Source organism: Ptychodera flava, chromosome 11 (genome assembly GCF_041260155.1).
Source record: "Ptychodera flava strain L36383 chromosome 11, AS_Pfla_20210202, whole genome shotgun sequence".
Lineage (NCBI taxonomy): Eukaryota > Metazoa > Hemichordata > Enteropneusta > Ptychoderidae > Ptychodera > Ptychodera flava.
The window spans coordinates 13,624,896-13,913,253 of record NC_091938.1 but is presented as its reverse complement, the minus strand read 5'-3'; the positions used below and the strand labels follow the sequence as shown (position 1 = coordinate 13,913,253).

The 288,358-nt window shown below is 36.7% G+C and overlaps 20 protein-coding genes and 1 long non-coding RNA gene across 23 annotated transcripts in view; 15 read left to right on the top strand and 6 right to left on the bottom strand.

Moving 5' to 3' along the window:
* The window catches only part of LOC139143564 (uncharacterized), a 13,129-nt gene extending 942 nt beyond the window's left edge, over positions 1–12,187 (bottom strand). The window contains exons 1-8 of the mRNA XM_070713998.1: positions 12,045–12,187; positions 11,172–11,331; positions 9,742–9,970; positions 8,969–9,041; positions 8,506–8,595; positions 2,596–2,759; positions 1,785–1,890; positions 1–1,218 (exon numbers count right to left, since the gene is read on the bottom strand). The exon at positions 1–1,218 is cut by the window's left edge and continues 942 nt beyond it. Of these exons, the coding sequence (XP_070570099.1) occupies positions 1,057–1,218; positions 1,785–1,890; positions 2,596–2,759; positions 8,506–8,595; positions 8,969–9,041; positions 9,742–9,970; positions 11,172–11,331; positions 12,045–12,149 (1,089 nt within the window). The 5' untranslated portion in view covers positions 12,150–12,187 and the 3' untranslated portion in view covers positions 1–1,056. The remainder of the gene's footprint in view (positions 1,219–1,784; positions 1,891–2,595; positions 2,760–8,505; positions 8,596–8,968; positions 9,042–9,741; positions 9,971–11,171; positions 11,332–12,044) is intronic.
* A 464-nt stretch (positions 12,188–12,651) lies between these two features.
* Positions 12,652–13,631, bottom strand: LOC139144369 (uncharacterized). Its single transcript, XM_070715071.1, has 2 exons — positions 13,144–13,631; positions 12,652–12,733 (listed from the first exon to the last, which is right to left on the bottom strand). Exons 1-2 carry the CDS (start codon positions 13,629–13,631, stop codon positions 12,652–12,654), a joined length of 570 nt encoding a protein of 189 aa, XP_070571172.1.
* Positions 13,632–13,866: 235 nt separating this feature from the next.
* On the top strand, positions 13,867–29,125 carry LOC139143559 (tubulin polyglutamylase complex subunit 1-like). Its single transcript, XM_070713989.1, has 9 exons — positions 13,867–14,025; positions 14,658–14,748; positions 16,080–16,210; positions 16,789–16,852; positions 17,338–17,453; positions 18,772–18,907; positions 20,770–20,827; positions 22,203–22,286; positions 25,464–29,125. Exons 1-9 carry the CDS (start codon positions 13,968–13,970, stop codon positions 25,620–25,622), a joined length of 897 nt encoding a protein of 298 aa, XP_070570090.1. The 5' UTR covers positions 13,867–13,967; the 3' UTR covers positions 25,623–29,125.
* Positions 29,126–30,924: 1,799 nt separating this feature from the next.
* LOC139143558 (tripartite motif-containing protein 2-like) lies at positions 30,925–35,248 on the top strand. The gene is made up of 2 exons (XM_070713988.1): positions 30,925–31,369; positions 34,425–35,248. Exons 1-2 carry the CDS (start codon positions 31,035–31,037, stop codon positions 35,005–35,007), a joined length of 918 nt encoding a protein of 305 aa, XP_070570089.1. The 5' UTR covers positions 30,925–31,034; the 3' UTR covers positions 35,008–35,248.
* On the top strand, positions 35,016–36,046 carry LOC139144368 (tripartite motif-containing protein 3-like). The gene is made up of 2 exons (XM_070715070.1): positions 35,016–35,279; positions 35,423–36,046. The coding sequence occupies exons 1-2, from the start codon at positions 35,016–35,018 to the stop codon at positions 36,044–36,046; spliced, it is 888 nt and encodes a 295-aa protein (XP_070571171.1).
* Positions 36,047–43,972: 7,926 nt separating this feature from the next.
* Positions 43,973–46,168, top strand: LOC139144367 (tripartite motif-containing protein 3-like). The gene has a single exon (XM_070715069.1). It carries the CDS (start codon positions 43,973–43,975, stop codon positions 46,166–46,168), a length of 2,196 nt encoding a protein of 731 aa, XP_070571170.1.
* Positions 46,169–54,739: 8,571 nt separating this feature from the next.
* Positions 54,740–56,944, top strand: LOC139144366 (tripartite motif-containing protein 2-like). The gene has a single exon (XM_070715068.1). The coding sequence runs from the start codon at positions 54,740–54,742 to the stop codon at positions 56,942–56,944; it is 2,205 nt and encodes a 734-aa protein (XP_070571169.1).
* A 3,079-nt stretch (positions 56,945–60,023) lies between these two features.
* Positions 60,024–62,219, top strand: LOC139144365 (tripartite motif-containing protein 2-like). Its single transcript, XM_070715067.1, has one exon. It carries the CDS (start codon positions 60,024–60,026, stop codon positions 62,217–62,219), a length of 2,196 nt encoding a protein of 731 aa, XP_070571168.1.
* An 8,239-nt stretch (positions 62,220–70,458) lies between these two features.
* Positions 70,459–71,694, top strand: LOC139144364 (E3 ubiquitin-protein ligase TRIM56-like). Its single transcript, XM_070715066.1, has one exon. It carries the CDS (start codon positions 70,459–70,461, stop codon positions 71,692–71,694), a length of 1,236 nt encoding a protein of 411 aa, XP_070571167.1.
* A 26-nt stretch (positions 71,695–71,720) lies between these two features.
* LOC139144363 (tripartite motif-containing protein 2-like) lies at positions 71,721–72,665 on the top strand. The gene has a single exon (XM_070715065.1). The coding sequence runs from the start codon at positions 71,721–71,723 to the stop codon at positions 72,663–72,665; it is 945 nt and encodes a 314-aa protein (XP_070571166.1).
* A 16,695-nt stretch (positions 72,666–89,360) lies between these two features.
* On the bottom strand, positions 89,361–105,424 carry LOC139143556 (transcription initiation factor TFIID subunit 5-like). The gene is made up of 18 exons (XM_070713987.1): positions 105,245–105,424; positions 104,060–104,166; positions 102,209–102,287; positions 101,679–101,757; positions 100,417–100,540; positions 99,869–99,987; positions 97,422–97,499; positions 96,648–96,748; positions 96,052–96,143; positions 95,429–95,548; positions 94,524–94,700; positions 93,805–93,911; positions 93,191–93,272; positions 92,420–92,531; positions 91,533–91,646; positions 90,872–91,049; positions 90,397–90,490; positions 89,361–90,084 (listed from the first exon to the last, which is right to left on the bottom strand). The coding sequence occupies exons 1-18, from the start codon at positions 105,407–105,409 to the stop codon at positions 89,970–89,972; spliced, it is 2,043 nt and encodes a 680-aa protein (XP_070570088.1). The 5' UTR covers positions 105,410–105,424; the 3' UTR covers positions 89,361–89,969.
* A 174-nt stretch (positions 105,425–105,598) lies between these two features.
* Positions 105,599–109,913, top strand: LOC139143557 (uncharacterized). The gene is made up of 4 exons (XR_011554631.1): positions 105,599–105,676; positions 105,783–105,809; positions 107,335–107,357; positions 109,270–109,913. It is a non-coding gene; the product is annotated as an uncharacterized lncRNA (long non-coding RNA).
* A 994-nt stretch (positions 109,914–110,907) lies between these two features.
* Positions 110,908–128,617, top strand: LOC139143553 (protein phosphatase 2C-like domain-containing protein 1). Of its 2 annotated transcripts, XM_070713986.1 has the most exons (4): positions 110,908–111,366; positions 114,701–114,799; positions 118,092–119,302; positions 124,658–128,617. In XM_070713986.1, exons 3-4 carry the CDS (start codon positions 118,114–118,116, stop codon positions 125,305–125,307), a joined length of 1,839 nt encoding a protein of 612 aa, XP_070570087.1. In that variant the 5' UTR covers positions 110,908–111,366; positions 114,701–114,799; positions 118,092–118,113; the 3' UTR covers positions 125,308–128,617. The 2 variants fall into 2 exon arrangements, with proteins under 2 accessions (XP_070570087.1, XP_070570086.1); XM_070713985.1 differs by lacking the exon at positions 114,701–114,799 and having other exon boundaries at positions 110,909–111,366.
* A 2,525-nt stretch (positions 128,618–131,142) lies between these two features.
* On the bottom strand, positions 131,143–149,991 carry LOC139143552 (ras-related protein Rab-5C-like). Of its 2 annotated transcripts, none has more exons than XM_070713983.1 (6): positions 149,812–149,991; positions 141,993–142,260; positions 140,888–141,039; positions 138,918–139,040; positions 134,133–134,226; positions 131,143–133,464 (listed from the first exon to the last, which is right to left on the bottom strand). In XM_070713983.1, the coding sequence occupies exons 2-6, from the start codon at positions 142,150–142,152 to the stop codon at positions 133,352–133,354; spliced, it is 642 nt and encodes a 213-aa protein (XP_070570084.1). In that variant the 5' UTR covers positions 142,153–142,260; positions 149,812–149,991; the 3' UTR covers positions 131,143–133,351. The 2 variants fall into 2 exon arrangements, with proteins under 2 accessions (XP_070570084.1, XP_070570085.1); XM_070713984.1 differs by lacking the exon at positions 149,812–149,991 and adding an exon at positions 149,568–149,704 and having other exon boundaries at positions 131,974–133,464.
* Positions 149,953–161,814, top strand: LOC139143551 (EF-hand domain-containing family member B-like). Its single transcript, XM_070713982.1, has 8 exons — positions 149,953–150,585; positions 151,264–151,470; positions 152,024–152,204; positions 153,173–153,413; positions 153,724–154,030; positions 154,788–155,091; positions 155,681–155,862; positions 159,751–161,814. The coding sequence occupies exons 1-8, from the start codon at positions 150,499–150,501 to the stop codon at positions 159,910–159,912; spliced, it is 1,671 nt and encodes a 556-aa protein (XP_070570083.1). The 5' UTR covers positions 149,953–150,498; the 3' UTR covers positions 159,913–161,814.
* A 5,067-nt stretch (positions 161,815–166,881) lies between these two features.
* Positions 166,882–223,898, bottom strand: LOC139144362 (1-phosphatidylinositol 3-phosphate 5-kinase-like). The gene is made up of 37 exons (XM_070715064.1): positions 223,774–223,898; positions 222,980–223,090; positions 222,682–222,826; positions 221,403–221,531; positions 220,376–220,465; positions 219,972–220,083; positions 219,474–219,588; positions 218,155–218,295; positions 217,607–217,711; positions 217,309–217,449; positions 216,422–216,545; positions 215,760–215,854; positions 215,058–215,184; positions 213,695–214,539; positions 212,763–212,862; positions 212,188–212,260; positions 211,420–211,591; positions 210,864–211,042; positions 210,387–210,500; positions 209,477–209,585; positions 204,976–205,090; positions 204,119–204,209; positions 203,481–203,571; positions 202,716–202,974; positions 202,084–202,257; positions 201,322–201,417; positions 199,179–199,347; positions 198,063–198,155; positions 197,336–197,523; positions 195,337–195,531; positions 194,632–194,892; positions 193,825–193,928; positions 192,558–192,686; positions 192,028–192,124; positions 191,369–191,530; positions 189,995–190,069; positions 166,882–168,116 (listed from the first exon to the last, which is right to left on the bottom strand). The coding sequence occupies exons 2-37, from the start codon at positions 223,016–223,018 to the stop codon at positions 167,995–167,997; spliced, it is 5,376 nt and encodes a 1,791-aa protein (XP_070571165.1). The 5' UTR covers positions 223,019–223,090; positions 223,774–223,898; the 3' UTR covers positions 166,882–167,994.
* Positions 223,899–230,462: 6,564 nt separating this feature from the next.
* LOC139144361 (E3 ubiquitin-protein ligase TRIM71-like) lies at positions 230,463–231,485 on the top strand. The gene has a single exon (XM_070715062.1). It carries the CDS (start codon positions 230,463–230,465, stop codon positions 231,483–231,485), a length of 1,023 nt encoding a protein of 340 aa, XP_070571163.1.
* Positions 231,486–232,594, top strand: LOC139144360 (tripartite motif-containing protein 3-like). The gene is made up of 2 exons (XM_070715061.1): positions 231,486–231,493; positions 231,823–232,594. The coding sequence occupies exons 1-2, from the start codon at positions 231,486–231,488 to the stop codon at positions 232,592–232,594; spliced, it is 780 nt and encodes a 259-aa protein (XP_070571162.1).
* Positions 232,595–234,332: 1,738 nt separating this feature from the next.
* LOC139144359 (1-phosphatidylinositol 3-phosphate 5-kinase-like) lies at positions 234,333–236,806 on the bottom strand. Its single transcript, XM_070715060.1, has 4 exons — positions 236,767–236,806; positions 236,169–236,491; positions 235,247–235,427; positions 234,333–234,526 (listed from the first exon to the last, which is right to left on the bottom strand). Exons 1-4 carry the CDS (start codon positions 236,804–236,806, stop codon positions 234,333–234,335), a joined length of 738 nt encoding a protein of 245 aa, XP_070571161.1.
* Positions 236,807–238,767: 1,961 nt separating this feature from the next.
* Positions 238,768–251,379, top strand: LOC139143550 (NEDD8 ultimate buster 1-like). Its single transcript, XM_070713981.1, has 11 exons — positions 238,768–239,268; positions 242,816–243,051; positions 243,407–243,518; positions 243,899–244,013; positions 244,434–244,620; positions 245,144–245,253; positions 245,562–245,746; positions 247,487–247,728; positions 248,280–248,475; positions 248,955–249,126; positions 249,747–251,379. The coding sequence occupies exons 1-11, from the start codon at positions 239,137–239,139 to the stop codon at positions 249,905–249,907; spliced, it is 1,848 nt and encodes a 615-aa protein (XP_070570082.1). The 5' UTR covers positions 238,768–239,136; the 3' UTR covers positions 249,908–251,379.
* Positions 251,380–252,177: 798 nt separating this feature from the next.
* On the top strand, positions 252,178–283,536 carry LOC139143549 (thioredoxin domain-containing protein 3 homolog). The gene is given in 31 exon segments (XM_070713980.1): positions 252,178–252,267; positions 253,580–253,698; positions 254,039–254,142; positions 254,558–254,746; positions 254,973–255,069; positions 256,787–256,869; positions 257,609–257,701; positions 258,579–258,600; positions 258,603–258,732; positions 259,147–259,221; positions 259,511–259,629; positions 259,834–259,978; positions 260,516–260,623; positions 261,394–261,545; positions 265,905–266,049; positions 268,386–268,624; positions 270,107–270,169; positions 271,602–271,703; positions 272,731–272,988; positions 274,021–274,077; positions 275,606–275,818; positions 276,378–276,647; positions 277,601–277,639; positions 277,787–277,855; positions 278,938–278,991; positions 279,529–279,591; positions 279,793–279,846; positions 280,407–280,469; positions 281,260–281,322; positions 282,535–282,597; positions 282,964–283,536. Coding segments are annotated over 30 exon segments (3,279 nt in total). The 5' UTR covers positions 252,178–252,267; positions 253,580–253,607; the 3' UTR covers positions 283,020–283,536.
* The last annotated feature ends 4,822 nt before the right edge of the window (positions 283,537–288,358 follow it).

The following is a 288,358-nucleotide window of genomic DNA, read 5'->3' as shown; positions in this document are numbered from 1 at the left end:
ATGTTCGGAAGCTGAATTTAGGTGGGCCACCGGAATTCAAACTTTTACTTTTTTGAAGACATTTTTTTATCGATATCTTGCGATTCATGTACAGTCGCCACGTCAAATATCGACCTATGGCACTAAAAAAATGTGTTTTAAAAATGTTACCAAGTGGGAGTGCCACTTTAAAACACCTGCTGATTAATGGAATGTACTTTATTACTTCCTTTCATCTTCTCTAATGGGATTATATCTGTAACTTTTGCTAAGATGTTTATCACATTTTTTGATGCTTAACAAAACAAATTTTCTTTATCATTTTTTTCTAAAACCTGTTAAAATATCTGCCTTGCTCACACTTCACATTGTATACGACATGCAACATTATTTTTGGCAAACAAGTTGTACTCCAGATTACAAGTTTTGCACCAATAACATTCAACAATGCACTTGTTGACATATCCAACTTTTTGGCGTTTTTCACATGATAGGGGAAGCTGGATAAGAAACTGTACCTACAAACAGAACACAGATAATGGCAAAAAATCAAATGTTACACCTAATAAAGCCTTGAAATATTAAAAATAATTCAATAGTGCGCTTTATTCAAACACGGAAAAACAAACTTTTAGCAGCTGATAGACTTATCCCATTCAATAATTTTTTTCACATTTTCCTTTGAAACCTGCCTATCAAAATGAGAGAAGAGAGACTGAAAAACAAAAACCAATGCCATTTCCTCTCAGCAAGCAATGCATACAAACATCAGTAAATCATATGCAAAGCATTCTGAATACTTTTACCACTGTCTTATGAATTAAAGAGTAAACTTGAAAAAAATCCTTGGGAAGTACGCTCAGTCCTCTCCGATGGTGGATTAAGGAATGAGAGCAAATATCAGTCCTTCTGAGGAGTTCATCTTTGTCACTTTGAATTATCAGTAGCTACCTTTAGACTTACATGCATCCCTGTCACCTTGATGTGAAATGTTGGCAAAATAGACATACATAATGGCTACACAATAGGAAAGACATTCTAATGAACACAAATTTGCTGCTATCACTTTTTGGAGACTCAGAGCTCATCATGCTTGACGAGATGTTCAAACATCAAGTGTTCAACTGTTGAGTCGTGTGGTATTCCTTCACGGTACTTGGCAAGTGCCTGCTCAAGGTTCCTATCCACCATGTCCATGGTGACATAATCGTCCCTGCTAGCTCCAAGGGCAGTCAGAATCTGCAAGAAAGCATTATCAAATCATGAAAAGGTGAGTTGCATCTTTAAAGACCTGCAACAAGTGTAGGATGCCATTTAAAATAAGCTGAATGTATGTAAAATTCAGAAGGTGCATGTAAATGTTACGGAAATACAAATACAGTGAAATCTGTGTGAAGTACCAAACATTAATAAGACCCAGAAGAGATTTAAACCAACAATAATGTTCCAGAAAATTGAATGTTGATGTGGCCTTTGCCTGATCAGAATGTTTGACAAGTGTTTTCTGCGACATGGACTGGTATATGGTTGGTTTTGACTGTACAAGCATTTATGGAAGACAATTCGACCTATATCACAAACTTGAGTTGGATTCCTTGCATTAACCTTGTCCTAACTAAAAGCACCAAGTAGTCTTGCTACTTCCAATCAAGCATATACTGAATGGAAACCTTTACAACTTCAAAATGATTTTCTCATTCTTTATAGCAATAAGAAGTCAGTACGAAGTTATGGAAGGGGTATATGTTTGTCACACAATGTTGGTTGACCTCTCCTCCTCCCCTCCCCCCCCCCACATTACTTACCTCCTCTGCCTTAGGGGCTGTGCCACCCACATTTTTTATGTAGCTCTGCACAAAGTCTTCTCCAAGGAAGCGACCATCAAATGCAAATAATCCAGATATCAAATTGCTGTAATAGGATCAATGGAATGAAAGCTGGTAGGGTTAGGGTAACAGAAGGCGCTGCACTCAACATTAACCAATTATCAAATGGAAAGAGCCATCTAGTGACAAAGATGAGAAAGTACACTGTTGGTAGATTTATCTCTATGAACTTTTCTACTATGATTAAGTCACCCTGGAGTGTCAAATTTTGTAACAACCTTTGTTTTTATTTTCTGTAGATGAAGTTCTGTAGATACATATTGGGTGACAGAGTTAATGCTTATACCAGCAGTTACTTTGATTTCTGCATGACAGATATATTGCTCACTCAATTGTCGATATATTTGATAGTTCTCATAACAACTTTCCAAATAAAGCCACAGTTAAACATAACCCCATGGCATCTTATTATGGTGATTTTTTTTCCTTATGTTTTTTTTTTTTGGGGGGGGGGGTCTAACATAATAGATCTAACAACAGAAAGCACAGGACATGGATGTTTGAGAGCAGTGGTAATTCTGACATTCAGCACACTTGAAATTTACTGTTCAGAACTGCATGACACGTACAGTGCATTTATGCACTCCACTTACATTTGGTTCACGGGCAATCTTTGCAAATGGAATTTTTTGAAATGGAAATGAATGCAGCTTCTCTTGAAACAAACCCTTTTCCTGGCAAAACAGCTAATTTATTAACTGCTGCGTAAACATACAAGGGCAACACTCACGTGATTTCCTCTGCAGAGATATAACCATATTCATATTCCAAGGAATTTGAAACATCATTGTGGTCAAAGGTCAAAAGTAGTTCCTTCAATTGGTCGACAGTCAGTGAGCTGACCTCTTCCTTGGTAACATAACCTCTACCCTCTGGGTCAAGCAGATGTTTGAACTAAGAAGATACAAAACACTGGTGATCGCTATATGCTTATCTGTTATGGCTATACACCTAAAGCATTTCCTATGCATTCTATTCTTGTGAACAGTCTACGGTAGTACATGCACAATATACAAATTACACCATTAGGCCAAGAAAAATAAAAAGTTTATTTCTCATCTTAGACATATTGCAAGAAATGATGCGGTGACGCTGTTTTTTTCCTTTCAATTTTTTTTTCTTCAACCAACAAGAACAAGCAAAAAACATGAAAACAACATAGGAATGCACGCAGAGATAAATGCACAGCAGTGTTGCTTTAATATTTTTGTATACACTGTAGCAACATTTCTGCGGTTTGACTTTTAGTGCAGCAATGCAGTTTTGACAGCTTAATATAACATTGACATATGTGTACAGCTCTGAATGGAATGTTAGTGTCAGTTATTTTGTATACAGCACTGTGTTATACAGCACTGTGTTATGCACTATCGTTGCGCATTTTTGCATTTATTTTTTTCATTTTATTTCCTCATGAGCAGAAAAAAAAGGTTGACGCGGCAGGGCTGAATTGAGGCGCACGAGGATGAGAAACAACCTTTTTAGTTTTCTTGGCCATAGTGTCTATAACTTCTGATAATATTCTCATTAATTTTTATCTGTAAACAAGCGACCTAGCGGCCGATATAGCTCCGCTGTGTTTTATAGAGAATAACTATTTTTGACACATGTTGACTAAGGAGGTCGAAATCTTTGATAGCTTAATGCAGTGGCCAGTAAAAAGTGGCAAAACCAGCTGCAAAAATACACATTTGAAGATTTCATCATACTTTGAATATATCACAGCGGATCATCCCTAAGAACCAAAGTTATCTGATGAATAGTTTTTTGAGAACAAAATTTTCTGACCAAAAATGGCAACAATTGCCCCCAAAAATAAAAATTGCAGATTTCATCATAATTTCAAAAGATCAAATTTAGTTCATCTATAGAAACCTGTATACCAAATTTCAAAGCTGTTAGACCAGTACTTTTTGAGAAACACATTTTTTGACCAAAAATGGAAAAAATTGCCCCAAAAATTCAAAATTGCAGATTTCATCATAATTTCAATAAACATCATTTAGTTCATCTAGAGAAACCTGTATACCAAATTTCAAAGCTATCAGATGAGTAGTTTTGGAAATACACATTTTTTGACCAAAAATGGCAAAAATTGCCCCAAAAATTCAAAATTGCAGATTTCATCATAATTTCAATAAATATTATTAAGATAATCTGTAGGAACCTGTATACCAAATTGCAAAGCTATCAGATTAGTAGTTTTGGAAATACACATTTTTTGACCAAAAATGGCAAAAATTGCCCCAAAAATACAAAATTACAGATTTCATCAGAAATTCAATATATATTACTTAGTGCATCTATATCAAAGCTATCCGACTGGTAGCTGCAATAATTGTAGCCCTTGGTTGGTGTGGGGATTGGGCTTCTGTCGTGCGGCTCGCGCCTTGCCCCAACCAGGGCTACAATTTCTCCCTATACCTTCTAGTGTAAAAGCTGCAGTGCGGGTCTACACTGCATGGTCAAGGCACACACAGGGCCGCATTATTAGAGAATCTCGCCTTACCGTGTGCAAATTTCACTATAATCCTGCTTCCGGATAATGTTAGAGCCCTTGTAACTCCTATCGATGGTCAACTTTACTCCTTGCAGCTGAAAAATGACAGTTTAATGACTCAGGCGCGAAGTCAATTCGAACTGGACCGCCGTCGTTGAACTCTGTACCCAGCCGACTTGTACCATTACATTTTAGGGGTGGCCGACAGGTGTGAGGGAGCTGAATGAGCATGCTTACGGGTAGCCCTACGAGCCCTACACTGCATGCCTCCGGAGCCAAAGCCGACACTCTTGCCATACTCGTAGGACTAGCTTACGGGATTGAAAGGGGTGGGTAATTTCATGACAATATATAACTCTTGGTGAATAAAGAGAGATACTTTTGCTGAAGTTCAACTACTCATTTTGATTAGTTCAATAAATCCTGTGCTCTATCTTCCCAACTTTCTCAAATAAGTTACGTACTAGTTCAATAAATCCTACACGGGAGCGGGTCATTTGAAGCAGTTAGAACAACGTGTCCATGCACATTGTTCAGAGGCGTGTGCCTAAGTTAAACTCCATAACTAGTTCAACTTTCACAACTAAGTTCAACCATCCACCTCCATGGTACAAACTACATTAACAAGATGCCGCTGTTGTTCAATGCGGAAAGAGTGGTTCCAAGCAAAATCTGTTCGACTAAAAAGGTCACAATGTGTGAAGTGGGATGCCAAAACGGCATTCTTGTACATGACGGCGTGACTTTGAACATTTTTTTTTTAAATCGGATATTTTCCATCTAGTATCAAAGTTTGACATATCGACGATTTCGGGATTACTGTGAAATCGCCGATCGACACTGGACTCAGCACTCTGCGTCTGTGAAATCGCCTATACTTACAGAATATTTATCCGGACTCTAGACGATACTAAAATGACTAGCCTTGTGCCACGGCACGCCGGGTCTGGGAAATCGCCGATAGTGCAGCTTTGCCAAATACTTTGCTATCACACGTAGGTATTTTACTGTTTTTGTACGGTCGTAGCATTTCTTAACTCATTACACAAACGCGGATTACATTCCAGGTTAATTTTCTCACATGACATTTATGTAGTCTCGCTTCAAACCATAGTGAACTTTACAGTGTGCATGATGAACTCAGTATGGAAATAGCCTAATATAGCAACGACTTCCTCCAATCTGATTAAAATCAGATGTAGAGTACGGCGACGTCTTCTTATGCGTACGCGGTATTCTCTCGCTGTCGCGTAGTGAGAGGCGACAGCGAGAGGTGACCGCGTACGCATAAGAAGACGTCGCCGTACTCTACACCTGATTTTAATCAGATGGACTTCCTCCATCCGTTTGCTCATGACTACTTCAATAATGCAGTGTTTATCAATTTAAAATTTCGGCATTTTCTTGTCTGTCAACATACATCTTTATGACGTAGTAGGCCGGGTTGTATGAGGATTTCTTTACATCATTTTCACATCTGTGCTTTTTCATGGATACACCTTTCTTTTTGTAACAAATTCCTTGTAATCAGCATGTTTTACATACATGCTTTGATATTGACCTCAGCAGTTTTTGAATAAATCTGATAAAATTTGAAGCACCGTAGTAGTAGTAGTCACAGTAGTAGTAGTATCTAAGCTTCCCATTTTTACACAAAGTTGAGAATGTTCCAGACTAATTAAACTCATGTCATGATGAGTGTGGGAGGAAATGACATACATAACATGATCAAAAACAGAAGTGGACCAAAAATGGACTCCTGAGATACACCGCACCAATCGACAAAACATGAGCGTGTACACCTAAATAGCTAACATTGACTTCTTCCTGTAAGGTCTGATCGAAACCACTTCAGTGACAAATCAGAAAACATGTACACAGAAAGTTCGCTCAGCAAAATGTTATGATCAACGATGAAAAAAATCTTTAAGTATATCTAAAAACAATTATCTTCATCTATATTCTGTAAAAGTATAGACCCTGGTCAGTTAACTTGACTAAAGCAATGTGACAAGAGTGATGTTGTCTGATGATTGTGAGTTGTGACAAAAAAAGATTAAATGCATAAAACTGTAAAAACTAATATAAACATGTTTTTCTAGTATTTTAGATAGAACTGGTAGAAGGGAGATAGGCCTATAGTTGTTAACATCACTCTTAGAGCCTCCCTTATGAATCGGAACTATTTCAGCACATTTGAAACAGTCGGAAAATGTACCATTATAAGCTTCAAGATTAAAAAGAGTCGCGAATATTTGTCAGACATTTCACCACTTTACAGCTCTGGCCAAGCGCTAGTCTGGCTCGAACTTCGCTACTAGATGATAATAGAGTTTGTTAATTAGGCGGGTAAATATCCGATATATATCGAAGATTTTATAGCCTTAGAGATCTATATCGTATAGTATAGTAGCCGTAAATATCGATTGGATATTTTATAATTATATTGCGGTGTCCTCTTGTTGTCAGAGCATCTGTATAAAATGGCAAAGACGAGACGACAGACTTTGCATGGCGTGAATATCTCTTTCACTTCTTAGGAAATAAAGATGGCAAGTTCTTCAATGGTCACTGGTCTCTCTTTGCTTTCAGCGATAGTGGTATTCTAGCAGTAATTGAAAAGGAGGAAACGGTCCTATGACCTTTTTCAATCCTCCGAAAAGATAGCGTTAAAATAACAACAACTATACTGCCACTAGCGCGCTAATGTACTGCTAGTGCCACCGTTTTCATTTGTCACTCACACCTGTCGGCCACCCCTAAAATGTAATGGTACAAGTCGGCTGGGTACAGAGTTCAACGACGGCGGTCCAGTTCGAATTGACTTCGCGCCTGAGTCATTAAACTGTCATTTTTCAGCTGCTAGGAGTAAAGTTGACCATCGATAGGAGTTACAAGGGCTCTAACATTATCCGGAAGCAGGATTATAGTGAAATTTGCACACGGTAAGGCGAGATTCTCTAATAATGCGGCCCCGTGTGTGCCTTGACCATGCAGTGTAGACCCGCACTGCAGCTTTTACACTAGCAGGTATAGGGAGAAATTGTAGCCCTGGTTGGGGCAAGGCGCGAGCCGCACGACAGAAGCCCAATCCCCACACCAACCAAGGGCTACAATTATTGCAGCTATCCGACTGGTAGTTTTGAAGAAGAAGATTTTAAAGATATTTTTACCAAAAATGACAAAAATTGCCTTAAAAATACAAATATGCAAATTTCACCACGATTTGAACAAATCTGACTGAAGTCACCTTAAGTAAACTGCATATCAAATTTCAAAGCAATCCGACAAGCGGTTTCAGAGTAGAAGATTTTTTACCGAAAACACCAAAAAATGACCCAAAAATACGAATATGCAAATTTCACCACGATTTGATCAAACTTAAGTGAGGTCACACCAAGTGAACTGCATAAAAAATTTCAAAGCAATTGGACTTGCGGTTTCAGAGGAGAAGGCAATTGTTGACGGACGACGACGACGGAAAATCAACCTATTTGATAAGTTCCGCGTCGCTGACAGCGGAGCTAAAAAATTTTTTTTTTTTTTTCATTCTCATATAGTAAGTTGAAATACATAATATTAGCCTTGCCAACACAACACATTATGTACAGTATGTGATATTATTGTTGATAAATGAATTCTTATTTGGACTTATTAATGGCCAATAGGAACTATACACAAATGACCAGTTTAATATCAAACATTTTGTCAGGATTTTTTCAGTAGAACATAAACCTATACTTTACAAACATAGCAAAAAATAATGGGAAATAATTAAAAACATAATGGATTTTTATGATATACACCTGGTATTACAATTGAGAAGCTATTTGTAATATCATCAAGTGCTTCAGCTTATTTCTTGTACTCAATAATAAATATGTACAGTTACATCATCCCAAACAATAAGATTTCCTATGATCATGCCACAGTCAGAAGGACATGAAAATGCTTATCCTACCTGACTGTCACTGCAAACTTTGTACTGCTGATAAATTCTTACCTTATCTGAGTAAAGTTTAATTCTATTTTGTGGCTGATTCTATAACTTTCTCATGGAACACATTTAAGTTTGCAATTTAAAGAACTTCAACTTGTGTAAATCCAGTGGCCATGTTTGTTTCTAATGTGTGCTTTTACCTGCTCTCTGATACTTTGAACTAAGTCAGCATCGTCATCATCATCTTCACCATCATCCTCATCTTCATGATCTTCATCTTTATCACCTCTCTGAAAAAGAGAAAAATTACTCAGGTACAATTGAAGAGAACAAGATACATTAGTCACTGGGTCATTAATAATACGCAATGTTAGCCAAGATTAAAAAACTTTGTAAAATAACATCTCTCTCCCTCTAAGTGAGGCAAAAGACTTTGAAGAAGTAACAGTGGTGAAATGCTTATTTGTGGGATGTCAACTGCATCTGTAAGAGATAACCTCCTGTGTCTGCCATTCTTTGTATGATTGTAAACTTGATCAATGTACAGTGCATCTGAAACCAAAAAGGCTTTGGTTGTAGGTTTTTGAAAATATGCTGCGGTTTTCATTTGAATGATGTACAATATCATTCAAATCATCTTGTACATAACATCATTCTACATACCTGAAGGAAATGATTAGTGAATGGTTCCAACCAAATTTTTCCTTCTTCATCTGCCGAGGTGAGTAAAATAGTCCTATACGCAGAAACAAACAATTCAAAGTTTAGATTCAACACTTATTCTCTGATATGAGAATGGCGCACTGTAACAACGGCACTGTATGTGTCTACGGGAATTTGTTCTCAGTGAACCAATGATAATAAAGAAATATGTTTATGATGCATGACACCTTTGTAATTGCACAAGAGATGTGTACAGAACAAGATCAACTTTAACCAGTTGATTCATTGTGATGTACTCAAGGTCAAAAGGGTTCATCAGGGGGGTTCATTTGAAAGCTCTTGGTGTAAGATAAATTTTTACCATCTTAGTTTTTGAAAATCGAAAATGTTATTTTCGTCCATAGAATTAACACAGGGATGGCGGCCATTTTGAATTTCAAATATCGATAAATCTTGGGTAATTTGTTTCTCCAGTAACAAAATTTGCACAGTGACCCCCTATTTTTATTCTTCATTTTGAAAGAGAATGGTTAAAAGATTTCTTAAGGAAAGTTTGAGGCGCATACTACCTTAAAATATTTCACTTTTATCCATGATCCAACCCTAAGATTAATTGTTCTGAACTACATTCTAATGCAGTCTCACTTCTACCGCTAATATCTGCAAATCAAATGAAATTATAACAGCAGGAGATAAAAGTAAATAGAGTTATCATGCTTGTAGCACTAAAGTAAATTTTTCAGAACGACTAAATTTGAAATACTTCAGCTTACTTTAAATAATATATATCCAGGTGACCTTGATGCATTTCCCCATACCCATCAGATGTCCAGATCACATCAACTTCATTCATGGGTTTGAAGTCCAGAGATCCAGAATGCTTGGTATTCTCTATTTCTGCGCAATCAGAGCTATCAAAGTTGTGCGTCTTTGTCAAGACTGAGAACCATATGGCAACACCTGTGTTCATGTATCCGTTAGACCGCACTTGATGAAGATGGCCTGTATTGGGAGAAAAGATTTCAGTTTTAGAATGTGAAACTTTGGAACAGTATGTAAATTACACCTCGCATTTTGCCTTAGCTACTTTAACACTGAAGCACCTATCATCCACCATACATGTACTTTAAGCAGCCAATGATAACTGTATCAGCAATTTTTGGGGGTTTTTGGGGGGGAACCATGCTCTCTATACTAACTGGCAAAACATGTGGCTTGCTGACCTTTATGCATAGCTTTCACAAGCCATGTTCATGAAAACACCACGGTATTGCCAGTAAAGATCAGTAATTGAATGTCCTGAACCCTGATCATAATACTTTAGTACATTCCCCTTGCTTTTCAAATTTTAAGGTTGATCCATTATGTGAAATATGGCTGGAAAAGGTTCACTCACGCAAATTTTCCGACGCGGTTGCATTCCTGGTTTTGATGTTGAGGAATGTTTTGATAGATACTTTGAATGCATTGCTTTGCAAATAAATTTGTTTCCTGTGTGATCTGGTTGTTTGGAAAGCTATACTGTAAAAAAAATCCTATCTTCTCTATCCCTTTCAGTACATATGCATGAGTATTACCAGTATTATCTGATACATTTATGTGGTTGATTGAAAAGTCTCACTGTAAACAATATCTAGAAAAACTTATCACAACAAAATTGGAGCCATCAAAAAACAACAATGACAAACGCAGCATTAAAAATAAATTTGATAAATAACCTTCATTAACATAAACACTGGGACTCTATAAAAGGTAATTAACTAACAAATAGCAGAGCTTCATGCATTTTTTTCAAAAGGTAAGTATTCTTGAAAGATTTTCCACTATCATAGTAAAAGTACATACTTACATATATTCTATCCCCAAGGAAGAAATAGAAATATCAACAGTTATAAGTTTTAATACATAAATATTAAAATGAAAGAGTCAGAAGACCTAACTGACAATGGAAATAGATATTTTAATATCAAAATTCAAGAGATCAGCTCTAGCAATAAATTGTAGTTTTTACACTTTCTTCATTAGCAACTACACGTGATTTGCAATAAAGCATGGCTGATAAAGTTTATACCTTACAAGCACTTTGCCTTCAATGACACCCTGAGAAGTTCATTACAGCAGCTATAGCACCAGAAAAGTTACTTCATTCTGTATCTCACCAGAAGCAAATAATTGCCATTGCTCTATCATAACGGTTTCTTACCACTAGGAATGTACATGCAGTCTCCTTTGTTCATGGTCACATGAGAATATTTCACATCTTTGATTTTGGGGAACTTTCTGAGATCTACAGCATCCACATCAATCATGGCATGGCCACCAAACTCTCTCTTAGAGTCTCTGGATAAATACACCAAGTCACTCTGCAATTGTGTTGAAGGAAAAGAAAAAGTTGTTTGTTTACAAAAAAGACCAAAATTGATATTTAAAATGTTCCGAACTTATGGAAGATGAATTGTTGAATGAAAAACTGATTAAGAAATTCTTTACACTTCATGAGTTGCTTGTGTGTCACATGATATTATTGTAAACACAGATCACACAAATAACCACCTGTGGTATTCTACATTGTTACACTTCACCCTTTTACCATCAGACTTTGGCACAATCCTATTGTCCTCTGTGTCAAAGTTGGATACATAGCTAGAGAAATGGGGTGGGAGGGTTACAAGAACATTGTACCCTCTTAGATATAATGAGACAATGAGTAATATTTGATCAAACTTGTCTAGTTGAAAGATAGTGCTTGATATAACAAATTCTGGAGTGAGCAAATTTTCCTAATAAAATAAGTTGATTTCAACACCTATCCACAAGACTTGGACATCAGTGTATGGCAAATAAAATTAACATACAAATAAAAAATTCAATTATTTGATTAGGTTCTGACTGTTGGCAGAGAAACTTTGAAAATGACAGTTCTAGCAGACCGGAACATGTCTTGTGGAAAGCTCTAGCATTTAGCAGAAGCTGATCACAATATTAATATGTTTATGTTGAACAGTAGAACTCTTTGAAAATGAGTGTTTCATTTTTGTTAAGTTGCTGGGTTGTATTTTTTTGCATAAAAACTAACCTGACTTGGATCAATCATCAGCCATTCTTTTGTTCCATTGAAGAGACAGTGGACATTATCATACAGGTCTTTATGAATTAAGGTCTTGCCACCGCCAGCACTCATAAAACAGGTGCACTTCCTGGAATAAAGAAAACAACAAAATTCAATATGAAGGTTACGAATATGCTCTAAAAAAGTAAATGCAAAATACAGAGAAGGAAACGGGTCTGAGAAATGAGTGAAGCTTGAGGATACCTTGTTGAATTTAGTTGTATTAAAATTGACAGAATTCATGATTGATTAACCTTATGTAGAGCTTGTGTAGCTACTTCAGTAATTTCTTCTCTCTCACATTTCCTTTTGGCTATTTGTCAGTAAAGTTATTTCTGAAGGCTCACTCATCAAGTAACACTGGTTACATCATAAACCTGTGCCTAATTTCTTGTGTTTATATGGTCTGTCTTTTTTGAAACAGTGACCAGCATGCATTACAACTGTACCGTTAAAGTAATCATTGTTGACAGACTGAAAGCTGTTATCACTCCAGCTTTGACATCTCTATGACTTTGATACACATGATCAGACCACATCCACAACCTTTGCCCACTCGCGTTACTCTGGTCAATTATGGTCTGAACCCTTTCACAACCGTAGTTTGGCCAAAACCCACGGTTATCAATGGTGATTTTGGACCTGCTTCCAGGAAACTGGGGTGAACAAGCTCAAACTAATTATTCATGAGAAACAAAATACATAAGTTGGAGGTTGCACATGATGTTAAAGGGGCAGTTCTCAGTCCCTAGTTCTCACATTAATGGTTGTTTGCATTGGCTGTTTGTGTGATTTTAGTCCTTTGTTCTCCTTTGAAAGTAGTGCACAGTTAGTCAATTTGCTCAGAGATGAAGCTGATAAGGAAGTTGTGAATGACTTTGGTTAAATAAAGTAAATGAAAGGGTGACTATTAAAAGACATTTGTACACGTGTGAACTCCACATAAATCACCTTTTGGCTTACCCTAACATTTATCTATGATGAAATTTTAAATTCCCATATCTTAAGTCTAGCTACAAGGAAACGCCGAAATTTAAAAGTATCGCTTCTGCAGCTATCTACATACTGTATACTCTTGGCAAAAGTTCCGCAAAGTAGACAGGGAGGTATGGCGACATCTTTTTCCATTGGCTTCGGTACTTGGGATATCATGTATGCATCCATTGTTTGATAGTTGCGTATAAAATGATCGAAAGCGTCTCGACCTAAAATACCACCTTCGCCCAACGGGACCCGTGTAGCATTTTCGTGTCTTCCCTCGATCCGTGCGGTCAAGTTCCCGTACTCTTTCCTGATATATTCCTCCGTCCACAGATGATACGCCTGTGACTTTGTGGCAGCCCCTCTGAACATGACGGGTTTGCGGAGCTTCACGTACTTTTCGTAAAATTCTGTAGGGTGCGGGACATAGTCAAGCTCTTCTGTGGTTTCTGTAGGGTCGCTTTGGAATCCAAACGGTTTCATATGTCCTCTGCCAACATCACCGCCGAAAGTGCAATGACAACATAACGAGAGACTCAATGTCATTGTCAACACCTTGAGCCTGACGAACATTTTGTACAAACCTTACTAATCGTCCTTTACAAATAAATCTAGATAAACTCAGTCCGTAGATAGTTCGTGGTGTATATTAGGTGGCCTTCCATTAGGCTTTTGTCCCGTTCTTGTATAAGTTACCCGAAAGATCCGGGTTGGCGCTTGTTTGGATTCAACTACAGTAGGAAACTTCCGGGAATGCGCAAAACTTGCAGCCAATTAAATAAAATTAGGCTCATAATACGCATTTCTCTGATTGGTCAAGAAGTAAGAAATGAACCAATCGCATTATCATTGACATCGCAAGATCCAACCAAAAAGAGGCTTACAAGGAGGTGTAAATTTGGTTTATCTATGAACAAGATGGCGGGGAGGAGAGACGACAGACCGGAGAGTAACAGGGAATTTCTGGGTAGGCTTAATAACTATCCTCAGACACCGCTCTTGTATGTTGCTATGCAGTTCTGAGCCAGGTCCAGACAGTCTCTTAGGGGCGCTGGTGCCTTCCATTCGTCGCTAACTTCTTTCGATATGATAAGATAGAGATTCTTTGTAAGCTGCACTCAGCCAGCTAGCTGCATTCACTGGAGCAATGTTGTAAACGTTGTCATGGAGATGGCACGATGAAATGAGCTAGTTGCCTGGCATTTAATGAATCATGAGAACGGTGAAAATAATCGCAGAGGCGATAGCTTGGCTTCTATATACTAGTACTGACATGATATGAAGAGACTCGATATGAATGCTGTACACACGTCAACGTTTGTGGTGACGTTTGCGAGGTCCGGTTCATATGACATTGACAAGTTCAGACGTGGTTTTTACCGAACTCCGTGTGTTGCATTGTACTATAAAGTCGAAGGAATCACGTGCCATCGTACTGGCTGTTTCAAGATCATCTGCAAAATTAGAGCCCCATTCAGAATGCCACATTTTCTCGTCAAGAAACACTACACTCAAGCCAGACGAGTGAACTTTGAGTGATTTTATTTTTGAAATATTGAATATTTGAAATATTATTAAATATTTTTTATTTGCTATCAGAAAGAACAAATGTTGGGACTCAGCTACGGGATGCACTTTCCAAAATGATTGAAAACAGACCAGAAGACCCTGTTCTGTTTTTAGCTGAATAGTAAGTTTCCTTCTCTTTGAACTGGTTATTTTAGTCTGTACTTGAAGCCATTGCAACATAATGTGAATAAGCCAATTAAGTTACAAAAATGTTCCAAGAAGGACATATGGACCTGCACAGGTCCAATAGTGATGATTGCAAATGACGTCATTTTGCTTTCATTAACATGTAAAAATATATATTTTCTGCAAGAACGACGAAAATAAAACCTGCTTAGTGCTAGTGTTATAATTGATACTAAAGTCACACTAATTTATGACTCAGACTACAAGCAACAACAGCCACACATGCAACAACAAAATTTGTCTGAATAGCACTGATCACAAATGACACCATTTTTCTTTACTTTTCTTTCTTTTCATTACTGTATATAAGTTAAGAGAATGGTGACTTATAAGCCCATTGGGCTAGGCAACTCACAGAGTTGCAAGTCACAATAATAAACAATTACTACATTAATATGCACAAATAAATATTTGTCTGCATTTTCCGCAAGAACACCGAAAATAAAGCCTGCTTGTGTTACAAAGGATACTAAAGGTCACACTAATTCATAACTCAGGCTACAAGCTGCAACAACAGCCACAATAAAATTTGTCTGAATTTTGTCCGATGTCAAGTATGTGCGGCTATATTTAGTATCTAAACCTGAAATCGCAATCAGTGCTATTTCAAGCAGTAGTACGATGTTGCGTGCTGCAGCTATATTTTGACAATTCTGAAACTGTGATCAGCGCTATTTTCGTTCCATGGTGGTTATTAAGAAAGAGCCATTTCCTTGACATAATGAGTGTAGAATGACAGCATGAAAGCTCAATATTCAATTGATTTTCCAATTTTAATGGGATTATCTGCAAGGGAAGACAGCCAATTTGTTTCTGCAATATCTGATGGACAACAGAGGATGGTTGTGTTTTAATCTTATGTTGCTCAAAGCTTGCATTATCACAATCTAGGCATACTGATACGGGGTAAAACTTATACAAACCATGACTACCGTATAACACACATACTGGTACATGTACCCAGTGAAAACCAATCGTAAATTCTTTCTGTAAATTCACACTGGTGTATTTTCTATCACCTGCAAACTCTTTTCTGCTGCACTTGAAGTAACTCTGTCTAGGGAAATATATGTTTATTGCTTTTCCTTGGAATCAATATCGACTGCCGGTGGGAAGAATCTTGGAAATGTCCTTCAAAACTTGAAGAGTAACAATTTCATTGCAAAGTTGCGTTTAGGCGTACAAGCTTTATTTACTACATAACAGAAATTAGCAAGACAGCTGTATATGATTTACCATAATATCCTTGTGTGTTCTTTCACTCAGCTTTGAGGCAATAAGTGACAATAGAGCCGGCAAAGTCACCAAAGCATACCAGAGGTTACAGCTCACACACTACACAAGACCAGCATTTGAAATGAATGCTGTCGCAGCGTACGATTCACTCAGCCAATCAGGTACGCTCTTACATAAGTTAGTAATAGTATTAACCAATGAGGTAAATTTGCCAAAATTGCTAAAGAGGTATGCATTTCGATCTTTTTTGTCAATGGGGATATCAGCAAATGGTGACATTGTTCTCTTATTAACCTTTGAGTGCTATAATTTTTCCCACCAAAATTTTATTGCAACATTTTACCAATTTTTATGGATTTTTCTGAATTTTTTTGATAATTTTGGACTAAAGGACATCACATTTCATTGGCTACAGTGTTTTATCGAAATTTTGGCAAAAATCTGAAAAAAATTGACTGGGTATATTTGTAAAGGTGACAAAATTGCCTTTGGCGCTCAGAGGGTTAATATGTAAAAATAAATAAATCTAAACATCTAAAAATCTAGAGGGTACACAAAAGGACAAAATACTTTTCAATGATTAGGTATATGATGTAGTGTAGTACAAGTAGACGTGTCTAAAAATTTACAATGAAAGAGAGGGTAAGCCAGAATCATCTTCTACTTGAAGACATCTGAATTGCAAAGTTGCCAACTATCTTGTAACCTTCAAATAACACCAGTTCAATATCACACACAGGTGCCAAAGGCTACAATGGATTAACAGGAACAGTGTACACAGAATTACTCAATAACTTGTGCAGGTTAGTAATCGTCCGGTGTTTCAATGATAACCAACTCACAAGATTATTAAATTATTAAACCAGGATATGTAATGCAGTTCCCTAAATATTCAAAACCGTTCCTCTGAAGTGCATACATTTATTCTTCTGAAATATATGGCCATCTTCTCTGTCCATGAAACCAATTTGTTTCTTTTCAATCTTTTGACATTGAGTTTTACAATATTTGGAATGAAGTTATCTATTTTGAAAGCTCAGTGAGTGTAATGGTATATTTTTTGGCAGTGCCTTCTTTTTAGTACCTAAGCTTAAAAAATTTCATGAGAAATTGAGATCTTGATTGAAATGTGTAACTCGTATGATTTTTTGCATGTTCCCTAGCCAAATTTGTAAGGATGCACTCTGTGAAATATTTTCAAAGAAATGTGCATAGTATGTACACGGAAATACCAAGTTTACACAAAAAGGTGTGCTAGGCTGATTAACATTGTATTCTATTCCGTCAGGGATATACCAACAGCAATTTCTGAAAAGTTGTTGAGAAGAATACAGTGTCGGGACTACGAGGTTGTTCCGTATGATGTGTACTACTCGGGGGTGTTAGCATGTCTTGTTTTAAACGGTAAGTTACTACTCTCTTGTACATGCATGTTCACAGTTATTTGAAAAGTGTATAGAAAACTGCCCTCTCCAGTTCAATGTGTAGTGGTCCTAAGATTCATTTGGAAATGATGAAGATAAACCAGATAGCAATATTGAAAACATGTCACATTTTAAAATATTTTATAACGATCAAATATCTACTGTTTCATAATATATGACTGCTTTTCCTGCTAGACAGTATCACTTCCCCATCTGCCTAGTCAGTAAAAAGCAGTATTGAGCCAAAACAGTACATATTTTCACCTACTTGACTCAGTATGTTATGGCAGCTTCAGTCCATAAAAATAATATCTATGTCTGGGGCCTTCAAATGTTTAACATTTTGTGAAATTGCACCATATGGGACGTGTTGTGCTTCACTAGTTTTAACTAACTTGACCTGATGGTGAAATATGAACTTGGCAGGTGAGAGGTTTTAAAAGCATGCTTTCCCCATCCATTGCCAAACGATAGTAATTATATTCAGTTAAATTCCTTCCGCAGTTCTCACTAAGCTAACAAAAGAGATTAAGCATACACCTTCAGGGTTTGTGATGTCTTTGTTTGTTCTCTCAGACTACTGACAGCAAATTTATAATGCATGTTAAGTCAACACACACTTTGCTCTGGAATGACTAGAGCATTTTCATTAAAAGTGTTGTGTAAAGCTAGCATGCCTCTTGACACTGAAAGATTAAAATTTGGCTCCATCTTTTCCCCAAGAAACTTGAAACCGTCCTCTTTCAAAATCAACGATAAAAATCAAGGGTTACCATGCAAATTTGGTACCATGTACTGAACAAGCAAATTACAGTACCTATACTTTACAAATATTTTGAAATTTAAGATGGCCGCTAACTCCTTGTTAACTCTATACGAAAAAAAGTAAAGTTTCTATTTTCACAAAAACAAGATGGTGAAAAGTAGTTTACTCCACAAGCTTTAGTGAAATGAGTCCACACGAGAAGGATACTCACAAAGTGTTAGATACATTTGAGAGTCTGAATACATTACCTGTCCTCTCAGGCACATTTCATTGTATTGTAGAAGTATAAACACCAAAGAGAGATACCCAGCATGTTAGTAGTGATTTGTATCAAACCAGTGTGGATTTTTTTCACTTTTACAACTAAAAAATGCAGATTGACTTCAGACTTCTATTTGTGCAGCTATTCCTTTTGAAGTCTGAATGTACGATGAGGCCAACACATGCCTGAGTCTTTAAATTTAAAGTTCAGTATGTCACACCTTTTTAGTCAAACTTTTGTTTCTGATTAATGCACATTTAACATTCATAGATTATGTCAAAGAGACACAGAATCTGTTCAGTGACTTTGACAACAAAAACACCGGCAATGCCAACAGAGAATTGTGTGAAGCTGCCCTCAAAATATTAGATGAGTCGGTCTCCATGACAACCAGTGATCCTGTCAGGTAAGAATGTATCTTCATCATTTGCTCTGTAAAGCTGCAACTTAAAAATTCATCATTATTGAATATAGTTGGAAGTTACTGTCTGCTCACATTTTTAGCTCACATTTGGTTATACCAATGTGAGTTTATCGTATAGGCTGAAGTCGATGGCGTCTGTATGTATGTGTGTATGTATGTATGTATGTATGTATGTATGTACGTACAGTATGTCCGTCAACATCAAAAACACGCAAACCGCTGCACGTTTCAGCTTGGTATTTGGTGTGTGGATGCATCCTGGGCTATAGATGGGATTTTGTTCAAATGAAGTCTGCATTGCCAAAATTATGCAAATGAGCTTACAAAATGTGAAAATGGTTAAGAATCAATAACTCAAGAACCGCTTTTTTGATTGCTTTGAAAATTTGTGTGCAAGTACCTTAGGTGAACCTTATACAGTTTTATGAATATTGTGAAGATATCCTTAATTTTGTATTTTTGCTGAATTTTTTGGTGATTTTTCTCATTTCCAGTAAAAATTCTTCTTCTCTGAAACCGCCAACCCAATCGCTCTCAAATTTGGGTTGTCTCTTTGCAAAGGTGTTACTCTTCTAATTTGTTGAAATTATGACAAATTGGGAAAATTACTATTTTTGAGCAATTTTGTCATTTTTGGTCAAAAAATCTTAAACAGTATTTCCTTTTTAAAACCCCTGGACAGACAGCTTTCATATTTGGTACACAGAGGTAGAGAGATGACAATACTTAGATATGTGGAAATTGTCCTGAAATATAAAAATTTGTATTTTTAGACGATATTGTCATTTTTGGTCAAGAAAACTTTATCTCAAAATTACTTGTTGATAGCTTTGTAATTTGGTATAAAGTCCCTTGTTTGATAGCTTTGTAATTTGATTTAAAGTCCCAAAAGATGTTATTAGATAAATTTTCTGCTCAAAGTGTTGGGAAACCCCAAAATTTGTATATTTTAGGTAATTTTCTCAGTTTGTGACCTTAAATGACCTACACCAACCCAGGATATGTTGTGAGACAATTTTGAAGGCTGTGAACATAATTTTGTCATATTTGGTATCAATTTGTAGGAAAATTTGATCCAGAAAACAAAGCTGAGGTGATTTTTTTTCATTTTGGACCAATTTTGCAACTTTTCTATGTAAGACATACAAGAACTGATGAGAAATTTGGATCCAGGATAATTCCAAATATTGTAATCACTGCCCACAGTTGAAGGCATTTCACTATCTGTAACTACCTTAAGTGCTGTTTACATTAGAATGATAACACTCATGACATTAATTACAAAATCTCCAACTTCCTGTCATTTGGTCTTATGTAATACCAAGGGGTGGAACATTTGATATTCAGGAGGGGGTAGGGTCTAGAAGATTGCTGATGTAGCATTACTTTTTTACCAGATCCCTTGTGCATTTTTTGCCCACTCCCACCTTTTCTTTTTATCAAGCCTTGTCTGTTTTTTGTTGTTGACATTTGCTTATGTATTTAGGATCTGCTTGTCCATTGCTATAGAAGTTGATATGCATGTTCCTAAAGATGACCTCCAGTACCTAAGTTGGATACCTTATTTGCTTTTGTCATTCTTGTTTTTCCTGGTTTAAATATTTCTTGAATGGACCAATTCAAACCGAATGTGAGCACATAGTGTCCTTGACGGTATTTTTTGGAAGTGACAATTTCATGCCTTGTCTGATCTTGACTTGACACTGATAGAATTAATGAACCATTACAGAAGGGCATCTTACCATTTCATGAAATATCTGATATGGACTGAAAAGGCGATTCTTGTGCATTTTGTGCATTCGATGTTTCATATTTGTAATATTTTGTTCTCTTTTTACGCGCAGTGTGTTAGAAGCTGGGGTGAGACTTGGACCAGAAAAACTTTCAGAATCTCTGCTTGAAGTAAGTGATGTATTGTGAATTGGATAAAGCCACTGAATATACGCGATTTCCAACATGCATATTGTTTTAACTTAATCCTTTTATCCCCAGTTTCTCTTTATGTAGCTTCAACCACCCCATTGAATATAATATTACCAAAACCTGATGGTAAAAGTGTACCTGTTCACCTCAGTGCCCTGTAAACAGGTCCACAATCGCCATTGATATCAATAGGTTTGGACCAAACTATAGTGGTGACGAGGTGATATCAAATATTATGATATGAAAACGTGTATGTGACACTGCATGTTTCTCATTCCTATGTCATTGTCTGGACACACATTTAAAGTAGCACTACTCTTTCTTTTTCCTTAATTTTTTTTGAAACCAGGATGTTCAGCTTAGTGGAAATATAAATGTATGGAAACCCACTAGGAAGTTAGGTGTTTATACCAGATATATAGGTAGTGATAGGATTTAGATACGGTATTAGTTTTAACAGTATGGTAAGTTGAGAAGGTTGAAGATTAATGTTCAAGAGAAGAAAAGTACATCTTAGGTTGATACATGTATTTTAATTTTTTTTCATATTTATTTTGAACCTGTCATATTTTCAGACAGCTCAGTAGCCACCTGTATATTAAAAAGTAATGTATGTCCACATAAAGTATATAGCCCTCATTACCATATATTATTACACACCTACTGCCGTAACCTATGGGAGTTTGACCGTCCAATAACTTTCCGTATTTTGTATAGTACGCGGAGTCCCGAATACGGGAGACGCGCGACGCGCCTGTTTGACCTTTGACCTAGCGATTATCGGATGTAAACAAACTATTTTTCGGTGAGTAATAGACATAATAACCAAAATATATTCGTAGTATCAGGTTTAAAACACGCTAAATACAAAACTGAGTCTAAATGCAATTGATTTTTATTTTAAAAAACTAATTAAATTGAAAACATTCAGCGAAGTTTGCTTGAAATGCACTGAAAATTATTTGGCTTCGTGCCAACGCAAGGGGCTTGTACTACGAAGCAGTAGATCGCGCGCGTTCCACTCATATCGCGCGTGCCGCATCCCTCAAAATTTACCATAGAATTAGTTTATACGGAGATTAATGGAGGGAGGTGTATAATAATAGGGTTATACACAAAATACGGCCCTGTATGGACTCGGGCTCAGTGAGTGACGTATTGGACTCGCCTTCGGCTCGTCCAATACGTCACACACTGAGCCCTCGTCCATACAGGGCCGTATTTTGTGAATAACCCTATATAATATCATTGTGTAGCCATCGACAAACAATGGAAGAACATCTGTATCCTGATGAAAGGACTGAGATCATGGGTGTCTGACAAAGAATATTCTTTTTTTTTCATTTCAACGCAGAACATATCATCAAAACATAGAAACACATCGACGATGACATCTGAAGAATTCATGCTGATTGCTGCTGACATATTCCTGAAAAAGGTATTTTTGTCAAGTTGGCAAGGAAATAATGTTTGAAGTACTAGTCATTTCAAATAAATCATGTGTGAGGGCTCTCTTCAGTGTGAAAGTTACTAAATCATGATATACAACTCCACAATGATCTTGGTTTTGGCAAGGTTCTTCATATTAATGATATTGTACCTCTATGAATTTAGTTCATCATGCTACATCAAAAATCTATATCTGTGTTTTGATTGACCTTCATTCACCATCCATCATATAAACCAAGAGTTGTTTTAATATCTCAAACACTGTTCAATGATACAGATTTTATCAAATCATGTTAATGTCAACATTGTTGCAGCATTCATTTGGGTCGGTTTTGCGGTTACCCTGTTTGCTGTGTTACGCTTTCATTGCTGGGTACATTATTGGTTCCATTTGCCATTGCTTGTTTCTTTTTTTTTTATTTGATGAGTGAATGTGATACTACTTTATCCTGAAATGAAAGAGTTTGAGTTTGCAATGGATTGAAGCTGTAATGTCACAAAGACAAACCAGCAACATTCATGATACTGCAAAAGGTGCTAACTAGTTTCCTTCAATGAAATTTATAATTTTGAAATGTAATCAGGTGACGTTTCCGTACATAGACTGACATTACTACTATCAGTGAGTATTAATATAACTCAGTATTATCACATCTTGACACAGAATGATATGAAAAATATGCTGCTTGCTTTAATGATGTTTTGAAAATTTGATTCAAATTTCAAAGGGACTGTAATGCAGTGGTAATGAATCCATGAAAACAACACAGAAATGAAATTTGCATGAGAAACGAATGTATAATCTGTTAAATTCCCTCGCTATCTATTCTAGTTCAAAGTGATGAACATTATTTTGAAGCATTTCTATTGTGTTTACAACACAATGCCTGCCAATTGTCACTGTGCTGTGTCTCTGAACTTTGATTTGAATGAAAGGGGAAGTAGTAATTTTGTTTAGGGCATAGAGACATGGCAAAAGTTGCCAAAACTGAATAAAAAGAAAATCTCAGAGAAATGAAGAAAAGAGATCATTTCCGTTCACGCATAATCATGGAAAGTGCTTTCCAGCTGAAAGAATTGATGTCCTACTTGTAAACTTTGTGACATTACAGCTTCTAATGCACATATTTTGGCTGACAATTTCAGACTGTAAACGTAAAACACAGCAGGCAAGCAATGAAAGCTGTAAAATTGCCATGCACCATGAAGTACTAACCTCCAAGTGTGTTTTATTTGTTTGTTTATTTTTTTTCCATCCAACTCAAGGTGAAAACTTTGAAGTGAGTTTAAGCACATGCAGCCACGATGCCACAGAGATTCGGCTTAACAGGTGCTGTTTCCCTTAACAACACAGCTTCCCAATTTTGTTTCCATACCGACAATGCTTTTAATTTCCTACGGGTGTTTATACAGCAGCTAACAACTCGCAATAAGAATTATTCTTTGATTTTTGAATTTCTTTCATAGCATTTAATTTTATGCAACTGTCACACTAAGAAATTGACTGACTTCATTAACATAAGAGTATCCTTTCTTTTAACAATAATTTCATTATGTTTTCTACAATAATGATAATTTTTTTCCTGTCATAAACCTGTTCCACCTAGAACACAACCATAGGGTTATAAAGTACATATTTCTCTTCAGCCATGTAGAATATGCTTGAAAGCCTGGTGGGTGTATTCTTAAACTTCTGCCTGAAATTTGAGGTCCAAAATGTGGTGTTCTCTTGCAGACTTCTGAAGATTCTTGTCTGATGTGCGCTGCATATTAATATCTCTCAGAGATTCAAGTGATATTGTCTTTTTGTAATATATTATTTCAACGGCAGTTGTCAAATTTTGTTTGATCTTGAAAATTAGATACAGATCATGCCAAAGAAGTAAAAAAAGCCATTACGTTTTGGAGAAGTTTTTAATTGCACAGTGAATTTTAAGTTCCTAAGATGGAATGTTCATTTACTGGCACTTGTACTGAAGAAGGAAGTTCAAAGACATTTAAAACAAGTTCAATAGCGTAGTGCAATGACCTCCATCTTTGATTCCATACAAAACTGACAAATGAAATTTAGTTTAGGATCAAATCAGAAACGTTTCGTTTGAAAACCGTTTTTTCTTTTCAAAAGTCACATTTGGGTGTTTTCTCCCATGAACTCAGATCGCATATGTCATCATACCATCACTAGCAAAGTCCACACATCAGTGTAGAATATGACTGAATATGACCAACATAGGGGGACCAAGTTGAGTTGATGTATGGATTGCTTGGGATGCAAGTCATATCTTTAAATTGACAGTTTTATACTGACATTTTTATCTCGAGACAAATTATCAAATATAGTAAAGGTCGGATCATGCAGCTGTTTTATCACTGCATATTACCTCAGAGAATATTATGATGACTCATATGTCTGCAATTCAGGATTAATGGATTTGCTCAATTCTTTTTAAAGAAATGAACTATGAAAATTGAATCCTTCAGTCAATCTGTCTGTCCCAACAACAGTAGTTGTAGAAGTACTTGTAGCTCTTTCATGTGATTGTGTCTTTGTTCAGCAGAAACATTTTCTGTAAAGGAAAGCATGTGCTGTGCAGCCGCTTCTAGATTATCCATGTGCCAGAAACTCAACCTTTTGAAAATTTGCTCACACTGTGAAATTTTGACATGTATATAACCATAAACAGCAGAGAATATACTGAATGTATATCGTAGGTTCTGTTGTCATTGTGTTGTCAAACATAGTTTTAGTGATAACAATGATGGGATTTCAGAAAACTGGCTTGTAAAATCCCAAAGTCATGAAACATAATTACAAGATTGTAATGTCTTTATAGTATACTTTCTTATTGTATTCAAGTCTTGAAAAAGCATATGTGTTAAGATATTTATGAAGAAATGTGTATTTCATGTTAGACTTTTTGGTCACTAGATAAGTATGTGGTAATGTTGTAGAACGTTTTTGAATAGTGATAAATTTTAGTAGAAAGTATTGTCAATGTCTGTGCAATTGGAAAAAATTGATGGAACTCAGGCAGATTACCAAAACAGAGGTTAGTCTGCCATTGCTGTTCGCTAGACCATTCATGTTTTGAAAAGCTTTGCTTTTGCTTTTGGGAATTTTGGGAATTTTTTATGTGTTCATCTGTCACCATATTCTGTCCTGTAGGCTCCTCTGCTAGTGCGAGGTCTTAAGGAAGAATCTTTAGTGTACTCTATGCAAGAATCCGATAGCAAAGATGACAGTGATGATGACGACGATGACGAAGACGATGATGAAGATGACGACGATGATGAGGATGAGGATGACGATGCTGAGGATGACTAGCATTTTACTTTTATTTCTTCATGAAGGATGATATTGAGTTTGAATATTTGGTGTGTTTGTAGAAGTAGATATTGTGTATCCTTATGTTGTGTTATAGAAGTGAATGCATTATTGGCAGAATAGCAAAGGGAAATGCTATCTGTGCAATGTCTGTGCAATCTCTCCAAGCTTGAGATGTATCCACAACAGTTCCAAGTTAGAGGTGTTGAGTTCAGAAATGCAGGTCAGAGCAGAAGTGGAGTGCAGTTGATGCAAAGGAAAATTTTCAAGCATCCAGTGTGGAGCAGCTATGATGAGTATCACAAAAATCATGTTCAAATACTGTAGATTTTATTTTGTTCATGTTTATTCATCATGCAATAGAACAGAGGTTGTTATTATTGTTGTCTTCTTAAGTGAACCCATACCAAACCTACTGCTATTATGAGCTCATAGTCAGTTATACAGTTACAAGAATAAGTGACGTTAATTTGCAGTGCAAATGTCATTTATGCTGGAATTCCACTGTCAGTTTTAAAACAGAGTTATACGAATAGAAGTAATTTAACTCTTCGAAGCCCAGGTAATGAAGGAATATTTCAGTTTGAAATTCAGTTGTATTAATGTTGGCATGTGAAAGCTGAAATTTTCAGCCTTCATTTGTCTGTAATCATCTCAATAGCTATGTTCAGCATTCATGAATTTCAATATTTTCAAGCGGTGTGTAGAAAAGTTAGAAATGTCATTTTATGTGATCTCAGTTCTTTATGATCATCAGTGTGAAATTTTCCAGCTTCCTGGGATTAAAAATCCGTAATAATGGCAATATCTAATAGCAATAATGCAATTTCTGTACAAAAATGTATCAATCTTTTTAAATGCTGTGCATTTGTAGATGTTTACCCCAAGAATACATCTTATCATCTGTAAGCGGTTTGTGTCGTAAAACAATCTTAATCATGACAAAACTGACGCAGATTCCAAATGTATAATTTTTTCAGCAAGAGTGAAGTATACTTGTTTCATACTGAGTACAAATCGCATAATGCTAGAGTGTTCTTTTGATTTCTAAAGCTATGAGAGGTTCCCCTAGGAACACCTGAATTGTTTTCATTAAAAATGATTGGCTTCAGATGTGTTGAATCTATCACTGATCTCATTACCGGATAATTTGTCTCGATAAAAAACAATTATAAAGTGGTATTTTTTAAAAGAGTTTGAAAGAAAGAAAACTATCGTGATTGTGAAAGTCATTTCTCTGAAATGTCAGAAAAGTTAAATGTGGAAACGTACCAATCATAGAGGCAAATTGTTGAAAGCTAACAAAGGAAGTGTGAAGACAAAATGAAAAGGGATTGCCAGTTGCACAGCTTTATATCAAAATCTCTGTGATAACATTGATGATTTCGTGAATTGAAAAGGAAATTGTAGAATTATTTATCAAGTGTGCAGTATGACCATTTTCTGTAAATAGGAAACGACTTCATCTGTATATAGTTTGCTCTAGATTGTATATCTATTGTGTGTTTGCAATATTTATGAAAAAGATTCTTGAAAACTTGGCTTGCAATGTACAACTTTGGTTTAGGAAGCACCATACTGTCATTCTATTATAGCAGAACTTCTTTTTCTAGAAATGTGAAATAGATTTGTGCTCACTTTTGGGTTTTTTGTTTGTCCTGGATGATTATAAGTAACTAATCAACTAACTTGTATATTTATTTTTATTTTTACACTGAAAATAGTATGCTCATGTATATACTATTGTTATGTTGAAATGCTTTCGCTCTGTAACAATTTTGACAATTTGTCCAAAAAGATTCTTGTATTTGAAATTCTCAGTTGAATTCAAGAGAATACTTTTCAGCGCCATCATTCATTCACCAAACATACAGTATGTATGGATTGCAGTAATGTCCAAGTAAAATTACAAATTTCGAGCCATATTTACACTACAAAAGCTATCATAGGACAGTGTAACAGTACAGTGTAATTTTGGGAAAGCTATCATGATAAAATTTGCTCAGAATCTTTACAGATTTGCACTAAAACTCAACTCATTGCCATCGAAAGTGCTCACTATGTTTCCGTCCAAGCTTGTGTGAAGAGCTATAAATGTATTTACACTGCTCGTTGTTCTGAGCAAATTTGAATAATAATTGGTTGCCTGTGTGAACTATGTTTTCAAATTCCTGCTTTTTACTTATAACTTCATTTTGAATTCTGGAACACAAACTGTAAAAAAATGATTTTTATAAGTTGCCAGGGTCGGCTCAACCAGACTTGAACATGTCAATTTTCAAATCAAGTGACAAAATACAAAGACTTGTAAATGAAAATACTGATTGATCTGTCATCACACAACAGAGATTTGTATTGTAGTGCAAAAATGTTCTTCAAAACATTTTTGCCATCCGTCTGACAAAGACTTGTAGTCAAGAGTGTAAGTGTTCTCCCATTCATTATTGTTTATTTCATTAGAATGTTGAAAAATATTTGTATGAGGAAGGTCAAAGTAATTTGCCACACCAAGGTTTTCAAGTCTGTGACAAATTCAAGGATGTTGTTACTCATTGAAGATTTTATTTACTCTATGTCATATGTGAGGTACAAGAACTGATATATAAATATAAATACTGAAACATAAATGCCATTTTCATTATCAGATTTTCCTTGGCTCATATTTTTTTTTTTTCTTTTCCTCTTTGTTTTTGAGCTGTTTGGTAATTTTCTTTTCATAACTACTGCATTTTAGAAGTTCCATGAAGAAAAATCTTGTGACATTGTTAAATGTTTTTCGTTTTCATGAAAACCGGGTCAACATCAGAGCTAAAAGGTTATGTAAGGCCTCTCAAAGCGATATCTCTCATATAAGCCACTAAGATGAAGTAATTAGACAAAGACAAATCTTCTACAAGATGGTCTCTTTTAATCATGAAGTTTTGTATGAAATTCTCAAATATTTGCTTTTTCTGATGACTTGAGTGTATCATAGAAACTGAGAGATGTCAACCTCATTCTTGTGTTCCCAAGGTCAATCTTCCAAGGCTGGAGAAAGATTGTTCCATTTTGTGAACAGGGGTGTTCAAGTTACATGTTGTCTTGATTTTATTTGTAAATATATGTACAGGTGTGCAATTTTATTCCTTACGCTTAAGAAATGTTTTGTACATAGTCACATGATAGTACTTCTGTGAACAGCACTGTGGAACATGTTTACTATTTTAACCCTTTGAGCGCCAAAGTCAATTTTGTCGCCTTTTATAAAATGTACTCCAGTCAATTTTTTTTCAGATTTTTCCAAAATTTTGATAAAAAACTGTAGTCTATGAAAGTTTATGTCCATTTGGTCCAAAATTATCAAAAAATTACAGAAAACTCATAAAAATTCATAAAATTTGCACTCAAATTTTGGTGGGAAAAAATTACAGCACTCAAAGGGTTAAACATTGCTGTCAGATATTGAAAGTATTTATCCAAGTAACCAATCTCACTGAAAATAAACTCTAAGGAGCAAAGTGAAACTAGAGTTGCAAAACATTTTGCTTGTTGTTCCTCTTTATCCAGAAATGAGTGATTTCAGCTGTCTGCTTATATGGCAGCAATAAAGATTACTCATACCAGAGTGGGTCCCACTTGTACTGTTATGGCAGCCGCCTGTAACTGTTCCAGATACTGCTATATAATCAATATTTATGAAAGACAAATTACACCTCATGGAGTTTCTGATTAATACTTCAAACAGAGTCAGGTGTAAAGAGTTGAGATAAAGGACAGATGTGTAAATAGCTTCCACATATGTATCGATCGGGAAATATTTTCTATTTGATGGAGACACACAATGTAAGCATGAAATGCTGGTATTATTCAGAATGTGAAAACTAATTATTGGACGGTATGAATGAAATATGTCACCTGATATCTGTACCTATTATTTCTGACTGATGAACCTCATATATTAAAAATTCTTTCATTTATGACAATGCCATCAGACTGAAGGCATAGTGCTCTCATTTTCATGGAACTTCTGTATATGATCAATATTTGTCAGTGAAGATTTATATCAATGAAGCAAACACAAGCCTAATAAATCTAAGCTGTAAATTGTCATTTTTAGACATTTCGTTTTGGCTGCACAAATATCATTGACAAATGTGTTTTATTCTGTCCTGGTCGCAGAAGTCAGTTATCGAGAGATGCAGATGCCTGGTACTGGTAGGCATTGACCTGTATGCTCACCCCTGAGTAAATATGGCGCGTTCTATATTCCTGGTAGAAACAATTGGAATACCGTACTTTGTGCAGTTAGAGAGGGATGGCAGCATGATGAGGACGATGGAATTCATTTCCTTTGTCAAGCTGGGAAAGTTGTCCATTCCCATGTCTAGCAGAGAGGTTGGTAATTGTACAGTAACTTCTCAAACCCATTTAGACATCTACCAGTGCTGAGCTCGTCCTCTTCTTAGTTACACCACGTACCATATTTGTGAATCAGCAGATAACAGTAACCATACCACATTCTTGGCACAGTTCCATGGAAGTGGACCAGTTCACTGAGAGCAGAGGGGGGTTAGGGGCCACCTCAGGTGCCAGGTTGTCATGACAATGACAGCCGTCGACCTTATGGTCATTCTGCCAGTTTTATTAGTTTCACCCAATCAGGTTTGAAAGTCATAAATTTCACAATTGTTGTCTGAAACCACTTCAAACAAGAATCTGAAACAAGATTCAGAGTTGAAAAGATAAATGTATAGCTTGATCAATTCAAAGCTTTGTAATTCCAATTGACTAATTTGAGATATATGTTCTTTTGTAAATTAAACAATGTATTGTAATAAGCAGCAGTGGATTCCAGTTGATAAAATCAGCTAATCACTGTCAAGATAGGAGAGATCATTCACCCTGCATAATAAAAAAGTGACAGTAGTTTCGTGAAATCCAATTGGCTGAGAGTATATACCTCACCAAATCTACTGTATTTCCTGCTAACAGAGAAGACACTGTGGTGTGAAAAGGAATTTTGGAAGTTTTCAGGAGGATTGGTGTATATATTTATTTTTCAAGTCAACAGTATCTTTACTACTAGTGGTCAGTTTTTGTTTGTCTGTCAGTTACTGTCAGATTTTTTTAATGGTAGTATACAAGCAAAAAAGTTTCATGTACATTTGTCATTTTCAAACACAGGAAGATTTTTAAAATGTCTTTCCTGTCTTTAGAAAGTTTCATATACTATAGTAGCATCCTGCATGTCATGCATGTGCAGTGTGTACTTTATTACCCGGTATCAGGCATTATATCTTTTGCTAGGGTACTTGAAACATGGGTGTGTAACAGTCGGTAAACAGACCGAGGTCAGAGTTCAACACTTAATATTTACCCATGCCCAGTGTAATATTGGGGAAAAAAAACCCACAGCCATAGCGCCTGGCTGTCATGGCCGCTGGAATATCCACCCAACTGCTGGATGAAATCGGAGAGGATTTCCTGACCTGTACCATTTGTTACAGTCAGTTCCGAACTCCGAAAACCCTGCCGTGTCTCCACACGTTCTGCGAGTACTGTCTGATTCCGCTGGTGGCCAAGAATAAGACCCTCAGGTGCCCAACATGCAGGAAGCCGTTTCAGCTGCACAAGGGTGACGTCTCCCAACTCCAGACCAACTTCTTCATCAACAACCTGATGGATTTGCTGCGGAGGAGGCAGAAGGAGGAGAAGGAAAAGATGACGGAGAAAAGCGTGGAGAACAAAGAAGAGATGACCAACAGAAGGTAATATTAACAACGGAAATATGTGCAGTGGTTAGATAAACATCAAGCGGAATTTGCACACAGTGAACCTCTGCTTTGGCGGTACAAGGTCCACTTTTTTTGTCAGCTGCCTGTACAGTGTATCAGCTCTACAGATAAATACAGTCTTCTGTTGTCAGTTGACGTACTCAGCTTCAGTGTGGACTCTTATGCTGTATACTGAGATGCACTGTTGTCTAGTATATTGTCTGTATTACCTCGGTTTTGTACCATATGAGGGATAGATAGTAGACAAGGTGTTCTCAATCTTGTCGTGATCACGCTACCATTCTTTTATCTTTGTGTACAGGTCTGTGTGCTGTTTCTGGCAGCACCCTCAACCAGGTAACAACACACATGCCTGCACGCATAACTACTATTATAATTGTTTTAAATGATGTACAGTACATGTATGGCTGTGGAGTTTTCTTCTCTCATTTTGTACCGTATTATTTTAGATATTGGTCGTACTTTTGTAATGTTATTATTATCAATAGTTTTGAGCATAGATGAGGAAAACTGAGAAAAAACCTATATACGGTAAAAAGTACAAGAGTTTGATATAATACTGGTTGAATCTTGGGCCCATAAGGGCTTTTTTGTGGGTATGAGGTTCAACAAAAAAGGAAAAGTATTGGTTGAACATTTTGAGATCAATGTCCCTTTTTATACACGTGCGCACTACCGTATCACGGTATATAAAATGTAAGGTTCTCTATGTAGCCAAATTAGTTAATTACTGGTAGTACGATCTCATGGAAACTCAACATAAATTTAACAGTTATTGAGACTGACGTTTGGGAAATTTTCATCAAAGTATCATCAAAGTACTGACAGCATGCAGGTAATTTAAAATATTATTATAAATAAACATCAACTACAGTAAAAAGCAAAATATATCCAATGTTTGAATAAATGATAACACAGGAAAATATCTCCTTTTGATGCAATTTAGGCTTCCACAGTTTGAACGTGACTGGCTTGACCTTAGTACTGAGATGTTGCTGTATTTTATCTACAAGGGTATCTGTGATTATGAAAATTAAATAGAACACTGCATTGTCCAAGGTCAAAGGACAGGATGTGGCTTTAAACAGTGGGTTTTCACATGTGACGACAAAATTTCTTCATTTCTCAATGATAAAACAAACAATAGTGTTGAATCCTCTTTTGTCTTATTTGACACAAAGAGTGTGCAGCCATGAAATGTCTTTTTTACTATAATAGCAGATTGTCACAAAATTATTTCAGTCACTATTTTCAACTTTACATTGAACTATTTTGGCCCTGTACTGTAGTGTAAAAATGAGCAGACACATCTCATGTTTTAGTTTAATTTCAGTTAAATATCATGATTACATTACTCAATCTACAAATAAGAGGTCCATTGATATGCTTTACGAATAGTTGCTTGCTGAAAACAAAATTAAAATTGGAGTTTGAAAAAAAATTCGAAAAAAACTTATACCCAGTGCATAGACATGTTGAAAGTGGAATTGAAAATCACAAATCTTTCATAGAAACAGCAAGTTTTCATGATTTTGTTTCATGTCAATGAATTACTTATTAATGTAGATCTGGTGAAAAAACTCATCGTGAGAGTTTAATCAATAGAGAACAATACATTACATGTAATTGGTGAATATGGTACAGGAAATTGGAAAAAATAATACCATCAGCCGTCCAGGCAGGACACTTTCCAAAGTTTTCTGTCCAAGCAAGATAATGCTTGCCCTATATCTCACATACTGTACACCACGATACCTTGACTCTGATTTCAGCAAACAAAAAACCAACATTGATTTCCACCTCTACAGTGACCTTGTAACTGTAATTTCACCTATCTGGCCAAAAATTTACCTTTTTCTGTATTTGATGGTTAATTATTTGATATTGCTAAATTACAAATCTATCCGCTAGAGTCCTTTGTTTTCCAAAGAGAATTTCATTTGGCTTTAAATTTTTTCCTTTGATTAGAAACATGGAAGCAAAACCCACCACTCATGTTATCAGTAAAGATACACACTTCAACTCACATGACCTTCAAAAACTCATAAAAGGTGGTTTTATGAATCATTGAAGGAAGAATTTACCCTTGGTTTTATTCCATTGACATTGAAATTCCAGAGTTGTATACCTCTTTGCTGGGGTTGATAGCAGTTTCCACTTTTTTTTTTCAATGTGCAGTTATTTGTAAGGTCAATCTTCATGTTGCTGCTCCAGTAGACACTAGAGACAGGTTCTGTGCTCAACAACAGAATGAGTTTGCAGCTGTTCTCACGTCATGAATCTTTTTCTCAGTCTTTCAGTTCATATGTACCTGCATGTCTAATGTCAAAAACTTCCAACCTTTAAAAATGATCTATCGTTTGGTTAATATTGTTGACATTCACAGTGTATCCAATTTAGACAAAGCATGTAATAGTTCCATCATGTTGTGAACTAATTTTTTTTCTGTATGATTTTAAAAGTTTTTTTTTTCTTTTGTCACTTAATATAGCTATGTCATAAGCTTATATGTAAGTGTATTTAAAATCTTTCTTCAAAATCCCTCAATATTTAGTTCTCAATGCTAATCAGTGCTCATGCACTCACCGAGACATAGTGATGAGTTTTTGTGTCTGTGAGGTTATAGGCTGGTACACTTACTGTTGTCAAACTTGGTAACATTGGAATGTGTGGAACACCTTTGTGTTTCTGATTACCAAAGGGCATTCCTTCAGCATGGCACGTCATCTCGACATGTCTGCTAGCTTTGAATGGTCCATAAGTATTTTAGTAGCTCACAACCAGTGAATGGAATCTACCCACGAATCTCAATCTAAAGATTACCCTTTAAACTATCTATTAGTGTGCACTTCAAAATTTTGTATAGAATAGATATGAAAAAGGGATTTTACAATGATTTTTTTTAATCTGTTAATTGTCTTTTGTTCTAGACATACATTGGTATTTACATTACTCTAATTATTCCATGGATATGCCAGAGTGGTAGCATTTTGTGTTATTTATTGAGTATATTTTAATTTATTTTCAGATCGAGAATAGAATATGACTCATGGGATACATCAGAAGACTACCTGGATCTGCTCCAGGTGAAGATGAAGGAATTGAAGATGAAAGAGCAGGAAATCTGCGACAGCATCACTTCGGCGGAGATGATAAAGTCAGACCTTGAGGAGAAACTGAGGGAGGAAGAAGACAAAGTGGAGGACATGGCCGAAGAGGTGATGATGAAAGTGGCAAATGAGAAGGAGAGGGTTCTGGCCGAGCTGAATGCAAACTATGAGCCAAAGGAGAAGATACTGCAGGATTACATTGTGAAGATGGAGAAAGTGCGAAGTGATATCGCGAGTACGTCTAGTTACGTAGAAACGATGATGTGTCACGGTAACACCAATAAGCTGTTGTCGACCCAGCAGGTGACCATGAAGTGTATGGAGCAGTTGATTTCCCTGGATATCAAGCTGCAGACCGGCGAGGACTTGTTGATCTTCAAGGCCAAGGAGGACTTCTCGGAGCTGGGAATGCTGGGATCGTTGAAATCGGATGTGAATGCGTCCAAGTACAAAGTGAGCGTTAAAAACGTGCCCGATCAGCTCATGAAAGGGAGTCGGTGAACCTCATAATGACAATCAGGAATCCAGAAGGTAAAGTGGTCACGCCCCTCGTGGAAGTTGTAGCAAAGTTACAAACCCCCGACAGACCCGCAGATATCATTCAAGCAGTTGATAACAGAAATGGCACGCAGACTTTGACAGTGTATGGAGAAACTGAAGGCAAGTATAGACTGGAGATCACCATGGCTGGTAAGCCAATCCCCGGGTCACCGTTTAAATTTCAGTGGTCAAGGGACTGGTCAAGAGATTGGGCACATTCGGCTTTGGGGAAGGTCAGTTCAATGACCCTGGGGAATTACAATTAACAGGGATGGAAACATCGTCACCGCTGACCGAGGGAACAAGAGAGTGCAGGTGATTGACTGGGATGGGAACTGTCAAAAGATCTTTCAGTTCCGGTCACTTCTCAATAAAGTGTTTCTGCCCCTGTGATGTGGCGGTGTCCGATAACCTGCTGTTCAGCCTCGATGTCAACAACAAGCAAGTTATCGTCAGCGACGAAAACGGGCATCGAATCAGATGTTTCGGACAGAATGAACTCAAGAAGCCGAAGGCAATCGCCATCAGCCCTCTCGATGGCTCTGTGTATGTAACGGACAGGGCGTACAACAACTCGTACATACGAATCTACTCACAAGACGGAAGCTTCGCCAGATCCATCAAGTTCAGAGGAAAGCCAACCGACTGCTGCTTCAACAGCGAGGGCATTCTGTACGTTACGGATAAAACGGTCCTCGACTACCAGGGCGTCAAAGTCTTTGACTCCAATTCTAGATATTTACGCAAGATTCGGGATATCGGTAAAGTCCCGCTTTTCAACAACCCAAGAGGGGTGGCTGTGGATGAGGACGGATATATTTACGTCTGTGACGAGCACCGAATCATGAAATTAAGCAGCACGGGGGATTTCGTCTGTCGGATTGACAGTCGCAACGATGGACTCTCATATCCATCTGGAATCGTTGTCACTCGCACTTCACCAAAGAAACTGGTTGTTGCTGACAAGGGAAACCACTGCATCAAAGTGTATGTCTTGTAAACGGCCATCTCAGAGAACAAACATTTCTCTCCAACGACAGAAACATGCTGTCTTTGGAAAATATGTCGGCCATGACGACAGCAGATTTAGAATACAAATACAATGTATAGGTGGGCAGCAGTGTTGAAAGAGAGCAAGTATGTTCAAGAGTGTCCCTAGAAATGTCACAAAAATAGTGGCAATGCCTGTTGTGACAGGAAAATTCGTAGTAGCTTAGTAAAGTTCATATTTAAATGTATCCCCCTTGCACAGGTATGCAAGAACATGCGAACTCCATACCCCCCTGAAGTTGTTGAACTCATTTTCAAAACCTATGATGTCTTCCCGTCAGACAAATAGTGTAATGTGACTGTAATTATCCATGTTGCAGAAATGAAGACACAAAATCACAGGTTTATTAACCATTTTGCGGCATCAGTAGTCACCCTTATGCCTCTATATAGTCTTATTCATTTCCACCATTTGGAATTATGAGTTTATATACCTGTAGCTGTTAACTGAATGTGGCATCAAAGAGTTACTTGCCCCATTACTACCAAAGTTTAACACTTTTTTTACAACTTTTATGTAGCTCCTATTTTCCGGTCACACTTTTTTAGTTAAAATGTATTTTTCACAAGTCACCTAATCATAGCACTTACCACTGCATGATATTTTGTTCTAAATATTCATTTACAAAGTAGAGTTAGAACTAAAAGCCATTGTAAGCACTGAGCTTGCTCAAGCTTCAATCTATTTATTCATTATCTTCTTCAACAACTATGATCACTCGTAAGCTGATGTTCATTTTCTATCAGATGATGTAGGCTGGGCCCAAGTCAAAATTTCAGTAAAGAGATCTGTAAATTCAATGAAAATGTAAAATATTGATAAAGTTGTGAATGAAGTTTACAGAATCTTCTTTATATGAAGATAATTGCTTGATATTTCTTTTAACATTTCATTGGAATCTGAGATTTCCACCAATTTTTCTGTTTTCAGGTTAACAGTAACTATATTAAGCCCCATTAGCTGTATCTTTTTTAATAAGATGGTTTGAAATCAAATGCAACTTATGTTTAAGGAAATGTAACCATATGATGTTTTTCAAAACATTGGTGATGAACACACAACTAAATAATTTTTTGAGTCACAACTCAAATATGGCCACTGCAAATTTATGTGTAAACTGCAGAATTTAATCGACCAAATGTGAATCCAAAGGATTAAAATAGTGACATTTTCAAAGACAATGTGGCGTAATAAAGGAACCCATAACATTTCTCTGAAGATTGGATGGCATTTTTTGCAATGCAAAAATATACAGCCAATGGGGCTTTAATATGGTTAATTATATTGAATGAGTACATGCACAGATGGTATAAGTATAACATGACAACTTTCCATGAATATGCAAATTATCTGGAAGTCCAGGTTATTAAAGGTAAATTAATACATGTATGACAATGTTTACAAAATCCACTTCTCCGATACAGCACTTCATGGCTCTGAAATCTAACTACTACTTTAATTGTTACAGTTTTGTGTACTTAACACGGCGCTAATAATCACATTTCTTGCTTGCATTATTTATGTAAATGCAAAAACTGTGTCAAGATTTCACAAATAAATGATTTCAGAGAATGCGTTTCTATCCCGTTCACAAGTATAATAATTTTTTGTAGGAAACTGCCACAAAATAAATGCTAACTCAACACTATGTCTTCCATTTACAAGAACTCTTGATTATAACGTTGTGATGTATGGTAAATCCTTTTTGAGAAAAATACTGGCTGATTTGCTGGACAAATATCAATTAATGTACACTAATATTGTTAAAAGCAAAATGGAAACATTCAAACATTACTACTCTCAATGGAATTTCAACACAACATTAACAAGTCTTTCTAACATTAAAATGAAATATGATAACATGAAAGATGTTAGGTCACCCTTGGTCTCCTACAATGACATTTCACTTCAGTAATTTCACTTTTCAATTCATGATTGAATCATTAGACAAAAGACTATGTTCATTTGCTTGTATAATGAGTATTAACTGTTATAGATATTGTCATCTACCTCAATACTTCTAAGTACCCAGTGCAACCAAACTGCCGAGTAATTTCCTATGTAAATTTGTTGATAATGTATTTTCTATCCTTTTCCTTTCACAATAGTTGGTATGAAAAGAGAAAATTGAAAAAGATCTTTTCATTTGCTTTATCTAATGGCAAATTTCCAGAACAGCAGAGATGAAAATGCCATGTTAACCCTTTGAGTGCCAAAGTCGATTTTTGTTGCCTTTATACAATGTAACGCCAACAATTTCTTTCAGATGTAGACAATTTTTTCTGATTTTTCCCAAAATTTGATTAAAAAGTGTAGGCCATGAAAATTTACGTCCATTCGGTCCAAAATCATGGACAAAATTACAGAAAAATTCATAGCAATAGGTAAAATGTTGCCCGAATTTTTTTGGAAAAATTACAGTACTCAAAGGGTTAATATATCCTTTTCATACTCTACCTTTCTTCAATGTGTCACATTTCTTATGATCAACAAGTCATATATGCTTCACTTTGTTGGGGTAACCATAAAGTCATTCTGTTTTGATTTCACATTTTAATAAATGCTGGCAATTTGGTTCTGTCTGCAATGATTTTACATTTTCCTTGTGATTTTCTCAAGGAATTGTTTAAAAATCTTCTCAAGGAAAGAATTGGTACATGTATGACAGGAAAAAATGGGCAAATGTAGAAACTGCATAGGCAGCATTTGCATAAATTTAAACATTAAGGTCAAGGGTCAAAGATCAGTTTAGTTCAACTAAAGATATTCTTGCCTGATTATGTGGTATGCATGCCACTTCTTACCATGCCTTTCAAAATTAAAAAAAAAAAACCATTGGGTTTTATCAATTTTCATATTTGACATTGGCAATGAGTTATAACTTCTGAAATAGCAATAATCTGTATCAATTATATTTGTTTCTATTTTGTAGAAAAACACGTACATTAGGTATCAAAATTACATGATTGAATAGAATCAGGTCCATAGTTTGAAGTTGTGGGTAATTGTTGAGGTGCTTTGGTGGCCATTTAGTGATTGCACAGCAGGTATGAAACAAGTTATCGAAAGAATATTACTACCAGCAAGTGAGGACAGTTCTTCAAAGCACTGTTTATAGGTGTAACTTTTGATGTATGTTCCAATATTTTTTACCTTTTTGTAAACTGCTGTTTCTCTTTTTGCTCTTAAGATCATGTCAAAATGGTAGTGTTCAGCTTGTCACCATAGCCCATATGTGTGAAGTGTGCAGAGTAATTGTTGATAACAGAACTTTAGTCCAGACTTGAATTCCTGTGTCAATATTAACCCTTTGAGTGCTGTAATTTTTCCCACCAAAATTTTAGTGCAACATTTTACCAATTTTTATGAATTTTTCTGTAATTTTTTTGATAATTTTGAACCAAATGGTCATTACATTTTATCGGCTACAGTTTCTTATCAAAATTTTGGCAGAAATCTTTAAAAATTTGACTTGCATTTATTTTTTAAAGGCGACAAAAATTGACTTTGGCGCTCAAAGGGTTAAATAGCACTGCATGCATTCTATACACAACACCTATTGTATTTGCAAGGCTAATTAATACCACTCTTTAGGAAGACAATTGAAAACAAAATCTGTTTCATAGAACAAAAATAGAGAATCCCCTTGAAGGAATACATATGGAATAATTGAAAGAGTTTTGCTGTTGGAAGCTGCAAATAAAAAAAACTGAGTTGTGTTGTAGGCATATTTAGTGAGTAGATCAGATTATAGATATGATTCCTAGAACTTAGTCTCTGTACATTTTTACAATAAGCACAGTTCTTTCATAGCAACAAGATTTCATATTTTATAAAAGTTATGCATATAATTATATTAGCTGCCTGTAACGTGTTTTCACCTGTATTGAAAAAGTACTGTTCTTGATCATGTGACTTTTTTACAGTCATAAAATGTATTATTGGTATTTCAAAAGTCATTTACTGCACTGTTGTTTAGATAATTTCTGTATAACATACACCTATCAAAAGATTATATGTAGAATTTTTACAGCATCGTTGCACATTTTGAAATGTATTGTAGAGAAAGTTAATTTGAACTGATGTAATAGATGCTTGTATATCCGATTTCAATATGCAATATATTTCACCTAAACTTCGTTTAGCACAAGCTTTACTGTTCAATATTTTAAATGGTTCTGTTCCAGAACAAAAGGATGCGTGGTGTTCTACTCGACTCAATATGCCCAATAGATCACATGATGGCGGTACAAACAAACCCAAGTGTACAAGCTAGCGCAGATGGAATTATACATATTTCTATGTAGGTTTGACATGTAGGTTTGTTGTACCATATTTGGTCCATTCAAATTCTGGGTTAAATTAAACATATTGTGATACAGCAAAAAGAACTTAATTTCCTGTTCTACAATACATGTAACTAACATTTCATAGCTATTTTGAATACCATTTCTTTGACCAAAAAAGACGTGATGTAACTGAAATATTGAACCAAACTGTGATCAAATACAATGTTCAATCTTTGTTATAATGTACAGATGGAAATTTATGCTCTGTTGTCATCTTCTACCTCTTGTTACGGAAATAGAATAAAATGTCATGTACAAATAAGACACTAGGATTCATACAATCACTTTGAGTCTGAACATTTCCTAGGAAACACGCATAGTAAGTCATATTTTCACCCCAAAATTTGAATAAAAAGATCTATTCATACCACAATATCAGTAATAACTCTCAAAATTTTGTGATGTTGCAGTCGAAAGATGGAATTGTAGGGCAATTAATTAACTCTAAATGTTTAACTGTAATGGTTTTGGTATCTATCACTTCTTTCATCATTTGACACAATCAACAGAAAACATTTTGAACAGTTTCTTACAAAGATTTTGGCAGAAATTTTACTGTGAATCTCTATCATGTTCCATGAAAAGTCACTGTCATGCCCCAATACCTTAGTGTCCTGCATGGAAGTCAAACTTCATCATAGAAAATGCTAGATAAGATCAAATGTGATGGTACATAAATTACTGAATTAGAGTTTGGGTTTTTTCACTCGAGTCAGTAAGTGACTTTAAAACTCAACTAACAGCAAACTATCCTAGATTATTAGTCGTGTTGTTGTTGTTGTTGTTATTGTTGACCAATAAAATTCAACGAAGATAATTGATGTGGTTGTTTCAAACACAATGTTGATGTCATAAGAAACGCTACAAGGACACTAACACCCGTTGCCACTTTACTGTTGATCAAGCCCACGTGATACAGTCAGAAATTCTGCTTGTCTATGAAGAGAGTGTACGTTGGCATAGAGTTACATCGGGTCAAAGAATGAAAGTATCCTTGTTGTAGTGACCTTTCTTCTGACATCTACATTGGGTTTGAAATAAACCACAACAAATGTCTTCGTCGAATTTTATTGGTCAACAATAACAACACGACTAATAAACATAAACAACAATACAAACAACAACAACAACAACCAGATTTCTGGGTTCCTTATAACGGTACCAGAGACACACCGAACTGGACGAGTATAATCTATTGCCGCCAGGAGAGTTTCCTGCCTCTGGAGGGCGTATGTCAAAGTGATACCAATTTAAAATCGTAGCTCGCGTGCACGCGGTTGAGGGACAGTGGAGTAATAGTCGCGCCAGCGGCTTACTGACTACGCATGCGCTTATTCATAATATACTATGCGAGTAACCGGAAGTGTACCCTTCTTTCATGGGCGCCGCCATGTTTTTTTATTGAGTACTCGTAAATAAACAAATACGAAACAAATTACTATTATATAACATGCCTTTTATAAAATATACCTCTCTTATTAGCCAGTAAATGTTATTATGCACCTTGTCGCTGATACAAAATATCGTTAATATAGATAAAGGGAGAAAACTGTCGTGCATATGAACGGTGGCATACGCAAAGAATGCTGGGATGGAATTATAGAAGAGCGCCCCCTGTGTCAATAATTAGATTCAAAAATTGTCAGTTTTTAGACGGACGCTATAGTTTTCAGCTTGCAAGTGGAAGGTGGGCAGTGCGGTTACCATTGCAATGATAGTGATTGCATAATACGTCCCTTGTTTAACGCAATAGGCTGTAATCATTGTAAAAATTGCCAATTTTTGTCCAAAATTTGTACACGCTACAGAAAATCTATACCTGCCCTGCTGCAGGGTTTGACGTCGTGTACGTACGTGAACTGCTTTCATCAGAGGGAAAACTGGGCGTAGTTGTCATATAAACGTTTATGAAGTAACAATTACAGTTTATCATGAATCATTACAAATAACATTGCCAATCTTAACCCTGGCGCGACACCAAGGGCTGAGCCCTATATAATATTATGGCTCTGTGCTTGTTTGTTTGCGAGTTGGTTTATTTGATCCATATGATTTGTTCAAAAGCATCAATAAAGAGTTGTATTTATTTTCATGTTTGTTTGTCAAAAAAGAGCTGTTTTTGTTTATTGGTTCACAAGCATATTAACAAATGATGCTTGCTAAAAATTTCATATACAATCCAACGTATGCCATAAATAGATGCTTTCTTTGCTATAAGGAGTAAATACTTCAGTGTGTCCTCCACGTTTTAATGCAAGAACACACTCACTTTACATCCTTGGGTGCACATTGAGGGAGTATCTCTCCGATAAAATGTCGCATGGCATGGATACTACCGAATATAAATAGTAAAGCAGTGGTTCCAATCAACCTCTACAAATCACTCGAGACCGTTTCAGGTCAGAACCCACACCCTGGGCGATTCTCTAGAAAGCATGACTCCTCATTGAGTAGGGTACGGTGTCGCAATTGCCAGGTAGCTTTATAGTATTCAACTTGTACAGCTAAATATATTCTATTAGCTCTCACATGGCCATTCAAGCTATTCCGAATCTCCAAATGACACTTAAAAAATAACCATCTGGAAATGGCTACCAGCTAACCTGCGGTGAGTTAAGGCCTGACACGTCAACAGTAACAGGGTATTAGCTTAGAGAATGGTCTGTTTCTTCGACTTTTTGGGGAGTGAACCTTTTTTACTGTAAGGAGGAAGAAATCGATGTCACAACTCTATTTAATGATTCATTTATGACATTAATTTTTGAAATATATAAATGATGTACGCCTTCATTATTGTCTTATTTACCCAGCACTTTTAAACTTAGTATATGTAAAGGTTATCACCAAAAATGTTAATATCATAAGATTTGCCATCTACCAAGAGCGCACCTTCAGTTGATATATTTAAATTGTGATTTATACTAATGCCATCATCGCTATACTTTCAAGTGTAGTCTCTGTCTTGCAAAGAAAGACATCAGGTATGAATGTAAACACAAAATGGGAGCCATTGATGCTGATTTATTGAAAAGGCCTTTTTGTGAGTGATATTAGTTTCCAAACTTAGCAATGTGTGTATCGCAGTGAGGTGTTTTCGTGTGACTTTTATGCCGTAGCAGGGGCTGCCCGGCACAATACCTTATCACAAGCAACTATACTTGAATGGTATGCTGCATCAATATACAAATTAAGAACACAATCTCAAGTGAAAGAAGAGCTGTCTTACTCTGGGTTTATGGCAATTCAAGTTCACGAACAAACGAACTTTCCTATAATTTTTTTCAAACTTTGAAGTTAACAGCTTCAGGGCAAATTGGAAATTCAATGTACGCACAAACGTCAACTCTATGATCAATTATCTGCCACAACTGACTAATCGTATGCTACATATGTATAAAGATATCATGCAAAGTAACTTATCTTATCTGTTTCTATTTTGATCTCATCTCATCTAAGTAAATTGACCTGGAGGACCTTTATAACATTACGAGCTGGTTGACAAGTTTAAACAAGTCACGGTAGCACCATGGCAGCTGCAAATTCGAGTGTTGGGAAAGTTCTAGACCAGATTGGAAAGGATTTCCTTTCTTGCGTCATTTGTTTTGAAAGATACACCAATCCCAAAAGTCTTCCCTGCTTGCATACATATTGTGAGCAGTGCCTATTCACTTTGGTGGAGAATCAAGGTGCTCTAAATTGCCCAACTTGTAAAGCGCCATGTCCAATTCCTCATGGTGGAGTGCAAGCGCTGGAAAGCAATTTTTTCATGGCTGGTCTCATTGAAGAATTCCAGGCAAGAATGAAAGGAAAACACGCGAAGTGTGAAAGCTGTGAAGAAACTGATGCAGTAATGAGGTGTGTAGAATGCTCGCAATATTTGTGTCAGCCTTGCGTAAAAATCCACAAAGATACTGCAGCGTCAGGATCCCACCAAATCCTATCTATTGGTGAGTTTTCGGAACAAGAGTACCCTTGCGCACCAAACCTGACAGACCAGCTACCGTACTGTGACGTACATCCCGAGAAGGAGATGCGATCCTTTTGTGACACTTGCCAGGTACCTGTCTGCATTGATTGTACGATGAATAATCATCGCATACCACAACATGTACACAGAGACTTGCACAATGCCGCGGACGAGTACCTTGGCGACTTGGAAAGAATGCTCAGCCAGTTGGAACTGAAAGAACACGGAGCTCGGAAAATCAGATCAGCCTCCATGCAGGCTCGCACTCTACTACAGAAAAGAGACTACGAGGCTGGAGAGCAATTGAGATCTAGGGCTAAGAAAGTCATGCAGCAGGTCAAACGCGAAGAAGAGACTCTCGCAGATGAATTAAAGAAGCTGTATGACTTTCAATTAAAAGGAGTTGACGCCAATATCAGTGAGATAGAAATGGAGCTAGAGTTGATCAGCAGCACCTCAAGTTACTTGAAGAGGCTTATTTCAAATGAAAATGCTGCTCAGCTGCTTTCTACAAAACAAGAAATCAGTCGACAAATCAGAAAAATACTCCTTTCAGAACCAAGACATCCCTTCCAGCCTGAACTTGTGCTTTTCAAGCCTGCAGAGGGAGATGCAAACTGTGTACTGGGGCAGCTGGCGAGTGATGCGTGTCCTTCTCAGTGCACAGTAGAGAATATCCCTAAGAAGGTTATGAAGGGAGAGACTATTGACTTGGTGATAACAACAAGAAATTCAAGAGGGAAACGGGTGATCACAAGTGGAAAAGTCAGAGTCACTGTAACGGAACCAGCCGGATCATCACAAGACGTGAAAGTCTATGACAACAGAGATGGTACCTACAGATTACAATATCGAACAAGTATGGATGGGACATACATAATAAGTGCACTGATAAACGACGAGCCGATTGTTGATACACCATTGGAAGTCCCTGTCATGAAGGGGTTTGCGAAGAGACTAGGGAGAAAGGGCACTAAGAAGGGGGAGCTCTCCGATCCACGAGGTGTTAGTATTAACAGGGATGGTGACATAGTGACGGCTGACTATAGGAATAACAGATTGCAAGTACTTGACACGGATGGTAACTGTAAGAAAATCATAGAATACACACATTTCAGGAATCCTTTCAAACCAATAGATGTTGCTGTTTCGGATGAAAACCACTTATACTATAGTTTAGACGAGGGCAATAAACAGGTAGTTGTCAGTGATATGGATGGAAATTTGAAAGATTGTTTTGGTCAGGGAAAGTTAAGTAATCCAGTGTACATTGCGGTCCACCCACTTACTGGAGATGTGTACGTTGTAGATAGAGTTCTTTTTTCTCAAAAGATAAAGGTTTTTGCAAAGGATGGGTCTTATGTCAGTTCATTTTCAATAAAAGATATATTCAGTGCTATTTCTTCGATCGCCATTAGTAGAACAGGAATGATACTCGCTGTCAACAAGAACACCGGAGAAGGTTACATTCAGGTGTTTCACGATCATGGCAAATATTTGAACAGATTTGGTAGAACATGTAAGGAAGGTGATGTACGTGGGGCAGAGAAGGGCATTGTTGTTTACAATGAATATGTCTATGTATGCAACAATAATAGCATTATCAAATATGACTTCCATGGTAACGTCTTGGCTACCATGGGAATCGGAGAGGGGTTAAAATATCCTGTAGGTCTGGGAGTCATCGGTGGGGAACCATTGAAAATAGTTGTTGTTGACAGTGAGAATTGTTGCTTGAAAATGTTTATAGAATGACAACACTAAATCATCAGGTAAGATGTATCATACATGGAGAACACTTGAGACGACATTTTTGATCACGTGACATGGCAAAACGGCCTGTTTCTTGATGACGGGGCAGTAAGTTGATGTAATGCAGTCTTGGTGATAGTGTGAAATGATGCAATTCTCTAACTTGTGCTGGTAACTTATTAACCAGTGGTAGGTTCTAAACAACAGAGCAGAAAAGATACAAAGCAACTTGTATTAATTTCCATTGACATTTGCAGCTCCATCGTGATATGACTTACTAACACGATTGGAACTAATTTGGGATAATTGGATTTTCAAATTTTCTCAAAAGTGTTAGGTGCTCTTTAGCTGATTGTTGCAATATTACAAATTACTCATAAAAACAAGTGTGTAACTCAAAAAGGAAAGCACATGAGCTTACATTTGCAGATCAAACAGACTTTACTTCACCATCCAATTATCCAAAATTAGTTCCAATCGTGTTTACTGTCAATTTTCTTTGATGGCTTTGACTTTTATGAATGTCCTGTCAATAAGAATAAGTTATTGTTTTCCACTTCAATTCTAGTGTTTTTTTCCTTTAAAAGAATACCCATACTTTATTTTTGTTTCCGATGAAAAATCTTCGTTGTCGCACAGGTAATTATGATAGTTTTAAATGAACTGTTAATTATTGATATTTGATAGATTTATGTTGTAAATACATTGACATGTGTATAGACTGGCAGTGCAAAACTTCATTTCCACTGCTTCGCGGTAGAGAGCAATATCATGCGATTTGCGATATTCTTTATTTTGACCTATCCATTCACAGACATGATCATTTGACATATTTATACTGCTGTAGACATTTTACATTTCTAATTATCGAACGCTGTTGAATTTGACCTAGTGAAGGTAACCTAAGCTCTGTTAGGCTCTATGAGAACAGAAGTACGTAAACCTAAAGTGATATCAACATCTTTCATCGCCATAGCAATACAGCAGTGTAACCGGCGCTAATTTTCCCTGACATATTCATTAATTTTACGTTTATTTATTATTTATATTGATTTTCGAAGACAAATGCACTGGCAACTCTTTCATAAAATTAAGAATGGTGATCGTCTTTACTCTGAGTTTTAAAATATTTCACAGTCATGAGTTGGTGAACATGGTGTTACGATGCCATAACACAAATTATGTCAGGTCGCCTAAATGATGTTTGTGACTTTTACGACTCAATAGGTGCTAAATATTGGGCTCGATGAAACGGTACCATTGATTCTCAATCTCTTTCTGACAACTGAAGCATATATTACAGCTTTTTACACGGGCTTTATATATCTCGTGGTTTCCAGTTGCTTGTTTTGCGCATGCCATTACGTTTCCATGTTGAGGTTTGAGATATGCATTGCAATTTGAGCCTAAATGAATGTAATTTCGGTTTAAAGTGTTTAAAGTGTTTTTGTGCTGTGTTACTTTCTAGTCTTTTGGTCTGTTTGTCAATAACACGATTGGAATTTATTTTCGATAATTGGATATTCATATTTTTCAAATTTCTCAAAAGTGTTAGGTGCCCTATAGCTAAATGTTGCAATATTACAAATTACTCAAAAACGACATTACTTCACCATCTAATCATCCCAAATTAGTTCCAATCGTGTTTAATGTGCATTGAAATACAAAGTATTCCGCTTGACATTGAAACATCTCGATGTAAAGGTTGCAGTGTTACCATTGGCAATATGAATTCATTTCTATACTTTAATTAATCAGTGCTCTGTGTTATTACCACCAAGGTTAACCATACATCTACCGTCTTCATTGATCTGCAATTTTAGTAATGCAGCACCACTCTCTATGGTTATGTTACACTAATGATTTCTGGAGAAATGAAAAACGGCCTTCTTATATAGTATAAATAAGAAGAAACCGCAGGAAAATTGCGATGTAAAAAAGACAGAACGAAAGAGGAACTGGGGGCTATAGGTGTTTCTGTCAAATTACAATCTGTGATTTTCAGAATTTGGCAATACCATTATTGTAATTGCTTTTTAGTAGTTTAGAAAATTTACTATTCAAATAAATCAAATGCATTAAAATTTCTAATCGTCACTTTGACCTTATTAAACCGTGTTCGCCTTTCTGTATCTTAAAGAGGACATTTCAATAGAAAATGTTCTTCGTCCATGTTAAGCTTATCTTTCATTGTTCCAATATTGTTTATATATACTGAGAGAGTCCTCTCATTTTGTACAGACATGATGAGCAATTCTTGCGATATTGCACCAACACTTATATACACAGACGACAGACATCGGTACGACAACAGATCACGAGTTTGAACATGCGCGTTCAAGTTGTAGGCACTAATAACATAATCGAAGGTACGTCGATGGAATTTCCACTCTTTATAGGATATTGCAGTGGGGTAATGGGGTAAGGTCGCAAAAAGTGGGGTTAATATAAGAGGGTGAACATTAAAAATACGGTAGTAGGGATATGGCAACGGTAGACTATGGCATGGCGATGGCAGATTACAAATACTTGACACTGATTACAACAGTACCATACTCAATCAGGAACGTTTTTGGAAAAGTAGGATCCTATCTCATGTCATTTGCAGATACATTATGCATAATATCTTATCATGTAAAGTGGTTACCACAGAAATGTAAATATTGTTCGTCGAAAAGAACAACTATGAGAAGAGGCTTTATTATTCGCTTGTTCCATGAACATTGGTAATATTTGAGTACACTTGGAACAACACCTGGGAAAGGATATACAGGTATGATTGAAAGGGACATTGCAGTTTACAATCAATACAACTATGGTTTGATTATAATAATCTTATAGAATATGATTCCATGGCAATCTTTTGGCAACCATGCTATGAGAATCAGAGAAGGCCTACCATATCCTGCAAATCTATCATCAGTGGCGAACCGTTGAAAATAAGTGTTGTTTAGAATGAGACTTGACTCTTGCAAATGTTTATAGAATATGTGTATTAATGTTTTAGCATGGAGTAAGGCGTCTCTGATTGTACGATCATTCATGAAAAAAAAAAAAAAAAAAAAAAAAAAAAAAAAAAATATATATATATATATATATATATATATATATATATATATATATATATATATATATATATATATATACACACACAACGGACATTGACATTGCTCAATTGCATACTACTCCATCATATGTCCGTGGTCATTTGGCAATCTCTCTGGCATTTCTCCAACTTGATACGGGGTGAAACATTACTGTACAAGGTACTACTAGATACTTTCGAACATTCAGTTTGCACCGATGGTCACTTTAGCTCCTTTAAGGCTGTGCCAAAAAGAGTATTTCAACTTTAAGAACAAAATTGTCCCCATTCTCGTCGGCTACACTTTAAGATTAAATCAGTCAAACAATCCTAGTGCATTCACTTTTCTTTAATATTTAATATTTATACTGATTTTTTAAGACATTGGCGTTACAGGCAATTCTGTCGCTTACGCTTTTGATGTTTCTTTCGTCATAAGCTAGCTAACTTTAATATGGTGAGGACATGTAATTAAGAAAAATACGTGAGATACGGTCGATGACATTTATATTCATTTACCTACTTTATGACTCTTACAGATTTGTGCATCATGAGCAAAGTTCCCTCTGAAATAAGATATTAATCGTAGAGTACGCTTAATGTGGTTGTAGATGTGTTTTGTAGGGCAGAGTTAAAAAAACCCATTTACATACGGTGATTACAATTTAATGCATTATGATAAATGCTCATTAGATGGCTTTAAATAAATGTCGGTTTCTATCGATTGATTCCATCTTGGCACATCTTGCTTTGCCAAGTGAAATGGCTTCCAATGCTCAACATCAGGGTCTATAAATGTCTGTGTGTGATCGAAATTTGAACGATATTTTCTTTAAAAGCACAGACACATGTTACAAATTTTATACTGATTGTAATATTTTATCATTGGCATTATGGTGAATTTTATTCTTAAAAAGTCTTTCAGTTACTATATTCATCAAAGTATATGGTGCATCGAGGCTGATTAGCGCCCTCTGTTGTCAAGAAAAATGTTCGTTGGCAGTCATGGCTGTTATTTTCGTTGTGCTCTCTGTTCGTGATATCAACTACTGATAGCAGAAAATCATTCTATCGGTACTTGAAGTTGCATCTGAATGCAATTGCAATTGAATGGAGTTGAATGACAAGAAATTTCGATTGGTCAGAAGTACTGATCCATAGCGTTTAAATGTTCAAGTAATTGTTGAGTGATACATGCAATACTTACTATTACAGGGAGACGAGCATCTGCAATCAACAGCGTTCGTGTGGAAATGTACCCATATAGTAGCAAGTCAAAGCTCGGCTACAGCAGCCCACGTACGGGGCTGAGCTGTGCTTTGCTTTATTTTTGTTGACACATGTACTGGAAAGATGCGGTTACGTTGCATGAGAAATGAGGGTTTGTGTGTCTAGTTTGGAAATCAGGATGTATAAAGCAGAGTTCTTGGATGCTAGCCTTATATCGTTGTAAAGAACTTTAAACTATATATGTATCGTGATGATGACATCATCATCATAATCATCGCAATCTACTACCGTATGTGGCAATCTTTAATTCCTTTATGTTCTTTACAGTGCTTTATTTTCCAGAGAATGAACCAATGTTGATGCAGTTGGTCAAGCAAACTTGTTGAGTCAAATAACCTCTTTTTCTAAGGTCTATGATTGAGGGAAAGGTTGAAAAATGACCTTTTTAAATATTTGTTCCAAGCTTATTTCAATAACGTAGCAAGATATCGACATTTTCATACGATAGGCCCAATTATTCACTGAAAGCAATCGGGATAAATCAGATATTGACAGTGAAAGTTTATAATATTCTGAAGGTACCGCAATACTGCTAACCGGTCAAACTTTATCATTTTCACATTTGATACAACATGTCTGTCACCCAGTGTGACAGAAAACTTGTTTATTAGGGTTTCCGTAGTCGTCTCATCCCCTTTTCTCATGCTTATATTCGACTTTCTGCGAAGGACTTTCAGTATTTGGATGTACATACCTGATTAAAGACCTTTGAACTTGAACACTTTCAAGTCAACCAACATGTGCATTTCAGCAAACAAAATATTTGAAAGTCAAGTCAGCAGAACTCTGGAAACATTTGCTTATTTTCGTTCCACCAGTACATGTTGTATCATAGCTTCAAACATATTTCGCCACTGAAAGAATCAAGTGAGCAGAAGCAGGTTGTTTTTAGAACCATCAAAGTGAAAGGAACTATTTTACTGGCATTGTTTGCATCGAAATGCAAGCTATGCACATGTGTGAAATTGCCCTAAATTCTGGTTAAACGGCCCAAGAGAAACTTGGAATAACAAATGCTTTCCCAAGTATAGCTTGTTTTTTCTGTGTCTGTATCAGTTTTTATCACATCTATTGATGAAATTCTTACACACTGACGTATACGCGAATGCCAACTAGCCCTATTTATAAAGTGGGTTTTCAGCTGTTTGTACTAACATGAATAGCTTTCCTATTGTATTTTGACAAGAGCAGTAACCTAGAGGGCCTATATCACATGACTTTCCGGTTGACAAGAGCTGATCAGTTCACTAAAAGCAACATGGCAGCAGCAGCATCAAGTGCTGGGAAAGTCCTAGACCAGATAGGAGAGGATTTTGTGCGTCATTTGTTTTCATAGATACACCAATCCCAAAGTCCTTCTCTGCTTGCACACATTTTGTGAGCAGTGCCTACTCACTTTGGTGGAGAAACAAGTACTTTAAATTGCCCAGCTTGTAAAGCTTCACGTCGTGCCCTTCATATGTTGATCGTTGATGATAAATGTAGGCATCTCTCTCAAAATTGAGATCAATGAATTTCTTACTCTGAATTTTTTTAAATGTTATCGTCATGAGTTTGTGGACGGTGTTAGTATGTAAAATCTCAAAAGATATCAGATCACCTTAGACATTTTTTGATGAGTTTTACAACTTGGAACAAACTATGGGCTCCGTAAGGTCACCTCTTTTGAAGTATCTGTACAAGTGATTCTTACTTTTACACCAAAAGATCCAGTTTATGAAGTAAGATTTTTATCAAGTAGTTCGTAAAAGATGTGGAGATGCATTTGCTTTACAGTCAGTTTCTTGTGCTGTCGTGCACTATGTATACATGTTATGATGTCATTAATTAATGCCTAAATGAGTTTAACTTTTGACATTTTTGCTGTGATGTTTTGTGCGTGTATCGTCCCCCATTGTCTTGTAACAGAAACATACTACAATACGAAATATTCAGAATGTCAACTCATTATAAATGTTTGCAACGTACAGTGTCACTGTTGACAAGAGAATCCATTTCTGCATTTAAATTCATTTATCCACTGACAGTACTAAAGTTAGGCATACACAGAGGCTAGATACCTGTAAAAATTCATACCTTTCTCAAATATTTCTGATACATACTAAAAGATGTTAACTCTCATACCAGAATGCACGAGTGAAAACTGATACCCTGGACATAAAGAACCTCTGAAACATGGTTGTGAAAACTAGATATCATATCGATCATCCTAATCATGTTAATTGGCTGCCGTAACCTGGATTTTGACAAGCGGTTGATCCAGATAGGATATGTTTAGGGCTATTAACTTCAAGGCACGTGTAGCTCCCATGAAATTACAGAATTAACATTTTCTTCCCATTTTTCGACATTTCTCTGTTCTGATGCCACCAAACGAGAGGCAGAGTTGTTTGGGTATTATATACAGGATCGTTGATGGGCAGAGTTTAGGAGTTGGTTTAACCTGTAGGGTAGTCAAGACTCGCGATTGAATAATACGATTGCAAGACTAGAGAGCAATCGGTAATGTTGAATGAGACGATTGACAGCTCATTGCTTTTCCATCATCCAAACTGCTTGAGTACCTCATTCTGTAAAATTATTTTCCTTGGTTTGGGAACGCCTTTCCCAAGGAGGATTGCATCAGTATACAAAAGAAATCCTGGTCACATGACTGGGAAACTCTGATTATACCGGTAAATACATTTATAGAAACTGCTGCATAAATAACACATCATGAAAAGGATGTTACTCGATGAACTCGAAGCCCAGACACGGAGGTAAAACTTTGTTTGGATAAACAGTTTGGTTGTTATTGTGGTAAACTCGACTGCCCTTTATGAGTAATATATGCTTTATTGTGCTTTTTGGCAACTACTACATTCGATAGCACAGTGCAAGAGGGCGTATCGCCTGTGTTAAAGAATGGAGATACGCCCCTCTTGCACCAGGCCATGTTGTTTATTTATTGACCACTTGGTCGAGAAATAAAGCTTTAAACGCGTACCTGCTATCATATGCCATCCATCATCTAACAGGCCGAAATCATATAACATGGCGAGTTACGGCCGCATTGTATTTCCATACTTATGACAAGCTCGAGAGTTCAAAGGTTGTTACACAACATGTGTATCGATATCAGCTTTGTGACCCATAGACCTACTCCACTCCGTTTTAAGACTATGCCACGTATACAAAGAGATACAATTAACGTAATACTGTTCACACAATATTTTTCTTGAGAGCTGTATGTCTTGAGATTTCATTTTGCAAGTAATTTAAATATGCATAGTTTAATTTCGCAAAGGGAAATCCCACGACTTCTGCAGCACAAAAAGTTGTTATTTACATCCCATCGTCCTTGTGGTAGGTTCAACCTTTATCCACCGAAATCGACAAGGCATTAACAAAGTTTTGCAGTGAAAGCTGTTGGAGAGTTTGATCAATATTTGGGACACTGCTGTTTTTCTCATCAGTTGGAAATACACGTGAAATATTCTGCACATTTTTACAGAAGCTGATGGCACTGTGAATCTTTGGTTCATCCATTCATTTTCAATTTTCTCGTCGGGTTCATTGAAAAACATCTCTTCAGTACATACGCATGAAGTACTTATGAACTGGAACAATGTAAATTACATATTTAGTTCCACACTTTCTCGAACAGCAGTAATGCAAATGTATGTAAGAAGTGAGATGAATGTTACAAGGTGATTCAGCGCGTCTTTCCCTAATTATACATTATTTACAAAGGCTTACCATCTTTATCTAAGTTCAAATATATATTGGATAGAGTCATTGGTTAAAAGGCAAAAGTTAACTATGCTAACACCCGACTGTAAGTGCTTTTAATGCTAACTACTGTCAAATCTGGAACGTGTAGGAAAAAGAACATGGCGTTCGCTTAAAATGGACCCCGTCAATGTCAAAGAAAAAACATTGACCTCGTAGCTTCAGGGGCATATTAGCCCTCATGAAATGATGGTATGATAACTAGTAAATCATTTGCAATGTTTTCAAAAGATATTTTCTTCTTGTACAAACTTTGATTAGTCCAATGTGTTGCTCACCTAGCTAAGACCGTTTCCTGTCACCAGCATACTTCATATCAATGACAACCTCTTCTAGAATTTCCCATTTGTCATCCAGAGGGCCTTTTCATCGAATGAAAGGCTTCATGCCCATGTTGACAAGTAGTAGCCAGATCACTGAACAGCATAATGGCGGCAGCGGCATCGAGTGTTGGGAAAGTCCTACGCCAGATCGGAGAGGATTTCCTTACATGTGTAATTTGCTTTGAACGATACAGGAAGCCGAAAAGCCTTCCCTGCTTGCACACATTTTGTGAGCAGTGTCTTCTCACTTTGGTGGAGAATCAAGGTGTCTTAAACTGCCCAACTTGTAAAACTTCGTGTCCACTCCCTCATGGTGGAGTGCGGGCACTGAAAAGCAACTTTTTCATTACTGGTCTCATTGAAGATCTCAAGGCCCGACAGAAAGAAGAAAAGAAACCTGCTGCAAAGTGTGATAGCTGTCAAGAAAAAGATGCATTTATGAGGTGTGTAGAATGCTCCCAATATCTCTGTCAGCCATGTGTAAAAATCCACAAAAACATCGCAGTAACAAGATCACATCATATCCTACAAATTGGCGAATTATCAGTACCAAAGTCCAAGGATATGGTAAAAATGACACACGAAGCAGTTCACTGTGAGGTGCACCCGGACAAGGTGGTTAAATTCTACTGTGACACTTGCCAGGTACCTGTCTGCATTGACTGCACCATCGTTGATCATCGCATACCACAACATGTACATAGAAATTTGAACACTGTAGCAGATGAGTATCTGGCACAGTTGTCAAAAATACTAAGCAAAATGGAACTGAAAAATCATGAAGTTGAGTCTAGACACAAAGCCTCAAAGCAGGCTCGTTCTTTGCTTCAAGAAAAAGACAAAGAAGCACAAAAGCAGTTGAAGAATAGGGCAGAAAGCGTTAAGCAGCAGGTCAGACGTGATGAAGAGAAGCTTAGAGATGAATTACGGGAACATTATGACTTTCAATTAAAATATGTTGATACCAATATAAGTGAGATAGAAATGGAGCTTGACATGATCAGCAGCACCTCAAGTTACCTGAAAAAGCTTATGTCCCACGGAAATGCTGCTCAGCTGCTCTTGACAAAGATAGAAACGACGCGGCAAACTGAAAGAATATTGTCTTCTGAATCAGTGCGCCCCTTTCAGGCTGACATTATGGATTTCAAGCCTGCAGAGAAAGATGTGCCTCAGATCTTGGGGCAGCTGATATCCCATGTAAACATCTCTCAGTACAGAGTGGAACACATACCAAAGCAAGTACTAAAAGGAGAAGTCATAGATGTTTTGGTATCAGCGAGAGATTCTAATGGGGAAAAAATCAATGTGCATAGAGATATCAGAGGCACTGTAAAGAAACCAGATGGATCGTCTGAAAATATGGAAGTCCATGATGCCAGAGATGGTACATACAGATTATCAAGTTTTGCTGGCATCGCTGGTCAATACACTATCACTGCAATGGTTAATGGAGATACCATAGAGGGTACACCAATTGAAATTCCAGCCATCACTGGCTTTATAAAGGTGCTTGGGAAAAAAGGCAATCAGAAAGGGGAGCTCTCTGATCCAAGAGGTGTTAGTATTAACAAAGATGGTGACATCGTGACGGCCGACTATGGTAACAACAGATTACAAGTACTGGACACAGATGGAAACTCTAAGAAGGTCATAGAATATACACACTTCAAGAAGCCTTTCAAGCCAGTAGATGTGGCTGTTTCAAAGGACGACCACTCATACAATAGTTTAGACGATGGCAATAAACAGGTAGTTGTCAGTGATATGGATGGAAATTTGAGAGCTTGTTTTGGTCAGGGAAAGTTAAGCAATCCTTCACACATTGCCATCCATCCACTTACTGGGGATGTGTATATCGTTGATATTGGCGTTTTATCTGAAAAGATAAAGATTTTTGAAAAGAATGGATCTTATGTCAGGTCATTTTCAATAAAGGATATACTCAGTTACATTTCTTCGATAGCCATTGGTAGAACAGGAAGAATATTTGCTGTCAATAAGAATGCTGAAGAAGGTTACATTCAGATGTTTCATGATCACAGCCAATATTTGGGCAGCTTTGGTACAACACCTTTTGAAGGTGTTGTAGAAAGGAGCGAGAAGGGAATTGTTGTTTACAATGAATATGTCTATGTATGCAACAATTATAGCATTATCAAATATGACTTCCATGGTGTAGTTTTGGCTACAATAGCAATCAAAGAAGGGCTAAAATATCCTGTGAGTTTGGCAGTAATCGGTGGAGAACCACTGAAAATAGTTGTTGTTGACAGTGATAATTGCTGCTTGAAAATGTTTGTAGAATGATAACACAAAGTCATAAAGTACGGTGTCTCATAAGTGAAGAACAGCTGCATTGACATTTTTAATCACTGAACATGATGAAACAGTCATGTTTTTGATGATGAAGCAACTTGGTTTAATTTTCATTTGCATTCACTGGGGACATGTACGTAGCAGATAATGGTTGGTAAGAGAGAAACACAATCAACACAAAGGATGGGTCTTTTGTCGAGTCATTTTCAGTGAGGGTTTTCTAAAGTGTGATGTCTTCTATAACAATAGCCAATACAGGCATTGTATTTGTGATCAACGCTCATACCAAAGAAAGCTACATGTAAATGTTTTGATGAGAATAACTACATCTCAAAAGCTTAGTTTAGGTTAGGTTAGGGTGAAAGAGGCATTACTTTTCACTAAGAGGTTATCTTTGCATGTTATAATGACAATATTATCAAATATGACGTTTATCATGGTAATTTCTTGGCAATAATGGGAATCAGCGAGGACCTGAAGAATCCTGTGGGTCATTAATGGAGTAACCGTTAAAATAGTAGTTGTTGACCGTGACAACTGCTGTCTGAAGTTGTTGGTTGAGTGAGAATAGTGACTAAGGAGCACTTTGTCCTTAACTACACATGATAATACTCACATAATGTGACCTGCAAATATGAAAGTTTTTGTTCATGACTTCTTAAGGCAGGGTATATTAAGCAGAGGTGTGTACACCCAGAACATTTCTAAATCAATATTGAAGCACAGAGAATCGATGGCCCAGTGCCAGAGGGGCGTATCGCCTGTGTTACAGTATAGGAGATACGCCCCTTTTGCACTGGGCTATCGAATTTTGTAACTTTCCCTCGTTCTTTCACTTTGTATATAGTATTGGCAAATCATCTCGTTTTTTACTTATCTGGTACATTATTTGTGCTATATAAAGATTTATTTTGCATTTTGTTCGAAACAGAACAGTATTGTGTATTAATTACGTCTTCAGCAGTTGATAGTGAGTAGATAAGCATTGTGTGTACTTCTTAATTTGACCGCTTTTTCGTATTGTGTAGCCTTCATTGGTACAATACAGGTTTACCTTTCTCTTCAGTTGCTTTTCATTAATTAAAGAAAATCAACTGGTCGTAATAATTTACCCAACCGCACAAGTCTAATTCGGGTCAGCTTGCAATGTTTTTAACTGTTGCAAAACTCAGAATGACACTTCAATCAACTAAATATTTGATCCTTGCGTATACGTGTCTTTTTGCTGTGTTTGCAGTATGTTATTAATTTGTATTTCTCAACAACTATGGTCTGTATGCTTCATGAAAGGAAAACTTTGCATGAAAAAATTCAAATCCCTTGTAACAGTCAACCAATGAACTTTATTGATGTAGGGAGTAATATAGCAATACACCAGCATCTGTAATTCATTAAAATAGCCATTAACTAATATTAAGCATATATTTCAGACTGTTACAATAAATATAAATTTTAAGTATGTTTTGCTTTCTTTGTTGTTAACAGGTGGTGTTACATGTAAAGACTTTTTGCACCATCGTTTTCTCGCATGTTTCATTATTGTGTGCCACAATAAAATCTTGTGTTAATTTGACACTGTAAATAAGCTATGTATCATTGTTAATCATAGCCTTGCTCTCTATTGTGGTGAGGGGCCATGGAAAGAGGGTGAGTGAACCTGACATTGACCAAATGGTTCACAACTCTACTTAGGGTGCCATCATTATCTATATCACTGGCATGTTTATTGACTGTGACTCTGATATCAGACGGGCAAAAAGATGAATACCAGAAAGGTCTTCTAATAATAAAACATTGATAAATATCTGAACTGAAAATACGGAACAAAGCAAAAGTATTTTAATACAAACTACACAGTCAAAACAAAAAATGTTCAGGAATAAGGACTAAAATACATGAGTTTGGTAAACACCTAAGTCAATGACATTGAACAGAATGGCGAGTTATTCGGAACTAAAAGAACACAAAGTGTACCTGTGATAGACAAAATGTGATACTTTTTCTGAAATTTGACATTTCGCTTGAAACAAGAGACATGTAGAAAAAAAGACTATTTTATTTTGTATTATCCGTCTCCATTCTAAAAGTGCATGGGTTGAAAGACTGACCCATGCCTGCTTGGCACCCTAAAAGGTGAACCCAACCAATATTTAAATCTTGGGTTAATAAAATCCTTATAATTGAATGAATATTCGCAAAAAAAAAACTTATTTTGAGCGAAATACGCTCTGTACTGTAACCTGCAGCGCCCCTTTATATCTAAATCCTGACAGTGAATGTTTATGACATTCTTAAGGTACCATAAAACCGTTAAATGGTCAAACTTTATCATTGTACATTTGTATAGTACGTCTGTCACACAGTGTGACAGAAAACTTCTAAATTTAGCTTTTCAATCTTTGATCTTATCCTTTTTATCTGATACTCATATTGAACTTTCTTCAGAGGGCTTTCAGTATTCCCTTTTGACGTACATTCCGGATATAAAACCCGTGAACTTGAACATTGTCAGCACATGTGTTACCACAAAAAAAATATTTGAAAGGCACAAGTCAGTAGAATTCAGACAACTGTGACCCTGCCATAGTACGCCAAATGTATATATTAGATAAACTATTTTGCTTACTTTTATTCAACCAGTACATTATGCACCACTGCTTCAAATATTACACCACCACCAAAAACAATGAAACAGAAGCAGTTTATTAGAACCATCAAAGCAAAAGAAACTATTCTACTGACATTGTCTGCATAGAAATGCAAGCCTAAGCACAAGTGTGACCCTGCCCTATAAAATCTAGTTGAGAAGCAAAGGTTAAACTTTGAATGAAAAATGTTTTCCCAAGTATAGCTTGTTTTTTTCTGTCTGTATAATCTTTTATCACATCGCGAGGGTATCCACAAATGCAAACTAGCCATATTTACAAAGTGGGTTTTTAGCTGTTTGTACTAATATGAATAGTTAACACAAGCATTGCTCTTGTATATTTTGACAAGAGCAGTAACCTAGAGGGCCTGTATCACATGACTTTCCAGTTGACAAGAGTTGATCAGTTCACTAGAAAGCAATATGGCAGCAGCAGCATCAAGTGTTGGGAAAGTTCTTGACCAGATCGGAGAGGATTTCCTTTCGTGCGTCATTTGTTTTGAAAGATACACCAATCCCAAAGTTCTGCCCTGCTTGCATACATATTGTGAGCAGTGCCTACTCACTTTGGTGGAGAAACAAGGTGTTTTAAATTGCCCAACATGTAAAACTTCATGTCCACTCCCTCATGGCGGAGTGCAAGCGCTGAAAAGCAATTTTTTCATTGCTGGTCTCATCGAAGATTTTCAGGCTCGAGCCAAAGGAGATGAGAAACCTGCTGCAAAGTGTGATAGCTGTCAAGAATCAGATGCGGTTATGAGGTGTGTAGAATGTGCTCAACATTTGTGTCAGCCTTGCGTAAAAATCCACAAAAATATTGCAGTAACGAGATCACATCAAGTACTACCAATTGGTGAGTTTGCTGAATCAAAGTCCACCTACACACCAAACATGACGAACAAAGCGGTATACTGTGACGTGCATCCAGACAAGGAGGTCAGATTCTACTGTGACACTTGCCAGGTACCAGTCTGTTCTGACTGCACCATCGTCAATCATCGCATACCACAACATGTACACAGAGATTTGAACACTGCAGCAGACGAGTACCTTGGCTACTTGGAGCGAATGCTTAGCCAGCTGGAACTGAAAGAACATAAAGCCCAGAAAAGTAAAGCAGCCTCCATGGAAGCTCGTACTGTACTACAGAAAAAAGACGAAGAAGCTGGAAAACAGTTGAGCTTGAGGCTTCAGAAAGCCATGCAACAGTTAACATATGATGAAAAGAGACTCACAGCTGAGTTAAAGAAACTGTATGACTTACAAATGAAAGCAATAAATATCAGTGAGATAGAAAAGGAGCTTGAGTCTATAAGCGTTACTTCAAATTACTTGAAAAACCTTATGTCTCATGAAAATGCTGCTCAAGTGTTATCTACAAAGCCAGTCATTGATCGACATATAACAAAATTACTTTCGTCAAAATCAGCGCCCCCTTTTCAGCCAAACATTGTGAGTTTCAGGCCCTGTGAGGAAGATGTGCAGGGAAAAGTGGGGCAGCTGATATCTAAAGTGTCTTACTCAAACTCCACAGTGGAGAATATTCCAAAGCAGCTTCTGAAGGGCGAGGTTTTTGACCTGCTGATAACGACAAGAGATTCAAGAGGGAAACAAGCCACTACAAGTGGAAAAATTAACGTTACTGTAATAAAACCAGACGGATCAATTGAAGACATGAAAGTCCATGACAACAAGGATGGTACATACAGAATTACAAGCCGCACAGAAATGCATGGTAACTACACCATAATTGCAACAGTTGATGATGAGCCAATTATGGGTACACCAGTAGAAATTCCAGTCATTAAAGGGTTTGTAAAGGTATTTGGGGGTAGAGGTTCTCAAAAAGGGAAGTTCTTAAATCCGCTAGGCGTTAGTATTAACAAAGATGGAGACATGGTGACGGCCGACCATGGTAACAACAGACTGCAGGTACTGGATACAGACGGTAACTGTAAGAAAGTCATAGAATATACACACTTCAAGAATAGTTTCAAGCCAACAGATGTGGCTGTTTCAGATGTAAACCACTTATACTACAGTTTAGACGATGGCAATAATCAGGTAGTTGTCAGTGATATGGATGGAAATTTGATTGATATTTTTGGTCAGGGAAAGTTGACCACTCCTAAGTATATTGCGATACATCCTCTTACTATGGATGTCTATGTAGCTGATCCCGTCAGGTTGTCTGAGAAGATCAAAATCTTTGCAAATGATGGGTCTTACATAAAGTCATTTCAAATGAAGGGCATGCTCAGTATATTGTCTAGTATTGCTATTAGGAGTTCTGGAATAGTTCTTGCTGTAGATTGTAATACTCTCTTTGGTGGCTACATTCAGATGTTTGAGGAGGGTGGGAAGTATTTGAGCAGGTTTGGAACAACATCAGCAACAGGTGACAGGAGAATGGATGACCGGGGTATAACTGTATACAATGAATATGTCTATGTGTGTGATAATGATAGTATTATAAAATATGACCTACATGGTAATCTTTTGGCAACCATTGGAATCAGAGAGGGCCTTAAATATCCTGCGAGTTTGGCAGTTATCGGTGGAGAACCGTTGAAAATAGTTGTTGTAGACATGGAGAATTGCTGCTTGAAAATCTTATAGAGTGACAACACTTAGCCACCGAGCAGGGTTCCTCATGAGTAGAACAAAGTATAGGGCATTCTTGATCACTGAATAAAATTTGCTCATTTTTCAATGATGGAGAAACCTAGCTGACGTTATGTTTTCTGTTTATAGTAAAAGTTAAGTTTCATGCAAGTAGTGCTCTATTGAAAATTGTGCCTGTAATTGATAAATATTGTGGTAACAACGAAGCAGAAACACCAAGGCAACTTTAATTCCCATTGACTTTTTCCTTAAAATTCTACATATATTCCCTTTGTTTCTTAATGTCCTTTTTGTGAAAAATAAGAATAATGTTTTATTTTAGGAATGCTATGATTCTTTAACGTTTGATCTGTCTGTCCAGAGACATTTATCATTTGATGTTTATAACTGTTGTGACTATTTTGCTTGTAACTGCAGCTGTCTACCATTTATCAATCTTTACACAACAACCATTACAATTTTGATTGAATTTTATGAAACTGAACTTAGAAAAAGTCAACTAGATTTCTGTTCAGCTATATGACAAAAAGATATGGAAACTCAATGCGAAATATGGGCTTGATTAGGTCACTCCATTTGAAACGCACGATTGATTCTTAATTTAACACCACAAGCTAGCGCTCCAGTTTATCAAGTTGGATTTTTATCATGTTGTGCCGTGCACGTGCTTTAAAATAATTTTCTTGTGCAGTTGTGCATTTTGTACATGTTATGATATAATTAAAGCCTAAAGGGAATGTAACTTTGGATAATTTGCAGTGACTTTTGTACTATGTATCTTCCTAATTTTATTTTCTTGTCATTAAATATAAGAGTGCAATACGAAGTATTCAGCCTGTCAACTCAATATATTGTGTCTACAACGTACAGTGTATTGTTGACAAGAGTATTTCTGTTTTGGTTCAATCTGATTGGCTGTTCCTAGGTGTCTATCATTTACGTCAGAGCGAATCCCAATAGACCAAGCCCAAAGCTCAAATAGAAATTATGATTTTGGATCGAAGTAAATAATTCGCGACATTATTCGACCAACCATTTTTGCACCCTGAAATCAGAGAATGAAACTCGAAATATGGGTAAATTTCATGATTTCATCGGGTCACTTGACCATTTATATTAAAATTAGACCAAATTTCGATCTTGAATTAGCTCTGTTAGCATTCTATTACTGAATTAAGAATTACATGTTCAGCACCATATCTTTATCGGGCAACCTTCTTTTTAACAAATAAATGCAAATAGAAATTACGAATGGGGTAAAATGCTAAATTGTAGTTGGTTTTCCCGAAAAAGAATAGCGACTTTACAGATGAAACCCCTCTAGAGTTGTGCAATGATAACAGCAAATCGAATTAGAAATTAGAAATTTGCACCACGTGATTCCAACTTAGGGAACTTTCATTTTTGACGGGGGGGGGAGAGGTCGGTAGATAGCAGGGGATTTAGTTTTTCAACACTGTTCGGGGGTCAGACATTAAAAAGACAGTTTGGGGAGTTGCATTTTACAAAAGCTGTTTGTTTAACTATGGTAATACCAACAAAATTGAATGATACGTAATACACAACCATGAATCGATGTACATTCGATATGAGTATAACCTTAATAGTTTACAATCTCTGTATTGATACAACTGTCATGGATGTCCATTCGATAATAACTGCAGTGGGTGTCTACATCAATACAACTGTAGCAGTTTACGAACATTCGATGAATAGAACAACAGTTTTAAAACGAACGAGAACAGTAAACTGGTATATACATCTGTAGTTGTGACACTTTTTGTCTACAATTCAATCGTTTGATTCTGACGAGTTACGTTGAGTGTCAAGTTCACGGATGTCAACTCCCTTTACGGGGGTAGTGAACTTGATACTAAAGTTGGCCCCCTCAGAATCAAATGATCACTTTTACGCGGATTATACACGTTTCTAGTTATGACAGTTTGCCTAAAATTAATCATTGGCTTCTGAGGGGTCACTTTTAGTGTCAAGTTTACTACTCCCTGTAGGTGGTAGGGGTTTTGACATCCACGAACTTGACATTCAAAGTAACTCGTCAGAATCAAACGATTAATCGTAGGCTAAAGTGTCATATCCAGAAGTGAATATACCGTTTTACTGTTCGTGTTAGTTTCAAAACTGTAGTTCTATTTACAGAAAGTTCGTAAACTGCCACAGTTTTACAGACAACTGCTGCAGTTACATCCATGTACTCATTTCCTATCTTAAGTTTTTAAACTACATGGTTCGTTTTACATTTCGTTCAATTTTGTTGTTATTGCCATAGTTCCACAAAAGGCTTATGTACAATAACCCTCCCAACAGTGTAATGTCTGACTTCAGCCGTGTCGTAAAACTAAACCCCCTGATTTCCGCCGACACCTCTGTAAAATATGGAGGCTCCCTAAGTTGGTCACGTGGTGCCAATTTCTAATTTCTAATTTCGATTTGCAGTTAACATTGCACAACTAGCGGTTCACGTCGCTATTCCTACTCGGGAAAACCAACTACAATTTAGTATTTCACCCAATTCGTAATTCTATTTGCATTATTGATTACAAATAAGTTTGACCGCAAAAGATACCGCTCTGAATCCATAACACTTTGCGGCCAGTCCATTTTCTAATTTAGGTATTCAATTAAAAAAAATAGAATGAAGGGTAATTATCAAATTTCAAATATTTTAGGCGAGTAGATGAAGCGCATTTGGCCCTTTTCTAAATATAATAGATTTTGCCTAAAGTTAAAGTGTGAGGAATAGGTAAAAAGCCTTGTGAGAATCCGTGACATTATTCGGCCAACCATTTTTTCACCCTGAAATCAGAGAATGAAAGTCGAAATATGGGCAAATTTAATGATTTCGTCTGTTCACTTGACCATTTACATTAAAATTAGACGAAATTTCGATCTTGAATTTGCTCTCTTAAAAAAAGTGTCACAACTAAAGATGTATATACCAGTTTACTGTTCTCGTTCATTTTAAAACTGTTGTTCTATTCAATGCCAGTGCATCGAGATCGAGAGATTATAAATCTCTTCTGTATGTTCCTTCCTTTACAATTTCTTTGGAGGAAAGTCGACTTAGGAAAGTGATTGAAAGTTGGAGTGGTATTAAATAATTGTGTTTGAATCAGAATAAAATTGATCGTTTATGAAAAAAGTTTCAAATGGGACTGTTCAATCAGACAATGTCCTTTGAGGTTACAAAAATCTTTTTTGCACAGTCGGTCCCGTGCCTCAGTTTCATCACTTTGTTCAACATTTTTTGTATGGGTACACCGTTTTTACTTTGAGTGCATTATGTCTAAAATTGGTTATTATGCTATCACTGCATGCACTGTAGCTGTCTGTGTCTGTGCTTACACTTTGCCATCCATGGGGTTGCCGCCAGATCAAATATCAAGTTATGGAGGCGAATTACTAGTACACAAATGCTTTGGCAATTACCGATCATGAACTCGCTGGGTAATTAGCAAGTTTACTGTCCGGATAACTCGTAAGGAAGGAAGAATGCGCCTTGCTGACAAATATTTGGATTCTCAAATCATTCTAATTATTTTGTGATCTACCGCTTGTTGGGGTTCATTTTGAAACTCTTTTGGTAGGAAAACCTTTCACGGTCTTAGCTTTTTGAATCAAAATGATATATTACTCAGTAGCGTTAACACGGTAAATCTTGGGTAATTGTTTCTCTTGTACCAATATTGCACGCTGACCCCGATTTTCATTGTTGATTTTGAAAGTGAATGGTTGAACGGTTTCTCGAGGAAAACTTGAAAAAAGTTAAATCATTCACTTTTGAGATGCATACTACCTTACTCTGTAGGTTACAGAGTTTTGCACTCAATTGTGTTTAAGAGTTTTATCAATATTTGGGCACCCCTATTTTTCTCATTACTTCAAAATACGTGTGCATTTCCTATGAAAATATTGTGCACATTTTTCACAGAACCTAATGGCAATGTCGTCTTTGGTTCGTCCATTCATTTTCAACTTTCCCGTTGGATTCTTTAGAAACATTTTTAGGGCTAATGGTAATCTGCGAAATGGTGAAATGGCGAAATGGCAAAAGAGTCACGATTTTTTCCAATAGCAAAATGAAGAAATAAAGAAACTACACACAGAGAAATTACCTGCCACCTAGAGTATGCTTTATAATCGTCTCCTACTCTTACTAGTACAACATTACCTGTAAAACGCCATGTTGAACATCGCTGAAATTGGCCTCGGAATCAGATTCAGTTTCGAGTAACTGAACAAACAGCTGGCATGTGTTTTTCCAAACTGACCAAAGTCATTTTCTGTCACATGAAAAATATTTCGACCACAACAAGTTTATTACTGGCATGTGTTTTGCAGTATAAAGATAATGGCTGTATTTTAGCACTATTGTAGCATTCATTAAAGCGTTGATGTTACCCTGTGTCAGTCAAAAAAAGGGAGAAAAGGCACTGATTAGCGATGATACCATTGTCGGTTTATTTTTTTTTGTTTGGCCGCCGCTTTATCGCATACTCCTGCCAAACTATGTGTACGCGTGCATGCTTACGCAAAACATTTTTATCTCGTACAAGAGATCTAAGGGACGAACCTTTAGATATTGGAGGGGTGGTCAGAAACTGAAAAGAAAAGAAAGTGGGGGGGGAAATTTTCACACTACATTGCAAAATAAACAAAATATTTAGAACACAATAGAGTAAAATAAATCTGCAAGACTAAGAAAAATAATTTGCACAGCTATTCTCATTTGGAAAAAGAATTAAAATTTGAAAATTTCAGTTGTACACTTTTTTTTACAATCCGATCGTGATCATCCCCTCCCAAGATCTAATGGTCTGTCCCTCAGCCTTCGACTTCGCCGAATTTATCGTACTTTCGGTGCTAAATTTCGATGTTGAGAATCAAAATGTGTGGAGATTCACTGAATTTGACTTTATTCAGATGAAACTCAGCAGATTTTCTTATAAATTTCCAAGCTGCACAGCATACACATGGGTTTGGCCACCGTGCAGATTGCAGTGTGCGCCCGGGTATTTCGGCTTAACATCGATTATATAACATACTCTAGGTGGCAGGTAATTTCTCCACGTGTAGTATCACATATTTAGTTCAATAATTTCTGGAACATTAGTAAATACAAATATAAGAAGTAAGACGAATATTGCAAGGTGATCCAACAAGTCTTTGCCTAATTATACATTATCTAAAAGAATTATCGTCTTCATAAAAGTTCAAATAAATATTGGATAGAGTCTGTGGTTCGAAAAGAAAAGCTCACTGACGCTTGACTGCCAATGCTTCTAGGGAGCGTTCAGTTATTACGGCCGGGGATGGGCCGGCAAAATCCAGGAGGGTCACCTTAAATTTGAAAACTGCAAGGGGGGGGGGTTCCTGTATTTTGCTAACAGCTCAGAAGGGGGTCACTTAATTTTCATAAGTATCCGTCCTGTCAAAAAGCAGTTTCACTGTTCAGAAATATTCTGAGAGATGAAAATGATTCGCTGCATGATTTCATTCTCTGAAGTCATTTAACTGTAAATCTGAACAAAAGTATAATATCTGTCACATGAACATCTTGACTTGGCAACTCTGAGGCTTGTCTTATTGTAAATCAAACTCACTTAGGGCAATGAACAATTCCTATTACTTGCATATTATAGATATAGCAAATTTTGTCAGGAAAATTATTTAACAGTTACCTGTAAACTACTAGTCCATGAAAAGAGAAATTATACTTTTAGGTGAAATTCCATTATCATAGTTGTGGTCAACATCTGAACTTTCAAATACCCTATTTGAATCAAGTACATTTGTATCAATTATCAAACACCTATAAAAGCAAATTAATTAAGTCTAGCATTGTAAAAAAATTATTCATAGTTTTCTCATAGACTCCAATGTATAGTGAATCAACATTTTGGTGAAATTCCAAAATCCAATTTTTTGCACACATATCAACCTTTAACCATCCTAGTCTAACTAAGTACTTTAAAATGAATTATCAAACGTCCATAAATACAGATTTTGATAGTTTTGAATTGGAAAAAAATTATTCATAGTTTCCTCATAGACTACCAATTGTATGGTGATTCAACATTTCGGTGAAATTCTAAAATCCAATTTCTTGCACACATATCCATTTGTAACTACCCTAGTCTAATCAAGTACATTAATATTAATAATAGAGAGTACATAAATACACAGATTTACCTATTTTTGTATTTGAAAAAAATTATTCATAGTTTCCTCATAGACTCCCATGTATAGTGGATGGACATTTTCAGTGAAATTCCAAAATCAGATTTCTTGTACACATAATATGCACCTTTAACCATCATATTCTAATCAAGTACAATTATGTTAATTATTCTACGTCTGTATATGCACAAGTATAGCAAGTTTTTCATTGGAAAAAATTATTCACAATTTTATCATAGACTCCCATGTATAGTGGATGAACATTTTTGGTGAAATTCTAAAGTTAAATTTTTTGTCCACATACCAGTTGTAACAACCCTATTCCAATTAAGTACTTTTATGTCAATTATCAGATATCTGTAAATGTATAGATATAGTTTTGTATTGAAAAAGTATTACATAGTTTTCTCATAGACTGCCATGTATAGTGAATCAACATTATCAACAGCTGATTATCAATTACATCCAAATATCATTATGTACATGCTTGCTTGCTTGCACAAAAATATTGCGATCCACCTGTCATTTCTGTCCAATCCCTTTGAGGGTAATTTCAGAATTATAGCAAGTCAGAAGGGGAAATTTGAACATTCACACCTTGTGAGTTTGTAAGGAGGATCATTCATTTGAAAAAATCTTAGAATCTTTTTTTGGGATTCTATCGCCCCCACCTCAAGAGGTGTATGTGTGTGCAGCTTAATAACTCAAGCAATGTTAGGGGGGGGGGGGGGTCATGAAATTTTTGTCATCTTAAAAGGGGGGTCATCAATTTTTTGGTGCAATGGGTAGGGGGGTTAACTTATTTTGACTGATGCGCAGGAAGAATTTGCCAGCCCACCGCTGGCCTTAATAACTGAACGCTCCCTTAAGGCTCAGCTACTGTCAAAGCTGGAACATATGTACCTCAATACCGATAATAAAAGAATATGGAATCCGCTTACAATGGATCCTTTCAATGTGAAAGAGAAGCTATTAAACTGTTTTCACAAAATCAGTTTTTGTTTTAAATCTTGTCATAAGGAGCATATTGGCTCTTACGAAGTGTTGGTCTGATCTGATGACTAGCAACCATTGCCATGTTTTATCGTTTTACATATTGACGAATTAGTAACCAAAGCTTCTCTGCGTCTTCATATTGTGCGCGATTTGAGTAGGTATGGAGCCAGTGCTAATGACCTTAAATTAATCTACATCTCATTAGTACGTTCCTGTCTTGAATTTTCCACAGTAGTATGGCAAGGAGGACTTTCAGATAAGCTTAAGTCCACCATTGAAAGTGTCCAGAAAAGAGCTGTAAGGATTATTTATCCGTTCACACCCTACAGAGAAGCCCTCAAATTGATGAATATGGAAACGCTTGAAGCAAGACGCCTGCTCGTTTGCAAGAAATATGCGTCTAGTATTTTTAACCCTGATAGCAAACTGCACTTTTTACTTCCTGATGTAACGCACCACATATATGACACCCGTTTTAGTAAAAGAGTGACATTTAGATGCAGAACCAAATGTAAGGAAATCAGTCCAGTTGTTTACAGTGTCCTTCTATTAAGTTTAGATTTGTTTATTATGTTATCAGTTTTATGTTGTCTCCCTGTACCTATTCATTTCACTTGACCAGTTTTATTTTGTATTGTTGTCCTTGGTCATTTTATATTGTTGTTTGTTTTTTTTACTTGCTTTTAAAGATTACTTTTGCTTTTTATGTATGATTTTAGTAAACTTTTCGCCTTTGTTATTTTTTCACTTTTAATTTTTTTCCAAGTCATGTAATCCCCGTCAATCTGACCAATTGGTCACCATTGGGTGAAAAATAAACCATTATTATTATTTTCAAAAATATTTTTCTTTTTTAAAACTTTGATAATGTGCCCGATATGCAGCCCACTTGGCTTGATTTCCTGTCATCTGCATACTTGATGTCAATGACGTGACAGCCACTTCTAGGATTTCCCACTTGTCACCTAGGGGGCCTTTTCATTGTATCCTTGTTGACTACAAGTATTTGAAGTAGCCAGGACGGTCACTGAACAGCAAAATGGCGGCAGCAACAGCAAGTGTTAGGAAAGTCCTAAACCAGATAGAAAAGGATTTCCTTACGTGTGTCATTTGCTTTGAAAGATACAAGAAGCCGAAAAGCCTACCCTGCTTGCACACATTTTGTGAGCAGTGCCTTCTCACTTTGGTGGAGAATCAAGGTGTCTTAAACTGCCCAACCTGTAAAGCTTCATGTCCACTCCCTCATGGCGGAGTGCGGGCACTAAAAAACAACATTTTCATTACTGGTGTCATTGAAGATTTTCAGGCCCGAGTGAAAGGAGAACAGAAACCTGCTGCAATGTGTGAAAGCTGTCAAGAAAAAGATGCAGTAATGAGGTGTGTAGAATGCTCTCAATATCTCTGTCAGCCATGTGTAAAAATCCACAAAAACATCGCAGTAACAAGATCACATCAGATCCTACCAATTGGCGAATTATCAGTTACAAAGTCCAACGACACTGATAACATGACAAACAAATCAGTTCACTGTAATGTGCACCCTGACAAGGAGGTCAGATTCTATTGTGACACCTGTCAGGTGCCTGTCTGTACCGACTGCACGATCGTCAATCATCGCATACCACGACATGTACATAGAGATTTGAACACTGCAGCAGATGAGTATCTGGCAAATATCAAATCAAAAATACTTAGCAAAATGGAACTGAAAAATCGTGATGTTGAGTCTAGATACAAAGCCTCAACACACACTTGTTCTCTACTCCAAGAAAAAGACAAAGAAGCAGGAAAGCAGTTGAAGAATAGGGCGGAAATGGTCAAGCAGCAGGTCAGACGTGATGAAGAGGAGCTTAGAGCTGAAATACGGGAACATTATGACTTTCAAGTAAAAGATGTCGATGCCAATATCAGTGAGATAGAAATGGAGCTTGACATGATCAGCAGCACCTTAAGTTACTTGAAAAAGCTTATGTCCCATGGAAATGCTGCTCAGCTGCTCTCCACAAAGCAAGAAACGACTCAGCAAATTGAAAGAATACTGTCTTCAGAATCAGTGCGTCCCTTTCAGGCTGAGATTGTGCATTTCAAGCCCACAGAGAAAGATATGCCGGTACATCAGATGTTGGGGCAGCTGATATCTGATGTACACATATCTCGGTGCAAAGTGGAAAACATACCAAAGCAAGTACTAAAGGGAGAAGTCATAGACCTTTTGGTAACAACAGATTCCACTGGGAAAATATCAAGGTGCATGGAAATATCAGTGGCACCGTAAAGAAACCAGATGGATCATCTGAAAATATGAAAGTCCATGATGCCAGAGATGGAACGTACAGATTGTCAACCGTTGCTGGCATGGCTGGTCGATACACTATCACTGCAATGGTTAATGGAAAGGCCATAGAGGGTACACCAATTGAAATTCCAGCCATCACAGGTCTTATAAAGGTGCTTGGAAAAAACGGTACCCAGAAAGGGGAGCTCTTGTGGCCATTAGGTGTTAGTATTAATAGAGATGGAGACATAGTGACAGCCGACTCTGGTAACGACAGATTACAAGTATTTGACACAGATGGTAACTGTAAGAAAGTCATAGAATATATACACTTCAAGAAGCCTTTCCACCCAACAGATGTAGTTGTTTCAGAGGAAAACCACTTATACTACAGTTTAGACGAGGGTAACAGACAGGTGGTTGTCAGTGATATGGATGGAAATTTGATAGATTGTTTTGGCCAGGGAAAGTTAAGTTATCCAGTGTACATTGCCATCCATCCACTTAATGGGGATGTTTACATTGTAGATAGATGTGTTTTATTTCAAAAGATAAAGGTTTTTCCAAAGAATGGGTCTTATGTCAGGTCATTTTCACTAAAGGATATACTCAGTATTATTTCTTCAATAGCCATCAGTAGAACAGGAATGATATTCGCTGTCAACAAGAATACCACAGAAGGTTACATTCAGATGTTTCACAGTCATGGCAAATATTTGGGCAGATTTGGTAGTACATCTACTGAAGGTGACGGAGAAAGGAGAGAGAAGGGAATTGTTGTTTACGATGAATATGTCTATGCATGCAACAATAATAGCATTATCAAATATGACTTCCATGGTGTAGTCTTGGCTTCTATAGAAATTAAAGAGAGGATAAAATATCCTGTGAGTTTGGCAGTCGGTGGAGAATCACTGAAAATAGTTGTAGTGGACCGTGATAATTGTTGCTTGAAAATGTTTGTAGAATGATAAGTAAGGTGTCTCATAAGAAAAAAACAGATCGGACAACATTTTTAATTGCTGAACATGCAATGATGAAAGAGACCTGTTTTTCGATGATGGAGCAACTAATTTGTTTTAATTTTCATTTGCATTTACTGGGGATGTTTACATAGCAGATGATAGTTTGTCCGAGAGCAACACAATCTTCAGAAAGGATGGGTCCAATGTTGCGTCATTTTCAATCAAGGGTACTCTGAACTGTTATGTCTTCTATAACAAGAAGAAATACAAGTATCATATTGTGGTCAATGATAAAGATGTTTGATGAGCATAATAGGTACTTATGTAAATTTGGAAAAACATCTTAAAAGCTTAGTTTTCATAGGGTTGAAATTTCACAGAGTTTATCTATGTAACTATGTGATAATGACAATGTTATCAAATATGATGTTCATGGTAATGTCTTTGAAACTATGGAATCTGATGTATCCTGTAGGTTTGTCGGTCATTGATGGAGCACCCATTAAATAGTATTATATTACCATTCCGTGTCCATCGCATTTTAATTGGTCGAGCTGAACCACGTGACTGCCCACAAATACACAGTAATGGTTTGTTTACATGCCCGTGAATATGAATAATATCATAAACATAGTAACTTTACGGCTAAAACGAAAATTGTGATTTGTACAAAGATCATAATCAACCACAAAATAAAATGGAGCATTTGTGGGCCAAGTTTAGACGTTTTTTTCAAACAAATCTCCGGATTTGCAAAATTTTTGCAGCGCGCGCACTACTCACTGACAGGTTCTGGGGCCCCATTGTCGTTCGCACGGGAAATTTTCATAAATTTTGATGGTTTTTCGGGGTTCGTTGATAATATAATGGAATTAACAGACTCCATCCTGACCATTATCATTTATTTATGGGTGCAGGCGAGAGGAAAGCCAAATTAACGGGTTCGCCAAGCCTCGCCTGTTAATTTATGACTTCCCTCTCACCCTTGCTTATAAATAAGCTTTATGGTCAGCGTGTCGTCCGTTATTTCTATAGTTGTTGACATGGCAACTGCTGTGTGAAGTTGTTTGTTGAGTAAGATGGTAAAGAGCACTGTCCTTGTGCATATAATCATACTCACATAGTTCGTACTCTGACCTGTAAATATGTATTGTGTTTTTGTTCAGGACTCCTTAGGGGAGGGATAATAAGCAGATTTGTTTATGCCTGTAACATTTCTTAATCAATACTGAAGCACAGAGAATATTTGTAGCTTGCACTTTTACTTCAAACATACTGCTGGCAAATCTTCTCATTTTTGACTTATCTGGAATATTATTTGTGCTGGTAAACCCCAGTTCGAAAAGGCCCGGGATCGAGATTAACTATGGTGTTAAGAAGATTATGAGGTGTTTCTGTCTTTTTTAGTTTTGTTCTCCTTTGAAATTGCAATTGTTACACAAATATGTTGCTAGATTTGTGGATTAAGTCCGCATCGGGCTTTAAGAGCTATTTCGTATTTCATTTGTGATGGAATGGTATTACGTATGTTTTTAGTGTGTAGAAGACCATTATATGTAAGCTCTAAATTTGACCTGTTTTTTACAATATTGTGTAGCCTTCCATTGTAAATTACACTTATATTTTTCCCTTTGTAGTTTTTCATTGGATAAAGAATCATCTGGTTGTTAAAATTTACCCAGCCAATAAATCCCATAAATCAAACTCTGGTAACCTTGCAATGTTTTTTTAACTGTTGTAAAACTTGCAATGACACTTCAATCAATATTTGATCTTGGTGTATATGTCATTTTGCTGTGTTTGCAGTGTTTTCTTAATTGTATTTCTCCACAGCTGAAGTCTGTATAATGCACTTCATGAAAGGATAAATTGCATAAAAATAAAATCCCTTTTTCCAGTCAACCATGAACTATATTGACATGTGTGAGTTTTATAGCAATACACCAACATATGTAAATGAAAATAGTCACTACCTAATGAGCATGTATTTTGATTGTTACAATAAAATATTTTGCTTTTCTTTATCTGCTATTAATAGGTGGTATTGAAGCACTTTTTCACCCTGTTTTTCAGCATGTTTCAACATTGTTTGCCACAATTAAGTATGTTAATTTTACATTGTAAATCACTAATGTATCATTATTAATCATACTTTTGATCTCAATCCTGTGTGTTGCCATGCATGGAAAGAGGGTCAGAGGACCCGCCTTGATCAAATGGTTCACACTTAGGGTACATACCATCATTACCAACTCTGATATCAGACAGGCAATATGATTAATATCAGATAAACTTTGGAATGATATCACATTCATAAATATCTGGAACTGAAAAAAAAGAACAAAGCAAAAGAATTTTGATACAAACTATGCAGGTAAAAGCAAAAAATGTTCAGGAATACCTGGGACTAACCATATATGAAATGAAAATGCTCACATGTTTCAGTATCTATTGCAGTGGTCTGTAAATTGAAACTTTTGCCACAAGTTTGCAACTTCATTGAAATTATTATGAACACCAAGAACTATATTCATCACAGTATAATTCCAAAAATCATTAAGTATATGCAAATATGTAATTAGCTGAATTAAAAATACCAAATTTCTTTGATTGCTGTCTTTGTATCACCACTTTATATAGCAAGTGTAATTGCCTTTGGTCAAGTCCTTCAAGCCATATATGCCAAACTGTGAAAGCTCATTAGATATGCAAATTATAAATTAACTGACATGAAAATGCGAAATGACTTTCAATATTGTTTTAGCCTGGTTTCATCGATGTATACAGCATGTTTTGCCAACTTTGACCAAGTAAATCTCAATATATATCCCTAATTAGGAAAGTTCATTAAATATGCAAATTAGGAATTGGCTGAAGTAAAAATGTTTAATGACTTTCAATAATGTTGTATCATAGTATCTTTAATGTACATAGCAAGTTTCGTCAAATTTGGTCTAGTCAATACAGATAAATATCCCTAATTAGGAAAGTTCATTAAATATGCAAATTAGGAATTGGCTGAAGTAAAAAAGCTTAATGACTTTCAATAATGTTGTTTTATAGTATCTTCAATATATGTAGCAAGATTCATCAACTTTGGTCAAGTCAATTCAGATATATATCCCTAATTAGGAAAGTTTATTAAATAAGCAAATAAGGAATTTGCTGACGTAAAACTGCTTAACGATTTTCAATAATGTTATATCATCGTATCTTCAATGTACATAGTAAGTGTCATCAATTTTGGTGAAGTCAATTCAGATACATATCCCTAATTTCAAAAGTTCATTAAATATGCAAATTAGGAGTTGGCTGAAGTGAAAATGCTTAATGATTCAATAATGTTAAATCATTGTACCTTCAATATACTTTCCTAATTAGGGATATATATTTGAATTGACTTGACCAAAATTGATGATACTATGCTACGTAAATTAAAGATACTATGATATAACATTATTGAAAGGGTAAGCATGTTTACTTCAGCCAATTATTTGCATATTTAATGAACTTTCCTATTTAGAGATATACATCTGAATTGACCAGATCAAAGTTGACGAAACTTGCTATGTACATTATAGATACTATGATACAACATTATTGAAAGTCATTAAACATTTTTACTTCAGCCAATTCCTAATTTTGCATATTTAATGAGATAATTTCTGTCAATTCCTTATTTGCATATTGAATGAACTTTCCTAATTAGGGATATATACTGGGATTTACTTTATCAAAGTTGGCAAAATATGCTATGTACATTGATGATTATACCAGGTTAAAACAATATTGAAAGTCATTTCGCATTTTCATGTCAGCTAATTTATAATTTGCATATCTAATGAGCTTTCACAGTTTGGCATATATAGCTTGAAGGACTTGACCAAAGGCAATTATGCTTGCTATATAAAGTGGTGATACAATGACAGCAGTCAAAGAATTTAGTATTTTTATTTCAGCTAATTACATATTTGTATACTTAATGACCTTTAGAATTAATCTGTGGTGAATATTGTTCATTATGTTGATCATAACACTTTCAATGAAGTTGCAAACATGTGGCAAAGGTTTAAATTTACACATAACTGCAATATATAATGAAACACGTGAGCATTTCAGTTTGTGGGTGCTTTCAAACAGTATATGCAAAATATTAAAAACTTGAAATTTCATATTGCTAACAAAGAGAATAAGTTGAACTCTCATCTTAAGATATGGGGACAGTTTTTAAGACTATATAAGTTTTTTCTTCTTTTTCTTCTCCCTTGTGTGTGTCAACTTGATATTCCTTTTCACAGTACAAGAACTATTATAACCTGTATTACTACAAGAAAAGTATGTGACTTGTGTTGTGGTAAGTTTTAGAATGTACACTCAATCATTTATTTTATTCTGTGCATATAAGTGTGCATCAGTTCTACTCTGGAATAAAAGCATACACTCCCTGTGTGTTCAACAGACTCTGTATGCCAAAGAGATCATGTGATGGCATTGCAAACAAACTTACAGTGTACACACGCATACTGGCCGGTATTGTGTTCGTGCATATGATTCTGTTTATTCTATGGTTCACTTGAATTCCAAGTTTAACCGGTTGATGTGCAACATGAGCAAAGCCTGCTTTGAAGGGAGGTTTTTATGATGGCTGTCAGTCTTTGACAAGTTTAAAGTCACTGATAATTACTGCAATGTGAAGTAAACCTTCCCAATTTCAAAGCAGTAAGCCCTAGGGTCAGCTTTATAACTATCACAAAGACATTTAAATTACTTTAAACTACTATGACCACTAAGTGGAGTGAAATGCTGTTTGGTTTAGGATACTCAGTGAACTGTAGTACTGATGCATGTATAAAAGCTAGGATTTGGATTGGCATATCACTGATTCTTGTTTGACTGTTGATTTCTGTGTTGTTCTTCATACTGCAAATTTGACATTTTTTAAATGACACTTTTACATTGTATAGTCACCAAAGTCCATATCCGGTTAGTTAGGGCACTTGGTCATTATTTGCAGACTTTATGCAAACACTGCTATTTTTCCATGGAAACTTTCTAAGTGACCTGGCATAGACCAAGCAATTCATAGCTGAACTTTGTGAACTGTTAGGGCATCTAACAGGCATGCTTTATCAGCTCTGATATCAGACAGGCCAGATCGTAAATGCATGTTAGCACCGACAAATACCTGGAAATGAAAGAACAAAAAGTGAAAGGTCTTAAATACACACAACACCGGTAAAACACAAAAAGTCTTCAAGAATGAGAAAATACATGATTTTGATGTGCAACTGACGCGGTGACATTGAGCAGACTTGGCCAGGTGCCAATGTGTGAGCTTGCTTTGTAGTATTTTTGTATCACTTACTAAAGCCACACAGGTCAGCCACACTGCGCAGACAAGTAATCTTGCCTGTGGACATTTTGGTATTATGAAAAACGGAGGGGTACCACTAGCCCTGTCAGTTATGTGGCTTATCTTCTCCAGATGTTTGTGTCATGCTTGTATCACTTATTTACGGTATGCACTAGCAATTGACATATTGAAAATCTAACAATTTCTGAATGACTATGACAATATTTTAATTATCATTAGTATACAGTGCGTGACATGTCTTGACATAAACTTTGTTAATATTTGACTTGTAAGAAATGTAGCTTCAAAACAGCGACAACCATGCCTTCATTAGTTGCTATGTTCTGTGCAAACTCTACTTTGTTGCCATAGAAACAAAGTATGAGTGCCTGGCACAGACCAAACAGTTCATAACTGTGCTTTGTGAACTGCTCAGGCATATACCAGGCACGTTTATCAGCTCTAATGTCAGACAGGCCAGATCATGTCTGTCTGTTTGGAATAATGCCACATTCAAAATTTACCTGGAAAATAAAGAGCATGAAGTGAAAGAATTGTAATACAAGCAACACATGTAAAAACGCCAAACTCAATGCCAACAAATAATCTTTGAACAACGCAAATTTATGATAAGCAAATGACACATTGACATCGGACAGAATGGCCAGCTACAGAGTTTACAGCTTGCTCTCTCATTGTCAAACAAGTCAGCTGCACTTCACTGGTGAAGTAATCATGTGAATAGAGATATTATGAAAAACAGAGAGCATAAGAAAGTAAGAAAGTTATTGCCAAACAAAATAATAGTTTTGTTATATAGCATTTCAAGAACATGATGTGAAAATTTCAGAAAATTTGACATAGCCAGAGTGGTGTTATTGTAAATTCTTTAGAAATCTTGAAATAGGGAAAAAAGAGGAGACAGGAAATCGGGTGATTTGCATACATTAACTCTTCTTTATCATGCAACTTATGACTGCTTGAGAAGTTAAAGGTGAGCCCAACCAATATTTTAAGCTTGAGTAAAAAAATTAGATGAAATTGAATAAATATTTGCAAAAAAGTGATTTTTGAGCAAAATACGCTGTGTTGAGTGCAGCAACCCCTTAAAAATACATGATTTTGATGGGCAAATGACGCATTGACATCGGCCAGAACAGCAAGGTGAGTTTTGAGCTTCCATTGACAGAATTCATGTTCCACATAATACGGAAATTATTGCAAATTGCCATTTAAGTGGTTGACAAATTTTAAAACATACTTTAAATCGCTAAAAGTTTACTTTGAACTGCAACGATTATCAGAGACTTAAAGCTTAGCACAGACTGGTGGCTGCCAAGAAAAAAACAGCCCTAACAGGACAGAACATACATTGTATGTCAATCGTGATTTTTTGTGTTGTGGCAGTTTTTGAATGTACACTGAATATGTTACCTTCATTCTAGTCTGTGCATATATGTTGTACGTTAGGGACTGTTCAGAATTTATTTCCAGGGGGAGGCTGGAGGATTTTCTATTTTCTGGGTGATTTTTTTCCATGCCCCCCCCCCCCCCCCTAGTAGATAATGAAAAAAATCTATGGCCCCCCTCATCTTTCCTTTTTTCCATGGCCCCCCTAATACGTATATACATGCATGCTTACACTCTAAGACATATCCAGTCTAACAAGTTGCAGGAACTGTAGTGGACATTTAATTGATGGTATAACAAAACATTTCAGGGTTATGTGACTATAAAAAGAATGTTTTGCAGGGACTGCAAGTGGCACACTTTTGGAAAGGCTAGCAATAAACATATCTGGTTGTAAATTTTTGAAGAAAAGTTAATTACTAAATATGAATACTTCTTTTGTTATGTCTCACTGATACATATGATGCACACAAAGACAAGCACAGAAGTCAGTTGGAAATGGTGAACAGAAAATCAGAGGAGCAGATAATTGGCAAAGTGATATACCGGTATATCTTTGAAGTTTAATGGTACATCATTTGCAGATATCCAGATATTTCTGGAAAGTGAGATGTACATGTACATGCACAAGTTCAGCATACATTTTCATTTGATGATGCTGAATATTTGCAGACTCACAGTGGAGGTTTTAAACATTAGGAATTAAAATTGGCGAAAGCTAACTAGTTTTTACTATTCTCTTTTCTTCAAATTTGGTTGCCATAAAACAAAGAAGCTGCCACTGAAAGCAACAATGCTGAGGAATATTTTAGAACATTTCTTGATTCTTCATATTAAAATGCAGATAACCCTGAGTAAGTTAAAGTTCACATTTTGTCAGCAGTTTTTTTCAAAATTGACAGAGCATTCATATTTTAAATTTTTCTAACAAATTTTTATTTTAAAATGGTCATAATGCGCATGTTTTCAGACGACAGGAAAAAATAAATGTTAATTGTTGGGGTCTTTTTGCCTTTTCTGCAAGCTGTCACTGAGAAATCTTTATATCAGAATGAATGGGACACAAAAGTATTAGCATCAATACACAATGTGTAAGCCTATCCACATTTCTCCTAGCCTCATACACACTGAGATCACTTCTTTAACTACAGCAAATTTCTTGTGTACACAATATCACAATCTGACACCATAGCATTGATGCAGTGCCACATGATCTTCTGGATGCACACAGGATTATTAAGGATTATTGTATAGATCTGAAATTCTGGGCAAATATTGAATTGATGTTTTTCCTGCCCCCTAAAAGCTTGAGGTATTTTGTCTGCCCCCCCCCCTAATTTTTCTTGGGGAAAATGGGTGGCCCCGCCCCTGAAAATCCTCCGCCCCCTGAAAGTAAATTATGAACAGTCCTTAGTTCTTCTCCGTAATAAAAGCAGATATGGTGTGTTCAACAGACCTCACATGCCGAAGAGAGCACATGATGGCCATACAAACAAACTCATAGTGTACAAACACGTTTGAATATACACAAATATTTCTTTGCATCATGGCCACCTGCATGGTAAAAACGGAAATTGTCTGTTATAATACAGCAAAATACAGGTAAATAGACCCTGCTCTTGGCACAAGCTAGCAAATTAAGTCAAAGTCAGGTTTTACATAGCCCTTTCAATTTTCAAGCAGTAAGCCTTAGGGCCAGCTTAGTAACTGTCACCAAGACACTACATAACTTCAAACTACAACCACTCAGTGGCATGAACTGCTTTTCAGCTGTATGATATTCTGTGAACTGGATGTCTTGAAAAGATGCATGTATTACAGTTGTAAGATTTGGAATGGCGTGAATGAAATATCGTTTGACTGTTTATTTGAGTGCTGTTGTAGTTATGTACTATTAATTTGACCATAGTCTGTATTCCTGTTAGTGATGGATGGGGCACTTGGTCATTATTTTCAGACTTTGTGCAAACTCTGCTATGTTGCAATGGGAACACTTAAGTACCTGGCATACACCAAACAGTTCATAGCTGAACTTTGTGAACTGTTCAGGCATCTAACAAGTATGTTTATCAACTCAGATATCAGGCAGGCAAGGTCACAAATATCTGTTTGGAATGACGCCACCTGTAAATACATGGAAGTGACAGAACACAAAGTGAAAGAAGTTGAATACAGCAGATACAGGCAACATAGGTAAAAGCACAAAAAAGTTCAAGAATGAGAAAATACGTGATTTTGACAGGCAGCTTATACATTAATTGACATCGGGCAGAACTGGCAAGGTACCAAATTAAATGTGTGCGATTGCTTTGTTGTATTTTTGTACCACTTACTAAAGCCACACAGTTCATCTACACTGCGCCTGCAAGTAATCTTACATTTTGGTATTTATGAACAAACAGAGGGGTGCCATAAGCCCTGTCATGTAGATTACATTCTCTGAATGTTTGTGTCACGTTTGACTCATGTATCTATCCTTGTCAATATGTTGAAAATCTTATGATTTCTAAATGGTTATGAAAATGTTTTCATTAGTATACAGTTTGTCACATATTTTGACATACTTTGTTTACAGTTGATTGTAAGAAATATAGCTTAAAACATCTACAACTATGCCTAGATTATTTGAAATGTTTTATGCAAACTCTGCTATGTTGCTGTAGAAACAAACTGTGAGTGCCTGGCACGGACCAAACAGTTCATAGCTGTACTTAATGAACTGTCAAGGCATCCAGAAGGCACTTTGATAGATGTCTTGACCGCTTGGAGTAATGCCACATTCATAAATACCTGGAAGAGAGAGAACACAAAGTGAAAGAATTTTAATATAAGCTACACAGGTATAAACACCAAAAACAAGTCATTGACAATGACAGTACCTGCTGTTATTGGGAATGTGTTAGAGGAATTAACTAAATTGAAGTCAATATGATGCACATGTAAAAGGAAGGGTGCCAAACACCTGTCTGTGACTGATGCCCATATTGGATTGGATTGTAAACAAGTAGACATTAGAATGAATGGCATGAGGTAATGTCTTTTTACCAAGTTCAAGAGAATTACTATGTCATGTGCATGCTGCTCTTGAAATGTCAAAATTCAGTTAATCTGCATGAAACTGGTCCAGGCATGTCTCAGTAATGGCTTTTGACATAAAAAATCAGAAGGCCAGATATGAACCTAAAATGCTCCTGTGTTCAGTACAGAAGAGACCTACTATAATTAGCTTTTAATACTGCAATATGACTTTCTTGACTGTTAAATTTGGTATGATAAACATCTGCAGCACGTTTCATCAAATTTTAATAGTGCAGCGATTAAGGATATAGATCACTAATTACAAACATTCTTTCCATTTTCAGATGCCTGACTTTACTACAGAAAACAAAGCATCAATGACACTTGGCTCACATTTGGTTCGATGTGGCAGGCCAGAGTGATACTTAATTAAGTTTATATATTAATAGCCCTGAAAACAAGCATACCAAGTTTCAAAGCAATCGGACAAGCAATTTCAGAGAAAATGACTTTTTGACCAAAATGGGAACAATTGCCCCAAAAATACAAATATGAAATTTTCACCACAATTTGACAACTAAGGTTGCCACTATAGGTACATGCATACCAAGTTTCAAAGCAATCAGAACATTCAATTCGGAGAAAATTAATTTTTGACCAAAATGAGAAAAATTGCTCCAATACAAATATCAAAATTTCACCACAATTTTGACAAATCAAACAGAAGACAACCCTAGGATCACCAAAATTGTAACAACTAAGCTCAATTATTGAACCAATCTTTTTGAGATTGGGGATTTGGCCGAGCGGTTTTGTCTGTGGCTTTTCAGCTAGGTTACTGGGTGCCATACGTTGTGAGTTTGAACCCGATTGGAACCACTGTATCAATAGTATGAAGTTTCAAAGCATATGTATCATAATGAATTTTCCATGTACCAAGTTTGAAAGGAATTTGCTCAGGCATGTCTGCAATATCTGCATGGACGGATAGATGGAACCTAATTAACTTCGTCTGTAGGGACTAACAGTGCATGCCCACAGATAAGACCCAGAATACAATGCAAGATTACGAACAGCAAATGACACATTGACATCGAACAGAATGGTCAGGTACAGAGTTTGCTCTGTCATAGTTGAACATGAAAGCCCCACTGCACTGGCAATTTATCTTGCTAGTAGAGATATTAATATTATACAAACAGCGAGACAACAAAAGTATAATGTAAATTGCATTCTTAAGTTTGTGTTGTGTTTGTATCAGGTATGTATGCAATCTCAACAGACTCAACGTCTTAAGATTCCAAATGGCTATAACAATGTATATTTTTAATTATCATTAGAAAATGGTTTGTCACTTTAATATAGAGTACTACAAAAAATAGACACTTGGCACAGCATGATTCAACAGAGTACCATGGAAATATCAATTGAACAAGAGCATAATTAACTGTATTTCTGTTTTGTTTTGCCATGCCCAATTATCTGTACGTCTAGACGGTAATCAGATGATGGAAAGAGGGTCAAGGCTGCTTTTTTATTCTCTGTTTGTGTAGCAAATACATTTGTCTCACACATCAGTCAGTTTGTGATGTTTGTCTGCTTCAAATTTATTTTACCTGGACTTTGTTTGAATAACAAAATCTTAATACAGAAGAAGGGTAATTCACTCTATTTTACCTGTTATCCCCTTTTCCCTGCGAGTTGGCAAATCCGACTCCAATCGCAAGCAGCAGAAACGGATTATAGTCAGAAATTACACAGTTGAAGACATAAGTGTCACTACCAAAGCATTGACTCTCTAATTACTTTTCCTGGTAGTTCCTTATGCATTTGGTTGACTATCTCTACTTACTTTTCCTGGTGGTTTGCTTTGCATTTGGTTGACTTTGTATGTGTCACAGTGATCTGTCGTCACTCTCTGTTGAATCTTCAACACTCCATAGTTGGAGTATAATCCCTTGTTGAGACTTCTACCAGAACTCTAAATTATTTCTCAAGCAAGTCAGCATGGGTCAAAGTAAGATGAAGCTGTGAGTTCAAATTTGTTTTGAAATGCCATTAACTATGATTCTTTATGTATTTTGCAGATTGTTTGAATCAAAACAGCTATCATTTTGAAAGGTATCCCCTTACATTGATATTGTTTTCTGACATATGATAGTACTGTGGTGTAACTACTTTTAGAATCTTTCACTTTTCTTGCAGTTAACAGATCGGCTAATGTAGCATTGCACAATTGTACTCAATCTGATATTATATATATATATATATATATATATATATATATATAAACAGATTTTTTCAAGTACAAACTGATGAAATCTATTGCTTAAGTTTCATGTATCCTGCAATCCTCAGATATATCATCTTTCAAAAATGCATTATATATATATATATATATATATATATATATATATATCATCTTTCAAAAAAAGCAGAGATCATCGGTATCATGATTTCAACAGGAAAATCAACTGCTGTTGCCAGCTTCACTGTAACCTCTACAATCAGATAAAGAGACATTTTTCGAATCTCACACTAGTTTGTGCAGGAATGGCATGTTTGTAGAGAGCAATGTGTGTAGAGACCGGAATGAAAGTAGTTCAGAAATGCACGCTATTGCCCATATTTAGACTAAGTGTGCCTGGCCATGATATGGCAAATTAATGCACAAAAGTGAGGATGCTTTTCCCCATAGCATTACACAGGAATGTGGCTTGAGGTATATGATAATTACTCTGTTGGCTTGAAAACCCATGATGTCGAAAACTTAGTTCTTGACATAAACTTGGTTTATTATTACTATGTAAAAAATAGCTTTCCAAAGTCAACAAATATACTTTCTTACTGCACTAGAATATGTTACATAAAAACAGTTTTTGAACAAAAGTTTTGAACATACTGGTCTAAGAATCCTGGGACCATCACTACTGTCTTCAAATATGGCTACATTGGTAAAACAAGTACAACCACAGCAAAATTCAATGGCTTGCCATCCTAACAAAAACACTGATAATAGTGTCTGACCAGTGTGCCCTCTTAGCCATATTAACATGCCCCTCTGAATCCAGAAAAGAAAATTTTATATATTGGATTTACTGGTACAGAGCTGATGCACAGAAATGTCCAGAATTTTAAAATCGAGTTGAAGACTTTGCAGTGGCAGACATATAACACAGTACATACAAGAAATGACAGCAACTTTGTGAGCCAGACAAAAGAATCTTTAAGAAGACTGACTCACTTCATGTTCACAGTATAGCCAGCATGGTGGCTCATCTGGTGATCAGAACAAAGAATAGCATTGATATACCATCACTAGAATTCATTTGAAATCGATTTCAATGCAACTTTGCATAACATTTTGCACAGCAGGATGAGATTGCCAAACCAGACTTTAAGATTCCTTTTACATTCAAATGTCAAGGATGACAAATTTGAGGGCTCCTCTATTCTCCCATGATTTGGAATCAAAACTTTTTATTGTCAGTGAATAATAAATAAAAAAATTGCGTCAATGACACTGTAGCTCCCATCCTGGACTATTTAGTGTTTGTTCTCTGGTCAGATATTTGAACATGTGTGAAATGGATAAAGTGCATGAAGTGAAAATACTTAAATGAAATGTACTGGAGACAGTGAAATATGTTTAATGTAATTATTCAGAATATAAAATGGAAAAATACAGAATTAGATATATCGAATACTGTGATACAACCATTAACTCAACAAGTCATTTACAATGACATAGTCCCCACTTGTAATAGGAGTATTAGTCTTGATGGGGCAGGAAAATGTGGTCATTAAGAAGTATCACTGGAGTGTATATGTTGGGATCTATGGGCACATACGTCTATTGGTACGTTCAGATTGACGACTTTGCGTCGGCCCAGGTCCCGACCAGGGCCGGGGCCGACGTAAAAAACCAATGTGGACACGCTGAGTCGGCCCTGGGCCGACTCAGTTTGGTCCCGGTTAGAAGGGGGGTTCAGGGCCGACTCAGGGCCGACGCAAAATTTGGTCCGACGCAAATCGCCAGTGTGGACACGTTACGTCGGCCCTGGTCCCAGTTGACCAGGCCTCCGCTATGGATCGAAGTTGAACTAGTCACCCTATTCGCACAAAACAAACGACGTTTGAAACTAAAGTTTACACCTATCGAAAGTTTTCAATCCAGTCTTTACATTTTAATATCATCCCATGTACGCTGAACTTCCCACCAACCTTTGTTCCGCAAACGAGACCATGTCATTCGATTCCACAGTGCACGTAATAGACTAGAGAGGCATGTCAAAAATGCCGCGCACTGGTTATTTCTCCACCGCGGTCTTATATATACCATATGCTCATCCAATAAATGGTGAAGATCTCTTCGATGATTAAAAGGGTGAGTGGTAGTCATATTTGCCCTTCTTGTGCGTAAAAACACAGGAAAATCATGAACAGTAGAAACAGCGTGCCATATTCAAATACGCCATTTTGAACTTTGACAGGTCAGAGGTCACAAAGGAAGGTAAAGTTACGTCGGCCCTAATTCTGGTACCGGTAGGTGTGGACACGGACCAAATTTAATCCAAAAGGACAATTATTTTGCGTCGGCCCAAATTTCAGTTGGGTTGCCAATGTGAACAAGATATATGTCGTTGTTCCCAATTTGAAACACATGAGGCATGTCTAAGTTATGGTTCTAAATCGGGAAAAAAGATCAGACCTCTAGCAGTATTGGCCAGCCAAGAAATACATATGCGCATTATAAATGAGGTACAAGATGTGACATCTTAGGGTCTAATATCCTATCAAATTGGAGGGTATAGAACTTGTGGTTACTGAGATATGCATATATATCTGTATAATCAAGGTCAAAGGTCATCGAGGTCACATGACATTTTGAAAAAAAAAATTATATTGCTAATTAATCCCTATATGCCAAAAAATCAGATCTCTAGCTCTATTCGCTTGCCCAGAATTAGATGTGTACATAATTAATGAGGTAAAGCGTGTGTTGTCATAAGGTCTCCCATCCTACTAAATACAAAGGACATAGCACTTGTGGTTACTTATTTATTGACATCAACATATATTTTAGGTAAAGGTCATCGAGGTCACATGACATTTGGTCAAAAAATTTTTCTCCTATAGTTATCCCTATATACCAAAAATCAGACATCCAGCTCTATTGGCTCTCTCAAAATGAGATATGCGCATAATTATTGAGGTACAGTATGTGGCGTCATAAGGTGTCCAATCATACCAAACATGAAGGGTGTAGCACTTGTGGTTACAGAGTTATGGAAAAATATGTATATTTGAGGTCAAAGGTCACCGAGGTCACGTGACATTTTGTCAAAAAAATTGTTTTGCTAAGTTATCCCTATATACCAAAAATCAGACCTCTAGCTCTATTGGCTCGCTCAAAATTAGATATGCGCATAATTAATGAGGTACAATATGTGGCGTCATAAGCTGTCCCATCATACCATACATGAAGGGTGTAGCACTTGTGGTTACCTTATGGACTGAGTTATGGACAAATAATCTAAAAAAAAATAAAAAATAAAAATATGTATATTTGAGGTCAAAGGTCACCAAGGTCACGTGACATTTTGTCAAAAAAATTGTATTGCTAAGTTATCCCTATATACCAAAAATCAGACCTCTAGCTCTATTGGCTCGCTCAAAATTAGATATGCACATAATTAATGAGGTACAATATGTGGCGTCATAAGGTGTCCCATCATACCATACATGAAGGCTGTAGCACTTGTGGTTACTGAGTTATGGACAAATATGTATATTTTAGGTCAAAGGTCACCGAGGTCACGTGACATTTTGTCAAAAAAATTGTTTTGCTAAGTTATCCCTATATACCAAAAATCAGACCTCTAGCTCTATTGGCTCGCTCAAAATTAGATATGCGCATAATTAATGAGGTACAATATGTGGCGTCATAAGGTGTCCCATCATACCATACATGAAGGCTGTAGCACTTGTGGTTACTGAGTTATGGACAAATATGTATATTTGAGGTCAAAGGTCACCGAGGTCACCTGACATTTTGTCAAAAAAATTGTATTGCTAAGTTATCCCTATATACCAAAAATCAGACCTCTAGCTCTATTGGCTCGCTCAAAATTAGATATGCGCATAATTAATGAGGTGCAATATGTGGCGTCATAAGGTGTCCCATCATACCATACATGAAGGCTGTAGCACTTGTGGTTACTGAGTTATGGACAAATATGTATATTTGAGGTCAAAGGTCACCGAGGTCACGTGACATTTTGTCAAAAAAATTGTATTGCTAAGTTATCCCTATATACCAAAAATCAGACCTCTAGCTCTATTGGCTCACTCAAAATTAGATATGTGCATAATTAATGAGGTACAAATCCGAGATATATGCGTGAACGGATGGACTCACGGATGGACGAACAGACGGACATGACCCAATCTATAAGCTCACTGGACTTCATCCGTGGGGACTAAAAATTGTGTCACTGCATCCTTTTTGCAATATGAATACGATGAGAAACTAAATTTTTATTTTTCGTGGCCTTATACATGGCAGTCTATGGAGATCTGCCTTATACATGGGAGTCTATGGACGTGTAAACTAAAAATATGCAAATTTCACCACGATTTGCCCAAATTTGGGAAAGGTCACTCCTATGCACTTCCATACCAAGTTTCAAATCAATCGGACTTGTGGTTTCAGAGCAGGAGATTTTTTGACCAAAAATGGGAGAAAATTACAAAAAAATTCATGAAAAATAGCAAGTCCAAGATACTGACCCAAGATGTGCACAATCATTTCATGTCAGCCCAAGTACTTACATGCTAATTTTTCATGTAATCTGCTCAGTGGTTATTGAGTTTTTTCATTTTGACGTTTTTACATTTTTTCACTTAATTTGCATATTTTTGGCAATGACAACTTCATTTGACACAAATCTCATCTACAGCCCATCATCCATGTACACACCAAATATCAAGATGAAATGTACAGCGGTTTTGGAGTTTTTGATGTTGACGGACAGACATACAGACATACATACATACAGACACACAGACATACAGACATACAGACATACATACATACAGACATTTCACTAGCCTATAAGAATAGCTTCCATTGCCATATATACATATGGCTATGGGAGCTAAAAAATGATGACTTTCCCATTGAAGTCAACTGTCTACCATTTTAGAGGTTAGGTAACACTTTTGAAAACCAATAATGTCTTTGACCGTGAAGGCACCACATGTGCTCCATTTTCAACTTTGATGTGGTCAAATTCACAAACCTGGAACTGGGAGTAATGGTTCAACCTGTTTATCCCTCACTTTACCCCAGGCCAATTTTCTGTACACAAGTCCACAATCACATTGATAACAATGGGTTTGGTCCAAACCATGAAAGTGACAGGGTTAAAGACACACCTTGTCAAAGTAGCTACTGACTTCAAAAGTAAGTAAGTCTAGGAGTTAATAAATCTCTCAAGACATAACTGTGACCATGCAGTAGTGTGCTACGCTGAATATGCACCAGCTGCTAGGAGAAGATTCTTTCGTGTGAAGTGGACGTGAAGAACTGGAGTAGACTTTGTTGGATAGGAGTCCAGTAGATAGTTGGTATTTTCTGACCTGTAAAACACAGACAAGATGGAATCTTTTACTGTAAACTTCATTAGTAATTTGATGTCATTTTATTTCCCTCATGGAGATAACACGGGGATGGCAGCCATTTTGAATTTCAAATATCGATAAACATTCTCTAGTACCAGAATTTGCAAGGTGACCCCTGATTTTTATTGTCGATTTAGAAAGAGAATGGTTGAAAATTTGATGAGAAAAGTTTGAACAAATTTTTCGAGGCGCCAACTACCTTAAAACAGTATAAATGTAAATTTTTCAAAACTTCAATTACAGTAGAGGTGACATCTGGTATTTACTTACAGTGTAATGTGAGTTGAATTGGTGATTTCATCAGTGTCCACTTCACCAAATGCCTTATTGACGTCCCATAACTTAACTGTGTTATCGATTCCACCTGTGAACAATCAGAACATTACAATTACGATAACTTACACTGAACCAGAAACAGTACTTAAGATGATGGATTTTAATTTCATATTGAAATCTCACTTCACAAAATTTAAACTACTTATATGGCACACTGACAGCTGGAAGTTCCACTGCTTGAGGACGCTGTCACGTCCCAACTGACATCAAATTTTTGGCAGACCATTGTAATACTAGTATTATCAGCGATCAATCGAGGACCGACGTTCTGGATATCAATAGCTTTTATTGAAAGAAATTGATACAACAAACAATTTTATGAGCAAAGTTACATATCCCATGCTGTGAAAGGATTACTGTATGTGCTATTACAAATGACAGAGTTTTCCATTGTCTGTAGTATTCTCACCTGATGCCAACACAGTGCCATCTTTGCTGAAAGACAGAGAGTACACAGTGTCTGTGTGTCCTTTTAACCTTCCAATGAGAGTGCCATGTCCTATATCCCATAATAGTATTGTCTTGTCTATCCCAGCTGTAGCTATGTGTTTACCGTCTGGTGAGAAAGCTATTGAGTGAATTGGCCCCTGTTGGTGGAAATTAATATATGTGAGATGGGCAGCCATTCACGACTGTTACCTGCCATGTTCAGAATTCTAAATTCAATGATTGTACACATTTTGCAGCTTACATTATTTATCCCGATTTCAGTCTGGAGGTGTCCAACTCCGTTACAGAAAAAAAAAATGTGCTTCTTCAAAACCTTTGAAGTACGGTAGTTGTCAAAATTATCAGTAATGAATGAATACATTTTCTGTACACTGTGGCTGTAAAGCAGTGATCACATCTACAGAAACTATGACATAGCAAGATTATGTGGCATATCCATTGTTGATAACATACACACTGCACAGAAGTGTCAGCTCTTGCGACACCTACATAGATACCTTCTATCTTTCCTCTGTTTGAAAACTACACCAGCTCCATACAGCTGACAGAGGGCTGAAACAATGAAAAACATTGAGATACCATAATGACAAAGATATTTGTTCAGCTAGGCTATGACATACCTTGTGTCCTGTAAGAACCCTGACACAGTTGCCAGTGTGTACATCCCAGAGTCTGCATGTCCTGTCACTTGAACCAGTTGCTATATAATTTGAATTTGGGTGAAATCTCACGCACTGAAATAAAAAAAATAATCAAGTTGAACATAAGAAAATGATATACATGTCTATTGTATATGAATTTTAATCTTACATAAACATGCTATCTACTCCATAAACTTTCACAACAAGGACAGAATTGATCTTCCAAATACAGTGTTTACCATTGTCTCTTTCTGCTACTTTGTTGTGAGGTAGAGCAAAATCCTATGGGTAACAGATTATGACACTCTGATTGATGGATGGCTTATCTTTTTGTAAAATTACGGTATTGTTAAGGCTTTGTCATGGATAATATTACCAACACTTAGATTGCAACAAAACATTTCAAATACAGACTACAATGAGACATAAAAAGTGAAATACAACACTACATTATGACAGTCACCTTCAGCTTCATATGTTGGTTCATGAGAAAATTGGGCATTTTCAAAGTTTTCATTGTATGTTACCCTGTATCTAATAAGGAAACATGTATACCAAATACGTTTTGGCTCAGAGTGGACCCCAACCATCTCCAGAACCACATGTCCTTCTAAAACCTAACATTTGAATTAATAAATACATTTTCGTAGCCTGTTGCCCACCTTTCCATGAGTGGACTGACATAAAACAAAATATCAAAAAGTAAAACCATAAAGATGAATTCCCTTCACTCAAATGAGACTTACAACAGGAGCCAGTCAGATCAAATGCACCATTGAATCTTTTCTACAGGTATGTGATACACTTTTTTCCCCTAAATGTTGGGATTTAGGTGACGCAATTCACTTGTGTTATCGTTTACTTACATCTACATCAGAGAGATGCCCTGAGAATATCCTGAGAGGCTGGTGGTTTTCTGTTGCCCAAAGTCTGGCTGTTTTGTCATGTCCAGCTGACACAAAGTAATATCCATATGGGCTGTGCAAGTTTTACGAAGAGGTACAGAATGAACAAAAATACATATGATAGAACCAAAGTCACGCTGACATATTTCTAGTAGAGAAATATACTAATCTTTACAATCTTCAAATGTGATATAAGATTGAGGTAAAACAAAGAAAACCAATTTTTAAACCACAGACATTGAAAGCTAGTTGTTTTCAGGCCTGACAATTCAAAGTTTGATCCATCCAACCCCATTCCCCATCCGGAAACACTTTGCCACAAACCTACTCTTGGGTAGTTGTTGAATTAAAACACAGGGAAGGGAAAGATGAACAGCCAGATGAGTGGTCATCAGGCAAATGCAGCCCAAGTTTAGAGTGTAGACCCACCGTGATCACAACAGTAATGTGGCATTGGGAATATGGCTGTGTATGCGATTCATTTTCAACAAGTAGGTACATCTTTATGTTCCTCTTCATGTGACAAGTCCCTATTGGATCAGAGACTAAATTCTGTTGATGATGTTTATGACACATTCTCTCCTCGGTGCACTTGTCATCAGAGTCGTTCAGACACAATTTAAATGCATTCACTTCTGTACATACTGAAGTAATTTGCAGTAAACACATTTCTGGTATGTGATTAAATATAAGTTGTCAGTTCACGGATACAAGACACAGAAGCTAACTTACGCAAACTGTGCATCCCATACTGGATAGTTATGGCCTTTGTAACACACTAAATTCACATACATTTGAAGACTCCATAACCGAACTGCAAATTAAAAACTTATATTTTTATTCAGAGGAACCTGGTGAGAAATGTCATGATACAATTACCTTTTGTAATATTTAAACAAATTCTTCATATTTTCACACAAAAATATTTTAGAACAATACATGCTACAATTAAAATGGTGAAAATTAATTCAATCTTCCTATGATATGTTTTGCACTACCCTACTTTTCACCATAGTATGTTTAAACATACAGGGCAGGGGGTGGAGTAATGCTTTGAAATGCAACAGCTGATTGGCTGACAGTGCTGTAAACTGGTCTGTGTCAGCCAATCAATTTACGGTTCACTTTGCATTTCAAAACAATCAACATATGGTTAAAATTTTATATTGATAGTCTCTGTACAATGAGATGTGCGCATATAAAACCTACAAACAAATTATGCATGATAAATGCAGCTATCTCTTGACCCTTTTCTTGTTTGTACAGACCAAAACAGGCCTGAGAAGACGATGAGAATAGGGAAAAGTTTGAAAGGTGAGGGATTAAAGATTGCTAGTTTTGCCTACCTGTTCCATCCTCTGAGCATGACAGTAGCATACTCCTGTCTGGACTAAAGCTTGTAGCATTCACAGGTCCGCTGTGGCCCAGTAATGTTCTACTATCAGTTGCACTTCTGTTCATTACAGAAATAAATGACATACAAATTTTTAACATACTTAATTTTGTTTATGTTTTACAATATTTACTGTCTAGATTTTAACAATACTGTGTTTGGCTCCAGTAGATATTTGACAAACTTGGCTGCATTGACCGGTGATTTTCATGAAAGGCCAATAAATAATAATAGGTTTGTCCTCATCCTGGGTCTCCTACAATGATGTGGCAACATGGTCTTTGGTTTTATTTTCATTTTTTTTTATCTCATGAACTGAGATCCACTTTCTGACATTAAAATGAATCAGAAATGTTTACACACAATGGTAATTTTCACATCTGGCAAATGCTGGTGTGATAATTTCACCGTTCACAACTATATGTTGTGTGCATGTGATCCTACAGATAATAAATGTAATAATTACTGTGGATGCGTAAAACACTGCCATTTTCTTACATTTTAGTTTTTCAAGTGAACATGAAGAAATGAAGGTTGATGGGGCTAGTCTAGATCAATACACATGATGATGAAACGCAAAATCTTTCCTTTTTGAGGCATAATGCTGATATGAAACAAAAATACCTAAAGTGACCTTGAACATAAGATTGTAACTTTGGTCTTTTGTTCTACCTGTCATCCATGATTCTCTCCAAGACATCATCTGCATCCTTATCAATGGCCATCAACTCATCCGCTTCTTTGACACATCGTAACTTTTTGGGCGTCAGTGGCCACACACGGACTTGGGAATCTGCAAAGCCTACGGCCATTAGACTTGAATCTTCAGAGACCTCCACACTGGATACTCTGTGAAAAAAAATATTGGATATGAATGGAAATATGTATGCAACACCATTGTCGGAGTGCTCTCTCGTATCTTGTGAAAGAATCACACCAAAGACCTTAGAGAAACGTCTTCTCTAGAGTCTATGATCACACCATGACAGAAATTTATAAACGAGTCAATCTATATGCATGGTAACCATTAACATTAATCTTTTCTCTCCTGAGGAATACAGTTTGGAATTATAAGATGAATTTAATTTCTAGTATGCTAATTTTGAGGACAAAAAAACACATCATCAATATATCTTCTGTTGAATGGCTGCAAATACTCTGACTGAGGACATACATTTTGCTTTGGAAATATCAAAACTGTACTTATTTATTTGAAACAGTTTTTTAACTTCAAAATTCTCATATTTTTGAAGGCATCACAAGCTCATAATAAGCACAACTTGTTCAAAATTAGGAGTACAATATAACCTCTTTCTCTAGAATAGTGCTAGAAGTATTTCAAACAAATTTCCAAACTCTACTGAGCCCTTGATGTAAACCACTGGAAAACTGTACACTGATGAAGGTTTGATGTGGCACATCTTTTACTTCTAGAACAAACGCTTGAATGTTTCTCTGAAGAAGGATCTCAACAAAAAAATGAGCTTGAACCTTTTTCTTGTGAATACTGGACAGTGAAAGTTTCAACAACATACAATTATGAATGGAAAACTGGCATATAATGTAAAACAACTCACCCATGATTTGTATTTAGGAATGTATAGAAGCATATAGATGGCATATTATCAGACCCAACTTTGACTCTTTTCATTGTTTCTCTCAAGGCAAGTGCCTTCTCCATTTTGTCGATGTCCCGTCTGAAATGAAAGATGAAACATTAAACAAGAAATTGGTCAAGGAAATGTTGGGTCGGCTCTGGAAATATGCACAATGTTCCATGGTGACTTAACCCTATCACCGCCATGGTTTGGCTAAAAACCCATTGTTATCAAATGGTGATTGTTGATTTATTGGGGAACTGGGGTGAACAGGTGAGAAATTGCAATGGTCTCCGGACTATATTATTAGAAATGTAAACACATCTTTTCTCAACATGATGGCATATTTCAGAGTTATTATAAATTTTGACAAGAATTACATATTACTGATGGCAAATGTTGAATAACTGGACATGTTTCTTATCTGCACTTCACGAAAGTTTCTTTATTCATACATGGTTGGTCCAATGTCTTCATATCTCTTACATGGTGTGATATAATATGTACAACTTCAATGGTGAAAATTAGACAGGGCAGTAAATTGTTTCAAATTTTTAGAAATGTATTGAGAGGTAGGACTGGCATGCATAAATATTACTTACAATTCTGGCAGTGGTATTCTATTTTGTGGCGGTGCATTTGGGTCAGGTTTGTTCTTTTTGCCCATCTGTGAGTCTTTCTTCACTTTCTTTTTCTGTAAAATACGAAGTAGAGGAAAAAATCACAACTATGTTGATTGTAATGAAAATGCATACTTTCTTGAATGAGAGCTATTCTCATCATATTTGTACTACTAAAATTAAACAGAGGAATACCTTGAATTTTGAGACTGGAAAGTCAGCTGATATTTCTTGAAGACAGTTGTATACATACACTTTTACAGGTGTGAAACACTTGTGGTACAAAATAATTCAGTGTATGTATGTATGACAGTGTTGTCTGGATGAGTATTGGGCTGTGTGTAAGGCGAATAGCGTTGTAGACTGGTATACATATGTACACATTGTTATAAGAGTGAGTACGGCCTAGTGAAAGATAATGTGTAGTACTTGGCAGTAAAATGCAGTGTACTACAAGGCTCTGTAAAACACACTGACATATTATTTTCTTAAACAGCCTATGTGAATACAGCTAACTGTCTGTGTGCTGATTCACAGAATGAGAGATCAGTTTCATCCCTAGAAAATGAAGACATTACCTTTGGTTTATCATCACCTTCTCCAACATCATCGTCTTCTTCAATTGGCAGATTGATGTCTGGTTCTTTTAGCAATCCATAAAACACCTTGGTTTTGTTAGCTGAGAAGCAAAATGATAGACAAGTTACAGTGTGATAATTTTAAATGGATACATTCTCATAGAAAACATAGGTAAATGGGCAAGACTGAACAAGACTGCACCCATACTGATTAATTTTACTATTCAACATAATCCTACGAGGTCCAGTTGTTTGAAACAGCTATGGGAGGGCCCCCTAAGTAAACTCTATTGCTTTCATAATGACAATTTGGTTCAGTGTTCTTAAGGTGCACCTTGAGTTGTTTGCTGTCCCTGGACAGTGGTATATAACACTCATACACCAAAATCAAATTCACTGCCCATTAACCCTTTTCCTGCCAAGTCCATATTTCACCGCCAGGTCAAGATGGTTTAAATTAATGAAACACAACATATTCCATACGGTGTATTTTAACATAATACTGTACATTTGAAAGCTGTTGAAAAGTAAATACTGTAAACTTGATTTTTTTGGACTAAAGATGCTATAACAGACCAAGCCAAGTGGGTGAAAATACGTCATGTTTTGGCTCAATACCACTTTTTACTGACTTTGCTGATGGGGAAATGATACTGTCTGGCAGGAAAAGGAGTAATGATGTCCCAGCATTTGCATATTCAGGGACACTTCACTGAATGAATGACAATACATCATTACGCTAGACTTTCAACAATTGTTTTGCAGATGTCTCACCTTCCCTCCTGGCAGCACCAGTCATAGCACCGGCAGTAGCGTCTATTTGCTGTTTACTTCTTGGTAAACCGTCAAACACTGTCAAGTAATAAACATAGCATGATTGGTATCAAAGCTCTTCTGTGTCTACTTTCTGCCTGTTTGTAACTCTAATGTTCAATTTCCTAAATAAATGTATTCATTTATGCAAATTATATTAATGATCATTGTTTGAATATGCAAATAAGTTGATTATGAATCCTTGTCATGGAAAATATTCATTCAGGGTTCGCGGTAGAGGTCGCCACAGTCGCAAAATGCGACTTAAACTTGATTGTGGCGAACAAAAACCCATCGGCAATCGCCACGATCTCAAAAGCGTGGCGACAGCTGATTTCTATAGTCGAAATTGATATAAAACTAAACAGTCCAATCTTAATGCTTTTCCACTGATATGCTAAAGACAACATAAAAAAACTTTATTTAAAGCACTTAGTTGAAATTGTAAAGGAAGACAAAATACAGAAAACAGTTACAATTACATTCTCGCAATCTCGATCTCCATGAACTGGCATTCCGATCACGTTGATACTTAAAGATAGACAACCATAGCCAAAAGCAGCAAAACTCAGCGACGATTCCGAGCTTTATTGACACAGTATTTCATATCGCAGTATCAAATCAAATGATTACACAATCCCTGGATCAGCGACATTTTAGTGAAATTTCCACATTAATCATAACTTGAAAAAAGTAAACGTGAAACCACAGTCCCTCCGGACCGTGGTGAAACAAAGACGTACGCGTCGTGTATGCTGTCGATCAACAGTAAGCGTAAACTAACTGGCATGGCATGCATTGACTGCACATAAAAGCAAGTCGACATTGCAATATCAAACGGTCTACATCTTGTGAAAACAACGACATAGCAGTGAAAGTTGTAATAGTCACCGGTAAAAACTCTTCACTGATGAAAGGATAATAGCGTCAAACAAATGAAATTGCATATTTAGAGAAGGAAAATCAACGTCGCATCGTGGCCTTGAGTGAGAATAACAATGGCCGATGTGCGGAGTGGGACTATTCTATTTAGGTAACGGGGGTACGGAGGGACACAGATTCATGAAGGTACTGGCAAAACGTGCCATTTTCCTAACATGCTCTCGCGGGAACTTCAATGTCTCATTGTTGTAACACCTTTTTAATAGTTTTTCTGATCGGAAAAAGTAATTTTACTAACTGTAATGATCCATTATACGCTCGTCACCTTTCTGTATTGGGTTTTACTAGGGTAGGCATGTTAAGTAAAGTGAAGTAAGCCTTTATTGAAATCCTATCCCAATTGGGGATCTTGATCATAAATGCAATACAGGTTTTGCAAAATCAACAACAAAAGAGTATATATACCCGTAGATGAGGATGTAACATGTTCATCAACATTTTACTCTTTTTCAATTTTATTTTGGTCTGAGGTCAAACAATTTTCCCAAATCACATAATGATGATTTGACTGTTCTTGAAAAATGTTTATAAGGTCTTGTGTATCTCTGAAAGTGTTTTTACAAATGTTTAGTTTACTTAAAGATCATGTCTACTGTCTGTGTAGCCTTTGCAGTGAAAAAAGAAACGTATAGTCTCATGTATCTCATATACGGTATATATATATATATATATATATATATATATATATAATTATATATATATATATATATATATATATATAATATATATATATATATATATATATATATATATATATATATAAGTGTGTGTATGCATTTATGAATGTATCACATCAAAAACTTGAAGACTGAAGCATGTTTCTACCAGCATTTAGTATGTGTGGCTAATGAAAGTTGCGTGTGGCTAATAAAATTAGGACCAAATTAGCCACACTCAGTAAGTGTGGCTACTAACTTGAAAATCCTACCGCTAACCCTGTTTGTTATAAAATTGTATATTATGTAGTTTGTAAACAACTTCTACATGAGCAGTGGACCACAAAATAGATTGAGCAAGAAACAGGTTACAAAGTACTTGTGGTCTGCAAAGAATGTATTGTAATAACTAAATGGTGCGTTGACTGAAAATAGTTTTTCAAACTTCTTATTTAGAAAATTAAGTAGCCATTCCCTCATGTCATTGAAAAATTTACATGTCTTTCAAAGTAGCATGGTGATTTCAAAGATACTTTAAATTTTTGTCAATTTACAAATAGCACAAAAGATTTAATATGCCTACATAAGTTCAGTGTCACAGTCAAGTTGACATACAGCAAAAGAGAATGAATTCTATCACAACCCTTCAGCGACGTAAATTTGGTGTATACATGTAAACCTGTTCAGTTTTTCATTGTGGGATTATATCTCCAATTGATTTTTTTCATTGTGTGATTGTATCTCCCAATAGGGCAAACCAGGATAAAACGATTCAATACACTATTGTGTTATTTGGTGAGTTTGACCTACCATCAATGTATAGGTGTTCTTGTAGGATGTCCAATAGAATGCTCTGCTGTTTGTCTTGTAAATGTCTTTTTAAAAGTTGGTAAGAATCCCTGGACATCTTGATGGTGAATTTGCTGGATCTGTCAAGTTCATCAAGAAAACTGTTAGGTACTTACAAAAATGCATCATTTCTGCCCTATGTTTGCTGACACAATTTTTTTATTCCAATGCAGGAATACTGTGGGCTTCTCGCCATGGAAGAAGTTAGTTAAAGTTTTATTTCAATATGTCAACACAAGTGTGATGTTCATGTATTCACCATTTAAAATTTCATTCTTACATGTTGTTATCTGTGGCTACAGGTTTTTTAATTTCATTCATGCGATATTGTCAATCATTTAGGTTGTGCATTAGTTGATACTATTTTGATGATTTTGTTGAATACCAAAAAAGGCCAAACAGCTGATGTGACAACCTGGTCCCAAAGTGATGAGTGCAATGACCACAAACAAATCTGATTTCATTGGCCTCAAAACTCTGAATCAAACAAGTATGGGTATCCTTTTTACCTGAAGTTTATCATGAGTTCATTGCTTTTCATGTGTTCTTTCTTGGTCACTGTGGATAACTTAACCAGGTCTTCTTGATGGTACTCTTCTTGAATTCCATGGAACTTATCAAAGAATGACTGAGCTGTAAAAAGAAATCCAAAAATAAAATTCACTGACTTCAAGAACTAGCCACAGGTTTAATCTGAATCAAGCTATTTACATATAACCTCTCTTTCTATAGAGGCTGTTAAAGATGGTGGGGCCTCTGGCTAGCAATATCCGTGACTCTACCCCTAAAGATTCCCTACGTCACTAGTTATTCATGCTTTATGCTTTCTTGTCCACTGATCTTTACCCTTGGTAATATAATTGAATATTCAGTGAACTTTCAGTTCAAACTACCTTCTGCAATACAATCAGCAGATATTTCCTCCAACTAATGTCAAATAATGTAAATGTCCATTTTCAAATTATCAAAAGTTTATGATCAAGGTTCAGATCCGTCTGCTTTGACTTTGAACTTGCAATATATTTGGCCCTGTCTTGGATACAGGAAATTGTTTTACTGGGCTTCACATTGGCTAGAATACAATAAGTTGAATGTGGAAAGTTATCATTTCAGGTGGCTGGGGTGTGGCGCCCTCTTGTGGTGGCTGAATGCTTTCTTGTGAAAATCATACGCGACAAATATTTTCAAATAGAATGGAAAAAATGCACAAATTTCCACTAAAAGCAAACATTATACACATAGTCTACACTACTAAATACAGTCTACACTAAACAAGACATCGGGTGAAAATTTTCGAGGGCAAACTCTGTATTCATATCAAATGAAAGCTTGAACACTGATACCAACCACATCAGGATTAATCAGAAGAATAGACAATAACTACACAATAACTTGCAGTTAAGGTAGAACGCACCTCGGGGACAGACATTCGGACTCTCAAACTTTTACAATTCTCTTCTGATATACCACATGTGGGGGTTCATTTTAAAGCTCTTGGTGAAAGAAAACTTTTCCATGGCTAAGTTTTTCGAAATTCGAAAATTTTTATTTTTCTCCATAGAGTTAACACAGGGATGGCGGCCATTTTGAATTTCTAATATCGGTAAATCTTGGGTAATTTGTTTCTCTAGTACCAAAATTTGCATGGTGACCCCCTATTTTTATTCTTGATTTTGAAAGAGAATGATTGAAAGATTCCTTGAGGAAAGTTAGAGCAAAAGTTTAAGTCTTTCACTTTCGAGGTGCATACTACCTTAAATAACTGGCTTACCTTCTGTTTCATGTCCATTATAAACCAATTCCAAATACATATGGACGAATACTGGATACAGAATCTGTGCAAGCTCACTCTGTCAAAAGTGTCAAGGAAAGTGTTCAAGTTTAGTAGTAGGGTTTCATATTACTGGGAGATTCAAGCATACGCTAAATGTTATGAAGTAGAACTAGTGTTTACAAAACCATCATACCACAGTTTCTTTGATGTGAATGCAGACGTACAATGTTTTACAAACACAAGTCACACTTTATCCTCTAACTGAATAGCATACGTGACATGTTATTTTAATTTGAACGCTTTCTGTCTTTGTTTATAAAATTGTGCAAATTTACCACTTTTTGTCATCATGCCAACTTCTATTTAATATATTATGCGACAATTGGATTTGAGTCTCAGCTGACAACATCAAACAATTTCATATCTCATTTTTCAATGTAGTGTTCCTTTTTTATTCATTTTGGTACCGTTTTGTATTTTATATTCTTCACAGCAGTATTTTGTTCATCCCATTGGTACATACATACCTTGTATCTGTCCAATGCTGACTCTACAAATGAAATGACATTGTTGTAGTACTCTTCATATTTTGATGGATCACCTTCACTGTGAATACAACAGACATTGAGGGAACAAATTGAACACTTGGAAAAACAGTGATGACAACACTGGCCATCTGACTGGTACTTCCTTTCAGAGTAGCATGGATGGAAATGTTGGGTGGCGACAAAAGTACAAATTTCTGTACAGTAATATGATAAAAAATATGTTTCTCAAACATTTGCTACTTCAGTAGCTCTTTAGGAAATGAATTTACAGTATTTGGACTTGAGGTGCAGGATTGACTTTAATAACTGCATTGCTGGACTTTAGACTTGTAAGGCTCTGTGGATTCTGTCTAAAGATTTGTCTGATAAATAGCTTGATAGTTTTGGTTGAAGGCGCAAATTTTCTAGACTGAAAAACTGTCGCTTGAATGCGCTCTCTACGCGCTCACATTGTGGGTGCTGAAAACTGCTAAATCTTGTAATATGAACAGACTTACCTAGACTTGGTTCAAGTCTGTGATTTGTGAATGTTTGAGTGGAGTGAACGCAATGATTTGTATTCTGCTTTCATGTGAAACGCGCGCGTGAGTGGACGCGATGAGTAGGGTGAACGCGATGAGTGGAGTGAACGCTATACAGCGGAGTTTCACCCGGAATCACAGACTTGGCTTTCTTGCACGATCTGCGTTGCTATAAATTATTCATGAGATGACGTTTTCTTTACTCATATATTATTCATAAGATGACATCACTAAATTTTACACATTGGGAGGAGTTACCATGTACCAATATTGACCCAAACGAGACGTGCATAAAACTCACATGGCGTTGTTGACAAAATGTCGAGTGCGATCACTTCCACAAAAGTCAGCACGACCTCTGTTGTATCACTGAAAACGCGTGAAAATATCTGTGTTGTTTGTGGGGCCCATGTTGCAAAATGCGAAAATCGTCGCCGGTTATTCAAGGATGGAAAAAGACACCGTCCTTACAGTTGTAGCCTGTTCTCTTACGTGCCCAAAGCGATGGAAATCAAAACAATGTGGGGCGACTTCGTATGTCAGTGATTTTCCGCTGCCGGTTGGTGCGCAGACGAACACATCTTTTCCCTCAATGTAACTCTCAACAAGCTTTCTTTGGTAATCTCGCATGATTAGCGATGGTCGACCGATCAGTTGTAAAACGCGGTTGATGTTCGAACTTGATGCCATTATTCGCCCAGATATATTAAAAACGTACTCGATGTCTAGCTTTGCACGGAGATGACAACAAACTTTTTAATGCATGCAGAGGTTTATTAGCATGCGCTCTTCTTATTGGCCAGAACAACGGCGGGGGCGGTCAATCATTTTGTATTTGCTGTACGTCACTGTGTACACAGTCCGTCTCACCGCCTGTACTCTGCAAGAAGCCCAAGTCGGTGAATCCGGCAGAAACTAACTCACTACTGCAGTGTTTCATCTAGAGACGGCGACAGGGGATTCCCCCTCTGTTGACATGCTGGCACCCCCTAGAAATTTGTCAAGGGGGGACCAGCCCCCCATAAAATGGTACCAGTCACACCTTAGAGATACAAGTAAAACACATAAACTGGTGAAATCCCCCTAACTTTTCTGGTAAAGGGGGAAAATTCCCCCTGTTGATGCCATCCTGGATGAAACACTGCTACTGTGCAGACTCAAACGTGACGCATTCAATCGCTGGGAAAACCTGGCGTGAGCTGCCAAATTCCGGATAGGTTTGTACGAAATAGGAGAGACACAAGAGAAACTATTATAAATGATTTTATTTTTTTTAAATTCACCGACTTGAACCAAGTCTAAGACTTACCTAGAATATGCTGACAGCACTGAAGAAACATCTTGTTCTGTATTAGATGGTTCAACATCTTCTGTGGCACTTATGTTGGCCTCCTGACGCAGCAAAGTTTCAGTACCCTATTCAACCAAATCAAAACTTCATGAAATGCATGTTACCACAATCTGTGACTACTGGTGGTTTCATTCAAGTTGAAAATTTCCATTGTGGTGTTGGGGGTGGGGTTGGGGTACCGTCCAGGAAAACCAATATATAAACTGTGCACTTTTCTTCAATAAATCAAACAAATGAAAGGCACCAATGACTCTTTTGCATTCCTGAACTAAATTTTTTTTGCATTCCTGAACTAAATTGTGATCATCCAGTGTTGCTGTCAAGATGGCCAGAGATATAGAAATGACAACATTAATTCGTAACTGCTTTACATGTCAGTCCTATCAAGTGGCAGTATCTCTTGCTATGATTCTCCAAGAAGTTTTGTAATTCTTTTCATCAAATAATTGTTTAATGACATAAGGATCTGTTCATCTCCAATGCTTGTAAACATTTTTGATGAACAGTGTTGCACTGTGAGGCTTTGGGAATTGTTAAAATGCCATTATTTTTATATTTTGATGAGGAAAAATGAAATCCTCCATTGTACGCATATAATTTGAACACAGACACTGGTCACTTTGCTTTGCATTCTACCCCTCTCGACGTATAAAACCTGAATATATTACAACAGTTATATAGACTGGAAAGACTCTTCTGCAGGACCGCTTCTGAAGAAAGGAATTCACATTTCATTCCTCATTGACTGTACCTGATTATTTCCCCTTTCTGCAAGAGGATGTTGGTTGGCTGTAATATCAATGATTCAGTTGTATTGTTCCGCAACCAGCAACAAGAGGGCGTGAATTACTGGGGACGAAACGGACAGGGGTCGGAGGTGCGCATCCTCTCGAGGTGATCTGCTCCCGAACTTGAAACCAGAGCAAGAACACTGCGGTTACACTTGTCATGAAATTGCACGGAAACTTCCTTGCTATTTAGCTTAATAATCAATGAATAATCTATGTAGAGTTGTAAAATCGAATATCAGGTGGCGTTACTCACATTCACAGCCAATCATTTTGAATTGAACCGCGAAATATATTACAACAAGAAATGTATGGTGTACGGTGATATATAAAGTATATCGCTAGTTTTTCGTACCTTTAGATTGTTTTTCTTTAGAAACTGCAGAACGGCCATAAGGGTTTGTTTATCCATTGATTTTTCATCAGTTTCGGGCGTCTTATGGGCTGTTGGAGCTGTGACTTCCATTTTCACAACTCCACCTCCCGGCGTTTGCTGCTGTCCTTCAGTGTTGTCCGCCATATTTGTTGTTCTGTAATCGGATAAATAAATCGGCGCTCGTCGGAAATCACTGTACTTTGTTTCCAAAATTTGATATTCATTAAATTTTCTCTAAGATTATTAACCTTTATCTCAGAGATAGAAAAGATATCGAGGACATATATAACAATGACAAAACTAGATTGAAAGAACATGTGTATTAATATATCGTGGAAAGAGGTTGTATTAGGTCAAGATTGGTTCAAAATACGGGTATTTGGCCTCTTTCATGTCGTCCATTTTGCCACAGTGAGTACGATCTAATATAGTGTTGAGAAAATCCGTAAAAATCTTCCATTCTTCCTCATCATCTGATATTTCTACTAATAAAAACACTTTCTTTTGTTTCTTACAGTTACCTATCTGAAACATGAGGGCAAAGGTAAGTCGGTTTAGGTGTAAAATATGGATGAAAATATTAGTGGTATAGTTCACTTCACATGCTCTCTCGTTTCCCAGGTAAACACGTAGTAAGAGATTGTCAGTCGTTCAACTTAAAACCAGTTTGCAAAGGTGAAGTAACCATGTTCAAACCAAATGCAGCCTTTAGATCAGAGACTCACCGGAAATTTTTCGTATCCCGTGAATGTGCTTGTTGCTCAAGGGAATGTGCAAGTCGAGAGAGTGGAAAAAGTAATTCTAATCCATCGATTTAGTTACAAATGTTTTAACTTCTAACGTAGAGAGTTATAACTGCACGCTTTGCAACAAACTTGGTGACCGTCTCGACTTTTTCAAGTAATTCGCCGACAAGTATCTGGTAAGAGACTATCGAGGTTACGGTATTCATAGTCTACAACGTTCACAGAGGAAGGCAGTTTGCATTCCAAAATCGTGGGAACGGTTACAAAATAGTACTTATTTAGTCTTTTAAGTTTGATAAGGACGATTCAGAAAGTTAACTATCATTGGCATCCATACACCATAGTCGCAAGAGTTAGTGTACTTGACTTTGAACCAACGTTAGAGAAAACTAAAAAAGTGCAAGAGAATTTAGGATTTCTTTCGGATGTACCTCACAGCACAAGAGATACGGTGGCAGGGGGTTTGAAAGTGCATACAAGGACATGAGGCAGCCAGGCACACTAAACCAGAAGGGGGGATTTCCTCTCCACCAAGAGAAAAATTGGTCCCCCTGATCAGGAGAATGTCTCCCGATATGGAGTATCCTTTGTCAGAATAGTTCTGCACTATCTAATAGACATTTGTGTATTTGGAAAAGTGTACCAGTATGTTCATTATCAAGTTTAATAAATATTGGTTGACCATTGTTCTAGAAAGTTCTCCATTGCTTTTGCATGTATTCACATTTATTTAATAATAGTGCTGTCATCTGTAGAAAAGATAGATGGCATATTGTCAGTTCCACAAAATATGTATTTCAGGCTTGGGGATCAACTCCATTTGTACTTTAATGTCAAAATCATGTCAGTCATTAACGTTTTTAACAGTTACACATCAAGGACAAATTCTCCCCTTCATATAAGAGAAAGACTAATTGTGATAGTCATATCAAAATACATGTAATATTTCTAGGTCTCCCGATTGGGAAATTTTCCTCTTGGCTAGTGTGCCTCGCTGTAAGGGGATTTCATAATAGTTTACCAAGAGGTACATACAATCAAGTTAAAGGGAAACTGTCGTTGGAACTGCGCCTGTGCAAGTTTCTTGTTTACACACAATGTATTTCATGCATGAGATCTTTATGCACATCAACATCATAACTACAACATTTAAATTATACATGGAGATTATGACAGACATGTTTTAACTTTCATCAATCACCATCGTACCTGGGATACCGTGTTCACATTTGAGCGCAGTTCCGACAACTGTATCCCTGTAACCCAGACCAATGGATTGTTACATGATCCTATAATTATCATAACTTCTTTTATTGCTTTCAGTGGAGGAAGAAGCGTATGCGAAGGTGAGTTTTGACATGTAACCGTAACAAGTATTTTTCAAGTGATTTTGTTACCTTATGCAGGGATTACCCTGGCTCAAGAACGGCATGAGATAAAATCGCACATGAAAAAAAACAGTGGGAGAATTTCAAAGTCTGTGGGAACCGGACCTAACTTTCCCTGATTTTCTGCATATTGGTTAATTTGCATAACAATACACTCAGAGAGACAGTTTTCGGACGACCTCAGTTTTCAGACATTTAATGACATGCTGTTCGTTATACGCCCTTCGCTCCGTTTTGATAGCGTTTTACAAGTCATGCTACAGCATATTAAGTCAGGTGACGCTGCCGTCCCGTTTTGGATTTTTTTTGGGGTAAAAGCTATTTCGGGCGCTACAAACTTGGTGAAGTTAGCCACACCGTACAATACGAGGTGTAGAACGCAACACACAGGGACAGCCCGTGTCCGATATCTAGAAGCGCTATACACGTTGAAATATAGTTGCGTCGTCCATGGATTAAACGTAACTAATTATCACGAAATATTTCCACATAGTTTTCTAAACACATCGAAATTGAAAATCGGGGTTCGAAGTTTCAAAATATCAATATTTAGCCCCTTATCACATTCAAAATACGACGTCCGATTACTGCGATAGCAGTCCGATTACACGCGCTCAACATGGGGCAAAAATTTGGCAACTTTGACCCCCCCTAAATGCCACTTCTGTCGGTGTTAACAGTTTGAGGATAAACACAATAAAGTTTCGAAGGGTATGGTAATAAGATTTCGTTGTGCTCGTCATTTATGAAACGGCTTTGGGCGAAATTCACTACCCTGTCCGAAAACTGTCATTCTGAGTGTAGTTGTAATCGGAGGCGGTCGAATCCATACTTTCCAGTGCGGGAGTAACGGAAGTACAGTAGTCCAGAATAGTGCATTTTCGTTTTTTCTTCGCACTACCACTCGTACTGGACACGAATATTCCTTCGAAAGCGCCATTTTGAGCTACGACAACACACTGTACATCAGCATTGAACACTTACTGTATCGACTCCAATGATTTGTCAATGAACGCAAAACTTCCTGTTGGCAACCAATCACAAACGCTGTTGAAATGGGTAACTCTGCAACAGCTTTTTTCTAGCGTAATTATAGCGCTCTCTACGGCGACACAATGAGTGGTTCTGTACTGAAAACCGGCCAAATGTTACCGATGAATTTAGATCGCGTAAAGGTATCACGTACGCGCCATTTGAATTATCGGCGCGACTTTTTTGCCCAATTGATTTTTCTGAATGCGATTTTTCTGATTTTTGAGCGTAAATATCGCGTTATCGCGCCCCAAAGTGATCCCTGTAGATGTAATTTGCCTCTGTACTCTGAAGATAAAAAAGCAGATGTACTTTGTCTTGCTCAGTGGTAGGGTGACAACAACATGAGAATTTTCTCAGTGAACTCACTTTACGTTGGTGTTTGACAAGCAGAGAATGACCAAGGTAGAATGTGCCTTGTGGACAGAAAATGGACTCTCAAACTTTTAAATTACTTTGCTTTGCCTCTTGTTGGTTGCTCATTTCAAAGATCATGGAGTATAACTTACCTTTTCACCGGCTTATTTTTGTTGAAATCAAAAATTTAATTTTTCCCCATAGAGTTGACACAAGGATTAAGCCCATTTAAAATTTCAAGAGTCTGTAAATATTTGATAATTCAAATTTGTCTCGCTCGTGCAAAATTTTGCACAGTGACCTTCGATTTTTATGCTTGATCTTAAAATTTGAAATCTTATTCTTGATGTTGAATAATTAGGTTCCCTTATGGAGTTTGAGCAAAAGTTACTTTCAACCCTGAGGGCGAACTACCTTAAGCAGGTACCAACAACAAATGAATACGTGTGAATGTTTATGATAAATGTATTTGTTTTCTCAGACTGAAGCGAAAAAGGCGAAAGATGAGGGCAAGGTCGAAGTAGATCTCCCATACATCCACACGGCTATACATCAGTGGTGGAACCTCCTCCAGTGAAATAATGGAGATGGTCACTGTAACAGAAGATCCAGACTGCTGTACTCTGCACAACATTTTACAACATGGGACCATGACACAGAATTCTGTGATTCCACCAAGCCAACTATGAACATATAGCTATCATCCACTGTATGCAGACCACTATTCCGAGATCCTCTGACAGGCTGGGAAAGAAGCTGCAGGAACGTCATCGTGGGTCCACCTAGATGATTTCAAAAGCCTGACAACGTGAATTTGTGGAAGGACATGTTCATGTATAAACACTGATTTGAAGTCTACTAATCTTAGACCAGTGAACAGTTCAGACTGTTGTTGCAAACTTCTCAATCATTTGAGATTCGTGGCACGATGGACTATTTGTCAGACAACGCTTGAAGTGAATCCTGTCACCTTTGACCTACCATTTCTGATATTGCTTGAGGTGTGAATTCCATTAGTGATGTATAGATCACTGTCTTTATTTTCCAACTTGAAAGTTTTTTCCATCTTTATGAAGAGAGTGAATGTGTAAATGGACTTATTAAAGACACGTTCAGGTGTAAAAACTAGTTTCCTGGTGCATATCTGATGTGTGAAAGAAGTGTGTTTTTGGTATGTGCCTTTCCCCTTTGTCAGTAATCGTAAGCAGATTTGCATGTAGCTGAAAGAAGCGGAATGCAACCATGATATAATTTACCATTTCATGTGGATTTCCCATGTCTTTTGAATTTATCATCCCGAAGTTTTAACTAGCTTGCATCCCAATACTTTTCCAAAGGCATATGTGCTAAACATGGTTGTAAATTTGAATTATCAAGTGCTGTATACTGCAAATAATACAATTTGTGTTACATTAGTACTTTCAATTCAGAATATCCTCCATACACCCTCTCCTCACCCCTTACTTGAGCATCCCGTCCCACAGTAATAAAATGTTTCAACAGTTTGACTTTCAAAGGCTCCACAGAGGAAGCCCAACCAATATTGTTGATGGCCAATTTTCATTCTGCCCGTGTCTTACCAGAGAATTTTCTCCATGATGTGTGATTGCACAAATTCTCCCCATTTTAAATAATCCCCCCCCCCCCCCCCCCCCCCCCCCGACAAATGTGTGCTATGTTCCACTTTACATCAAGACCGTTATCCTGACATTCACCAAGTATTGAAGTATGGACCAGGAGAAAGAACAATGCTGCTCTTAGAGTGCCATGCAGGTGGGCAATGTGTAGAACCTCTGATATAACATTCTTGCTAATAATATTGGGTTGATCTGATTTTTTAACCAGAACAGAGATGTCGAGAACGAGATCTGTACTGATCCTCAACTTGGTTCCTGAAAAACCAAACCTAAGAGACCTTGAGTTGTCCAAGTGAGAATACCCACCCCAATGGTGGGAAAAAACAAAAGGGAACTAATGTCGACTATTGAGGGCGCTGTTAATACTGGTACATGTATCCAGCAGTATTAGTACACTATTTGGCGGGTCTTCGGTGCTGTCAGTGGAGAGTCCTCCTGTGGGAATCTTTATTTCTGCGGACAGTTTAGATTTACACAAGTATTTCAAGTACTAAATGATTTAAACCGTAAAGTAATAAATACAATACAAGTGAAGCCTGTGCCTTAAGTAGTTTTTATTCTGCAAAATGATTTTCTTATAGTACAGTATAGTATTAACGGGGGGCGTGTTACTGTGTATTGTAACAGCCTCGAAAAGCCGCTGGACCCCCATGCCTAGCCCTGTTGTTGTGAGATTTGATCGTCGACAGCCTTGATTATCATAGTTTACTCATTTACAAAGTGGTTGTTTTGTTTGTTTGAGAAGACAGCTGCCATAGAAGCCCGGTGAACAGAATCATGGCTATTTGTAGGCACTATGTCAAGTTGAGCAGCGTTACATTGTTATGACAGTCTACGTGAGAAAAACGGAAGAGGAGATTGTCAGACGGTTTGATTGGTTGGCAACGGTGTGTACACAACGTGCGAACACAGGGTCTAACACCTATTCACTTACGTCAAAGGTGAGTTTCTTCCTTCTTACTTTCCAGCGCTTCGCAAACGACCTGCCCTTGTCAAACACAAGGACCATTATAAATTTGTGTAACAGCCAAGTTTCGAACAAAGTCCAGACGTTGTCCTTTCGTAAAAAAAGAGCTTGTCAAACTACGTCTCGTTAATCCGCTACTAGTCACATTACATAATGTCGAGTAAAGACGTCTTTGTCGTGTAAATAGATCAATTTTTATTGTTTTTAATAGTTTCACTTTGTTGACCGTTAGCCACGAGAAACGCTTGAAGTATCCTTTTTGGTTTTCGAGTAAGGCTACCCTGATTTCATTGTCCCGTCGACAAGTGCAGTAATTTTGATTAATTTTTGATAGCCCCAGTGTTTGGTCTCTATTTGTCTCTAATGACCACAAACTGTGCTTGTCCTGCCACTCTGGAATTTTCAGTGAGGGGCCTCATTTTGAGTGTTTTACTGGGCTACAAACGATACCCATCGGTTTTCAACTGGCCCGTTGTTTGTTGTAGTACGTGTGAAAGACAGAAATACACCGCCATTACACGGTAAAGCAATTTTCAGTGCTCAACAATACGTAGGACCGTAGGTTAATAACTCCCCCTTCTCGCACAATTAATTATTCAGAAGCCTGAGAAAGGTTCCATTGTTGCCCTGCTCCTTGCATTTTATGGAGGAGATATCACTCGAGAGGTCTAGCCGATTAAAAATTAATTGCTTTCCAAATTCACCAATCAACAGGTGGTCTGGTGAAATCCAACTCTGCAAATCACCTGGTTGAATAAAAAAACTACAACAAGAAGTGTTTCAGTCCTGACAATTTGGAGTCAACAGCTCGTAGTAACTTCAATGGTGGTTGTTTTCTTATCATCGAGTGTCGTGTCAAAGTGCAAAATACTACTACTAGAATGTCAACCCAGGGCAGGTTACACAGCATATGTTCCACCAAAGTCCCAAGGAAGGTGGGTCCAAGCGACCGTGGTTCCACTAACTAGTATGACAATAAAAAACAGAACCCTCCACAAAAATGTTCTAATCTGTGATGACAAATTTGTGATTTTGTCCCAGTTCATGGAAACCACAAGTCATGGGCATTGCTTTTCACAGTGATTCCAGAAATAACCTTGAGTAACTGACTGTCCAGCTATCCAGTTTATAAGTACAAAAACTCTCTCCATCAGTATGATATATAGTAAATGAGTATGATATATAGTAAATTGATTTAAAATTATCAAATTATAAAACAGGAAAGACAAAATGTTTTGTGATTTTTAAAGAACCGTCCATTAACATATTTTTTTAAAAGTCCCACTTTTCCATCTCAAACATTTCTAGTTTAAAAGAGTATCCGTATTACAGACAATAACCTTGTCATCCAAAGAGGAATGAATGGATTTATTTCCTGTTATTGATCACACTGTCACAAAGTATTTGATAATTATCTGTTAATGTCGATAACTGTAATACATGCCTCAAATTTATCACCAAAATGACCTCACAAATGGTCCTTTAAGTTTGGGATGGAACAGTGAGACTTTAAAAAATGTATAGGATTGATTCTTGAAAAATGACATAAAAATCTTGTTTTCTTTTGTTTTTTACTGAATTTGTGAAAGAGGAAAACAAAAAATTGTCATAAGAAAAAGTAAAGAATCAAAAAGGGAATTATAGCATCTTTATATCTTCATGTCTTCTAAGTTCTTGACAGCTACACGAATTCCAGTATGTTGGCTCGATACTGTAACCCTTCTGTTCTGTATAGAGCACACTGATCTGTGAAGACAATGTCAAATGAACATTGATTTGAATTTATGCACTACAGTGAGTATAAAGTCCTATGCAATGAACTTGTAGTTGAGATATGGCATGTTTTCATGGAGTATCAAAGAAATACAACCAAAAAGAAATTTTTGTTAACTTTGTTTTTTGTAGCCAGAACAGTGAATAGACTGTGTGGTATTTAGCTCAGATTAAGATGTCTTATTATACTTTCACAACTATGGAGGTCTTGCTTTGACTTTTAATCTCAGTCCGAACTTTCCAATAGAGAGTTAATCTGAAAATCAGATTTATTCATTGTTATGAAGTAAAAGGGATTTATGTTATACAATATATAGACATTTGACATGAGTGTTTTGGGTTGTTGCAGTCACAAAACCGGTGTACTGTACAAAATACATTTTTCCTGATTAGATACAGAATTTTACTGATTGTGAAATGAGTCATTTCACAGACAAACCAAGACAGATACATCACAGAAGCATGGAAGAGCGGACAAAACATCTTTTTGTGGAGCAGTTTGACATAAAGAGTTGTAATAGGCCAACAAGAGCCAGTATACATATGTAGCAATTTAATGGCCAACATGTCTGCATGTTGCCTAGCAATTACTGTAAGACAGCTTCAAGGCACATTTTGGGCCACATAAAGGAAATATTTAGTTTACCCAAATGAAACTTCAACTTTTCTGACACGTATTATTATTCACACAAATCAAATTTTGCAACAAATGTTTAAACAAGTCAAAAGTGTTATAGATTAATGTGATTACTGCATGAATTATATATCTTGGACAACCGAATAAAAACAGATTTTGTGTAGAGGCACAGTAATTTCATATAAAACAGCAATGAAATGGTAATCTAATCACCTTTAGCTTCTAATGAAATTTGCTTTGCTCAGGCAGACTGTTTATCTATGTATTATAAGGAAAACCCTGATTCATTGTTGCGTTGTAATAATATTTGCTGAGGTCTGTTCATGAAGGTAAGCTTTTGTCATTGTATTGGTTGACCTTTGATCTCAAAGTAAATTCCACAGTAGTTAAAAATCACATACTAGTCATGATCATTTTTCTCAATATTTCCACATATAATGTGGAAATATTGAGAGAAAATTCTTGTGCTGAAGACTTTCAGTTTGGCCTGTACAACACAACAGGCAGACATTTTTTGTGGTTAGAGGTACAAATCAATGCAAATATAATATATATAATAAACTATTACACTAGTTTTTCTAGCATACTCTATGCTGGTTGTATGAATACTGGTATCAAGTTAACCATAACACTATGCTTTTCAAGGTTTCCCCTGAAATTTAAATTTCAGAATAAATAATACATATATCAGATTAATCTGATATGTGTATTGATATAAGATTTTCAAGTTTACATTTATAAATCGGCAGTGGAGGTTTTACATATAACACAGACTTCAAGATTAAGGCTTAAGCTCAAAATCTCACAATTTTTTTTCCTGTCCAGTCCAGTATTTGTATGGACAGAGATTAATTGTAGAGCTTGTTGATGAAATGACTTGTACATGTTTTGTTTTTAGGAAAGTTATATTTTGTTTCCCCCATGGAGCTGAGAAACAGAATGGTGGTTGTTTCTAATTTCAGTGGCCATTCTTAATCTCAATACGAGGAAATATCAGGTAATTTACGTCTCCATTTCTTAATATAAATGTCAACCATGACTATTGATTTCATGTTTTGATTATGAAAGATAATTGTTTAAGATTTCCTTTAGCATGGAAAAAAGCATCGTTTCTCGAACTCATGCAACAATCTGTGACTGCCCTCAGCATGGCTGTTATGTATTCACTATTGTTTAGTATCAGGGTCAGGAATTTACATATGTACCAGGGAATGAGGTAAGAGGTAGTTTTACACAGGGAACAGGGTAAAGTATAGAAAAACATTCTACTGCCATTCCAATATGAAATGACTGCTTTAGTGTTGACATAAAAAAATTTCCACGGTAACCAATAGAATTCATGGGTTTGGCTATCCATGTATTGTCACACAACTAATTATACGGTAAATTGTCAAATACAAGGATAAGACAGTCAATAATCTGCGGCATTTATGCACACACAGCCTTCCACATGATTCTGAACAATGATACATTTCAGCAAGTGTTAGATACAATTGTGAGAACGTTTTATTCTGCCATGGATATGAGCCACAGGGGCAGGCATGCGATTGTTTGCACAAAAATCATCTTCAGGTGTCATGTCATGTTGAGTGACTGTGGCTGAAACTGGCAGATACAACTGGCTTGCTCATTGGACATAAGTTGTCACCTGACTTCTTTGCATAAAGCTCTCGCAAAAACATTGATCAATAATCAACACAGCAAAAATACAACTTGATTCATGCACTGCAAAATGAATATTGAGAGCAAATTATTTCAGACCCTATTAGACACATGTATCAGGAGGGAATATTTTAATCTGCATCTTGTTATCAAAGTTGAACCGTACTTTACAATTTTAACAATTCTCGGTTCACCTTTGAAATTTAAGAGCTGCAGTCATCGAAAATGTTCGCGGGACAAAGTCATTATCTTTTAACATCACTTTGGGCAGTTTTTATTTCATTGTGAAGTAATAATTGATTAGTTTAAGTCTGCTAACTGAAATGTAATGAGTAATTTGTAATAAAGATGTCAATTTAATTTGCACAATGTTACATACAATCATTGTGAGGATATAGGAATAGCATTGAATCTTCCACTTTGAATTACAGCCTTCACATCTTGAAATTGAGAGACTTTACCTTTTTGGTCAAACTTTCTGTAAGGAAACTTTAAAACATTTGGAAATCAAGAATAAAAATCAGGGGTCACCAAGCAAAATTTGACACTGGAGAAGCAAACCACCTGACATTCACAGACTCTTAAAATTCAAAATGGCCGCCATCCATGTGTTAACTCTGTATTGGAAAATTTTTCAATGTTCACGAAGTTAAGCCAGTTAAAACCTGATTTACTTCATGGGCTTCAAAGTGAGCCCCCATACGTGGTATAACACAAATAGTATTCTAAAAGTTTGAGTGCCCGAATATCTGTCCCTAAGGGGCGTTCTACCTTAATAGCTAGAGTTTTGACACAAACCTATTCTTCCACTTTTGAAATGAACTATTAATATTGAGATGGTATTTTGTTAGAACTGTGACTCCATTTTGAGAAACAAAACTTTATTTTTGTACAAAGAGAACTTTTTGCCAAAGGTCACCTCTCGAAAAGTAAAACTTTTTTAAGTCAAAGTTCATACATCAATGTTTTGATTATGTTCCCTAACATTTGGTACACTCCAGATACGAATATCAGAAATCACCCAATAGAGACATCCAGCCAGGTGATGTTGTATTGAATCTATAAAGACAGTTCTGATTGTTGATGAGCAACGCACAAGTCATTTTGCCATGTCAGAAGAAAATTCCTTCCACAAAATCAACCTTACTAATCTCCACAAGATGGTGACTTTGTCCCTCACCAGCAAATAAATTCACGGTTTATGAAAAAACTTGCAATTGGATAATCCTACTTGACAACCAGTCCAAATGGTGGTGCTCTTTATCCAACAATAGATGGTGGATTTCACTGTTTGTGAAAATATTTTTACTGAATTTGAACGGCGAATACGAAAACTGTAAATATTTAGCTGTTTGTACCAGATGAATGCTACTATTTGACATCAAAGGTTTTTTCAGTGTTGCTTTTTTTGTGATAAATCCAGAAAAAATTGTCTATTGAACAGAACAAACATTACTTACCAGTTGCAGCTTACATGTACATGTACTCTCAAAATAATCAAAAATTGAAAACTAACGGCTGTGGAAAAAGTCTTTGAACTCTGTTTGGTTTGGTTGTCATAAACAATGTGCAATACAGCTCAGAAGCTAAGTACCTATCAGTGGGCCCACCGTTTCAAACCATGGTATTAGGTATCCCCCTAGAGATCAAATTATTCCAGCACAAACAATGCACGGCAAGTAAATAAGTATTTTGAGCCTCAGAGGTATGGAAACCCCTTCTTAAAAAGTGTTTGTCTTGCCTTAGAAGGTCTGAGTAGGCTGTGTACAGTACCTGAAGAGAAAATAAAAAAAACTTGGAAAGATTTCAGTGTAGGATAAGAATGTTGTTTGTCCGTGGGCGATTTCAAAGTTCAGTTAAGTGATATTAGAGGAGTCAAGCAATCGACACTCGGGTCTCAAATGGTCTGAAAATTTTTGTCTTTCACATTTGCTATCAAACCAGTTGAGTGCCTCCACAAATTTACAATGACTGGAAATTTCTTAAATGTGTAAGTGAGCAAACTTATCTGGTTTAATAAATGATACAGAAAAAATGAAATACATGTTCTTGTTGTGTCTCGTGCAGTCGTAATTAAGGAATGCATTCTTACCACAGTGTCAGCACAAAGCTTCTTGTCTCTCTGTACCGGGGCAGCTTACCTGAAAAAGAAACTTTGGATATTGTACTAACGATAAATGTGCCAAAAAGGTTATCAGACATACTGGTAATAGGTCTCCAGAAGAAAGAACAACAGAAATGAAGCAAATAGATTTGTTTTAAAATGTGCAGCCGAGTGGGAGATTCATCAAGTGGATCAATGGGAGTGGCTTTGTGACAGACAGGTTGTGTGGAAACCCAATCAATGCCCACATGCATAATTTAGGACTTTCTCATTGGTATCGTCAGAGGGGTTGTCAGTGTGACTAAGACAAAGGGGCTACACATTGAATAGATTAAAACTCAGAAAAAAACAGTTCTCATTGCTCCATTTTTCTTGAAAAATTATTATCCTTTACTTGAAATAGATTTAGGAATAAAAGATTTCTGTGAAACGAGCTAGATTTCATTATTTTTGCGTGTGGACCAATAAAAAGGTGCATTGCTATGTCACCTTTTGTGACAGTGGTTTGTATGTTTATTTGCAGGTTGCTATATCATAAATAAAAGATGAGTGATACCGACTCTTCAGTGTCAGGCCGTGTTACCAGGCCACAGACGTACCAGCGTGACCGGTATGAATACCGTGGAAGGGCAGAAACACCACAGACGGAAATAATGGAAAGCTCACAGCCGGAAATCTCAATCCTGTGCAAACAGTGTGACATTGACATTGATGTGAGGGCCTTAACTGAGCACAGGACTTACCACAGGGCCCTGGAACTGTTTGACTACAAGGGGACAAACGGCCCAAGCAGTTTGAAAGACTTATTGAAAAGAAGACGACAAATCATGAAGAAGTTGAACAAAACTACCGATTCTGACAACCCCTTGCCGATAAAAATGCTCCAGAAATACAATGATGCATTTGAAATATTGAAGGCCTACATGGAAGACACTTATGAAGAATTCCGTCAGATCCGGGAGAGCATGATCATCGATTCGGAAGGACTCAGTCTGAGCTGCAGTCCACATTGTGTACATGCTGTGGGAATATGCTCCGACGGGAATGAGCGCTGGAAGTCCACAATGGAAGACACCAGGGTATTCCAGGACTACTTCGGGAATGACTCAAACAAGTGTTTCTTCGGAATTTACGACGGCCACCACGGAAGGTTCGCCGCGGAAGTTTCGGCGAATGATCTCCATCACTGCTTGCTGCATGAAATGACAAAGTTCGACCCTGATACGTCTTGTGTGTGCACGCTGAACATGGTTGAGAAAAACGACCTGTCTGAATATAAGCTGGATCGTCCCCAGCCGCGTATCAGAAAAGACAGCATCAGGCATGTCCTGCATGAAGAAAGCACCAACATCATCCAACAGATAATGCATACCTGTGAAGAAAACTTGCAGAAACTCTCTACTACCGGACCGGACGGTCCAAAGAAATCGGGCCGCAAGAAACGACCAAAGGACCCCTTCTCCGAGAAAATGGGGCATGCCTTCCGAAAGTCCTACCGTAAGACTGATGAGATACTGACTCTGGGACAGGACGAGAAATCGCGAGTGCGATGGAGCGGGTGTTCGGCTCTGACCTGTGTGATCCAGAACACGAAGATGACGGTAGACGAGGAGTGTTGTGAATACGACACTGAAAGCACAGAAGATCAAGAGAACAGCGATGGAAGCCCCGACAAGAAGTCAAAACAAGTCAAACAACCAGAAGAAAAAGGAATCATACATATCGCTAATGCAGGTAATATTCTTTCATTTCATCCCTATCTTGACCAAGCCATGGTACAGCCCTGTAATTTTCAATGGTATGGTTGAATCTATGCACAGAGAATGGGGCTGAACAGGTTTAAAACAGGGTCTTTATCAGCATTGCAGGCAGTCAGAATCCCAGGCAGTTACTTACTTGGAGTTATATTAAAGACAGTGTTTACTATACACTTTACGTCTTAGTCACCGAGTACACAGTGTTAAACATAGCACAGCAAACATTCCATTTAGCAGTGGAAATACAGACATGTAGCGTTCTCAAAGCAAAGCAACTCAACTGGAGCAGATTGAAATACCTTTAGTTTCAAATACTGGTAATTTCAAATTTATCAAAAGGAGATAAAATATATCTTGCAGCTATGAATTAAATATTTCATATCAATTAGACCTTATCAGTAACCAGGGAGGATATCTGGCTGTTATGTTGATTGTGTAAACTCAGCTGCATTGCTGTAAATGGCCAATATGAAACTACTAGAAGGTCCAAAGCTCATATTCAAACCATAACAATATTTCCTAGGCTGTATTCAGTGTTATTTACTGTATTTTTTTTAAATTTAATTATTACTGTACAGTCCTTTCATTTGGGTGATAGTAACTGGTCCAAAAAAACAGCTGTGCGTAAATATTGGTCATATCAGAGTTCATGTGATTTATCAATCACAAGGTGGGCTGTGATACAATATTCAGATTATAAAAAAGGTTTCCCAACTGTCCAATCATAGCAAGAATCCTGGCAAACTATGAAAGAATGGTGCATTTTTTCAGAGCAGTCTGCCATTAATAATCATCTAATTATTCCGAGGCAAAAGCACAAAACCCTAGTGACTTGGAAAAAATTTCATGCCAATAAACAAACAGCATATAGAATTTTCAAAGTGGATTTCATTCACTTGGCTGGTCAGCCAAATTTGTGCTGCCTATAGGGATAAGTTGTGAACACTTGATATTTTATTTTGAAAATGGAATTACACACTGTACAGTATGTCTCTGCCTGGTCTTTGCTTTCTGTAACATGATTGGTTGGATTTTGTACACCGTGTAGCAAGGGGTATGTAGCAGACCAATGTCTGGTAGCTTTGTAAAATGTGAGGAAAACACTCAATGCACACTGTTCAGGTACTGTACTGCATATAAAGTTGTAAAAGGAGAAATATTTACATTCAAGCTATCAACCCAATATCAACCCAAGAATTCAAATTTTTTCTTTCAGTTGAAATTGATCCATTAAAAACCATCCTTATCCGGCAAATATGACAGGGTCAATGCTAAATATGTCCAGTGTTTAGTTTGCAAAACATTCACTGTAGCCGTTGCTACAGGTGTCTGTCATGTGCAGAGATAAAAAGTGGAGGCGTGGAGAGAAATGCCTCTTATTGAGTACAGAAACCATACAACTATACCATTTATTAGGGGATATCAGACAATCTTTGGTTGCTATGCAACTGACAACAGTTTTCCTTTTAGCTTAATTGACTTACTTTGTATTAATCAATTTTGCGTTATTAAATGCTATTTCGGGCATTTTGTTCGCAAGATGCATTTCAATTGTAGTGAAATATTTTTATTCATAACTTTATTAAGAGCTTTACAGAAGAAATTCTTTACAAGCTGAGGGTTTTTGTTGTCTGACAAACTGGTATTCACCGTACAACGTCAATTGTCTGGCACCGCTGTGTGCGTAATTCCCAAGGGTTTGCTAGATCCTACATGCTAACAACCTAAAGAATTTTCCCGGGTATAATAGTATAGGAAATAAACTAGTAATCCGGTACAATTCATTTGTACTACTTTCAAATAGCAACTGTTTCTGATACAAACCGTTAGAAAATGCCAGAAAGCAATAAACTGACACAAAAATTACAGTAGTTAACTTTCTGAACAAGTGTTTGCGACAAAGTCAATTCAAAATTATAGGTTCAGAAATCAGAAAACCTGCATATATTTTATTTTGAATATCAGTCCAGGAGTTACTAGCTGAGCAACAGCCATGTTCTTGTGTAGTGAGAGAAAATGAGAAAGATTCAGTGAGAAACACAATTTTAAGTGGCAGCTAGAATTTTTTCTCACCCATAACTGTTGACAAAACTGACACCCTATCCCATACCCCATTATCTTGTATCCACAACATTGTTTCTGGCTTTAAGCCAAATATTGGCTGTCACCGTCATTAACTTCAACAAAATGGCTTTTCTTATCTTTGCCATGTTAGAAAACACTTGAGGTTCTTGTTAGTGTATAAAATGACCCTGCACCTGTTTCCTTTGATGGTTCCTAACTTAACCCATTGACCTTAATGGTTTGGCCCTATTATTTCATTTTTGCAGAAAAGGTAGACCTCTACACTGGTAAAATGGGGTGAAATTTTGAGCTTCTTCATTCTTTACTTGTCACTATACTTCATGTGAAACTCGATCATAGTTGCTTAGTTTGGAATAACATTTCATCCCAATTTTAAGGATTGAAATTTCCGTACAGGTGTATTATTGATCAGCCATCTTTTAAAATTAAGACATGCTTTGAAAATAGCAGCATTCAAGTCAACTCTTTAATCTTTGCTCACTGAACTTTGTGTCGACTGTTGATCTCAGGCAGTATTTTATACTTCATAAAAAGCGCCAATCTTTGGTTGATAAGAATAATCACTTCTCGACAGGAACAATGAAAACATAATTAAGAAACGTCTGCATGTGCCACCATTTTGAAATTTAATATCTTCTGACAAGCTGTTAACATCCGGGAAGTGATATGTAAATTCAGTGGGTATTGCCTGTGCCTGGGATGGATCAACAGGTGGTTGCTTGTACATACCATTCTTCACACGGTAGACAAAAATGAGTGAAAAAAAAGTTAGTACAGAGTCCTATGTTTTGAATCATTAAATCTTTTTTCTGAATTTCTCAGTAGAGCTATACACAAAACAAGAATTGCAATCAATTTAAAATTTCAGAAATCAGCGAATTTTAAGTAATTGCATCTCAATCTTCAAAATTTGAATGGTCAGCTTCTGATTTTCCCTTCCCACAAGTTATTTCTGGAGCTGGGATAAAAGGTGTATCCGGTAGGATTTTTCTAATTTCCGGGCTCCTTTTCCATAATGACTTCCGAATCAGTACAGTGATGTAGGACGTCATTCCGATGAAACACAAGGACAATGGCGAGACACCTGGCATTTTGTAGTGAATAATTCAGGGATCTACCCTGTACACAGATGCATGTACATTACAGTGATCTAAACCTAGTCATTAAAAGATACTGGGGTCAAAAGAATATGAAAAAAGCAAAGGGTACAGCAAAATAAAATTTGTCAATTATGTGACAGTTTAGAAATCTTTAAAATCTTGACTTATGCTTTGCTTGTACCCGTATGTGCTATTGGAATTATGTCAAGTGGCTGCTTATTTTTAACTATCAGATTTAACTTCATTGGAAGTCTTTGATTTTTCTTAACAATGACGATTTAATACATGTAACAACCAATTGAAATCAATAAAAGTCTTAATGGCTTGGCCTCTTACATGCATAGACATGTCTGGTGTAGTTACTTTGCTCTGGGTACTTTTGCTGTGGTGTCCGTACCTGGTATTTGTTTGAGTAACACAGTTTTTTATAGCCATGTGTCACATGGTAATCAGGAAGCCTGAGCAGAGGATTGACGTCATGTCTACATCTGATTGCCGAATACCTTTAACTCCGTTCATGGTGTGATTTACATCTGTTCCATAGTTGAAGTGGGATTTTGTGAGTTACGGATTAGGGAATGAAATGGAATACTGTCTTTGTTTGCGTCTGTTGCTCATGGAATTTGATCCAGATACAGCGCAGATATAATTGATACATATGTCTGCTAGAAATTTAAATCATGATTCGGTATCATTTTGAAATATTAAGAAGCATTGTATTGTGGATTTGATGTATTGCTGGTTACAATAATAGGAAATAAACCAGACAATTACAAAAAATGATAAATCGAGACAGAGAGCATTTAGAGTTAGGGACAGAGTACATAGCTAAAAGCCTCCCTAGGAAGACAGTTTTAGTTCGAGGCCCCCTAGGAAAATGTGTTCAGTTTTTGTCCAAAGGTTTATGTGTACTAAACATCACTCATGCCTACAAAAAATCTGTAGAGAAGGTTTCAAAACACAAAATTGCTGATGAAGTTTTCAAAACACAAAATTGCTGATGAAGTCTTTTTACAAGTGTGTTTGGTTCAAATGTCTACCAATCTAAGCAAATTCGTAGTTGTAAGATTCTGCCAAGTGGATTGCCAAACTAAAATCTAAAATTACGTTTGTTGATTCATTACTCATATAAATAATGTATATAATACTCTTTATTTGACTTCTAATTGATTTATATTTAGTCTGATACATAAGACATTTCTGGAAAATCTTAACTTCCACATCTCTGCAGGATATCTCTCATTCTATAGTACAGGCTTCCTTTTTTTCTAGCCAACTTGTCACGATTCTTTCAAGGACATCTCAAAATTCATCTTTTCAAGAGTACTGGTACATTATCATAATAAGTTGATTTTTTCATGGTTACTTCTGATGTGTATTCCTAAGATTCTGTATCAGAAAGAGAATTTTGTGCTTTTTGCAAAATGAACATGATAATAACAACAAGTGTATATATACTAGTGTCAGATACAATGATATACATGGCTGTCAACAGACATAGACTGAAATAAAGGTTCTTTTGTACAGTAACACTGACCACAAGTATGCCGGGTAACTTGTGGTTTTTCTGAAATCTTTGAGTCAAGTTAGGAGTTTCTTGAAATTTCTTTGAGTCAGCCCTTTACCAGTATACATAAAGTTTTCTTGTATCTGAGAGAACCTCTTGAATTGTTGATGTGTCAAGTTACCCCACCACTGTATTGATCGATCAGAAAGCAGTATATAAAGCTGACCTGACATGGATAGGAGGAATAGATTTCACAAGTGTGTGATATTAACACGGCGGCAAAGGCATTTATGCTTTTAACTAGTGGTGATAAATTGCAACCAACAGTATTTGTAATGCACTAGAAAAATACCGCTGTAGAGTTTGTGTTATTTTCACTCTCACACACAACGCACTGTTCACCCCTAATTTCTGGTAAACAGGCCCACACTCACCATTGATAACAATGGGTTTGGGCCAAACCACGGTGATGAAAAGGTATATTCAATATTCATGAGTGTTGTTCACATCGTCAGTAAGGTTTTGCCAAACAGACACAAATATGATGCCTTCTGTATAATTTACTTTGAAAATTATAATTTGCCACCACACATGTTTTTTTAAATTTTCCTAAATATTGTTTCTGTCTGATCTCCTACAGGTAATATTCATGGTGTGTTATGTCGCGATGGCAGGGCGTATAGACTAACAAGGGACCATACCCCAAACAATCACAATGAAAATATGAGAGTACTCAAGACAGGTGCTTCCATTGCTGAGAGTGACAAAGGGTCAAGGGTCAATGGTGTGTTGGATACCACGCGTGGCATTGGCAACCATGGCGATCCACATCTCAAGAAGGCTGTCATTTGTGAGCCGTACGCTACAAGTGTTGTTATTGACCAGTATGCAGAGTTTTTGATTTTGGCAAATAACGGGATCTGGGAGGTGTTTTCCGAGGACGAAGCCGTCAGTCTCATGAAGGAAGCCATGACCAACCCGGATAAGCCACCGTCCACCGGTGTCCGGAAAGATTTGGAAGTGTTATGGTCAAGAGAGCGCAGTCAGGTAACAACAATGTCACCGTCCATTTACTCCCAGTTTGCCATGGAAACCGACCTGCGACCTCTGAGCGAGAAGTCACAACAATATGCCGCAAGTCCAGAAGACGAACTCACAGAGGCGTTTTTCATGCGAGACACTGACCTGACATCACCGGCGAGGAGGACACCAAGCATACTGCCCTCACAGTCCAGAGCCGGAATACTGAAGAAATCAGAGAATCTCCCGAGCACCGGATGGCACCAATAGATAGGGTTGGTCACGCCAAAAGTGATGATGCCAATGAAGAGATGGAACAAAGAGAGGGAAAAGAAAATAACGTTGAAACAAAGGATGTAGACGATCATGAAACGAGCAATCCTGAAAAACTAGGCAGTGACAATAATCAGAATGGAGCTGGAGAGGACAGCAAACTTCCACTGGAAGGTGGAGATATTCCATTGGTTTTACGCAGTGCCAGTAGCTTATATTCAGGCGGAAGCCGTCGCAGCCGACAAAGTCGCGAACCACTTCCTGACGACCTCCAGACAGAAGTCGGCAGTCAGGTGTCGTTCGGCTCTTTGGATGACGATGAAGATGATGACGGGCATGAGGCGGACATTGAGACTCTGACGGAAATCCACTCCGCGTACGTGCAGTCGCGATTGTCCGAGCAACCGCCGACCAAGCACGAGTTGTACTGTCAGCTTGCCAAGGGTATGAGTGAAAAGCTGGTGCATGCAGCCCTGTTAGCAGGATCCAAAGACAATATTACAGCTATGGTGATACTTCTGCCTGGAAGTAAATTGAAATTCTAGCCACTTGCAGGATTCTTCCGGAAAAGCATACTTTGACAACTCTGGAAAAGAGATGTGAAATACTATACATCCAAATCAGTTTGGAGCAAAAGACCAGGGTGATACATATAATTATTTATAGGTTAGAAACGCTTCAAGTTAAGGCACATGAACAAGTTCCATGATATACGACAAGGTATTTTGATGCTGAGTTTAACATTTTGTTCTATTTTACAATCACATATGATTCTAAATTTTTTTAGATTTGTAAATTTGTGTTTAGATTTACTTTGAACTGATACTAAAAAGTATTCCAAAAGGAATTTGGAAAGTTTGTGAAGAGCCTTTTTTTTAATAGCCAGTCACAGTGATATAAAATTATGTATTTCAATTTTAATGATACATTGTTAAGATTCTTGAAATTAATGGCTTTAGGGGACTTTGAATGAGAGAGATGTCAATGCATGATCTTTCTTGGCCTTGGAGGAAATTAAAACAAAAGATGTCATTGGTTGATTCCTCGACATCTTGTGACAGACATGGATATGACTTCAGGTACAATCCTGAGCATGCATGGTGTATCAGATTTTGTCCTGGTGTACAATGTGACAAAACATGGACTTAATGCAGATTGTTGTGGAAGTCAACCAGTCTTGCCATCTTGTCTAGATTTTGCATGTGACATTTAATTCATAAGTAAATCATTACCCTTGTTCGCTCCTGGCATCAGAAGTATTAGAGATTGCACCTTTTATGGTACTTAACATCGGTACAATGCAATGCGTTTCAATAAACAAGGTTGAACCACATACAGCGTGGAAGACTTTGCCGTAGCAGAAAATGGAAGGTAAAAATTGGGCATTTTTTCCGTTATAGAAATGAACAGATAATTCCACAAAATAGGTTATGGTCTCTTTGCATTTATGTATTGGTACTGACATACTGTTAGCACATTGGGTAAGCGCAAATGGCCACATGCCAGATAAATGTCATGTCAAATGAAATTACGAGAGATTATATTTAACACAGATGAATTGTTTGTATATCTTACTTTTGCACAGAACTTTAATGGAAGCCAGAAGTTGTTGTCAACACTCCTAAACTGGCATGTCACATCAGAAAGAGTAATAATATATGTGCATATTATGGTCTAGGTGTGAACTTTGACATCATACGACCTTTGACTTTCTGCAAGTGTTTAAGTCAGTCATTAATTATGGAATGTTAGATTCAATTCCAAATCTGACAATTCTAGTCCAACTGATAGATACTACTTTGAAAATCACATCGTCATAGTCATTTTTTTGAAAATTTTGCTTCCTGTTCTAGATTTGCAATTTTCCAAAACTGTTCAAAAAACTTATGTTTTGATACTTGGGACCAACTTCTTTCAAGTTGTATAAACTGCTAAACTATACAGGGTCGATGAACCGATGTATGATATTGTAAGATTTATAGTGGAGTTCCTGTAGCATTTTGATGATATCAGATCATGCAGGGAAGAGATATGGATGCTGGTAGCTTGTTGGATGTAGAGTAGTTACTATGCCAGCTATGAAGATATTTTGTGTACGTAGAATGAAGGGAAATTACATGGTGTATGTAAGTTACAAATGGTTGATACATATCAGAATATGCCATTTTAATGCTTAGAAGAGAGAGATCTGTACACTTGAGTACACTTTTACCATGACATCGCTGCAATCTCATTTACAATAATTGTGCCAATAATGTGTGTTTGTTAGAAATGACCAATATTGAATTCAATTGTCAACTTTCATGAACCAATCAGAAAATTCTGTCTCCCACCCAAAACACATGCCTTTATTGTGTGGAACGACGTGTTTCAAAAGTTTTAAATTAGTTTCAAAAGTTTTAAATTAACATTGCATGTAGCGTAGAGGATTTTCTGGTTTTAAAAGTTTGAATGTCAATTCAGTGTAAAACCTTGCCACTGTTACTGCTGTGTATACCTGGAAACCAATTTGAAAGTAGATTTTCGGATTTCAGCAATCATCAATATAAACATGTAGATTTTGCTCAAGGCATGTGCACCAGAACAAGTAGTTTTAATGTGTTTAAAATCTGGATTGAAAATTGAATTTGAGTCAGTGTTGAACGTACTTTGGCAAGTTAAAAATACTAGGTTAACAGTGTAAGATGTTGACATTACAACATTCAATATACATCATCATAAGGGGTATGTTTCTATTTACATTGCTGTGAAAGACCCCTTAGGAACACAGATTGCCGTCCTAAAGAAGATAGATGCTCATTGTTTTTCTGGTTAGCCAGTGCGTACTGCTAAAGATACATTACAAGTCAGTTGATTTTCATGAGTAAAGTAATTTTTAAACAGAGTTGATTTTTCTCTGATGTTAATGTGTGAGTTTTGTAAATTTAATTTGATTTTTTTTTACTCAGTGGTTGGATGCCTATTTCCTTAACTCAAAGTGCAACAGCTGAAATTCTTTGTTTCTCATTCAATAGACAGTACAATGGCCGGCTCAGATATCTCTACACATGTACATGTAAATTTTAAGCTGCTGAATTTGTTGTAAATAAGTTTCTAATGTATTTGTTGCGTGTGTAGTAGCAGTGTTTATGTTATTGAAGTGTACAAGTTGATTTGATGAAGTTTACACAAATCTGTCCAGTTTTCTTTAAGAATTGCAAAAATCATGACAAAATTTGTTCATAAGCTTCAAAATTTTTTTGAAATCAAGAATATAGAAATGATATGAAATTTGAGTGGCAAATAAATTTGTTGAAATATTTTTAAACTGTTTCTTTGATCTGTGACTTTAATATGCAATAACAGGGTAGACTGAAATGTTCAGTCATGTGAGGGCGCTCTGCAACTGAGTAGGTCAGAGGTCCCAGAGGGCTATGGCTAGACTCTCCACAGTCGCTGTGCCTTGTTTTGTGCGCGCCCACGGTGGGCCTGCATTCGAAGGCAGCTGTGCAGCTGTGAGCACGCGCTGCCAGACACAGCGACTGTCTGTTTTTGCAAGTATATGAATATTCATAAGGGTAGTGACGTCAAAAGAAACACCTATCTAACTGGGCGGAGAGAATATATTCTAGTAGCTGGTAAACTTATATACGCGTTTTGTTTTTATTTTTCATTTTTAATTTTATATGGCTATGGTACTTGCATTTTTTTTTGATAAACGGATTTGTGGAGGTCTATAAAGTACCCGGATCAGGCAGAAATCCGACCGATCGCTTGCAAGAACGTCCAGACCCTGGGATTCGCGTCGCGTCTCTGAAGGGTGCGCGTGTTCCAACAGCATGAACAGGGAAGACCGCGAATCGCAGGGTCTCTGCCAGACTAGGCTATGGCCTGCACGTACAAGACTGAAATTTTCAATGTATTAACAGAGAAGCTGCTGAGGCATATACGATGTTCTAGCTGGAAAGCTTGCTGTGGTCATTGAGTTCCAGCAAAACATTCAGAACTACACTGTTGTACCTCATGGAGTTCTGGCTGATATTGTACTGCGGTCTCCAAGGTGATATGCAATTGCTATACGTCTGTCAAACTTAACACAGTTTGTGCTTAAACCTGTATGCTCAAAAAAGAATTATTTCCATATAATTTGTATATCAGATACTCATGACAAAATATTTGTAGAGGTAGAGGTATAAGTGGGACACTTCTAATTAGGGTACCACAGACTTTATACAGCTCATCATTATGCTCCCGTTTTCCTGTAGCTACAGCGACATAGCTTGTGGTTTCCTCAATGTGCATGTGTCATGGGAAATACTAGTTATAGTTTCCCATCTATACAAATACATTCGGCAAACCTTAAAGTGACATTGCACAGCAACTTATTTGTAACATCTTTGGTTGGCAAATCACATTTGTATGGTACGTGTTCAAAGACCTAAGAGTTCCAGAAATTATCAAGATCAATGCAAGATAAAAAAAACCAAAACACATAGGATATCTATTTAGTCCTAAAAAGTTTCTGATGGACTGATTTTGTCACTAAAATTCTACAATTTTCCAACGTGTTGAGAAGTTTCTTAGGTTTTAAATGCATGATTCATTTTCCAGAGACAAAGCATGATGAAGGATGATATCAATACTGTATGCCCCGGCACACAGTATTCAAGAAGACTCAAACAAAACCGTTACAGAAACTACATCTGTTCTTGTTGAATACAATTTGAATGTGTGCATTCATGAATCATATTTTACTCAAAGTGGTACACGGCAATATATGCATGGGTATGTTTACAGCTGCTTCACCAAATTTCCCAGTGGTAACTACAGGGGGCGCTCTACAAATCAAATGCGAGTGTGGAGCTTGGGTATACTTGCTGTGAAGAAAAAACACGAGCAGAAGTGTAGTAACAAATTTAATTTCCCTTCTTCAAAGGAACGTCACACTGAACCTGTTATTTTATTTGTACTTCTTCGCTAGTGTTAAATTGGAAATGCGTTTTTTACCATCGAGATCAATTCACACCTGAGCCATATGCCACATACAAGATAGGAGATACGAATGAGAAATCACAGAATGATTTCAATTCAACAGTAAGCATGATCTTGTTAAATTAACTACTTCAAAGAGTACAGACTCTTGCATCTACTATACCAGTAAGTTTTGTCATCACATCAAATGCTATGTATCACATGGCAATTCTGTCAGTAAGGGAAAAGCTTTTAGGACTCTCAGATGGCATATTGATGTTGATGAGCATTTTTCATGCTACTCCCCTGGTCAATGAGACCACTAAAACCAGACATAAGGCAGATATGTGGATACATTGATGCTGATGTAAAAGATAATTCTGCAACTTGAAACTAGTTAATGTCATACTAGATTAGCTTGTCATGCTACTCTGGAAATTTTCAGATTTTGTCTAACCATAGTGCTTCCTTTCAAAGGGACCCTTCCATTATCATAGTTTGGCCCAAGCCCATCATGTTAAGTGTGGACCTGTTAATAGTGGAATGAGCAGGTTAACTGCTTGAAAAGAGGGAAGCTAACCTTGCCCAATCAAAATGTCTACCAGAAGTATCATTGGCCTGACATAGTTCTACTTCGTTTCTGGCAGATATTCTGAGGAATTTTGTACATACCATGCACCAGCTAGAGTTTCCCATTTGTATACAAGAAAATTCTGACAGTTGGCCAGATGTGCTGCTCAAAATGACATGCATGCTGTTGGTAATACATTCTGATGAGTAAAGCCTGCACCATGATTGCTTAGTCTATCCTTACTACTCTAGTTTCAGGTACAGCAAAATACTGGTTTTACAAGAATGGCACATAAGAAACACGCACACATATTCTTTACCAGAGGCTTTATTTTGTCTGTTGTATACAGTCAGGAGCAGTTATTATAAAAACATCACATGCAACAGACACCATTGCAAAGAAAGGCCAACTGAGGGACTGGTACAAAATGGGTCAGAAAACTGTCCCCAAACTACTGCACTTCATAGCACTAAAATAAGCTTGTATCTCTGGCCATGGAGATTGGTCACCTGCTCATGGTAGTCATGTTTGTTTCTTTGTGTTGTGAAGCCTGGCTTTCCAGCTTTGTTAAAACTTGTCTCTTAACAGATTTGTTTTGCTTGATCGTTGTTGATGTGCTAAAAATCTTTGCACAAAAAACGCATGGTGGATACTGCTACTTTTGAGGGGAAATTCTTTGGTAGCCATGGATTCATATTTTAAATTCCATATCTGGCCTTACACTGCGTCTGTCTCACCTAGACTCAAAGATTCATGACTTAACAGCTTCAACTTCTTGGTCCTGGGGTAAAATTTCTCACCAGATTCACTCCTGTATCTACATCCACTTTCTGTCTGTATTTTCAACATTGCAAATACATGTACATCACACATTGCTGCGCTAAGTAACTGACACACCCAATGCAAGTTACAAATTTCACGCCTCTAACGCATTTTCCACAAACCTAACCTCGTTTTAAATTTACATGTATTGAAAAAAATGAGTTTGCATAAGCTTTAAAAAAGCGAAGCACGTGATATCAGAAAGGACAGGATGTCAGTAGTTTGGGGCAGTACCTTTGTGATTTTGACATACAAGAATATTGCATATAGCTTACAAGTTTGATGTGTCTACAAAAACATGGGTCATAAAACAACAAATATAGATTCTTTTTCTTTATTAATTCACATATCACTTGAGAGTTCACTCACTGCATTCTTGTTCATTACTAAAGGTCCGATGCTCAGAAAGATCCTCTCACCCCCCCCCTTTTATTTTGGTATAGCCCATATTTTCTACATAAAAGTACACTAAACTGAAAGTATACAAGTTGGGGTTAACACACACTCTCTGAAAGAACTGATGATCTCTGTTTAATGTAAACTGGAATTACTCTGGGAAGGAAATTTCGGGGGCAAAAGGCCACACAATGTTTATTTGATGAAAATACCGTGCATGACTGAGTAATGTTAAATTTCATGATTAATTTTTAATCAAAGAAATACATTCTCTTAAAAACAATTAGTTTCTTTCTATTGTGTTCACAGACCACTGATCTGGCAATTTTTGTGATGGCTAACTGAACGAAAACAAGGAGAAAGACCCCCTTCAAAATTCACCATGTCTGTCACTAAGGCTTTTCAATGAGAACACAACGTTAGAATATAACACCAAATATATATTTGGTGCCTTTATAAGAAACAAAAAAAAAGACTATATTATTCTGTACAATACTGTCCATATTCTCATAATTTCCAAGTTTACATTTTCATATTAGTTTTTATAGTGAAAAGTGAGTGAGCTAGAGGGCTTTGTACATTGAACTCTTTTGGATACACAACAGCTTAACTTCTAGTTAGAAGACTCCCTAGGCTATAGGAATTTAAGACCATCCAATACATATTCAAATATACAAGTCAAAGAAATTCTGCTGAGGAGTGCCACACTATATACTGTCACCGCTTAACAGAATTCTTTCCTCAGAAACAACTCCCTTTTTCTATCTTCAGGAACTTTGTCACACAGCTCATCATAGTCGTAAAATGTCTCCCTAGTCCGAAGCTACTGTAAAATATTTAAGTTGCAGTTTACGTAAATGGACTTTAGCAGATATTTAAGCACTGGATAGTCATCGGTTACAAAGTCCCAACCAAAGATTTGAGATAAGGTGCACTATGTGTACTTGGGGAAAGTAAATCTTGAAAGAATTAAATTAAATTTGTGTAACTGAAACAAAAGCATTTATTTGGCAATGGGATTTCTACTGGTCACTGTGTTTACGTATACTACCCTTGAATTCTAACTACTATATACAAGTGGAGTGCCAATAGCCAGGATTTCTTTTTATTCTCAATTCATCTCTCAGTTATATTGACTATCAGCAACCTCAGTAATTATAATATTTTCCCATGAACCTTACGCAAGCTACTTGTGTTCTGTTTTCCATTACTTGCGATGGGAATAAATGGAAAATAAGGAATATTCCAGGATACTGTCAATTGTTACATCGTAGCTAGTATTTTTGTGTAAAATGTATCAGCTCAGGACTTGCAACATCCTCCAGAATGTGATTGGTTACCCTCTTGTCTACTATCTGTTATTCTGTGTGCTCCTGGTTCCCTGGCTCCAGGCTCATTTTTGGGGAGCTTCTTGGCTGTGGAGTGAATGGCCGAGAGAGAACAGTTTAGTTCAAGACTGTCAAGACATGTGGTATCTCAGGATTGAAAATGATTTGTCTGTACTGTGTGAACACTGAACGAGGTCAAGTAAATCTTTCCTGTGAACAGAAATTTGAAGAGGAGTTTGAGAAAGTATCACTTGGGTGCTTCACAGCACATTATGAATAAATAAGACACTTTTGTTATTTACCCGTAAATTTTAAACATCAGAGTTTGATGACACATTTTTGTTGAGCGTCATCTGATGATAACTTTCAGGCTAAAAATGGCCACATTACATTACCAGAAGACATTACCAGAATTGAAATATCCAATTTTACAAATCAAGAAGGTTTATGGGTAACATACTGTATTTTAAGATTAACAGAGCAGAAATTCTTGTTTGACAAATGAATGTACCTGGAGCAAAATCATATATATCCTTAAAACACTGCATGAGAATGTGTAGCAGGCTAAAGTTCATGGAAGAGATCGATATCTGGAGATTTTATTGACATAATAATATCCATATACACATAAATGCAGCAAATATGTATCTTTTTTAACACTCTTGTCATTGGCACGTATTTCATCTATATGAACTGAATGATTGATGAACATGTCAATAGACATACCATCATATTACATCAGAATATCAACTCACCTATCGCCAAAAAGATATCATTTACATTCATTGCTGTTTTCGCTGATGTTTCCATAAACAATAAACTGTTATCTTCAGCATACGCTTGTGCTTCCTATAAAAGACAGGAGAACAACATGTACCATGATTATATCAGACAAAACATTTTTTTTAAATCCACACAACTTTTCCAAACATGCTTCTTCATTGATCCCAAATCTTGAAAACTCAGGATGGGAAAATAACTCCATGGTTACTTAGGGCCAAATTGTAGCTGGGCCAGGGCCCATTGCTCTGGTTTTCAGAGCTGCAATCTAGGTGGGAACTACATTTTAAGCATGTTGTGAAGAAACGACACCCTAGACCAATCTGCAAAAATGTCCCTGATCTTTTTTGGGAAGTTCATACACAGAAGAAACACTGATGATGTGACTGAGGTTCACCAATGCTAACTATAGGCATCTCTGAGATATCTGCGTGAACGGACGGACGGATGCACAGACATGACCAAACCTATAAGTCACCCCGGACGGTGTCCGTGGGGACTAAAAACTTGGCCAGTCTCAAACTTTTTAAGTAACTACAAGTTTTACTCTGGTATATGTAGTATTAAATGTACTTGCTTAACCCCTTTTCTGATAGACAGTATCAGTTCCTCATCTGCAAAGTCATTACAAAGCAGTACTGAGCCAAACTATATGTGTTTTCACCCACTGGGCGTAGTATGTTATAGCTGCTTTAGTCCGTAAAAATCATGTTTACAGTATCTGTGTTTTCAAGGGCCTTCAAATGTTCACTTTTTGTTATAATGCATCATATGTTTAGAGTTTTACCTAAAGTGAACTGATGGTGGACAAATAACATGGCAAGATAAGGGTTAATTGTGATACACTAAAGACCTCTGTGAGAGGAGATAATGGCCACCATTCACCACTTAATTTTCAGGGGTCAGTAAATCATCTTCAGATCTACTTGCCCATAGGCTAGCAGCTAAATGTTATCACAAACCTAGTCTCAGTTTCCACTAGTCTCTTGGTCAACATTTTAGTCAGCTGCTGAATAATTGCACAGTCTCATGGGTGAAGAGAAGCAGAAAACCACCAGCCTTAATTATTGCCACAAACCCCACAAGCTTATGCTAATATAGGATTTGCTCACCCCAATTTAGGGTGGGATAAATGCAGACACATTCCCCTCATTACTCCTACTGTTTCAGGCAATCTTACCAGATTACATGACTCTAAAGGTGGGTTTACACGTGTATTTTTTTAAACCAGAGGGAATCTGATTAGTCATTCTGTAAATATTCCTTATCAGCGATCTAAGCGATCTCACGTTTACACGTCATACACAAGGTATGAATTTAGTTCGGGTCAAGCGCCCTCAGCGATATCTGGGCTAGAGAACAATCGCTTGCTTGCAATGGCGGACAAACACATCGTGCAGCTGCTGTCTACGCTCTTTTTGTGTTCTGTCAACCAATCGAGACGCCTTTGGCGAAGAAATTTACTAGGAAAGAATATTGTTGGCCTCGCCCCGTCTGATGTCGGTGTCTATTTCATGTTAAGATCAGACTCTTATACGGAAAATTGAGACAGTCAAAGTTCCGGCCAATGCTACACTTGACTAGTAACACTGGATGTATATTTCCATGTTCACGAATACACCGCAGAATGAGGCAATTGAATCAGTCGGCAGAGCATTAAATCAGGAAAAATCATCAAACAATTACATAATCAAGTAACCACCAACGAAATACATGATAGCTCTGCTAGAAATAATCTAAATAAACAACACATTTGAATCCAACGATGAATTCTACCGGCAAATATGGGGATGCTCTTATACGGAAATAATCTCGATGGGGTTGTTCGAAATGAGAATAATACTGAAATGCAAACAACAAATACCGACCTGGCTGAGGTTCAGGGACGATGTTTTTTTCTGATTTTCATCGGAACACAACACGAACTCAATGAATTCATATCAAACATCAACAAAACGCATCCTACTTTCAAATTTTCGTTTGAAAGCTCCTCTGAAGAAATCACATATTTAGCCCTGACTATCTACAAAGGTCGTCGATGCAACAAAGAGAATATTCTCGACATCAAGACACACACAAAACCAACAGATACTTTCCAGTTCTTACAAAGAAACTCATGCCATCCGGCAGCAACATTCAAAGGTCTGATCAAAGATGAAACATTACGATACATCAGAACACGTAACAACGAAACGAATTTTACACAGAAAGTCACACAATTTAGTGAAAAAAATTAGTGAAAAATTACAAGACCGACAATATAATAAAAATGAAATAGAACGCATTATCAGAGAGACAGACCATAAAAGTAGGAAAAGACTGCTTGAACAACAGAAAGAAAGAAATGACGCCACCAACAATACAGTAGTCTTCATAACAACGTATAGCCCGTACATCGACACAACAAAAATCAAGCAAGCCCTGACATAAAAGTGGAGTGAACTTGAAAAAGACGAAAAAATAAAAAAAAACTGTTCCAAAACCAACTAATAATCGCATATAGAAGGAACAGAAATATAGGCGACACACTTATAAGCGCCAGACTTCACAAAAACTATAAGCTTAATAGCTCAAACTCAGGTTCACACGAACCCACACCAACACAACAAGATCAAACAGTAGACATTCTACCTTCCCTACCAAACGTAAATGGAACAACATATTACCAAATAAATACAATCAACCATTCAACACGTCTTAACAATCACAAATTTTAAGCAACTGATGAAGAAAACTCTGTTTTCGAAACGTAGTGCCAAAGGATCGTAGTGTCACAGTAGTCTCTCCGCTCCATTGCGGATTAACACAAGACACGTAGATTACGGGTACGTCTCGCCATGGCTAAGCAACATTTTACATAAAACAGCCAAACATGATATACACTTATATTATACACAATATCATACACAAAACGCAAACAACCCAAATGTGAACGATGTGTGGAGTTGTTTTCCCTTTACTACCTACAACTCATCGTAAAAATGGCATCGTTTTTCTAGCATTGCCACCACGACGGTTGTTGTCGGACACGGACTTGAACTAAGCTCGCAACCGTTTGATTTTTTTGTGGCATTGTTCCGCTGTCCTCTCGAGTCCCTTCTCCCTGGCCTTGGCAGCGACGACTTCATACACTTGCCGATCCCTCGACGTGCCGTCCATCATACGGATGACGTTTTCGTCTCTCCAGATTGAAATTAGTAGCCTGATCTCTTCCTGTGACAAATTGTTGCCGCGATCGCGAGAGCTTCTTACTTGAACACCGTCCATTGTGGTAATGGCCGAACCGAAGACAGGATATAGTTCGGCGTTTAGTTCGGTGTTCTGGTCACACGTGTAAATAGGCCATTGTTTAGTTCGGAGCACCGAACCTGGACCAGCCCTCCGACACCGAATTAATTTAGTTCTTTGTTAGTTCGGTGTTGTCTGTTTACACGTCCAACTGACACAGGTTTAAATTTATTCCGGTGTCAACTCCGGACTTAACTCACACGTGTAAACCCCCCTAAATTTCCCTCCTCCTCCCCAAAAGCCCCCACCAATATTTCAATTTAAGTAATCAAGAGGTCCCTAATCTTCAAAAGCATGTATGATATCTGTAGGATTGCAGGGACACACCCCTGTTAGGTATTTTGATACTTTGTCTCCAATTACACAAACTACTGTACTGTAAATGTGTTGTATGACCTGGTTTACAATACTGACAAACAGATGATATGAAGAGATTCTGCCAAAAGTATGGCGGTTTGCATAATGTACATAAACATGGTGATACAGATTACTAGATGCAACAATGTGAGACCTGACCACTGAATCTGTCTCTTCCTATCGGATTACCCTATATAACACATTTTTATCCGTCATTTTCAAATATTTACAAATATACATCAAGTAAACAAAATGAACAATGGTGTTCTGCTGATTTCACTGCCCTATATACTACTGTATTTCATTTTACTACTGGTTTCAAACCTCAAAACTCAACATTATGAAAAGTGACATCATTTTTAAACATTATTACCAATCACACATACTGAAAGCAAAACTTTGAAAATATGTTATGTCTCTATTTTTGTTGCACTTCTGGATTAAATGTGACTTAATTGTCACAATTGCATGTACATCTCAACTATTTTTGGAAGATTTTGTTTGCAACTGAGCAAGAAGCCTGAGACCAACATTTCAAAGACTTTTCAGCATTCTCTTCTACATGATCTTTAGTGTTATTACACTGAGGAAAGTTGTACTCAATAGCAAGCCATAAATGAAAGCAAAATGAACTTTCACGGGGGCTTACATCTGCAAGCAACAGATTATCAATGGTTTTCTAAGGCTGCATTTTTCAATCTGCCCACAGGCTATTCTGCAGAATAACTAATCCAGTGGGTTTCAAGATGCCAGGATACATGTGACTACAGTAACTAGGTTTACAGATACACCAGCGACCTTTATCATGAACCCACGCCTGATTTAATTTATACAGTGAGGCTGGGCCTCTTAGTGACCACACAGTTACCAATTATACTCTTCAAAGAATTTTGATGATTGTAGTTACCGATGACAGTTTAGTCATTTCCTGCATCAAGCGGGAAATGTAGAGATAAAAAATACAAAGGTGTACCAATTACAAGACACAACAGCCTGCCTAACATGTTGAATCTGGTGCTGTTTGTTACCAATCACATCAATTTCTAAAAAATATTATTTCATATTTGTTTACGTACGGATCTGAGCCCGAAGCTCTGTGAATAGTAAATACCTACCTCATATTCCACCATCCTTTTATTCGCAAGATCTGATTTATTTCCAGCCAATGCTATAACTATATTTGGGCTGGCCTGCCTTTGTAACTCCTTCACCCATGTCTTCGCACGTGCAAATGTGTCCTGTCCAGAAAAGATGAATAGTGTCAAAAACACAGCGGGGTCACAAACATCAAACCAATTTATGTGCTTTCATTATAACATTTCTGAGAACCATAATGGCAATGCCCATTCAATCTGTTTTTGTTTGCAACCTTACATGTAAAACCCTACTTCCTGAACCAATAATTTCATTGTTTGTCCAGTGAAAAATAATTGGACACTTTGCAAAGCCAAACAAAAGAATCTACTGAACGAACTTAGTTTATATATATATTAAAACTTTACATGAATACTTGTACACAAATACACAAGACTAGTAGTTGTTTATTTTACTTTCAGTGTTACAATACAGACTGCTGTGGGTCACTGTGTAAAGTGCCAAAGCAGTGCATACACCACAAACAATTGTGACATTCAGGAAGAAAGAATGATGTAAAGACTGACGTTAATGCTGTATTGCTCTATTCAAAAGCTGACGCTTTTTTTGCTTCATTGTATCACTGGAATCAGTGACTTCTATATTCCACTGGCCATGAAGTAATATGTGATGATGGGAGATCTATATCAATACAGACCATGTTTACTGCTAATGGGCATAACCTATTTGTAGTTGATGAACTTCTATCTGGGATGCATTTGGACATAGTTTCATGTGACATTTCACATCAACACTGACAAGATGTCATCAGAAAAGCTCACACATTATCATTTGTCACTGATTTGTAAACTGAAGCATTACAAAACAATTTCAAACATTCAAATTTTATCTCGAATGAGACATCCATAAAGATGATTCCACTGTATTTTACATTAATTTTTGAATATTTTGATCAAATTTTTAAAACCGAACATAAATATTACGAGACTATTATGATCAAAATAAGATATAAGATGATATTTCATGTGATTCCTTCACTGCCAGTCTCAACATTTCAATTTACAGAAACAATCAGGTAATATGCCCCCGTCTTGTTCAAGTCCACATTCAGAAATACAGTAGGTAGTTCATGGCAACTTAAGTGCCTTCTTTGCCATGACGCCTAACATGCTGGGAAATTCCTAGTACATGGGAAAAGGTGATCACAGGAGTACTTCAGACGGTAACGCCATGACTGGAATACATAATGACATTAAAGTGATTGTATCTAGTGTGAACATGTGTTCTTTTTAATGTCTGGCCAAACATTTTGAGGTTTCCTGTATGAGTTAATTCTGATGTGCTTTGAATTCACAGTCCTTAGACTAACAGCATTTTTATACAATTGACTGCAATCCCTCTCACAGCCTTCTGTATTTTCTTTCACAGTGAAATGCCCTCTTGACTGTTTGGAAACAAAATTTCACTCAGCAAGCATTTTATATCTTTCACTTCATAGGGTGTCTGTGTACACCTAATCATATCTTCTATGTATTGGTACGAAACCTAACCTTGCATGCAAAGATAAACTACGCAATGGGGTACAGGGGGTTTGTATAAATTATATAAAGAGAAGGGAAGTTTAGAAGAGCCAGTTAATTCATTCATCACTCAATTTACTTCATTATACCAAATCTCTGATAACATCCATATGGGAACATCTCGAAAGGTCCATGGGAAATCCCAATCTCAAAAACGTCATGTGTCATATTATGTGACACTTTCGCACTGAGAATTATTATATCAACGGGTACAACACAAAGAGAGTACACAAGTGAGCACAAATAAGCACAATAATTCATACAGAATTTTCATTTGTGCGAGTCAGAATTACTGATTTAATACTGTAATTTCAATTTATCTTTAGTATCAACAATATCCTAGGTATCAATTCCACAATTACAACATTTCCATAAATGATGATATAAATGTTAAGTGTTATTTTCCTCACCTGATTTGTAACATCATAAACAACAATAGCAGCTTGTGCTCCCCTGTAATACATGGGTGCTAGGCTGTGATACCGTTCTTGGCCCGCTGTATCCCAAATTTCAAATTTTACTGTCGTGTCATCCAGACATACTGTCTGTGTTAAAAATGCCGCTGCAGACAAAAAAATGATGTAAATTTACAGATAGTTAGCCAACTTGTATACAATTAAATCATTTTGTGACCAAGAGGTACAAGGATGCTTCAACGACTAAACACGCTCATTCACAATTTACAAAGTACACATGCAAATCAAGTACTTTGTACTTTCTGTCTGGGTGAATAGTTCAGGGGACCAGGAGTACAGGATGGATCGATGAGGGTATGAAGTAAGAATCATTGTTTTTTTTCTGGCAAGCATCCATGAATATACCTATGAAATTCAAGATCTCCATTTTACACGATACATTTTCTGATCTATATAGATTTGAAGCATATTTATATTTAGCTAATTCAAGCTGTTCTCTAGTACGCTCTTCACATCTACCCATACTAACACAGAACATGGTAATTTCATGTTCTAACAAGTTCAGAAGGACGTGGTGTAACGGTGATAATCATCTTTAATTTGGATGACTAGTAGAATTGAAATATCTGGTGCCGATGCTGTTATTTCTGCCAAAAAAAGACTAGTTCATGATGTACAAATTTCATAATTTCTCTCATATTTTCAATGTTCCCCTTTTACACTTTCATTTTGCACAATTGAAAAAGTTTTTGTGCAGCAAATTTACAATGGCACAGCTGAATTACATCTTCCTATGGCCTGGGTTGAGGCAGGGAGCTAACATGACCAGTTTGGGAATCTGTAACCCATTCATAAAAGTTGAGAAAAGAAGACAAAGTTATGCCTTTCAGTTGTACCAAAAAGACAACTTACAACCCAATTTGTGGTCAATTTTAAATAATCCATGCGGGTTAGAACTACAGTCAATACCTTGTCAATGAAATTCTGTGTGACACTTCCGACTGTGAAGTGAAAGTAGCTGGAGTATCATGAGGCTCACTATTACATGTATCATATAAAAACTTACAATCAATTAAATAATTTGATCTCCAACACTCACCTCCGATCGTACTTTCCTGGTATTCATGGAATTGTCCTTTCACAAATCGAAGTACTAAACTTGACTTTCCAACGGCTGATTCTCCTAGTAGAACCAATTTAAATTGGCATATTTTCCCCTGTGTGCCGTTAGGCCGTTGGACATTGCCTCTTCCAGACATTACCAGACCTTGTGTTCACCAGTGCTAACAACTCCTCTTGTCTTTCACTATTCTAGCAAGTCAAGTTGGCTATCTTCAGTTACACTTGATTCAGTTTGCAAGATTCATCTGCAAGAAGTAGGAAAGTTCCACAATTAATGTCTTATCCTTGTGGGTATACATAATAAACAAAGGTACTTTCTTGAAGTTTCCATAATATTTTGCTTGACCTTCAAAATTTTCTTCAAACACGTTCAGTCGTTTCAAATAATTTTCATCCACTTTTTTCACGTAAAAGGTTTGCGATTGGTCTTCTCTGAATGAAAATTACTTGTTATACAAGTTACTTGAAGACTAAATAAACTTATCATGAACATTCCTGAGTTAGAAATTAAATTTGCCAGAATTAGTTGTAATTTACAACAGTAAAGTATACATACATTTACATGCAAGTAGAGTTTGCCAGTATGAGACTCATATATGAATACTACCTGGTTTCTATTCTATAACCCATTACAACAGTCATACAATATACAATATCCTTTGATATACTGATTTCAATGAAAATACTAATCACTAGTCACCAACTAACTATTTGTTACTGCCTCCAGACTTGAACGACTGCAAGATCTCTGCATTTACGGCTAGTGGCTAATATCACACTCCCCAGTTCCCAAAGGCTGACACCAGAGAGAAACAATCTATTCCTCGTTCAGTTGTGATGTGATGGATTCAAAAGGTACGAGCAGAATGTGAAATGAACTACCAGCAAGGTCTACAGGGTGATCTAAAATGAGTAACCAGGGTTGCAAGGATTGCGGTAGTTGATGTACAATAAATACATGCAATAAATTCTCACGTCAACACCTTTTACCGATACATAATGAAATATTGTCCAACCAAGACCTAATGACCTGGCAAAGCAGTAAATCTTACACTGACGCACATGTACCAATAAATTAGTTATTACTTCAAAGTTAACAAATTTTGCTTACACAAAAACAACAATAGCTCTATTTTCTCCAAGGCAGTCGCCTTTCTGTGAGATGTATAATATATATTACACTGACACTCAGCATCTTCTAAATTTTGTAATCCATTTCCCATTATGCTATATCACATCCATATAAACAGAGTGCAATAAGGTATAAGTGGTAATATGCCTGCAGGACAATGACTGTACTGTCTTTCAACACAAACGTAGAGTTACTAAAGGTCAACATTATTGATTTGTACACAAGAAGGAATTAAATTTGTTCTCTTTATCCCACTGACTGGGCCAATGTAACAGGCAGGGTTACTGAAACAGAAATACTGCAAGGATAAACAACAATCCAAAGTTACTATTTTATCTTTGTAGAAAGTGTATGACAACCTAAACAGTCAAGTACAGAGAAGAATTACCTTGAACCTTCATGGACTCTTGGTCTCAACTCAATGGTTGGTGCAAACCAATCATCTATTGACACTTAAGCCACAGTTTAATTCTAATTATACCGACTAAGTCTCAATCACCTCAGTAAATTATTCATAATATACCGACTGAGTGAATTGGAGAGATTGTCTGACTGGTGCTGGTGGTAGTAAATGAGTAAAGGCATTGAAGGGATAACATCCTGTTCCGGCCAGAGAGGGACACCACGCTCTTTTTCTCCTTGTCAACAAGGTCATTTCAATGCATTTATTTGAACAATGCTGTCCCTTACTGATGACTCACGCTCATACTGCTTGGTATCAGTCTTTAGCATCTACTCCTCATCTATAACAGTAGTTCCACCTGATAGAACAGATTGAATTTCTCTGATATTACAGGTAAAACTGGAGTAGGGGTTAATAGATTTTTATAAATATATGAAATTGGACGGTGATGTCATGGCATGGCTCTGACATTACCATGTAGGGCACATAGTTGAAATAGTAAGACATCCAGGTAAGAAAGACATTTGAATATACAATCAAATAAATGTCAATCATAATACTTCTGCTGTCAGTAGGAGAAAATATTGGCAATTGAAACGTCCAGAAAAACAAAGTCAACAGCAGGAAACAGCCAAAATACAATGAACAATCAATATTTTCATCAAGCCTTGCCTACAATGCATAATAACACCATAACATTGATTTGGGATTACTCAAGTCCTTTTTTGAGACATGCATACAGTATACAGTCTACACAGTGCACATGTCATGCAATAAATTTTAAGGTGAAGTACATTTTCAAATTTCTCTTCAAACAGATATCAAATGTGAAGTTTCCTTCTTACAGAACGACAATACCCTTTATCCAAACTGCTGTATTTGAAATTTAAGGTAGTTCAGGTAGTCTTTGAAGAAAGTATCAACGAAACTTTGCATATAAAACATTGCATTTTTTTCATGGAAGAAAGGCATACAACAACTGTTCAATAACTTTAATTGTTGAGATCTCTTAACAGGGTTGATCTGCAACAAAATACCTTGTCATGTACTCTTTGTTGGTTTGGTTTAAAGGCAGGGGGAGCCTATAAATACCCCCTATCTCCCTGGGGATTCATAATCCAACATGAGTGGCACATGGTAACAACGTCAACGAATGCTCCCGAAAATCTGGATCTTTCAACAACCATGGTGTAAATTAAAGCACTGTTCCAACATATTACGTTTTGTGAGTACTTGTGGCATCACCCTGTTGGCGAAATTCTCTCATTTTTTCCATTTTAAGTTGATTTTTTATGCCAAAACTGCTTCGATGCTGTGTTCGAAGCGTCCAACAAACAATAGATGAAAGCATTCAAACAGCTGCCAATCACGAGGGGACGCGCAAAGGTGCAAACGATCAAACATTTGTTGTGTACATCGGATCGATTACGATGTCAACAATGAATAAACGATTCTTACTACTGAACGAAAAAACTTGACCAACGGTTACATGAACACGCGCCTCAATGAATTCAGACACAAACGGACTACTTCATGGTTTCAAGCAGATTGCCTCTCCCTTTTTGTTCGTTGATATGTGTACCTCTGGGCCTATGAATGGGTGATGTGTGTGTTGACCTGCAGTACGATATTTTACGATAGATCGCTTTTGGAAGTATGTTGTGGCCTAGCCCTGCGTACGATGACGTGTATTCCCGGCGTTATACGGCCTCCCACCACAGCTCTGCTGATTACCATGGACAAAACCGGCAACATGCGGATCCAATTTGGACGGAGCACGAAAAACTACTTTCTAACTGTTTTCGGCCGAAATCAACTCGATTCCGATCTACATGTATGCAGCCTACCCAAACCACTCAACCGCTCACAGACCGAAAAAAAATGCTCTCCTGACGTCCAAAACCGTTGTTTGCTCGCGATGCACGGTCAATAGCTCATGCAGTGGACGGGCATTGGATACGTTCATGCCACGATTACATGTATACAGGTGCCCATGAGCTTCATTATTTCCTGTCGGGTCGGGGCGATGAAACTAAATCGTGATTGATTTATCTCTGTCGGATTTGACCTAAAAGAGACACTTGACATAGATTATAGCATCAAATGTTGACCGTTCAGACTGAAACATGATAAAAGGTCTGAAGATCGCCGTGATCGGTGATGTCGTTCTTCTCTATACGTTTTTCTGAGCTAGTTTTTTACTAAATTGTTCGAGTATTAGCTGACGTTTTTTTGAAAACTTAATCAACTTTTCTTTCCCAACCAGGGCACAACATTACCTTTTTTACTTTCATGGTAACCTAGGATGAATTAAATCGCAGATTAATAGACTCTTATGTTCTTCCTCGATTGTCTGTGACTGATTTTGCTATCCCAATATCGATATTGCGTTCGCACTCGGGTGTTTTGAAACTTACGTCATTCACTGAAATAGTTTTCGGACAAACTCAAGAAATTCGACAACTACTAACGAATAGTCGGCAAAATTTACAGAGACAAGCAATAATAATTATGGTCATTTTAACCGTCCTTTTTACCATTTTTGCCGTCTTTAGATAAGCGGACTCGTTTGACGGAACAGTATATAACGATCTGAGTTCCCATATTTTTACCCTATCGTGCGAGTGTAGTATTCGAATGAGTGAGATCATAATCTTACGCTGTTCCGAGTGGTCTGGAGATTTTTTAAAATATACAATAAATTGACCTTATCAAAATTACTCTGTTTTACATTGCTTGGATATTGATATTTTTTCCGTACGTTTTGACTGTTGATTTGACGTCTTTTGATTCTCCATTGGCAGCAGCAAATCTACGGTTACAACCGCCATGTGATGACCAGAGTGTGATTGTAAAGTTGTCGGGAAGTTGTTCAGAAGAAAAATCATTTTGTATTTAGAGGCTTCAGTTCGGGATTTTTCAAGATAAACAAATCGTTATACATTTCCTACGTCTTTGAAACAGGGATTACGGTAATGTGATGAATGTGATGAAAATTTTGTGAACGTCTTTGCAATGTGTTCCCACGATGAGTGTGAACTGATTCTTTGTTAGTAAAAATCGTCAGAAATGGTCCAGTGACCGTGATAAAATAAACACAGATGCAAAACCATTGCGAGGAAGATAGTAAGAAATTCACATTGCAATATTTGCTGTCGTATTTCTCAGCAGGAATAACCCATTTTACACGTTGTGTGTAAGAACAGCAAGCAGGTGTTCGGCGGTCAATTGCTTCTATCATAATAATCTTGATCGCAGCTATTTGGCGAGAAGACAGCGGGTACTTATAATCTCGCAAAATTATTGATATCATGTCTTTGTGTTAAAAATTTTCGATCGGAGGCAGCTCAAATCAACAGCCGTGATATATTCGGAATCGTGTTCTCACTGGACACCGAACTACCTGCTATCAACAGTACGTTATGTACCATCGGCGGTAACACATTGGTCGTAATCTTGTCTAATTCTGCCCCGCCGTTTGTACCGTCCAGAAATTTCAAAGCTAGATTTTTTCACCCTGACATATAATAAAGCGACCTTGCACACTAATGATCATTCCACTGTTTCTGTTGGGTTTGTTGGTTTTTTAATTTGCTCCGTGGCCCCGTAAGATTTTTTCAATACAATACACAGTTTGAAATTTTTTCAAGGTATTTTAGTATATTCACAGTTTGTGGGGTAAAGTTTTCTGGAGTGAAAGTTTGAGTTGACGCTGATAGAGTAGACGTCGAGCCCGGCACAGTTGACTGGGACCCGGTCGGTTTGGGGTCGTTTAGTCCAGAAGCCTGCAGCAGGGTTCTGTATGATCACCGTTCGGCATTTGGGTGATTTTTGGTCAAAGTAATGCAGTAACAATGTACGCCAGATTCTTTGTGTTGTTTTTGTCACAACCGTCATACGCGACGGTTTTCGATTAAAAACGGTAGTAATATCCAGTGCTCGTAAATGCGTGCAAAATTTATTCAGTGACTGTTTACGCAGCAGTCGTAAATACGACTAGGATTTACCACCACGTAACAACTGTAAACACCGCATCAACAGTCCATACAAAAATTTTGTGCTGAATCGAGAGAGATAACAATTGCGGTAGAAAAGGTCAGTCCATCATCCGTCAAAGTTGTTGATCGAAAAATCTTCACTGAGCGCCAACTACATGAGTGGCTGTTATAGTTGTACACGTAGTTCTGTGGGCTTTCCACTGTCCCTTGTTACGAGCTATGTTCAAAGTGCGTCAAGCTACCAATATTTTCATGTACTGAGTTACAGACATCGGTGAAGTACCGGGTACATTGATTTTGTTCAAAACCACTGCCTGTTTGTTCCTCGTGTTGTTTTTTTGTGTCCCTAACGTCGACTGGCTCTATGTGCGTACAAACATAGCAGTCGGGATTAAGATTTCCTGGATAAATAGATTTATTCCGCCTCTGACGCAAAGATACACACTGTTTTACATGTGCCACTCCTAGCCCTGGGATCGATTTCCATACCTTTAAGCATAATATAGATGTATTTGGTATATGACCAAATGTATAACTACTACAAGTACAAATCCGATTAAGCTACTGGTAACAACTAGTCCTCCTAATTGTTACCATAAAATGATAGCAATTTCATACGGTGAATAAACGATGAATTCTCATTCACTTGCCTTCAAATGAAACATGATTATTGGAATTTTATACCCAATTTTCTCATTTTAAAGCATGTGACTTGATTTGCTTAAACGCAGCATTAATCATGAGACATTTTTTAATTACACTGACACTTTAAAAAGAGAATAGCCCTTACAGAATTTAATACATAAACATAACAGTTATCTGCTAGAAGAATTTCACTGCAGTTATACACATAACTGTCAAGTGTGAAAGGTCATGTTTATCAAGGTCACAAGCATAGGTGTTCAGTGACATCCTGCATGTTAAATGTATGGCTAATTTTGACATTACTGAGAATGCATTAATATGTATATGTTGAAACCTGGGTGAGATCTCCAAAAATCTTCAAAAGGGATTGAGAATTAGATAAAATAGCAAAGACAGACTATCTCAGTGGCATAGCTTTACACACCTAACCTCTGGTACAAATGTCCTCTTGATGGATTTTTTCTAACTAACAAAGCACAATGAAAACAGAGAAATGACTATATAATAACCATGAATATCTTGATAGAAGATATGATTTCAATATGGTCTCATGTTCCCTTGCTTCTAAAAATAATAATTTGTCAGGTGTGATGGCCCAGGTGATATTGGCGCCACATTACGTCACAGTTAAAGCATGTAAACAAGCCATCTTGTGACAGGATCAATGGCCACTGTACAGATTCCGGACCTCCTCATTCACTAGTACTACAACTTATCACAGTCTTCTATACAATCAACTGGTACAGAGTTGTATATCCTCGGGCATTTGCAAAGCAGTTGCTGCTTAATTTTTCCTGCTAGGATTGAGTACGTATGTCATGGTTTTCGAGAAATGACTGTGAACAGACAATCATGTGTCGTCACGTAACAGTCATTATTAAAAAAAGCATCGTCATGTGATTCAATTTGAAGGATTTTCTTTTGGCATACCTTCAAATGATTAAAAACTGGGTCGAAAGTTATTGCTTATTCCTGAGATTTTATGTATTACAATGTCACTTAGAATAATAATTTACATAAAGTTGTAAATCATCACGTTAAAGATACCCTACAAAACCCGTGACTCCCTTCACTAAACAATAAGCGTCACGTCACCAAACTTTCGATTGCTACAAATGCGGAATGGGCGAGTCCGTACTGAATAGACGTCAATACAACTTAAGAATGGAGATGTGCCAAGGGCTTCTTAAATGTTACAAACTGCTTCGTGGCCAAAGCAAAAGTCTGGATAGCATAGACCCCGAATAAAACGTAAAGAAACTGACCAGGAAGGCAGCCATTTTGAAACGACTGTGTCAGAAAGGGACTCTTCAACTTCTAAATGCGACGATTTTGACGAATGCAAAACAAACCCAACGAAGAACTTGTACTTACATATATCAATGAGCTGTAAATTCCTTTGTATAATTTTTGAATCTTGAAAATATTCGGTTGTTATAGTTTGTTTCCTATCAATTACTACTACGTCGTACCACCCTCTCACTGCAACCGCAGAACACCTCCCTTCAACAGCCACAAGGACAGTATATCAGTCCGCCATAGCGTCGACGGTAGTCACAGGGGCGAATAACTGACGGTTACTCGAATTTGGAAACATTTTAGAAGAAAATATACTTACCCACGGAGCTTTGGAAATCTATAAACTTATAAGAATGGTGATACACTCTTGAATAGTAATGTACTATGTGATAATCTGCCGGGGGAAGAACACATCCAAGCCCCTGATTTTGTGTTTCCTTTTGATGGCAACCCGTAGGATGTCTAAAGATAACGTCATCGGTAGTTTTAAACTCTCGCGGCCAGCGAGAAACTGAGATCTGAACGTGGTTGTACATATATGACCTATTGACCTTTGCGATAATTTTAACGGACCACAATCAAAGGGGAATGAAAAGGAAAATCTCTCATTCTATGTCGCCAAATTTTACAAAAAAGAATGAATTCAATTTAGATAAGGATAATAAAAGAATCTGATTAGGTTGTGGAAGTTCTAGCTAGGGTGTTTCAGTATTGTATTGATGTCAATAAAAAATGATTATCGAACGAGGCTACTGAGACATCTTAGCAACCATAAACAAAATAGGTCCAGGTGCGTGTGATGTGAAAGGGACTCCCCACCACGACGGGAAAACAGTAGACTGTCGGACCTGTTGCTCCGTACGTTACCTTAAGGTGTGATTTGGAATTCACGGACCGGTGTAATTTTAGTTTAGCTTGTACGCTTTTTCACAAAGGAGATCATAAAGTTAGAGGTACTGGGACACTCACAAAATCAAAACTTTTTAAAACTGAACTTTGTTCGAAAATGGAAACAGTTCAGCTCGTCACGAAGGGTATTCCTGTCCAGAGCAATGCCGGAAAGTACACCGACAGAAACTTAGATATCGATGCGGTAAGTTTACAGTTCATTTGTCTAAATCGTAGATTAACGTTTGTGATCCGGCCCAACCTAAATGGCTTTCCTTTATCAAATGTTGATTCTCCATTCATTCACACCGGTAGCCTGGATTGGCATAATACGTTTGTTTTGTCTCGCTTTATCTCCGTGGTCGAAATCAGTCACTGATGTTCATATCACTCAATCACAATATTCTTGAGTGTTCCTCTACACATGGTCTGAGAGGGAAGCTTATAATAATATCGAAATTTTCTGGTGAATCAACAGTAAGAAGATACAACAAATTGACAAAACCCAGCTGCAGGTGACCCTATATGAATGGAGAGACAACATTTTGTTTTGTTATTTTGTAGTAGCATGGAGGTCTCGGTCCCTAGGTCTCTGCTACCTCCATCATCCATGGTAGTAGCTTCTTTTATCTGATAAGATGATGAGACCCACACTTATATTTTGTTGATGGATGTCATTATCGGGGATTTGTATGTGTACTATATGGCATATTTGATTATGTTCAACTTTATACACTTCTCACATTTTATCTTCAATACACAGTGTACCATGCCGGATAAACGATACGGTGTTTGATGAGTATTAATAAAGAATTAAGAAAGTTCTCTTTTATACAGTCTTTGATAGTCCATGTATGAAAATTGTCTTCACTTCATTCATTAGGCTGGGAAGCTGATGAGTGTGAAGGGAGACAGTGCAAAAGATTGCTTGTTACATGACCAAAGAGCACCAACCCCTGATACAGTCAAGAAATTCAAGAACTTCTTTGAGCCCGAACCAAGTGCAGCACGGGTGTTTTATGGAAGAGCAAATGATCCAGACATCGCTTCCACAATAGTCCATGGAGTAAGCACCAGGCCGTCGGATTCAGTAAGTTGAATTGTTATCTCCACTAGAAAATCTCAGTGAAAAGTTACTAATTCTAGGCAATGGTTATAAATGTTTATGTGTATGTATAGGGATGATTGATGATATGATAAGAATGATATGATGATGATGATCAGTGAAGATGATGACCATATTAAATGAGATAATTATGATAATATCACAGTTTAAACTTCAAAACAGATAGTGCAATGAAGGTGATGATGATTACAATATGATGGTGGTAGTCAAAATAATAGAGGTGCTGATGTCAAGAAATGATTTACATAAAAATGGACCCAGTACTCTGTGAACTGTTAAATACATCAAATTATTATCCTGGTAAATTTGATTATAATGAGGACTATAATATAGCACTAAACATACTCATCCATTGTGAATGTGTAAGTGCACCAATTAGAGAAATTCAAAAATACTGACATTAATAACTTTATGTTTCAAAAATAATACCACGGTCCAAGTCTTCATTTGAAAGCTTGCTAACAATAGAAGGCCATGCAAATATCATATCAATAATTCTTTATTATTTTGCTGACAGGCTGGTAATCTGGCAAATCCACACCCAAAGACACTATACCAGCAACGCATGTTTGACAAGAAGGAAATGTTGTACGCCAGCAAGCAGCAGGCTCCCCTTGGCAAATCTTATGATCAAAGCCCAGGCTTTCCTGATAATCTTGATGTCGCCAATGTACGCTTTGGAATAAAGAATGTATTTGGTGAGTGACATTTTCCATACAACTGAGGCAAGGCAGACTGTGCATTATTGCGCGCATGCAATCATTGTAATATTAATAAGGGTAACAATTTGAAAAACATGTTTTAAGGAAATATATTGTACTTTGTGAAAAGATTAATTGTGTGAGCTACGTATTTGACTTGCATAATTAAATGGTTAAAGCTCAAAGTGGTGTCATCTATCATGCAAATACTAGTAGTCTGTCAATTCAGGCAACTAACACATACTGAACCGTTTCTAACTGCCAAGAATTTCAACAAAACAAATAGTACAAGGTCTGTTTGCTGTACATCACAAACAGGCTTTTGCCGATGGCGATAACTCACTAGAAGATTGTTCTAAATGTTACTGACCATTAGGTATATACCTTCAAAAAGTGTTCAACCCAGTTCTTGATGTAACCACTGCTCTAATCTGTAAAATTGATGATTATATCACATTTACGACTTATGTCTTTCCCAAATATACTGGATTTATAATATCTTGAAAGACTCAAATGGGTGGTCACAAATGTAACATAATCTTGTTTTCTTGTATAACATACTGTAAATTTACATAGATAAAAAAAGTAATGAAATCTTTCCATAAGTTGCTACATTTAATTTGAAGATATCACTTTTGATTCATACATTGGCTACGACCAATCATGTTTAGCCACAGCACTGTTAGTGTCCAAGCATTTTAATACTGAAGTAAAAAATCACACAAAGAGAAAAAGCACAACTGTGACTTAAAATTCTTATTTAACATTTGAAAAATTCAGTATGAAAAGAATTCTGACTTATGCAACATCTCCTCACTGTACCTCTGATTATCCCCTTTCTTGAATGAGTAAAATGATTTCATTCTCTCCGAACTTTTTCGTGTTGATCAACGTCAATTGAAAGTAATAAAATGGCAACAATATAGGCAAATCTAAATGGAGCTACATTGTGTTGTCTGTTCCAGATGGAAGTGCTGGTGAGCTGGTTTCACCGGACAAGACCTACGAACAAGTGATGACAGAAGGAAATGAGGGTCATGACCTCTACATAGTCACTCACAATGATTATGATGTCGGTGAAAAAAAGGACAGGAAGTATGACTGGTCTCGGTACGCCAAGGACAGTCGATTTGGTGTTCCAACTCCACATGATAACGACGGCAGACACGTGAAGAAAACACTGAAATGGTTGCATGATGCTCAAGCGTAAGTCAATTTCTCAAGTAGATCCCTTTTTTGCATGCTGTCGTTGATTGCAATTTGTCAAATTTTTGCTCATGCAATTGAGATTGTTTGCCACCTAAAATTACTTTTACAAGAGGGAGAGACAGACAGAGAGACAGAGAGAGAGGCAGAGAGAGGGGGAGAGGGAATGAGAGATGGCTATATCAGATAGAGATGGACAGAAAGTTTAAATTCAAAAAAGGAAAAATTGCAAATAGTAAAAGTAATTATTTTCTGCATGGTATTCATGTTGACAATATATAGTATTAAGAAAACAACTTTTGCCTTTCAGTGAAAAAGCAGCCAAGATAGTTTCAAAGCGAGTTGATGACTTCCGTGAACGCACACAACCACAGCTAGGTCAGGTCCACGACCCAATCAAGGATACCCTACTTGTGCCGCCTGATCATACTTATGGTATAATGCTCAGACCAGACGAATACGGAGCAGGAGATCTCTTACATGGCCGAGTGCCTGGTCAGTATCTACGAGGAAAAGACAGGGAGAGGGGCGTCATCGCCGCCATCAGACAACATCTCAAAAAAGCCAATTTCCACAACTTTAATGACCTCAAGGCAGCCTTTCAACACTATGATAAGGTTGGTACTTTGTGAACACTTTTCTTTAACTCTCACATTTTTTTCTGTGAAAAAATGGTAGATTGTGTTTTTTTGTCTCCTGGAGTTGTGATTCTCTATTATACAAATATTAGGAATTGATTCATGTACAATGTATCAAAAAAGCTGTTTGAGTGTATGTGCATGTTTAAAAAGATTGGTTCGTAGAACAATCTGGCATCCACTTACACAATGTAGAAGAGAGTGAATGGTTAACTTGTTCAAAAGGAATTACGAACAGAATTTTTTAATTGGATATACTAAGTGCTTACTGGTTTGGTGGAATGTGTCAGATTGACAGTGAAGTTGGTGATTATAGCTGATCGAGAATATACGTGTATTTGCTGTACAGTAAACTGCAGATGTGTTGACAAACTAATATATGCAAACTTGAACAGTACCTCATCCAATTTGCATCCAAGGTTAGTTTTAAATACAGCTCTGTATCCAATACGCTGAATCACCAAAAATAATGTAAACAAATAAATCCGCAGTTTCGCCTATAAATAAAGTGTAATGCTTTTGCTTATGTTGGCAATTATAATTTGATTTTTTGAATATTGATGAATTTGTCTCTGTACAAGACAATTGAGATATGAATATCCCTGTCTATATCTATTACAAAATTGTCTTAAAAGCTAAGACTCATACAATATAATAGTGTTGTAACTTTCACTACTCAGCGATTGAGTCTTAAAAGGGAAATGATATTGACATTTCCATGTCACTTTCCTTACAGAATGGAGATGGTAAAATCGATATAAATGAACTCCGAGAATGTTGTGTGCAGTTCAACCTCCCCGTGGAAACTGAACTTCTAGAACTTTTGCTCTACGCTTGCGACAGCAACAAGGACGGGTACATTGACTACGCGGAATTTGCCAATTTTCTCAACTGGAAAGACAAGATGAACCAGGGAGTGGAGAGCAAGCTGGATGGAGATGTTGACGTGCTACAGAAACAGATCGACAGAGCTATTGGAGAGCACAGGACATCAGCGTCCATGATCAATGCTACAGTTGGTGGGTCGGTGTCATCAAAAGGTACAAATTTCTGCAGTCAAGTCTGAAGTCATGATCAGAGATTTGAAAACAGCTTATTGTCATTTTTTGTCATGAAAAAAACAGACAACCGCATTTTTAAAAGTAATAACTTAAGATTCTGTAAAAACTGTGGAAGGTTGCCACTACAAGATTAGCATATTTTCAAACCTTATAAACTTTGGACATAGTGTAGTATTTTGGTATTTTCAGATGTTTTATTGATAATAGCAGTGAAAGCTTTCAGGAATCATCAAAAAAGTGTCACAGTATAGTTGTAAATCAAGAGTCTGTTGACAACTTCTGCATTTTATTCTATAGACAAACGGAAAAGTTGTGTGTATGTTAAACTTTCTGGCCATAAAGTTATATTTTATGTATTGCATTCAACACACAGAGTGTAAAAACTGCACGTACATAAAAGTGATTCACTATTTTAACGTTAAGAGAGTGCCATTGAATCAAATGAGCGAACTTTTTACTGCATATTATAGTAGGAAGCTTTGCATGATGTGATTTTTTGAAAAAAAATAATTAAAACGAATCGTATCACAGCAGTAAAAGAACTTTGAAATTTTTTTACTTCACTAAGGTTTCCGATGTTATGGTGTACCGACAATTCGCAGTGATCTGCCAGCACCAAGATACCGCCGGATATCTGATCGTACAAATTACGGTGATGAATCAGACGCTTACGGCCTGGTGAATCCATCCATGTACAGCAATAGAGGTGTTTATGAGAAAGACTTCTTCCAACCAAGGAGAAAAGATGAAGTAAGTGGCACACTTCTTTTAACCCTTTGAGCGCCAAAGTCCATTTTTGTCGCCTTTATAAAATATAACTAAATTAATTTTTGTTCAGATTTTTCCAAAAATTGTTATCAACAAATACAGTCAATGAAAAATGATATCTATTTGGTCCAAAATTATCAAAAAATTACAGAAAACATAGGGCCAAAGTCCCTGAAGCTACTATAGACATGGATACAAAATTAAGTATTTCCTTACTGTATGAAATTATCTCATTAAGGTCATCCTACGGACAAGTAAACTAAATATTAAAGCTGTCTGACCAGCGGTTTTGAAAGAACAAGCAACTCAACAGTTGACAGAGCTCTGTTGAGTTATGTAGAGAATAACCTTTTGTGACACATGTATTGATGAAGAAGGTGGATATCTTTGATTAACATTGTGAGTTCTGTTTAATAAGTTGAGACTGTACATACTCAGAGAAAGCACACTGAAGAGACAAAGGTTTGAAACTTAAGAAGTTCAAGGTCATCAAAGCATTATAAGGAATCATGTTTACACTTTCATTGCACTGTTTACACAGATTGCATAATTGCTATAATAGCACATGAGGAATCTTTATACAGCCCAGCTTTACCATAAAAACCCTATCACTTTGACCACTCTTTTAATTGACCACTCTATTTTTTTCCTCAAAAAGTAATTTTATTTTATCCTTACCAAGTCAACCATAAATGGAAATTAGAACTTTCTCTATCTCTATCTCTATCTCTATTGACTATTTTGAGCAATTTCTTTTAGATAACATACAGGGCACAATAAATGACGGTTCAGAATATGTCAAAGTTGGGATTCAGGAAAGTTGCCTTTACATGTTTTAATCCTCCAAGATGGTAAGCATTTCACTATGAACTGTCAAAAAAAGTTGAACTTTCTGATAATTCTACACTAAAATTATTTTGGCTTTGATGATTTCCTAATTAATTCAATTATTTAAAATCATATTAATTATTTTTTTTTGGGTGAATTGATAGGGTTTATACAGTACAAGAATTACATACAATGTAAGTCAAATTTTGACCAAAAATGACAAAAAAATTCCTTAAAAATACAGATTTGCATATTTCATCACAATTTGAACAAGTCTAAGTTGGGTTACCCCTAGGGACCTGTATACCATATAACAAAGCTGTCTGACCAGCGGTTATGAAGAAGAAGATTTTTTACCAAAAACACCTTTTTTGGCATTAATTTGCCTATTTTTCGACAATATCAAAAAATTAAAAAAAATAGTTTCTCAAAATGGTATTTTTCATCTACACAACAAATATCAAATCAGTAAGTACTGCGGTTCTCAAGATATTTGAGTGGACGGACGCCTCACAAACGGACATACATACATACATACATACATACATACATACATACAGACTGACGCCGGACGCCGGACGGATACCCATCCCAATAGCTTCTATAGACTATAGTCTATAGTAGCTAAAAAACCACAAAAATTGGTAAAATGTTGTTCTAAGATTTTGGAGGGAAAAACTACAGCACTCAAAAGGTTAACATCTCTTGTGGCTTTTATAAAATATATCATCACATTTGAAAAAAAACTTCAAAAATATTCAGACTGGGATTCCTACAGAAAATCTTGTAATGCAAAATAGTGTCATAATATAATATATTTCCATCAAACTTTGCGATGCTTCAAATATGGCATAAGAACGTTCTGTATTTATTACAGTAGACACCATCAACTCAGTCAAAAGAAATTCTGACATTGTACATCTGTTTCAAATAATTCATAAAACTAACAACAGATTTTCTTCAACGTGTAAAATGCGTAAATTGGCACAACAAGATTTCAAATGGGGAAGAGTGATTTAAAAAGTGTAATTACTAATTGCACCTGTACAAAATACATCACAAAGAAAAGATACCTTTACTGAGCACATTCACTACCCATAATTGGTGCTGTGATTAATGAATTAAAGTATTAATTGCCATGACTTATTTTAAAGCACATCACTTTCATATGGAAGTACGCATATTGCTTTAACCCTTTGAGTGCTATAATTTTTCCCTGCAAAATTTTAGTGCAACATATTGTAAATTTTTATGTATTTTGCTGATCTGTATTTTTTTTATAATTTTTGACTGAATTGACATGATTTCCTATTGGCTTCACTTTTTATCAATACTTCTGAAAAAATATGGAAAAAAAATAATTTGGGTTTTATTAGCTCCGCTGTCAGCGACGCGGAGCTTATCAAATAGGTTGATTTTCCGTCGTCGTCCGTCATCGTCGTCCGTCAACAATTGCCTTCTCCTCTGAAACCGCAAGTCCGATTGCTTTGAAATTGTATGTGCAGTTCACTTGGGGTGACCTCACTTGAGTTTGTTCAAATCGTGGTGAAATTTGCATATTTGTATTTTTGGGGCATTTTTTGGTGTTTTTGGTAAAAAAATCTTCTTCTCTAAAACCGCTTGTCCGATTGCTTTGAAATTTGATATGCAGTTGACTTAGGGTGACTTCAGTCAGATTTATTCAAATCGTGGTGAAATTTGCATATTTGTATTTTTAAGGCAATTTTTGTCATTTTTGGTAAAAAGATCTTTAAAAATCTTCTTCTTCATAACTACCAGTCGATAGCTTTGATATTTGGTACATATGTCCCAAGGGATGATCTTTTTCAGATTTGTTCAAATTGTGGAGAAATATGCAAATTTGCATTTTTAAGGCAATTTTTGCCATTTTTAGTCAAAAAATGTATTTCTCAAAAAGTACTGGTCTGATAGTTTTGAAATTTAGTATACAGGTTTCTACAGATAAACTAAGTAATATATATTGAATCTCTGATGAAATCTGTAATTTTGTAATTTTGGGGCAATTTTTGCCATTTTTGGTCAAAAAATGTGTATTTTCAAAACTACTCATCTGATAGCTTTGAAACTTGGTATACAGGTTCCTGCAGATAAACTGAATGATATTTATTGAAATTATGATGAAATCTTTAATTTTGTATTTTTGGGGCAATTTTTGCCATTTTTGGTCAAAAAATGTGTATTTCCAAAACTTGTCATCTGATAGCATTGCAATTTGGTATACAGGTTCCTACAGATCACCTTAATGATATTTATTGAAATTATCATGAAATCTGCAATTTTGTAATTTTGTGGCAATTTTTGCCATTTTTGGTCAAAAAATGTGTATTTCCAAAACTACTCATCTTATAGCTTTAAAATTTGGTATTCAGGTTTCTATAGATGAACTTAAAAGTATTTATTGAAATTATGATGAAATCTGCAATTTTGAATTTTTGGGGCAATTTTTTTCCATTTTTGGTCAAAAAATGTGTTTCTCAAAAAGTACTGGTCTAACTGCTTTGAAATATGGTATACAGGTTTCTATAGATGAACCAAATTTAATCTTTCGAAATTATGATGAAATCTGCAATTTTTGTTTTTTAGGCAATTGTAGCCATTTTTGGTCAAAAAATTTTACTCTCAAAAAACTACTCATCAGATAGCTTTGGTTGACATGTTCTTACGGATGATCTGATGTGTTATATTCAAAGTATGATGAAATCTTCAATTGTGTATTTTTGCAGCTATTTTAGCCACTTTTTTCTGGCCACTGCATTGAGCTATCAAAGATTTCCACCATATTCATCAACATGTATCAAAACTAGCTATTCTCTACATAAACACAGCGGAGCTATATCGGCCGCTAGGTCGCTTGTTTCACAAAGGTGACAAAAAATGACTTGGCACTCAAAGGGTTAATCTCAGCAATTGTGACATAGTAGACTATCTTCTGAACTAGACACCTTAAGAACTTTCCTGTATGGGAGTATTTCCTCACTATCTGTACTAACGATGTGAAACGTTTCTTTTTCCCCCAACCAGATAAGGACAATCTTCACCAGACTGGGTGTTCAAATGGAAGACGACACTTTTGACAAAATTTGGGAAGCGGCAGCGTCGCGAAACGAGAGAGGACACGTCAGCGTGGAAAGCTTCCGACATGTACTGGACGAAGTCCAAGCACAGCAACTTGCCCAGTCGTAATTCCAAAACAATTTAACCCAAACAGCATTAATATACAACTAAAAAACAAGGCAAAGAGTAAACTCTCATTGCCTTTGTGATATTTGACAAAATATCCACAAAAAAACACTATGATGAAAAGGTTTTGTTCGCTCACCACTACGTATTGACAGTATTGAAAATTTTTTAAAAGTTGATGTGAACAGCTGGTGTTAATCCAACTCTTTACAATTTTACCATGCAGTGGTCTGTTAACCATTTCTCTGCCTTACGCGAAAAATTTCCAAATCTTTCTCGAGAAGTGCTGTGAAATCTGGTAAGTTTTCAGGCACATTGTGCTATGCATTTTTTGTCACCAGAGTTTTTCAAAACTCATGTGTTGGAGGCTTGTCATTCCTCTTTTTGTTACAGAAGTTCAAAGTTTTGTAACTTTTTCCACTGTTCTAACTTTTTCCACTGGTTTCAAATGTACAGTCATTATTTCAAGTTCTTTATTCATCAATATTGGTAATTCCATAGTTCTGTATTATAAAAAAGCAATGTAGACAAAGTAAGTAATGTAAACAATTAAAAAGCAGAAAATGGTAGTTTCAAAGCAGAATTTTTTGTGTGATTTCTGCTACAGGTGACACTTTTGTCAAATATGCAAGATGAAATATACAGTGTGTATTTTTCTGATGATGATTTTTCCGTCCACACCAATGATAGTATTGTGCCAGCAAAACATATGTGTTTCACTGTGTCCAGTATTCTAATGGATGATGCTTTAACAACTACTTCCGAGATGCAGATTGTTCCTTCGTCTTCGCAACTGAAATCGAAGCTCCAAAAATACGTGAGAGTCATACTTGTATAGGTGAATCAGGACATATACTGTGTATATCCAGGTCTTGTTTTATGAGGTTCAAACAGTTGTTGATTCATTGACCAGGTCAATTTTGAATGTTAATCAGCCAATCATATTCACAGGGCATGACATGTACTTACATCAGACTAGACTAGGTTATCAAGATACCACATATCTAACCTCAGAAAACTGTGATAATGAGCTTTACAAAGAGAGAACCAATTCATCAGATATTCAATGGTGTGAATGTTTCTCTGTCTGGAACGACTATTCAACGTCTACGCCATGGAGATGATGAATCACTTTCACTTCCATTCAATGGATTTATCCCGTCTCTCTCTATTAATGACAAAGTAGAGGCACAAACAGGAAATGATTGTGAAAGTGCTGGAAATGATTAGTGCATTGATCCAATCTTTTGGATGCAGCCTTGAGTTCTATTAAACTTCGCCACAAGTACTCCGTAACAACCATATTTCATAAAAAAACATTATAATATCAAATATATGTATTGGTTTTTTGTCTGTTTCACTCCAAGTTAAAGGCATTGCCAAGGAAGCAATCTGCGACATGGTATTACACGAAATATTGCAGTATATTCCATCGTCTTCTCTGATGCACCAATCTATGCAGTTTTTGTGAAATTGATTTTTGTTTTACATTAAAACCCAGGCATCCAATGTTCAAGTGCTTAAAAATTACAACTGTGGGCGTGCTTGCATATCAGAACAACTTTGCGGATGACTCACTAAGTTTGCAGTACCATTGTTGCTTGTTTATTTATTCTGCGCAATTCATGACATTGCAATAAAATAGGTTGGTTTATCACCTTTGTACAGACACATTGCTTGGAGTAAAAACTTGGAGACTTTGTAAATACAATTGCAACATGCAAAAAGCGTGTAAGAATTTTTGTCTTAAAATAAAAACAATGTGTTATTTACAATACAGAAATTTTATGACTGTGTATGCTTGTACAATAGACTTGGTAGCTTGTAAAGTCAGCAACTTGATTCCGAACCCTTGCGAAATAAATATAAATTGACAGTTTTGCTCAAACAATACCTATGATTATCTAATTCAGTATTACCCCTTTCAGACCTGATTTTCTGGTAACATATGCAAATTAACCCTTTCACCACCATGGTTTGGTCCAAATCCATTGTTACCAATGGTCAATGTGGACAGGCTTACAGTGAATTGGGGTGAACAGGTCACAGTGCCTATCAGCTGTGACTTCTTGCATCCTTTTCATGATTTCACGTTCAAACTACACTAACTTCATTTACATGTAATTACTGAAGGATGTATATATAGAACTGCATCTGAAAGTTAGCAAGAGAAAAGGTGTCCTTATTTATTATTGCTGCCTCCATGCAAATATGCCAAAGAAAGAGAACATAGACTTACTACACACATTGGAATCTGTTTAGAAACAACATTTTGTCATCCATCAAAACAGTTTTCTTTGTAATATGAGTTTTTGAAAATCACAGGCAATGAAGTGAATCCCTTAAATTCCTTTGGTTATCACCAATTAAATAAAGCATTAAAATCATTATGGAAACATGCGCAGCCCTAACTTATGTGGAGTGATGGCAACGAATGGAAAAGTTATACTATCAGATTTCTCTCAATTATCTCATTTCAAGATAGGGAGATATTTTTGCTGTACAGTGAAACCTGTCTAAACCGAACCCTGTCTAATCTTGAAACCTGTCTACACTAAATACCTTTTCTAGTCCTACACAGAATCCCATGTTTAAGGAACCTCTATAAACCAGGCACCTCTGTAAACCAGAAACTTTTCTAAGTCCCTTTGGTGTTCAGTTTAGACAGGTTTCACTGTATCTAGTTCCCGTTTAAAACTAAAATTTATGCAATTTAAAGTTTGAAATTAGAGGCTGGAAATGGTGTCAATGAGCTCTGCAGTATTAATGTATTGGCGCTGAGCACTGAATAAAGTCATTCTGAATGTCCCTGCATCTGTAATCAACATTATTACTAAGTTATGAAGCAAAACTGCCAATTGTAGCATTCAATAGAGAAAACATGAAAAATTTCTAAAACATTTTTACTCATCATTTATGAAAAACAATTTATACAAACAAGTTCTTTTTTGCTTTTACAAAGTGTGAACAAATAGAAGTAATGAGATGCAACTTTTATCTTAAATTGTTTTTGGAAAACAAATGTACAAACAACTTATACAGCTTGAAAAAAAAGCTAAAAGTCAAAACATCAAAACATTTAATGTTCGACAGAAAAAAGTACACAAACTTTTCCAGTAAGTATGGAACAGTGTTTATGCTAAATCAGAGCATCATTTCAAAGATTTACATTTGATGTCAGGATTATGACATTGCTGTGGTGGAAAGAGTCGAAAAAGGGACTAGGAGGAAAGCATCTGTCAGATGTCATCAATTCCACGAGTTCATTTCAATGATTGATAAACTGCAGTTATGATTACAGATAATCTGAAATCGGACCCCAACAATTTATGTCAAATTGACAACTTCCTATGGTGTCCGCTGTCTGCCGCCATTTGAATGACATGCATGGTCTGTTACAATTCCTGGAAAGGTTTTTGAACAAAGCAATAGAATAGCTGTCAGACTAATTTAATTTTGCTGGTCTACAGTTGAAATGTTTTCATACCAGCCAATTATGAAATGGTAACTGAAAGACAATCTTACAGGGAAGTCAAAATATCATACTAAGTGATGAGTTTGAGGGTTATTATGACTGAAAGATGTGGAAACCCAGTGATTTTATCAAACATTTTCATCATGTAAACTACGAAAACAAACGCAAAATTGTAGAATGCAGTAGGATTCTGAGATAGTTATTCCCTTGATATTCACCCAACAGATCTTACCTTAGCCCCAAACGATGGCTGGCAAATGTCCAGATGGTAGCTGTTCAGGGTATACTGCCCCGATATTGTTTATACTGAACCAGTCATACCTACTCTTTTATTCATGTTGATTTACCAGCCTTTGAATAAAAATTCTTAAACTGAGTCAAGATAGTCATTGCTCGATCCTTTTGGTTGTTTTTCTCACTTTTCCAAAACAAATTATGGTCGCAGAATCCCTACACTCCTGCCACTGGTGGTTATAGGCATCAAACAGTAAAATATCAGAAACACTATTTTTAACCTTCCTCTTGCTTGCATTTGGAACTAACAGTGAAGACAGTACAGAGAAACCAATGATGGTCAAATAAGTCCAGATTCTCTCACACAATCTGGGTTTTGACTTACAACTCATGCTCGTTGAATAGTAGATGATCAAAGTAATACAGAGCACTATTTGTCCAATTACTGATCATGTATCAATTTATCCAAGAATGGAGGAAATAACATCATAAGGAGAACGTGACCAGAGTATTACACCGCAGTAATTGCAAACTGTACAATATCTAGCTATTGCTGAGGTTATGGAGACCTATTTCATGTCTTTTACTACTTTGCCCAAGGCAGGAACACCATTTGCATTTGCATCAAAGTTTGCAATCTTCAATATATTATATATTAATTACAATCCAAAAATTCACATAAATATTGAGAACATTTCAGTAAGTATAACTTTTTTCTGATTTTGAAAATCAAAGAAAACTGAAAATTTGGAGGCAATTATTGGCTATGGATAATTTCAGTTATCTGTGGAGGGATGATAGCTAGTCTACTAGCAGTTCACTCACTGCAATGATTGGGTTATCTGTTACACATTAACTTGATGACCCCCATTTGTTTTGACATTTGGTATAATCTTGGAATGGAGGTACTGCCGGTCTGTATGTCTGAAATGGCTGCTGCAAAATTTTTCTGATGTACACGTGATCTAACAGAACAAAAATCTTCTAAAAAAGTTACATACATACTTTACATATCACATACTGTTATCAAATAAAAATTTCAGCCTGTCTGCCAGACATCTTATGCAGTTTAAAATAGTCAATAATTGGCTATACTTGACGTAAATAGACCACACCAAATAAAAGACAAAAAAAGCGATTTACAAGCATTCTTACAAAATACAGATATAAACAGAAAGCTGGTATATAAATGTATGCATACAAAATAAAATATTCCTGAAACATATCTTACAAATACATGAACTACCCAAAGCTTTTTAGAAGTAAAGATTCATATCTTGCAGACAATCAGACAACAATACATGAATTTAAAGTACTGTACAAGATAAAATAATGGACATTCTAAGCCGTCTGGCATCAGGCTATTTCCAAATACAGGTAGCATATTTCAAGAGGGAGGGAGCAAGGGGTAGATTTTTTGTGTTTTCATTTTTTTGCTTTGACTCACAGGGGACTTATACAACACTGAACGTTTCTACATTCAATGTGTCTATAATGTTCATAACAAACAATATACGATCACAATAACATTTGTCGGATGAAAATATTCCAAACACGTGCTGGTCTGTCATATATGTCAACTTTTAAACAAAGTGAAGGGACTTAACAGAGAGTGGACATGTCATGACAGGAAAACAACAAAACTGAAATGAGAATTATTTCTCAGTTCTGTTGATGTTACATAAGTTCACCATATGGTATACAACGGCCATTCATTTTTATCCAATGGTACCACTTTAAAACACATCCTGGCTTGCCTTACAGACATGTCTAATGTTACAAGAGTCTTTTGTAGGCCGATAATTTTGAAACATTTGAAACAACAACTAACTTCACACTGAGTTTAGACAATTAACTTCTTGATTGCAGATAAACAGTGAATCTAAAATTTGTTTCTTTTCACTCTCTATAACCTCTTTCTGAATTGTGTCAACCTTATTACTTGTAGAATAATACAATTTAAAAGAAAAATGAAATCTTTGTCATCTTTTCCCATTGCAATGGGCCTACACAACTAATTTACTTTTTCCAGATATTGTAAACTGATGTGATTACTACACTACGGCCCAAAGGCGCCCCATTTTGTACGGTAATAGCGTCCCGAATTTTTGCCACACATACGTGGAGCGCGCGTTCAGAGAGTCAATTTCACCTCCCGCGTCATGTTGAAAATTTCGCCGTATTTCCTTGCTGCACATCTAAATATTAATGAAAGAGCAACAGGTCCTATTTCCCGTATACGCTGCCCTTACAATTACAATATTGTTGGAAGAATTTCACAAGGGAATTCCAAAAATACGTAAGCGATAACAGACACATGCAAAATCAAGTAAAAACACAGTCAACAGCAAAACGATCTTCAACTCGTCATTTCATAAAAATAAGAGGGAAACTCAAAAAACTAAAACCATAGAGTTTTAGTTACCCTTCATGATATGTGTCATACCAAATATTATAAAAAATAACAGCGAAATGAAAAAGTTAAACCAACGGTTTTCTTCAGATGTATTTTTCATTTTACGATGTGTCTAATCTGCTCGATTTCCCATAGAAAACAATGGCGTTTATGTACTGAACAGACCGTACAACTCTCGCTCGTTCAAATTTCTCAATTCTGAACCAATTATAGTAAAAGTGGCACGGTGTTTTCTTGATATATATACAAAATTGCTGTCGTTTTAGTTTTTGAATTTCTCGACGAAACTTGTTTTAGTTGCATTTTATTTTTCCGATCGCTGAATGTTTGCTCTTGCCCTCAATAAAATGGCGATCTTACGGCGTTTGCATATGCAGAATCAGGGTCTAATATTGACCCATTTTAATCGGTTAGTGTCTCTTAAATTTTACAGACCAAATACCAGTCAGGTTGTTGTAATTTATACCAAATTTTGGCGAATATCAACCATGAAAGTTCCAGTAAACTGCAAAAATAACACAGAACAGAGGCGAACGGGCGTAGAGTCTCCACTGTAATCGTGCAGTGAACGTTATCGTCGATATCCTTTTGTCCGAAATTGTTACATTGTTGTCTCGCTCACTCGCGTGTAGTCCCCCGTTCACAATGGCGCCAAACTACGCCGAGGTGCGCCAAAATGTGCTGAAACGTACGTAAAAGTATCACCAAAACTGAAAACAGTGTCGTCGATTTACTGTCAGTACAGGAAACAAACTGATACCTTGATGTTAAAGTGTATAAGTCAATATATGGGTTATTGTGGAAATGTTTATGACATGACCTCAACACACGAGCGCCCGGCACAGATTTTCGATCGATAATCTATTGAAAATAAATTGATACAATGTTCGCCGTTGTCAATAGCGACCGGCTAGAGCGCTGTTCGATAGAAATTATGCTTCGCGGAATACCGTACACTGAGGCATACTTTTGGGCCGTAGTGCTAGAAAACTTGTTTAACAAGCAAAGACAGTGTTGCAGTCTGCACAGTAACAAAAATGCTAGCTTCTGAAACATTTATACATTATAGAAAACGGTTTTACGATATTTGCAAGTCTAACTAAAACAATGTGATAAGTAAATAATAAATTATTGACAAACACTGGACAAACACAATAAAATTATTGACAAAGACATTTTCAGACGAAGCAAAACAACATGGTAAGTATATCACAGATTAGATATTCCTGTGAGTAATCTTCATATGGCATAATTTGCATTAATGCAAATTGGCCCAGACCATTCTGGGAAGTTTTCTGAAGTTAAAAAGTAACACTGCATATTACATCTAAGACTGTCTGTCTCAATATGATAGTGTGGCACGCACAGAAATCTTACCTTACTTGTCCGTATTTTACTAAAATATGACCAACTGTACAAATATCTTTACAATAGCCCGGGCACAGTACTCGTGGACTGTTTTTTTATATGCGTCGGTAAAAAGAACAATAAAGAACTTCCCCTAACACTAATTCTAAGTCTAATACATTCCTTGTTTGGTGGGTGTTTTAAAATAACACACCTCCAAAGATTACAAGGTTTACTAATTTTTGTACACTAAAGTTAGAAACACAACAATTTACAATAAACATGGGTGAATTTCAGCTGTTCTACTTCACCTGTTGACCAATAAAAAACCATTTGGTGGCGATGAAGAAATGTTGATTGCTATGCAGACCTATGATTCCACGCACAGTTAACCTCTACCCTTTGACCCCTACTCTGTCAGGTCAAAACAACATTTACCAGTTATAAGTATTGTCGTAAATAAAGTAAATGAGGATGATGAAGTTCAGTCACTGTGAAAGTACATCAAACAGTACAAAATTCACCTTTGTCTTCTTGAGATCGCAGAGGCAAGTAAGACCTCATCTTGACCATATTGCCTGTTTGCTTACATCAAAAATATATTGCACACTTGTCAGCATTCCACATCTCTTCCCAAACTGGTCCACCTATCCGGCACCATCAGGAAGTACTTGTCCATAGCTTCCAGAAATCTTGTTCGGTACAGTTCCGGGGAGACTACAGTTGGCATTTTACCTTTTGATGGGAAAATACAGAATAGATTGGAGTGTAATTGTACAAGAGCCCCACAGAAAAGATAGCGTCAGAGACACTTTGCCCATATTTAGTTTGATGTGGCAGGCCGGAATGAAAGTCCATATAACATTTAATAGCTTCTATGGCTCATAGCTTGTAATATTCATAATGCCAAGACCATTTGAACACATTTTGATGGATAGACCATCAAATACCAATGCAAGGTATGTAATGGTTGGCAACTGTTTTGATGGATACACACATGTACAACATCAGCCTGGTACATCAACATCAGTGGTGCAATCTACCATACCAAGGTAAAGATATCCTCATGTAACATTGTAACATGGAATTGGTGTAAACAATATTTGGTAATTCATCAAGCAGTAATATTTAAGAAAACAACTTATTATTGGCTTGGTCTTTGGTTGTGTTTCTGTAAAAATATCACCAACATGTAAAATTCTGACTCACAGCTATTGACAAAATGTCAACAAAATACAACTATAAAAACTTTCACCAAAATTTAAATAAATCTAACGAAAGTCACCTTAAAGAACCAACATACCAAATTTCAACCAAATCTCGCCTGTGCTTACAGAGTTTTTGATAGCAATTTGTAGGATTTTCCCTTTTTTTTGCTTATTTGCTTATTTTTGACACTGACATGTTCATTTGAAAAAAATCACATCTCCACCTCAGGGTGCACCTGTACACTAAATACTAAGATGGTAGGTGCTGCAGTTTTGGAGTTTTTGATATGGACGGACATACATACATACATACATACATACATACATACAAATGCTGCTGACTTACCAATTAAGCTGATTTTGGTATTACATATATCAAACGTGAGCTAAAAAAATTTGAAAAAGAGCCACTGGGGGATTTAAGGCTTGTCTGTTGACATTAATATCAAATCAGTAGATCTCATTTAACATTTTATGATTTTTACACTGGTGATACTGTTCTGTTAGCCCTAAAGATCTTAAAATCATTCATTCTGCGCTGAAATAATCAGTAACTCCATTATTAACAAGTGATCACTCTCTATAATTGAGAGGATCACTAAGAAAAGTACACAAATCTGTGCATTAAATGCTGTACCTATTACATATGTAATAGTTATATCATTCTGTCAAGAACCTAGAGAGTTATCAATTTCAGGCAAAGCATACTGGGTATCAAGATCTACACCAGTTTAACAACATTTACCTTATTTGGTGTCATGACACAAGTTTCCCATGTATCGTATGCACATAGCAGTGTAGGAAGTTCATGGGAAAAAACTTTTGACACCTGGGCGGAAGCTTTAAAGAGTTGCCTGAACAAAATAGTATCTACCTTGACAACAATGCCTGGAATGCCTAACCTCTGACCTCAATACAACAAAATGGAAATTACTTCCACCAATGTCCATCAGGCACGTAATGCTAAAATGTCATTTGTCCGGCCAAAAATTTACCTGCCAAGCAACCAATTGAGTTTCCTACACTGCATATTGACCACATACACAAAAATACAGAACTTGCTGATTGCATTGGCAGTCATGGTGTCGTTTCCAGATATTATCAAGCATACCCTGTCGGTGCTAGAAGTAACCAAAAATAGTTTTTTTTTGAAATATGTTACCATTACTTCCATTTCACTCTTGTCAGGTGGAACTATGGCCCAGTTACAATACAGTAATGATTGATATGTTTTGGAGTGACATATGATTGAAAATGCCGGGTGAAATCTAAAAGACTACAGAACAGAAAGAACAGACTACATAGCAAAAACTTTATGGTATTTGCGAGTGAAAGTAATTTCTAATGAGGGAACAGGGAATTCAAGCATTTTTAAAGTTCCTACTGTGTTAATGTCCACCCTACTGGCACAGCACTATATTCACCTTCATAAAGTTTAAATTAACCAAAAATCAAAAGTTCTTGAAGGAAGTATGTTACAATATTTTGACTTTGGATATAAAGTGCATTATAATTCATATTACTGGTCAATAGATTTAAGGATCAAGGAAGCAAGCCATCAAAAACTCCCTATGTTATTGACCATGTGTTAATTAGAGATGCATGTGACACAATAACTACAGTATCATTAGCATCATGTTAAGGGGTCTTCTTTCCTTAATTTCTCATTACCTGTTCTGAGTTGGCTCGGTTGCACACCTCTGCAGAATGGCAGCTGTCTCTGAATGTAAAGTTTTGGAAGAAATCGGTGAAGATTTCCTGTGTTGTTCCATCTGTCTGGAGCAGTTCAAGTCTCCTAAAACTTTACTGTGTCTACATACATTCTGTGAGCAGTGTTTGGTCAAACTGGTTGGGAATACTGAGTTACTAAACTGTCCTGAATGTCGACAGCAGTATCAGCTTTCTGCTGGGGGAGTGGCAGCGATAAAGGGCAACTTCTTTATGAGGAACCTGATTGAGATATTCAAGCAACGAATTGAGTCTATGCAGGGAGCTGTGATCAAGTGTGAAGGCTGCGAAGAAAATACAGCTTCTCGGAAGTGTATCGAGTGTGAACATTATCTTTGCAACAGCTGTGTCAAGGTGCATAGAAATCTGTCCATTTCCCAGACACATCAACTAATGACCATCGGAGAATACGAAACAGAAAAGTTGACAAGCCCGGTAACACTACAGGCTGTGGAATATTGCGATGTCCATCCCAAGAATGAAGTCAAATTCTACTGTGAAAGCTGTCAGGTATCTGTCTGTTCCGACTGTACTATAGTCAAACACCGAATACCAGAACATGTACACAGAGACTTGAAAGATGCAGCAGATGACTATCGCATTGAATTGAAAGCCATGGTCGACAAACTGAAAGTGAAAGAACAGGAAGTTGAGATGAGAAAAACCCAAGCCAAGCAGGTACACAGTGATCTTACAGAGCAGTGCAGCACGGAAGAACAAAAGGTGAGATTGAAAGCTGAAGAAATAAACCAGAAAATAAAGAGAGAAGAGCAGAGACTGATTGATGAACTGAAAAATAATTACAAAATGAAAATTAAAACAGCAGCCATTGATGTTGATGAGTTGGAACTAAGATATACCAACATTAAGAGTGCATGCAGTTACATCGAGGTCCTGATGCATCATGGGAATGCCTCTCAAGTTCTCTATGCAAAAGGTGATGCAAGCAATCGTATCAATCAGTTAATTACCATGGAAACTAATTTAGCAATGGCAGACCATGAGGAGCTTGCATTTACTCCAAGTGTTGAGTTCAGTGAGCAGGGAATTCTGGGAGTTCTGAGATCTGATGTGTGTATTTCAGAGTGTACCATTGAAAATATTCCAAAGCAACTCATCAAAGGTGACTCTGCAGACTTAATAATTACAACCAGAGATTCAACAGGGACTCAGGTCATACCGAAACAACAGGTTACTGCTAAGATACAAACGCCTGATGCTTCATTGCAAGGGATTGATGTATCTGACAACGGAGATGGTACACACAAACTCACAGTGTCTGCACAACTGGATGGTGAATATCAAGTTACCATGACAATAGGAGATCAACTAATACCAGGCTGTCCTTTCACCATACCTGTCATCAAAGGATTGTTGAAGACCGTCGGTGAAGAAGGAAGTGCTGAGGGACAGTTCAAGTTCCCCCATGGCGTGGCCATCAATAGACAAAGAGACATTGTCACAGCAGACTGGGGGAACAATAGGTTACAGATATCAAACAGAGAGGGAGGGTTCAAGAAAACCCTGGAATTTACAAAGTTTGAGAATCCTTTCAGACCATGTGACATAGCTATTTCAAGTGATAATACATACTATAGTTTGGATGATAACAATAATCAAGTAGTTGTCAGTGATGAGGATGGAAACGTCATCAGATGCTTTGGGCAAAATGAGTTGAAAGATCCACACGGTATTGTCATTAGCCTGTAGATGGAAATGTCTATGTGACAGAAAGAGGGAACCACTGTGTCAGGGTCTACACAGAACATGGTGAATACCTCAGATCATTTGGGTCATTTGGCAAAGGTCAAGGGAAATTCAGTAAGCCCTGGGGTGTAGTCGTGGGAAGTACTGGAATGGCATTTGTAGCAGACTACCATAACCATTGTATCCAGGTATTCAGTGCGCATGAGAAGTATTTGTATTCCTTTGATTGTCAGGGCGAGGATGGTGAGACGAGAAAACCAAAGGGAATAACAATGGAAAATGACAAGTACATCTATGTCACCTGTGATAACCCCAGCAGTGTGCTGAAGTTTGAGAGTTGTGGTGAGTTTGTTTGTTGTATTGAGAGCGACAAGGAAGGGTTTTACAAACCAACAGGTATTGCACTGACAGGTGTACCTGGCAGGGTGGTTGTAGTGGATTGGGGCAACCATTGTATCAAAGTGTTTGCACAGTAATGTCAAATCATCAATAAAAGATTGTATTCAGGTTGAAAAATCCACATGGTATTATACCTGGCAGGGTAGTTGTAGTGGATTGGGGCAACCATTGTATCAAAGTGTTTGCACAGTAATGTCAAATCATCATTGTATTCAGGTTGAAAAATCCACATGGTATTATACCTGGCAGGGTGGTTGTAGTGGATTGGGGCAACCATTGTATCAAAGTGTTTGCACAGTAATGTCAAATCATCAATAAAAGATTGTATTCAGGTTGAAAAATCCACATGGTATTATACCTGGCAGAGTAGTTGTAGGGATTGGGACAACCATTGTATCAAAGTGTTTGCACAGTAATGTCAAATCATCAATAAAAGATTGTATTCAGGTTGAAAAATCCACATGGTATTATACCTGGCAGGGTAGTTGTAGTGGATTGGGGCAACCATTGTATCAAAGTGTTTGCACAGTAATGTCAAATCATCAATAAAAGATTGTATTCAGGTTGAAAAATCCACATGGTATTATACCTGGCAGGGTAGTTGTAGTGGATTGGGGCAACCATTGTATCAAAGTGTTTGCACAGTAATGTCAAATCATCAATAAAAGATTGTATTCAGGTTGAAAGATCCACATGGTATTATACCTGGCAGGGTAGTTGTAGTGGATTGGGGCAACCATTGTATCAAAGTGTTTGCACAGTAATGTCAAATCATCAATAAAAGATTGTATTCAGGTTGAAAGATCCACATGGTATTATACCTGGCAGGGTGGTTGTGGTTGATTGGGGCAACCATTGTATCAAAGTGTTTGCACAGTAATGTCAAATCATCAATAAAAGATTGTATTCAGGTTGAAAAATCCACATGGTATTATACCTGGCAGGGTGGTTGTAGTGGATTGGGGCAACCATTGTATCAAAGTGTTTGCACAGTAATGTCAAATCATCAATAAAAGATTGTATTCAGGTTGAAAGATCCACATGGTATTATACCTGGCAGGGTGGTTGTGGTTGATTGGGGCAACCATTGTATCAAAGTGTTTGCACAGTAATGTCAAATCATCAATAAAAGATTGTATTCAGGTTGAAAAATCCACATGGTATTATACCTGGCAGGGTAGTTGTAGTGGATTGGGGCAACCATTGTATCAAAGTGTTTGCACAGTAATGTCAAATCATCAATAAAAGATTGTATTCAGGTTGAAAAATCCACATGGTATTATACCTGGCAGGGTAGTTGTAGTGGATTGGGGCAACCATTGTATCAAAGTGTTTGCACAGTAATGTCAAATCATCAATAAAAGATTGTATTCAGGTTGAAAGATCCACATGGTATTATACCTGGCAGGGTAGTTGTAGTGGATTGGGGCAACCATTGTATCAAAGTGTTTGCACAGTAATGTCAAATCATCAATAAAAGATTGTATTCAGGTTGAAAAATCCACATGGTATTATACCTGGCAGGGTAGTTGTAGTGGATTGGGGCAACCATTGTATCAAAGTGTTTGCACAGTAATGTCAAATCATCAATAAAAGATTGTATTCAGGTTGAAAGATCCACATGGTATTATACCTGGCAGGGTAGTTGTAGTGGATTGGGGCAACCATTGTATCAAAGTGTTTGCACAGTAATGTCAAATCATCAATAAAAGATTGTATTCAGGTTGAAAGATCCACATGGTATTATACCTGGCAGGGTAGTTGTAGTGGATTGGGGCAACCATTGTATCAAAGTGTTTGCACAGTAATGTCAAATCATCAATAAAAGATTGTATTCAGGTTGAAAGATCCACATGGTATTATACCTGGCAGGTAGTTGTAGGGGATTGGGGCAACCATTGTATCAAAGTGTTTGCACAGTAATGTCAAATCATCAATAAAAGATTGTATTCAGGTTGAAAGATCCACATGGTATTATACCTGGCAGGGTAGTTGTAGTGGATTAGGGCAACCACTGTATCAAAGTGTTTGCACAGTAATGTCAAATCATCATTAAAAGATTTTATTTAGGTCACTGGTATTGGTCAAATCTCAACATGTACACTCAATGATTTCAATCAAATCTTTTGTTATGAGGTATACATATATGACTACAAAAATAGTAAAAGTATTGCCATTTTTTATGATTATTGCAAATGTTGTAGACAGCAGTGAGTGGACAAGAAATGTAATGAGAAAAATAGGTGATTCCACCTTCTCTTTTTGAGGTACATGGCTCAGAAATATGTAAGTGTTGATTTATGCAATTCTCATTGGTTTATGATAAATTTAAAATCTCAAAGATATATGATTCAAGCTGATTAAGAAGTGAAACATTCTTTCCATTCAGCATGTATTTTTAAAACTTTCCTTTGTGAATGACTATTTGTGGCAAACTGTCCAGTGGAGATGCCCTAAGATATATGATAAAAGTGCTAAAAAAATACTATAAAGTTGGTATTTTTGTGGATTCTACTGTTCACATAAGACACTATCTAGCCCTTTTTAAAATGAAATCTTGAGAGGTGATGATTTTTGACTATGTCATCCACAGTGGTTCTTGTATTCAGTCTTTTGTGAGTTTCAAGAAATGTCAATATTACAACGGGATGTTCTTTCAGTTTATAGGTGCAGTCAAAGAAAGTGACTGTCAATGGTTCCTTTGTAACATAGCATGAATACAGCTTTTGCAAAACAGTTTTTTATTTTATACCTGTAGTACAGTCAGTATGTTATCTTTCAGACAGAAAGTGAAAAAATTTATTTTTTGCAAATCAACAACATAGGATTAAGGTTTTGTCTTGCAATATAAAATGTTTAACTGGTCTAAAAGCACCAAAGTACCAGTAAAGATTTTCACAGGTAAATGTGACCTTTCAAGAATTACAGTGGAGTCAGTGTCTCATAAACTTAGTCATTACCTTTACTGACAGCAAAACACAAACAAATCTGAGGTACATCTTTTAAATTCATTCACAAAACACAATTATTTCCTATCTTCCACTGTCAGACAATTCTTTGTTTGTTTAGTTTGACAAACTCACAACCACCTTTTGCGTTTTTAAAGCAAATACCTAAAGCATTGCAAGTATTTTTTTTGTATTTTTGTATACCGAGGTACATGAATATTCCACATTGATTAAGGTCATTAGCATAGAATTTTAATACCGAAACAATGCTCATTAATGTAATCTGCATATTTGAATATCATTATACCTCGCATCTTGCACTAATAGTATTTTTGTACCTAAATATTTACAGGTACAATATTATATATTATAGCCCAAACATGGGACAATGTGCCCGAGGGCGGGTGACCATTTGCCCGACGTAAGGAGGGCAAATGGTCTCCTGCCCGAGGGTACATAGTCCCATGTTTGGGCTATAATGTTTTTATTACATGCCTCTCTTACACAGTTTTCACTCAAAATATTTAGATTTATTGGCAAATGATAATCAATGCTTTATTTCTATCTTAGACGAAAATATGTTAACAGTAGAACGATTTTCATCATTGAATGGCGCAATGATACATTAAACTACTGTTATATATGCGGTTTATCAATTTTTTTCTACAAAATTTTCCGAAACGGGATTTTCTGTGCAAAACATGAAATTTCAACATTTTTACATAAAAAAGTTGTCAAGTTGAAAATGGTTGCGGTTCACTTTCAGTCCAGTGATGATTATGCAGCCCGTGACGTCATCGACGATTTACCATTGAATCTTATGGAGCACGCGACGTTCGATATACGAGGCATGTGATAAAAACCACAAAGCAAACTGACAAAATGAAAAAAATCCTGGAATCATGTTCATGTTAATTTATGATTCCTCCATTTTCAGATAGCTGTTTTTATTAATGATGACAACAAAAATACCTTCATTGTACTATTTTCAAATTCAAAACATAATGTAAATGAGTGCAAATCACCTGCAGAGTCTGACAAAAAGTACATACATAGATTGTATATGAGTCAGTGTTAAAGTCTCAGTAGACAAGAATTCTTAAATTTCAACGTGTATTTACCAAGTTCAAAAGTTAAGGGACAAAGTCGGCCATTTTCATGAATTTTGTTTGATATGAGATACTACTTATATTGTTTGACATGTTGAAAGATACTGAATGAATGGGTGACCATGCATATATTTGACCCCCGGTTTTGACACAATACATGAACCATTGTGAAAATGATTAATGGTCATTTTTTTTTTAGTGTATATTTTCACGACGGTTTTCATTCAATTTGTCTAAAACTGGGGTTAAATATACCGGGTATGCATGGTCACCCATTTATTCATTATCTTTCAACATGTCAAAACATATAAGTAGTATCTCGTATGAAACAAATTCATGAAAAATGGCCGACTTTGTCCCTTTAAATTGGAATTTCTATTGCATACTCACAGGATCCATTTATGATTACTAGAATTACAGTCATTATTTACTCTTTGATAGTTTCTTTTGTGTTTTTTACACAACCTTTTTATCAAATAAAAATTGTGATGGACTGAAAACTAAACGCTGTCACCTTTTCCCTCCTACTACCTTGTACACAGATCTCACATTACAACAGTTGGGCTGTATTAAAATTGAGTGATGGACAGGTTCCATATGAAAACTTGGCTTGCTGGATGTCTTTACATTTTAGTAGTTCAACATGAATGTATCTATCTGGATGAAAAATACAACTAAGGGGTTTTGATTCTCCATGGACAAAATTATGTGCATTTATCAACGAAGCCGTAATTAATTCACACAAGATTTACTTTATACTTAAAAGTTATTCCAGCATTATTTTTAAGTTTAGCCATGTTTTTTCATGTTTTTTAGTTTGGGCAAACATACAAGATGGATGATAGTGTTGTTTCACAGTAGGCTGTAACTGTAATTGTTTAGATCATAGCAACAAAGCCAATCAGCCAGTAGGAACTGAGTCAACACCATAACACCTAGGTGCCAAAAATGGATCATATCAAAGGGCAAAAATCAAAATTTCTTTTGAAATGTCAAAAATATCCTGCCATACTTACTTGTAAGTCTTTTGAGGTCAAACCACATCACTGCAGCTAACATTGAAGTTTGGGTTTCATTTGTTTTCATGTAACTAGTGATTGATTGGTGTGTGAAATGTTGCTGATAGAAGAGTAGACCGATACTAAATGGTCCCAACCTTTACATGTAAACAGACATTTATACTGTCTTTAATGTGATACCTAATGATACTTAATAATACGAACAGAAAAAAATATTCAGTTTGTTATGTTTACAGGACAAACTGCATCATTTTTGTTCATTTTAAGTCATACCACAAAAGGGTTTTTATAAAAATCTTTTACAGTATCTAAGAATCCTGAAAATGACCTCTAACCTGGAGATGTCATTCACAAGAAGAAGTGGATCCATTGTTGAAAGAAATAGGTCATCAAGAACCCCCTATGTTAGTGTATTTGGTATGTGTTATTACATGTATTGCATCAGCTGAGTTCAGAATCAACCAATAGCAGTTCAGTATATCATAGACTACAACATGTGTACTGATATCTTAAGGGGCCTTCATTATAACTGCTGTGCACCTGCCTGAAGTGGGTTTATTGACACACCCATACAAAATGGCTGCTGCTTCTGAACGTAAAGTTTTGGAGAAGATCAGTGAAAATTTCCTGTGTTGTACCATCTGTTTGGACCAGTTCAAGTCTCCTAAAATTCTACCATGTCTACACACATTCTGTGAGCAGTGTTTAGTCAAACTGGTTGAGAAGACAGGTTCACTAAACTGTCCGGAATGTCGACAGCAGTATCAGCTTCCTGCTGGGGGAGTGGCAGCAATAAAGGGAAACTTCTTCATGAAGAACCTGGTTGAGACATTTCAGCAACAACTCAAGTTTATCCAGGGAGCTGAGATCAAGTGCGAAGGTTGCACAGAGAATACAGCCTCTCACAGATGTAATAAGTGCAAAAATTACCTTTGCCACAGCTGTGTTAAGGTGCACAGAAATATATCTACGACTCAGTCGCATCAACTTATGACAATTGGAGAATACAAAACAGTAATGCTAGCAAGCCCAGTGACACTACAGGCTGTGGAATACTGCAGTGTCCATCCTAAGAATGAGGCTGAATTCTACTGTGAAACCTGTCAGGTACCTGTCTGTACAAACTGCACCATAGTCACACATCGAATACCAGAACACATACACAGAGACTTGCACAATGCAGCAGATGAGTGTCGTACAGAATTGAAAGCAATGGTTGACAAACTGAAAGTGAAAGAACAGGAGGTGGAAAAGAACAAACCCTGGCCAAGCAAATATACAGTGATCTTGCAGAGCAGTACTTCCAAGAAGAAAGGAAGGTGTCAATCCAAGCAAAAGAAACAAACAAAAAAAAGAAAAAAAAGCAGAGACTGATAAATGAATTGAAAAACATGTACAAAATAAAAATTAAGAGAGCAGCAGCTGACATCGATGAGTTGGAACTAAGACATGGAAACATCAAGAGTGCGTGCTGTTACCTAGAGGCCCTGATGCATCATGGGAATGCCTCTCAAGTTCTGTCCGCAAAGGGCGATGCAAGCAATCATATCAATCAGTTAATTACCATGGAAACTAAAGTAGTGACAGAACATGGGATCTTGCATTCATTCCAAGTGTTGAGTTCAATGAGCATGGAATTCTGGGAGGCCTGGGATCTGATGTGTGTATTTCAAAGTGTACCACTGAAAATATTCCAAAGCAACTCATCAAAGGTGACTCTGCAGACTTAGTAATTACAACCAGAGATTCAACAGGGACTCCGGTCATACTGAAACAACAGGTGACAGCTAAGATACAAAAGCCTGGTGCTTCATTGCAAGAGATTAACGTATCTGACAACGGAGATGGTACACACCAACTCACAGTGTCTGCACAACTGGATGGCGAATATCAAGTTACCATCACAATAGGAGATCAACCAATACCAGATTGTCCCGTCATCATACCTGTAATCAAAGGATTGGTGAAGACCATTGGCAGTTTAGGAAGTGCTGAAGGACAGTTCAGGCAGCCCTACGGTATTGCCATAAACAAAAACAGGGACATTGTCACTGCAGATAAAGATAACAATAGGTTGCAGTTAACCACCAGAGAGGGAAGGTTTAAGAAATCCTTGGAATTCAAACAGTATGAGAATCATTTCACACCAATAGACGTAGCCATATCAAATGACAATGCATACTATAGTTTAGATAACAGTAATAAGCAAGTAGTTGTCAGTGATGAGGATGGAAATGTCATCAGATGCTTTGGATGCAATCAGTTTAAAGATCCATATGGTATTGCTATTAGCCCTGTAAATGGCAATGTCTATGTGACAGACTCTGGTGGGCATTGTGTCAAAGTTTATACAATATATGGCAAATTCCTTAAGTCATTTGGGTCAAAAGGTAGAGATCAAGGGGAATTCAATGAGCCGTGGGGTGAAGTCATTGGAAGTACTGGAATGGTATTTGTAGCTGACTACAATAATTGTCGTATCCAGGTATTCAGTCGTCACAACAAGTATTTGTATTCCTTTGATTGTCAGAGCAAGGATGGTAAGATGAGAAAACCAAAGGGAATAGCAATGGAAAATGACAAATATATTTATGTCACTGCACACCCTAGTTGTCTGCTGAAGTTTGAGAGTGGTGGTAAGCTTGTTTGTCGCATTGCTGGTGACATTGATGAACTGCAGCACCTCACTGGTATAGCAGTGACAGACGATGTACCTTGCAGAATAGTTATAGCTGATTGGGGCAATAATTGTATCAAGGTCTTTGTACAGTGATATACAAGTATACTCATAATAAGAGATTGTGCTGGACTGTATTCTGTTTTACATGTAATTTCAGCTAACCCCATAGCCCGTTATACTACCAGATTTTCACCCAGCCACTCTATAATTTATGAACCCCAAAATATTGATATTTACATTGTGTTCTTGCAAACATTAGATGAGTGCACTCCAGTGACTTGGCACTGCATATAACATTTCCATTGAAACAAAAGTTTGTAATCATGATTATGGAAAACTAATAGTTTTACAATATTTATCATACTAGTTCTTCTTTTGATTTTTTGTTGAAAGATCACCTTAAACTGGATAAATTTCCTTCTAATTAATCTCCTCCCATATGAGCCAATCCAATGTTTATGTCATTGAAAAATATGAACATTTAGGGCCACTTGGACTGATTCAAACACTGGTGTACCAGGAAATGGCACTTTTTTGTGTCTTGAACACTCAGATCACTGTGTGTACATCATAAAGACACTGGTACAATTTAGTCAAAATCAAAATATGAAGATTTAATGATTTTGATGAGCTTTGTTGATATTTTTTGATTGAGTCAATGCACTGATGACTTTCACTAAATATAATTTCATTTTGTGTCAATAACAAGAAGACATCGGCATGGAATGTAGACATTTCATAAAAGGTTTTGTGAATTGGTTTAAAAGAATATTTATTTTACAGAGTTAGGACGTAGACTTCGTCTTTCATTGCATTCTGGGTATTATAAACAAGAGGTATTTTTACGGTTTGGAAACCACAATCACTTTTGATCTTCCACTGTCAGACAAAAGTGTGTTCCCAACATTTAACGAGGTAAACCGGAGTTTTGTATTGTTGGCGCTGTATGTTCACAAAACAGATAAAATGATGTTACGAAAATATGGGCAGTGATTTTTGTCACAACTAATGCAGAATGTGTTTTACATGATTTTTTATTTCAGTACTCTACACTTCAAAGAATAATGTGAACAACAAAAGGATAAATAGATAAATATAAACCAGGTCTTGTATATAAATGGTTAATGTTCAATAAATTCAATGATTTGAAAGGAGTGTCAGTTTTCCCAAACACGCAAACAAAATGTCAAAATTTTCCTTTTGCTGTCTGTAGAATGTAATGTACAAAGTAAACAAGTATTTGTTGTTACTGATTGCTGCTATGATTGCACATCATGTATATACAAGGCTGAGAAGCACTACCTACACAGCTTTCATTCCATTTCACTACAATATTAATTGTAACTGGGGAATTACCTTCATTTAAGCATCATATTCCAATATCTCACAATTGGTTGATTTAAAACTTTTCCAGACTTTGTCTATTGTTTTAATGTACTATGAAGTACAATTTGGAAATCAACACTTGACAGTAAAGTTAAGTAAGTGGCTGAACTATTCTGAAGGATACCGGTAGTTTATTTCTATAAATTTACATCACTGATCTGTGCTTCCATTTATGATACATATGGACTATTGAAATAAAGGAAAGAAACATGCTTTCATGTATACCTTCTTGTGGAATATGTAATATCCTTCTAATTATTTTGATGTAGCATGAAGAATAACTGGCAAAATTTTTGATTCTGTCCAGTCAGTCTTCAAATCTGAGTACACTCTATCATAAATGCTATTCTGAAATTCAGAAAAATCATCAGTATATACAGGTATATGATTATTTGAAAATATTCATCACCAATGATTTGACTAGGATCTGTAAAGTAATGAATCAAACTGTGCATGGCAATATTTAAAACATTCTAATTACTTTTGAATGCCACAATGCTTTTAACGTTGATAATTCAATACTTAGCATTTGCAAAAGTTAAAATACTTTGTATTATTCATTATGAAAGTATTGCACTGATGTACACATTAAATTTTGTTACATTTAACACACATAGTTTGAGTACGTACATAACATAAATTACATGCCATTTACTCAGACATCCTGCTGAAGTGCAGCTTTGCTCGGAAGGTTATATCTGATTGGTCGATCCTCAATATTCCATATGCACCACGACATAACACCCAGGTACCAAAAGTGGATCACTGCTTCACGACATCAAAAGGTGACAATCAAAAGGTCTTTTGAAATGCCAAAAAAATAATCTGCCATATTTCACTCCTTTGAGGTCAAACTACAACACCAGGTAAAACTGAAGTTTGGGTTTCATTTATGTTTTCATGTGACTAGTGATTGATTGGTGTGTAAAAATATGTTGCTGACAACAGACTACACTGCAGGGATATAAATAATTTTTTATTTCTTGTGGCAAAAGTTTGCCACCAGATATGAAATCAGGTGGCAATTATGAAAAATCTGGTGGCAGTTTAACACATCATGCGATCGGTATAATAAAACATTTTGTCATTGCAACATACTCATTGTAATTTATAAATTCTTGAAAATATGGTGAGTACACGTCACAAAAAGTCAACCCATACTGTAGGCCTCAAAAAAAAAATTGTCAAACTTACCAGCAGTGGGACATGTGAATTTTCATTTTTACTTGCCCGAGAGGAAAAATTACTTGCCCTAAATTTCTAATAATTGTACCAGTAATTTGTAACAGAGAGCAAGAGTTTGGGCATATTAAGTGAATCCAAAGAGGGAAAAAGCAGATTCAAACATGAACTACATCTTGTTAAAATGAAGGACTATTATCAAATCTGAAATGTAGCAGACGAAATGAGGGAATACTTTAGTCTTTTCTGTACATGCATTTGGCCAACAAGAAAACATCTTTGAATTTGGAATTTTTCGACAACCTCATCTTTGCATAAGATTATCGGTAATAAGATTGTGTGATTTACAATGTGCATGGCTTGCTGCAAGCTGAGATCACAAACAACTGCTCTGCTAGTGTTTATCTGCCAATGCATACACACACGTACCGGTACATCTGCAACCCTTAAAGTTTTACCTGTTTACATGTTTGCTCACTGAGCACAGCCGTCTTTCAGAGTTTTATTTTGATAAATGTATTCGTGAAGAAAGCAGATTCGAGTTTCGTTTTCATTACTCTTCAGTGCAGATTTGTTTTCTGCAAGTGAGAGCCGATCCCTAACAACCAAGGTCACGTAATTTGAAACTGTCTGCATATCACGCACTACGTAGCTGCAATATGTGGCCTCCTTGGTCGACTGAGCCCGTTTCGACTACAATGTAAACTTGTACTTTTTCAACCGGGGGTTGATTAATGCGTTGAACAGTATGCATTGACAAGATCCATGGCTCCGAATAAGTTTACATCCATTTACAAAGCACATGGTGCAATTACACTATCGAGTGAAGCTGACCATCATACACTTGCACAAACAGAATTGCAACCACTGTCAAGGACATACCACTTTATGGCACACATACAAAACAGCAAGTTCACTCCGTGTACGTCAGAGAGAACATGTTGCAAAACTCTATTTTGAGGGCTTTGTGTTTTACAACAGCAAGGATGATTATTTTGCGATGTCGGGTGGATTTTAAAGGGTTTTCAGAAAAAAGCTTCTGAGAGTTGAAGGACTTACATTGATTGTAGGCGTGTACAGACCTAATGAAATACGTTTTCAAACTTGAATTATCCAAAGCTTAGTTAATTCAACTGCTGGTGCACTTGCCCGTCGGACGGGAAGCATATTGATTTACTTGCCCGAACGCAAAATTCACAAGCCATGGCCGGCGATAGGAATTTCTGAGCCCTGTGTAGTGTACTGGCTAATGAATTGCAAGTATTTATTATTATTTAATTCGCACAGGCTGCGGTTTGGCTTTGTTTTCAAAATGTCACAACATGCTTTTATCTTGTGCCCTATGACTCCATATGCGGCTATCACAGAGGGCAACAAGATGTCAAGTGTACAAAAGCTGCTGTCATCGATATGGAGATTAGCCAATCACAAGTTTGGATTCACGCTATGTTTTCATTCATGCCAAAATGTCGCAATTAGTTTTTTTTTTTGCTAATGAGGTTTTCCGCCGTCAGATAATGCGTGTTCCTTCAGTGTTCCTTCATTCAAGCTGTAGGATCGATGACATGATGACCGAAAATTTAGTGGCAGAAAAATACAACCAGAAAAACATTTTGGTGGCAGATTGACAGGTTTTGGTGGCAAATGCCACCATTGCCACCGATTATTTCAAACACTGCACTGCATAGTCACTATCTTCAAACAAACATTATTTGTCAGTAATGTGATAATTCATGTTGAATAGGGATAATATGATCAGTAAAAAATATTCAGTTCTGTTATGTTTACAGGACAAACTGTAGTACAGTGGTAATTATCATCATTTATTGATTTTAAGTTGTACCACGAAAGGGTTGTTTATAAAAATCTTTACAATATCACTGTGAAAATGACCTCTTACCTGGAGGAACATGTATGTCATTATTCAAGAGAAGTGTTGAAAAAAATAGGTCGTCATGAACCCTCTATGTTAGTGTATATTGCATCGGCTGAGTTCAGAACCTGCCAATAGCAGATCAGTGCATCTTAGATTACAGCATGTGTACTGACATCTTAAGGGGCCTTCATGATAACCTGAAACGGCCTTATTGACACATTGACACAAAATGGCTGCTGCTTCTGAACGTAAAGCTTTGGAGGAAATCAGTGAAAATTTCCTGTGTTGTACCATCTGTTTGGAGCAGTTCAAGTCTCCTAAAATTCTACCATGTCTGCATACATTCTGCGAGCCATGTTTAGTCAAACTGGTTGAGAAGACAGGATCGGTAAATTGTCCGGAATGTCGACAGCAGTATCACCTTCCTGCTGGGGGAGTGGCAGCAATAAAGGGCAACTTCTTTATGAGGAACCTGATCGAGATATTTCAGCAACAACTCAAGTCCATGCAGGGAGCTGAGATCAAGTGCGAAGGTTGCAAAGAGAATACAGCCTCTCACAGATGTATTGATTGTAAAAATTACCTTTGCCACAGCTGTGTTAAGGTGCATAGAAATATATCTACCACTCAGTCACATCAACTAATGACCATTGGAGAGTACGAAACAGTAATGCTAACAAGCCCAGTGACACTGCAGACTGTGGAATATTGCCATGTCCATCCTAAGAATGAAGTTGAATTCTACTGTGAAACCTGTCAGGTACCTGTCTGTACAAACTGTACCATAGTCAAACATCGAATACCAGAACATGTGCACAGAGACTTGAAAGATGCAGCAGATGAGTATCTTATAGAATTGAAAGCTATGATTGACAAATTGAAAGTGAAAGAACAGGAAGTTGAGAAAAACAAAACCCTGGCTAAGCAGATTCACGGTGATCTTAGTGAGCAGTGCAGCAGAGAAGAAAAGAAGGTGCTGATGAGAGCAGAAGAAATCATAAGCAAAATAAAGAGAGAAGAGCAGAGACTGATAGATGAATTGAAAAATAATTACAAAATGAAAATTAAAACGGCAGCCATTGATGTTGATGAGATGGAATTAAAACATGGATACACATTAAGAGTGCAGTGCAATTACATAGAGACACTGATGCACCATGGGAATGCCTCTCAAATTCTCTCCGCCAAAGGTGATGCAAGCAATCGTATCAATGAGTTAATTGCCATGGAAACTAAAGCAATGGCAGATAATGAGGAGCTTGCCTTCACTCCAAGCATTGAGTTCAGCGAGCATGGAATTCTGGGAGTTCTGAGATCTGATGTGTGTATTTCACAGTGTACCGTTGAAAATATTCCAAAGCAACTCATCAAAGGTGACTCTGCAGACCTACGGATCACAACCAGAGATTCCAGAGGTAAGCAAGTCCTACTGAGAGAAAAGGTGACTGCCACAGTAGAAAAGCCTGATGCTTTATGGGAAGAGATTGATGTATCTTATAACAGAGATGGTACACGCAAAATTACAGTGTCTCGACGATTGGATGGTAAAATTCAAGTAACCTTGACAACAGGAGATCAACAAACACAAGGTTGTCCTTTCACCATACCTGCCATCGATGGATTGGTGAGGACCATCGGTCATGAAGGAAGAGCTGAGGGACAGTTCAAGTCCCCCACAGGTGTGGCCATTAACAAGCATGGAGACATTGTCACTGCAGATTGGGGCAACAATAGGTTACGGATAACCAGTATAGAAGGAAAGTTCAGGAAAATCTTGAAATTTGCAAAGTTTGAGAATCCTTTCAAACCATGTGGCATAGCAATTTCAAGTGATAATAAATACTACAGCTTAGATAGTAACAATAATCAAGTAGTTGTCAGTGATGAGGATGGACATGTCATCAAATGCTTTGGGCAAAATAGGTTGAAAGATCCAAAGGGTATTGCTATTAGCCCAGTGGATGGAAATGTCTATGTGACAGAAAGAGGGAACGAGTGTGTCAGGGTTTACACAGAACATGGCAAGTACCTAAGATCCTTTGGGTCACGTGGTAGTGGTCCAGGGAATTTCAATTGTATTTTGGAAATAGTGATCGGAAGTACTGGAATGGTATTTGTGGCAGACAGCGAAAACAAACGTATCCAGGTATTCAATGCACATGACAAGTTTTTGTATTCCTTTGATTGTAAGAATGAGAGAGGTCGGATGACACATCCAATGGGGATTGCTATTGAAAATGACAAATATGTATACGTTTCTTGTGATTACCCTAATAGTCTGCTGAAGTTTGAGAGTTGTGGCAAGTTGGTTTGTCGTGTTGATAGTGACTGGAATGGGCTAATACTAGCCGCGGGTGTTGCAGTGACAGCCGTACCAGGTTTGGTAGTAGCAGTCGACAGCGTTGGCAACTGTATCAAAGTGTATGCACGTTAACATCAAATAACCAGAGTGTTCATTTATTGGTGTTGGTATCTCTATAGAATTCACTTAGAAATATCAAATACCGGTAAACTCACACGTACTTTTATGTTGCAATTCTGTCGCGAGTGTAACAATATTGCCCCTCGGGGCCATGGAAGGTATTTAGTCACCAGAACCGGGTTGATTTCACCAGGCCTTTAGAATCATGATAGAGTCAGTATCTCATAAAGATAATCTTTGCTGCATTGATAGCAAAACTCATACATCTTTATATGACTTTCACAATGCAACAAATACAACATCGAAAACAACAAAAGATAAGAGACAAAATGAAACATTCCTGGATACTTAATCTTCATCAAAATTGATGATTCCCTAAATTGACAAGTGCAATTTCCATAAATCCTGATAATGAGAGTGGTTCAACTTCACTGTTACTTTCAAATTCAAAAAATGTAAATTGGTGCGAATTACAATCAAATCTTTGGAAAAAGAGCATATTTTTTGTGAACCTGTATTATGGTAACTGCAATCATTTCAGTCACATGTGTTAATATAAAATATAAAAAAACTGTGTCTAATTTTGAGAGTATTATGTACTTGATCCAATTATAGCTTCCTATATATTTCTTGCAGAATGTCTACTATTATGATTTTATGAGACACTTTCTTCTGTATTTCTCACACTTGTATTGTATTAATTAATCACACATGAGGCTGATGATGAATTTAAATTTAAAAGAGTTAATAAGCAAAAGTTATATAGTCATGTTTTTCATCTTTTCTGTCCCATTTTCTTGTACACAGGTCAAACTTTGCAATGGAAAACAATAGTGCTGTACCATCTTGTAGAAAATTGAGTGCTGTACGGTCAAATTTCAAAAATTTGTGCAATCAATGTCTTTAGGCTCAAGTGGTCAGGTATAAATTCATGAGTCCATCATGAATGTAAAACTAATAATACTGCACTGTAAAAGTCAATTGTATTTTATCAATACATAGAAATTGTTCAAGGAAAAATATACTTTTAGTTTATCAATAGTGTAGTCACTATAAAAATTCACTGTCTACAATTTTACTGGAATAGAAACAACATTTCTGTATCAATATGCTATTCATGCTTTTGGAATCAGGCTCTTGCTTTCAGTTGTTTTTTGTGATCAATATGAATACGAGTTTTTAACATTTTAGAATCCATACCTTTTCCACATTGTTCCAATGTTACACAGTTTAAGTTGTGCATCTTTTTACAATTAATGGTTCTTTGAACACTATTCTTTTGGGTAAATTTGGTAAATTTGGGAACTTTTCAAAGTGTATTATGAAGCACAATCTATTTGAAAATTATGCAATACTTGTTGGTAAATTTCAAGGCAGTTGAAAAATTGTTGGCAAAAATGTGCTCTAATAAATGATATCATAATTTTGTAATGATACATTGTATCAATATGCTAATGTATTAAAATATGACTTAATTTGCACTTAGCCTCAAATGATTATTCATGTCTATTTTTGAGGTACAATATGAGTTGAAGTGTCAAGTAAAATGCATGGTACTGCGTGTGTCAAACAAAAAGACATACTTTTTCACATGCATATACACATACGTTGCCCCTGAAAATAGCATGCAACCACTGTACTTCATAAAAAAGTGCCAAAATCCTGGTATTGGGTCTTTTAGCCTTGCATCCTTACAAGTCGTGTACATACAGGCCTAATTGCTCGCTCTCGGGGAAAAACAACGGTACAGGATCCACAGCTGGCAATAACAGTCAATTAAAACTCTCATCACTGGAACTTAACTGATATTACATCCACCCACTTATGAAACACACATCCTCATTCTATCCACACCAAATCACATTATGCAAAGAGACTCAGGATATTTTGTATTCCCTAAGAGCCCTTTCTCTTCTTTTGGAATTTGAAATCTGTGTCTATGTAAGACCCTGCTGAAACCTTCCTCTTTAAAACTGTAGAGAAAAGTGTCAGGTTACAAATAGCCTTTCATGGAGCATGGTATAGAGTACTGGCAGTCCCATCTGATTCAGTTTGAAACAGAATTTAAATTTGGCTTTGTCCATGAAAGCATCATTTATCGTGCATGAACATAGACATTCTGATCATGTTACAGCATTGCTATGGTGCAACCAGATCTTGACACTACACTATCTGAACTGTGCAGTTACAATTAAGTCACTTTCACTCATTACGGGAAGGCTAGCCTCCATTAAAGCCGCACTTTTCAATCCCAGGTTCTCGCATTAGTGGAGTTCTCCTCCCAGTCAAACACGTGGCCAGTATGTTGTTTGATTTCTATAACATTAATTACACAAACTGATCTCAACCTTTTGTCACATTTTGCTAATCCTGTAAACAGAGTTTATGCAAGCTTTTGATTGACGGTTGGTTCAAATAGCCAACGGTCATTGATTCCCCACTACAAACGCTTGAATTTCCTAAAAAATTGTCTTCCAGTCGCGTTAGACTTTTAATATAACCACAGAGTTCGATCGGCAGCAACTTTACGCTGACCGCTTGGCAGTCTGTCTGTGTTTTTAAGGCCAGGGAAAACTAATAAGTAGCATTTTCTGGAGCGTGTGCCCGCATATTGCCGGTTTGGTGTCCACTTACACAATGAACGCCGCCATACCTTGGCGTCCTTTTAAAGGGAGGCTCCGCCTTTAACTTAGGAATACCCTACTTCCCTAGAGGATCAATTTCACAGACCTGCCTTTCCTACAATGGCACTACAATAGCACCAGCTGGATTAGATAAACATAACAATGGAACATTCACACCTTAGGGATTAAAAGTCTTCTGTTTGTCACCTGAGTTGGTCAGGCAAGGACTCGGGTTTCAGGTACCATGCAAGTTAATGCAGTCGTCCCCTAATGCTAGCAACAACTTTGTTAGTGATGTTTTGTCTGAAGTGTTTGTAATCCTTACCTTGTCCTCCCAAGATGCCGGATGACTTGACAACCATCTCCAATTTCTTGTCCCATGTAAATGTACGAATGTAATCTGGAAATATGAAGGCATTAAGAAAGGACTGTTACAAAAGGGCATCAATTCTTGCTTTCTAAAAATTTGAACCCTTTAAAACTACTTAAGGTGAACAGATGCAGGGGATGTGAGTGGAGATATTGAAGATATTTACTTAGAATACCTACTTACACATCATTATTACTTTATTACTACCAAATCGAGTCGATAAAGATTGTAATAATAATAATAATAATGTCTATTCCAAAAAAAAACCGAGTGAAGATCAAATGTAAATTTGTGACTTGGTGTTCTAAAACAAACACACGCAAACAATCCCACTATACAGCACACAATATAATAAAAACACCAAAATTGCAACAAAGCAGTATAGAAACAAATTACAACTAAAATGCTTTCTTTCATTAAAATATTCACATCTCAGTTTGCTTTGCTTTGGTATATGCTAATATTTAATGTTTTTTTAGCCAGAGCATCATTTTCTGACACTCAAAAATCTACTCTGTTTTGGGAGACTGTACTGGATGCACTCTGAAAGTTAAAACAAGCCAACTTTTTATTCTTGCTTTTCACATGCCTGTGACTTTAACCCTTTGAATGTCAAAGTCAACTTTTGTTGCCTTCAAAGAATGTTACATAGCCAGTAATTTTTTTAGATTTTGACAATTTTTTCAAATTTTTTCCAAAATTGTGGTCAAAAATTGTAGTCGTTGAAAAGTTAAGTGCTTTTGGTTGTGATAATAGGATGAAGATACACATCAGTATCATAACTACATTTTGGTACGTTGTGGTGACATCACAATGTTTTGCTTCATTGTCACCATTTCTTTTTGAATTCAGGTAGCATGTGCCTCAAAAGCTCAAATCTTCCTAAATGAAACTTTCAACCATTCTCTTACCAAATCAACAATAAATATCAGGGGTCATCGTGCAAAGCTTGGAACTAGCGAAACAAATTACTCATCTTTTTGCGATATTTGAAATTCAAAATGGCCACCATCATTGTGTTAAATCTATGGGGTAAAAATAAAATATTGGATTTCCGAAAAACTAAGACACTGAAAGTTTTTCTTTCATCAAGAGCTTTACTGTAAAATGAGCTCCCACAAGTGGTAGATCAGAAAAGAATCGTATAAATTTGAGTCTGAATATCTGTCCCTGAGGCGCGTTCGACCTTTACAATATTTGATATTGTCATATTTTTGGAAGAGTGTGCAGTCAAAGATAATGATGTCAGTCTGAAAACTAAATTTAATTTATATGCTTAATGTTACTTGACACAATGTCATTGCAAGTTTAATTGCTGGTTTGACTTACCAATGATTCCCACCACCAGTTCTTTCCTACTCTCATCAATTCCCACCAGCAGTGAATAATCCATGACTAAATGATCGGATAAGAACTGGGAATCTTTGTAAATGGCCATGGTCAATGCTGTCTTAGAGTGGGTACGGATGTACAAAGGGGAATCCACAACATCTGTGAAAGATAAACAAGTCAGTCACGGAAGGAATGATAAACCAGAGGAAAACAAGATATACATGTATTTATCCTGTAATCCCTACTTCCATATATGTCGGTTCAATACTTCCTTTGGAACAATTGGGTTGTGCCACAAAGTGGAGGAAGAAAGGGGTGGATCTGGTGTAAGAAAACATACATGTATTAATGAATTTCCATGCAGTGTACGATGTTCACAATCTGTATTTGTTATGACAAGTATGGCAGCCTGACAACTAGAATGGCGATGTGAAGTATCTAAAGTATGAACTAACCTTTTGGTGAATTACATCACAGTTGATAAATTCGTTATTTGTCAATAGGAAATTCAGTGGATTCAAACTAACAACTTCCGATGCCTATCCACTTCATTGATATTGACAAATGATTTAAAAAGATTACAAAGACAGAGAGTACAGGCTAGCTTTGAACAAACATGAAAAGAAAAGTAAGTCGTGTCCTCAGAATCAACTCACATTTCAGTAAATTTTCATCCATCAATACCAAATCCTCTGTTTCTTCACCTGACACCTTGACATGGCGATTTCTCATCGACCCCTTCAGGTCAAATACCTAGAGAAAGAACAATATATTCCTTTTTAAATTTCATGACAAAATGCATCTGGACAAAAATTTCAGGAACCATGTATGAGAAAATTTCACAACTTTGTTAGTCAAGGGTGTTTCTTTGGGCAGAGATCATCCCTCGAAACAAACATGGGTTGTTAGGGAGACTATGCTATGCCTGCCTGACCAAGAAATGCAGACCGGATGATGAACTTTACAACAGAAGGTCACAAAGTTTCTTTCAACTATTTAAGAAACATTTCTTGCATCCCATATCAAACATAACAATTTGGCCAAACCAAAGATGGCTGATGCCTAAATGATGTCCCACTTTGATTGCAAAACTAATACCTTTCTAAATTATTCAAGATTGATATTTCATAAAATGTAACATGGTTAGGGTCAATAATGTATCTTTTTGCTATTATATCATCATTACCTGAGCCATCTTCCTGTCATAGAAGAGGTTTTCCATCACCAACAGATCTTGTTTCATGGTGTTATTGGTTTGAGAGTTCCGGAACCCAACTCTATACACACCAAGTATTTTAGCCAGAGCTGTTGGCCTCTGAGATACAAAAAAGATGATAAATTAAAAGTACAGTCTTTAATTTCTAAGAAAATGTATATCCGGTGGGCGTAAACTCTAAGAAGGACTCCATTGATTGTCAATGTCAATGTAATCAGGGCTAAGGAGAGGAAATGAAACAAGGCCATTTCCTATGTAACATGGATTACGCAATTTCCTAGCACTGTACGTGTGTGCCAATGTGTGTTAGATGGTAAGACAGAGTGAGCAGTCTGGCATGAGCGAAGGATACTGGGTCCATACTAGGCTGTGGAGCAATTCAGATTATCTTAAGGGTATCTTTGTATTCATTCACATGAAACTTGAAAGGTACCCTAAAACAAGCATTGTTTCCAACCATGATGAGGATGTCCCAGTGTGCCATGAGTTTAAATTTCAAAATAATTTGATTAATTACACATCTCTGAATTCCTTTTTTTTTTCTTTTTTTTTGGGGGGGGGGGGGCGCATATCTTACATATGAAAACTGGCGATGTTTTAAATTTGTAAAAAAATATTTGTTGCCATAAAAAAAACTAACAATTTAGATCATATTTCTAAGCTAGCCTTAGATAATTTGAGTCAGTATATTAAAGGCTGTCATATATTCAATAGTATTATTCAGTATTCTGACAAATTACATTTGTGGTGATTGTCTTCAATATTTTCTGCATTAATTTTCATGAGCTGTATCATGGCAGGTGGTCTATAACACTGAATAAAAAAATTCACATATAAAGTGTAACATTTGTTTCAACCAACTTGACCTGATATTGATATACGAATTCAGCAGGATAAGCGTTAAGGGCAAATGAGTCAGGCCAGTGGATGTACTTAGAACATGTGGGGTATAAATATGGGATGAAAAGAATGTCTGGATCAATGAGTTGGGTATAAATAATTGGGTGGTAAAATACACACAGAGTATGAGGGATACATATAGGGAGACATAAAAGCTTGATTGGTTCAGCACTGAACATACCAGCACCAGGAGGTAAGCTCTAAATTAGGATAGATGGGTATTTTTACCTGCATGTCAAAAGCTGGTTGGACGTAGTGGAAATAATGTAGAAGAAAACCTGCATTTCAAAGGCTGTTTGGGCATAGTGGAAAAAATAGGTTAAATGGGTATCTTTACCTGTATTTCAAAGGCTGTTTGGATGTAATGGAAATAATGTGGAGCAAACTCAGTGAAAGACTGCACCTCCAGACGAGACATTTGCTTCAATATGAAACGATCATCTGTCAAAGAGAGTGAACAGAAATGTTTCTACCTAGTCAATACCATGGAATGCATGCACTTGATGAAAAGTGATTGCATGATGGGAGTAAAATGGCATGAACGTTCACGGTTTATACTACTTCTCCTTGTCAGAGAACATACTCTCAACATATGAATGATTAGAATGTGAAATTTGAAAGCACCATCATCAGGGTGCCTTCTAAGCCAAACTGATATGCCACTGACTCAAGAAACGTCTGTTGGTTTCAAGGAAATTTCACATGATACTACATGCACTAGAACAGTGCTGATGCGAAGAACTTTAAGAAATTCCAAAATTGATGAAAGCAGTTTGTGACTTAGATAGCAAACTGACCGCCATTTGACACATGCATGCATATGCACTTTTTTATACTGAGCACTTTACATATGTCACTTTCTGCATCAGCATAACCCTAAACAAATTTTAAGATGCCTGACAAACTTTAATTTTCTTTCTTTCAATTTGTAATCAAGGGTTACATAATTCATTTGTGCAGTCAAAGTAATATTAATAGATGGAGACATTTGGATTACAACACTGAACAATCATCAACCAATCAATCAATCAATCAATCAATCAAAATCTCTCTCTCTCTCTCTCTTTCTCTCTCTCTCTCTCTCTCTCTCTCTCTCTCTCTCTCTCTCTCTCTTTTACTCTCTCTTACAGAAAAGTCAACTCACCAGCAGTCTTGCAGAATGTGGAGCCTGACTTGCCACCTCTTGCAACCCAAGGAATGCAGTGGGCGAGAGAACGGATGTATGCTTCCTCTCCGTACGGAAAGACAGTCTTCCGTAAGAGCCGGAACTGCTCAGCAAAGTAGACCCTGCAATAGTACTTGGCAGTGTGATCAGAGAACTGAAGTTCAATGTGAGGGTTTGGTGGATGGTGAGTGCTCTTCTCTTCTTTGTGGAATAAACTGAAGTCTGTCTCATCTGAGAAAGCTGAAAACAGAGAACAAAAACAGAAACTGAATTACTGCATGCTTGCTGAAAGATCTGTGACTGTATTTGTCACAATAAAACCAGTTTGACAGCAAAGGATGCACACTAAGCAATAAAATGAAAATTTTAAATCATTATATTTGAGTATCAATTTAACCCTTTCAACACCATGGTTCAGCCCAAACCTATTGTATTTGGACCTCTTTACTTAGAATTTAGGGGTGGAAGGATTAGGGTAGCGGTCATTTTGTCCAATTCTCTACGAAAAGTGAAACAATATCAGGTTGAAAATATACTCTTATTTGAAATTCTGTAATGTGTAGCGATTGTTAGAATATGAAAAATTGGGCTGTAAATAGGAAGCAACGCATTTTGAAAGTCACTGGAAAGATTTCACTGCACGACAGAAAAACAGATCAGAAGGCTACAACCAGGCTACCCTACCTTTCTTCTCCTTGCTACTGTCTTCCAAAGGTGAATCAATTTCATCTTCTACTTTGTAATAAACCCTATCTGCACCTCTGAGTTCATTACTCTCATTGTTTGCAGGTGGCTTGGGTTTGCTGTAGGTGTACGTGTAGGCCGTGTGGTTTGATAGGCTACCTTTGAGAAATGCCAACACTTTACTACCTCGGCGGCCTGGAGAATAAAAGAACACTGTCAGTATGTACATTATCTGTAATGTCACATCTTTTGTGTTAATTATGGATTACAAATTGTAACCCAGGCAAGTTTTTTCAGATTTTCACCAAAATTTTGATCAAAAACTAAAGCCTATGAAAAGTGATGTCCATTTGGTCTAAAATTATCAAAAAAATTATGGAAAAGACTATAAAAATTTATAAAATGTTGCACTAAATTTTGGAGGGAAAAAACTAAAGCACTTGCAGCACTGTGTAAAGTGTACTAATGAGTGTTGTTAGGTATGCATATCCAGACATAATAAGTCATTGTGAATGGAGAATATTCATATATTCTAGAATGCACACTTTATTGCTGTGATAGCACATTATTTGTGCTGATTATTTTTGTCAATGGCAGACCTGTTCCAGTTTGCTTGATTTCTACGATAATGAAAAGTTTTTGTCAGAATTATTTCAATTGCAAAAACTGGGTACCGGTGGAAGTAATCAATGGAATTCGAAAGATTTTTCTTTGAGTTGCAAAATGCTGATGTTCAGTATCTCTCTAATATTTGCAGAATGTGATATGAAAAGTGTCTGTGCCTTTAACTTTGCATTCTGTGCCATGCTGTTTATACTGAATTCAGTGGAGACACATCTACATCTATAAAACACGCAATGATATTTCTGAATTTTTTATCAAACAAAATCAAAAGACGGTGAAAGTTAAATGACAAAACCTACACCAAGTATGTTATCATAGAGAATCAGTTTTATACCTTGTAGTCAATTAAACAACTATGACCATGAAAGAAATAATTTGATCAGACGTTGTATCAAATTTCTCCTGTTGACATAATGTGTACATGTTGTAACAATGTACAAGATATGTGTGGTCGAAAATGACATATATAATCCTGTATTAAAAGTGCAATTCTCATTCTAATAAAGTGTTAAGCCCTTCCATGGAATACTCGGTATAATCTCATTTCATCAGCATTTTACTTCAAATCATGACTACAGAATTAAAGGCGGAGCCTCCCTTTAAAAGGGCACCAACCATGGCGGCATTCATTGTGTAAGTGGACACCAAGCAGGTAACATGAGGGCACACGCTCCAGAAAATGCCACTTTTTAGTTTTTTCTGACCGCAAAAACGCTGACAGACTGCCAAGCGGTCAGCACGAAGCTGCTGCCGATCGAACTCAATGGTTATATTCAAATTCTAAAGTGACTTGAAGACGTTTTTTAAGGAAATTCGAGTGTGGTGCTGGGGAATAAATGACCGTTGGCAATTTGAACCGACCGTCAATCAAACGATTATATAAGTCTGTTTGCAGGATTAGCAAAATGTGACAAAAGATTGAAATCAGTTTGTGTAATTAAGTGTTATAGAAATCAAACATCGTACTGGCCATGTGTTTGACTGGGAGGAGAACTCCACTAATGCGAGAACCAGGGATTGAAAAGTGCGGCTTAAATACTACATTCTCTGAGTGAAATGTATTATAATTCTCCATTCTTAAAGCATTACACTTGTGAGAGACAAAGAACAGAAAGTTCATCTCTGGTTACCATGGTTACTGAAACTATTTTAAGCTTCGTCATTGTATCACTGTTGTAAGTTGAGAACTTTTCTTCTTTACATTCTTGTTTCTTTGTTTACAGATTAAACAACATAATGAACAGAAATGTGTTCAACAACATTTGGAGGGATGTAAAATTACGAAATTTTGATTTGCCTTAAATAATAATAAAAATCATGACATGGCAAGACTTTAGCCAATTTGAAGTCTATTTCCAAAGGTATGAGTTGGTACCTAATGATGGCTTCTGATCCAGAGATCTTTCCAGTGTAGCTGTGTTCTTCAATATCGATGGTTTCTGTGACTTTGGTTTGACTTTTGGGCTGTTACTGGCTGAACTGGATGCTGATGAGGCAGTCATTTCGAAGTAATTCTTCATACTCTGCTTAAATTCACCCAATTTTTCATCATAAGTCTGACAGCTAGATACAGAACAAAGAGATTGCATTCATTTTGTCGATCAATTCCAAAAATAAATGAAACTTCCACAGTATTGTAGTTGTTATTTGGAGCTAAAAGCTCAAGAATTTTCAAGTTAAATGCTCACTTTAGTCACAGTTAATTTGAGAAAAATAATGATTATAAATCTAAAACATTCTCGTCATTTGTGAATTAAAAAAAAGCGTTTATTTGAAATTTTCTTGGCATTTCTGAGCATTTCTCGGTGATCATAATTTACAAGACAGACTGGAATCTCAATAGTGTGAAAGAATCTCATAAATGAGTTGAAAATGAGTTGAGAGAGCAACACAAAAAAAATTCACAACTGTATAGAAAGGTTGTCTTTTTCAAAAATTGATGAACTGGCACCCTTGAATAGTATTTTTTCAAATGGCAAACTGGTTGTTGACATAGTTTAACCAGCAAAAAACAGCAGCAAACAAACTGCTGTTGACAAAGGTGCTCAGAAGAGATTGAACTCTTTTTAAGTCTTTGGCTTTGGAGACAGACTTGCTCTCACCTGATAGCATAGGCAATGATGGAGCTAGGTTCTGTATCAATCACTGGAATGGGTATCCTTGCTGGCGGCAAGGTGTAATGCTCATCCGGAGAACTGCATATAAAATACAAAAGGTACAATTAAAAACATACCAGTCATTAGCTGCAATTGTCCCAAATTTTGCTGTCAGCCATCAGTTATATTACCTGCAGGCCTTTTCTGCATAGAGTCAACTTGACAGCAAATTGGATTCTACAAAAATTTAGGGTACCCTACTCTTGATTAAAGTCACCTTTGTAAAATATAGTCCAGTAAATTTTTTTCAGATTTTTGCCAAAAATTTGATAAAAAACTGTAGCAAATAAAATATGATGTCCATTTGGTCCAAAATAATCCAAAAAATTACAGAAAAATTCGCAGAACCTGGTAAAATGTTGTACTAAAATTTTGGTGGGGAAAAATTACTGCACTCAAAAGGTTAAAATTAAAGTGTCAGACAATCCAGTTTTTGCAACTTTACCGCAACAAGAGTCTGTGTTAAAAACAAAGACATGCATGGACACATGTACTATTCTCTCACTCTGTCACACTTAGCTACAGTATATCCTCCAAAAGAGATGCTACCTGTGGTGGTTGGCTGGATCAAACATTGATGTAGTGCATTTACATTGTAAAAGTATAAGAAAACAATATTTTGTACATTACACCTACTATCAACTTTTGTAAAATGAAATACAAGTATGCAAAAAGTTGTATTGAATTTACATCTTTTGCATGCTTCTGTGAAAATTAATGCCTTTACAGCATTTTCACGATTTAGATTTGTACAAAATCAGTGGGTGATACATTGTATTCTGAGGAAGGTAGATGCAGTGCATCTGAAACACACACACTTGTTGTCTGTCTAGTTTTTTCTACAGATGTGGACTGCATGTATAGTAGGTCGTGAAGGTTGAGTTTTTCTGGTGGGTTTCCACATGAAAAGCAGCCGAAGCCAGGAAACTTTAGAATTACATTCTTCCAAGTCATGGACATAGCATATTACAGTTACTGTCTCTTTCAAAAAACCAGCAACTTGAGATCTCTAGTGTTTTACAGATAGCTACAAAGTCTAGCTAGAGGGCAGTCTTTACTCACAATGGTCCCACTAACGGTGTGTACATTGGTCCCGACAGAAAATTAGCTATCAAGTTTTTCATAGTGGCAGATCTCCGGTCAGTTTGCTTGGAAGTAGATGAGTCATCAGAATTGGTGATTGCTGACTCTGGGCCTTCACTGGACGCATTGCTACTTGCTGGGGCTGAAACTGAACAGATCACGTACAGGCAAAACAACAGTTTATTTCTGAACACTCTGATAAAGTAGAAGTACTGTCTGCAATGCTGTAGTATTCTCTTCTACTTAAGGTAGTATGCACCTCAAAAGTGAAAGACTTGAACTTTTGCACAAACTTTCCTTAAGTAATCTTTCAACCATTCTCTTTCAAAATCAAGAATAAAATTGGGGGTCACTATGCAAATTTTGGTACAGAGAAACAAATACCTCAAGATTTACCGATAATTACAATTCAAATGGCCGCCATCTCTGTGTTAACTCTAAGTAGAAAAATAAAATTTTCAAATTTCGAAAAATTTAGCTGGTGAACAAGTTTTCTTACACAAAGAGCTTTAAAATGAACCCACATAAGTAGTATATCAGAAAAGAATTGTGAAAGTTTGAGAGTCCAAATATCTGTTCCCAAAGCGTGTTCTACCTTTTAACTGTCGAATATATTTTTTGTGTTTGTTTAATACAAATGTTTAATACAAATATTTTGAATGTTTCTATGTACACTTTCTGTTGTTACAATTATTATTTTGGAAATGGTTCCTGGTACATTTGTACACAAGGAAGTATTTTTTGCATGTTTATGTTACTGAGGAATAATAATTGAAGATATCGACAAACATTACAGTCTCAATGATTTATTTCACATATGTACATACGGAAGTGATTTGTCAAGCTTAAGGTGGAGTTGCCCGTAACACAATGACTTTTGTTCAAAAATCATCTTTTTGCAAGGGTTCATTAAATTTTAATTTATTTTATTAAACCAAGATTATAATATTAGTTGGGTTCACCTTTTAGGATATGACCAACAGTTGTAAGTCCGGTAAGAAAGAAGTGTAAATTTGTGCAAATTTATCCAAATCACCAGATTTTCTGTCTACTTTTTTCTCATGTTTTCAACATTTCAAAAAACTTCAACTCCATTCTGGCAGGGTCAAAATTTGTGAAATATTCATATTATCTACTTTAAATACTATATAAGATAACAATTTTGTTTGGCAATAAAGTTCTTACATTTTAAATAACAGTCATTTCAATTGTGCTTATCATGATTTTAATCACTTTTTTGAATGTTTGTCTGCCATTCCCCTGCCATTTAAAAATGAGAATAGATAACGTAAAATAAAAATTGTCATTTTATTTTCTACCGATATATAGTCTTGTTTCAAATGAGATATTAAGTAGTATCAAGTTTTTGATTTAAATTGATTTTTATCATTAATACCAAAATTGAAGTTTTCTACCCCAAATATGTACCCTTCACCCTTTGAGTAAACTACTGCTAACATACTAAACTCTCAATTCTCTACCTTTTGAAAATATATAGTATGAGGAGCTGTTCATGTCATCTTTGATAAGAAATATTGCTTTGAAAAAAGTGTATTGGTAAAGTGTAGCGCTACCTTAAGCATGCAAAGATCACACAGACTGACTGCCTCTCTCATCATATATATCAACAGTCTACTTATAAAGTCTGAAGCAAGCACCTCAAATGAAAAGTTTGCTGACACTGGCTGAAGACAAAGCTGTTATCTTGTTTATTTAGCAACAGAAGAATCTGTCACCAGATGTACAGACAAGGAAATGCAAATTATGCTGAAGAAAAATGGAAGCTCATACACCAAAGCTCAGGATGTACATGATTGTGTTCACATATGTTTTCTCGATAGTCTAAAGGAGTTCTGCTTCTGCTTATTCAAATGATCTAGAATGAAATCAGTATTGACATCTGATAAAAATTATGGGAAACAGTTTATATATATTGTGATCTTTGCAACTATTTGGCAACCATGAATACTCATTTCAACTGAAATAATTTGCTTTGACAGTGGTGTGACCTATGACCTGACCAGGTAATCTGAAAACACATCACACATCTCAGATGATTTCAACAGATATGGGTGTGGTAACACAGTGAGATGCTCATGACATCACACATTTGACAACTTACATTGCTTGATAAAGCTAGGCTTATCTTCCAGGGATCTAACCCGCCTGTGACCCAGTTTAGCGAGAGCTTTATGGCTGCCTTGCAGGAACCGCTTTTCTGAGAAGGCAAGAGGATGCAGCAAGCAAAAGTGAAGAAGCTCCAAGCAGTAAAGTAAGGAACATGGAATAGACAAAGAAGCTTGAGAGTTACCATGAGAGATGTCATGAAAGCAATTTTGAGCAAACTGAATTTCCTCAGTGAAAACTGCTGCTAGTTGACCGTTTTCAGTTGTAGAGTATTTGCACAGAGCAGGAAATATGCTGAAACAGAATTAATGCTACTCCTTGCACATGAAGTATTCCGGTACAGCATGTAGTTTGTGAGCACAAGTTTTCATGGTCACACGGGTAAAAGTTGAAGTTCGCAGCACTGTTGCATTGCAGAAAATGAGAACCTAGATACCAAGATATCAGTGAACCGTGGAGCACATGTCTTAATGCAGTTATTAAATCAACAGCTATATACAGGTATATACAATGTAAATGTAAACATCTATGTACTAGTATCATTGCTGAATTGCTATATGAAGATTTCAATATGATTTTCACACTTATTTAACTTATGCAGTATACATCTTTACAATCAGCCGAGTGAAGCAAGTGGGGATTAATCAATGTATCCCTGAAGCAGTTTTATCTTGCTGGAATGGTGGTGCATCAAAACATATTCGTCTGAATAATTTCACAGACAGATCAAAGTGGATGAAAGTTTACAAATATTTACTTTTTTCTTCTGAAGGTGCTTCGCAGATGTCATATTCTTCTAAGATGTCAGACAAGCCAGGCTGTTTCACCTCTTCAGTCTTAGCAGGGACTTCTGTCATAATGGCCTGCTGGGTACCTGGAGAAACGCCATGTTCTGTTGAAGGTTGGGGAGCTTCCCTTTGTAATTTTGTACCTAATGTTAAACAAAATTGTCATGTTTTTCATTCTGATGACCAAAACTCTTGATACTATGGTGGCACTGATTATTTTGCCTTGTGAACAGTAACTACATAGGTTTAAAAAAAAATCTGATAGTTTACCCCATGTTTACAAAACATCTAATGATAGCAGATTTTTTATAACAAATTTAATTTTTCCCCTTCGAGTTAAATACAGGGATGGCAGCCATTTTAAAATTTCCAATATTGGTAAACATTAGGAATTTGTTTCTCTAGTACCAAAATTTGCACTGTGACTTCTGATTTTGTTGCTAATTTGGCAAAAGTAAGATTGAAAGATTTCCTCTGTAGAGACTAAATAAAATTTGAGTCTTAATGGTGAGGTTGTCCAACTGGACGATGCTGCCATATAAGATGAACACATGAAAAATGAAATATCATACTGCTAACAACTGACTGTACTGGTGCTTACCAGGTATTTGCTGGCTGCTCACTTGGGGACTCCAACTTGATGACCTCTGCAAAGTCTGTCCATTGGGCCCTGCTGTCTTTTGATGTACTGTTGCCACGTGAACTGCTGCCTTGGTAACATTCTCTGAGGGAACGGTGGTTTGACTGGCACTCTCTCCAACTTCTGTGACTTCCATTTGGGCTACATCGATGACAGCTGGTTCACTGTCAGCTGTTTGACAGGCTGTGGATTGTATCTCTGTCACTGTTGATGGTGTTGGCTGGAAGAGAGCAGAAACAGATAAGACAGTCTTTGCCACTGAAATATATAACTTAATATGTTTATGCAGATTTGTATGGTAACTGGAAAATTAATATGTTTAAGAATGATTGAGCAACCTGTATCTCTACCTTTTGTAAAACCTGAAAATTTCAGATTAGTTTTTGTTATTGTGTTTTTGGAACAGTGGTAAATTTATTTTACTAGAAATGGCAAAGAGATCAACATATATGATGATGGTGATGATGATGATCTTGATGATGATAATAATGATAATGATGATGATAATCATGATGATGACGACAACGATGAAGACAACACTAATGATAATGAAAATAACGATGATAATGATGAAAGAAGATGATGATGATGTTTAAAGCTAAAATTGCGCAATGGTAATAATTATTTTAATGAGTTTCACATATGATGCCAACCTTGACAGTGACTTTTATGGCAACAATGACAACTTGTTGAAAGTTGCCAAATTCATTACGAAGTGTATCCTACCTCATTTGTGACTGGGCCATCTGTTTCATCCTCGTTCTTGGTGTTCTTATTTTTCTTGGCATTCCTCTCCTGTTGAATCAGTTCCAACAACCTGTGCGGCACATACACAACACATAGATGACACCACAGGGGGAAAATATTGTAAAATAAAACTCATATTAACCGGGTATAGGGAAAGTGATGTTTGAATATAAACCCACCAAAACTGAACATACTATGCCCCCCACCTAGCATGCTACAAGTCCCAATATGACTTGAAAAGGCACCTGTTAAAACCTACAAAATCTAACTATGTTTAAAATTAATCAAAACGTAATCATACATGAGAACTCTCAAGAAGAATTTGCATTTTTGCCCTCTGTGTGTGACTGTTGGTTGACAGTAGCTCCAAACACCATATGCGAAGAGAAAACTGGATAGCTAAGATAGTTACACTTATCTTACTTCAAATTGTTCCTTTATCATGGCTTGAGAGTTGACAAACTTGCCCGTACTAATCACAAAGCATAACAGAAAATTATACAAGATAGATAACTTCAAAATATCTTGGGGATAGTTATCTATATAATGGCACAATCAGGCCTAGTGTATTATTGTAGAGGGTGATAACTGTTATATTGACTTGATGAAAGTCCTACCTCTCATTCCATAATGCGATAACTTCGCATACTGACTTCTTGATGTGGAACATATCGCTCAGAAAATTGTAAATGGCATCATGCATTTCAGCTGTGAAAAGAAGATTAAATTGAACTTCACCATAACACCATGAAAACTGCATTTAAACCCACTAAGTTTTATCAAATATTGTTGGGTGTGATGTTCTTTGTGTTTGTTAATTTCTCAGACTGAATTTTTCTGGTTTGCTTGATGAAATTGAAAGTCATGTGAAACACAAGAATGAACAGAAAGTACGTTATATATGTCCTCCTTCATGTATGATGAATTTTCCCTAGCAAGATAGCCTGCCAAAATTAGTGAACAGCTGGTTAACATATGGGATACATATCCAGTTGAAAATAGACACACAGCATGGTGAAATGGATCAGAGCCAAAAATACTTTTAATTCTTGGTACCTTAAATAAAATTATGATACCAAAGTGAGTCATAAAAGTTACAGGCGGTCAACCATATTTCCAATATGGCAGATTTCTACATGTAAAACACATCAGACTACAGAAGCCAAAGTAAAATTTTAGTGTACAGAAATTTAATGCCAGAAATGCCTAAAAAGATGACAAGATGAATGAGTTTAGCTAGTTTTACGATCAAACAGAACATTTTGCCATGACAGCAATTACGTTTGTGTTAAAGTATTTATGAAAACACTATCTAAATCTCTTGCTGCGGTGAGAACTTGGCTTTTAACCTATGATGCATTTCAATATCATGTAGTTTGACCCCTAAAGCAAGACAAAAGTTATTTAAGGTAGCAAGAATTTCATCATTACAAGTTTTTTTCTAGTCAAGTAGACAAAGTCTAACAAAAGTTACCTGGATAGTCTGTTCTGTATTGGTTTTCTGGGTTTTGGGCATACGGTTCAAACTCTTCCGTTGTCAGGGACATCTGTACATTTTCAAGCATCTCTCTGAAGTGTATTTGGTCCAGCTATTTGGTCCAGGAAAAAAAAAAGAAACAAATTTCATTCCAGAGTTATGAAATCTTAATTTGACAGCAAAACTTTTTTATCTTTTCAACCATAATTTAATTTTGTAACTGAATTTTCATACTATTGCCTTGTTTGACTTTTATATGGACGCTCAAGTCCGAAATAAAGATATAATAATAATAATAATAACAAGGCAGTATTGCTGAAGGCAATGAGTACTTGGGCCGAGATAGAGTAATTTTGAGGACAATATATACTACTATTCAAATATGGTCTTGAATTTCCTCCTGTCAATTAGGCATTTGATTAACTGGTTATTAAACGAAGCAATGGCATGACAACGGCAAAATATGTCTAGCAACTTTTGTGGAGTTTGAGGCAGGGGTTCTTTATTTATAGTGAAATTGCTTAAACTCCTTAAATATTCAAATTACAGCAAATTTCTTTTGTTCTCGATGGTAGATGTCTAATATTTAGATGGGCATATTTAGATTTCTACCCTATAGTATCCCTATATACCAAAAATCGGACATCTAGCTCTATTGGCTTGCTCAGAATTAGATATGCGAATAATTAATGAGGTACAATATGTGGTGTCATAAGGTGTCCCATCATACCAAATATGAAGGGTGTAGCACTTGTGGTTACTGAGTTGTGGACAAATATATATATTTGAGGTCAAAGGTCATTGAGGTCACGTGACATTTTGTCAAAATAATTGTATTGCTAAGTTATTCCTATATACCAAAAATCAGACCTCTAGCTCTATTGGCTCGCTCAAAATTAGATATGCGCATAATTGATGAAGGTACAATATGTGGTGTCATAAGGTGTCTTATCATACCAAATATGAAGGATGTAGCACTTGTGGTTACTGAGTTGTGGACAAATATATATATTTGAGGTCAAAGGTCATTGAGGTCACGTCACATTTTGTATAATAATTGTATTGCTAAGTTATTCCTATATACCAAAAATCAGACCTCTAGCTCTATTGGCTCGCTCAAAATAAGATATGGCATAATTAATGAGGTACAATATATGGTGTCATAAGGTGTCCTATCATACCAAATATGAAGGGTGTAGCACTTGTGGTTACTGAGTTGTGGACAAATATGTATATTTGAGGTCAAAGGTCATTGAGGTCACGTGACATTTTGTCAAAATAATTGTATTGCTAAGTTATTCCTATATACCAAAAATCAGACCTCTAGCTCTATTGGCTCGCTCAAAATTAGATATGCGCATAATTAATGAGGTACAATATGTGGCGTCATAAGGTGTCCCATCATACCAAATATGAAAGGTTTAGCACTTGTGGTTACTGAGTTATGGACAATAATGTATATTTGAGGTCAAAGGTCACCAAGGTCACATGATATTTTGTCAAAATGTCTGAGATATCTGCGTGAACCGATGGACTCACTGATGGACTCACGGACGGATATGACCCAATCTATAAGCCCCTGGACTTTATCCGTGGGGACAAAAAACTGTGTCACTGCATCCTTTAGGCAATATGAATACGATGAGAAACTAAATTTTTATTTTCTTGGCCTTATACATGGAAGTCTATGGAGAATTGCCTTATACATGGGAGTCTATGGAGGTGTAAACTAAAAAGTCCTCTAACACGGCCAAATTCGATCGCATTGTGAAACAAATCGACGTGCATCTGTATGGGGTTGGGTACTATTCTTGTGCAAAGTTTGAAAGAAATTGACCAGGGCATGTCTGAGATATCTGCGTGAACGGACGGACGGACGGACTGACATGACCAAACCTATAACTCCCCCAGGACTTCGTCCGTGGGCACTAAAAACAACGCAACAGTTATTACAGCTACACCGGCGGTAGGTTCATATCCAGAGCCCCGTACGGTCTGCCGCCGTCGCTTGAAAACAATCTCATAAACCTGGTCATATGGGCAACTGTGTATGAGCAGCTGGATGCTTGACTTCCCGGAGAAGGCGAGCTGTCACGTTCAAGCTCAGGATTATTTGTCGATCAAATTTCAGTAAATTTACCTTACCTAGATGAAATTTTGTCTATATGCTGAAATTTCGCCGAAGTTTGACAAAATTGCATCGATTTTTCAGGTTCATATCCGACATTTTTGAGTTTTGAGTGCAGACAGAAATAAGTTTTGAGGCAACATGGCTGCGACCCCATGTTGACCCTAGCCCTGCGTACGATGCTATGTGCTACAGCTAACACACAGCATCGTACGCAGGGCTAGCGAGAGAGTTGCCGACATCGACGGTTATTTACGAGAAGTGAATAAAAGACTGTCATTTTTGGAAGCGGATCGAGTAGCTGAGGTAGGCTGGGATACGACTTGGGCCCAAGAACGCTGAATTTCGGCAGTAATTTGGCTTTTTACGTCAAGTCCCAAAATGGATTTGAAGTCACCGACCCTACGTACGCGTACGGGTCTTTGCAGGGCTGTGGTGAGCGGGGCGATTAGCTGTAGCGGAACACACAGCATCGTACGCAGAGCTAGTTGACCCCAAGTGAAAAGTGTTCGCGATCAAATCTTCCTATATTTTTTTCAGAATTTTCGACAAAATCATTGCTTCTTATATCTTTTGTAAAATATAAAATACTAAAATAAAAATGCGATGTGCCATGTCTCCAGATTTCTAAAATATCGTTCGTTGACCGTTCGACGGAATACTCATTTTGCAAACTTTGACGCAGTTGAAATTCAATACTGACGCCAAATAATCTTTTAATGAGACGAGATCATTCTAGACATCCTCCAAATTATCCAACCATTCGCGTTAGAGTTCAGCTCGCTTAGAGGATCATAACATTCTTCGGCTTCGTTTAGATCGACCCTAATCTCTCCCATTTAGGAAATAAATACACAAGCTACCTTGACAAAACTTCGTGCACCATCCAGGACCAAACACACTACAAATCTGTCTTGACGTCATCATCTCCTTACATGGTAATCGGCATACCGTATTTTTTAGCAAAGGAGACACAGAATACGTCGGAGTATTCAGTTTCAAAACGTATTACATTGTGTGATGTTGTCAAAAAAGGTAATGTTACTGCCAGTGGTATAAATTACAAAACACAAAGTTCAAATCAGTTTATTTTGGACTGGCTTTACCCAACATTTCACATTGTTTCTTATGCCAGATTTGACCACGTGCTTACTGGCGACCCCTTTACATGCAAATTTTGTGTCAAATGGTGTGTTCTCCTGGAAAAACAAACGTACAAAAATTTGCGAAATTTGCCCTCAAAACTCGAAACCACCCCTTTATGGGGTGTACCTAGCTATTTTGAACGAGCTTCTCGAATCTGCAGCTCTATTTCGAAATGATGGTCTGGTTTTCTCAGCTCAAGGATAAGTGTTCTCCATCGCTGTGGGCATTACTATTCTCAACTGGGGGTACAGTTTCCAGTCGTAATGTTTTTCATTGTGTCCGGGATATAAAACCTTTCCTTTCACAATTTTACTTCGATTAACACTAGTCCACATCTTGTCAGCGATTAAACATGTTTCAAGTTTAAATGTTAAATTCTGGTCTCGAGCCCTCTTGTTCGACCAAACTGAAATTACCCCTCCCACTTTGGCTCGTCCAGTGGGTGTAGCAAGGGTCGTGCCATCGCCTAGGAAACGGAGGGTGCATTAATTGTTGCATTTCGATGCACATTTTGATTATATTCAGAAGATTTTGTGGCAAAAACTCAGATAGAGAAGCATTAATATTCACATCTCACTTATTCAAGACTGGCTGAGAGCAGCACTTCCATTCAGTTAACATCATTACGCCATTTATTATGCCAAGAAAGATGAAGCCAAGACATTTTGCCCTCCCTGGTCTCAGCCAGGAATGGTTATACCTTACAGAGTTTTTCCCACAGAATGAAAACAAATGTACTTGGGCTGAGGCCAAGTACAATAATAATAATAAAAAACTGATGAGTGGAAGGAATAGGGAAACTGATAGGTGGAGGGGTGTGGGGTGTGAAAATCTGGGCATTACTTTATGTGCAGTGATAATACTCTTACATCTTTGCCATGAAAAAGCGTTTCTCTGGGTTGTCCACAATGCAACACACAATTTCAAAATTCATTCTCCACTTCATTTGATACTTGAGTCCTTCTGTATTTGTTATACAATTGCAATAATAACCACACTTCAAAAACAAAAAACAACATTTTCTAATTAGGTATTTTTAATTTGCAATTAATATTTTACATGCAATATCTGTACATCAACAGACCCACATAAACATGGAAATAGACATTTATTGAATCGTAACATTGATAAAACAAAGCTGTGATTACTTCAGCGTTTTGTGTGTACATCTGTGTGATATGCAGTAGAAGTCACTGAAAGGGGAATAAGGCTATTTTTTGATACCTGTTGTTGTGTGATGAAATCTTTAAGTTTCCTGGCCCTTGCTTGGCTTGACGACTCACTCTTCAGTGTCATTATCCTCTCCAATATGTCACTGTACACTTTATGACCACTGCAATGAGAAAAAATTCCCAATCATACACTGATGATGCAGACATCCAGTACATGAAGTCAATGAGCTGGACAGGTAGAATGCACTCAAACTCTCAAATTTTTTCAATACTGTATTTATATGCTCTTGCGCGGACCCATTTTAAAGCTTGTGGAGTGACTGTCTTGTCTTTGTTAAAACCAAAATTCTATTTTTCTCCATAGAATTATGTAACATTGAAGGCAATTGTGGGAGTATGGTATTTTATTAGGACTATGGGCGATACCGTTGGTATGAAAAAATACAACTATCCACAGATGGCGATACATGTAGTTGATTAAATTTATCACTTAAAATATCATGTAATTTTCGAGTTTCAATGAGTTCTATAAGATTCCTATTACTTTCATGAACATCATGCAATCATATATACACATCTGTGGAAGAGTTGCCAATAGTGCATACACGTAGCAACAACTAGAGTCATGTGAAACATAATTTTACTGCATTCTCAGTTGGTCATTTCTTGACCTCTGCATGACCTCACATCCTGGGATTGGATCATGAGGATGAATATATACACCACTTTAAGAGAACATGTTACACAATTTCCAGCCAGATTCACTCCGTTCTCCACTGCAATTGCTACTGTTACTTACTGCCTGACGAAAATTGACATTGTGTGACAGAAAAATTGATTTTGAATACTACTTTACATCAAAAACATTGGATAAAGGTCATGTAGGGGTCATTGAAATGACCTACAGGCCATGGAGTGGAGTACAGAGTTGGATGGTTTGATAATAAAATTCTGTTACCTACCCCACTGACAGGCGTTTGACATCTCTCATGTATTCTTTCCAACATTTGAATGTCTTCTTGAACTGGATTGTGATTGGTGGCAATGCGACCTCCAACAATGTGATACGACTGAACCTGTAAACAATGTGGCAGAAATGTTGAAGAATAAATGCAACTAATTAAACTGTCTTAATAAAAACCTGAGATAATTGAATCACATGCAAAGAGAATAACCTCAAACCACCTTCCCCCTTTGTCTCAATGAAAAGTTTGCTTGTGCAAAAATCTGACAAGGAAACTATGATTTGAACATCCCTGAACACAATAAATTAGAAATAGGTTTCAGGAGTTTCAACTGCTGCCAGATTTTTGATGAATAAAAGATGGTTTGATATTACACAAGACTCCTGAAAATATTTACAAGTGCATCACATCTTAAATCGAAAAATACTTTGTGAAAACACTCCACAAACAAGAGTGGATTTTATGAAAGCTTACTTGAATGAGGCCAGCATGTTCTGATAACCAAAGTACTGATAGTGATCTTGATGCAAGGAGTGTGGACAAGGTTCCAAACTTGCACGGCGGCCATAGTTGTCACCATAGAAACGTAGTTCCAGGTACTTGGCAAATGATAAGGACCAGCTATCCTGGGTCATCGGAACAACTGGAGTCACCTGTGATAACAAGGAAGTCAAACCAAATGAGCCAACCAAAGTGAAGTAATGTGTGTGAAGACAGCCATAGTGATGATACAAGTATAGGTGGATAGAAACAGCATTTTGCACTAATCACTGGTAAACTAGGGAGTCTTTAGTGTAAGGATTAGGGAGGGAGTACACAGATATGTAGCTACAGGCTCCATGAAAAATATTACAAATATGTTGGAATAATGTACTAATTTCATAAATTTTTCTATTTCTGGCCATTTTCTTCAACATCTTTCAGTAGAGTATAAGTGCAAGTAATTTACAACAAAGTTACAAGATCTCAAAATTTTCAAACTTTCTATTTCACCTGTAAGTACCAACATCTGCAGGACTATATCACTGACCTGTTTACACTTCTTACACCAGCTCCACATTAAAATGCTGTCCTGGTAGCCTGGTATTGGTGACTCCAGTTTACGAAGCGAGATCTGAATCAGAGCACCACAGTGCACAAACTTTCTGACGTGATCAATCATGGACACATCACAGGCCGAGTTAGGACAATTGTATGATAACCTGGGAAAAAAGTCATACAATAATAAATATATTATCATTTGTGCCATTTACTACAGGTACAGCATGCAAAATGTTATTTTCAAACTTTTTGACAATTTTTAACAATTTTTGGTCAGTTTTAATCATTTTGAAACTATTTTTGATCTGTCTAAGATCTTATTTAAAGCTATAGATTGGCACAATAAAAGGTACAATTTTCAACTCTCTGTACCTTACCACCTAAGTGAGTCATAAAAGTTTCAGGCAGTTGACTTTATTTCAATATGGCAGATTTCTACTGTTAAAAACACATAAGATTAAGATGCCAAAGTAAAATTTTAGGTTTGCAGAACACCAGAAATGCTAAAAAAGTTGAAAAGATGCATGAGTTTAGCTAGTTCATGAACAAACAAAACCTTTTGCAATGACAGCAATTACATTTGTATTACCGAATGTATTTATCAGATCACAACCTCAAACTCTTGCAGTCGTTAAAAGTCAACTTTTAACCCACATCATGTAGTGTGGCCCTCTAACACAAGACAAAGCTATTCAAGGCAGCAAGAATTAAGAAACAACACATTCAACGGTATGATTAAATATTAAATAAAAGTTACCTGAAGCAATATCTTTCCAGAAAAGCTCCTAAAGTGAAATCATTGCGTCCGTAGAAATCCATGGTTACAACCCTGTATGGTTAAAATGCACAAAAAAATCAAATTCCTTAAGTTTCAAGGCAAGTATTTTTCAAAGTGGGCTTATATGGGACAAGTACTCTAAGATTTGTACTGTAATATAAAATATGGTAACACCTGCTGAAAAAGACAGCCAGTTAAAATGAACATGGGTAATGCACGAAGCCATGTAAGCGATAGGGACAAAAACAGCATAGGGATCAGAGAATATGGAGCCATACAGTCATACCAGCAGTAACTATTGTTCTACAGTACATGTACCTTTTTTTATTTATTTTGTAGAATTACAATTTTAGTACAACTTTACTAGAAAATCAACTCTGAAGTCTAATGATTTTTGTATCAAGAGAAAAATCAGTGTGTGTATTCAAATATAAAAATACTTCCAACAAAGTTAATGCAAATATTTATACACAAAGAAGATAAAATAAAGTATTATATTAAACCTTATAGCTCAAATTTCAACACTGAATCAGATGATTTGAGCACTTTCTTACAAGGGTAGACACAGGGATTTGGTGAAATGCTGGATTTAGTAGAGTAGCTGCCAAACAGAACTTTGATGTGTTGATGTAAGTATGGATCCATGCAGTCCATCTGAAAGACAAACTCCAACATAGGCATGGGTAAACAATAACTGCAGTTGCTATGAATTGACATTTTTTTAGAAATCTTCTCTTTAAAGCCTTTTGCTCCTTGAGGATCAGGCCTGCAGAGACAGGACTAAATTTTTGATGAACTAAAAAAATAACCTTCCACAATGTTTTCTCCATTTCATTACTCACCTGTTTAAGCCCAGTCTGGATGTTTCTATGTCAACTATCAAAATTGCACTACTATCGCCAGGGATCTTAATTTGAATTTCCTGTTGAAAAATATCATGACCTCAACAAACACATCAACTTAATACAAAAAGATGAATTATATATAGTCTCTGATAGTTTTCCTGCAAAGATACATTAATTTCAACATTCTTGACATTCGATTGAACAGTTTACCTTGAATATTATAGGCTATTGACTGGGTAAAAACGACACTTTTATGCAAATTACTCACTTATAACCCAGCCCTGTTATGTTCAACAGTTGGATCTGCACTCTCCCTTGAAATTAATAATCTACATTTGCAAGTACGCTGTAAATCTTTCCATTTCATAGCCTTATCTCTTCTATCATGTCATTTTACTCCATCATATCCCCTATTCTTCCTATTCTTTGGGACAATTCTGGTGATTATCTTTGCATAGATGCAATCTCTTTGGAGCTGCTGTTCATACCATTGCCAGGTGATATTTTCAGCTAACATCCTCTGTCCTTATGGAATATATCAATTCATTCTATCTTCTACTGTATTTATTTAAGAGATAAGTTCTGATCTGGCATGTAGCAGTCATTTTTTTTTCAACTTGAAGATTATTGAAAAGACTGACCTTTCTCTGATAATAATGCACATCAGAGGCATCTACTTCATCGATGCCATCATTTGTATTGCTGACTCCATTGTGTCCATTGCAGGTTTTTGTAGGGTCTACATTTTCCTTGTCAAAGCAGTGTAACTTCATACGTCCTCCCCTAGCCCTGAAATCAGCCAGCAGTGACCGGGTACTGTCCTCGCTGATTGGCTGCGTCAACCTCTTCATGACAAACCTGTGTGTGTTATCAATTGTAACTGTGGTAGGATTGTATTTGTGTCCGTGGTAAACGCCATACTCCTTGTTAAATCCGTTTTCCATTATAGACTTTTTTGATGAAGGGCCATCTATCTTGACTTCATCCCGCTCTTCAAGCTTCTCTGACCAGTATATTTCCTTGGGGAAAAAATGCCTGACCTGGCAAGTCCGTCCTTGTGGAGTCATCAAGTATGGTATTTTGTAAACCAAGAAGGGCGAACATGACAGATGCACGGTTTCTAGCGCCTTCACGAATCTGTGTCTTTCCTCTGCACCATCATTGAGAACATCATTCAGTTCATTTTCATTTTCCTGCCTTGAACTTGGCAATTTGACAGAATCCCCTTCAGTGATTGGCACCGTGCCAGAAATCTGTCCTGGGTCTGTCAATTTGCCGGAATCTTCTTCAGTTGTTGTTTCAGATGGCTCCGTTTCTTGAGTTTTCTGCGAGTCACTGTCAAAGTCACTTGCCTTGCCATCAGTCAGTAGATTTTCCATGCTGCCAGTCTTTGAGGACTTCCCATCAGTCAGTTCTTGCATGTCAAAGAATTCCCGATCGTCAAACTCAGCACTAACAGGTGAATTGGAACTTCCATCTAAGTGCACTAGTTTTACAAAAAAACAACAAAAAACATTATGGCCCTTTCTTTACTTGTCTGTAAAGAGTAACATATTCGTATGTTTTTTTCGCTTAATCTGTCACAAAAAAGGCAATAACTTTCTAAAGCGTGAACTATGGGGTATCTTCAGACCAACCAACCAACCACTATTTTCAAGTAAAATCTAAAAGGCAGTGTGTCTATGATACGTTTATCAATCCTGCACAAGTAGGATAAGAACTTGTGTGTAATCCAATCAATTAGAAAACAAGAATTAAAATTTTATTGATGGTCTAAAAATTGTAATCTCTAGGCTATCAAATGCTTTGGACTTAATTGTATTTCTTCACGGTAATCTTACAAATTCATGTGGATGACTTCGTTGGTTTCTCGACTCAGTTCTAACTGCACCCAAAAAATCAGAGCAGTTGCATTGTCTGGGATCAAATATTGTTCTGCAAAACTCATTTATGATCACATTAAAGACATCCATAGCCCAGAGTAGCTAGAATATCTACACTTACTTTCATCAACGGTTTCTTTATCTGTCTCTGATACTGACGGAGGCAAGGCATGCTCATCCATGAGATAGGACATCTCTAGTCTGGAATTGTAGGCTGTGTAGACCATAAACTGCATCACTTTCTTCACCTATGGAGGTAAAATGCATGTAACTTCAACTCCTATTAAGGTAGAATGCACCTCAGGGACAGATATTCAGACTCTAAAATTTTTACAATTCTTTTCTGATCTACCACTTGTAGGGGCTCATTTTGAAGCTTCTGGACGAAGTAAAGATTTTACCGGTTTAGTTTTGTGAAATTCAAAAATTTAATTTTTCCCCATAGTCTTACACAGGGATGGCGGCCATTTTGAATTTGAAGTATCATAGGTACCGCAATTTTTTTCTCTATAACCAAAAATTGCACAGTGACTCTGATTTTTTTTCTTGATCTGTTTAGAGAATGGTTAAGAGTTTCGATGGAAGAAATGTTTAATGTCTTTTAATTTTGAGGCATGTACAATCTTAATGGGAAATAAATGCCAGCAACATTTTTTAGTGTTCATATCACCTTCAAATAGAATGAGCCTTTCTGGGACATTTATCAAACACTACAATTATTGAAACTATACTTTGCTGGTCTGCTGCTGGTATGGACCCACTTTGAAGCCTGTGGCGTAATTTAAGTTTTCACTGTCTTATTTTTTTTTAATATAGAAAATACCTTGGCTAACTCCCGTTGTGAGCCACCTCTCAGGATAACAGAACAACCAAGGTGAGTGGCACAGCCTTCAAAGAACATCAAAGTCTTGGTACAACCTAGAGATACAAGGAAAAAGGGTACACTTAGAAAACTTGGAAAATAATTGGAAAATTAACACTTTACATGTATATATAAACAAACAAATAAAAGGTGTGAGACTAAGTTAGTTTGATTAAAATCAGTAAACTGGTGCTGTATGGTACATTGCTTTTGACAAAGACTAATTTGAAGTTTAACAGGTAATTAACTAACGGGGTAAACCCTGAATTCTGATGGACTGAGGTATAAACACAACCACTGTAAAAACGTTCATAGAAATATGTGTACTTCCATACGTGTTTGCGTACGTTGGTTTGTTTATACCATCATCACATAATCTCGTGCGTACAGAATGTAGAAAACGGTGAAGAAAACTGTCAGTCCTTTTTATTCTGTACAGTAGAACCATTCAAATAACATTTGAAATGTGAAGCTATGAAGGTGATGTAGATAACACTCTCAAGAGAAATAACAGGCACGCATCACAAAAGGACTTCTCAGAGATACAGTTGTATTTTTCTCAATTCATTGTTAAAATTTGACCTTTTAACTATGCTGCAAAGGTTTAAAAATACTCTGCTTACCGTCTTCCATTTTGAAACTCTGCAATCTGAAACAGTGGCACAAGCCAAGTCTTGGTTTGGTCACTTGCTCTACAGACGGTATGAGATCCGCCTGAGTGCACCGAGATACTCTCTCCATCACTTGCTGTGGAAAGTTAGCAAGATCAATAGTTAATTGACTGTGAATGCCAGAAAATGCTGGATGATCAAAATCATTATTTCATCTATTCCATTTCAAACAAGTTTGCTTTTGAACTATATGATAAATTCATATTACACTTTACACACTATGTTCAGATGCACAATAAAAGACAACATGAGGGTTTATCATACGGTAGACTGGTGTGAAGATATTGTCATCAATAGCATTCTTTCAGATTCCTGCTGATATTTCTATTTCATATTAAATGTATGTGTGACTGTATTTTCTATATTTCATATTTGACAGCCTGTCTACTGACACCATCCTAACTTTGCAGGCAACAATTTTAACTCTTTTCCTGCCAGACAGTATCACTTTCCCATCTGCCAAGTCAGTAAAAAGTGGTATCGAGCCAAAACATAACATATTTTCACCCACTTGGCGTAGTATGTTATAGCAGCTTTAGTCCCTACAATCATGTTTACAGTATCTGTGTTTTCAGGGGCCTTCAAATGTTCAATTTTTGCTTAAAATGCACTATACGGGACATGTTTTGCAATCACCATGTTTTTACCAACTAAACATGATAATGAAATGAATTTGGCAGGATTAGGGTTAAAGATGCCACTTCTATACCCTGTCTATAGAAACCTCTGAGATACAACTGCATAGAATGACATAAGATTTTTGAGAAGTAAACACAAACTTTAATGGTTCAAATTTTTGTAACATTATATACATATACTGGTGGTAAGTTGGCACTCACTGGTTTGACGTTCAAAACCACTGTGATTCCAGCATGGTGCAAGAAATCCTGTGCTAGCCTTGCTACACTCTTCTCCACAAGTAATATCTCTGGTTGTACATTGGCAATCTTGGCCACACAGTTCTTCAGAAACTCATGTTCCTGTCAAAACCAAAAATTGGGAAAAAAATTAACATATTCAAAAGGATGTAATATGTTACTGATTTTTTATAAGACAGTCACAGGTTGCCATCTAATACAGATATATAAAATGCCACCAGATAACCCTAAAACTGAATCTGACCAAAGAAAAACATACCTGGAGTACCAGTGGGTCCAGAGAAGACATTTTATTCTCAACTCTCTGGTATTCAATTGCTGATGTCAGCAGCAGTATCTTGGGATTCAGGATGTATGTATCCATCTGAAAAATCACAGAAATGACATGTTCACTGTAAAAGTAAAATTCAAGATTTGCACGAACAAAACTGTCAGAACACTATCTCAGAGACTCCTCACAAATACATGGAAAATTTTCTATGGTTCCACTCAACCCTTTCAGGACCGTGGTTTGACCCAAACCTATTGTATCAATGGTGATTGTGGACCTATTTACAGGGAGTTGGGGAGAACAGGTTAACTAAACTCAATTTTTTGTATTTTTAACTTTTTCTCTAAAGATTTCTCACAAATTTGGAATTTCCAAGCTTGGCTCCTCTTAATGTGATCAACGAAATTTTCAATTTCAATGCTGAACCCAACTTCATTTACCAAGTATTGGGTACTATGATACCAGTTTAAATAACAGCTTTGGTGCTACTGTATCTCTTACCCTCTTAGAATCTCTTAATCAAACTTGAAACGTACCTTTTTGTGAGCTACATTCTTAGTACAGACAACACCATTCACCATACAGCTGTCAGTCTTGTGTCCACCTGGTACCTTCTTGAACTGCACATATTGCCTGATGTCCATGTCATCATCGTCATGACGCACATCTGGTTTCACCTATGGATGAACCAATCAGAGTTCCACGAAGTAAAGTTTAATGAATTTTACATACGATAAAGATACTGATCCCAAAATTATTATTACCATGATTTTAAGTTTCTCAAGGTTGCTACACTGACAGTAAATTATCCAGAAAAGATGAGAATAGGGTGATATGTCCATCTTATTTTGAATTGTCCTGCCTACAGCTTTAACTACTTATAATTAAACATTAATCAACACTTTGGAAATCTCAAACAGAGTAATTTAAGAACATTTGAACTTTGCATTATTTCTGGTTCTAATTTTTTGGGGGTTAACATACAAATATCACATTGCCCATATGTATAAAGACAACTGAGGTTCTTTGCACTTGCTGGTACTGGGTCATTTATTCTGTTGGGTACAATCAGAATGTTTCAATCCTCCATGCTAGCCACCATGCTGTTAGAGTATATCTTACAAAACATTTTTCTAAGGTCTATGTCTATGTTAGGCTTGTGGTCACCAATAAATTAAACGATAGCCATGATTTAAAGTAGCGTGCACCTCAGGAACAGGTATTTAGACTCAAACTTTTATAATGCTTTTCAGATCTACTACTTGTGGTGGCTTATTTTAAACTTCTTGAAGTAAGTAAATTTTCACCATCTCAGTTTTTTTTGAAAATCGAAAATTGTATATTTCCCAATAGTTTTAACACACAGATGGCTACCTTTTTGAATTTCAAATATTGGTAAATGTCAGGTAATTTGTTTCTCTAGTACCAAACTTTGCACGTGTGACCCCTGATTTTTATTCTGCGTTTGGTGAGAGAATGGTTAAGTTTCAGTGAGGAAAATTGAGCAAAAGTTTAAGTCTTTCACTTTTGAGGCGCACATAACCTTAAAGGAATACAGTCACCTGTAATCTAAATATGCCCATACATGGTCAAAGGGGCGTTCCTTGGTATTCAAAATGCCCATGTGAGGGCGCTGTTTTTAAAAAGGCGGCCACCCGCTTAATATCTGTGATTGGTGAGATTTCGTCTTTCCATGGTAACTGTGGCACAATTGCAACAGGTGACAGTATACCTTTAATACGACAAAAGTCACTTCTTCTCTCCTGACGCATGGAACAAGGATATCCATCTGGGTAATCTTGACTTTATCTTACACATACAGTTTCCCTAAATATCAAGCCATGACTGTACCTACCAATTCACTAATTCTCCTGACCAATGGAAGAATGGTGTCCATCCAGGCCAATGATAAGCCTTCAACTCTCAGCTGTTGCTCCAACAACGCCATCATGTGATTGTAATGAGCGGAGCTGTCAGATGAGAACCACAACCACATGCTCATTTATTTAAATTACATATAGAAGGTGAAGTACTTCCGATGTGGAAATGTTTAAGCTATTTTTTCCCACTTTATCACATATCAAAACATATTTAAATAAACATTTTTTGTACATCATAATTATGACAGAATATATGAATCAGATTTTGAATGATTGCCTTTCCTTTGAAATAATTTCAATCATTAATTTAAGTGCCATGGATAATCATGATTAATTGTCTCCCCAAAATTTTTTTCATACAATTGCATTATGGAATATATACCAAAGGAGACTCCAGTATGGTAACCTTACAAAAAACATTTCACATTACGTCGATAGTAAGTGCGTAATTGCACTTTGTCATAATACCGTACCTTAATCTCTCCATAGCTAGCCGTTCACCATTCTCTTCTCTGAGATGGTCAGTACACTGCCAACCCTGGGGCATCTCTTTAGCATCTGCCACAGTCACCACAGACAATGCACCTGATGGATGGGTCAAGATGAAATGAAAGACAAATTTAAAACTTGGGAATGCTTGGTAAGAAAGATCTTGTACGTCTGAGTATGAATGTCAAACTTTATTCACAAAGATGAAAAAGTCAGATTTATTAAAGAGGTTTTAGATTGTAGAAACCATCCAGGATAAACAGACACTGCAACAGAAAACGGAACATTGCTGTTTACCATACATTCAGCATAAATCTCAAATAATCTCTTGCTGGCTTCTCAGGAGCACTTATACTTCTGTTTATTTGACATGTACGGTGTAATTTACCTTTGAAATCATCTACTCCGCTAGACATTGTGGAATCTTGATGGAAGTACAAGTCCCATGATCCTCCACTGTCTCGGTTACTGTCACGCACTGCTTACAGGAAAGAAATTGAGTTGTTAAATACAAGGATTGTGATGGTGTCTGTGGGAAGTGGAATAATTTTATCTCTGAGTTGGCTGAGAGTTTTCAAGACTGCCCAGTGTTAGATATCTGAGTGTAAATAATGAAAGAATGACAAGTGGCAATTTCAAGGAAAGGTGCAAGAAAGTTGAAAGTTTGTTATAAGAAGTTATAAGTACAGGACATGCTTCAAGTTAGAAAATGACACAGGTGCAAAAAAAAAAACAAATACATATAACAGGTAATGAGTAATTGACAAGACAACTTTGTCAGCAGCTCTTGATGGTTATTTAAATGATTAAGTGGTCATGTGTTTTTCACTGACATGCATGTTTCTCTATCCTGTGAATGACATGGACAACCAAGGATATTTCAAAAACAATGACAGCTGATAGAGCTCTGAACTAAGATGGACATTGAACATCAGCCATGAAGTCAAACATTAAACATCACGTAATAATTGAAATAAACACAGGAAGAGCTAAACAACATGGCAAACTATTTAAAAATTTGAAACTATATGTTTTCTTCAAAGAGCAGAAAAAACATGATTGACTTATGTTTATTACTCCCATTGTTATAATATACAGCAAATGGGAGCTAAGTAATAGAAACAGATCATGCTGCTAATTTGCCATGAAAGATTAACACCATTTATGATAGTTTCAGATATGGCAAATTTGCACTTATGACTGAAACAACTAGACTATATGTTGCAATATCTGTTTGGCTGGGAAAAGGTTTCGTACCTTCCCATTGTTGTATATATATGGAAAATGGGAGCTGAAATAAAACTGCTCATTTGTTATGAGAGATCAGCTTTACTATATCTAAAATGCTGTATTTATAATCTTGTCTTAACAAAACAGTTGTACATTCCAGTAACTGTCAAATGTAAAAGAATTACATTGTCGTGATGTTTTCTTGGGTCTGTAGTTAACAGTGGCTTGTTGTATGTCCAGGGAAAACTGGGACGTTTCACTTTCTTTTGTTGTTATTGATGACTCACTGCCAAGCCGCTCTCTCATTGGTTTATCTGGAATGAAATGGACGTGGTTGGATGATTTAGCCCCGTTTCGCCACCATGGTTTGGCCCCAACACATTGTTGTCAATGGTGATTGTGGACCTGTTTACAGGGAATTGGGGGGGGGGGTGAACAGGTTTAACCTGTGCCTAGAGATTGTGTGATTACTTGAAGAGTGTTAAATTGAAATTAGGGTTAAAAGTTTGGGATTTTTTTGAGAAAAGTGATGATTTTCATGTGTTAGTAAGGTTTGAATGCAGGGTTACATCATACTCTTGGTTAGAGAAGGGTACTTTGATGCCCTAGTGTGGCCAAGATATGTTAACCCGATTAGTAAATGACTGGCGAAGTTTGAAAATGTGTTAGACAAAAGCTGTCAAGCTGAAAAATCATAATCGTTTTGTACTTCCACTCACATGTTTCATTGTGGTAACATCATGTTGGAAAGAAATCATAAAGAAAATATCTAATTGTATGCTTTTCATGAACTTTTGATGTTTTCTGACCTGTTTTAACCCTTTGAGCACCAAAGTCAATTTTTGTCAACTTTATAAAATGTGTCCCAGTCAAATTTTTTTCCGATTTTGCCAAAATTTTGATAAAAAATTGTAGACAACAAAATGTGATATCCACTTGGTCCAAAGTTATTGAAAAATTACAGAAAAATTCGTAAAAAAACTGGTAAAATGTTGCACTGAAATTTTGGAGGGAAAAATTACAGCACTCAAAGGGTTAAACTCACATCTGTTGGTTTTGTATTGAAGAAGGAGACCAACTTATTGTGGGGTGCAGCTTCAAATTATAATAAAAGTCCCACATTACAGATGTATGACATTCAGAACAGAAGCAAGAATCATGTCATATCGTTAATCTTCTTTTCCAATCCATATGCTCAAAAGTGCAGTTTTTAGTTTCACAGAAAATCAAATCATTGTGTGCACAAGGAACATTTCCATGCCAGAATTTATGAACCCACATCCTTGCCTTATCAAATCCTGATAGAATAGAATCCCCTATAATGATGTTGACTCAATTGTCCCTTACTCTCTGCAATGACAAAATATTAACGCCACAAAAGCAAAAGATCTTTCTTCATTATGTATCAACTTCAGTAGATTCGACTAGAGCTACTCAACTACACCACTGGTGGATAAAACCTACCATCCAACTCATCCTCTGCTGAACTTTCACCTTTCTCCTGCAGGTCAATTTCTTGGAACCACTTGGGTTCCCAATAGTCTCCCTGTGAAGACGTCTCTTCATCGGACTCTGCAAAGTCAAGGTTTTCCATCTCCTCCCTGGCAATCTATGTATAGGGTAAAACAACATCTGTTGAAATTCACTGATAAATCTTTTATTACCAAAATCACTTAAGACCCTGAACTTGCTGTGAAGCTGTCAATGTGTAATCTTCAATGTAAAATACAATTGCATTGGACAGATCGTTTTTTGTACTTGCCTTTCCCGGTCTGTAGAGGGCGTACTCATCTCTGAACATTGATCAGTTCCAAGAACACTTTCAAGAAGTTTAGCATCCATTAATGCTTGACCTATGGCTATACCTTGGTATCTGCATTGAGAAATAAAAATGTTGACATTGTTTGAAACTGCGCCATCTCACCACCTGTAATTTTCATTTTTGAAAGGCACATGTCATCAATGAATGAACTAAAACTTTAATGGTATGAAAGAATTTGAGTTTGCTGTGCCATTAAGCCATGAGCACAAACACACAGAATCTTGTAAGCAATATTCTATATATATACTAAGATATACCATATAGTAAGAACTCAACAAATTCATATAATCTCTTGGAAACAAAAGACCAACTTAATTTTAATAGTGGAGTGACCTTTGCAAAAGTGTGGCATTTGGGTGTTGGTTATTCATTACTTCCTTCTTGAATCATGAAATGAGATCAATGGTGCTGAAACTCTGCAAGCTTCTTCACATGTGCAAACTACAAGGACATGTATTACATGGTGTAGAATGAAAAACTGTGAGAGTAGAAGAGCAATACTCTTGATTTCGAACATCTGAAGAGACAGCCCATAGTATGGGTACGTGAAACACTGCCAGCTACTTCGTGTAAAAATTCCAGAATGACCTGCCGTGACCAGTGTAAAATATTTTTAGTATAAGCAATTGGATGAGGTATCATTTTAACAGAGAGTAAACAGACATGTGAGAAAGACGTGACGGCTATGTAGAACTTCAAAAATACAGAAGCATGTCTTGGGTGTATTTTCTGACCTATTAGCTGCTTTGTCTTTGTGTATAAGCCAGTCAACCAACTCGCTGCCGACGACACATTCGATGTAAGTACGTAATCGATAGCGATGACTTTGAAACTGGATTCCATTGTTAGGATTTCGGATCTGTAGCCAGATTTCCCTCAGCTGGGCAGAGTCCTATGCATGAAGCAAAAAAACGGTTGTGAATGGATAATAGTTGATTTTTTTCTGGAACTTCAAACTCTGCTTTGCCACTGGTGTAATGAAAAGTTACTGTCCATTTCAACACACAAATATTCCGCAAAATTAAACAAATGCAAGGGTTCATTATTTGCATACTAATTTACATTTACTTTGGGGGAATCATAATCTTTGAATTTGTGTTTTAATCTTCAAGGTACAGTATCTTCTCAATACTCCTTAAAATCATGAAATAATAAGTGAACACACGATAAAATCTACTGGTGAAAGCTGATAGTATAGCTCTATTTGTCATAATTTTTGATGTCATTTCCTGTTGTTTTTGTTCCCTTCATAAAATACAGTTTTTTTGACCAACTCATAAAATCATGTCTGAATTCTTGGAGCTCAACTTGTCAACATGGCATGTGTATGGGTGACATTCAATGTTGCCTAACTTATCAACACAGCATGTGATCGTGTAATATTCAATGTTGCCTAACTTATCAACACAGCATGTGATTGTGTAATATTCAATGTTGCCTAACTTATCAACAAGAAATGTGTATGTGTAATATTCAATGTTATTCTGGACAAATTTGAACAAGTCCCACCCAGAATTTACTTTTCAATGGTAACACTACATATTGTATTGGCACACTATTCATTGTATTCGGAAGGCTAGTACATACTTTAAAGAGGAGAATAGGATGTACTTGTTTTTGAAAAACAAAAATATAGAAAGTACATATATTATCAAAAATTACTATTCAGCTATTTTCCCTTCGTGACCTTTGAACAAAACGCTAGTGGTAGTATGTATACCGTATGTTTGGTCCCACAGAACAATACTTGTTTTGTTTGTGAACTTTGGCATCCGTTCATAAAACACAAGGCATGTGTACACACAGGTAAATTGCCTATACTTCAAAGTGACCAGATGTCATAGCAACAACATTGTGAAATACTGATTTCTTTTTCTAGATACAGAAAAATGCACACATACACAAATATGCTGGAAAAACACTGTTGGTTTTTTTTCCTTTTGGTAAAACTGCAAAATACTCTACGGTGCGTGCAAAACAATATTACAATGTATCATCATCCTAGGGGGTACTTTCCTCTGTTGCTTTGTTACCAAAAGAGTCACAAGCAAATCACCAAAATTGGGAATATTGGAATCACCACGCTTCAAAAATGCCTTCATTTTTACATCCTTTTTGAATACCATCCTTGCAATATTTGACAGTATTAACAAAAACACCTACCCTGAGTTTATAATTGACTCAACTATACGTGAGACTATTTGCTTGTGTCTGTTCACACTCTTTAAACTTCAGTCAAACTTTGAACCATTATTTAAAATGAAATGGTTACGTCATGCAGTACATTGTTTATATAGTTTTGGTGTTTTGCTCATCAACTGAGAAACTTGCTTTGATCAATCAAAAATTTCTGCTTGGAAAATATTAATTAAATACAGAAACAATGCAATAACCACATTTATCTGATTTTGTTCCTTTGCTGGCTGACACTTAATCAACATGAATGTCTGACATGATGTTTGCTCATACACTAATGACGTCGACTGGTAATACTTCAATGACGGAAATCAACCATCTAAAATAATTTACACAGGTACTTCCTTTGACCTTCATAAAATAATGTCAACAGACTGCAACAGCTATAATAAGCATGATCAAAATATAGCAACATGAACACTTTGTAATACATTTCCAAATCTCTCATTTCTTCTTTTCAGAATTTTTCGAAAATTTGAAATGTATACTTTTGCTATTATCAGCACTGTGAGAAATTCAGTAGAAAACACTTTTAGGTACAGATATATCAACAAACTTTGAAGTTAAATTTATAATCCAGATAAGCTAGTGTTGTGCTCTTGTCTGCAATTACATGATGTATAAACCATTTAATAAAGCAATCTTCACTGTGCTGTAATTTTTCCCATTAAAATTTCAGATCAACATTTTACGAATTTTTATGAATTTTTCTGGAATTTTAAAATAATTTTGGACAAAATGGACATAACTTTTCAATAGCTACAGCTTTTGATCAAAATTTTGGGAAAAATCAGAAAAAATAATTGTCTGAATCTGAAAAAAAATTTGTCTGGGGTTATAAATTATAAAGGCGATAAAAATTGACTTTTGCACTTTGACTGTTGGTTTATCATATTTTGGAAACAGGGTATTCTTTTTGGAAGGTTACACAGGCTACCAAAGGTTGACAGTTTTACTCACCTGTATCAACATTTTCCTTTCAGCTTCAGTTGACTGTTTATTTCTCTGATAGTCCACCATTGGTGTTATAGCTATTTCAAATGGATTGTTGGGCGACTCCACACTGGCTGCACTGTGACTTCTGTCAACATAAAAAAGGAGAAAAAACATGTACAATTTTGTAAATTATCTTAGTTTTTATTTCTTATCAAACCTCTCTGTATTTTTGAAAATATCTGATTATCAGTAAAAATGTTGAGGAGGAATGTCAAGTGTGAGGCAACAATTTTTATTCTGTGCAAAGGCAAGTACACGGCTATGGCTATACATCACTGATATCTTAGTAGATGCTGAAGAGCACTTTTCACTCCCTCCCCCCAAACCTTCAGCGTTTGGCTAAAATCCATTGTTGTTGATGGTGATTGTGGGCCTGTTTATGTTCATATGGTACACAAAATCTTCACGTATAACTGTACTGTTGTACCAGATTGAAAGAAATCAACATTTATGAACACTTACACAATCCCAAAATACAAACATGAATATTATCTATCAGTCTGATAAGATATGATTACTGAAACAGATTTTTTATCAGGTTTCACAAATTTCCATCATGTACTGATGGTTTGTATCTGTTTTCATTTTGTCAGATATTTTTTAACCATATATATTATTTGTACCCCAGGCCTGACATTCAACAAATGATCGACTTCTTATTAAGAAGACATTGTGGAGGAACTGTGGTATCATGGGTAAGGAATTCAGTTACACAATGTTTAGTGCCAGCAACCATTGTTTAAGAATGATTATGATCAATATACTGATGCATTATAGGAATGTCAATAAACTCCTTCCAACAAGGGAGGAGGTGCCAATAGATATGCATCCCTAAATTACCGTGGAAACCAAATCATTTGCTTCATGTTTCAAAAAATAAGAATGGAATCCTGGGAAAACCTGTGATGACAATCTTAATCTTTCTCTGTTTCTAGTCACAAGGACAGTCAAGAGTAAGTTTCCTTTGGTGACAGTAGATATTGTACTTCAAACAGGAAAAGCACAATTAAGATACAGTAAAACTAAAGATATGTAAATCTGATGCATTGTGGGAAAAAAAATTGATGAAGGGCAAAAAGGTCTCTTCTGGACGATACACACGTAACAGTCTAAGGTCAAATCAACAGTTTCTACCAAATCACTACTGTGACAATATTTGATACTTAACTCAACCTCATTTCTCTAATCATCATACCTGCTCATTAAAGGCCTGGCAGAGACCATTGATAGCAGAGGCTGCGTGTGAAGATAGTATGAGTAAGCCATTTTCCATGTAGCAATTGATAAATAAGTAGAAATTACAGCAGGAGATATGACCAACAGACTATGAACTACAGCAACAGTTGGCAGGGTCGCGATAGGTTTAAAATTCACAGAATTTGAAAAGTCCTTCAGCCAGCTGACATCGCTATCCCAGGTGATAATTTATTCATGGTCAGTTGTGGACTGGTTGTGATTTATTCAAACAGCTTCAAGACAATAGAAGTGAATGTACAACTGTGACTGATAACATGGGTTAATGCGATCAGATACATTCAACAAGAAACGTTTAGAGCTCTATCAATGATAACATACTGCCCTGTTATTGCTCGGGTTAAGGGAGATAGGTAAGTGATTGGGAACCAATGTAATATTCATTCTATCCTCTACACATGATAGCAGCCTGCAGGTGTTATTGCTAATATTTGGGAAGCTGGGGAAACAATTGTGAGCCAAGGTAAATTCAAACCGTCATCTAAATATAACAACAGCTTTGATTTCAAGAGGATAAGCCTTGTTTGTTGGGAACTGTTACTAAATACCTGCCTTTAACAAGCACCTTAGTATGGTGTAACAATGGACCCATATCTATGTCTGTATTCAGGCTATTGGCTGCAGGGAAGCTATGGCAAGATATTTAGCACAAATTACAGAATTATATTCAGTAGCAAGTGGGTATTGGTATTACATGATCAGTAGTTGAGATTAGTTATTTGTTGCAGACACTTGTGCATTTTTTATACAAGGCATCGTGTTGTCAATGTCACAGTCATGATTGTTTTGTTCATCATGTCATCAGTATAAGCAAGACCAAGTTTGCTGTGTTGTTGTTTATAATAACAGTATTACAGCATGGATAGGGTGTTAGCTTTTATTCAATCATAGACAGTACATGAAGAAGCAATTAAATATTCAGATTAGATTGTTATAATCCACATTACATCAAAGAAAAGATCGTAGTTGCCAGTCATCTTGTTCAGGGTCTATGCTTGAATCGACCAAACTCCCATGAAATCGTGCTGTCTTGCCAGTAAAGCAACCTCAGTACACAACCCCTCCCAAAAAATACAATGGAATGTGCCAAAAGAGTTTGACGGACAAGTTGACAGAAGTAAAGGGTTTACAGAAGTGACACCACCTGCTCTAGATTTTGCCTATCATCCTAACACCTCCACCAATACTACCGTAATTGTACTTCTAGGATAAAAAAAATTATATTGTAAATAGTGGAATTGTTTATGGTTGGTTATCATGTCATTTAATCAGGAAGATCAAAATATAATATTGTACATGGGGCATTAGTTACTGTTGGTTATCATGTAATTTGATCAGGAGATCAAAAAGGTCACTTTGGTGTGTCTGTATGTGGGTGTTGATATATCTAACGTACATGACTGTGGTAATCTTGTCATAAATACTGATAATTATCTTCTTTCAAGGATTGTAGCATATCAAAAGGATCCTTTAGGCTTTCTGAAAAGTAACAAGTCATGGCTATTTATATGTGCTGTCTGTCTATAGAGGGCGCTGCCATTTTTTAGAGTTTGGACAACATATTCCTTGTCGCAGGACACTGCATGAATTGTAGTCTGTGTGTGTGTCAGTGTGTGTGTGTGTGTGTGTGTGTGTGTGTGTCTACGTGTACTAAAATGAGAACACATCAAATATATTCAGTAAGTATTATTAGAGTTTCACACATGCGATCATCAGATAGGTAGATCTTTTCTTATATTTGCTTGATATGCCCATAGATAGGTATCAAGTTGGGTCAAACCATTTATGGTGATTTGTTACGAGGAAGTCTGACAAGTAAAATTTGTTTCCGTTTTGGCATTTGGAGACCAATTAAGAATGCTTGTTTAACACGCTTGACTTATCTTCGTTAATTATAAATAGCTTCTCTAGGCAAAGATTTCGTAGACACATTGGAGAAAGTATATATTATATATACATGCAAAAAAAACCAAAAAACATATATATATATATATATATATATATATATATATGTATATATAATATATATATATATATATATATATATAATATATATATATAGATAGATAGATAGATAGATAGATAGATAGATAGATATAGATATATATAATCATATATATATATATATATATATATATATTATATATATATATATATATATATAATATATTATAATATATATATATATATATATATAATGTGTGTGTGTGTGTGTGTCTCTCTCTCTCTCTCTCTCTGTATCTGTGTAAAAAAGTAGATAAGTTCCTGTTTTAAAAAGTTCTACACAGACATTTGACCCTAAAAAGAGTTTACTACACAGAATGCCCTCACAGCGCAGGTGAATTGCTTACCTTAACTTCAAAAGGGAAGCAATGAAGGCTATTATTGTTCCACAACAAACAGAAGGTCATTCTTTGTTTACCTACGTCACAGTCTAGTGCCTACAACAAGGACACCCCGGCATATAGGAGAAATATGGTTGAAAGTGAAAATTGATAATATTTTTCGAGTAAAATTTTTTACCAATAATACTTTTGGTTACACAAGGAAGGTCATAAGATCCAATTCATATCAGTGTTCAGTAGCTTTGATAACCTTGCATTGATGACCTTTTGGGGATTTGCTTATAATTTATTTGTCACAAAGACTGATTTACCAGCTTGTCTAAACATGAACAGCTTGGGGAGTTCTGTTAATGATTTAGCACAACCTTATACTCTGGGGCCAAGAGGAATGCCGACATGATGGCCGCAGCCTTCGAAAGCCAGCTTCAACGTGAAATCAGTGAGGATTTCCTGCTTTGTACTGTCTGCCTGAAGCAGTTTCAGACTCCCAAAATTCTGCCATGTCTGCACACATTCTGTGAGCAGTGCCTTGTCACTGCTGTGGACGAGCTAGGAACTCTGAATTGCCCCCAGTGCAAACAGCAACATCGGCTTCCGGACGAAGGGTGTCGGCATTGAAGAGCGACTTCTTCATGGACAACCTGATCGAGCAGATTGACCAGCAACACGAGTCCAGCAGTGTCGTGGACACAGAGAGTGGTGCAGACACAGAGAGTGGTGCGGACACACCGGTGGAGTGTCAAGGTTGTCTGGAAAACACAGCCACTCACTGGTGCAAGGACTGCGATAACTACCTTTGCGAAGACAGGTGTTTAAAAGTGCACGGTAAAATACCTGTAACAGAGTCACACCAACTCATCACCATTGAAGAATATAAGGCGACAAAGTCCAAAACTGACACAGCTATGAACCCTGCCAAGCCCTGTAGCATTCATCCCAGCAGTGAAATAACTTTTTACTGCGAAACTTGCAGGAAACCTGTTTGTGGTGACTGTCGAGAAGCTGACCATGCCTCACCAGAACATGTTCTCACAAACATGACGGAGGCGGCCGACGGGTTTATGAAACGCGTGAAAGCCATGATTGAAGAGCTGAAAGTGAAGGAATGGGAGGCTGAGAGAGCCACAGTCCTGGCCAGGCAGGTACATATGGATCTTCTGTCCCAGCAAATTACGGAGGAACAGAAGGTGAGGATGAAAGCTGAAGACGTGATCAACCTAGTGAGACAGGAAGAGCAGCGATTAATTGACGAGGTCAGCAAATGTTACGAGGTCAGCATTAAAACGTCACATGCCGAAAAAGAGGAGTTGGAGTCTAGACAGAGCAACATCAGAAGCACACTGCAATATCTTGAGATGATGATGGGCCATGGCGATGATCATCATGTTCTTTTGACGAGAGAGGAAATAGAGCACTGCTTCCAAGGCTTGGTCACCACGGAAACCAAACCCAAGATGCACCGTGACATGGTGGAATTCAAAGAAAAAGAGTTCACTGGACTCGGAATTCTGGGAGACTTGGTGAGACCTTTTGAGTTGGACATCATGACAAGCTCAAGGTTGTCACTGCAAGTCAAGGCAAAGACGAGTCATCAGTTCAACCAATCACAACCAAAGAGTCCTCCGCCGCGGCAGGCAGCCACCCAGACAATATAGATGCCCCAGTGAAGAAAGAGACCCACCTGTGAAACGTGTAGTGTCATCAAAAGATAACGTAACCCGAGCACAGAAAGCTAGTTCGGCACAAGAATATGAAGAAGTGACTATTCATAGGATGGCCAGTGCAAAAAGACCTTAACATCTTTGGAGTACGCTGTGACTGAAGATGTACGAGCCAAAGATCAGCAAAACCAATCAATATATGCTGAAATAAGTGAAGTTAGTGAAGACAAAGGTATGCGGGCTTCTATAAGGAGAGGCAGTGAAAACGACCGCCAATATCAAGTTGACATGGCAACAAAAAATCAGACGTACAACGTCCTTCTGTTCTCAGACGAGTGGCCAAGACTATTGGAAACCGGGGACCTGCCGAGGGACAGTTTAACAGACCAGCTGGAGTGGCCATTGACAACGACAAAGACATAGTCACTGCTGACAGCAACAACAACAGACTGCAAATAACTACCATAGATGGCATCGTGAAGAAGATTTTGAAATTCACCAAATTTCGAAAGCCGTTCATACCCATCGCCATAGCGATAGCAAAGGATAATACTTACTACAGTTTGGACGATGGAAACAAACAAGTTGTCGTCAGTAACAAGAAGGGACGCGTCATCAAGCGGTTTGGACAAAATGAGCTCAAAGATCCCTATGGGATTGCCATCAGCCCCTTGACCAAAAATGTCTACGTCACGGATAAAGGTGATAACTGTGTCCGGATTTACAAACCTAACGGACAGTATCTGAAGTCACTTGGATCACAAGGAAGTAGCCAGGAACAATTCAGCTGGCCAAGGGGCATCACAGTAGCTGGTAACGGAGTCGTGTTCATTACCGACTATAGAAACAGTCGCATCCAGGTTTACACCGCGAGCGACCAGTACCTGTACTCGTTCGACTACAGAAGCGGAGACGGCATGCAGCAATGCCCCATGGGAATAGCCTCCGACAACACATATCTGTACATCAGTGACAATCAGAGCATCCAGAAATTTGATCTGAGTGGTCGGGTCATCTGCCGGATCGACTGTGACGAGGACAGGATGAACAGCCCCGCGGGCTTGACCCTGACAGATGACGACCCATGCAAGGTGGTCGCGTAGCAGACATGGGCAACCACTGCATTAAAATATTTACACAGCAAAAGCCAAAAGCATAAAGACATGAACCAGGACACAAATGGACACGCTATCAGCAACGACGGCATAGATCACAATGTTACAGAGAGATGCAAAATTTTTGCACAGAAAAATTTAGTCAGATTTGTAGCGGTAAAGGATCATTTTCTTTAGAGATAGAATTGGCACTTAAACAGCATGTTTTAATAGAGTACGTCTCAAAGTTATCTCTCATTTTGTCCTAGAAATGGAAACTACACAGATTACATCATGCAAATTCAAGAATCAAAGCCAAGAAATTTCTTACAATTCTAGCATGTTGTTTTTTTGAAGGAATGACAGTTTTTCAAAGGTGACTTTGAGTGTTGAAGAACCTGACTGAGCATGCCGCATTTTTGTATAATAGTCACTGGATAAAATTCGATGCTGGTCTGTGGATCGCAGTCCGTGTGTGGATCAACACATTCTGAATATAGTGTCAAGCTGTGTATCTAAATATCCATATAAAATCACAAAACAAAACTCATATAGTATGCCTACAAGGTAAGCCAGTGTTACTCAATCAAGCCTCCTTAACTTTAACCATTTTTGACCACCACATTTTGGCATACCTTCATTTCCTTCTGTAAATTTGGATATTCATACAAGGAAATAGGCTCACAGGAATAGGACTCATAAAAAACACACAATTTAGGTATTCAGCATTTATTGCGCAATTTAAAACAGACCAAGTAATAAAATACTTTGCCTATATGTGTGGCAAATGTTTGATGTTCAAAGAATGCTGTGATTTATGAGTGAATTAGGGAGAAGTGTGCAGGTATGTGTTTAACCCTTTGAGCACAAAAGTCAATTTTTGTTGCCTTTACAGAATTTACCTCGGTCAAATTTTTTCAGATTTTTGCCGAAATTTTGATAAAGAACTGTTGCCCAGGAAAATGTGATTTCCATTTGGTCCGACAGAAAAATTCATAAAATTTTGCAAAATGTTGCATTAAAATTTTAATGGGAGAAATGACAGCTCTAAAAGGGTTAAAATTTCTTGTAAATTACACAGTCCCACTATGCTGGAAGAAAAGGTCAAAATCCTCTCTTGTATAGTTGTAAAATAAAATGTTTTGCTTATTATTAAACTAAACAGTCTTGCATTTGACTTCATTGACATGATCAATATTTTAATTTGAATCCTTTCATGGCAGAGGTATTGTTGGAGCAAAACAGTTGACAGTTACATACAGTCATAGGTTTAGAAAACCTGTTAAGTCAGTTTGTAAAAGTTTACTCATCATTGAGTTCACGCAGGGCTTGCCGCAATCTAACCATTGTTCTGTTATGTCATGATATCGGATCATTTATTGGCTACAAATTGCACCAGCTATCGATATATAACTACATGGGCAGTCAGCCAGACTGGTGACAGAAAAATGTGTTGACGTTGCGTTGTCAGCTGTGGTAGTGGAAAAGGGCGCCCTCTATAGATAGGTTTGGGTGAGAAATTAAGTATGACCAGCATAGCATATCCCTAGTTACTCACTGTATTAAAATGGTATTTTAAAAGATTTAGGCATTGGTACTTTTCTCTTCAAGTCATGGGTGTTATTCAGTGATGTTCTATTTTTAAAAAATTCTGGTACATTTTACTATGGTTTCGGTAAATACGTTCAGTTCAATTAACTATACAAATGTTTCACAGAGCAATTTGTCAAAAAAAGGCCTACATGTATTACCTTGTTCTGACAAAGTCATCTTCCTTGTAGAGCAGTCCCGCTCTCTTCCTAATAGACGGTGTGTACACTCCATCGGCTGACATTTCTTCAACACGACTCAGATCCTCATGAAGCGCTCGAAAGTTACCATCTGCTGACTGGGCATAGCTGAGCACCACTTTGCAGCAGTATGTACACACTCTCAAATTACCTACGGATAAATAACACAGTACTTCCGTAATTGCTGTGTGATACCGGTAGCAAAAGAAAAATTCATTTAATGATTATGTTGATATGCCGATGACATAAGACAAGCATGTGTCTAGTAACATGTTGAGTAAGAATGTTACATGACGACTGCTTATCCCCCTGTTTCAATTTTTCTGGCTGATTACAGCACAATGGTTAAAGACCTTTGAAGATTTTTCACTATTTTTGTTTTTAATGTCAACAGCAGTTTCTTGTTCTACATGCCAAAGCATGATGAGATACACAGTTTTCAACTAGTCAACGCAGTCTGTACATGTGTAGACTGCATCATCATTGTTGACAAGTGAATTCTGGTCAAGACTAGAATTTGTAAACAATGACAATACATTTTACACATATATCTGCTTCATTGGCAAGCTAAAAGAGAGGATGTGACAACATGCTTGTCAAGTAGAACAAGAATTTGCCATTGATATACGAAACAAAAATAGTAAAAAAATATCATTACAAAGTAACAGCAAGTACCTACGGAGCAAACAATTCAGATATCATTTGTTTCTAGACCACATCAATGTAAGTCCAGCCATCCTTCATTTTAGATTGCTAGTTTGAAATTCAGTCATTTCTTACAAGTGTATAACATTCATCCGTCATCTCAACCACTTGTAAATTCACCGGCCAGAGCTAAACACATTTGGTTTGCAATGTATGGTTTACTAACCAGAGTATCCCATGAACTTTCCAGGCACCTCCTGGTTACAGCATCTGTTACAGAAAATCTGGCCACACACTCTGCAGTGGTGCCTTCTTCTGAACGTTGTAAATTTGTCTCCGCAGTCATAGCACTCTTTGCAATTGCTGTCTGGCATCCAGTACTGCTTGAAATCACTGTCTCTGTAAACCTGTGACAAATGAAAATATGACGCCATCGATTTCAACCTGAACTGATCTGACCGTCCTACTAATGTGACTATCTCTGTTGCTGACATTGTTCAAACTTAGGAAAAAACAGAATTGAACCAGGCTTGCTCAGATTTCCTCTTCATCAAATATCTTCAGGTAGAATGCACCTTGGAGACAGCTATTTGGACTCTCAAATTTCTACAATACTTTTTCTAGTCTACCACTTATTGGGGCTCAGTTTGAAGCCCATGAAGTAAATACAGTTTTTATCATCTTATTTTGTTGAAAATCAGAAATTTAATTTTTCCCTATAGTTGCCATTTTGAAATTTCAAATGTCTGTAAACATTTGGTAATTTGTTTCTCTAGTAGCACCAAATCTTGCTCGGTGACCCCTGATTTTATTCTTGGTTTCAACAAGGAACCGAATGGTTTTAAGTTTCCCTGTGGAATGTCTGAGCAAAAGCTTAAGTCTTTCAGTTTCGAAGTGTGTACTACCAATTCAGTCAAATGACATGGAGAAAGTACTTCTATATTTTGTCGTAGCTCTGTATTTACGACAAGTACTTGATGAACTTTTCAATACCAAGATACCGTTGGGTACCTCCTGTTTTACTGGCGATAGATGTGTCAATGATGTTAGGGTTACTGTTCCTGATACCTCCTTTGTGCATAAAATCACAGCACATGGATCTGAAAATGTGAAAAGGCAGGCATAATTGACACCCAAGGAAAACTTACTTGACTTTTGGCATCGATGAGACTACTAAGTCTCTTCAACACTGTAGTCAGAGTCCTGCTGGGCTGATTTTCTCTAGGTATGTTACCAGGACTACCGTTACTAGGGTTACGTCTCCTTACATTGCCACTGGTATCGAACTGTAAATGTTTGGGTCGCTGCGGAACTGCCTCTTCTTGGTTGGTTGATGATGTTGGTGTAGTAGGTGACATCGCCCTCTGTTGTTGACTTTGTGAGAATGGCCTCAGTCTCTTTTTAATCACTGGTGATGTTTCTTCTTCTGAGCTGCCTGAAACCACGTTGTGAAGTAGGACTGTCTTCGGCTCTGTTGGCAGTCAAATGATAAACATTCATTTATTATAACAAAGGTTAAGCTAATGCTGAATGAGAATTTCACTATAGGGGACATTTTTTTCAAAAGGATCATGCACAATAGTGATGAAAATTAAAAAGGATGATCAGTTTCAGCCACTCAAATACTTCATGACAAAAGTTAATATGTTAGTTAGTAAGTTAGTGTGAACTTTGTGTAGTGAGGCGTACTGGGTAAAGATTGGAAGGAGAATTATGACAATAAGTGTTATGCTGCTTTTGAGAAACCATTGGTCATCTTCTTGGTCTGCCAGAACCATTGTGGCATTTTGACCTGATAACTTGAGAATTACAAAAACTTGAATCATGACATCCATGCAAATGCACAAGTAAGCTAAGGGTAAGTAATATGGTGTGTGCCCACTAACAAGAAGCAATATTTAAACTCTGATACAATCTAGTGAAAACAGCAAAGTGGCATATCATTGATATACTGTTGATATCTCTGGTATATGCTTCATCTTGAAGCAAGCATGAAAAGAACATCAATATTTGACTTATTTGCACTTGCTCAAATCGATGCAAAAAACTCCAACACACTATCTCTCACAAAAGAATAAACTAAAAGATTCATGTTTGTGGTATTCACTTGCCTTTCTTTATTGCTGGTGGATCATCCTCTTTTTGAAAATGTTTGTGAATGAGAACAAATTCGGACTCTTGATTTCTGGTGAGAGGGGCTTGAATCTTGTCAGTTGGTGTGACTTATCGGCGTTCATGTCAGGTTTCAGATGTGTTTGTCCACTTTTGCCAGTCGCCATATTCGTTTACACAAATGATGATCTTCGTGTGGTCGAAGACAGTTTTCCCTGCAGAAAATGGAAACAAGGAAAGAACTTACAATGGCTAAATCTCCAAATTTACACAAATTACTACTTGCAGATCAACAATATTATTCATGATGACATTAGTGCTGTTGTACAGATGCTTGCCACCCCATCATGTCTCCACACTTCAATTCCCAGACTCACATGCTTTGTAAGAAAGCACCTTTGTTATGCTTTAAAAATTACCAACCAATCTAAAACCCCATTTCCGATGACATTTTGTACTTTCAGCTGACATGATAGGGTCGAAACAGGTGTATAACAATCACTGACACAGTCATCCTTGACAGTAGACAGGAAAACCTCCACTGCTGTAATTGATGAGAATGTCAAGACAAAATATAACCTGTTTGATTGATTCATCAATGTGCTTCTGCTATATAAAGTCACATTTCTTTTGTGAAATTGTAATTTTGAAGGAAAGAAATATGAATTTCAAGGTTTCGCAAGTCTCAAAATTCCTGCCTTGACAGGCACACTATAAGCAAATGCTGTTGAGTATACAACTGTGTAAAATTTGAGTTTTGTTTTGAAAAATTGAGCCATAACATAATGATCATTGTTATGACTCTTAAATCAAGGACATGATTAAGAGAACTGATTAATCGATTACATATAAGCAAACTAACAGCCTCATCCCCGGATCACTATGTCTTTTTGGGAAAATGCACTACAATGCAGTAAACTTCATGATCACTTTTACGATGCCAAATGTCGAAGTTAAACTGCGAAAGAATCACGCCCCACAGTTTACCCGCATGCAATATGTCTAACAATTCACATTCACCGATTACATGTAAACCTTGGGTTTGCACAAAGGGGAACTGTAGTTTGCAGTGTATCGTGCCGTCCTTTTCTTGGTCTTGTCACAAAATATACAGAACACCATCCCTTTTGCAGCGATTTGGCACGACAGAGAAAGGGATGTCTCGTGATATATACGTGCTGCTAGTGCTGTCCCCGCCGGGGGCGTACTTGTTAACTTAGGAAATGAACGAGAAAGAGAGCAAGGATTTTGAAGAGAAAAATGTCCTTGAAGTTGCTTACAACGAACTGCAAGTGACGAGATGAAGGCCTGTGTTCCAGTCGGCTACGCCGTGTTGCCATAAAAATGTCTTACCTGATGAATGTCTTCGAACAGTGGGTACTTTGTGTCTGTGTCACGTTCCACATCGAGAGTATTTACATTTCTGCCGCCGGTCAACCTGATTTTGTCTTCGCGACCTCTGACCTCTGTGTATCTTACATAGTGCGAGTATCCGAAACATGCTTTAAAAACGTGTCCTATTAACTCGAGTAGTAAGTTATTGAATAAAATATCATTATGACACCCTTCTTATGCATAATGCTAGCTGAAATAAGTTTAAGTTGAATATAAATTCTTAGAGGAGTAAAGTCTAATAAACAAACAGATGTACTCTAACCCAGAAGTCGTGAAATCGCAGTGTCTCTTGTCTCCTGAGGTCTCCTGGCCGAACTTTTGATCGAAGAATTTCTGTAAACCTGTAAAACATTAAGCCGAGGCCGAAATTTTGAAGGAAAGACATATACATGGTATTGTGAAAGTGTGAAACGTCACTTAAAGGTGAAAACGAGGTCCCTTCGGGATTCATTTGAAAATGTGCCTTTAACGAAACCATTGCGAAAAATTTCGTCTGCATCAGACTTACGTCATCAAAGTTTTTTGTTGTGATGTCTGCAAAGTGCTGACTCAGGTGTCGACAGCCATACTGACCGTGACTTGTGCAAAATTGGAGGTGAGTGCACGAATATGGCAGGTGTAAGAAATCTTTCAGAGGAAGAAATTCAACGCCTACTGCGTGAGAAACTCAATAAAGACAAAGTGAAGCTATGGTTACCACCGTATACAAATGAACGTGGAGAAGCCGATAAATTTCCCCAGGTAAGCATGTGATATAGAATATAATAATACTGTTAGGGAAAATGAGACTTTTGTGACTTTATTTCACACCGTAGCATGTCAATGGACACCGTCAATACATTATTTTGAACGAACCTAATGCTGTAGTTCTTACAGAAAGTTTACAAACAAGTTTCGTGTTGTGTTATGTTCACTGTCATTATGTATGGGAGGATATGTTTCGCAACAGTTGTTAGTATCTTGTGGTAGTATCACAGTTGCGCACTTTAGTGGTACTTGTATATGTTTCGCAAATAAGTGCAGGGCTAGACTCATTTTATAGAATGCAATGTCAGTTTGTGGAATGGGAGAACATTAATAAAGGGGACAATCACCATAACCTGTCTTCTGTCACCGGTGTGTCCTTTCAAGTTGGCATCACCTCATCCTCATCCTCATCCTCAGGGGTCACGTGACAATGAGGATGACGCTACAGCGTCAGCTTCACCGGCGTCAGATCTGATTATTCCCGAATGCGTCTGATGGAATGATAAATGTAAAAAACAGCTGTAAAAATGTGCTGCAAGTTTCATATCACTATAAATGTTAATCAAAATACAATGGAGTTTGTATTTCATAATATTTAGTGACCTCTCTTAATATCCGTTTCTCATGATGTACTTACATTACAACGCAGCATTCTTAGCCCTTAAAATTTATATGCTGTCAGCGCATGTTACTTTAACCCTTTTCCTGCCAAGTCCATATTTCACAATCAGGTCAAGACGGTTAAAATTAATGAAACACAACATATTCCATATGGTGTATTTTAACATAATACTGTACTTTTGAAGGCTGTTGAAAACATAAATACTGTAAACTTGATTTTTCTGGACTAAAGATGCTGTAACATACCAAGCCAAGTGGGTGAAAATACGTCATGTTTTGGCTCAATACCGCTTTTTACTGACTTGGCTGATGGGGAAGTAATACTGTCTGGCAGGAAAAGGGTTAATACGCCGACTTTTCAGTCTCAAGTCATAGTTATACAAGTTAATTGTTTTATATGTCCTCTAAATAATTAGGACTTTCCTGCTCACATCTCATAGTGGTGATTTTTAGCTACTATAGACTATAGTCTATAGAAGCTATTGGGATGGGTATCCGTCCGGCGTCCGTCGTCAGTCTGTATGTATGTATGTATGTATGTATGTATGTATGTATGTCCGTTTGTGAGGCGTCCGTCCACTCAAATATCTTGAGAACCGCAGTACTTACTGATTTGATATTTGTTGTGTAGATGAAAAATACGATTTTGAGAAACTATTTTTTTTAATTTTTTTATATTGTTGAAAATAGGCAAATTAATGCCAAAAAAGGTGTTTTTGGTAAAAAATCTTCTTCTTCATAACCGCTGGTCAGACAGCTTTGTTATTTGGTATACAGGTCCCTAGGGGTAACCCAACTTAGACTTGTTCAAATTGTGATGAAATATGCAAATCTGTATTTTTAAGGAATTTTTTTGTCATTTTTGGTCAAAATTTGACTTACATTGTATGTAATTCTTGTACTGTATAAACCCTATCAATTCACCACCAGAAAAAATAATTAATATGATTTTAAATAATTGAATTAATCAGGAAATCATCAAAGCCAAAATAATTTTAGTGTAGAATTATCAGAAAGTTCAACTTTTTTTGACAGTTCATAGTGAAATGCTTACCATCTTGGAGGATTAAAACATGTAAAGGCAATTTCCTGAATCCCAACTTTGACATATTCTGAACTGTCATTTATTGTGCCCTGTATGTTATCTAAAAGAAATTGCTCAAAATAGTCAATAGAGATAGAGATAGAGATAGAGATAGAGAAAGTTCTAATTTCCATTTATGGTTGACTTTGTAAGGATAAAATAAAATTACTTTTTGAGGAAAAAAATAGAGTGGTCAATTAAAAGAGTGGTCAAAGTAATAGGGTTTTTATGGTAAAGCTGGGCTGTATAAAGATTCCTCATGTGCTATTTATAGCAATTATGCAATCTGTGTAAACAGTGCAATGAAAGTGTAACATGATTCCTTATAATGCTTTTGATGACCTTGAACTTCTTAAGTTTCAAACCTTTGTCTCTTCAGTGTGCTTTCTCTGAGTATGTACAGTCTCAACTTATTAAACAGAACTCACAATGTTAATCAAAGATATCCACCTTCTTCATCAATACATGTGTCAAAAGGTTATTCTCTACATAACTCAACAGAGCTCTGTCAACTGTTGAGTTGCTTGTTCTTTTAAAACCGCTGGTCAGACAGCTTTAATATTTAGTTTACTTGTCCGTAGGATGACCTTAGTGAGATAATTTCATACAGTAAGGAAATACTTAATTTTGTATCCATGTCTATAGTAGCTTCAGGGACTTGTGGCCCTATGTTTTACACATTTTGGACCATTTTTGCATTTTGCACCAATTTTTGGAAAATCTTAACACAAAAGTTGACAGGACACCCACAAACACATCCACTGATAATGGACTGAAAATTACGAACACTACCAAAAAAAAATAGTGTCTATGAGATATTCTAACGATAAAATATTACCTGCGAACCAGTATACGTTTCAAAAGAAATTTGTGAAAGAACGTAGTTGTTATTTTCTTAAGTTGTAGGCGAATTTTATCATTTATCCGTCCTCGGGTAGCGTCACTTCGGCAATCTTCAGATACAATGCTGAAACTGACACTGTTTAGGTCACCTGAGGCTGAGGATGAGGATGACGCCAACTTTAAGTTGGTTTTCTCATTATTGATATTGAATTATGTCAAAATGACTAGAGGAGCATTATTAGAGTTACCATCATTCCATAACAGTGTACAAAAGATGCAGAAACTAAATCCTAATGCATCTATCAGTGTCTTTCATTGGTGGTGGTGGGGGGAGGGGGGCTCAAGGGGAAATTATGACTGATCATGTTTTTTTTTACGTACGCGAACTGATATCATATTGTACCAAATTATTTACATGCAGCCTCTATTTTCCTTCACCCTTGGGTATTTTATAAATTTTTTGAGCCTGTGGTTGGGAAATTTTACTGGCTTGGAAAAATATCAAATTTCCCTGTTGGACCCTGCACTTCACAGATAACATGTTTTTTTACTGACAAAAGCTGCTATAAAAACCAAGCCAAGTGTGTGACAACATATTATGTTTTGGCTCAATAATGCTTTTTACTAGCTTGACAGATGAGGAAGTGATATTGTCTGACAGGAAAAGGGTTAATTAATCTTGTGGTTAGTAAAACTTAGTGTCATACATAGGTTACAGCTAAATAAAGCATTCTTCTATATGAAAAAATAGTACCAAAAGTTGCAGCTATCGTTTTGTACATAGGGGTACAAGTACTTGCCTTGAACATGGCACTGTCAATAGTGAAATATACTTCTTAGCTCATACAACTAATCTGAAACAGTGCATCTGGCCCTAACTATAATAAGTTGACACAATTTGACACTTGACACTTGACACTTGACATGTAAGATAGTGTGTGTTCATTAGTAGATATCTGTCATAGTTAAACTTGATCTTTTTCACTTTACAAGGAACTTGTGGACAAGTTTTCATCTGAACTGAAATTATCCCCAGAAGCTGTTGCATCCACGTTAGAGCAGTTACGTCAACATGCAGTCAACAAACTGGCAGCAAAACAGAAATTTCAGCAGTCTGGGGTTGCAACACTGAAAATCAAGCTTGCTGGCAATGTGCCAGCAGGTGTCACAATGACAGCTTTTGAACTTGAGACAAAGTTGGATGTCAGCGGCAGTGATCTCAAGAAAATGTAAGTTTTTTCAGACTAGTGTCTCACACTAATTTGTATTCACAACTACTGCAATCACTGATTTTGATGGGCCAGAGAGCCAAGACTACAAAATCGTTCAATGTTATCTATTTTTGGTCCATCTTGTTAAGTATGCCAGTCTAAATAGGCCGAGTGAAATTAAAATAATTCAGTCTATTCCATGATTGTTTGCAGACAATCTACATTCACCTACAAACTAGGTATTTGAATGCTTGACACAAAAATTGTATAAATGTTTCAAAGAATAAATTTAGGTTTCAGGTAAACTTTGATGAGACAGCAAACAAGACAGATCAGTGTAGTTTTAAATAACAAGGAAATTTATCATCTACAGGCTTTCTGATAAAACCACAGTGGAAGTTGATCGTTTGAAGTTGATAAGTTGTGGGCATGTTGTAGAAGATAACAAGGCACTGACAGGTCAACACATCAAGCATCAATCGCAAGTAAGTTGTATTTTGGAGTATTTCATGTATAAATACATTGTAATCTGAAACTTACATAACTCTATTTAGCAGTCTCAGTTTGTTTATTTTGGTGTAATTTGATATGATATATATCTTGTGCAATATTGCAATTAAAGCATAGTGACCACTAGTCTTTAATTTTAGTAAAATAATAGAAATTCATTAACATTACAATCATATTGTTTTGCTGATACTGTTAACTATAAATTTTCATATCAAGGAATTTTGATTTTGAGACTTGGTCAGCTGGTTGGTCTAAGTACAATGGCATCTTGATCTCAAAATACCATATACTTTTAAAGTACCTTTTTATTGGTTGATATGATAAGGATTTTAAATCCTATTCTTAATTTTGCAAGGTGATGGTTATATGTCTATCAGAAAGCGAAGTTGAAGTACGGAGAAAAGATGAAGAGCGATCAAAAGTACAAAAAACAAGACATGCAGCTGAAGTGCTCGTCAACAGGAAAGAAGGTAAACTTGATAGAGTTATGGTGTGTAAGTTGTAAGTTTAGACATTGATAGAGGTGATCTGTTTGCTTTTTTGATTGGTTACTGAAAGGAGAACTCTGTTTTAAGCTAATAATTTCATCCCATCATAAATCCTGTAGAACAAGTTTTGTCATGAGCACAAAAACATTATTTGAAAATTTAGATATGTAAGTATGCAGATCTTGATTTACAGGTGCTGCAGGCAAATTTCTGCTGATGTATAAACTTTTTATCAAAAGCGAAATTAAGCAATCTCACCATATTCTTTGATAAGATACAGGAATTATTCAAATCAAACTGATTTCAGAAATACAAAGTTTCTTCTCAGTTCCTTGACAAGATGATTCACATCAATCCAGTGATGCACATTAAAATTGTTTGCATGTTTTCAATCCTTTTCAGATGGTGAGCATGATGACTACTATTTACAAATAGCTGATCACACAGGTAAACCTATCAACCTGCCTGCTGAAGAGAGAAAAGCTTTGGCCTTGGCCATGACACTGAATGAGAAAGGCAGGGCTGCCTTGAAGAGAAAACAATATGGAGAAGCTTTGCTTCTGTTGTTGGAAGCAGACAGTGAATTCAAGTAAGATATTGTATGCATAGATTTGCCGTAGATTTGTTATTGTCATCGACAGACCTTTTTGTACATAACCTACATGTGTACTTACTTTTACTTTATTTTACACGTTATTACATCACACATAAAAGCAGCAAGTACTGAAACGATACAGAATGAAAAATTCAAACATATGGAAAACATTTCTAATATTAGTCAAAACAGTCAAGTTCACCTCAATTTCATTGTAAATAGAGAACCAGTTTATACAGTGAGCAAGGTTTTATGATCATTTCAGGTAAAGACGTTCATTCAGTATTCTAGTTTACACAGTATTTTACCTACAAAGGGTGCCATGAAAGACAGTGGCAATAAAAGCTAAATTACTGATATAGCTACTATGTTGAAAATCGCAAAAGAAGTAAATTCCAAAGATTGGATCATTCCATTTTCATGAGGCTAGGAATTTCTGTTTTGCTGTCACATGCATAACCTAAGTTGATTCTAACTTTGAAAATGTATAAACAGACCTTGATTTTTGCTCTTTCAGACAGTGTCGAGCTGATATCTTGAATGCTGTAGATAACTATGCAGTGTTGTGTCTTGATATATCCTGGTGTTATTTGTGCGTTAAAAACATCAATGATTTACCAGATGCAGGTGAGTGAACTTTTAGCGGTGAAGGTCCCCATCCCCCCATTTTTCTTTCTCTGGAAAACAGCCTATATCGCACAGTCTGTTTTAAAAGAGATAATCAAGTGGCTAAAACCTAATTTGCAGTCTGAGTTCTTTATATGCAAATTTACATCACTATATGAAGTTCAAATTTCAAAAGTAGGAAGCTAAACTATATTTTAATCTCGTATGATCTGAAGCAAGTGCTAGATACTCAACAAAGCTCCCATTCCTCAATGTTACACACAGAGTGTAACTTTGAAATAAAGTAACTTTTTTTTCAAAATGTCTAGAATCAAGGTTGAAAACTTGTGAAGAGTGCCTGAAGAGAAGCTATGGTGAAAGTCTTGAAAGACTGACAGCTGTGAAGGGAGACAGTTCCCGTGAGCTAGCATTGTTTGTCAGACTCTATCTCTTACAAGGTGTGGTTGCATTCTATCAAGGCAGAAGAGATGGCGCATGGCAGCTCCTTGAAAGGGTAAAGTTTATATACTTTCTAGAATAAAATGGGCTTGCTCATTTTAATCCCTGTAATTTTAGCCATAGTTTTTTGGAGGGTCTATGTTGAAACATAAATCTCTTTTCTGTAATTCATTTCACATGTATGGTTTTCAGTTCTGAATAAATTCTAAAGGTTAATCTTAGAGGGACAAAGTCTTTCTTCTAACTATTTTAGTTATTTTTGTTTCATGTCAGAAGTTATTTATATACTGGTAGTGTTCTTCTCACTGAAGCATGTTGAATTATCACTCACCGGAGCTATACTCTCAACATGGGTATACACATAAGATTACAGTCAATTGAACTTTTGATCTCAACACGCTAGATTTTAGTCACTGAAATTTTCGGTTGCAGCACTACAACCTTCGTCAGCAGAATAACCCGATCTCAATGTCGTGACCTTTTGGACACGTGATATCAAAATCGGGTCGTAGACTTTTGTTAATTTATACATGTACCTTCCACTGTCTCTATTGAGGGATGGCTTTCGGTTTACTCTGATTACTACACGATTGAACGTCCATGATGGATACCCACATTTCGCGAGCCTGCGTAATGTGTTGCTTTTCTTCTACACAATCAGCCGTATCGGTAATAACAGACTCTGCCCGATGGAAGAGGGTTTGTATCACTCCAAATTTATGTTGTAGCGGGTGATTAGACGTGAAATTCAAATACTGATCTGTATGAGTAGGTTTGCGGTAGATTTTAAGATTTATGGAGCCATCTTCTTGGACTACCGATAAGGTATCCACCGATAAGCGACCACCTCAAAAACACGAAAAGACTTCGTTCGCAAAGGACAGATTGTTCTACCGTATGTGAAGGGTACTTCTGAGGCCCCTGAAACGGACTTTCAACTCCTACGGCATAATGGTCTGTTTCAAACCTACTCAAACACTACCCAGTTACTGGTTGCACCCAAGGACAAAACTGCCAAGAAAACATCATGGTCCCGTTTACATGATTCCATGTCAAGGTCAGACCAATAAGGGCCCCTGAACACAATTTATACATCGGTGAAACGGAGAGATCTCTAAAAACCAGATTTCTTGAACACCGGTGTCCCAGCTCTACAACATCGGAAGTTTCCCAACATATCCACATTGAATCACCAGACCATTTTGTGAACTTGGAAAATGTAGAAATTCTTGATAGGGATCCCCGATACTTCGAAAGGGGTGTCAAGGAGGCGATATATATCCGAGTTAACCAGCCATTCCTTAATAGAGACAGTGGAAGGTATAAATTACCAAAAGTCTATGACCCGATTTTGATGTCACGTGTCCGAAAGGTCACGACATTGAGATCGGGTTTAATTCTGCTGACGAAGGTTGTAGTGCTGCAACCGAAAATTTCAGTGACTAAAATCTAGCGTGTTGAGATCAAAAGTTCAATTGACTGTAATTTGGCTACCAACACAGATGAATTTCCATGCAAAAATATACATAAGATCATAAGATGTAAATTTGCTGATGCACAATTTCTGTATGTACCATAGTTTATGTCATCAAGGCATTTATTGCTGTGTCTTCAAGCAGGATGGGAGTAGAGATCTAGAAACTGACAATTTATATTGTCAATTAATGATAAAATAATGTCAAAAGATAGTGTCCTTTGAACAGATTTTCTCTTTAATTCATTTCAGTGTACAATATCTGTCTTGTTTTGAGTTGCTTAATGACTACAGCAAAGATGTTTTATGTGATTTTTGCAGGCACAGGCAATATGGAGGACACTACAAGTTGACAGTGATAAACTCTCAGAGATCATGGCTTTGGGCTTTACGGAAGCTGAGGCCAGGCTGGGTCTGCGAACTGCGCATGGAAACATTGAACGTGCTGTCATGAAAATTACAGACAAACGAGAAGAGAGAAAACAGATTGCCAAGAAAGAAGCTGAAGAAAGGAAGAAAAGAAAGCTTGCTAGAAAACTTGGAAAAACAGCAGATGGACAAAAGTAAGTTTTCAAAGTGGTAAAGTGAAATTTCCTTTCACTTCTGTGAATTTTTGCATCCTGATGTTTTTTGCATTTACAGAATGCAGTATGTGTATAACATTTATATTCACATTAGGCATCAGCATGACCATGCAACAGTTTTGACGAGAGGTTATAAACTGGCCTAAGGCTTGTTGTTAAAGTACCGTATATTCACCAGTTTATCACGGCACATGTTGAAATTTTGCCTAAAATCCATAGGAAAAGTATGTTAGTATGGTCCCCTCTAGTTCACAGGGTCTCTTTCAGAAACCAAAAATGGTCATATAACACCTGCACTTATATGAAAATTTGGTCCATACGTTGCTTATATGTATTAAACCTCTGAAGATGAATACATGAAACAGTTGATAATTTGTCAACTATAAATTATAGTCTAGTGTCTGTATGGTGGTATCAAGAAGTACCACCATTTCGGATTTGAAGTCATCCTGGTACATGCCTAATGCCAGAATATAGTAATGAGTAGCATTTTCTGCTCCTCTGACTCTTATGAAATGTTCATTTTTCAGATTAAACATTGATTTGTATGAAACTCTGCTATCGATGGGGTTTCCGAAGTCGGCAGCCTCTACTGCATTGAGACAGTCAAATAATGATATAAATGTTGCGATACAAACACTGAATGAACACCCAGAGTTGCTGACTCTGCCTGACACAGATGCTGATCGTGCTGATGTTCCAATTACAGATGAGCTAATTGCAGGGGTGAGTTTTTGATGTCACATTCATGGTAGGGCTATGTTTACTTTGTAAAGGCTGCATGTGTAATGCAAACCAGTGTCAATACTATCTGTTCCTGCTTTTAGTCCTTTCATTGTGTTACCCAAAGTGTGGGGTTCATTCGACTTCCATAAAGACAATAAGTATAGTATTAAAATAAGATAGTTGGAAGGTAGTGCTGACAGCTATTTTGATATACATATCAATGAAACTGAATGTATCAACATGGTTTGTCCTTGTGTGGCAAAATTCAACGTTCAGATTTCAAAAAAGAACTTTTTTAATTGCTTAAATGCAAAACTATATATTATGGCATTTTTTGTACAAACTTTCATTAAAAAAATTTAAGTGTGATTTTGTAATATCTTAAAGTATTGTGGCAATAATTATGCAATGTCTGATGTTCATGGTATCAATTTACACATTAACATTCTCATATTGATCAATTTGTCATATTTTTTAAGGTAACAGAACTTGGTTTTACGTTTGATGTTGCAAAAAGAGCTCTACAACGTCATCGTGGAGATGTCCAAAAAGCTGTGAATGAACTGATAGCTAGAGGAGGAATCCTACCTCCAGATGAACCATCATCGTCATCATCAACCACATCATCGTCATCAGCATCGTCTTCTTCAGGTGAGAACACTGGTTATCTAATCCCAGGTCATATGTAAGACTTGCCACATCTCCCTGTTAATTCTCCCTCTACAGTAGTCAGAACTACCAGCTAATGTTAAAAAGGATTTTATTCCAATGGTCTGGAATCAGTATTGAATAGAGTGATACCATGGTAAACCTGTAATAACAAGTCAAAATGTTCTCAAGCATAAATGGTGATATTATTGACCAGCAGATGAAATATTATGATTTGGAACAAGTTATATAGTAGAAGTCTTGTATTGTAAATTCAAGACAAGTGAGCACAATGTCATCAAAATTAAACAGTGTGGTACTAATATAAGTCTAGTGAAAGACGAAATACATAAATAGCTTTATACAGTATGAATACTATGGTCAAGCAGTCATCAAAGATTTTTCAACTATTATATTTCACATTTAATAACAATGCATATTATTTAATCTTGCAATTACAATCAAGAAGAAATTGAAACAGATAGATATAGCAAACACACCTGATGATATTTTCTGTATATTGAAGACACTAATAGTGGTATGTTTTACATAGAATGACATTTGACATTTGAATGACATTCATGAAGTGACCTCAGCTCATCTATGATTTATTCCTACCTCAGCATCCAAATCACAAGCTGAGACTGAAGAGGAGAAGGAAGCTGTGAAAGAGTTGGTGCCGGACATAGCGGAGCATGAGGAAGATTACCTGGATTTGGCTCTGGATGAAGAGGGAAAGCTGATTGAGGAATACAAGACAAGGATTCTATCGTTGGCGCAGTGACACCAATTTAGGAATTTTGAAATTATGCCTTCAATTAATAATGTGAATGTACAGATGATCAAGAGCCTTATGTAATGTTGAATTTTACTACAACTTCCAGACTGAGTTACCAATGAAAACCTGAGATCCTGATTCTCATACGTTTTGCACAGCTGATACCCAATGCATTGTAGCAGAAACCAGCCTTATCGCTTCAGGGGAAAATGTTTTTTATGGACTTGTGGTTTTCGTTTTAAATCTAGTATGCTTACTGAGTAAACCTAGCTTCAGGTACAAAACACAAATTTGTGAGGCCAACAAAGAGGGTATAATTTGGAAATGAAGTATGAAACCATATTTTTGTCTGGTATTACTCTTGCAGTATGAGTCTTGACAATAAAGTATTTTCATCAATGCTTTATTTTTGTGTACAGCCACTATAATAAAGCAGTCACCCACCCTTTTCCCCCATATGTACTACACTTATGGTAACGCAAGTTTTATTTCATCCACTGAAACACCAATGCTGGTTTTCAAGCACCAATCATGATGATTAATTGGCCTTACACATCTCTCAAATCTCCTTGAGGTCAAGCTTATTCTACAGGAAATACCAGGTTGTTGCTCAGTTTGACGTGAGAACAATATGAAGATCCTGGTAGTATAGTGTTACCTGTATGCAGTGTATTGCTTTGAACTATAAAAAATAACACAGGAGGTACCAAGAGAATTTGATGGCAGCTATGGCAAGATCATCACTACCTTATTAACAATCCAAGCATTATTTCAAACAGCAATCGTTTCAGGAAATCAATTGCAATAATTACGTAGTTCACTCAGTGCCTTTTCATGATAGAAGATATAAATCAACACACCCTATAAGACAATGTTTTAGAACATTGTAAAGGTCTTTCAAACTGCAACTTACAATAGGGTATATGAACGGAGAAAATGATAGGTATTCAATCTCATCTCTCAAGAATTTGTACTTCATGAAAATCAAACGTTTTCTACACTGAGCATTTGAACAGAATATTAACAAGGTTACTCTACCCCACTGGTTAGAATAACCATGATATTAATAAAAAACTTTTAATTATCAGAGTTAATTTTCACCAAAAATGTGCCAGTATGATTACCACTCTAAAGTGTCATTTTGAAGGGAGTGTTTTTTTGTTTTTGCTGTTTTGTCATTATTCAATCCTCTCATTCCGCAAACTAGGTTTTGACAGAATGTTTCTGATGGAAGCTATATTATAATTTTTATTGTCTACTTTGTTTCTGTATAAACCTATGTTTAGCATGATGTACATATATATTGCTTAAAACTTTCATTTGCTACACATACAAATAATAAAGTTATTTTATCTTATGATTACTTCTTGAGAATATATTGTTTGTGATGTATCTTTGGTAAATCAAGTGCTTCAATGTTGTGTAAGTCTTGAAAGTGCCATTTTAACATTAAAATACAACAAGAATTAATACATGAACCACTGTGCAAAATGTCATTTTTCATAAATTCATCACAGAAGTTTGTGATTTTTATATATCCCAGCCGTATATTGGTAACCAGAATCCTATACTTGTGTCAATGGACTCGGAGGTAGCTGCAGTGCAGTAGCTAGAGGTCTTGCCTGGGTATAAGGGTCAGATGGCAAAACCCTTGATGTCTGCCCCACATACCCAGGCAAATCCTCCAGCTACAGAACTGCAGCTACCATGGAGTTTGTTTAATACCTCCATGATGTAAAAAAGAAGCTTTCATGAACAAATTGAAGCACCTGTATATGCCAAGTTATAGTGTGGGATTGGAGTTAATTTTTTTGCAAAGAAAACAGATAGTCACATTTTTTACATGAAAGGGAAAATAGTCACAATAGCAACACAATGTAACGGTAGTCACCCCCTGGCATATATTGAAATACAGTATTGTATGGCAATCAAGCTATAGCTGTTGTATACAGGAACCTGGCAGGCTGGTAGAAGTGTGGAGTTAATTTTGTGTCAGAGGTCAAGAATGCGCCACCAACGACGACTGAACACATAACTTGCTGCAGGACCTAGCCGGCACATTTTCACAGTAGGTCAGAAGTACTCGACGTACTGTTTAATGAAATATATATTTTTGTACAGACAATCCTTAAACCTGATTTTGAATAGTAAACTGTTTTAATTATAGTAAAATTATATTACTCAAGACTTTTTTATTTCAAGAACTAAAGTGAATCCCAAATAAATATTGCCTTCACCCTCTTTACATATCTACCCTCCTATCTTCTCATTGTAAGAGCTGTCGTCACGTGACCCTGCCAAGCAACAGAGAGCGGAGTATAAACAGAAAAGCGAGCTGTATAACGTGGAAATCTCTCACAAATCAGGTATGTTTTTAAGACTTTTCATAAACGGAAATTTTCTCAAGAAAGAATTTTGCACTCTGATACTTGAAATCTTAACCAGTGATTCTGTCACTTCGAAAAGTGTTCTATTTATTGCAATTGCAACCCGTATTCGATCGTCGGTCGGTCAGATTTCCATAACCGTCCACATTTTTAACGTGCAATGGTTGACAGAAGTACAAGTAGGACGAACGACAGTACAGTACATCATATCAGAAAGATGATACAAGTTTGAAATATGGGCCAATCTTTAGCTGCCCTAATACATTTGTGTGGGATATCTATGCACATCTTTATTGGGACGTTAGCACTTTGATCGATCGGGGCACAGGTGATCAATGGTTCTTCGTTCAGTCCCAGTCAGAGTATGATCGATGCCGGGGGCTGAAACAAACTTGAAGTGACACCTCACATATGCACATATGAGAGCATGTTACAGCTGGTACGAGTCAGTATTCAATATTTTCAGCTAAACAAAAATATACTTTTCTTTTAGTCTACTAAAACATGTTTTCGTTGAGCTGAATTTTCAACAACAAATCAACTCATCATTGACACATCAGTGGTCATTGATTTATCAAGGATAGCCTCAACAGTACCATATTAATTTTAAGGTCTGTCTTGAAATAAGGAGATGAATAAGGTCAGTAGGCTAAAAAAAGTCAAAGCTATCGTAGATTGACTGTTCATCATAACATGCACAAGTATCAAGCAAAACTAAATGTGCATATGGTTGCCTGGTAGCCCGATGTGTATGTCATGTCGGAGGTGTTTGGCCATTGCTTTTGCTGCCTCTGTGCATATCCAATAGCTGAACACCCCTGACATAGAAGTACACGTAGGGCTAGGAGGAATTGGACAACAACAAGACAGTGTAATTTACAAACTAATGCTAACTTTCACAAATTATCCACTTTACATCATAGATTAGCGTTCCTAAATTCATGAGTTTTGGCCCCAAGAAATGTCAGTGCCAGTATACAATCATCTTTTTTCAACAATTCTATATTAAAGGACATTGAAAAGAATACATAAAAATCACACATAGTTTTTCCATAGAAAACCTGTCTTTTTGGCTTGCAAAGTATTTTAATCACCAGTTGATTAAGAAAATACACAATATATAAAGTATGTGAAATCCAAAGTTCATAGATTACACATTCTGCATATGTGAAAGTACCTCAAGTACAGGTGCCCTGTTAGCTGTCGATAATTTTTTTTCTTTAAAAGAGATCATCAAGATTTAGAGAGTACTTTCTTTGATCAGTGTTCTTACTGTGCGTTTTCCTCTCAGCCTCAGAGTGTAACTTAACCAATTCAAGATGCCACCCAAGAGAGAGGCAATTGCCTTGCAGAAAGAAGTGCTCAATCAAGAGCAATGGGATGAAATAATGGCTGCAGAAGGCATAACAGGTGAGAGTTATTCCGGTATACCGAATCAAGGGCTACTCTCTTTGATTAGAATAATGGATACCTTCCTGTGTTATTCAATATTTTCTAAGTCTACATTTTCTCTCCTGAAAGATTTCACAGCAAAAATTGTGAAAGTTTTATTGTGCAAGAATATACGGTAGATCTTTCTTTCAAAAATTGTCTGGCGCTGTGATGTAATCTGCTGTGGTGTAGCAGAAAAGATCAGATACCTCTGACACTATAAGCTTTAGAAATGTTCAAGTTTTTCTCTTATAGTTCGGCTTCACCTTTCTTAGATTCTTGTATCTATATAAATTATCTTTTTGAATTACTTTTCTAGTTGTTGATGTCTATCAGAAGTGGTGTGGGCCGTGCAAAGCAGTGGCCAGTCTTTTCAAAAGGGTCAAGAATGAAATTGGTGATGACCTGCTTCATTTTGCAGTGGTGAGTCATAGCAATGTCATCATCATTAGATTGGTATTCTTAACACTGCAATGATTGTTATTATCATATAAATGAGCAACTTTTTCATTGGACTGATATCCTTGAGAAAGAATCAAGCCAATGTGGCAATATTGAAGGATCATGGTTTCATATCTGGTGGAAACACAGAATGCAGTGTAGGAAAGTTATTCTCAAAGTTACTGAATATCAATGGATAGGATACTTTAGCTTATGGAGTATTTACAGTGTGAAAGCTTAACCTTTTCACCTCTGAATTTAATGTATTGAACCCTTTGTGTGCATCAATCCAGTACACTCACTAAATTATTTACATTTACAGAAATTGGACCTTAATTATTACAGCCTAATTTGCTTGAGATATAAATTGTTTCTACTTTTTTCACAACCTTTTTAGGCTGAAGCTGATGGTATTGAATCTCTGGAGAAATACCGTGGTCACTGTGAACCCTGTTTCCTATTCTTCGGCGGTGGACAGTTAGTTCATGTCATCCGTGGTGCCAAGGCGCCTGCATTGGCAATGGCCATCACTGACCAGCTAACAGCTGAACACAAAGTCCTTGAGGAAGGAGCCGAGAGGAAAGTGGTAAGTTCAAGTGACCATCATAGTAACTCTACCCCTATTGGTGTTGAATGACCCTGCCTGTCAGATGCTAAATGATGGTAAATGATGGGAACATCTTCCTAATGAAAACAAAGTTAATGACATCAACTGATGTTCTCTTAAAGGCCCAATTCTCCATCCCTGGCTTTGACATGGCTGTGTCATGTATGGCAATCACAAAAACTGCACTCTGGCCTTTAATTTGCAGGTCAGAGACCCATTGTTGGCAGCTAAAGAGGAAGAAGAGAAGGCAGCAGAGATGGCAGCTGAGGAAGAGAAGAGGAAACAAGAGGAGGAGGCCCTCAGTAAGTACAAACATTGTCAGAAGGAAAACTGATTGGTAAAACTCCTGAAGTGAAAGAAAAATTCCTGCAGAGAAATTTCACATATTGAGTTTCTGCTCTCAAAGATAAGCTGTTTCCCTATAATAATTCTTCGCTGAACGTGAAAAGAGGTGATTTCATGAACAACTAGAAAATGTATATTAACTAGGCTGGGAATTATCAAATTCATGATCAAACAGAACAAGCCGTTTGTATACACAATTGCACATACTGAATGATCTATGTAAATATCTTAGTGACTGAAAGCTGTAATTTATGTAACAGATTCACCTGTCAAGAACAGTTGAAATTGTCTGCAATATTATACCAATCAAAATGTGTTTTGCATCTGTTTGCATGCTGTCCTCTTTGTCCTTACATGTCTGCTTGCATGTACAAGCAATGATGAATCTCAGATCAGTAAATTTCTGGTTTGTCAACACTACATTCCAAATGTGTTTCAGCATGAAAGTTTTCTAAATTTTCCTTACAGTTGTAAGGATAGTGTAGATTATTTTAGTTTAATATTTAGAATGAGGGTCTATAGGTAAGGTATTCAATAATGTGCATGCTTTTCATTTTAGATTTAACCTGTTTTGGATAAGATTATACTGTATTCAATGGCATTCATTTTCTAAATCAGCAAAGCCTGATGAATATGAACATGCTCGCCTTCAAGCAATGTAACGGTGACAATTTCTTAAAACCAGCCAGGGATAACATTGCATTAATTCTCTGATTTACCATTTTTTTTTTTTTTAAATAGTCTTGTTAGTTATTACGCGATTTAGTAAGTGTAGTCTGGTAAATATGTGAAGATTTGAGAAACCCCATGAAAATGATTTGTGTGTACTTCATTTATCTATATAGGAAGTGAGTTAGGTGAATTCAGTAGTGATGTAACACTGAGAGATGTAGGTAAAGCTGAGATAGATCAAGCAGTGGGTAGAGTCCGTCGCACTCATCGTAGGATGAAAAGCACAGGTGTAGTATAGGATCTGCAGAAAGGGCTCTCAAAACTGGTTATACAGAATAAACTTTTCTTTAGACCTCCAGTTTTTGTATACACCAGTACATGTATGTCACCCAGGCTGTGAATGCAGAGAAATAGTACAGTGACTGTTGGTGGGCTAGGCTAGTGAAAGTTTTCACCCATCTTTGTGAGGGCATTTTCAGTAAGATGACCTGTTTTAAAATCTGTAAAAATAGTAAATAGCAAGATGAGTTCTCTAACGTCGGTTGAAGATTTCAAAGCCTCTTCATTTACTCAATGACAATTACCACATATTTTGTTCAATAATTTATTCTGAGACTTCTGTAGTCAAATGTACCTTTTATCAGACTGACAGCATTTATGAAAAATTTTGAGTTGATTTAGCACTTTCTTGACATTTCGTGTGACAAAGAGAATTTTCTTGAGTCAGAGGTGTGTCAGTGTAACTGAGAAAGAACACTGCTTGGATCAGAGTTAGAACCACAGACTCAGATGATTAGTACCATCATTAGAAGAGCTAATGTTTCGTACTTCACAATACTACCAGAAAGAATATTAATGAATTGCTCATGTTCTATAAAACAAAAATACTGAAAATATTATCAGAAGTTATAGCTCTTGATTCCTGGAAGAAGATATTCATTCATTCAAAACTTTTCAAACTCATCCATGTTTCTAATTGAATGTGTCTTTTCACATTGACAGAACCAAAACCAAAACAGGTCACAGTGGCTGTTATCAAACCAGATGCAGTCAAAGCAGGTCATGTGGATGAGATCGTAGAAAAGGTAAACAACAACGCTCACACTCTGCACCTCTTACATAACATGTGTCATGATTGGTCACTTTACGGTCACATGGGATGCGTTCCTTTTTACTTGAGTTCATGTAAAGCTGGTTAATAACAAATTTGGAACTGTTACCTGACTGGGTAACATTTTCGTTGGCTGTTTACCTTGATTAGTTTGAAAGAGCCAGCTACACATGGGTAAATTTTACATGTAAGTGTCTTGTTTGATGCAAAGGAAATTAAGAAACTGCTGATTTTTCACGAAGCAGAAAGTACGAGATGTGTCATAAAGCTATATAAACTGGTCATATTCAGTTATCAGGACACTTATCTGTATGTGACCAATCAATATTTGGATAATGTTACAGTTTCTTTCACAGTACATCAGGCAAACTGTGATATGAACACTATGGCATATCAATTCATAGCCCATATTGCCTGCGCAACTTGGCATTCTCCTTGTGCCATCAACAATTGAATTTAGCATATCCCACTTTGGCTAAATGTAACCCCTCCTTATAATTCACAAGACTGTTTCCAATAGATGATTATTATATATATGATACCTAACGACTGACAATAAGGAAGACAGTCTGAAGATAATTGTCTGTAACTTGTTAACCATAAATGTGTACACACACTTACAGTCATTGTGAAAATCTTTGTGACTGTTAAAGTGTTAAAATATTTACCACAACATTTACAATCAGACTAAAGTTGATGTTTATTGATTACAGATGAAAGCAGAAGGTCTTGAAATCCTGGCACAAGAAGAGAGAATGCTGACAGAGGATGAAGCTAGAGACTTTTACTCAATGCACAAAGATGAGGTCTGTGTTTTACCTGTTACTTTCACTTTTGTTTTCAAGTCTTTTTAAGATAGAATGAACCTCGGGGACAGATATTTGGATGCTCAAACATTATTCTTTTGACCTACCACTTGTTGAGGCTCATTTTGAAGCTCATGGAGTAAACAAAGTTTTCTGCTTAGTTTTGTGAAAATTGGGAATTTTATTTTCCCCTATAGAGATAAAACAGGGATGGCAGCCATTTTGAATAGGCCAAACCCGGAATTCGAATCGACCACGGTACAACAAAGCCATGTGCACAAACGCGCACTGACGTACGTGTATTTCAATACGCGTTCAGTACACATGTGGGTTTGTTTGTAACGGCATCACGTGATTATTTGGGGGTACTGAGTACGTAGAACGGCGTACGCATCGCGTCCTTTTTATTCCGGAGTAGAATCATTCCCAGTGGTGGGTGGTCAACATTCGGGAAATTATCTTTATAGTACTGCATGCTGCATGTAGATCAGGTGTATGGTAATAAGAGTTAAGTGTATCTGAACTCAAGTTGCATGTGTAAAAGCTATTGCCCATTGCTTTGCTCAGCATCTTCTTTCATGTTTGGAATTTTTATCTGCTTGGTATACTGCTTATTTGAAGTTTAATGTAAGGTTTATCATTGCTCAGGGGAATATTAAAATGGATCAATGAACTTCATAAGTCCAACAATTTATTATTGACTTCAGGGCCTAGGGTGGTATATGTTGAGTGTAACCACAGGATGATACAGGTGTATATTGACTCGTTCAAGACCTCTAGCAGTGTACATAAATAATTATCGCCATTATATGAATTTGTTAGTGGCACCATCAAGCCATGTGATAAACTGACAGTTAGTTGATACCACTCTTAACAGGAACACTTTGAAGAGCTTGTACAGTCATGGCCAGTGGTCCAGTTCACACACTTATCTTGACCAAGGGTGATACGGGAGAAGGCGTTGTACCTGAAGTAAGAACTCTGATTGGTCCAGCAGATGTATCAAAGGCAAAGGAAGAGGCACCAGACAGGTATGAGGGAGTTGAACTTGAACTTTATTGAGCTGACCCATACCTGTGTTGTTGTATATTGAATGTATTTATGGAATAACAAAATGATATTGTCTAATGTTGCAAATCTGAACAAGTGCAAATTTGACTGGAACGCCAAACAAACAATTTGATATAACTATCTGTGTCATCTTAATTGCAATTTTTAACATGAAAACAAAATTCTACACTCAGGATAATGAGCACAGCAAATGTCTTCTTCAAAGGAACACTTTCACATTAAAAAATGATAAACTGCCTGAATATCACTTATACTTCTTCAATGTACTGTAAATTCAGAAAATGTTTCCACTGACTATGTTTATAAAGTAACTTTTACTTTGTAACGGTAGGTATGATACATTGAACCTCTGCTGTTTTTCTTTTCAATCACAGTTTGAGAGCGGTGTATGGTACAGACACAATAACCAATGCTGTTCATGCTGCAGATTCTGATGAGACGGCAGCTAGGTAAGAACATGACTGTATTGACTAACCCGACAAAAAGTTTGATATTTAGTAGATTGGTCAAAAACATTGATATTTGCAATTGAAATAACTGAAATTGCAAGCTAGACTTTCATAAAACACTGTCTTCCTATCTTTTTGTGCTACATGATGAGTATCTGTCTTTGCAAGAACAAAACAGTTGTATTTGAGACTTTTTGCTATGTTTCCCAGCTAACTATTACTATACCTTTAAACTACACTGTGACAAACAAACTAATAATCATATCATGTTGATCTTTCGTGTTTGCAGGGAATTAGGTTTCTTCTTTCCAAATTACTCGGTGCCCACAGTGCCAGGTACAGGTCCACCACCCAAAAAGGAGAGGACGCTTGCCATCATCAGACCAGATGCCCTCAGAGAACACAAAGGTGAGAATCCCACATCACAGATGTTGCTTTGCAGAGTTCTGTGTTTGAGCACCAAAGATTGTCATATCAAATGCGTCATGGAGGTGCATACATACATTATTTAATTGTGTTATTTTCATAATGTCAGCGAACTGCAAAATTCCAAAGAAATCTGAGGCCCGATTTCATCATCAGATTTTTCCTCAATAAATATTACCCTTTCAGATGCCATTATTGACAAAGTACAAGAAGCAGGATTTGAAATTGCACTACAGAAAGAGATCCAACTAACAGAAGACCAAGCCAAGGAATTCTACAAAGAACACGAAGGCCAGGAATACTTTGATGGATTAGTAGCAAATATGACCAGGTAAAAAATCAAAATTTTGAAATGCTTCTGTCAAAGTTGCCAAGGGACATAACATCTTTCATTCAGTCTGCCAAATGGGTACATCATCTGGTTTTACGATTGTGCAAAATTATATCCATCGAATGTCTTAATGAGATACATGAATTATTTCAAGAAAAGTCATGCATGATATTGTAGCACAGGCTGACACCTTCGAGTGGATCACTTTGTCAACAGTACATTGATGATCAGAACATTGTCGAGACAAATTATGAAATATATTTGTGCATATTCTCTGTATAAAATTTTCATGTTTCGAAATACAACACATGTTGATACCATCAAGCATAGTGTATACTCCCATAGCTCTTTTATTAAACCGTCTGCTCTTTTCTTTTTAGAGGTGTCACTGTTATTTTCAAGAAAATGTTTTGTTTGATGCTGTCAGCCATGTCATATCTAAGCATTTGAGATATGTGTTTTCCGACTGCCATGTTACTGCAGTATATTCCGCCTTATCCCTAACCATCCATTGTGTCCTCCACTCTATCCATACAGTGGTCCGGTGTTAGTGCTAGGCCTGGCAAGGGAAGATGCAATTCAAACATGGAGGGATATGTTAGGACCAAAAATACCGGAAGAAGCTAAACAGAATGCACCAGACAGGTAACCCAGAGTAATAAGTATTGCATCTGAGAGATGGGTCAGGTGGTATCAGGAATGTAAAACATACGGAATCAGTTTTGTGACTGAGCAGATCCTTGTTGTAGCGCAGCATGTCTGAACTGTTGCTTCTACCGTAACTACCAGTACTAGTGCTACTACTTGTAGTGCTACTGCAAGCACTACACAATGAAGTAGTAAACCAACAGGATATTAAGCATCATTGAATCATCTGATCTCTGATCAAATGGTTGTAGGTGAAACACTGTCTGTTGACAGTGTTATATCAAGATGCTTGAATCCTCAAATTGGGACAGTTCCCATTTACTTGGGCTTATTTTCCAGTTACATGACGACTCGCATTTTATTATTATGGAAAAATTTGCAGAGCCAATCAGTGTCAAAACAACACATCTGTTCTCCCCATTTAACATTGGGATTAAATTTCACCCATTTCATCAATCAGTAGCATAAGCTGGATTAAACCCCAAGTAAAAGCTAAATTATTGTTTTCCACGTCTGACAAACCCCTGAAAGATTATAAAAATATTCACTGACATGCAGTGGAATGATACATGAATAGATGAATAAAGTATATGCAACTATGTGCAAGATAATTACTGAGCATGTCAGTGTAAATGTAACAACAGTCAGAAAGTTTTTAGCAGTCAAAGGCTTTTTTGTCTTAGGGTCTACGAATTTGCAAATTTGTTATGGCAAACCATTTCCATCCAATGAGAACGCCTATCGACTAACTGCTGTTTCTTCCACAGTTTACGAGCTCAGTTCAGTGTTGAAGGATTGCCCGTAAACACGTTACACGGCAGTGACTCTCCCGAACAGGCAGACAAAGAACTTAATTATTTCTTCCCAGTTCAGCAGACCCTTGCTGTCATTAAGCCCGAAGCTGTCGATGAACACAAAGGTAGTCCCTCGTTTCTGCATGTGAACTCAACCTGCGGAGGTGTAGTAAAGTGGGTCCACATTAGGCAGATGGCTTGACATATAAAAAAAAGAGAAAGATAGAAATCTTGATTTGAATTTGTGAAGTTGTACTAGAATTGAGGAGGATTATCTGTAGGGAGGTACATGCAGTTCAATAAAAGACAAAAAATTTTCAAAATGCAATGATGAGAATTTCATTTTCTCAGAAAAAAAATAAAAAATAGAAATTCATAACAAAATGAAAACTTAAAGAACCATTTTGTTTTCCATGAAACAGTGTTCAGTCACATTGTGCAAAATTTTGCAAAAATTAGTGAATTTTTACAGCAGATAGCTATACTCAGTGAATATGATAATTCAACCCATACTAATATTCTTGAAATAACTGACTCAGTTCTGCCTGGCTGTCACCCACTTTGCTTCATTATTCTGCGACGTGTCTTTTCCACGTGTATGAATGTCTTTTGTCAATTTATGTTTCTCTCTGTAGTTTGCGTGCCCAATTTACCGTAAATGAGATCAATGCACTCCATGGTAGCGATTCGGCCAAAATGGCAGACAAGGAGCTCCAATACTTTTTCCCAGTGCAGCAAACGTTAGCTGTCATCAAACCTGATGCAGCTGAGGAACAGAAAGGTAGACCCGGCAGATCTGGGTTCATCATCGGATTTTCTCTCGCTTCATCTCTTGTCACAGAGTACTTTACACAGTAGAATTGCACTCCATCAAATTCTAGCCACCCCCAGAGTGTCCTTCACACCCATCTTTTAACTTTGGAATGACCCTAAGTGGTGTAGTCACCAACAGTAAAGTTTGTCAAACCATAGAGTAAATGGGTGAATATGTAATAAGGTCATCTTATAATGCAAAATACAATCCACTGATTTTTCCTCTCTCTTATATGCACTGTGCAATATTCCTGTTTTCTGTCAACCCTGTTGTATAATATCTATCATCTCCTGTTTAAAATAACACCATATATTTTACCAGTTTTTTTCACCTCATCAACAATATCTTTCTCTGTTACCAGTTCTTTTCTGTCCTTCAAAATATTGATTTACATTTTAGCAAGAAACTAATGCATCACCACAGGAAGTTTGAATCAAATGACTGCAAATGTATGTTCACTAAATGTACGCATGTGTTTTGAACCCAAACATAATCTTTACGGGTCCTAATATGAACGGTAATTTTTCCAACGAAATACCCAGAATCCTGTACCTCCATATTGACTCACAGACAGCGTTTTCTACCAAAAGAAGAATGTGACAATAGATGAAGCCAGGGAAAACTGACTACTTAATATGCACAGCATGACCGGCAAAGGCTTTTTCCCCTCCACTCAATGTTGACATTTTAACCTCCTGCCGTCACCTTGTGACGTCTGTGGTGTAAGAAATTGTTATGCGACTTATCACACGCTTGGTGTGTTGTTTAATAGCGCCATTAAAAAATTCATCATTTAATACGCATGATTTTCACGCAAAATGCCTAACTTTTTCAATTATGATCACACCAGCTCCAAAAGAAAGGTCGGTGTTTGAATCAATGTTTTACTGGGGCTGTCAGTGTAATCTTGTCAAAGCTGTAACTGGTATATCAAGACTACGGTAATACTATTATGCCATGCGTTCACTGCCATACTTATTGCTTCACCAAAAACAGGTCTGATTTACAATTATATGATTGAAATGTTATCAACTTGGCAAAAAGACTTAAATATTTAAAAATACCACAGTTCAGATATAGTTCACTGCTGACATTTTCTAAACTGCCAATCACATTTCAGGATAATGAACAAAATTAATAATGAAAGTGAACAAAAGCTTCATACATATTCCTTTCTTTTGTAAGACTTTTATAAATTAATGGAAGTTTGTGCGTTTTTTGCATATTTGCAAATTAACACTTTGCGCTGCAATTTTACCACCAAAATTATAGTGTGCAAAATTTTGCCAATTTTGTGAATTTTCTGTAATTTTTTTGACAATTTTGGACCAAATAAATTTCACATTTTATTGGCTTCAGATTTACTTTGGCGCTCAAAGGGTTAATTATTGCTCGAAGGAAAGTAGAATGCATTGGTAGAAACTTCATCCAATCAGCTTATAATGACAGTAAATTAAATCATTGTATCAAGGACAAGTAAATAAATAAGTTTTTTATCGCATAAGAGTTTCATTTAACATGCGTAGATGTCATCCTCCCAAAAATTATATTTGAGCATAATGGCACTTTTATGATTGATGCTTGCAAGATTCAAATTGAGGTTTTGATTAGTCAAATCTGCCACTTTTTCTACAACTGAAAAATATACCGTTTGATGTTTATTTGCCACACGACTAGAAACAGTAATCACATATCACAACACAGACTTGATAAAAACATGTAGTAATTTTGTTGGAAAGGTTCAAGTTTGTACAGATCATCAGGTTGTTATTGTTCAGTAACACAGCGGACAATCAGTAGTCAGCCTTGCCTGTCATACTGTGTATATTTGACATTGACCCAGAAACCTAGACTGTTCTCAGTAATATATGGCATAGGTTCTGTACAACTCTAACTCTACTCCAGCTGCCCTGCATCTTCTAATATATATATATCCTTATATGGTACCTTTTCCCAAGTTACCCAGTTTGCTGCATGTTGGGTGTCTTTTTCTTGAAGCGCATGTTATCTTTGATGTGAAACATCCTTTTGGAAAAGTGTTGTGAGAAAGTCTGGATGCAGACCTATTTTATCCAATCATGTTAGATTCAATATTGACTTTGTAAGAAATGAATATTTCCAAAAGGGTGTTCACATGTAGATAATAATTTGTTAAAAGGAAAAATTATACCTACTATAAAGCTGAGTTATCGTACTGAAAGATCATTTAAAACATCTCATCCTTCTGTCTGTGAAATGGACTGCTCCAAATACCAATTAATAGTTGGGGCCTGTATAAAGTACATAGGACATTCCATTATATCACTGCAGTAAGGGGTGAGACTGTTTTATTGATCTGTGCTCTGTATTCCTTGCATGATAAGCCATCCCAACCAATTACCGATTTGATAGCATACTACCCTGAAACTGAACTTGCACTTGACCCCCCTATGAGCATGTGTAAATTACCTAATGCATGTTGTTCAGTATCTTTCTGAGTATTCGAGTTCAACTTTTCACTCGTATAAAAATATGTTATCATAATCAACATGTGTGGCTTTTCTCAGATAGTTAAGTTTCTGCCAGCAGTTGTTCATTTGTCGTGTATCATAGAAATGTGTTTCCAAAAGCCATTCATAGCATCACAGCAAACAAGCCTCAAATAAACAATGTCACGCAGGCATACACGATCACTATGTGGACACGCAGTGATACAGACCGACATCAATTGATGCACTAACAAAACAGGAAATAATGGTACACACAAAGCTTGCCTCTAGCCACACAATAACAACAAAGCAGTTTTTTATGTCAAAGTTCATTTTTAGCGATCATATAAGCTGTGTCGTTTGCATGGATTTGAATATCATTCATTCATTGATAAAGTGTGAAGCATATCATATACATAATATTTCATCAGTGTTCATTTAAAGTCAATGGTATTTATACTGTTATGCAGTATTGTTCATATCATGCTTTCTTCATGGACTTTATGTATCATCAGGACTATAATACTTGATATTCCAGTTTCTCATTTTGTCTGAATTCTCTGTTTATGGAATGAATGTCTTGATGTTCACCAAAACTACACCACAAAATCCACAACTTTTAAATGGCCAATAAAAACTATTGATCAGAAATCGTTCATAACTTATGCTTGGAAAAAAACCAGTTATGCTATGGTGTAAGCTATTTAAAAGATCAATTCAGCCGTACCCGTTCATTGCAAATGTCAAATGATTTGTCATTCAACTGAAAAAGGCAGGGTCCGTACGCTCCTGGAAAGTCCTTAAATTTCAAAGCCTCCTGGAAAGTCTTGTAAAAGTCCTTGAAGATGAGCGGAAAATTGATAAACCACTCACAATTTTCAAAAATGACAGGATGATCAGCAGTATTGTAAAAATGACATGTAAAATGATATAAAACTGGTATATTGCAAATATGATAGGTGGAAAATGGTATTTGGACCTTAAAAGTCCTTGAAAGTCCTTAAATTTAACCTGACATTTATTGTATGAACTGTGAAAAGTTCCACAATGTGTCATGACTGGTATGCCATCTCTGCGTGGAAGGAGAAAGTTTATTCAGACAAAATGCTGTGATTGGAGATGTACTTTACAAGTTAACACAAAGCATCTTTTAATCTCTTTGAAATTGACAACAAAGCCAATGTGCGTTCCTCCACACACAGAAGCCATCATGGAGAGGATAAAAGAAGCCGGTTTCAACATCGCTGTCAGCAAAGAAACGCAGCTGACCAAAGAACTTGCAGAACAACTTTACAAAGAGCACGACGGCAAAGAATTCTATCAGAGCCTTGTAGATCACATGGCAAGGTATTGTAAAATAATTTATCAAAGAATGTCTGTAGAAAATAAAGAAGTGTTTATCTCATTTTCTCATACAGAGTTCAAGCATTCAAGATGTCTTACGTTGATAAGTTTTTAATCTCGTCCATAGACAGTTTCCGTACTGTCTGTGACTTGTCCTAGTGGCATAATTTGAATATTTCCTTCTCAGATACTGTGATACTGATGTCGTTGCACAAATGAAATTTCCTAGCTTTCCAATGCTTACTTTCACCCGCTCAATGTGTTGCAGTTTTGCAGGGACGAACAATGTACAGTGCATTAGCTGTGTCGCCCACAACACTCAGCCTATAACTTAACCATTGTGTTTCTGTGTGACACTGTGTGTATTAACCATGTGCATGTTTTTGTGTTTTTATAAAGCCACAGAAAGTTCAGCTCTGCTAAGATTTGCTACAGTGGTTGAATTTACACATTGATAATCATAATGCATGAACAATATCGTCTTCAAAAGTTTCCTTAATTTATCATAAAGTAAAAAAGAATGTACATTAAGGTTCATGACCAAACATATCACCTCTGTGTCTGTATATGACGTCATCAATCGCCACATGTACTCTTCATCTCCAATTATCAAATCACCAATCTTTAGCAAATGGCCAGCATTTGCCATATTTCAATTAGGAGCATCAATTCAAAGTCTGCCATCAAAAGAACCTGAAAAATGGTGTCAGAGTACACATACTCTGTAATTTCTTTGTCAAAATTATGTTAAAAAGATTTTCGCTCCTACTTTTCACCCAACACTCTAAGTCGGTAACCAGAACTAATTTATTATGTTCTCAACGTTATATTTTGCTTTGTAGAAAAGTAAGGTGACATAAAAAAGACTGAAGTTTTTGGTTTATTTGTTCTGGAATTCTGAGGCAAACTTTCAAAAGGACCCAGTACGGTAGCTTCCCAGTAACTAATTGCCAGGCTGTTGAGCTTGTGTAACTTTGTGTGAATTATTGACTATCTAACCACAACAATTTATTTTCATGATCTTTTTCTCTTGATAATACCCCGACCATTGAGGTACATCTGATTCACGTATTGTCCCCTATCTAAATTCACAATATCCGTATCACTGGTGCCCTCTGCACTCACATCAAATCTGGAACACTTTTAAACTGGTGAAATTGCACAGAGAAATCAGTGGTATAAAGGTTTATGTAGAGGCCAATTCTTTGCCCAGTAGTAAATAGGAAAACACATCTTCTCATCTTTTTAACCATTTGTGTCTTTTCCGTCTTTTTATTCCATTATCCTTGAAGATAGAACTTATCTTTCAAAAAGATGAAAAACTAAATTAAAAAACCATCTAGCTACTCATGTATAGGCTGATTAATAGGGTGATTAAAAAAAATTAAGCTAAAAATATTAAACTCAATCTATGCGCACTAACTGTGTCCCCATTCACCTGCATGCAGCAGATAACCTCACCTTGCTGTATTAGCCAATGAAAACAATCGTTACCAGTTGATATGAGAATGTTTTGAGATGAGCATTGTAGCTGAACTCCTCATGACCACTGTATTACATACAATTGTGTAAACAGATGATATTTTGCAATTTTGAATAGTCTTTTGGTACAAAATTTCATTATAAAAATATATGGAAATAAGATAACTCCGAGGCATTCGTCATTTCACAAATTCTTGTAGTTATTAGCATACTTATGTAAATTTTGTCTGATAATTCTTCCATATTATTATGATCTGGTGGTCATTCTTTGAAATTCCTACTTAAGAAGTGAATTTCAATACTTTTCAAGACTTTCAATATCAAGTGGTACAGTTACTATACATAGGTGCATGCTCAGTTTTGGTGTGCAACATCAAACTACGGGGGAAAGGTTATCTTCCCATTCTTAGTGAAGGTCAGTCCGACCTTCAATGCTTTCTGTAGTGATGTTGTTTATTGAATTTCACAATGCCAGGGTGAAAGGTTAAAATGAAGAGCACAGGTAGAAACAAGCAGCAAGCGCAACTAACTAACTTTGCTAATTAATCTGCACCAGTTCAGTCAGAGACACTGTATCAACACAGTGCTTTTGCATTGAATTATATTTCACTTATGCCAAGCAATTACGTGTTTGTGGATGTAGACAAGCCTTTACACCTTGAAAGAAAGTATCACAGGCGAATGCACGGCATACCCAGTGTTAGTCTGGTGAGGGAATTAGTGAGATTGACCCCCTTTGCCGACTAGCGCGACTGATAATGGTGTAGCCTGCTATTGTCTTGATGAATGGAACGTTCTATCATTGGGTATGAAAGGCTTGTATTTGATGTGCACAAATGTGTATTTGCACTCCTCAGTGGACCCTCAATGGTCATGGTATTATCAAGAGAAGATGCTGTCACAGGATTTAGAGAAATCATGGGGCCGACGGATCCGGAAGTGGCCAAGGAGCAGGCGCCGGAATCGCTCCGTGCATTGCTGGGTAAAGACATCCTACAGAATGCGATACATGCCAGCTCTAATCCGGACCAAGCTTCGCACAAAATCAAAGAGTTCTTCCCGGATGTGGAGTTCAATCCGGATGGTACTGTGAAAGGTGAGAACTATGAATGGATGGCAGCATAGAAAGTAGAAGTTATTCTACTGTCTATGGTAACAGTGACTTACTACAACATTTCAAGGAGATACAGCTTTTGTACCTGTCAATTATTGTAACATGATTATGCAAATATTGGCTTGCCTTGTCAATGTCTATTAAGAGTAATTAAACTAGGCACAATCACTGTTCGTGGAAGTTGGGTCATTTACACATTAGGAAGTAAATTGTCTATCATGATTTGAAAGTAATGTCCACATTTCAAAGATTGATATTCGACGATCTTCCTTTCTACAATGAAGAGAACCCATTTGTGTATGAACGACTCCCCAGTACTTCCACAAACACTGAATTTGCTTGGTCTAACTAGTCTAAATGATTTGGCAATCAAATGTTTACATTATTGTGTGACAATTGATATGAAAAGACAGTTGTTCTCATCACCTTGAAGTGTTACTGTTACAAAATCTGAAGTATGGTTGGTGGTGTGGAGTTGAAAGGGATCTGTGTATGATAGGCCAATGATTTTCTGGGTGTTGATTTATATGGATGAAATCTGTATACATGGAGTTTATCAATGGGTGTCATGATTGGTTGGAAGCATGTGAGAAGACCTGTCAATGAGGGAACTCTGGTGTGGAAATGAAGAATGTAGTGGAGGCTACCAAAAACACATATAAAGAGTCAATGTCAAAAAGCCAGTTAGAATCGCATTGATATGACCAAGCAGTTATTGTAATACACACAAGATTGTTTTAAGCAGTTTTATTAATCTTTCAGGAAAAAGATGTATTCTTACATGCGTAGATGAATATGTTCCATACACGATACCTTATGCTTTGTACAAACGTTGCAACCACGGAGTGTGCAAATTCAATTTATAATACACCTGCATAATCCTATTTAGCATAACTGTGAACATGTTTTCCAACTTGTTTCAAGTGCACACTTTATTTCAGATAACTTGTATGCATGATATCTCTAGTTGCTAGGGTCATTCATAGGATCATAAAACTTCTGGTATCTGTGGTGTCATATATTTATTGTTACACAGCTTGAATAGTGTGACAAAGCCATGTAAACACTGGACATGTACAATGTACATCAATATTTGAATGGTATTACCTTGTGATCTATGAAATCTTACGCTGGGTAACTGTTACAGCCCATTATTTTTGACTACATGCAGCAACAGTTTAGTGGATACACCATCTTGCCCAGTACTTGGTAGATCTGAAAGTCAAGACACTTTCAGAAATTTGACAATGGTGCATCTGGAAGCACATCAGTACATTGATTGAAGGGATGGTGAAGCTGAATCGATGCGCTTTTAGAAATTACATAAAGGCTAATCTGGAAAGACATTTTATTCAGGCGACAGTGTAATTAAATAACTTATATTAAAACTCCCACCAATATGTTGTGCACTTTATGAACTGGCCTTTGCACTCTGTTTGTTTGTTCATGCATTGCTTACTCCAGGAGAGGAAGGAGAGGATGAGGATGAGGAAGGCAAAGATGAGGAAGATGAAGAAGAAGAGGAAGGTTAATATCACTTTTCTAACTTTTCTTCCGTAGTAATAGAGTCTGCATATACTGTAAAGAAATCTCCAATCTCTTAGCTTTCTAACCATGCATGCATTGTGTAAAAATACCTCAGATTTGTAAAGTGTTCGAAATAGTGGAATAACATCAAGTTAAAGTTGATCTTATCCTCTTATTGATGCAGTGTGTGGAAGGGTCACTACCTCTGTTTGTCATTTTATCACAAAACTGGCAATTCCACACTGAATACTGGGGGAGAAGTTGTTTCCTACATTCTGATAAGAAATTTTTACATCAAGAAAAACAAAAAAATTAAAACAGGCAATTTATATTGTGACAACTATAAAATTGCCATCAAAATTATCCTATCAAAATGAAATTAATGACAAAAATATTCAGGTGCTGTTTAAACCTAAGAGAACAAGTACAAGACTATATCTTGATGTTATTTCTGTTAATGTTGTAATGTCGGGCTAATGTAAATGCATGTACAATAATATAGTTTTGATCTACGGTATATATAGGTACCTGTTTTCTAGCTTTCCACTCAGAATTAAAGAGTGGACCTGTAGATACCAAACAGATCTGCCAGTCATGCATGCGAAACTTAATACTGTAATATTGCAGAAGACATATGTCATTTAAAAGGTTTTTTTGTGAAAACACTGACACACAGTTGTAAAAAAGGATGAAAAGGGATGAATAACGACACAAAATTACATGTAACACTGCATAAAATTTGTGAGACCTTACTTAAAGTAGCAACACATCCTACAACAAGAGGTGACTGGCAGTGTGCTGGTATCTGATATTTATTATATGCATGTTTCCACTGTACACTTCTGTTTTTTAAATCCTGCCTATCAATTGTGCTGTACCTTTGTACCCTGTTGTATATAGTGTTTAATGTTCCTTACATTACAGCAATATCAGTAATCTTGTTGTTTATATCTGAGTATATCTGCAATTCTGTTGTAGAGAACTACTCCATTTTATACCAAAGTTTATATGCTTCCTGTTTACATCCTGTGCATCAATATTTGGGTTCATGTGTTATTCAAAGTTTCAAGAAAATGTCAAGTGTTTGAAATTACAGAAACATTCATAGTAACCTCCTCCTAAAAATAACCGTTTAAGGTCAAGGATATTATCTATTCCACAATATTACATTTTGATTTGCAAAACATTTTAAGATGTACAACAGTATGTTATTCTTGTCGCAAAAGTCTCGAGCAATTGTTTATACTATAGAATTACATGTATCTCCTTTGATAAGATGACCACATGGTATGAACCCAAATTAGATGCTTGGGATGATTCAGTGGTCAAAGCATCATAGACCTTAGGGTCTATGGTCAAAGGTCGTATCCTCTCCCACTTTTTCATCCTCTGTCTGCAATGTCTGAGCTCTTTCAATACTAACTCACTTCAGAAGAAACAGAGAAAGAGGATGAGGAGAAAGAAGAAACGACAGAAGGGGAGGAGGCACAGGGAGAGGAACAGGGAGAAGAGAAAGCTGAGGATGAAGGAGAAGGTTGAAAAAAACCTCAAAAATAGATCTGTCACTCTCATTCTGTGTGTATCCATCTCTTGCATGCTGCCCTTGGTCTGATAGCCAATGATGAAGGACCGGCTCTCATTAACGTATTATTATACATACCATATATGGTCAAGCAGCAACCAAATATGGAAAATAGAGAACCAATCACTGCTGTCCAACTTTATACCATATCATTGACTGCTAAATCCTGTGTACTGTTTCTCCAGTACTGATATTTGTGAGAATCTTGACCATATATGGATTGAACATTCCTTTTCAGGCTTTCTAAGCATGCTTGTAGTGCAACCAGCTTTGTTCCATGTGTAGCTTTGTAATGTTCTAATCTTTTTGTATTCACAAATGCTGCATGTTTGTTACCTATGGTTTTTCTACTGCATGTTTTCATCGTCATTTAATGTTGTAATGTTAAAATTGGAGTTCTGTATAATGTGTGACAAGTGCATGCAAACATTCTCCCATTAAGTGTTTTTTTCAAAATCATCTTCTGTATTCTCGTTGTTTATCATACTTGCATGATCTTTAACTCTGCCTTGACAAATGAGAGACACAGTTTCAGAAGCTTAGACTGGTTGTTTTGCATTCTCCAGTCAGCAGTCTTTAGACAAGTCAATGTGGTAACACTACACGCAAATTCAAAACATAAAAATAAACAATGAATTTAATTTTTATGCCGTCAGTATCATTTGTAATTGTGGAAATCTAACAGTACTGAATTTGAAAATTTACAATCTAAAGAATAGCTGTGTGCTTGTCCCATTGCAGACACTCTGCTTCAGTGACTATAATGCTTACATGAATGCCCAAAATTCCCCTCCCCTCCCCTTAATTTTTCTTTACAAGGGAGGAAGAGTTGAAAAAGAATTCAGGGATTGTGTCTAGCATTATTCTATAGAGGCTAATGTAAACACCAAACGCCACCAAGTCAATGAAACTGTGTATCTCATGGCTTGAAGGGTGTCAGTCATTTATAATTAATGCAAGATTTTGCACACAAACACAGCAAAAGAAGAAGAAGGTGAGAAACAAGAAGGCGGTGAAGGAGAAGCTGAGGTGGAAGCTGCAGCTGAGGGTGAGGCAGCCGCAGAGGGAGATGCAGCCGCTGAGGGTGAGGCTGCCGCAGAGGGTGAGGCAGCCGCAGAGGGTGAGGCAGAAGGCGAGGCTGCTCCTGCAGAAGGTGATGCAGCGGCTGAGGCCGAGCAGCCCGCTGCGGAAGGTGACGCTGAAGCAGCGGCTGCTGAGGGAGAGGAAAAACCAGAAGGTACAGTTGACAACGATGAATCTCTCTTCTCTGTACAGGAGCATGTGTACCTGTTGGTGTCGTGTTGTCAAGTTACCTGCCTGCCTGTAGAAAACATCCCTTTAGCATAGCCTGAGCATTGACTTTTCAAGCTTCTTTTACTCGACAGCTTTCTGTCCACTCTTTTTATTCTTTCAGCCCGTACTGTAGTATGCTTTCCTGACGTTCTCACTATCCTATCATTCTCTCTCCTATGTGGCATGTTGTTCTCAATATTATGATATTGCTAACTTTCTGTAAAATTGTCATAAATGCTTTTTTCTTTATGCATATTAAGCATTGTGTTCTTACTGTACAGTATGGTACTTGACCATACTGTGCCATAATGCTTTGAAATATTGCCTGACTTCAATTTTTTGCTATATTTTAGCATTAAATAGATCACTTACATCAATGATTTTTATGCAAGGTGTCATTTTTGACATGTCTCTATACCAATGGAATATGTGCATATAATTTCAATAATTACTAAACTTAACACTATTTTGATAAAAATTTTTAATTGACATAGCATTCCTAAAGTAATGCTGACATATCTGCATGCATAATCCACAACCTGAATTAAATTTAATGCAATGCCATTTTGTTTTATGCTAATGCTGATAATCTTTCTTCATGCTCTAGAGCTGCGCAGATAACAAGTGGTGCTAGGCAACAGATCTATGTATTAAAGTCAGCCATATTGATATGCAAATGAGGTCCTGACTTGGTGATTTGTATATTGAATTGAATACCTGAAATATCTGATGTCATAACATTTTAATACATGCACAACTTCATTTTCACACATGAGAAGTGCACTTTCACAATTTTATGGATACCATGCCAAAATAATAGAATTTTTAGCATGAAGTTTCTTTACAGAAAATTTTTCTCTGGCTCATATATTTTTATATTTATGGAAAAGTAGGAAGACTCCTGCCAATATATATAGCCGGCTTCAAACAGGTTTGAAGAATAATCATAACTTGACTTCTAACGATTGCTTTACAGCTGAGGGAGAGAAACCAGCGGAAGGTGAAGGTGAAGGTGAAGAAAAACCAGCGGAAGGTGAGAGTGTAGTTCATCAAAGCCATCTAACATATCAACTTTATGAAACATAAGGAAAGGTGTAAAACATGATCCAGTCATGTTTTGACTGTCTCTGTGAAACCCAAAGTGTTCTAAACTAAACACATGTAACTTACTGTAGTTCACGGCGAACAATGTTTTGATGTTGATGTTGATAATTTATGGTGTCCCTTTTAGAAGCAAACATCAAAACACACGAGTGCTAACATCCAAAAAATCTGTACATTCATGTACTGACTCTCTGAATGTAAATATAAGGGAAGTCAGTAGACATGTGTGACAGCTAGGTGCACTTTTCATTCCAGAAAACACTATGGATTTGTGGGCGCAACGAAATAATGAAATCACACTCTTCCTTATGGTTTCATATTGTACCTCGGTACCATAATCAGCCTGAAAAGTATGGTATATTACATAACACCCGCCTGTGAATAATGTGAAAATTAATACAACAAACATTAAAACCCTGTATATTTCCTTTTACCAGGAATACATTGTTTTGTTTTGAAACCTTGCAATCTAGTTGGTGTTGCTAATTTGCATGTTGTGCTATGTGAGACTGTCACATACACTCCATTGCATGGACAGCTATGGGTGATAATATTCAAGCCTAAGTAGTTATTCATATACAAACACACTTATGTCTCTCTCGCTCATCATCTGTTTTCTTCACATCACTTACCATATTCATTCCATCCCATAGGTCTTCATTTTCCACAGGTAGCAATCCTTTTCCTGGCAGATGGTGCATGAGATATTCATCCTGTCCACTTCAGCTTCTTTGTGTATGTTCTAAATGTAGTATGTCACAAGCATGTTCCGTCCATTTATTTCATTCTGTCTCCAGCATGTTCCAATTGTTATTTACAAACTGGCATGCTTACACACATTTATCAACCCCTTTATGAGTAACACTCTTAGCATGACAAAGTGCTATCAGACAGAGCAACTGGATAAGAGAGTTGTTCCTTATGATCACAACCCATGTTGCAACGCTGAACATACCAGGCACACAATTGTGATAGATTTGATGTGTTATAACTTTTTCTGATTGTTTTTTCTAGTTTCTTTTCCTTCCAGTATTGTACATCCTACTTCAGTGCTAGTACTTCAGTGCTTTGTTCAGCCAGAAATACCATCATACCTTTCCTATCCATTGGCTTTGATTTTCCGTCTGTGACCCACCGCCAACACTTCCAATCTTCCACCATTTTTACGGGAGATTGAGCAATATCTCTTTGAAATAGTCAGTCTCTTTGAGCACTTGTATCTCTCTTCGCTACCTACTCTCTTCTTTGCAAGTTGATGACAAAACACATTCTGCTCACCCTCTTGTGTGGGCTTCCTTACCCTCTGAGAGTATCACTTGTGCAGAAAGTTAATCGGAGCCCTATGAGTATTAGTCAGAGTATACCATTAGGCTGTGAGGTAGGGGGGAGGGGGCAGGGTTTTGTGTGTAGCATTAAGTTTTTGCCATAATGAAAATTCATCGCATATGTCATCGCAGTAGAAGAAGAAGAAAAAGACACAGGCAGTGCATCTAATGGTGCAGAAAACGAACAGCAAGTCTCAAAAGGAAATAGCGCAAACAGTGGTGATGAAGACCAAAATATGGAAGACAGGGATTTGATAGAAAAGCAAGAGAAGGGTGATGTTGATTGGCAGGATGATGACGATGTGTCCTATGATGAGGATTATGAGAAAGCTAGTTTTGAAGAAGGTACACATTTCAGGGACTTGGTGTAACTATATGGTGTTGTGGATTATGTGTGTTGCATCGAGTCAGTTCTCAGTTTAGTAAGTTGCATGCACATGGGTAGAGAAGTTTGTGGTTCTGGTGTTGTAGGGAAACGTGCAACATGACAAGTGAAATCCACTTGTATTGTGGAAAATGACGGGAAACTGACTAGTAAAATATCGGGCTCACAATTGCTGTTTAAACCAAACAGAAAATTCACATGTCAGCGTTGTTTGTTGGAAACCTGACAAAAAAGTGGTATCGGCCATAAGCCAAACCTCACAACAGAAGACACGTACCTGGTATATCAAAATAAACCTAGGTTTGCGGCGATGCGCATTTAGTTATTGTGAAGTAGTTTTGTAGGATAATAATCAACGATAGGAAGACTGCATGTATATATTTTTATCAAATTCAGAAAAGTTTGAAGAAGTCTTGAGCTCCAAAGCCATGGGTTTAAAAGCAAAGATACACAATCGACAAATTGTATAAAATTATCTCCTGATTGGCCTGAGTAACGATGAAAACTACTGGCTTTCAGAGGGTGAATCAGATGAGGGGCAGGATGAGAAAGAAGAAGATATGGAAAAAAGTGATGATAGCGAGGACGTAGATGAAAACGGGGGAGGGGAGAGTCAAGAGGAACAAGATAATACTGATGCTGATGATGAAAGGCAGAAAGATGAGACCATGGATGAGGGGGATGGTGATAATGATGATGGTGTTGAAGGTGATGGTGATGATAATGATGGTGATGATAAAGGGGATGAGGAGGAGGAGGAGGAGGAGAAAGTTGAAAGCGAGTCTGAAGGTATATCTGAGGTGAAAGGTTACAGAGTTCAAAGGTTGATTGAAATTGGCTGTCCTCTCAAATCTTCATAGATTTACTTTAGCTAGTGAACTTATTGTTCCAGGCAAAATCTGTTCAAATTCTGACTAAGAAAGTTACTGGCACCGAAAGCAGTCAATGAATTCAAAATTTTCAGGGTATGTTTTTAATATAAAACAAGATTTTCAATCTTCAGAGCATTTCAAAAAAGATGAAAATCAAATTTGGGCTCTGTACATCTCAGACATGTTTCTGTGAAAATTCAGTGGCATGGTACATGGCATGTTGGTGTATAGGTATAATGGTTGTTATTGTAATGGCTCAAAGGTCATTGTAGAAATTAACATTGTTATAGTGTCAATGTGAGCGGTTAAAAAGTTCCTGGCATGCATGTACAAGTGTAGGGTACTGTTAAATTCATACCATTGTCAAATGTGATGCAGTAGTCAGTTGTCATGATATGCATCATTCCTGTTCGTCTATATGTTGTAATAAGCTAAACACCAAATCCCCCATGTAAGTTGTTCGTGCATACGATACTCAAACTGACTTCATGTCTGCACTTGCTTAACACACATTGCATGTGCACACTCAGGATGGTGTCCCTGCATCCTGTTCCTCATGGTATGTTTGGCCAGTAGGTCTCGCTTCACTTGTCTTGTTCTCTGCATGCATGATGCATGTGATCCCTGCCACCTTCAAGTGCGGATGTGTACTCCGGCACTCCAGCCTGTTGAATGTCACAGACTGACCAACTGCTCTGTATTCCCTGGGGATTATTCTCCAGAAATTACCTTGTTCTGTTCATTTGGGTAGCGTTCATGCATACTCGTACACGTAAATCTGTATGATGTCATGGTTGCTATTCAGTACTGTGCTATGAATGCCATCTTTCTCTTACACTGTAACGAGATCTCAACTTTCACTCCGGCCAGGTGAAAACGGTGAAGTGCATGCAGATGAAGTAAATGAGGGTGAGCCTGTCTTCTGCTTCTTCTACCCCCATCTGTATACTCACTCAACTCTCCAATGCTGTTCTTGAATTTTCTTTATCAACTCTTGTTACCATGCTTTTCAGCGACTTGCGTTTCTTAAATGTCTGTTATACTTATGGTTCAAAGGTGAGGCTGCACCTGAGACACAAGATGAAGGCAAAGTTGAAGAGAAAGATGAGGGCGCCGATGTTGAGGGTGAGAGCATGCAGTGACTAAGTGGCATAACATGCCACCCCCACTCACCCTACAATGGTTTGACCTTACATTCTCTCCGACCATGAGATCATTCCATTTTAGATGGTGAATGGGGAGGGGAAAGATTCCTCCTCGGAGACCTATGAATACAAGTCAAGGGATTCCTTAGACCTACATTCAATAGCAGTCACTGAAATATGAAACATTTTTGTAGATCTGAATCAGCCAGTGCTTACATGCATCGTAAATACAGAAAAGTACCAGACAAACATGACAAAATGGTGAAAACAAAAAATAGACAGTAGTTTTTTTTTCATTGTATGAAAATATCATTTCATAGCATTTCCGAATTTCCTAACACCATTCAATATGCTATATTGAATATTATTATCATTACTATGTTATTATTACCAGCAGAGGTCAATATTTTGAAATAAAAGAACTGTCAAGATTCAAATAAAAATAATGTGAATTTTGGAAACCCTTGACTTGAATGAATGAAAAAACATACCCACAAATATTGCATGCTTCTCTAGGTGTTAGTTTTCCTGTAGTTATTCTCCTTGTACACTAGTGGTTCTGTCTTGGTCTTCCTTGTGTTGGGTGTAGTTTGTAGACTCCCGTAAATACCTGTACAGTGAATTCCATGATGGTGGACATTGCATGCGGCTTTCCCATTGGTTTCCCCTGAACTTTGCATGTGACTACAACTAACACTTTGTCCCTTATATGTAAGATGAGAAATGCTGTACACAAAAGAAAATGTACATCAGATTTCTTTCCCCTAAAGAACAAATGTCATTTGCTAATTTGTTCTTGGATCCATTAATGAAAATGGTATAGTGTTACCCTCTGGTCCTTAGCAAGGATTACAGATGTAAACATGTACTAATCATTTCACTTGGGATCAACAAATATAGAAGTTTTCAATAGAAATGACATCTTGTTTTCATGCATACACCATGCATCTTTTCTATGTGGTCTTCTTTATGTAATTCATCCTGCATTATTTCAGACATTTTCTGTGTTCTATGTAGTAAGTATTGTTAGATTTTGATGGCAATTTGCATATTAACATCCAGGTGAACAGGTAGCAGAGGAAGCCGACCAACAAAAAGAGAGTGAACAACAAGAGGGTGAGAGATGTCATACTCACTGATGATTCTGCATGCTACAAACCAACACCAAGATTTCACACTTTAACATTTCTCCATATTCCTCACCATTCTACACTGTTAAACATAATTTATGTAATCATATTTTGTCTATTTATATATTTCCTCGATATGTATTCCTGTGGTATATGTTGTTCATGTGTATAATTCTCTTGCATTTGTACTTATTCTATTCTCTCTTCATGTGCATCTATTGTCTTGAAATCGTGTCGTTTTTGTCATGCTACCAACATTTTGTGTATTTCTTTTTATACTGAATACTGATGCTATGTTAACAATGTAAATTCAGTGATATTTCCATTTCATTCAAAATGGCAACCGGGTAAACACTTGGCTGTCAACCATTCAGATGGAAGGACTGAAATAATGCTCAAAAGAGCACACTGTTATCACTTAATTATGAGAAGTAAAACAAAGCATTCTGATTTATTAGCTTTGTCCAATTGCATACGACTTAAAACTTATAAGGTCTTGGATCTTCGTTTTCTTTTATCGTAGACAATGATTGGGGTGCATTAGCAGGATCTGATGACAAAAAAACTGAAGAGCAACCACAAGAAGGTGATTTCAAAAAAATAGAAAACAAATCTGTAAACAGCTACTTCTAGCTTAGATGGTGTAAAGACCTTCTGGGCAGGATCAACTGCAATGCACCGCGGAAATTCCTCTCATAGAAGCTTGTTGCCCTGCATCTATCCTGCACCACTCTTCTCACTATTTGTTCAACCAAGCTTTAATCCAGTGTCTAATTTTTAAAAACAGGCGATGCACAGGCAGAGGCGGATGAACAAAAAGCAGAAGAACCAGCAGCAGAAGGTGATTAGGCACTTAAATGTTGGAGGGAGACTGAATGGTGGCTTTGATATGCATGCTATTAAAATAGAAAGATAACACACGGCTAAATGTACAATGAAGTGTTCTTTCCAGAATTCGTCCATAGAATGCTGGGTAATTTACATAACACCAGAAGTGTTATGTAAATTTGTCTCAAGCTTTTAACCTGTTCACCTCAACTTCCCTTTTAAACTGGTCCACACTCACTGTTAATAGCAATGACTTTGGGCCAAACCATTGTGGTGAAAGGTTAAAATCAGAGAGTGTACAGTGTCACACTCCAGATGGCTTTTGGAAGAACACTACATTTGTATTGTAAAATGAAAAAAAAATTTTCTAATGGTTTATAAACTTGGGTTTCACTTGTCTCACATGTAATAAATGTACACCATTTGAACACCACATTCATATATTTTCTTTTTTAAAATGATTAATTATCTTTTTAGCCAAAAAAACTCTTCCAAGTGAAGGCTGGATTTGTTTAATTGTTTATACTGTCATAAACATTCTCTCATTCAACTCATTGTCACCTCTTAACATAGGCAGAGATTGGGGTGATCTTGCAAAGGGGGATGGTGAAAAGACGGAAGAGCCACCCAAAGAAGGTGAAGGAGATAATCTGTTGAGAACGCGCATGCACCAATTGTAGGAAATAGCAATGGTGTTAACACAAAGATCAAAATAGAATAGCAGGGGAAAAAGTGTTCTCCCCAGAGCAATGAACGCACAGTGGCCACTACTTTTTAATTTTGGTAAAACAATAGAAACATAATAATTTTTATTGTAATGCAAATTAGCCACTGTGCCAGCAGAAATTCCTGAGGAGAACACCGGGAAATATATCTTGTGAATCCATTTCACTTATTTTACTTATTATAACCATAATATGTAAATTAATGAACCATTCGTTACAAAATGCTGTAGCTCGGTCTGCATGATATCTGATGCACAAAGATGTGAATGAACTCAAGCACAACGTTTGCATAGACGCAAATGTCAACAGTTGTAGAATAGATATAAATGCTAATTTTCATCACATTTTACTGCCTGGTATTACTTCGAATACAACTTTCTGACACTTTTTCTCAAACGTTGTTCACTTGTCTTCCATGTGTCTGATTTTAAAATGTTATTTGTGTGTTGTTTCCGTACTGTCATGTGAACGTCTTGTTGTTATTGTCATATGGTATCATCGTATGCACTAACACAACACAACACAACACAACTCGACTCAACACAACAGAGACAATTCAAGGGGGCAAAAAGATATGGTAGGGTACATGATGTACCTTAGAAAATATTCAGTGAATATGTACGCCATAGTCATGTCATATGGTGCTTGGTCACCAGCTCACAGTCACTGTCCTGACCCTGTTAACAATCCCACATTTTCAGAAACTGCAGCCGAGACAACTGAAGGTGACGGAGCTGCTGATGAAAAGAAGGAGGAAGAAAAAGGTGTGAAAACAATGCTAAGACTTGATCCCAAAGCTCATCATTATTCCTGTGCATATTCATTGATAAAAAAAACCTATTGCATTCGCTCATATGCTTAATTGTGCAGATTGCACACATTACAACAACATACTTGTAAATGTCGCCAAACAGTTTGAATTCCTGCATTTCCATGCTACATATCATATGCAAACATTTTACATTTTATGTAAGTAGCTCATGCATACCCCACCTTTCTTTCCATCAATTATTACGAGTCTGTATGTGTCTCGCAAGATTCAAATGTTCCCAACTGCCATCAGTCGATCAAAATGCAAACTTTGAATTATTTCTCTTTCCCATGTCTAGCAAAAGTGAGTGACTTTCTATTTTCATGAATTCACATTACCTGACAGTACATTGTATGTTCTACTCACCTCTTAGTTCAGTAATTATTCCATGTTTTCAGTCAGGAGAGGTTTTCCTGTCTCCTGGCAGATGACTAATTCTTCTCAGTTGCAGAGCAGGGATGACCTCTAACCTTTGACCTCTGTTTCTGCGGCCTAACACTCTTGTTCCCAATTACATACTTTTTATCTCTCCCTCAGTGAAATGGGAGAACAGTATTAATCAAATCAATGTACTGTACTTACCAACAATCTTTCTTACATGTACAATTTGTTGTACATGCTGTAACTTCATTTTAAAATCAGCTTTCTATACTACAGTAATTTCATAAGTTAATATATTTGGCATTGTCATTTCGATGACTGTCGCACACATCATACTTTGAAGCTATACTATGACTTCACATCTGAACATATTCACAAATCATGATCTTTTTTCTCATGCTGCTCAGTTTAATCCAGGACATTTTGCTCTTTGCTTTTAAGCTCATCTGCAGGAATACTGACATAGTCTCAAGCCAATGCTAGGAACCATAGGAAAAGTGCAGATTGCTCCCATACATGTCTTGACTAATCAGCATGAAAGTAAATTGCTGAACTTGTGAATATCATGGAGTATACTCGTGTCATGCATGTGAAATGTTATCATTCACGCTGCTCAGAAGCTCCAAATGGCTTTTCATGAAAACGCGATATACATATATCCCCCAAATCACTTGTCTTGAGTGTAGACATGTCTTCTGAGAATGTATTTTTTTATGTGTGTGAGACTGACAACTTTCACGATGTGAATGGGAGAATATTAAATTGCTAATGCTTTCCAATGTAGGGGAAGACACAAGTGCGCCAGCTGAAGGTGAGGAAGCAAATACAGAGGAACAACCGGCTGAAGGTGATTTTAAGGATACAAGATAATAACAGTAGACCGTACTGGTGTAGTTGGTAGTAGATGGTAGTAGTGTGGTGTAGCATAGGTGTAGAAATGTAGATGGGTAGTATTGAGTGTTGGTCTGATAGTAGGTGATAGTGTCAAGTTCAGTAATGGCAGCAACAAAAATAAGACAGCAATTTTTTTTTAACTCACATGTTTTTCTTTTACGTTCAATAAGTATCACAGTGATACCAATCATCATCTAATGTGGTATTCTAGGGGTCCTTTCATGTTGCTAGTCGTGTTTGTTGCTGAAATTACTGTATGATTGTAAATACATTGAGAGAATGCCACAACTCATGATCACGATATCTTTGTCTGTTACAGGTGGAGAGAACAAACAAGACGTGGAAGGCGCCGAGACGAAAGAGACTGATGCATAAGAAATCAGCCCTGCCCATTACAACTGTAAATACTGTATTTTTCACATGGACTGATGTACTTAGTTATTGGCTTGGATTACTCCAAATAACGTTGACAGTTTTACTGGTCTGAGCTGAACACTTGTATATGGATACCGTCCAATGATAGGTCACAATTTTTTTACATGGTTTTTAGTTCGCTGTTTTTTGTGTTTATCATGTACAGCAAATGAATTTACCCACATTTGATTCTTATCTTCAAACTTATTCACAACTGTGCATATATTGTGTAGGACTAAATTGCAAGGCATGTACACTGCCTTCATCGTTGTGCGTTCATCAAGACACTTGCATTTCTGCTGGTTGATTTCTTGTAAAAAAATTCTAAATATAAAAAGGAAAAAGAAGTAAAATGGAAAAAAAAAATGTTTTGCTATTTTCCCTATGTATATTCCTTATTGAGTGATCATTACATATTGTATGTATTTGTAAGTCAATTGAAATGTCTTATTTTAATAAATTATATTATTTTAAAATACTCTTTGGACTATTTGTCTTGAAATATTGTTAGTATCTAGTAAGTTGCAAGATGTATGTTTTCTTTAACAGAGCCCAGTCATTTGGAATCTTGCTGTACAAAACCAGTAAACGCGTATGATACAAAATTATGTACCGGGATGGTTTTGTATGGTTCTGTGCTGAATGAAATTCATGGCAAGTCGGATGCCAGATCTAGTAGGTATTTGGAGAAAGTAACCAAGTTTTACACTCCTTTAAAGTCGTTGAATCTGGAATGTCCTTAAAAAGTCTTTGAAAGTAACATTGAGTCAAGGAAAGTCCTTGAAAATTGATCAAACCCACAATTTTCCCAAAACTACAAAATAACTTGTCATAACATCGTGTGTGAGATGACATGGAAAAACAATTCTTGGAAAATCATGTATTTTACCTCAAAAGTCCTTGAAAAGTCTTTGGAAGTCCTTGAATTTCTGGTGACTTTGTGTATTAGGACCTGAAGGAAATTGGGGTGTCGTTTGGGTAATTGTCAACATCCTGTCCTTCATTTGCTTGAAGTTTCCAGTCCCTAGCAAAGCTCATGGCTGCAATGTTACTTTGCCACTTAAATACATGAAATGTAGAATTCAGATGGTCAGGCTTCACAATTAAACAATACAAAGGAAATTGTGTCACTGAAGAGTCTCACTTCCTTACTCTAACTGGCTGAAGCATCTCACACCACTGCATTATGACAAGGTATGAATGATATCAAATTAATATGATCGATGGGTCGTTGAAAGGCTTGAAAACAACTGCCAAGCAAAATAAAATAAAGATAATGGGAATATAGAAAGGGCAGTTTATAAAAAAGGCTGGAAAACTTATTGCCAAACAAAAAAGTAGGCTGGAAACAAACTGACACTGGGAACCACTGGGTAATCATAGATATACAATAACAAACTGCAGAGGGCGCTAGGCAAGCAAGTTGCTCCTTGCACTTTGTGTTTGAATTGAGATCCTCGGTATACTACCATTTACCTTAATTAATTATGTCATTTCAGAACTATGAAACATGATGCAATAAGATCTAGCAATCAATGGTATTTTTATCAAACATAAGAACAGCAAATCTACAGCAGAATATGGTAGTATGATCACAATTACGTGTTCTGTTGTCAGGAAATTTAATACTCTCGAAGTCAAGTCAGGGTGATATCATCTTTTTCTTGTTACAAAAGATAAAAGACAAGGTGTCCATATTGATTATTTCAAATCGGAGAGATGATCACAGGGCTGTCATCTACTGGTAATGCGAAGAAACATGGAGGTACATATGAGAACCATTGCTACTTCTTATTAACAAAAACATTTCAATTTGTTGTCAAGCATGTTCTTTCAACTTTTTTTTTCAAAGTTAAAACAATCAGCCATGATGATCTTTCATGGAATATTTGCAGGTATTTTGCAAACAAATAAAAGCAATAAATTTGACCGCTATTAAAAGTTATGCTATAATCTCTATCTGCATAACATATGTGTCAATAGATTCTTCAGAATTGGATAGCTTGGTTCCTGGATATAAGATTTTACCGGTACATGCCAGGCAACTATTGATTTACCGATTTTCTATCAGTCTTTGGTGAAATCTCCTTTTCAACTTAAAAAACTTGTGGTGTCACTGGTCCTACTCTGGAAGGAAAAGAATGCATAGGTTGGGGTCTAATATGCCCGAGAGATCACATATGGTGGCAATACAAACCAACCATCATATACAAATGTGTATGGAAAGCACATATTTCTTACATGCACATTTTTGCAGACAGTATTGTTTGTACTGTGGTCCATTGTCTTCAGGATGTATACAATTTTTAGTAAGACTCACAGGTTCAAGAAAGTGAAGCAGATGGCAAGTGGGCAGGATGTGCTCATATTCCTCCAAACACTTGACATCATGACTCAATTAATGATGTCTTTCACCTTGTAATCTGTTTATGTCACTTAGTTTCAACTTTTCCATTTTGTTTCTTCAACACATCTAATTATTTTCTGCCTTGATCACAAAACATTATTAAAAGTATTTCTTATAGGAATGAAATGGGAGTTTATCTACAGAGACCTTAGTTAATATTCTATAAATGAATATCATAATTTTCTCATATAGCAAAAGTCATATTTGTTGTGACCAGGCGCATGCTTTCTCCTTGAGAAATTAACAGTTTCAAACTATCCATATTTCCATTGTATTCCATTCATGTCAAAGGACTGGGACAAGAAAACATACCAACAAAGCCAAATTTGCTGCATGCACTTTTACCACATTTGCATTGGACCCGGATATAATTTAATGATACAGCCATTGACCAAAATGAACTTTTATTCACTACATTGTTCTAACGCTTATAATATCCTCAATCTGTATTTTTCACCTAATTCATCAATCTATTTTCAAAATAATCACAAGACGACAATGTTCTTCAAAACCCTTTATTAAATATTCCTTCACCTGAAGAATAGAATGCATAGAGCTATATCTACATAAAGTTGACCCAGGGAAAAACAATATGCCAAAAAATTACACATAATCCTCCCATGAATTTATCTACAAAGCAAGTCGTCCAAACAAATGTCAAACACCTGCAAATAAATTATGCAAATTAATTACCACTCAAAGAAAATTCAACAAACGTGTGCATTAACTAGTATCCAAGTTCAAATAAATTATAAAGAAATATGTATCAACTCTTTTAAGATAACATTCCATCAGGTTTGGAATTATAAATTCCATTATAATTCCATTATAAATTACATAAATTATACAATCGAGTTCTGTTTATACTTATTCCAGACCGTCTGCTTCTGTTTGCATGGGTATTTCTGAGCTGTGATTGGTGTAGAGGGTAAGTTCTCTATACAAGCCTCAACCAATCACTAGTGTTTATGTTGAAAAACTGACAGGCATTGCACACATGGGAAATGGACCATTCTCCAAACCATGCAAATCTTTGCAAGAAATCTGTTCGTACGCTCCACTGAACAGGTGCTACAATTCCATGAAATTTGACTCGATGTCTCATCTGGTGCCAAACTGTTCAACTTGCACGTCAAAGTCTTGTGAGATCTTGCTATGAATGAGAAATAGTCTACAGCCATCAAAAGAGTGGGTTTTTGAAGAAAAAATGGTTTGCACTGTGCAATCAAATGGGCTGAGAATGAAAACAGAATTACTTATGCTACAGTATGGAGTATTAAACAAAATATACACGTGACTCAATATGCAGGTATCAAACAAATGCAACTCGTAGCAAACTGAAAAAAATATTTCTAAAGCTATATTTCAGTGACATCCAAAACTGTTCAAATATTAGCAGTGTGATGGCAAAACCTGTCTTTTACAGTTAAATCATGTGATTTATGCTACTGAAATATACACCTACAGCCACTCCTAAGAAAGATCTGTTTTCTTCATGAAAAAAAAATACAATTACACTCCTGAAAGTCTTGACAACTCTAGACGTTGCTTTCTTTGAGCTTCAGTTGATTTTCTATCATTCTTATGAACTCAAGTAAAAGCTAAAAATACCAGCATCCCCCAAAATATGTGATTTTTTGCTCCTGAAATCAGAAATATGACACAGACAAAGAGTTTTCTGCCTACTAAATAGCTTAAAGAGGCACTCCCACTTGGTAACTTTTTTTAAACACATTTTTTTAATGCCAAAAGGTCGAAATTTGACGTGGCGACTCCGCGCGGATCGCGAGATATTGATAACAACATGTCCTCAAAAAAGTTAAAGTTTGAATTCCGGTGGCCCACCTGAATTCAGCTTCCGAACATAGAACGTTCGGCACTGGGGCCATTGTCAACTAAGCTATGGAGTACGAGTCTACGCTGACGCTGCTGTACGTCACAGCAGTACCACTTGCGTCGGTGAGCGGTCATGTGTGGCTAGTCTGGCAGAGACCCTGCGATTCGTGTTCTTCCCTGTTGAACACACGCGCGCCCTTCAGAGACGCGACCCGAATCCCAGGGTCTGGACGTTCTTGCAAGCGACCGGTCGGATTTCTGCCTGATCCAGGTGCTTTATAGAACTCTACGCATCCGTCGATCAAAAACAAATGACAAGTAGCATAGCCAAATAAAATGTAAAATGAAAAATAAAAACATACCGCATATGTAAGTCTACCAGTTTCTAGAACATATTCTCTCCACCCCGTTAGATAGGTGTTTCTTTAGACGTCACTACCCTTATGAATATTCATATCTTTGCAGAAACCGACAGTCGCTGTGTCTGGCAGCGCGTGCTCACAGCTGCACAGCGTAGCCTTCGAATGCAGGCCCATCGTGGGCGTGCACAAAACAAGGCACAGCGACTGTGGAGAGTCTACTGTGTGGCAGACGACAAAATGTAGTCATCAGAGGCAACACGTTTACAGGTAAAAACTGATATCTATGTGGTATTGTTTAAAAATTTAATACAACTGATTGAGAATAATGAAAACGACAAAAACTAAGGAGAAGTTTTAAAAAAGAATTACCAGAGGTAAAGGCATTGATAATGATGCATACAAAGTCATCGCAGTAGGAGGTAAATTAATTGCGTCATTCGAACGTTTTTGGACTCCTTAGAATATCGTCAATCAGCACAACAACACACTTTCGGGGGATTTCGGGTCATAACCGCAAACGATCGTAAAACTTCGGGATGCGAAAAATGCGCTCGGGAAATGACATGTTTTTATCAATATCTCGCGATCCGCGCGGAGTCAGCACGTCAAATATCGACCGTTGGCATTAAAAAAATGTGTTTTAAAAATGTTACCAAGTGGGAGTGCCTCTTTAATGTACTGATTACTTAGGATTG

What these genes read in the sequence shown, in the direction of transcription:
- LOC139144365 (XM_070715067.1), top strand. Translation starts at nt 60,024, where the DNA reads ATGGCAGCAGCAGCATCAAGTGTTGGGAAAGTTCTTGACCAGATCGGA.
- LOC139143551 (XM_070713982.1), top strand. Translation starts at nt 150,499, where the DNA reads ATGGAAACAGTTCAGCTCGTCACGAAGGGTATTCCTGTCCAGAGCAAT. An exon ending in GAAACTTAGATATCGATGCG is followed by an intron (nt 150,586 to 151,263) that starts GTAAGTTTACAG and finishes TTCATTCATTAG; the next exon opens with GCTGGGAAGCTGATGAGTGT. An exon ending in GCACCAGGCCGTCGGATTCA is followed by an intron (nt 151,471 to 152,023) that starts GTAAGTTGAATT and finishes TTTTGCTGACAG; the next exon opens with GCTGGTAATCTGGCAAATCC.
- LOC139144368 (XM_070715070.1), top strand. Translation starts at nt 35,016, where the DNA reads ATGACAATCAGGAATCCAGAAGGTAAAGTGGTCACGCCCCTCGTGGAA. An exon ending in CACATTCGGCTTTGGGGAAG is followed by an intron (nt 35,280 to 35,422) that starts GTCAGTTCAATG and finishes TTCTCAATAAAG; the next exon opens with TGTTTCTGCCCCTGTGATGT.
- LOC139143556 (XM_070713987.1), bottom strand. Translation starts at nt 105,409, where the DNA reads ATGGCGGACAACACTGAAGGACAGCAGCAAACGCCGGGAGGTGGAGTT. An exon ending in GAGAGAATCATGGATGACAG is followed by an intron (nt 93,912 to 94,523) that starts GTAGAACAAAAG and finishes TGTAATGAACAG; the next exon opens with AAGTGCAACTGATAGTAGAA. An exon ending in GGCATCTCTCTGATGTAGAT is followed by an intron (nt 91,647 to 92,419) that starts GTAAGTAAACGA and finishes TTTTTATTTCAG; the next exon opens with TGCGTGAGATTTCACCCAAA.
- LOC139144362 (XM_070715064.1), bottom strand. Translation starts at nt 223,018, where the DNA reads ATGTTCAGAGATGAGTACGCCCTCTACAGACCGGGAAAG. An exon ending in TGGTTTTGAACGTCAAACCA is followed by an intron (nt 216,546 to 217,308) that starts GTGAGTGCCAAC and finishes AACTTTCCACAG; the next exon opens with CAAGTGATGGAGAGAGTATC. An exon ending in ACACCGTTAGTGGGACCATT is followed by an intron (nt 198,156 to 199,178) that starts GTGAGTAAAGAC and finishes TTTTATATGCAG; the next exon opens with TTCTCCGGATGAGCATTACA.
- LOC139144363 (XM_070715065.1), top strand. Translation starts at nt 71,721, where the DNA reads ATGAAAGTCCATGATGCCAGAGATGGAACGTACAGATTGTCAACCGTT.
- LOC139144369 (XM_070715071.1), bottom strand. Translation starts at nt 13,631, where the DNA reads ATGTTCGTCAGGCTCAAGGTGTTGACAATGACATTGAGTCTCTCGTTA. An exon ending in ACTTTTGCCAAGAGTATACA is followed by an intron (nt 12,734 to 13,143) that starts GTATGTAGATAG and finishes TGTTCACCCCAG; the next exon opens with TTTCCTGGAAGCAGGTCCAA.
- LOC139143559 (XM_070713989.1), top strand. Translation starts at nt 13,968, where the DNA reads ATGAACAAGATGGCGGGGAGGAGAGACGACAGACCGGAGAGTAACAGG. An exon ending in GAGTAACAGGGAATTTCTGG is followed by an intron (nt 14,026 to 14,657) that starts GTAGGCTTAATA and finishes ATTTGCTATCAG; the next exon opens with AAAGAACAAATGTTGGGACT. An exon ending in TTTCAGAATCTCTGCTTGAA is followed by an intron (nt 20,828 to 22,202) that starts GTAAGTGATGTA and finishes ATTTCAACGCAG; the next exon opens with AACATATCATCAAAACATAG.
- LOC139144364 (XM_070715066.1), top strand. Translation starts at nt 70,459, where the DNA reads ATGGCGGCAGCAACAGCAAGTGTTAGGAAAGTCCTAAACCAGATAGAA.
- LOC139143552 (XM_070713983.1), bottom strand. Translation starts at nt 142,152, where the DNA reads ATGTCTGGAAGAGGCAATGTCCAACGGCCTAACGGCACACAGGGGAAA. An exon ending in AAAGGATGGTGGAATATGAG is followed by an intron (nt 134,227 to 138,917) that starts GTAGGTATTTAC and finishes TGTCTTTTATAG; the next exon opens with GAAGCACAAGCGTATGCTGA. An exon ending in TGATATCTTTTTGGCGATAG is followed by an intron (nt 133,465 to 134,132) that starts GTGAGTTGATAT and finishes TTCACTCCACAG; the next exon opens with CCAAGAAGCTCCCCAAAAAT.
- LOC139144361 (XM_070715062.1), top strand. Translation starts at nt 230,463, where the DNA reads ATGGACAACCTGATCGAGCAGATTGACCAGCAACACGAGTCCAGCAGT.
- LOC139143558 (XM_070713988.1), top strand. Translation starts at nt 31,035, where the DNA reads ATGGCCGCTGGAATATCCACCCAACTGCTGGATGAAATCGGAGAGGAT. An exon ending in GAAGAGATGACCAACAGAAG is followed by an intron (nt 31,370 to 34,424) that starts GTAATATTAACA and finishes ATTTATTTTCAG; the next exon opens with ATCGAGAATAGAATATGACT.
- LOC139144366 (XM_070715068.1), top strand. Translation starts at nt 54,740, where the DNA reads ATGGCGGCAGCGGCATCGAGTGTTGGGAAAGTCCTACGCCAGATCGGA.
- LOC139144359 (XM_070715060.1), bottom strand. Translation starts at nt 236,806, where the DNA reads ATGCCACAATGGTTCTGGCAGACCAAGAAGATGACCAATG. An exon ending in GACCAAGAAGATGACCAATG is followed by an intron (nt 236,492 to 236,766) that starts GTTTCTCAAAAG and finishes GACTGCCAACAG; the next exon opens with AGCCGAAGACAGTCCTACTT. An exon ending in TCATCGATGCCAAAAGTCAA is followed by an intron (nt 235,428 to 236,168) that starts GTAAGTTTTCCT and finishes CATTTGTCACAG; the next exon opens with GTTTACAGAGACAGTGATTT.
- LOC139144367 (XM_070715069.1), top strand. Translation starts at nt 43,973, where the DNA reads ATGGCAGCTGCAAATTCGAGTGTTGGGAAAGTTCTAGACCAGATTGGA.
- LOC139143550 (XM_070713981.1), top strand. Translation starts at nt 239,137, where the DNA reads ATGGCAGGTGTAAGAAATCTTTCAGAGGAAGAAATTCAACGCCTACTG. An exon ending in ACATCAAGCATCAATCGCAA is followed by an intron (nt 243,519 to 243,898) that starts GTAAGTTGTATT and finishes TAATTTTGCAAG; the next exon opens with GTGATGGTTATATGTCTATC. An exon ending in ATCAGCATCGTCTTCTTCAG is followed by an intron (nt 249,127 to 249,746) that starts GTGAGAACACTG and finishes TTCCTACCTCAG; the next exon opens with CATCCAAATCACAAGCTGAG.
- LOC139143553 (XM_070713986.1), top strand. Translation starts at nt 118,114, where the DNA reads ATGAGTGATACCGACTCTTCAGTGTCAGGCCGTGTTACCAGGCCACAG. An exon ending in CATACATATCGCTAATGCAG is followed by an intron (nt 119,303 to 124,657) that starts GTAATATTCTTT and finishes GATCTCCTACAG; the next exon opens with GTAATATTCATGGTGTGTTA.